At 52.9% G+C, this 263,833-nt stretch overlaps 3 protein-coding genes and 1 non-coding gene across 26 annotated transcripts; all 4 read right to left on the bottom strand.

Annotated features, from left to right (window-relative positions):
• Positions 1-5,921: 5,921 nt before the first annotated feature.
• Gtf2i (general transcription factor IIi) lies at positions 5,922-75,712 on the bottom strand. Of its 13 annotated transcripts, none has more exons than XM_020164679.2 (35): positions 75,320-75,712; positions 57,668-57,771; positions 55,626-55,764; positions 54,513-54,647; positions 53,396-53,579; positions 53,106-53,134; positions 50,078-50,132; positions 49,868-49,911; positions 46,626-46,703; positions 42,700-42,759; positions 40,898-40,954; positions 39,335-39,397; positions 33,871-33,981; positions 33,045-33,110; positions 30,459-30,642; positions 28,023-28,081; positions 27,329-27,400; positions 24,013-24,196; positions 23,190-23,248; positions 21,393-21,464; positions 20,127-20,310; positions 19,616-19,674; positions 19,184-19,258; positions 15,665-15,766; positions 15,150-15,215; positions 14,699-14,882; positions 14,006-14,061; positions 13,820-13,900; positions 13,093-13,176; positions 12,596-12,779; positions 10,455-10,483; positions 9,142-9,183; positions 8,422-8,463; positions 7,558-7,641; positions 5,922-6,934 (listed from the first exon to the last, which is right to left on the bottom strand). In XM_020164679.2, the coding sequence occupies exons 2-34, from the start codon at positions 57,764-57,766 to the stop codon at positions 7,583-7,585; spliced, it is 2,997 nt and encodes a 998-aa protein (XP_020020268.1). In that variant the 5' UTR covers positions 57,767-57,771; positions 75,320-75,712; the 3' UTR covers positions 5,922-6,934; positions 7,558-7,582. The 13 variants fall into 13 exon arrangements, with proteins under 13 accessions (XP_020020268.1, XP_073931858.1, XP_020020176.1 ...); XM_074075757.1 differs by lacking the exon at positions 75,320-75,712 and adding an exon at positions 74,715-74,734; XM_020164587.2 differs by lacking the exon at positions 75,320-75,712 and adding an exon at positions 63,865-65,008.
• On the bottom strand, positions 67,602-67,792 carry LOC141424351 (U2 spliceosomal RNA). Its single transcript, XR_012449299.1, has one exon. It is a non-coding gene; the product is annotated as a U2 spliceosomal RNA (small nuclear RNA).
• Positions 75,713-97,370: 21,658 nt separating the features above from the next.
• Gtf2ird1 (GTF2I repeat domain containing 1) lies at positions 97,371-172,639 on the bottom strand. Of its 8 annotated transcripts, none has more exons than XM_074075749.1 (28): positions 172,502-172,639; positions 149,145-149,279; positions 147,015-147,156; positions 143,975-144,130; positions 142,630-142,813; positions 141,791-142,101; positions 140,715-140,804; positions 139,581-139,664; positions 135,851-136,034; positions 130,960-130,985; positions 129,808-129,916; positions 129,062-129,102; positions 128,614-128,694; positions 127,546-127,635; positions 124,472-124,543; positions 123,014-123,079; positions 121,963-122,146; positions 118,458-118,507; positions 118,232-118,279; positions 116,564-116,647; positions 115,090-115,273; positions 114,755-114,783; positions 101,364-101,441; positions 100,907-101,099; positions 99,443-99,480; positions 98,644-98,789; positions 98,186-98,278; positions 97,371-97,580 (listed from the first exon to the last, which is right to left on the bottom strand). In XM_074075749.1, exons 2-27 carry the CDS (start codon positions 149,271-149,273, stop codon positions 98,207-98,209), a joined length of 2,871 nt encoding a protein of 956 aa, XP_073931850.1. In that variant the 5' UTR covers positions 149,274-149,279; positions 172,502-172,639; the 3' UTR covers positions 97,371-97,580; positions 98,186-98,206. The 8 variants fall into 8 exon arrangements, with proteins under 8 accessions (XP_073931850.1, XP_073931854.1, XP_073931851.1 ...); XM_074075753.1 differs by having other exon boundaries at positions 124,496-124,543; XM_074075750.1 differs by lacking the exon at positions 172,502-172,639 and adding an exon at positions 171,317-171,663.
• A 21,834-nt stretch (positions 172,640-194,473) lies between these two features.
• Clip2 (CAP-Gly domain containing linker protein 2) lies at positions 194,474-253,385 on the bottom strand. Of its 4 annotated transcripts, none has more exons than XM_074075746.1 (17): positions 253,179-253,383; positions 239,391-239,561; positions 229,144-229,700; positions 218,482-218,606; positions 216,734-216,947; positions 215,990-216,187; positions 215,004-215,107; positions 213,113-213,173; positions 208,942-209,046; positions 205,981-206,913; positions 203,799-203,850; positions 201,787-201,870; positions 201,156-201,303; positions 198,959-199,118; positions 197,737-197,922; positions 197,405-197,506; positions 194,474-196,288 (listed from the first exon to the last, which is right to left on the bottom strand). In XM_074075746.1, exons 2-17 carry the CDS (start codon positions 239,512-239,514, stop codon positions 196,277-196,279), a joined length of 3,165 nt encoding a protein of 1,054 aa, XP_073931847.1. In that variant the 5' UTR covers positions 239,515-239,561; positions 253,179-253,383; the 3' UTR covers positions 194,474-196,276. The 4 variants fall into 4 exon arrangements, with proteins under 4 accessions (XP_073931847.1, XP_020020042.1, XP_073931848.1 ...); XM_020164453.2 differs by having other exon boundaries at positions 197,405-197,467; positions 253,179-253,381; XM_074075747.1 differs by lacking the exon at positions 208,942-209,046 and having other exon boundaries at positions 253,179-253,385.
• Positions 253,386-263,833: the final 10,448 nt, after the last annotated feature.

Raw genomic sequence — 263,833 nt, 5'->3', positions numbered from 1 at the left:
CGAGGCGGTCGGGTTGAGGGGGACCAAGACCCACTGCTTCCCGCCTACAATGGCTGGCCCTGTTACACATGCATCTGAGAGGTGGGGCCTGTCACCTGCAGCCCGCTCCCCTCCCCCACCCGGAGGTCCCCTGCCCTGGGGGCCCAGCTCTGAAGTCACTTCTAGTTCTGCCTCGGGATCGTCCCACGCAGAGCCTTCCAGAAGCGGTCAGGCGGGACAGGAATGCTGGGAAACCACCTCGGCCAGCCCGTGGTGCTGGCAGCCAGGCTGACCTCTGGGGACAGGGGTGACCAGAGAGGACTGGATGGGAAGGAAGCTCCTTCCTCAGTGCGTGGGGCGGCATGAGAGCGGTGCCGTGGGCACCTTTCCCAGGAGGAAGTTGGAAACCAGTGATGCTGAGCGCTCGCAGGTGCCACTGTCCCGCAGGCTGCGGTCAGGGCAGGGTCCCCTCCCCGGTGTACCCCTGCGGGGCTGCTCACCTGGGCTTGGCTGCGGAAGGGAAGCAGGCAGGCCCCGGGGACTTGCCCCACCGCTTCCTTCCCTTCCTCTCCACTCTTGCACAAGGCCGGCCCCTGGCCTTGTCCTGCAGACACGGGCTGTGGCACGAGGGAGTCCGCGGGGCCGAGAACTGGCATTTGACCCTGTGGTGACCTTTACAGAGGCCCAGCCACCGCCCTTTTGTCAGAATAACAGTTTATTTTCATGCATGGTGAGAGGCAGGACTGAATGATTTAAGGTGTGTTTAAAAGACTCCTATGGCTGGGCCCCGGTGACCCACGCCTGTCATCCCAGCTACTCAGGAGGCAGAGGTCAGGAGGATCGAGGTTCGAAGTCAGCTTGGGCAAATAGTTTGAGAGCCCCTATCTCGAAAAACCCATTACAAAAATTGAGGGGGGGGGTGGAGTGGCTCAAGGTGAACCCCTGAGTTCAAGCCCCAGTACCCCCCCCACACACACAAAGCTTGTCTGGGCGCCAGTGGCTCACGCCTGTAATCCTAGCTACTTGGGAGGCCGAGATCAGGAGGATCATGGTTCAAGGCCAGTCCCAGACAAACAGTCCGTGAGACCCCTCATCTCCACAATAACCTGGGCAAAATGGACTGGAGGTGTGGCTCAAGTGGTAGAGCACCTGCTTTGCAAGTGTGAAGACCTGAGTTCAAATCCCAGTCCCACTAAAAAAAAAAAAGTAACTCTTGCAGACATCCAGTTAACTGCCCAATTTCCTGCACCTCCCACAGGGTGCCAGGCCCCGGCATAGAAGTTCTGTGCTTTTGAACACATCCTCTCACGAGAGGCCTCTCGGGCAGCAGGGCTGTGCCCCCCACTTCACAGATGGTAAAACGGGCAGAGGTAGTGGGTTTCCGGTAAGCACTGAGCTGGGATTTGAACCCAGGCACTCTGGACCCAGGCCATGCTCACCACCGGGTGCCCTGCCCTCGAGTGAGTAGTTGAGGTGGGGGCTCCCGATGGGAACAGCCGGCGTGAGCACCCCAAAAGAGGGACCTCTCATACCAGGCCAGATAAGAGGAGAGGCCTCCCGGTCGGGCCTCTCCCCGGACGCCACCTTCTCCACCCTCAGGCCGCTTGGCTTCCCCAGATGGGCTGAGCCGCTCATTTCCTTAGCCAGGAAACCCCCAAGGCTCAGCCAGCGGGGACTGCGCGGGAAGGGGCCTGGTGACGGGCAGCCGCAATCTGCCAGGTGGAGGGAACCCGCCTTCCCAGGGTTGGCCCTGCCTTCCTTGGGGGGTTCTTTACAGGTCCACCCAAGCCCTCCCGCGGCCCCTCAACGAGTGACAAACATCCCTGTGAGGCCACGGGTGACAGATGACCTGCTGAGCTACCTGGCTGTGATGCAGGCAATCAGGTCCTCTCTCTATGAGGACCGCTCACTAGGTCTCTGACCACCAGGGACCCCAAACCTTTGTTCTCAGCAAAACTGGACCCAACATGGAGGCTGCCTGGCGGGAAATGGACCCTGAGGTCTCCTCAGGTCACCTAATGGCTGCACAGGACCAGCTGCTGACACCTCTACCACCTCCCTGGAAAGTACCGTCTCCAGGCCCCACTGGGAGGGCTTCATACCCACTGGGCTGTGCTCATGGCGACCCAGCCCCTCCATTCCCAGCTGTGGCACTCGTTGGAAAGCTTACTAAGCTTTGTTATTTTTTGGTGGCACTGGGATTTGAACTCAGGGTCTTGCAGTTGCAACACTCCCAGCTTTTATTTTTGCTTTAGTTATCTTTCAGATAGGGTCTGTCATGTCTTTGCCCTTGTCTGACCTGGACTGTAATCCTTCTATCTCCCGCATAGCTGGGATTATAGATGTGTGCCACTATGCCTGGCATATCAGCTGAGATAGGGTCTTGTTTGCTAGGTATGGCCAGACTAGATTGTGAGCTTCCTGTCTACACCTCCTGCATATGTGTGATGACAGATGTGCACCACCACACCTGGGTTATTGAGAGGTGGGAGTCGCTTTTTGCCTAGACTGGTCTTGAACCATGATCCTCCAGATCTCTGCCTCCTGAGGGGTTGGAATTATAGGTGTGCACCACCATGCCCAGCCCCAAGTCTGTTTTCATTTGTACATGGCACTGTGCCCTTTCTTGTTGTGAGGACAGGAGGTGGCTTGTCCAACACTGGCTGTCACTGGATTCAAACTGTACCCAGCAGGCTCTGAGGTGGAGCGGGGTGGGGGCAGCCAGGTCACGAGCAAGGGTGGAATCTGGCTCCAGCTGGGCTCTGGGTGCGTGTCACTGGCAGGGTCTCCCGGCTAGTCTTGCTTGCAGGGTGAGGCGCTGTTTGCTTTCCTAGACAGGGTCAGGTTGGCAAGTGACCCAAGCCACAGGCAGGCCAAGTGTCTCACTGTGCCGCCGCTCCTGGCAGAGCTCAGCGGGTCAGAGGTGTCACAGGCTCCTCAGTCACCAAGAATGATGCCAGGAGCATGGCCACCCCAGTGGCCTTTCTGAGGAAGTGACACTTTGAGCCCTGTTCTTGGGGCTGCCAGCTGATGGTGGGTTGTGGACATGCGGCCACTCCCGAGGGGAGACTGAGGCTGGTAGCTGGCCTGCCAAAGGGTGTTCGACCAGCGAGTGATGGACCGGTGTAGGGAGTCGAGGTCATGTCACCTTGCAGGGTCCTGCCTTTCAACTGGCACCAGGCCACCGACGGCAGGGAGGGGCCCTCCCAGACTAAGGACAGGGAGATGGCCTTCAGCTCGCTGGCTGTGGCTCCCAAGCCCCCTCTGCCTCTTCCTGGGAGTCCAGATGCTGCCCAGGGCAAGGCCCTGGTGCTGGGTCACTGCAGCCTCCCTGCCCCGTGACCCTGGCAGGCTGTGCGGGGAGCACCTGGAGGCCGCACCGGACACACATGCTTGGACGGACCGCCCTGTTGCTGCGAGCCGAGGCAGGAAGCACCATTGTCAAGGGCGCCCTCACATCTTGCTTCAACAGCAACGCTCCCCGCACTTCCCCTAAGTGAACGAGAGGCTGTGTGGGGGGAGGCCAGGCTGAGCAGGGAGGGGACAGATGGCAGGGCAGCGGCCAGCACTGCACCTCACAGCAGCAGCAGGCCTCGGAGGTGAAGGGTGTCGGCCATTCAAGCTGGAGCGGGGCAGGGGGAGCGAGGATGGAGGGACACAAGGCAACCTGGAAGACGGGGCTCTCAAAGCCCACCCGATTTCCGGAAGATGCCCGTTGGTCACCACTACCTGCTCACCCATGTTCCCTCCCACCAACACCCTGACACCACCCCTCAGCCCAGGGCTCGGGTGTCCTGTGGAAATGGGACAGTGCTCAGTCTGACCTCCCGCAGACCTTCTGGTTTCTAGGGGGAGGCAACAGAGATGGAGGCTGCAGGGATGTTCAGCACAAAGTATTTCAAAAAGGGGTGACATGGACCGCAGGTGTGGCTCAGCAGCAGAGCACCTGCTTTGCAAGCGCAAACCCAAGCCCTGGATTTTCATCCCCAGCACCAATAAATAAATAATCTTCCACTCTAGGGAAGGTTGCTTGTAGGCCAGAGGCTCCGCCTCTATGAATCCTCCTCTGACCACCTCCCAGAGAAAGGAGATTTTTTTCTCCCTTCTTCCTTCAGTAGCCAAGAGGATTGGGAAGTGAGAAGTCCCCTCAGAGAACAGAGCTTTTCATTGGGAAAAGATAGGAATTGGCTAGACAGAGAAATGAAGGAAGAACATTCTAGGCAGAGAGCTGAAGATGGGGCAGGTTTGGACATCGTGGCTAACCTTAGGGTTTGGAGGCAGAGAGCACAAGTGGTGAGAGTGACACAGGAATCGGTCACCCTGGCCCCTGAGTGTGTTGACTGAACTAGAGTCACACCTAGTTAGGTGACAGTGTCACTCAGGGCCCAAGTGACAGGATGGTGCAGTCTGGCAGACAGAGGTGAGCACGCTAACCAGATGGTCGTCAGCAGAGTCCCACCAGCAGACTTCACGCAGAACAGGGGCTCCGGAAACTCTGAGAAATAAATTACTGGGCTGGGCACCGGTGGCTCAACTGAGAGAGGACTTTTTTCTTTTTTGGCAGTACTGGTTTGAACTCAGGGTCTCACACTTGCTAGGCAGGTGCTCTACCACTTGAGCCACTCTGCCAGCTCCTTTTAGTGTTGGGTATTTTCAAGATAGGGTCTCCCAAACTAGTTGCACAGGCTGGCCTTAAACTGCCAGCCTTCTGAGTAGCTGGGATTACAGGCAGGAGCCACTAGGACCCAGTCTGAGTGACTGCTTTGCAAGTGCAAAGCCCTGAGTTCAAACCCGTCCCCCCAAAAAAAGGGGGGCTTGTGACAGCCTGCTTTTGAGGAGCATCCTAGGACACAAAAGACCACAGGTGCGGGTCCCCAAGCCTCTTGAATGACTGAGACTACTTCTTCAGCTGCGAGGTTTCCAAACCTGAACTCGCACATCAACAGGACGAAGACCCATTTTTAAAATGGCATTTTACAATGTGCTGAGAGCCACACCTGCCCAGCAGAGCCTGGTCTCCTGGCCCTGCAGACGTGAGCTCCAGCAGGACGGAAGCACATCCTGGGGAGGTCATTTCCTTGGCTGACTTCTGTGAAGTGTACCAAGGCTACAGTGTCTAGCCGTGGACGTCGGAGTTGGCCACAAAGCCTTTCTCTCGGTCACCCTGCTCCGTCACCTGGGCATGCATCTCACTAACAGGGAATCAGACAAGCACTCTCGGTTCTGAGATGTACTTGAACTCCACGTTTTCCAACAAAGCCTTTGCTTGAACTGGTCATTTTGTGAAGTGGTCCTGGGGTCTGGGTTCAGGGGATCTGCCCCTCCCCCCAAGGCATGATGATACCATGACCTCTGCACCAGAAGCCAATGTCTGTTCGAGTTGTTACTGGGCTCTCACTTGGCAGGGTGGGCGTCACTGCCCGTGACCCTGCTCCAGGGCCATCTGTGTGCTGTGCCATGGGCCCACGTGAAGGCCTGGCCCCCAGGCCATGGTGCTTCAGGGGGACGCTGAAGCCTTTAGGGAGGGTGGGTTCCACACTCCAGGTCCCTTTCTCTCTTGCTTCTCTACCACCCGTCTCGGCCTCGGTGCTGCTAGTACAGTCCCAAAGCAGCAGGGCCAACTGGCACTGACCATGGCTTGGAAGCTCCAGAACTGGGGTGCCATCAACCTTTGCTCCTTGTCACCTAGCTCTGGCTTTCTGTCACATCACGGATGGTAAACATACCCCAGCTGATAAGGGGACAGTCTGGCAGGGACTTGCCTGCTGGGACACAGGTAGCAGCTTGGGAGCAGGGCAGCGCGCCGTTATTTTCTCGTGAAGCATGGTTTCCAGGTAGGAGGCGAGAGGCCCAATCCAGGAACAATGGTGTCATCCATGTAAAGCCACCAACCCCTCCTCAGGCTCCCCAGCTACTCATGAAGACACCTTACAAAGACATGGTGAGTGTGTGAAAGGCATGGATGGATTTATTTCTTACCCTATATCTACAATCCGAGGTAAAATATAAGCAACACATAGAAATGCCTATTCTGCTACCAGGTGATAGAACTCCATCGTGGATACCGTGATAAAGCTAACGAAATCGCTACGCCATCGCACCCTCTAGCTCTGACAGCTGGTTCTGTACAACTCTGTGAAAGTCCCGCACTGGCAGATCCGGGTGCAGAATGAGCTCGCTGGCCCCTCGCCCCACGTGGGGCCTCAGTGTTACAAGCAGGATCAGACAAGAACGAAGGCAATGACAACCCCCTGGCCCTGACCCGAGCGGAACAGCGCTCCAAACAATCCCGTGCCACTCGGGCAGCTGGTCCAGTACTCATACCTGACCGACGCCCGTGGGACATGGTGCCTTTTGTATGTGAGGACAAAAAGTGAGAGTGGAAGAGGCTGTCTGTTGGTCGTCTCTGGACACTGACTGTCCGGTAGTCCAGACGGTCTTCTTTTCATTGTGGTAAGAACATATGAACCATGATACATAGCTTAGGAAGAGGCTAGTCACATATACAGACACCAGCTGTTCACTCGGTCCCCAAGGGCAGCTGTGAACAGTGGATCACTTAATGATCTGCAAATAGAAAAACCAAAGAACCAAACATCCCAGGACTTCTCTTTGTGGCAGAAGCTGAGATGCGGCACCAGGAGATGTCTTTGCGCGACTGGAAAACACTGCAGCCAGAGGCGGCTCTGCTGAACACGTAAAAAATCAGATGAGATCGTCCCTGTCATTTTCCCTGTCGTCTTTCCAGCATTGCTGCAAAATCCTTATAATACATTCCAAAGTCAGCCAGCCATTCCAAATCTACAGTCACTCTGCTCTTTAATTCAATTCACAGAACTGCTGAAAAAGTAGACATCTCTATCTAAAAGTAGAAAAGGAGGTTTGTATAGAAGGCGTTTCTGTTGTACACGTATATTACACAGCGGGCAGCTCTTCTCAACCACGGGGACGCCAGCTACGGGAGACAAAACAAACAGCAAGCCAACAGGTTAGACAGGTGACAGGGACCCGGCACCCGCACACGTCACACTGAGAGCACCTGCTGAAAAGCTTGCGAGTCCAGGAATTGCCACGGTTAAGGCAAATGCCACACGAGTCCCTATCAGGAAAACACCGTCATGCTGCAGGTCAGAACCAACCCTGTCTGCAGCACCAACCCCTCCATGGGAGCACACACCCCACGAGGCTCAGGGAGGACAGAAGGACAGAGTGGAGCTTCGTGGGCTCTGGTCTACACCCAGCCTCCTATTAACAACCTGGCCAGGACTTGTAACTCGACCTGCACAAGTGATAGCGGCTGTCAAGAGTGACAGCTACTCCACTGTGCAGCCAGGACCACAGGGAAGGGATAAGGGTCAGGCAGTGATGGAGAGGGCGAGGTATGGCCAACAGACAGAAACACAACCTGTCCCTTTGAAGAGCAGTGCTATGATACCTGTGACTGACAGACACATGGGGACTCAAGGTGATTACAGTTCTAGGGCCAAGTCCCCAGCAGGGTTGTCCCTGCCCCAGCTCAAGGACTTGCGGGCAGACCACACGCACCCCACACAGGAGCAAGACACAGGGCTGATTTACCCTGGAAGGAAGTGGGGAAAGAGGTCTACCACGTGGGGTCCGGTTCCTGTTTGATCTGAGAGTTTCCATCCGTCTCTTTCATTTCTACCAGGAGAAACAGAGGGTACTGGTTAGTTGCACTAATGACACAAATCTGCTTGACTGTAACTCCATTTGTACCAAACTCCTTAGCCAGATAGGACAGAAGGGTTAGTGCTTCAATGCTATGTGATTTCTGGCATTTTTTTTTTTTTTCTGGTGGTGCTGAGGATGGAGCCCAGGGCCCTGTACATGGGAGACAGGTGCTCTAGCACTGAGCTATACCCCAGCCTGCCATGTAGGGATCTGACTGAGCCTGTGTACTACATGGTACATGCTATCTGGGTGCACAGCAGTCATCTGACTGTTTTAGAATCCATCAGGAGTTCTCTGGGGAGCTCGGTACTGGTGGCTCAAGCCTGTAATCCTAGCTACTCCGGAGGCAGAGATCAGGAGGATGGTAGTTTGAGACCAGCCAGGGCAAGTAGTTTGTGAGACCCTATCTCAAAAAAAACCCAACACAAAAAAGGGGCTGGTGGAGTGGCTCAAGTGGTAGGCCCTGAGTTTAAACCCCAGTACTGGGGGGAAAAAAAAAAAAAAGAAAGAAAAAAAAAGTCCTGTAATTTGGACATGACTTTGGTCATTCCCACTTGGTGTTATTTTATGGGACAAAGAAACCCAGAGCACCACTGACTCCAATGGTTCTTGCATAAACTGCAAATCCAGTTCACCCAGAAACTGAGGAACCCCGAGGACGGAGACAGCACGCAGCTGATAAAACACAGCTAGCCTCTGTCCTACAGGCCTTAAGGAACTTCCTGCTTTCTCTACCGAGTATCCCTTTACCTTCTGTTGCTGGACCTTCCATCTGGCTGGGCTCAGCTGATTCTAGAAAGAAAGACAGGAAGATGGACTTTAACAGTGTTCAGAAGTTGCTTTCCACTAGGTAAAGAAGCTACAAGGAGAGAGGGCAAAAGCCCTCCAGGCTCTCTGCACACGGGCCAAAGGAAGGAGACGCACCATCATAGGACGTCGAGTTCCTGCTCCTCCGAGAGGTGTAAGTGAGCACCATGTGCAACAGAAGTCTAAACTAACATTGGGGTTTTTCTTTGAGCTGGGATGGAACCCACACATGTGAAGCCTGTGCTCTGCCACTGAGCTGCACCCCCAGTGCCAGGTAACAAGCCTCACACAGACCGACCAGAGAGGAGGTTCCTCTTCACATATTGGCCTGGCCTTCCAGCTCATCACTTTCCACGAATGGCAGGAGGGGCAGCCACTGCCCACGTTCATGGACTTTTCAAAACCGTGACACACATCCCTCCCCACACAACCTGCTCGTGAAGCCAACCTGGTCTGTGGGCTCAGGTGGTCTGCGGCCTACAGTTCTGAGTCAGGACCCACAGTTGGAGGTGATGTCAACATGAGAGTCAGGGAGCTAAGACTGTGTGAGTATGTGTGCAGGCACACGCGTGTGTACACGGTATCCGTGACTTCCCACAGAGCTGGCAAGTGTGAGCAGGGGATGGGGTGTGTGACACTCTTGTTTCATTCTGCACCTCTTACCTTGTATCACTGGGCCTTCTGACTCATTCTGATCAACCAACTCTGAAAGGAAAGTGATGGTTTAGATGACAACGCAAGACCACAAGGCCACAATGCCACACCCACCTGTGCCTTGCTCCAGCTTCACCCTTGGGGCCTGGTTTCCTTATGACGAGGGTGGAGCAAGCACCAGGGGTTCTGGTGTATTAACCAAAATCACTAACATCAGAGTAATCACCAGAAAACCCTACTACAGCCTTGCACAGAAGAACAAGAACATTTTGAACAAAGTTGGGGACAGGTAAGCTGAGAGGACAATATTCCTCCTTGGGAACTAAAAATATACAACAGATGAACTGAAGTTTACAAAAAAGAGCCAACGAGAAAATGATCATAGGCTTTCTATTAATGACAAAATTCCATGTGATTGAAGCTGAACGTCAGTAAACTCAAGCACCATGAAGCAGGGACACCTCTCCTCTTTGCTGGCACCACCAGACAAGCACACCCTTGGCAGAACAGAAGGCATACTACAAGCAGAGTCTACAGAAACTGACTCTTGGCTTATGGTATAAGTGAACTCGACAGGAAGTGTCTGACCCAATCCATGATGCTGCCCCAGGAACAGGGCCACCTGTGTGAGGCAGGAGGAGTGAGGGGCTGGGATGCACTGGCCTTTTGAATGCCGAGGCGCTAAGACACCCACAGCCCCGCCACCACCCCTGGATGGCACAGGAGACGGTGTGGTTTCTGTGAAGAGAGTCAGTTGCAGATGGTTTGGAGTAGGGACAGGAATTCTAACTGGGAAGACACTGGAAATGCTAAAGGGACCAAGGAAGCACGCCAGGTGCACTGTGATTGTGGAAAAACAGAGTCAACAGGACAACAAAGAACATCCTAGCATGATGAAGTCAAGGCCTGGAAGGTCACCTCCACTGGTTCCCTCAGTGCGAGAGCCTGCGCTCAGGCGCCACCTGCTGTGTCAACAGACACAGTGCCATCACAGAGCAGCAGGTGCGCTGCAGTGAGAACAAGAGTAGACTGTCTGCTGGGAGCCAGTGACAGGGCAGCCCTGCAGATGTCCTCACTACCATGAGACATTTCTCCCTTGGTAGGCCGCACAGTAGCCAGAGACTGGGGGGCAGGGGGGTGTTCCACTAAAGCTGCTCAGACACAGGCAGGAGTTTGCTAACATAGGTTTAGGTATTTCCATACAGCGAGTCACTTCAAGTGCTATAGCCCAAGCCAAGTGGTCACCACTTGTAACAGAAGACAGACATGCCACCCACCCGTCCTCTTGGACCCCAGGACAAACAAGCATCAGAAATACTCACGGTTGTTAATCACCAGGCCTGGGAATGGTCTGAAGAGAAAAGGAAATTGCACATGTAACAGCTGGCGTCTGTTCTATACTCATTCGCTCTTTTTTTCTTTTCTTTTTCGCGGCACTGGGGCTTGAACTCAGGGCCTACACTTTCAGCCACTTCACTGCTCTTTTTTGTGATCAGTTTTTTCGAGATATGGTCTTGAGAACTATTTGCTCAGGCTGGTTTCAAACCTCTATCCTCCTGATCTCCTGGGTAGCTGGGATTACAGCGTGAGCACCAGATTTCAGTTACCATGTGCACACTGCATATGTGGTATAGATTATATAGTCATTTACTCCATGTGATGTAGATATTAGCTATATGTCATAGTACATGTTACACATCAGATCAATAATCACGAATTTAACACACACATGAACAACTAGAACAGAGCCACTGTCAGATGACATCCCACCCTGGGAGCACAGGAAGGAGTAGAGTCATCGTTCTTCTCACACGGGCTGCCGGAAAGGGCTTCCACTGACCCAAGAAACCTCTATTTTGAGAATGACAGGTGAACCCACAGTATTCCTAGGGAAGGAGCTGGGCTAGAGCAAAGAGGAAATGCCGCAAGAGCACAATGGTTCATGCCTGTAATCCCAGCTACTTGTGAGACTGAGACCTGGAGGATCACAGTTCAAGGCTTATCTGTGCAAATAGTTTTCAAGACCCTGTCTCCAAAATACCAGAGCAAAATGGACTGGAGGTGTGGCTCAAGTGGCAGAACACCTGCTTTGCAAGTGCGAAGCCTTGAGTTCAAATCCCAGTCCCACCAAAAAAAAAAAAAAAAAAAAAAAGAAAATGCCTTGGGAGAGTAGGTAGTGCAATGCTGGGGGAAGGGGTCTTGGGTAGATAAGCAGGAACCAGATGATAGATGGGGTCAATCTGGTGGGATCCAGCTTTGCAGGGGTCAGGAGAGTTAAGATCACTTGAGGACTTTGCATATGGAGATGTCGCTTATGTGACAAGCAAATGCTGATGGAGGGTGGAGGGTGGGAATGGACATCATTTCCACTCTAGCCAGTCAATCAGTGCTCTCAGGAGGAGCAAGCAGCATCCTCACCACACGCACAAGAAAACACAAGTGACATGGCAACCAAATGGCTGGCAAAATGTTTCTGTAAAGTGACAGACAATGCCAGGCACTGGTGGTTCACACATGTGATCCCAGCTACTCAGGAGGCAGAGATCAGGAGGATTAACGCTCGAAGTCAGCCCAAGAAAATAATTCATGAGACCCTATCTCGAAAAAACCCTTCACAATAAATGGCTGGCGGAGTGGCTCAAGGTGTAGGCCCTGAGTTCAAGCCCCAGTACTATAAATATAAAAAAGAATAAAGTGACAGACAGTAAACTATTCTAATCTAGTCTCTATAGGCCCAACTGTCTCTCCCCCAACTACTCAAATTTTCCTCAGAACAGAGAAAGCTGTCGCAGACAACACATATGTGATTAAATGTAACCGTGTTCCAAAAGACCAGAAAAATAGGTGGCAGAAAAATAGGTGGCAGGGTGGACTCTGGTCCACAGGCCGTGATTTACCAACCTCTGGCATTAAAAACTGGAGTCTCCATCATCTAGGTAGTTGGGTACAGTGGTGCATGCCTGTAATCCTAGCACTCCAGAGGCTGAGATCGGAAGTCACTAGAGCTCAGGAGTTGGAGACCAGTTTGTGCAACATAGCAAGACTCCACCAAAAAAAAAAAAAGGGAGACAAGCCAGGTGTAGCAGTGCAAGCCTACAAGCTGCTGTTGGGAGCCTGGGGCAGGAGGACCAAGAGTTCAAGGCCAGCCTGGGCTACATAAAAGGATCCTGTCTCAAAAGAAAAAAGTTAGCTGAGAAGCTGGGGGTCTAGCTCTGGTAGAGTGCTGGCCTAGTGTGCGTTTTGAGGCCCTTGGTCGGATCCCCGGCACTGCCCCTCCAGAGTTAATGAGAGGAGTAACAATAAAAGTAAGCTGGGGAGTACGAAATGCAACCTTCTGCTGATTAACAAGCCCGTGGGTTCATCACACTACAAGCTGTGCCGCAGGCTGCACAGCCCTGCACCTGGGGCCGTGACAGCCTGACGACCTTCAGACCTGCCTGGCTGAGTGGCAACGCTCACTCACCTAATGACTGTGAACTTGATGAACTCAGCAGAATCTAAGATCCTTCTCATGGAGCTGATTTCCAGGTAACTGGGGGCTTTGAACGACACCCCGGGGGGCATGCCGTCCACCACCACGCAGCCAGGGTTGATGGTGATTTTCCTATAGGGAACTTTCACAGGGAAGCCCATGCCGATCGCCTCCCCTGCAATGAGACAGCGGTGGGGTCAGAACAGCAGCCTAATGATTTCAAGTGGCAACAGAAACAAAGACCAGCATTTAGCTTACAGGTTGTCTGTGCTGTTAACAGAGGCCTTTGCACACAGCAAACAAACTTAACATTAACGTGAATTTTATTGACTTTAATATTGACCATCCACAGAAACCACACGTAATGTTCATGAAAGAAACGTAGTGAAAGCACCCGGTTCCGTTCTGCAAGGAGATTCCACAACCTAACACCGCTGACTGACAGGACCGCTTAAACCCCTCCAGGCTGAGCACATCGCGACACGTACCGAACTTCCGGCTGAAGAGGTCGTTCACTTGCTCTCTCAGCTGCCTGGCCTTCTCAACTTTGGACAGTCTTTCGTTATCATCATCTAAAAATCAAAAAGAAGAAACCCAAACAATCAGTGCACGAGAAACCTAAAGCAAAGCCTCAGAAGCTCTGTGTGAGGGCTATCGGGAAGGGTTTAGAATTACACCAGTCCCAGCTGCTTGGGACAGGGAGATTAGGAAGGTTTCTGTCCAAGGACAGGCAAGGCAAAAAGTTATGAGTCCCCAAGTCAGTTAACAAGCCAGAACAGTGGCTCTTGCCTGTGATCCCAGCTACTTGGGAGACAGTAGGTAGGAGGACCATGGTTTGAGGCTAGCCATGGACAAACACATAAAGTCCTAACCTAAAAATAACTAAAGCAAAAACAAGTCTGGACATGGCTCAGGTGGTAGAGCACCTGCCTAGAAGCATGAGGCCCTTAGTTCAAATCCCAGTACCGAAAAAAAAAAATTTAAAGCACCAACTGAAAATGCTCCAACCTTCTTCCTGTTTTGTGAAAGGACAGACAGACATTTGGGTCTGAGCTTGAGCCTGAGTTGCTGAGTCACAAACTGGCAGTGTGAAGTATTTGGCCAAGCGTGTAGGCTGGACATCCCCAAGTGATGGAAGGAGTCCCGGTAACCTGAGACAGGAGGGCCTGAGAGAAGCTAGGAGACCACAAAGGACAATGCGGGCAAAAGTCACACCTGGAATTGTCACCTGGATGATGTTAAGGTCTTCGACGCCGGATGCAGTAGTATTGACATTGGGAGATGAGTTGATTTTCCCTGGAGACAGAAAGGCAGGGTCAGCGCTTAGGGCAGACGCCCTGCCCATGTTTCTGCTAACAGCACAGAAGCCACAACTTGCCATCCCAGCTCCAGGACACTTACGGGGAGGGCTCTTGGAGGACGTGCTCTCCTTGATGGCCGTCTCGAACATCTCGGGCCTGGAGCAAGAGGGAAATGTGTGTGCTGATCAAGGGTGCACTCCCCGTGGAGCCAGCACAAGGTGAGAGCCATGACACTAAGCATGCACAGTGAGAGGCATCCTGAGATCGGGGCAGGCTCCAGGGAGAAGACAGGCAACACCACAGGAGCCTGGGCCTGCAACCTGGCTCCCAGGAGGCTGAGGCCTTGGCCACTGTCCAGCCCCACAGCCCTCGCTTAAATAAGCCAAGGTGGTCACTATGTGTGGTAATGCCACTTTGCATTACATGACAGCAGCACCCAGTGATGTAAAAGGACACCCCACGCCCAGCGAATGAAACTTTAATTTCGACTACCTTCAAATAACTGCAGAGATTATATAAGTAATCGAAATTAACCTACTGGAGCCATTATATGTTTAGGCAAACACAGGAGAAATTTGAAAACATCTCTAAGTTGTAGAAATAAAAAGCTTTTGGAAAACTGCGCCACTAGCTGGGCCCCAGCGATGTTAGTGGGTGGAGTTCGTGACATGAAGCAATTGTGTCACTTACTGGAGAACAGTCTGGCCCACAGAACTGTCTGGCATCCCCGGGTGACCTCATGCCCCTGCCCTGCCCCAACTCCATCCCCGCCCTGCCCTCCCCCACTGCTCACTTCTTGATGATGAATTTAATCTTGGCCTTGTTTCGCAGGATCTTCTCCAGCCTCGGAATGCCAAAGGTGGACGGCCTCCGGAATGGCACGCCCTCGGGCAGGCCCTCCACGTAGAAGTCTTCAGGGAAAGACTCGAACAGCGCGAATGGCACCTTCACCGCTTGCTTAAGGCCCAGGGCTTCACCTGCGCCAGGGAGTGCAGTCTGAGCAAGGCGCCTCCACACGGTCATTCCCGACAGAGCACGTGTGTGCGTGTCAACACAGAACACGGTCTGCCTTCCTGGTGCTCAGGGAAATGGGACAAAGGGACGCCGGGAAACCCAGACTCGAGCAAGGATGACATTTAATCACGAGCAATGTTACTCGGCAAATACAGGAGAAGAAACATTCTGCAAACATTCCATTTGCAGAAACAACTTTGTATTTCAAAAACGCTTCAAAATAAACCTACCGCATTTTTCATTGAAGAGGTTTTCAACTTTCTGCTTTAAGTCGGTGATTTTGGCATTCCAGGCCTCTGCGTACAGAAGACAGCATGGTGAGTTGTTTGGAGTACTCACCATTGCACAGACAGGGAACTGTCACCTCATCTCTCGTGTGGCGTTAGGAAGTTCGAAAGTAAGAACACCATCACAGCTTGGCCACCACTCCAATCCTGTCATATTATCAAGCTGTTTGAGATTACTAACACATTGACTACAACACATGACAAACGGACTCCCCCTACTGCATCCTAGTGTCACCTAGCCAGGAGTGGCTCTGAGCACAGTCCTCACAGTGCCCATTCTGCAGTGCATAGGAAAGACGCACAGGTATGGCAGTGCAGAGCAGCAAGGTGAGCTTGGCACAGTGGCTCTGTCGCCTGCTTGTTTCCTCTCTGATTTACCAGGACACAACTGACCCAGCAGAGCAAAGCATGAGTTCCTAATAAAGAGCAGAAATCAATAAAAATGAAGCTGCACTCACCGAAGGAGAACTCTCTCCCGCGAGGCTTGAAGGGAACGTTAGAGCCATTGGTCTGGGTGGGAGTTCGCACAGCAGACGTCTGAGGATTGTTGTTGTTGGGGCCTAGAGAAAAATGAAGAGAAAACTCCCTACCACCATGTACTTAAGTCTGCTAAGTACTCTCTGTGGCTTCCCTAGGGCACGCTCCATGTCCAACCTGGGCCAGAAAACATAGCAAAGTTTAGAAGCCAAGGGGCGTCCTGCTCCCACCCAGGCCTCCTCCCATTCCCCATCTCTCCCCCAGCCAGCAGCGTCCTCACTTCAGAGACCCTGCGGTCACTCCGGCCTCCCTGCACTTGGGAGCTTCTCTCCAGCTAGTCACCTGCGTCTGCCCTGTTTGCCTTCACTCCTGACTGCAGCACCGAGTGTGGCGCAGTGCCTGATCTCCGTGGAGAGCGTAATGACCACATCGGGGTAGTGAGCACCCGGCCCGCCACTCTAGTCACCTGCATGTGCTGGGAACCTCGTACTCTTTGCTACTTGTTTGAAAACCACAGTGCCGTGCTTGTGTGCTTTTCCATCCAGAACTACTCCTTCTTCCTCACGGACTCTGCTGACTCTCCTGTCTCCTCCTCTGCCCCCATTTTAGTTTCCACAAATGAGTGAGGACCTGTGCTCTGTGTCTTTCTGCTCTGCCTGATTTCACACACTTTTATGGCTGACAACACCCCAATGGTACACAAACCACACTCATCAGTGATGGGCATTTCGGCTAGTTCTCTGTTGCGGCCAGTGTGAACTGCAGCCGTGGCTGGAGAGAGGGGAGTGAGGCTCAGGGTTTAGTAAGCAGAGGTTAGCTGGGAGAGAAGAAAGGCACTGAAGGATGGATGGTTCGTGATGGCTTCACAATGTGCATTTAATCCCACAAAACAGCACACCTAAAAATGGTTAAAATGAGGCCATGTGTTCAAACCCCAGTACTGTCCCCTCCCCCCACAAAAAAATAAATTTTTTAAGGTCTATTTACAGCTACAATTTTATTTGACATGGGGCAGGGCAGTGAAGTACTCGTATTTGGTAGAATGTACACACATCTTCAAGAACAGGATCTCAATGAAAAAACCAGACACGAGGAACCATGTCTGGTTCTGTACGAACCCACATCTATACAAGAGACCGTGTGTCGTATAATCTGTCTACACAAGGGAATGCATGTCTGGTGAACCCACCATAGAGACCGTGTGTCCTATGACCCATCGATATGAAATGTCCTAAACAGAAAACAAGCCAATCAGCAGCCACAGTGGCTGCTGGGGGAGGAGGAAATGCTAATAGGAAAGGGGGTGCGCTCTGGGGTCGTGAGAATGTCCTAGAATTAGTGGTGATGACATCATGGCATGGTTAACTGTCAGTGAACTGAGTTAAAGTGGTGTATTTTAAGATATATGAATAGCACCCCAATTCTTTAAAAAACATGAGTTAAATACTCCTCTTAGTTCTGGTTTTATGAAAATGCAAATGTAAGAGCCAAGTGCCATGGAACAGCCTGTAATCCCAGCACCCAGAAGCTGAGGCAGGAGGATGGTGGAATTCAATAGGGACACCCTGTCCCAACCCCCAACTCCTTCTGCAAAGCAGAGCAAAGCAAAGGACAGAGAGTCTGGGCGAGCTTCCTGAGATTCCAGAACTGTCTCTTCATTTCCCCTTGCTGTTCTAATTCTTACTTTTCTTGTTTTAACCATGAGACTTAGGCAAAAATCTGCTAGGTGACTCTAGGGACACTTCTTGCAGTTCCTGGAAAGGGTGTGCCAGGTTGACACTGCACATCTGTCCTCCCTGGACAGAGACACGAGGACAGAAAACAGAGACAAAGCACAGCTTGTCTTCCTGCCTTTAGGCCATGGAAGCACTGTGAGGGCCAGCCCATCACTTTCAAGAGTCACAGGTGTAGCTTAGAGGCAGAGCTCTTCCTAGCACACAGAAGCCCATGGGTCCCATCCCTGGCACCACAAAAAAAAAAAAATTTTTTTTTTTTTTTTTAAAGTAGTTCCAAGGATTGAACTCAGGGCCTCTTGGGTCATGCCTCCAGCCCTTTTAGAGTTTAGTTATTTTTCAGATAGGGTTTTGCATTTTTTGTGCCAGCTGCCTTAGAATCACGACCTTCCTACCCAGACTTCCAGTGGGGCTGGGATTACAGGTGTGAGCCACCATTCCCAGTGAGAGATTTTTAGGTGAGAAAAAGAAGCGTCTTCTATTTCCAGAGAATATAATCCCAATTTTACCTAGACCTACAACCCTTATCATCTTAAGTCACTGCGTCAGCTTTTTCTTTCTGTTTTCTTAACACTGCTGACCTATCAAGTTGACCTTGAGCAATCGAGGTGAGAAGTGACAACCCCAGCAACATCATCTCCCAGAGCAAATGAATGTGATGTGTGCACCCTCACTCAGCATGTGCAGGACACCCGTGCTGACGCACTAACCTCCTACTAGAGGCTGCTGTCCTCCGCCTTGGCCTCCTTCAGTGTCCAGGTTTAAAGCAGGGTACCCTGCCCCTGCCAAGGTCCATGGACATCGCTGCCTTCTGAGGAACACACTGCTGACACTGCTCCAATGCATGGTGCAGTACCTGCCCTTACCTCGTACCCTGAGCACATGACTCACCTCTGTGACTGCTGCGCCACCCCCCACCACGTTCTCTCCCGAGCCTCTCTGGACCTTCAGACACCATGGCAAGAACACTTGGACCAGCCCCCTCAAGGGTCCAATCAGCTGGTCCCGGGACCCGTGGCCACTGACGGCACAGACATTTCTGTGACAGCAAGCACAGCTGGGGTGGAGATTCACAACCACACTCTAGGACAGGGACACTTCATACCTTTCGCATGCCTGCTCCTGCTGTGATCTTTCTGAAAGCCCTCATGCCCTTCCCTTGGACAGTGTCACTGTTCCCTCAGCTCAGCTCTTTAGGCCCCTAGCCCAAGTCATCTTACAGCAGTAATGGGTGCCCCTCCTCAGACGGTGTTGAAGTGGGGAAGTCAGTGACAAGTTTATCTGTGACTCTGGGATTCTGAACAGAAATCTTGAAGTTGGTGTAGGGAGCCCGGTATTTAACTGCACAAGGATTCCTTTAACCCTTCAGATGAGCAGACAGGGTCCTTTTGAGTAGACAACTAAACCACTGAACTGTGGACTCAAAAGGTAAAACTTGAATCCAGGACCCAAGCAGTATCACTCTGCAGTTAACAAAGGGACATGTGAAGGACACCTGTGGCATGTGTGAAGTGTCTTAATGCTGGAACACTCCTCAGGTGACAGTGCTACACACTCACTGGCAGTGGAGAGAAGGAAATGAACTTGGGGGATAACAGGATCTATCACAACACCTAAACTGTCACTCCTGAAAAAAGGAAAAGCAAAGTAGAGAAAGTTCCATGATGTTCCTCTCTGGGCCCTTATTTTACAATTAACAAAGAGAGGCATCGTGCGAAGTAATTCCAGTCAGAAAGGCGAGCTGGCAGAAACGCAGGCTGGGCCTACCTTCCACGGTGACCTCAATCTCAGGAACCTTGGAGTTGCTCCCAGGGCTCCGTGGTCTCTTCGGTGACTGCAACGCTGCAAGGTAAGCACAGGATTACTTCTGCACACTGCAGGACAAAATACAGAAGGATGCGTTGTAAGAGCGAGCAGAGTATTAGCACTCGTACAGTTTGGCTGTTTTCAAAGAAGCCTGGGAGTGTAATCCTGCAATGAGCTTCAACAGGGCTGTGGAGACGGGAGTGAGGAGGATCGCACGCATGAAGCTCTCAATGAACGTTAAGGAAAAATACAGAGAGAGGTCCATTACATAAAGTAACTCAAAAGGCAAAAACAAACAAAAGCCCCACGAGAAAATGGCTGGCGCCCGGGTCTGAGTTAAGTGAGACTTCAACGGCAAGGAGCAGAATCCACAGAGCACGTGCGACCTCTTACCTTTAGTATTGATTTTGCTAGCCATTCCAGGAGGCAAGTAGGAGATGACCAGTTCTGGTCTAGAAAGAAGAGACACAAGAGTTACGAGAATGAGAACAGCTGTGGCCAGCATGGCCCGCACTGACCACAGGACAGTGTTTGTAAAACAGAAAATGAACATGTGCTCCGGGCCCTCACCACCGCCACTGCAGAAGGTGAAGAAGACACTCAATCACTCAGTCACCCCTAGTCAGACCAGGGACAAGAGAGCAGAGAGAACCCAGGATTTATAATGGCACCAACCAAGGGACACGGGAGTCTATAAGCAACACTGAGGCCACTGTCCCCTGCTCCCTGCACAAGGAAGAGAGTGAGTACAGAATAAGAAGTTCAGGGGCGGCAGACGGGGACACAGTCCAAAGCTGACAAAGCCAAGGCTCTCCTTCAAAGATGGCAAAGCCATCCCTGTCACTTCCAGCTTGAAAAAAGTGCTTACAGAGGATGAGGATTTCAGAAATTCCAGGGAACTTACTTTTTAACAACAAACTTGATTTTATTACTTCCACGGACAATCCTTTCCAGTCGGGGAATTCCAAACCAGGTAGGGCTTCGAAAGGGGATTCCTTCTGGCAGTCCTTCCACGTAAAGGAACTCGGGATTGGACTCAAACACGGGATACGGGACTTTCACAGCCTCACCAAGTCCCAGAGCTTGAGCTGGATGAGGAAGAGAACATGCCGTGCACGTTTGAGTGTCCACGGTCTCAAACACAGAACGACAAGTCCCCACAACCTGGCATCACTGCTCAATAGTGAAGGCAATGTGCTCAGTGTGCAGTGCAGGTCAGAAGAGGGACCCTACAAGTAAGTACTTTTAAGATGAATTGACGAAACCCTTTAACTCACAAGGACAATGATGCCACAAGTCAAAGTGACCTCAGTGGGCTGGCAGAGTGGTTCAAGTGGTAAAGTACCTGCCTAGTAAGTGTGAGGCCCCGGGTTCCAACCCCCCAATAAACAAACACCTCTGTACGCTGAGCAGAAATGCACACTAAGACCTCCTCCCACAGTGGTGGCTCTAGGTGCAAGTCGGCTGACACAGCAGGAGCTGCACAGGCCACATCTCAGGAGAGCTCACTACACTAAGTCATAGTCATAAGCGACCTGATGGGGGGAAGACCAAAATGTTAACACCAGGTGTCAAGGTGTAAAGGATAGAAGCCAGGGGCGGTGGTGCACGCCTGTAATCCTAGCACTACAGAGGCTAAGGCAGGACATCTTGAGTTCCAGGACAGCCTGGGGTACATAGTGAGACCCTGTCTCAAAAAAATCAAAATAATAAATGTAACAATGAATTAATTAAAACAAAGGAGAGGAACGGCCAGTGAACACTGCTGGTACTCAGACCTCCTCCCTTCCCCACCAGTGATAGACCAAGAGAGCTAGAAGCTCTCTTGTGGCTGAGCCTCCTCAGAACCCTTCTCAAGCCTGTGCTCCAGGAAACCAGACAGCAAATCCAAGCTGAAACAAGTCAGGATGCCACCCGTGTCTGCAGTGCTACCAGCTGTGAGTCCCCACTGTGGATATGACACGAGCCCAGCTCCACCCTGCTCCCCCGCCCCAATGAGAACACTGAAAAAACAGAAGCCAAGAAATCAAGCACTTGCTTCATCTAAGCAGCAAGTTTACTGTAGAAATAAACAAAATCCATCTTCCTTCTTTTGAACCCGAACTTCAAAAATTCACTCAGAACGTGGGCTTTATTTTTGAACTAAACATACCCACTAGATTTTACTTACCAAATTTCAAATTAAAAATCTCTTCCACTTGCTTCCGTAGCTTGGTAATTCTGACATTCCAATCTTCTTTAACTACAAAGCAAAAATAATCTAATTAATGATGCTGTTTACTATATCAACACAGATCCAAATGTATTCAGGGACTAGAAAGTAAACAGCCTTCTTTCCAGGGTGCTGAGGAGTTGTTCCTGTACTTGTCAGACATAGAAACAAGAGGGACGGAGAATTCATATTCAAATTTGCACTGTCCATAAAGAACACTGGTGGCCTTCCCACACTTCTCCCTGGAGGTTCACGGGGAGAAGCAGCTGTGTTGCACCCAGGAGCTCTGGCGCCTGGAAGGGAGCGGCTGCACTTCCATCTGCTCCCCACAGGCAGCCCTGTTCTTTCTTCCTTCCACCTACCCATCCTTCCAAACAAAACCTTCCTTCCATCCATCCAGTGTGTGCCTAGAAATTCACACAAAGCAAAAGTTCATAATGAAAGCAAGTTTCCTGTTAGAAATATGTATGGCAGGCTGGGGATGGAGCCTAGTAACAGAGTGCTTGCCTAGCATGCTTGTGGCCTTGGACTCCAGCCCCACAAAACAAACGGCGGAGTATTTCTCAACCACTTTTTCTGTCCTGATGCACACAAGATGTACCCAACTGACCTTCACTAATCGCCCCACCCTAGGAGCTAAAGGATCAGTATTTTAGGGCACACTCGTAACCTCAACTTGCACCCTGGTTCACCTTCACACTCAAATTTAGGACAGCTAACCATGCGTACCGAAGACCTGTGCTCTCTTGCACACACTCAGTCACTGGCCACACCAGACTCTACGTTACAGAGAACAACCTGCACAGACCCTTGACAATAGACATTCTCACAGCTGTAGCAGATCTAGAAATCGGGTCACGTCTTCTGACAGTGGCAATACTGAGCAACAAGATGGGGGGAAAGAAGAGCACACTTAAGAGTGCCTTTTCACTGGGCGGAGGCACACTGTGCAGGGTGCAATCAAAATATTTGCCATTTTAAGAACAGCCCAGCCAGGCTCAGCGGCTTGCGCCTATAATTCCAGCTACTCGTGGGGCAGAGATTGAGAGGATGGCAGTTTGAGACCAGCCTGGGCAAAAGGTTAGTGGGACCACCCACCTTAACCAAAAGTTGAGTGCAGTGATGCATATCTGCAATCCCAGCTACGGGCAGGAGACACGGACAGGAGGATTGAGGTCCAACACAGACCCCAGGCAAAAACATGAGACCCTGACTGAAAAAGAAGCTAAAGCAAAAATGGTTGGACGTGGCTCAAGTGTAGAGTAGCTACCCAGCAAGTGTGAGGCCCTGAGTTCAAACCCCAGTACTGCCAGAAAAGTAAATGATAATGCAAACACCAAAAGGCCAGAATGAGGAAAGACGAAGGCCTAAGTGTGTCTGGGCTGATTCAGAAGGTGCTGGCCACACGTGGCCACTAAACAGGCAAGCCGTGGCCAGCTGAAACTGAGACATGCTCCAAGAACAAGTGCCAGACCAAGGGAAGGAGAGCAGAGTGTGAACATTGCAACACGTCACTGCTCCGTGCGTGACTACGGGTGTAAGCTACACCACGCCTGTGCGGAGCTACACTGGATTACCATGCACAGCATCCAGGTCAACGTTTGTCACCGGCTGCCCCTCACATCAGTCGTGGAGGCGTGCCCAACCTAAGCATCCACAAAGATGACCTGGGAAGAGGAGGCAGGAGGAGCAATCCCAAGCCTTTAAAAGATTAAATGAAAAAACCAGAAGGGAAGGAGTCCCTGTCCACCTCACCTGGTGTGTTTGTCCTTGGCTGGGTGACTTCTGTTGTACTGTGCGTCAGAAGCTCTGGTCTGTAAAGATATGACTGATGTTGGTGATAAGCACTGAGGAACAGTTCAAGCTTCTCCCACACAGCTATAACAGTCAATCACTTGTCCATATGGCTCACCCGCCTTGGCACTGAGCTACAGCCATGGCGGTGCTCACTTAGAAGGCAGCAGTGTTCACACGGGGGTCACAGGGCCTTCGAAGGCATCTTGGGCTTAAATGTGCACAACTGTCACCTCCTCCAAATCTGTCGGTGCCGAATCTTATGTGACTAAAACAGCTAGCTCGGTCATCTGAAACATTTCTTCCCTCTGCCTCCCAACACTGAACACAGCACCCCTGACCAGCAAGCAGCATGCAGCCCCTCAGCACCCTCTGGGAGTAAGGAGTAAAGGGACATGGGGGCCTCTGCCCTCCTCCGCACCCTGCTGACCTGCAAAGCCACTGAGGAAGGTAACTTGCTAAATGGAAGACCAAGTGACTGCAGAGGGTCTGTGTGGGGACCTCGCAATGACAGCCGCCCACATGGGGAAGGGAGAGTGAACACAGGTGCCTGAACCCACCTGGCCCTCCTTTTACCATGGTCGCCTTCTTTTCCCCAAATGCTCAAAGGCCCAGCCTCCCCAGGATGGAGTGTATCTAAGAGCAGGACCCAGCAGAGATGTGAGTCCACAGTGTGCTGTGACTCACGGGTAGAAAGGAAGCAGCCAAACAAGGGGAGGGCCAGCTTCGTGGAGCTCACTGAACCGCAGGAAACAGGTCCAGCATCTCTGCAGGGCCTCCTTACCTCTTTATAACAAACTTAATCCGATTGCCCACTTGGATGATCTTTTCCAGCCTTGGGATTCCATACCACGAAGGGCTTCTGAAAGGAATGTTCTCGGGGAGTCCTTCCACATAGAGGTCGTTCGGATGCGCCTCGAATTTTTGGTATGGCACGGCCTTGGCTTCAGTGCTCCCTAAGGCCTCAGCTGAAGAACAGAAAAACAAGCCAGGAGACTAAGTTTGGGCTGAGATCACTACTAAAGCAACAGCAAGGCACATGTCAACTGTTGACTTGATCTTAAAAAGATCAAACTTGCTTTCAGTACCCTTAAGAAAAAAGGATGGGGTGACTCAAGGCACGGCTCAAGAGGTCACTCAGTGAGCGGCCACATGAGCCCAGGAGTCGTAGGCCAGCCTGGGCAACAGTGCAAAACCAGGAGAGAGGGAGGGAAATCATGACAGATGACAGAGGACATAACCTAATTCTAACTTGCAAGTGTTTGGTGACTACCGATCTGATCCTTTGCAGCAGGCTCCGCTTTCACCCATCTGGGAACCTCGCAGGCACCACACATACCCCTGCACAATGTGAACCAGCCACTCCACCAGATGGCTTTCTACAGAGAACTCATGGAATGGGAAGCAAAGCAGTAAGCAGAAGCTCATACAGAAGGAAAGTTCACACTTGACCTTCTTATGATCAAAACTTTTCCAGACACTTTCCAGATAAAAGAAGAAACTGAGGAAGGAATGCCTAAGAACAGATGTTTCCGGGGTGACAGTGACTCCAGCTGTGTGAGGACACTGGGATCTGTGCAGTAGCAGAGGGTGACATGGGACCCCCTCAATGATCACTGACCACACAGTGTATTTAGGGTTCAATGAAATATTTTCCTCTACTTCTGAGCAGCTATAGAAGTCATAATTTTAAAAAGTGAAAGATGAATTTGCTAATCCCTACTCTGAAACCACATCCAATCAGAGCTCTAAAAAGAAAGACTCCAACAGTTTACACAGGACAGCACAGATGGAGGCCTGCTACCCTCATGCCTGAGGCTTAAAAGCAGTGGCTCACTTGTGATTCAACTGCATTTCTTTGTTCTTGGATTTGACTTTCTCTCAGACTTCATTCTTTCCTTCATATTATCAGCACCAGATCTGAAGGGCTCCCTATAGGAACCTTTTTCTACAAGGAAGAAGTGCTTCTGAAAATGCCCAACCTTTTCAGCCAGCATTAACATAACAATCACCATTGTACCTGAGTGACACAGGAGGCAGTGATTTTATTAAATAGACCAAAAATATATACATATACATATATATACACATAAACCGAATTTGAACAAGCTTTCTATAAAATAAAAGCAAGCAAGTGTTGTGCCTGAGGAACAGCCACTGCACTACCACTCCCACACAGTCGCCCAAGCTCCCAACATAACCGCCACCCCTCACCCCTGATGTCTTCCCGGGCCTCCTCCTGTGGCAGGGAGCAGGGCACTGTTGCCACACCACACCTCACCCTGCCCCATGGTCACGGCACAATGTGGCCTCTCCACTGACACACGACATTTACTCAATGTCTAGGAAATGTACTTGCTGTAGAAGTGGGGCCTTATTTAGATTAGAGTTCACTGGCTGCTTTGTGACCAGATGGAAGGGGACTTAAAATATTACGAGGGTCCCCTGTCCATGTTGTATAGCTAAGGACAGAGCTGAGGACAGGTGACCAAGTCCTGACTTTTTCCTAATACAGTAAGTTCTTGGGGAGTTAGAACTGTCATCAGGAAAACAGTAAGCATGAGAACTGTGCAGACAGCACCTGAGCTGCACTAAAAGCTTGTGTTAAAGTCCTCATGGCCTGCAGCTTCCTTTAGCACGAGAGATGGCCTTGGTTTTGTGATCTGAGCTGCCTGGCTGGAAGAAAGCCCCTATGGCTACACAGTGCTGTGCAGTGCCCAACACAGCTCTGACAGCACCTGTCCTCCCCAGGGCCTCTCGGAGTTAGTTCAGTCAAGCCCTTGGCATGCCGGGGTTCCCGCGGCATGAGAACCCCAAGGACCTGGAGCCCTTCACTGAGTGCTTGCTCAGCACCTGCCCGGCCCCACACACAGAGCCAACGGTAACCCAGAACAGACTACAGTCTGAACTCAGGGCTTGGGGAGGGAAGGCAGCAGCCAGCCATTGGAGCCTGAGAAAACCCAAGAGCAACATGGGATAATGAGTCCTAGCTGCCTGTGTCCTGTGGCTGACAGGTAGGATTACTGAGTGAAGGACTTGAAGGACTGTCGCTTTTACTCAAAAAAGAAAAAGAAAAAACTCAAGTAGACTCAGCAGAAAAAGGTTTTCAAGTATCAAAGGTAACTCCTAGTGTTGAGTCTACATCTCTCATAAGCTGTGGCCTCTGGCCACACCGGGACACCAGAGTGCACGCGTGAGGCTGCAAAAGCATGGAGCAGGCGGGCAGATCTGAAGCCTGGTCCAGGAGGGGTTTTCTGAGCCAGAAACATGGATGTGACAGTCACCATGGCATAGACAGTGACTGGCTTTCTGAAGAGGGATGGACAAGGAAGTGGAGAAGGCAGAAAGGAGAATTGCAGGAGGGCTCAGCGCTAAGCTGGGGCCAGGGTGTCCCAAGTACAGAGTGAGCCAGAGGAGGAGGCATGAAAGACTCAATGTCTGACGGCAAGAAACCCAGAGTCGGCAAGATGGAAGGAAAAATTTCCATAGAAAGTTTATTTTTAATTTTTCAGGGGGAGGCAGTACTAAGGTTTGAACTCAGGGCCTCATGCAGATACGTTACCAACTGAGCCACCCCACCTGCCCTGTTTCTCTTGTGTTGGTTTTCTGAGATATGGTCTCACTAACTGTCCACCCAGGCTGGCTTTGAACCGGGATCCTCTTGATCTCTGCCTCCTGAGTAGCTGGGATTACAGGCGTGAGCCCCGGCGCCCAACAGAAAGAGTTTAAAGAAAGCTGCATGGCGGCACAGGCCATAGCCAGGAGACTGAGGCAGGAGGATCCTCCAGCTGGGACTTTTCTTCCATAACACGAAGCTGAGTGGAGAAGGGGAGGAGGAGGACTGCGAGTAGGTAGAGAGTCAGAGCAGGGGAGGAAGTGAGGCCAGTGTGGGGCTGCAGGCTTGCCTGCCACACACAAGGCCCTGGGTTCAACCCCAGCAGTGTCCCCTCTGCCACCCAGACCTACATCTAAGAACAAATTACTAGAGTTTAGCATTCTTGTCAAACTTTTTATAAGAAATCCTTAGTTAGAAACAGCAAGAAAGCCCTGGAAGAGAGCATTATGGTGGGACATGCTGAGCCGGGGTGAAGCAGACGTACCGAACTTTTTGCAGAAAAGCTGGTCCACCATTTTCCTCAGCTTGGTGATGCGGGCATACCACTCTTCCTTCACTGAAACGAAAACAAGCCTCCTCACCTCGATAGCTCTGATTAAGCGCACAGCATAAAATAACGAGTGCTACTTGTCACATCTCAAAATGTACTCATTACTGAAATGCTGACAATGAAGGGAAAAGCAAGAAACAACAGGAAATGGAACATGTTTGTGTAGTCAAGGGCAGCGAGCAGGTGGCTTCCAGTGCACGTTTAGGAGTGTGACCGCTCGCAATGCTTCCATGACCCCAACTCTAAGCGGTGTGACCTCCGCTCCAGGTCCTCACGGCTCCCCGCCAGAGCAAAGACACCTTGCCCAGTGAGCAGTCGCTGCGGCTCAGGATGTCTGTCCTAGGAATGTACATATTCGATGAACAATTACCCAACTAATGAGACAATAAACTGTGCATCTCAAAAGCAGAACCAGCAAAGATCCTTTCAGTTGTGTCTGCATGGCAATGTGGCATGGTGTTTATTTACAAAGGGAGACAAGCAGGGCACTGCTGCTGCTTCTGGAGTACTGGGCACACACTAAGGGGGTAGACCGACCTTCCTGTGCCAGCAAGGTCAGGTGAGACAGCTTCACGTGGTGGGCAGCCTACAGAACAGACGGTGGTGATGGCCTGGGATGGACACCTACCTCCTGAGGCTGGCTTGTCAAGCTGTAAGTCTTCCCGCGTGGAGTTGAGAAGTTCATGTCTGAAACATGAGAAAAGCACTCAGTCCTCACCAGGCAGCACTCAGCAGGGTGGGCGCCACCAGTAAGCACATCAACACTCAACCACCAGTTTTCAAAGACAAGACAATCTGTACTCTTGAGCACAATCTAGCTTAGCTTCCTGAAGTTTCTACAGAATGAGGAAAAAAAGGTGACTATTCAAACTGTCTAGAAGTGCTTCACAAGCACGTTCCTCAGAGCAAGAGGAAGCTTTGCAACCCAAAGGTGTTTTCAGCAGATCACTTTTCTTTTTTTTTTGGGTAGTGCTGGGGTTTGAACTCAGGGCTTTGCAATTGCTAGGCAGGTGTTCTGCTGCTCCGGCACACCTCCGGCCCAACATTACAAATTTTTTAGTTAAGTCTTTCAGTTGAATACTGCATTCAAATACACCTTCCTCCACACATACAAACCACTAAAAATTTTACATACTCCAGCACTTGTAGCTATAAAAAGCAAGAATGTTTTACTTTTCATAATAAATACCCACAAACCTGATTCACAGACCCCAGAATTTTTTAACCTGACTGATGCTGCATAACTGAGTGCCTTCTGCCTCAATGAACAGGCAGACAGCAGGCAGGGCAGCACAGCCACGGCAGAAGCAGGCACACGGGACGCTGGTTCATGGGGTAGCTGGCTGGGCCACAGTGCTCACTCACGAGTTCACGGGCTCCAGTCCTGAGGCTGGCCTGCCTCTGAATGCAGAACCTGTGAACACCACCTGCCCGTGACCACAGCTCACCTCGTACATAAGGGTTCTCCAGGCTAGGGTTTTCTTCCCTTGCTCCTCTTAAAAGTCCCCTCCATTCTCCTATGTAAAATGGATTCAGGCCAGTTTGCTTGGCCGCAGTATATATCAAGGTGCTTGTTAACATTCCTATGTCCTCAGTACCAGTGTCACCAGAATAAGGACAATGAAGTGGCTACGATTCTGGCACTGTATTCATTCCCTGTTCACACTTGAGATATGTCAGCAAACATTCATGATACGCACATGACCCAAAACACCTGCTCAATAGAGGGACGTCCAAGTGCAGTTGTGGATTTCCAAAGCGAGCTCGTCCCCGCTGGGGGTGGGTTCTGCCTAGTCTAAACCATTGTGCCTGGGCCTGGTGTAACAGCACTGACCTAGCTCTGAACTATAGAGAATCATGGCCATGTTCCAGGGTTCCACAGCCCAAGAGAAACACAGGTCACTGCTGTCTGCCTTCTGGCATACAAGGGTGTTGCCCAGGCACGTGTGCGCTGAGGGACAGGACACCAGCACATGCCCTGAAGCTCTGGAGCAGGAGCAGAGGCAGTCCCAGGGCCCATTTCCATCATACTCTTCCTGCCGGGCATCTCGCGTTGTGGGACCTGGCTGCTGCTTCCCTCTGCTCACATGTGACACTTGCTCTTAGGCTTTTTTCAGGGTACGGGGACTGACTCAGGCCCATTTGAGCTGTACCTCATGACTGGCAGGTTTGGCTGGCTCCAGAATTTGGGGTTCAAGTGTGCAAAGAATTGCTTAAATGGGTTACAGTATCTGCTACCTCTCTGGACAGGCGTGGCGGCGTGGCGGCATGACGTCACTGTTCACGGCTGACCAGGACTCTGCATCGAGTCATTTTTCCTTCGTACTCAGGCTCTAAAACTCCTCTCCTTTATGCTGCTTTCAAGAGGAGACTTAAGTAATTTTTTCCAGCTTGGAAAATAATCATTAGGAATTTTTAACACTTTCCTTCTCTTATCTCTTTAAGGAAACTCCTGTTTGTTAGTCAGTTGATATGGTGAAGACTTGACACTCATCCTCATGTCCCACTAGAAACGACCTTACAGTCTACCAGGCTGACCCACACCTGGCCCTTTCGTTTTAAGTTTAGTTTTGCTGAGGTATTTTAGAGTTTCCTAGACAACGCCAGTTCTGCCCTTTTGTTGGAACTTCTAGCATTTGCTTTAGGGTGTAGCAGGGATTTCCCCCCCACCCCCGCTTCATGTTCTGATTCATTGATAAATGCCCTGCTATGTTTAAAACTCTCAGTGAAGAAATATGAAAACAAGTGGCGTGCCTGACATCTTCTCACAGAAGCATCAACACTGCCCAATCTGGTTGCTGCACTCTGTAAAAAAACAAAAATCCCTCCTTGCTACTGTCAATGTCTGTCTCATTTTATGTCAGCCCTAAGAACATGACATTGAGGCTATGTACTTCCCCCAGTACATGCAGGAGAAAACTGTTAAGGACAATGACGAACACAGGCCAGTGCTCCCAGCTCAAAGTCAACCTGAGCATGACTGGCACATGGACACACACGAGACAAGTGGAAACAAGTTTTCATCTGTCACCGGTAGGAGGCACGCTAGCAGAAGATGGCTTACTTCTTGATCACAAAGCGGATCCTTTCCTTGGCCAGCAAGATCCTCTCCAGGCGAGGAATGCCGTATGTAGATGGCCTTCTAAAAGGAATTCCTTCGGGAAGCCCTTCTACATAGAGATCTTCAACATGGGACTGGAAAAGAGGGTATGGGATCGTCACAGGACCTTTGGCTTTTATAGCTTGAGCTTGAAGGATAAAAAGAGAAAGGGGTCGTCATTAAAAGGTAAGGCCTCTGGCACATTTTGCAGAGAACAATGCTCCTATGTCATCCTAATGGCAGCAGAAGAAGATCGTGCTCACCTACACCCACACTGAAACCACCCACTAACCTCAGCAGTGCAGACGGAAGCCACACTGAAACCTCTACTGAAATATGAACCATGTGTCGAAGCCTGAAGAGCACGACAGTTCCTATGTAGTGTGTACCAAACCCCACAGTACAGCTCTTTTACAGCACAGGCAGACATCCAGTGTAACCATCGCTGGACTTAGGAAAGGTTTCCCCAAATAACTTCAACTACACAGTACCTGCTGACAGTTTTGTGCCCAGGAGCACAACAGGACCCAGGAGTACAACAGGGCCCAGCTGCACTGTGCCCAAAGCCTGAGTGTGTGCACAGCAACACTGTCAGTGCCCCGGGCAAGAGCCCCGTTGGCCAGCTGGCAAAGTTCCACTTGTTAAGCATAAATGTGTGCATGAAGTGCAAGCATAGCCTATACACATCAGTGCCGCTCCTTCCTGAAACACTAAGTCGTGTACCACAGTGAAAATGTCTTCCCCTAAGGAGATTAAAAGTGCCTGGAAATTTTACAGTGTGAACACGCTTACTGTATTTTCTCAGTAGACGGCAAACATTTTCTTCTATGCAAAATAAGCCAATAGCCACAGTCCCAATAAAGCCCCCAAACCACCTTTGCTTGCACTTCACGGGAAGCAGAACAATGAAACTTACAACTCGGGATGCACTGAAATGAACAAGGCACTACCCGCTACCCTTGTGAGCACAGGCGCCTTGTTATGTAGGCACCAGGTGCGTGTCAGCACCTCGCTGAGCCTTCCCATCTTCAGGCTGGGCACTCTGCGCCGAGAGCCCAGGGCACTGTCAAGAGCTTCCACATACAGTGTGCTGTGCTTTTTCCTGACAGAGGCTCAAAGGTTCAAAAAGCAGGCAAAACACCAAGAGAACCTTAGGCGAATGAGGCCCTGGGTTCAATCCCTAGCACCAAGGAAAAAACCACATGCATGCATTTCAAATTTGTTGAGATAAATAATGCCAATGTAGTTTACCATGCTAAAAAAACTAAACACAGTGGTGCAGGGTCACACTATAATGATTAGATTTGGAAACTAAAAGTCTGTGTTTTGAGCCAAGCACAGTGACACACACTTGTACTCCCAGCTACTCCAGGAATGGAGAGGAAGATACATAAGCCCAGGGGTTTAAGGCCAGACATCTCAAAAGATAAAAAGTCTGTGTCACACAGAATGAGACAGCTTGCCAGGCCCTTGTAATGAGTCATCAAGTAAAAACAGGCAAAACGCGTGCTGTCCCTCAATGACTGTTGCGGTTTTTAGATGAGCGTCTGATGCCAGCGATAACAATTACTCATTTCTGTCACCAACATATGAAGGCAGGTACTGGACAGAACAGGAAAACCAAAGGGGAAACAATCTCAACTCTCAGCTGGGTGTGGTGGCTCACACCTATAATTCCAGCACTCGGGAGGCTGAGACAGGATATTGAGTTTGAGGCCAGGCTGGGCCAGGCTGGGATACAAATTGAGATCCGGTCTCAAAAAGTAACAACAGAAAGAATGTGACATGTGACTCAGGTATACAGCAAGAGTTTGGAAAACAAGGATCTGTCAAGGAATAACGAATTTAAAATAGCAGACTCAGAGAAACTACTAGTTATGAAGTTAATCTTTAAGATCTGGAACTTTGCAAAAAATGTGTAAACACAACCCCACACGTGCATGCTGGAAAGTTTGAAGGAAACGTGAATGGAAGCCTGGAAGCTGGGTGTGCTGGCTCAGGCCTGTGATCCTAAAGGTTTACTTGGAGGCTGAGGCAGGAGGATTCTGAGTTCAAGGCCAGGCTAGGTAAGAAGTTAGGAGACCCTCCTCTCAATCCATCATCCAGATTTCGTGGTGTCCATTTGTCATCCCAGCTACTCAGGAGGCTATTTGTAAAGAGAAGGATTGTGGTCCCCATTCCATACATAAGTAAAAAGGGCTGAGGGTGAGGCTCAGGTGGCAGAGCACCTGCCTAGCAAACAAGAGGCTCTGGGTAGGGAGGAGGAGATAGGAGGGAGGGAGGAGAGAGGGAGAGGGGGGGGGGAGAGAGAGAGAGAGAGAGAGAGAGAGAGAGAGAGAGAGAGAGAGAGAGGAGTAAAAGTAGAACTTTCTAGAACAAAGCAGTTTTTGATGTTTAGGTATTCTAGTGACCTGATAAGGAAGAGACGTACAAGAGAGGCTCATCTGCCTGCACACCTGCTAGCTGACCTTACCCTCCAATGGCACAGCAACCTCACTGCTTAAATGCTTATGAACAAACAATGAAAAGAATTATTCAGCTTAGACATACCGTATTTTCTTTCAAACAACTCTTCAACTTGTTTACGTAGGTCTGTAATTCGAGCATTCCACTTTTCTGGAAGTTGAGAGAAGTTCAGTGGTCAGTAAGAAGCCTCCATGAGTGCACCCTTCGCAGCCACACCCAATGACCTTCTAGCTACAGGGACATCCAGTCTACCACCCTACCCCCGGATGCATCACTTTTCCGGTTTCCTAAGGGCTTTTACCATTTTGTGGCTCTCAGAATTGTTTCTATGGGGGATGGAAACGGGTGCTTTGAAGTTAGTTCATACTGACTCCCTGTTTTAATTTCTGAGGGCCAGGTCAGAAAACAACAGGTATAAAATTAAGCACTTCGAAGAGCTGCGAAAAAGACAGAGGCCTCCGGGGCACAACACATGTCAGCTGTGAGCTGTGGGGAAAAAGCCTTTACAGACATGTAGCTAGACTTTGTGACAAAGCCACACCAGTAGTGTGACGGGAACCAGCAGGACAGCACACTGCAGCCTCAGGGCTCAAGCCCGAGCCCCATGCTCTCCTTAGGCACAGTGCAGCTCAACACAGAACTCGCCACAAAACAGTATTCGACAGTCCACTGTCACTGCGGGGATGGCAGAGTCACTGTGGGCAGTGACACAAAACGAAATGACAATTAGTGTGAGAAACAGTCCGTATGCAGAGAAGATTTTAGAAACGAAAGGAAAACCAAGGTAGTTTTTATTCCTAAGAGAGTGAACTGCTCACTGCAGTAGACATCAGCGTGCTCTCTCTGCACAAGTGACCTCAAGTCCTGCCCGCGCCAGCCACATCCCTGGGGTGCGGGTTCTGGGACTCACCAAAGTTGAACTCCCGCACTTTGCGCTTGCCTGCGTTGGCCGGCTCAGCCACTGGCGGCTGTGGAGGCTCGCTGCTCTTTGGTCTCTTGGTGGGTGGACAATAGTCGTCATCTTGAGAAAGAGAACTGTCATTACTGGAGGCCCAGGCTGGTGAGGGACAGCAGGTGCTGGAGCACCCGCAGTCCTTCCCTATCCCTCTGTGTCTGAGCCGTCACTACAATACCCCCTTCTCAAAAAACTGCCTGTAACTGTGCGCTAAGTTTTTCAAGAAAATGCTTTTTAGTAGGGATAGCAGCTAAAGTAACACAAACGTGTAAAGAAGAACGAGAAGATAAACCTTTTAAGGTAACATAAAATTCAAGTATACATAAACGAGGGAGGTCAGGTAACTCACAGCACACCAAGAACTTTTGTCTCTGCTTGTCGGTCTGGGTTTGGTCTTGGTTTTTTTGCAGTGCTGAGGGTGGAGCCCTGGATCCTTGCATGTGCTGGGTGAGCGCTCTCCCACTGAGCTACACTGCCAACCACAGGTATGTTTTTTTGAGACATTTAAAACTGGCAGTGTAGAGCTTTTTGTTTGTTTGTTTTAGAACAGTCTTGCTATATAGCCCAGTCCAGGTTAACCTGGAACTTGCAGTCCTCCTGGCCTTTACCTCTCAAGTGCTGGGATTATAGGCGTGTTCAACTGCACCCAGCTTTTTTTCTTTTGGCAGTACTGGGGTTTGAACTCAGGGCCTCACACTTGCCAGGCAGGTACTCTACCACTTAAGTTGCTCCATCAGCCCCGTTTTCTGTTGTATATTTTCAAGATAGGGTCTTGCAAACTACTTGCCCCAGCTGGCTTCAAACTCTAATCCTCCTGATCTCTGCCTCCTGAGTAGCTGGGATTACAGGCGTGAGCCACTGGCACCCAGCAGGCCCGGCTTTTTAAATACTTTCAACACTACAAAATACATAGAAGGAAAGGAACAAGGGCTGCGTCATTTATAAAACAAATGTGATTTCCCTCAACACAGAAGTCAGTGAGCAGTGGGTACCCAACCAGAGAACACAGCCAGCCAACACATCTGTACACAGTGCACACAACCTTCTCTGTGGACAAGTCTGCAAGGCGACTCTGCTATGATCTTCCAATGTACCCACTCCAAAAATGAGGGACACCTAAGAAATGGGCTCGATAATGTCAGGTGATTTGACTGGGGCACATCACAGCTGAGACGTTCTCCACTACCATAAAGTCTAGAGGAGCACTTAATTTAACAGTTCATCAAGACTACAGAATATTAAAGGCATGCCCAAAGCCAGGCTTCGGGAGACAGGAAGACCTCCAGAGTTATAGAAACCCCATCTCAGAAACAAAATTCCAAACAAAAAGGCCTGAAGGGGCTTGGGGGAATGTGGCTTAAGTGGTACAACACTGGTTTAATCCCCAGTACAGCAAAAACAAAACCAAAAAAACCCTATAGTTGATTCACTTTCTTTTTGTGATAAATAATGCAGTCCTATCAACAAACACAAAGATGGAGTTAAGTGTTTCTGAAAAAATATCAGGCCACACAGTGGACAGCCCAATTTGTGGCTGGCTGGCTCTGAAGAGGTGGTCAGCTGTCATGAACCTCCGTCTCCTCCTCAAACTCAACACGTTCAAACACAAAGCTTGCGAACTTTCAAGTCCTGATGTGCAAGGCTGTCTGTGGGGAACTCCAGATGTGATGCTGCCACTCTTCACCTCTGAAAACCAAGTAGGCAGTTCTCACCCCAGTTCACAACTTGAATTTGGAAAAGAAAGCGAACCTGTTTCCCTCGTGCCCTGAGTTTACGCATGAGACACGGGCTTCAGAGCCTAGCTCGCTCGTGGCCACAGTCTGACCAGTGGGCACACTAACGTATAACAACGTTGTATAAGTCTTGTTTTCAACATAAATTGCAAAAACGCTTATTTTAATTTTGGTGCAGGGCTGGGGATCACTACTCAGGGCCTCCTGCACACTGCCTCCCCCATGGGTGAGGATTTAACAGACAAACTGACACCTGCTTAAGATTTAAAAACCAAAACTAGGAGTTCTGCCTCTTTTGAAGGGCAGTAATTACACCTTTACCTCAAACGGATCTCATTTTCACCTGTGGACTCAATGCCTAGCCCCGCCAAATTCCTCCTTGTCACAAAACATGGGTATTCATTACGTAACTGCCCAACGCTAGCCTCTCCCACCGCAGACTCCAGGCTGTGTGCTGCAGATGGCAAAGCCTGTGGGCTGCGTCTAAAAACACACCCAAAACAGCCCCACAGCCAACTATAGCTGCCCCTCCTCTGAAGCGCATCTCTCTACACAGATGGCCACAAAAGCCTCCTAAGCTGACTTCCCCAAAAGAGCCGCCATGTTTCTTGGAAACTCTACTGGACTTCTCTAGGTCACTTAAGCTCTCAGCACCTAGTGAGTGCCTGGCACATACAAGGCTCTCAGTGATTGTGGAATGACTAAATGAACACAGGTCTACTTGTAACCTTTAGCTCTAAGCAATAGCTAACTATCTGCTAAAGTCCTAAGCATGGCTTCCACAGGACATCACCAGAGGGTGACACACCCCCCCCAGTCCATCAAAACCCCCATTATCATTTTTGAAACTCTAAAACAATGTTCTCCAAATTGTCGTAAGGTATGGTACAGAAATGGCTGAGAGTTCACTAAACGGCTATTTAGAAGTGGACACGGTGGTGGATGCCTATAATCCCAGCATTCGGGAGGCTAAGAGGAGCATCGTAAGTTCCAGACCAGCTGGGCTACATAGCTAGACCCTGTCTCAAAAAAAAAAAAAAAAAAAAAAAAACAACTTATCAGGTGTAACAATTACGAGCAAATCCTTCAAATGCTAACCTACTCAACTGCCTACACTACAAACACTCCACAGTACAGTAATACAAACCACACGTATGTAGAAGACCTTTCAAATATGAGAAATAATTGTTTTTAATCAGGAAATAAATTTACTTAAAAGTGCTGTGAAGGAGACGATGAGGCTGGGATTGTGAACCCAAGATACACAAATGTGCTTCACCCACGTGAACGGGCACCGAAGGCTCTGTCCACGTGGGCCACACAGGACCTCAGCACCCAGCCCAGCCATGCCTGTGTGACCACCACACCAGTTTCAGCTAAGTGCACAGACCTCAGGTGAAGGTCCCGGCTAACACCAGAGGGAGATCTGACAGCTTACTTCCTAACAAAGTCCTTTCTTTCCTGGAACTCTTTGGGAAAAGGTGCAGAGATGCGAGCAGAGAAAATAGCCCTAGGCGAGAAGTATCTTCATTTATTCCTCTTAATCCACCTTCCTCAGAGCACAAGTGTGGTGTAGACACAAGTGTCCTTTTTGAAAGGGCCTCTCTGGGGCCTGGCGGAGTGGCTCTAGTGGTTGAGTGCCTGCTCTGCAGTGCGAAGGCCTGAGTTCAAATCCCAGTCCCACAAAAAAAAAAAAAAAAAAAGAACAAAAGGGCCTCCCTCTTGAAAGGCAGGTGCTTCTTTTCACTGAACACAGAACATGAGGGATTTTTCCCTCATCGTTCCTTTAAGAAAAAAAATTCATCAGCATCTCAACACCTGTATTTTTCTGCATACTATAGTCTATTTTTCTACCTACAGATAGTGAATGGCTGGCCCACTAGGAATCACACTTTCCAGAAAGAGGAGACACAGATTCACCCAGCTGCATGCATTAAGGACTCATCTGCTCTTCCTCTGTGCGGGGAAAGCCCAGCAAGTGTGGTGGATGGCAGTGTGCCGTCTGCATGGCAGTACACATGTGCTGTGGCAAGACCTGGCACTCTCGGGTCTCCCGAGCATGAGTGAGCATCTACTCTCTCATCACCAATCCAGGTGGCAAATCCAACGCTCGGGCACTGTCGCAGCGTCAGAAGAAATCAAGACCTGTGCGTCCTCTGAGAAGATCGTGTGTAGTTCAGACCCAGGCGCCACTGTGCATTGTTCTTTTTGAAACATGGCTGGCAATGCTGCCAGCTGCATCTGGAGGTGCTGCCAGTCGAGGTGGAGCACATCACCACTCAGCAGATAAGGCAGGAGAACCTCGGGTGCCAGGCCAGCCTGGGCTGCACAGAGACCCTGTCTCAAACCTAAGTTTTACTTTCAAGAGCTTAACAATTACCTATTTTCCTTTCTTTTTTTGTTTATTTCGAGACATGATCTCACTATGCAGCTCAGGGTGGCCTCGAACTCACAATCCTCCTGCCTCAGCCAGTCAAGTGCTGGGATTATAGGCATGCACCACCAGCCTCAACTTAACCACCCATTTTTCTTATTTTCTAGAAAGGACAAAGGTCTAAGTGTTATACTGTTTATATGCTTTTACAGTTTTCTGTTCTGATTGTTATTGAGATCTTAAAGAAAAAATTTGATTAGTTAATGCTTGACTAAAAACAATTCAAAATTACATTTAGGTAGGTATAATTACTGTTAATGAGAAAAGAATGTGTGTGTTAATAATCACCAGATGAATTAGACATCAAGTATGAGGTGCTCCCTTATGTTAGGGGGCTGCAAGTCACCTTGTACTTTGTGAGCAGTGAGACACACATGTGGAAGACAGGTTATGGGGAGAGTGAGAGGAGAGAAGAGGCGGGAGACAGCACACAACCAAGCCCCCAAACCAAGAACGGTTATGCAGCAGTTAGAAACAGAATCAAGAACCAAAATGTGTGACAGCATCTGCACCTAACACCTGTGTGTGCACGTGACCAGTGCACAGCCTTCCCTCTGCCCACAGGCGGGGCACTGTGCAGGAAGGACAAGAGGCACTGGGAATCTTTCCCTCAGACAGCTCTGCCTGCACTTCTGCTTCCAAGCAATTTCAGCTACAGACTCTTTCTAAATGCACTTATAATTATTGCTTTCAAATAGTTTGGAAGGACAAATTGTGACTTAGCCACTAAGCACTATGTTAGGGGAGAGCTGCCTTTAAAAGTTCCTAACTAGCCAGGCCTGGTGTCACACACCTGTAGTCCCAGCCGTTGGGAAGGCTGCGGCAGAAGGGTCACGTGAGCCCAGGGGTTTGAGGCCACCCAGCCTAGGCAACATAGCAAGAGCCCATCTGAAAAACAACTTCTGAATGAGCAAACTCAGCAGCAGTCCCTCCTGCACTCCACCTAATCAGAAGCTAGGGGCTCCCGCTCCAGGTGAGGCTCTGCTACCCAGGCCTCATGGTGCAATGCCACAGTGTCTGTTTTGGTGTGGCCCGGGAGGATCTGAGCACAGTTTTCTTTGATTCCCTCAGTTCCCACCGGCCTCCCTGTGGCCAGCAGCAATGTCCACAGCTGCACATGCTGTCTACAGACTGGATGCTGAGGGGCACTGCTCTGCCACACAGACACGCAGTCGGCGCTTCCGGCCACGCGAAGGGACACAGCGTGATGACCGCGAGTGACACTCGGAATCGAGGCTGTCCGAGAACTAACCTTCAATGGTCACCTCAACTTCAGGGTCCTCACTTGTTTCTGAAGGGGCATGCTGGGTAGAATCTTGAAAAAAATGAAAGTCTAGAATGACATTCATTATTCAGCACTTCCACATGATCCAACATTTCACCGATTGGCACTCCAAAAACAGCCTACAATTTTCATTTGTTTCATGTCGATTAAAAATATTTGACCCTCTGAATTATGAATAAGGGTAAAAATACAAGAAGTAACAAACCCCTGGAAAACTGTTGGCTGATACCAAGTTACGTGTATGAACTGACTTAAGAACGTACTCTACTCAGATGCTATGCCTCCTCTCTGCAGGGGTCCTCGGGTGGTGACACTGCAGGAAGACAGCTATCTGTAGTAAGAGCACCCTGTCACTGTCCTCTACCTATGGACGCAGGGTGCTGTTCAAGCTCTTTCATTTGTATTGTGTTACTACACAGAACAAAGGCACATGGGAGTGTTAGTGCTCGAAGCTCAGCGAGAGAGGCTTCCATTCGCTCTCTTTCATTCGGCAAAGGCTGAGAGATTAATTGATTTGCCCAAGATTACATTGATTGTTAGTAAAGGAATAAAGACCAGAATTCACCCCCTATGCAACTATTATATGCAAATAAAAAACTGTTAAATAAATAAAAAGAAAAAAAGAAGACCAGAACCCACGCTTAATTCAACTGGTGATACTAGAACATGACAATAAAAATTTCCTCAAAGTCTGTCAACCCTGCGTGTCTGTGTATAGGTCACCTGTGGTTAAAACACCACCCATCTAGGACTGAAGAGTCTGCCACATCAAATTATCAAATTGCAAAACATAAGCGACTCACCCGTCACTATAAAAAGACCCAACAAGTGAATGAACAGTGTTTGAAATGAGCGAGTCGGTGTCCCTAAGAGAACTGCTCGAGCTGGAAGCCCTAATTCCACAACTGAGTTTGGGAAGATGAGGGAACGTCCTGAGGACATTAAAGAAGGTAAAAGGATAAACTACTGATTTAAAATAAATAAATAAAAGAGCAGATAGAAGGAACGTAACTTTGCAGCATGGATTCCCTTCTGGCTGTAGAAAAGAAAGGTCCACATGACCAGTTAGGAGAGAAATGTTAATCGGTAGGCAAGACTCGTCACTTCCTCATTTTCCTGTGGAGTGCCTTAACCTGCTGAGCAGGGAGCTGGCCCCTGCATCCTGGTCAGCTGACACAGCAGCTCTCGGGACAGTGTGGGCACAAACAGGAGAGCAAACTTCTTCAGGAACTGGGACCGTAACCAAACGGGAGTGCAGCCAGCAATGAAGCCCACTCACTCTCCTTGGAAGGTTTTCCATGAGGCCCCAGAAAGGCAGGAAGCAAAGAAAACAAAAGCAACTCAGTGCCTTTGCATCCACTTCCTGCAGCCTGTGCCTGCTGCTCTCGCAGTCAGGACAGGCACAGGCGGACCACGGCCATCTTAGAGCCACGGCTCTACTTCCACATCCGGGGCCCTAGGGCCATCACCTAGGGAATGGAGCAAAACAAAACAGAGCTGGCACAACTGCAAGTCCCTTTGGGTCCTAACCTTCTGCGGGCACTTCCACTTCTGCTCCTTCGTTGCCCTCTGAAGAATGGTGGCTGCCTAAAAAGAGAACAAAGAACACATACTAAAGCAGTAGCAGGCTGGCTCACAGAAGAAAGAAACGCTAACTAGGTGACCATCCAAACAATGAAGATATCACAGACACATACAAAATCACTTTAACTCTTAATGCACGTTCAAACAGTGTTTTCTAATGCAGAAAAACATGTAGCACTTGCACTAGGAGGCTACAGATGTGGGGAGTGAAGCACCATGGGTCTGAGGGCTTGCACACGTCATTGTCAACACATCTGTAACTGCTGACCAACGCTGGGCTCTCTGAAAGCATGGTTACGCTCAGGTGCCATCTCACCTGCCAACACCTCTCACGACAACACACATCAAAAAATAAACTTTTGCTCTACCCAGAGACAACTAAGTCTAAACCCCCAAGGTCAGGGTCTACTGTGGAACGGCGCACCGTTCTCCACTGTCACTATGGATAGAAATTCAACCCCTGCCACGGTCATCCACGTTGTACTCAAAGGAAAGTCCTAAGTGAAGGAATACCACCTTCAGCTGCAAAGGCGTTTTAATTCAGGAAACATAATCTACCTGCTCCTGAAGACTGCAACAAAGGTTAGGCTGCCACCAGGTAACAAGGTCGTCCTACCAGCAGGTTCATTCACAAGTAGGAAAGAGATAACCCAAAACACGAGCACACCATTTGGGATGAAGTGGACAAGGTGTCCCCAAGCAGAAGTCGTCCGTCTGTAACGTCTAGGCTAAGGCAAGGAAAAGGCCCCATTCCTCCCTCCTTTTCCTCCTTCCTTTCAGTCAGCATGAATCTACCCTGCCCTATGGCCAAGCTCTCATCACGAAACACAGAAGCTTACTAAAGAAGTTACCAGTCTATGCGCCTTGGTTTTTAAGAGTATGGCCACAGTCATGAAGGGTCAGTACCGCGAGCTGAGGTCAAACCATCTGGGTTTCTGATGCTTCCCCTGCCCTGTATAATTACCTTGGAAGTCTTGCCATGTGCTCCGCGCTGTAACCCTCACCTCAACTCAAAAGCACAAGTCAATCTGCATTCAGTCATCAATCTTTAGCTAACTTCCTCTACACACTCCTCCCTTTCATGTTTACCTTCCATTTGCCATTTATGGAGCTGAATTTCTTTGACTGTGAAGGCAAAGGGACAAAAGACAGTGGGGAGGAGGCCAGTGGTGGGAAGGGAGGGGGCGCTCATGTAAACGTTCTCTATGTCCTTTCTGTTCTATTAAAAGCTGAAAGTGACAATTACAGTTACAAGACAAAATGAATCTAAAGAAAACGATCTGTGCGCTCAAAGCCAGAACAGCCATTGGAAGTAAAAGCCATCAGCAACTGCCTATGGAAATCAAGTCTGGGGACCCTGGACACAAATTCCAAACACTTAATCAACTAACAAATGTAGGTCACAGCCCTGGCGACGGATAAGCATTGTCATGACCTCGGCACCCTGTCCATCCTGACTAGGCAAGGCCTGGCTGCTGACTGCTGGGAAGGCCAAAGCCCACACTTTCCCTGAGACACCAGCGAGCGTAGTGCCCACTTCCACAGGCATTAAGATTCACAAAAGGCAAAACTGGGTTTGAAAAGTTTTGCTTATTTAGTTCATTTATGCTTAAGAAAAGAAAAAAGAGGCCAGTACGTTTTTCTGTTTCCATTGGAAAAGTGATAATGCAATTATAAGAGTTACAGGTCAGTCCAATATAAAGAGATGGTAAGACAGGACACGGGAGAACGGAAGCGAGGAGCTGTACCTTGCAGAGACTTGGCAAGGGGGAGTTTGTCATCGACCTCGTCGGTCTCAGAAGGGCCTGCTTTGAAATATAAAGGCAAGACTTCAAAAGGAATCCCTCCGACACACGGGGTGACATGTATGGAAGAATGGCCTTTTTATTCAAATAAAAAAAAAAGTCAGGAAAAAAACCAGGACCGACAGGATGAGTGATGATGGAAGGCATGTGCACAGGTCAGGTGACATAGGAACAGTGAAAGGGAACTGTAGAGGTGACTGACACAGACTGAGTGGAAATGGGGTGGCTGCCATGCAGCCACAAGGTTCCCCAGTGACATGGTCTACCACATCACACGATTACACACATGTCTGCCTCCTCCTTAACCAGCATTCCTCGACTTCCCATCACATTTAAGAAAGACACCTGCCTCAGAGCTGTCACAGGCTGACCCCATCTCCCCCAGAGATGACAAACTTCTCCCAATTGCTAGACCACTAGAGGTTCTGCCCGCACGGTCCCGTGCATCACACGCTACTCGGTGACTAGTCATTTTGAAGGGAAAACATGGTTTTCAATGGGCACTTGTCAACATAAAACACATTTAATCACACACAGGAACAAAGCCAGGTGCGGTGACTCATGCAGTAAGCACAGCACAGGCCAAGGTAGCAAGATCACAGTGAAGCCAACCTGGGTTACACAGCAAGACCCTGCGTCAAAATCAAAACCAAAAACAGAAACACAGACATGAACACTGAATATCCTATGACAGTTAAAGGACTTCGCTGAAACTGAGGAAGTTCACAGGAGCCCTGAACTACACTGCACAAGCAAGGACCCATTGTATGACAGAGGATGGTGGGGCTGAGAAGGTGGCCCAGTGGTTGAGAACCTGAGTGTTCGAGGCCTTGGGTGTGATTCCCAGCACCACAAAAATAACCATATGAAAACAATTTTAGCTGGTCACAGTAGCTCATGCCTGCAATTCACGTAAAGAGGTGGAGACTGGGAGGATCACGGTTCCAGGCCAGCCTGGGTAAATAGGTCTCACAGTGGGAAAAAGCTGGATATGGTGGTACACCTTGTCGTCCCAGTACCAGTGAGATCACGGTGCAGGCAGCCTGAGAAAAAGGTGAGACCCTGTCTCCAAAGGGCTGGAGGCCCTACACTCTAGTGGTGTAACAGCTGCCTGGCAAGTGCAAAGCCCCAAGTTCAAACCAGTACCAACCAAAAAAAAAAAAGACAGACAGAGACATATTTGGAACTGGGTGCAGCATAGTGATAGCTTTTGAGCATGGGCTGAGGCTGTGGGGAGAGCTGGGGAAAGGAAGGGAGGAAGGAGGGAGGGAGGATGGAGTGAGGGAGGATGGAAGGATGGAGGGATGGAAGGAGGGAGACACTAGCTGAAGCCTTAGCTGCTTCTCAAGAGGTTCCCCATGGATGAAACGCTGGGGGTGGTGCTCAGTGGCAGAGCCTTGGCGTTTCATGGGGTGCTCTTTAGTCACAACCATGTTTCTTAGGATCCCCATTGCATAACTTTTCTATTTTAGACACACTTGTTGATTTTCACCTAGTTAATTACATTACCTACAAATAAGAACATACTCATTTTTTCAAAGGGCTGCACTCTCTAAGCAGACATCTATCTGAGGGTCCAGAGCTCACACTGTATACACTAACTTGCCTACATTTACTGGCTGCAGTTAAAATAGTCTATTTGACGTCAGTGTAACCTATTAGTTACTGGCTGTCATTTGTTACAATCTCCCACATGATATAGATTGACTTATCGTAATTTTTTTTGATGGTGGTGGAGTTTGAACTCAGGGCCACAATCCTCGCCTGTTGCACAGAATCTTGTTAATCCCTTATTTCGACTGTGACTTAGAGATGACATTGTTAGGTACATATAAAGTAGAGTTCCCTCACAAAGAATGGAACTTTTTTCAGTTGCTAAACTACATTGCTGGCTGCTCCTTGCCCAGCACACCTCGGAGGCCCTGTACTTGCACATTTTCTGCTGCTTCGCGGCTCAGAGTTTACTCTTATCCACAATATAGGCAGCGTACTTCACCGTCACCCTAAAATGCTACAGATGTGAAAACAAAAACACCTCAAACACTCGCATCTGAGTGTGGCTATCTCACAAAACATAGCACGAGGACACACACCAAGATCTTTCTGGAACTACCAAAGGACTGGAAGGGAAATACATATCAAAAAATGGACAAATGAACTGTACAGAGTATTAATGGTATCTTTATGTCTACATGCAGGAAAATCCTGCAAGTTTATGTTAATGACAGATTGTAAATAACAAAATATAGCAATACCTTTGGTAAGTTTAAAAACTAAGCAAATACAATATATAAAACATATGTAACCGGGCACGGTGGTGCACTGCCTTAATTCCAGCACTCAGGAGACTGAGGCAGGACAATGGAGAGTTCAAGGCCAGCCTGGGCTACAATCTGAGAACCTAACTCAAATAGGCCATACACATAGACACTTGTGTAGAGATACACATGCAGCAGAAGTACCAGGCAGTACAATCCTCAAGTTTTCTTTTGTTATTGTTGAGGACAGAAGCTCACTAAGCAGCCATAGTCTCTCAGGTCCTAATCCTCAAGTTTCAAGACCACGATCAACAAAAGGGAGGGAGAGGAAAGCGGGAAACTGGAGAGCCCATGGAAGAGGTTCAACTACAAACCAACATGTTATTTCATGGAGTCGGGCTGTGAGCAGAGAATGTTAATATCTGGTAGACCTGGGCAGGTGTACATTAGGCTTGTAGTTTTAAAATATTTCTTTTCTTTTTAAACAGCGGGGTTTGAACTCAGGGCTTCACGCGTGCTAAGCAGGCGCTCTACCACCTGAGCCACTCTGCCAGCCCAGGCAAACGCAAATTAAAACCCCACTAGGAATCCTAACACCGTGAACAAAGCAGCTACAATTAACAAAACCACAAAAGCCGGGAAGGATGTAGATGTGCTCAAGTCCCGCACACAGCTAACTGGCCCACACACGGCAAGAAGCTAGGATCCCATTTGCTTAAAACCACACGCCCCAGCTTGTCCGTGGCTAGGTATTTACTTAAGAGAAAGGAAGCCGTGGGTCCACACGAAAATTTCCACACAACATCCACAGGAGTCTTTCTGCACTAACCAACCCCATCGGCTGCCACGGACAGACACGACAGAATGACACTGAGCAGTCCAACAGGGTCACCACTGCCACCCACCAGGGGCCAGGAGAAGCCACACTGCTTCCCACACAAGAAAACAGTGCAGACTTCAACAATCCATGTGCACCAATTGCTGAAAAACACAAACTAAAATGACAGAGGACAAGTAGGGCTGTTGCAGGCCTGGGGAAGGAATGGGTCACAAAGGACACAAGGAATGTGTGGAGAGAATGGATCGATCATGATGAGGTGACAGGGAGGCTGGCTTCAGAGGTACACATGACAAACAAAGCAGACTCACATGTTCAAGTTGCAGTGCACTGCAAGTGCCAACTGCAAAAAGTAAGCTGACACCTTCTAACCAGAGCCCACCTCGAAGCGCACGTTTTTGTGGAAGAGTCTTTAATTCCTTTTTAGTAATCAAGAGAGACAATGGAACCGAATGCCAAGCCAGAGGTAAACTTCCTCGCTGCTTGTATCTCACAATTTGTAAGTTAGTGGTATCACTTAGGCAATAGCTCTTTTTGTTATTAAGGGTTCAGATAACACCAGAGTAACTGGAATTGAACTTTAAGCTGTGCATTTTAGTTCAAGAACATCCATCACAATCTCCCTTTCCTCTACATATTACTTTACGGTCCATTTTTGAAACATTCTCCCTTTGAGGGATCCACCAGTCAAAAACCAATCAGTAAAATATCCAAGAAACTCAGGGCAAAAATGAGTATGAATCTTGACCAGCAGTAACTTGTGGAAAGGTTACCTTGAATGTTGTACTGATAGTAATCGGGGTCTTCTGACTCTTCCTTTACAGTCACGGCTGCCATCTCCAGGGAAATGCCTGTAAACCAAGTAACATCTACACTTAGCCAAGGTACAGCTCCGGCATGCAGCTACCGTGAGAGAACACGCAAGGTTGTCAAGACTCTGAAAGAACAGAAGCTCAACAGGCAGCAGCAGAAGAAAGTCACCCTAACCAAAGCAAGCCAAGCTTCTAGCAACTAATAATTTTCTGGAGACATATCTTGATAATTTCTTCCCACAAATTCTAGAAGAGAACTTTCCCTTAAAATTACAAAGTATCTGTTAGAGCTACAGCCTCACAGGAGGCAGTGGGTGGCAGTGTCTCTGCTTGCTGGCTGCTGAAGTGACCAGGGCAGTCCTATTGCACCCTTCTGCCATGCTGCTCTGCCTCACTGCAGCGAAAGGGCTACGTACGGCCTGTGAAACCCTGCCATAGCAATAAAAACCCAAGCAAGACAAAGGTGTTTCACACTCTCCTCACCATGCTGCCTTTGAAACGCAGGGTGGATGTTACACTTATACTGGGCCTCAGCTCAAACCCACCCTGATCAAGTACCCAACAGCTACACGTGGCCTGTATCACAGCACAGGAAGTAAGTGACCACACAGTCATGTCTGATGGTATGAAAACTGCAGAGCCCAAACCTTCAATTTATTTGGAATCACATCCAGATGATTAATAAAAACAAACAAAAGAACCACTGTCACACAAAACTTTCCATGAACTGACAGTTAACATTTTAAAGGCATTGCTACTGCCTTTCCCTACACTCAGTCCAGCTCATACCCAAGTCACGAATCTACATTTGTGAGAGCTGAATCAAAACAGTAAGAAGGATGACAGGTAACACTGGAGGACTTTAATATGTACCCAGTTGGCACTGATCAAAGCGCTTTTCATGACTTACCCCATCTAAGTAGACAGACAGGCAATTTGATTAAAAAAATTCAAGATCCCAGAATATTATCACATTACTTGACACACAACTGCCTTCTCTCTCTCTCTGCAATTATCAGTTATGTCCGTTTCATTTGTTTATGCAAACCACTACATCATTTCAAATTGTGTGCTCCTTCTCAACACCTGCAGCGTCCTGCACACTGGCACCAGTGGGTGACCCTCAATTAAAACAGCCACCAGCTTTGCACACGTGCTCGGTACTGCCTTACTCATAGCAAAAATTAACACTTCTGCAGAGCTAAAACTCTGGCGTCCAGTCTCTCAGCTATCTCCTACACAGCAGTTGCACACTATGGGACACACAGCAGTTGCAGCCCCAAAGCGCCTGTGTCCTCCTTCTTCCTAAAGGAAGGGAACGCACCATTTGGTCCTAGAAGAATAACTATGAAAAACTAACGAATGACCCTCTTAACTCTTCAGCGGGTTCCTGTTGGGAAAAGCCCACACATGGGACATCTGCCCTGACCAGTCGCTGTTTCTGGAGACACTGAGGAGGCTGTAGCAGTAAGAGTTCAGGGTGCTTTACCGGTTCACATTCAATTGTTGGAATAAGGTACAAGAGCTGTTGATGATTCCTTCTTCCATCAGAATGTAATCTTACTGACACCCAACTCATCCGGCAAGGCTAATAATTCATCTTACACTTAGCCTGATCTAATGGGAAAACTCATTGTCACGGGAACAGCTGCCCTGGGTCCGCAGCAGCTTTTGACTCGCTCTACTGCGAATCCAGCGCCTACCCCAGCAGTGTGACAACCCCTGGCTCCAGAGCTTGCCGAGGCCAGGAACCTACAAGCACTGAAAAACATTTCCAAGGAGCATTTTAATGACGATACTGCAAAACAGAAATGGCCAAGAAGGACGGATTTTTTTCTCATAACACATTCTTTTCATTGCCAAGTGCACAAAGCACACCTTTCTACACAAAGCTGTCTTCACCTAGGGTTAGGAATTTCAAGTGGGCTTTTGTGGTCAGGCACAAGAGTATGTAGTAAAGAATTCCACTTGTCTGAATGACCCAAAGAGGTGGCCAGCTTTGGGTCAGGGATGATGGGAAAGGGGCAGGGCAGGCAGCCAGCATTCCTGCAATGCTGTGGAGGGAGGCCTGCATCTTCATGTGCATGCTACCATACAGAGAGAAGTGAGGCGGTCACTCTAGGAGGACATAGGCACAGGGAGACCAGCACTCCTGCTCACATCACCACCCACCCCTTCAGAAGGACCTATGTCACCACCCTGGGTTTTAATATAGCTTGACAGACTTTAGACATCCTGGGGGCCGCAATGGGAGTGCTCAGTCTGCACTTGGCTCCATGATGCCCAGGAGGGCTCTGCACCTGGGCCGCCCACACTGCTCCAGCCCACTCAAAACACCTGGCACAAACAGGCCTGGCGGAGTGGCTCAAGTGATAGGGCCCGCCATGCAGGTGTGAGCCCGAGTTCACACGCAGGAAAAACAAAACAAAAAAAAAGCCAGGTACCAGTGGCTCCCACTACTCAAGAGGCAGAGGTCAGGAGAATCACTGTTCAAAGCCAGCCCTATCTTGAAAAGACCCATCACAAAAAAGGGCTGGTTAGAGGGGCTGAGTTCAAGAGCCCCAGTACTGCAAAAAAAAAAAAAAAAAGACAAAGGTACAAAAGTGAAAGTGATGTGATGACACTGAGGAGGCAGAGCAATGAACCAGGCTTCTACTTGGGACGACAGACAGCTGCTGAAATTAGATTCTGCGGATCAGTGCAAAACTCTGCACATTTAAGAAACATGAGTTTTAAAAGAAGTGAATTTTGTGATATATAAATTATATCTCAATAAAGTCATCCAAAAGAAAAACGTTCTCTATGAAACACTGCTTCCACTTAATGTGTACACTTAAGCATGATACTTAAACGCAAGCTAACAGCAAAACCATCTCAGCAGGAGAAAGTTTCTTCACCAAGCAGACACTGGGAGTGCAGGGGAAAATGGACAGTGAGAACACTGCAGTGGCTTTTGTGAACACACTGCAGAGCTAGCCTTTCTACCTTCTGCTCATGGAACTGGGAATCACACACACAAAATGAATTCTCTCTCTAGACATATAACACAAACCAATCTTTTGGGATAGTAAAATATGACACCACTGGAATAAATTTCCAGTGATAACCATGTCGCATCAACACAGTACAGTAAGATAAAATACAACCCTCAAGGAAGAATTCCTGTTTAACTTCGTACTTGGCTCTACAGTACTAGCACGTACCAGAATCTTCTGCTGGTTCTGTCTTCACTTTGATGGGGCCACAACTGAAAGGAGGAGGAAACTGAGATCAGGCCATGCAAGAGTGAGCGTCACTCAGAGTCAGTCACGGAGCTAAAGCTCATCAGTGTCACTAGGATACCCACCACCCACAGTCATTAAGCCACAGCAACACAATGCTGTGCGCCCAGCATGATAAGCGCCCTTGTTTACCTTCCGCCTGGAGACAGCATGGACCTGTCAGCATCTGTGCCAATCACACGACCACCTGTGAAAACAATGAAGACGTAGGTTCCTCATGCTGCAAATGACCCCTAATATTCCCAAAGCCTGCAAAGGGACCGAGTTAGTTATACAGCAGTGGTCTCTGTGCCCTTCTGAAGAGACAGGAATATGGATCAGGCGTGCTGCTTCCACCTGTAATCCCAGCTATCCAGAAGATGGAGATCAGGAGGATCACAGTTCAAAGTCAGCACACGCAAAAAGTTAGCAAGACTCCACAGGTTACGGCACACCTATAACCCCAGGTAGGCAGGAGGCACAGGTAGGAGGATCCTGACCTGAGGCAGGCCAGAACAAAAAAGCAGGAGATGCTATCTGAAGTGTAACTGAAAAGCAGAAAGGGCTGGTGGTGAGGCTCAAGTGGTGGAACCCAGGGCTACGTCAAGTCCCTGAATTTAAACTCCAGCCCCACCAAAAAGGGAAAAAAAAAAAAGGTAAATAGGAATGACAACTGTCTAACAGCTTTTCAAGCCCTCACCCAAAACAAAATGGACAAGCCAGGCACTGGTGGCTCCTGCCTATAATCCCAGCTACTCAGGAAGCAAGAGATCAGGAGGATTGCAGTTTGAAGCCAGCCTGAGCAAATAGTTCCCAAGATCCTATCTCGAAAAACCCTTCACAAAAAAGGGCTGGGAGTGGCTCAAGGTGAAGGCCATGAGTTCAAGCCCCAGTACCACAAAAAAAAAAAAGGATGGCAGGTGTGGCTTAAATGGTAGAGCGCCTGCTTTGCAAGCATGAAGCCCTAAGTTCAAACCCCAGTCCAACAACAAAAAAAAGAAAAAAAAAAGACGTACAGAAGACCCCGCACTGCTAAATCCCTGCTTAGTAGTGAAAGACAAGGGTTCCCTCCAAGTAGGAATGAGGTGATGCCTACAATCCACACTGCTACTGCACAGGTACTAGCACCTGCAATTAGCAAGGATGGAAAGGTCAGTTGACTTTCAACAAGGCTTCCCAGGAGAAAGGGTACTCCTTTCATCCACTGTTCTAGAATAACTGGATATTCACATGCAAAAAAGATGAAATTACATCCTTACCTTGTATGACACACAACCATCAACTCAAAAACAGACCACACATCTGGGCTGGGGGTCCGTGCCCAGTATGAAGGAGGTGAAGGCAGAGAACAGACTGTGACCTACCTCCAAGTGCCATAACAGCTGAGCAGAGACCACACAGGCAGGCTGTGGGGCCATGTGCAGCACTGTTTGGGGTTGCCTGTTTTTCTAGTGCCAGGCATCAAACGAGGGCATCATGCATACTAGGTAAGTGCTCCACCATTGAACCACATCCCCAGGCACTAGGTGACAGTTTCTTAGATGTGACATCCAAAACACACGTGACAAAAGAATGTGACAGGTTCCATCAAAATTTAACAATTTGTTTGTTTGTTTATGGTACTAAGGTTTGAACTCAGGGCCTTCACCCTGAGCCACTCCACCAGACCTTTCTTGTAAAGTTTTTTTTGTCGAGCTAGGTCTCACAAACTATTTGCCCAGGCTGGCTTCGAACCTGGATCCTACTGATCGCTGCCTCCTGAGTAGTTAGGATTACAGGCGTGAGCACTGGTGCCTGGGCAAAAATTTAACAATTTTGTACTAGGCTGGGGGCATGGCTCAAGTGGCAGAGCACCTGCTAGCAAGCTTGAAGTTGAATTCAAACCCCAGTGATGAAAAAAAACAAAAAAGAACAAACAAAAACAACATTCTGTACCTCAAAGAATATGATGAAGCAATTAAAAAGAAAATATTTGCAGTCATCTATCTAGTCAGGATTTGTATCAAGTATATATAAAGGGAACTAGGCACAGAGGTACACGTCTGTAATCCCAGCCCATGGGAGGCAAAGGCAGGAGGATCCTGTGTTCAAGGCCAACCTGGAGACTGAACCACGGGTATTATACATAGGATGCAAGCACTCTACACTGAGCTATATGTAACCTCGGCTCTGTTTTTCTAATTTTTTTTTTTTTTTTTTTTTGTGGTGGTACTGGAGTTTGAACTCAGGGACTCACGCTTGCTAGGCAGGCGCCCTACTACTTGAATCACCCTGCCAGCCCCGTTTCTCAACTTTTAAGGCTCTAAATTTACTAAAAATCAAAATGGGTGAATTTTTTTTGTGGTACTGGGATTTGAACTCAGGGCCTCATGCTTGCTAGGCAGACACACTCTACCATTTGAGCCACTCCAGCAGTCCTTTTTTGTGATGGGTATTTTCGAGATAGAGTCTTGCTAACTATTTGCCTGAGCCAGCTTTGAACTATAATCCTCCTGATTTCTGCTGAGTAGCTAGGATTAAAGACATGAGCCACTGGCATCCGCCTAAAGATGAGCAATTTTAACTTCCGTCAATTACACCTCTGTAAAATGGGGAAAAATTTTTTCATCATGGTGAAATTTGAGAGACAGAGACTGAGAATGAAGGGAGGGAGGTTATGTGTGCTCCACCTTGTACAGAAAAGAAAGAGGCTTCCAATGAACCTGGTTATTTGCATTCACGGCCTCAAACCAATCTCCCTCTGAAGGGCAGCGCCCTGTTATCTTTTCTCTTCAAATGGAATGGCCGATTTCCCCAAGAGTGCTGCTGGAGGCCCCCTCGTTCCTCAGGAGCGTCTCCTCACCTCCACAATGGTTCACACACTTTTCCCGGGCTCACGTAAGGTTCTTCTGTGTGTAAAGCTCTGCAGCTACACACAGTTGTGCCTGCCTCCCCATCCCATCCTGGACCTTCTCAGTGAGCGCCAGGTAGCGCCATCCTACTTGTGATTCCAGGCAAGGACAGAAGCCCGCTCTCTCAGGTCACAGCTAAAAACATACCAGCCTCCCCCTTCCACCTCTGAACCTCTCCTAGCCCGTCACTAACATGCAGCTCCAAAAAGGGCTCACACAGAGTCTGAAAGGAATTACAAGAGCAAGGCTGGGGTGCGCAGGCAGCTCTCAGGTACACAGCACTCACTCACCTGGGAGTTTCCTCGGCTCCAGGAAAGGTCTGCATCGAAAAGAAACAGAACAAAACTTGGTATGAGGGCTGGTGGAGTGGCTCAAGAGGTAGAGCACCTGCCTAGCAAGCGTGAGGCCCTGAGTTCAAACCCCAGTACTGCCAAAAAACAAAAGCCAGTCTGACAACACATGGGTTAAACCACAAAGACACATGGGGCTGCAATGAACAAGGGTGCTTAAAATCTATTACACAAGCTGAGGCTTCTACGGTGTCCAAGCAAACGGAGAGGGGTGAGGGGACGCACATCACCTCTTTATGATAAACGAGACCCCTGCTTTGTTCTCCAAAATCCACTTGAGGGTGGCAAGATCGTAATTCTCAGGGTGCCTGAAAGCCACGCCCTCAGGCAGGCCCTGCACCACCACGGCAGACTGGTCTCGCATCATCTTCTCGTAGGGGACAGGGACCACCGTGGACTTGCCCAGAGCTTTCCCTGCAAAAGGTAGAGGGGAGACATCAGCACATGGCTGAGACTACAACTAACCCAACAGCAAAAAGGTGGCTCGCAGCTGCCTACCATGCTGTTCTCACACTAGGTAACGTAAAATACTCAAAAATACCGCCAGATCTTATGCTCACATTAGCTAAAGCTGTATGCCTAACAAAGCCAAAGAGCCAAAATGTAAAGGACATGAGATACTTTAAAACCTACACAAAAGCAAAGGAAAAATGGCTAATTTCTAGCCTGGTGTGATAGTACACACATATAATCTCAGCTACTTGGGAGTCAGAGGCAGGAGAATAGGGAGTTTGAGACCAGCCCAGGAAAAGTAAGTGAAACCCTATTTCAAAAACAAACTACTCACACAACAGTGGTAAAGTGCTTGCCTAGCATGCACAAGGTCCCGAGTTCAATCCCCAATAACACACACAAAAAAGCTACACGATTCTGCTTTTTTGCTAGGTTTATGTCTTGTGCCTTTGTTTCATGCTGTTTTGTGGTGCTGGGGGTCAAGCCCAGGGACTTCTGCACCACTGACACACCCCAAGCCACTCTATGTCATTAAGACGGGTATCGTAGCTGGCTGACTAGTTTAACACATCGCGCTTCTGGTACAACTACCTTCAGGATACAGATGCCTGACAAAGTCAGTTATGACCATAAGACACCGGAAATTCCTAAGCTAATAATCCCGCACACGCGCGCGATCAGCTGCTCTGTGCCTCTGTGACATAGAGCACAGAGACATAAAACGGCAATCTGCACGGCGCAATTTCCCCTTAGCCGCCCCACTGACTGTGTCCGCACCACTCCTGATCTCACCCCACATGGGGGATTTATCCGGTCTTTGTGAAACCATGCAGTTGTATCTGAGGATACGGTGGTGGGTGATGCAGCACGAGTGTCCAGGGGGCGCTCACTCACCGTAGCAGAAGCAGAAGTAGTCCTCCACCGTTTTTCTCAGTGTCTCGATTTCCACAGCATCCACACTCAGCCGGTTCGCCTGTGTTGTAGACTTCATCTTCTGCATCTCGGCAGCCTTTTCATCCTCCTCCACGCCTGTGGAGCAGTTAAGATGCAAAGGTTCCTCCCTGTGACCCTACTGTTTGACATCTGGTATTTTCTCAGACTGGCAAAGCAGCTCAAGTGGCAAGCAGTAGAGTGCCTGCCCAGCAAGCGTGAGGTCCTGAGTTCAAACCCCAGTACCACCAAAACAGTAAAAAAGATCAGCCTGGATACAGTGAGACCCGAAGAATGGGGGGGACCAGGAGAAGGACAGACTTAGGTTAAACACATAGAAAGCCAGCCGTGCTGTGAAAGACCACAGGCACCAGTACCCTCTAGTGCATTCCACAGTGCTGCTACCTCTATATCAAATAAGCTCACTGGTGCTCCTTATGGAGGGTTTAAAACCCACTGAGCACTGATAGTGAGTGATACTGAGTGCTAGGGAGGCCTATTTAATTTTGCAACACACTCAAACAAATCCAACTGCACAGGGAAAGGCTTGATAAAAATCAAGAAAGGAATTGAGTATGGAGGTTCCCCAAAAGACTAAAAAGAGAGCTGACCATGGTGGCACAGGTGGCACATGCCTGGCATCCCAGCTGTTTGGGAGGTGGTGGCAGGAGGATGCTAAGTCCGAGGCCAAATCAGGCAAAGATAGTAAGACCCTATCCCCAAAACCAAACACAAACAAACGCACCTGCCTAGCAAGAGTGAGGCCCCGAGCTGAAGGCCCAGTGCCACCAAAAAAGAAACAAATGAAGAGAAAAAAACTGCCCTATGTGAACAGAAACTATCAGTCAACTGGACATGTGTACAGCAAACACTTCCATCCCTGAAGAGCCACAGAGCCACTTTGTGTCTTACCACCGTCTCAGTGGTTAGAGCACATGAAATGCTATCACAGACAGGCTGCGTGTCTTCTGCACATGCCTCGTCATGCTTTATAGAGAAAATACAGCATGCCTTACCTGTAAGTATTCAGGCTTAAAACTTACAAACTACAACTGCAGATAGAAATGCATGACTTACAGTACTTTACAAAATCCTTTTGAAAGTCCTTCCTGGTGTTGACAAAAGCCCGTCCTCTCTCGGTCCCCACGACGAACACGTCTGTCTCGTACACCGCAATGCAGGCCACTTCGGCCTTGGACTTGGCCAGCTCCTTGCACTGCGGTGAACAGCAGGCGTCAGGTTAGACACAGTCGCTTAAGAACACCACTTTGCCTGGATGACCACAGAATCTAACACTTGAAACATAATCTGGAGGCAGGCGGACTTCCAATCTTTAAACACTTACACAAGAACCTCCATTTTGCGCAGGTGGAGTGGCTCAAGCAGTAGAGTGCCGGCCTAGCAAGCATGAGGCCCTGAGTTCAAGCCCCAGTACCACCAAAAAAAGGTTTTAATTAAAAAAAAAAAAAAAAAAAAAAAGAGCCTCCATTTTAATGCACCCACCTTTCTAAAGTTTTTGTGGCTGGTTTTAAACAGAAGAAAACAGATTTATAAGCAAAACAGCAGAAACCCCTTGTAATCTGTCATCAGTCAGATTCCTTAGGAAGCAGAGGCAGACGTGCACCTCCTGTGGCAACTGGGAGGCAGGAGGGAGGCAGGACGAGCTCAGAAGGCAGGGTGCCCTTCCTAGGGCAGGGCTAATTTGGGCTGGAGGAGGCAGTGGCATCATCCAGGGCGGGGGTATGGGCCCACGCCCACCCCCACCCCCATCTCCATTACAAGTCCACCAGCAGAACTATTCTCCTTCTAATACGAAACCAGATCACATCTCAGCGAGTGTGCGCATGGTCTTCACTGAGCGTACTTCACTAAAATGAAGGCTGCCTTATGAACTTAGGCTAGAGAGTGGCTCAGTGTAGAGTCACTACAGGTGTGAGGTTCTGGTCTGATGGCCAGCACTGGAAACACTGGAGAGGCGTGGTGGAGGCCAAGGCAGCAGGGCTTGCAGGGCAGCCAGGAAGCACTGTGGGCGAGACCCAGTCTCAAAGTCACATGGCTTCATTCAGCGCACGGCTCTTCACTCTAAGGGCAGCCCTTGCTCAGTGCCAACAGCTCAATGTTCTCTCTTAAGCCAAAATTACAGTAATAATCTGGAAAAAAATTCATGTGCATCTTAAATGACATGCTCAAAAAAACCCCAAAATCAGTGACAAGTGAAAAATATTAAACAAAACAAAAACCTTAGGAGAAAGGAGTGGTGGTGCGCCTATCGTCCCGGCACTGGCAAGGCTGAGGTGGAAGGAGTTTGAGGCCTGCCTGGGCTACATAAAGAGACTATGTCTCAAAAACAAAAACAGGACTCTGGGTGTGGCTCAAGCAGAAGAACTCCTGCCTGGCAAACAGAAGGCCCTGAGTTTAAATCCTAGTAACACAAAAAAAATTTCGAAAAATGAAAGCGATAAGAAAAATAAATTAAAAAACAAAAGGCCTGGGGAGGTAGGTCAGCGGCAGAGCACTTACCTAGCACACAAGAGGCCCTGGGTCCACCTCTAGCACTAAAAAAAAATTAATTTCAACTGATTAATAAAATGACTGACAAAGATAAGAAAAGGCAAAGAGTTTCTAAGGCCAGGCACCCAGTGGTTCACGCCTGTAATCCTAGCTAACCAGGAGGCAGAGAACAGGAGGATCGCAGTTCAAAAAAATCCATCACAACAGGGCTGGTGGAATGTCTCAAGGTGTAGGCCAAGTTCAAACCCCAGTACCACAAAAAAAACCAAAAAAACAGTTTCCAAGGAAGGAAAAGTCTTTTGTGACCCTATGTAGAGAACAATATTTACGAAAACTACTGAAGCCAGATGTGGTGCATGTGTATAATTCCAGCATGCAGGAGACAGAGGCAGGAGGATCCCAAGTTCCCAGCCAGCCCAGGCAACTTAGCAAGGGGGCTGGGGATGTAGCTCAGTAGTAGGTGCTTGCCTAGCACACACAAGGTCCTGGGTTCAATATCTACCACGCATAAATACATAAACAAAATTCGTGGCTTACAAAAACAAGTCAACCCCATCGGCAAGCCTAACCCTTTCCAAGTCTGGGCCATGTGGAAGAAGTCAGCTCACCATGGACTCCAGTGCAGACATGAGGAACGTCACCACCATCCTGCTCTCCGAGGACTCCTCATCTTCAACGGGCAGGGTGGACATCGCTACTTGGGCCATGGTCCCTACAAGAGAAGCAAGGAAGAAGTGAGCAGTGATCCCCTTTGCAGGCTCCTCTTTACAGTTTTGTCACATTAAGTACCACCCCCCACGTTTATCACGTAAGACGGAGAAAACACCACTTAACCATCCGTAACTTTAGCTCAGCATCGCAGGGCAACTAAACCCACAGGCACCCAGGACAAGCGAGGAAGACGATGGGTGCCCTTCCGGCTCCAGCGTCGCGTCCACTGCACACATGCATGGACACGGGCATGAGCACAGGCACAGGCAGACAGCTGGAGAGCTTCTGTGGTCTCAGAAGGAGAGGTCTGGGGGCAGCGAGGAACACTGCCATGCCTCTAGAAGAGAACAAATTGCTTTCTGTAAAAAATATTTGCGGTGCTTTGGAATCAGCAAGGAGCCTCAACAGAATGTCACCCACTGTAAAAACAGCACGTCAACAAAGTACGAACTTTTGGGGAGGACACAGAGAAGCTGGATCACGAGTGCACGGCCGCTGCAGGAACAGTGAAGTAGTCCCTAAAATGAAATAATTTTCCCAGTTCTGCAACCCAACCTCTGTGCACATCTGAGACACATGACAAAGGGCTTCAAACCAGTGTGTGTACAGCACCATTCACACCAGCCAAGAGGTGGAAACAGTCCTATCACTAGATAAACAAGACGTCAAATGTACACACGTGGGTTATTCAGCCTTTAAAAAGAAGGAAATTCTGGAACATGCTATAAAGTGGATGAACCTTGAAAATTCTATTGTAAATTAAATAAATCAAACACCAAAGGGCAAATACGGTACGATCCCACTCATGTTAGGTGCTGGGCAGTCAGACTCAGGGACGGAAAGTCCAAGGGAGGTCGCCGGGGCTGGGAGGAGGGAGCAAGGTAAAGGACAGGTTTGAATGAGCAGAGCAGGAGACAGCAGCAGGGACGCCTGAATGACAGCAGTGCACATTACACCAAGGAGCTGCACACTTCAAAACAGCTCAGATTCTAAATGCCATGTTATACATACTTTGCTAAAATAAAATTACAAACAAAAACAACCCTCATACAGGCACTCAGCTAGTACGCATGGGGGGTTGGGGGTGCCTTCACACCCTAAGACAAAACCTTAAGTGATTTTTAAATTAGTTTTCTATAAATGGTATGCAAGCTAGGTGTCCGTTAAAAAACATCCCTTGCAATTACGAATTCCATTTTTAGCAAGATCTTAAATAAGAGAATGAGCTTAACGCCACAGTGAGATTGGAAGCACGCGTAGAGTTCTAAAAGATCCACCCAGTATGCTCAGTGACAGCACCCGAGTCCAAGTGACCTCGCCTGAAGACATGCGTCCCTCCGTTAAAAAACTCTGATCCAGCCCTGCCCCACTCTCCCATCAACTAACTGCCACGCAGGACTTGGGCACTGACTAGTAATGAAGCAGTGTCCCACACCTGTGAACAGACACGAAGACTACGCGTCCTGGAACAAGGTTCCCACGCTGAAGTCTAAGTAAATCGGTATTAAAATGACACTGAAAACAGACAAAGGCCATCATTTTTCCATAATCAAAGACTCACTTAGAATATCCTGTCATTATTTCTGAAAGCTCAGAATATCTCTCCATCCTCTCACACTTCCTTTCATCTCTCAGCAAGAAAAACAAGAGCTGTGTTCTCGCTCTACAGGCCCAGTGGCTTCTCAAGGTCACACAGCCACTCTTGGGGGCAGAACAGGAAACTACAATTTTCGTTCTCCAACAGCTGCTTCCTCTTCTCACCTTAAATTGACAGGACCCTGCCTGCTGACACCACACTCAGTGTTCAGAACTGAGAGACAGGCTGGGGTGTAGCTTAGTGGTAGAGCACTTGCCTGTCATATGCAAGGCCCTGGGTTCGATTCCCAGCACTATAAGGAAACAAAACAAATAAGCAAAAAGCATGGTAAATTGTTGGGAGCTGGTGGCTCACGCCTGTGATCCTAGCAACTCAGGAGGCAGAGATCAGGAGGATCACAGTTCAAAGCCAGTCCGGGCAAAAGGTTCACAAGACCCTACCTCAAAAAAACCCTTCACAAAAAAATTGGGCTGGTGGAGTGGCTCAAGGTGAAGGACCTGAGTTCAAGCCCCAACACGGGGAAAAAAAAAAAAAAAAAAGAACTGAGAGACAAGTACCACACTCCACCAGCCCACAGTGCCACAGACATGAATGACCCGTTTCGGGGGCGTCAGCAGAGCCTGGATGGAGCCCTAGGAAGGCTGGGGCCTGGTGGGAAGGGAGAGAGGCCGCCTTCTGTTGGTGGCTTGAGGCTGGCTTGCTGCTCACGGCTATCCCAAGAGGTTAGGACAATCTTATATTGAGGCCATTGGCAGAGTATCCCCCACCTGTCATCTGGTAACTGTTTCCTCCCTCTCCTCCCTTTCCCAGAAAGGCCCTGAGATGGTGGTATTCAGGCTGCCAGCAGAGGACACACCTGGCCAGGCCTGATATTCAGATCCTCCCAGAACCAAAACCAGGAGTGCAGGGCCTGGGATGTGGTGGGCTAGACGCCAACTACTGTGAAACCAGGGGCATGGGCAGTGCTCTTCTATGAACCAAGGTGCCACACCAGCACTTACTGGGAAGGTCCTTTCACCAGTGACCTCTGATGAACCCCTCAATTTAAAAGAAGAAAGGTTTAGCAAGGCGCTGGTGGCTCATGCCTGTAATCCCAGTTGCCACAAGGCAACAAAACTGGGCTGCCTTGTACATTCCCAGGAACAGATATGGGCGTGAGTTTATTTCTGAACTTCATCAGTAGTTAAGTAGAGACCTCAGAACAACAGAAATGACCAAAATGGCTCCTTAAATCCACAGGGGTGGATGCCTGGGGTTTGGCTCCACACACAACAAAGGGACAGCCTGAGCTGACCAGAGTAGGTGAACCCTCATCAGACAGGCTCCAGTATGAAGCCACGGCCTTGCTTCCCACTGTGCCTCACGCCTGACAAGGGGCAGTATGAGGTCAAGAACAAGGCCAGCACACAGGAAAACAGTGCAAAGGACCAAGCCACGGGTAGCGTTCTAGACACGCACTATTTCTACCAAGGGTCACTTCCACAGGCGAGGCTACAAGGCCAGCACCTCAAGCGCTAGCCTCACTTCTAGTACTCAGCAGCCCCTATACCTAGATATGGAAGTGTCACTGTCACACAAACTCATGAAGGACAGACTGAAATTCTCACAGTCCCCTGAGCCACCAAGGGGGCCTCTGCAGTAAAGAATGAGTTAACCAAGAGAAAAGAAAACAAGGGACACGCCAGTACCCAAGTCCACCAGCGCCACACCTACGTTCTCCGTTGCCAGCCTCTAACGATCCTCAGAGAAGGAGGGGGCCAGTTATTCCCTGAGAAGAGGAGCACAGGTACAGCTTTGGGGACAGTGCCCGAACGACACTAGGGACACGGGTCCTCAGAGCATCTCCTCAGAGGGCAGGGTCACTCAAATGTCTGCAGGACACTCCCACAACACGCCATCACACAGTTCTCTTAGCATCATAGTAAAGATACCATTTGACTTTTTGTTTCTCAATCCATCCTCAGGGCTGAGACAGAAAGCAGCTTTCCACCTGCCATGAGAATACGGTGGGGCTGTGACCATCACTCTGAAAGCCTTGATTGGGGACACTCGCACAGCTGGCTTCCAAAGAGGAGTCTACATGATTTGCATAAACTGTCAAACTTCCAACCCTTTTAATCCTGGTAATTATAGCAATCTAATTCTTAATTACTCAGTTTTTGTATGTGTTTGAGTTCTGTATTTTAATGCAACATTAGTCTTAAATAATTTAATTTTCATGAAAGCACCAACCACGTGTGCATGACATTCTATACTTGTCCTCTCTTGCCCCTCGGACATTCCTCCTGCCTGAAGTTAATCCTTCAGAATTGCCTTCTGGTAAACAAACTGACTCCTTTGCTAAAACTTCCTTTTCCTGAAAAACACTGTCCTATTCCGATGAAACCTATGAACCCAGGTGGCAACTGCCCCTCAGCACACTGCAGTTACTTCCTTAGATTGTGCCTTCCACCTCTGCTCCCGAGCTGTCGCCCACGGTCACTTTAGAAGGCAGTCCCCACCCCCACTCCTGTTTATTTTCAAGGTGTCTTCCACAGTCTCATTGTGTATCTGGGGAATTTCTTTTGATTCAGTGCATCTGTCACTCACTGAGACTCACACCTGCAGGTGGGCATCCTTCAGTGGCAAACTCTCAGCTACATCTCTTGTCCCTTTCCATCGCCTACCTACGGGGACTAAGGAGTGACTGCATGTGACTTCTGGCTTTGTCCCCTGAACTCTCTCTACGCACTGTCTGAGTCATTTCTCATATCTTCTTCTCTGTAACCCACTGTGTTTCTTCTGACTTACCTTCCATTTCCCTAATTCTTTCTTTACCTGCATCACTCTGTCGTTAAAACCATCCATCAAACTTTTGTAATTGTCATTTCTAGAATTTCTGTCTGCTGCTCTGCCATGTTTTATGGTTTCCAACTCCCTGAAGACTTTCAAGCCTGTCATATCTCTTTAAACATAAAGAGCTGTAATCTGAAAGGCTCAAATCTTTGCAGGTCTATTTGCTGTTGTTGTAGGGATTCTTGCTCACACTTCTGGTACTTAGACCTTGTCTGCCTAAGAATTCTAACTTTGGGTGCACTGTCACTTTGAACTTCTGTGAGCTACTGTAATTTGAGCTCTATAATGAAGCTGACTGTTGTGGGTGTCTGGAAACATCGTGGAATCCCCAAAGCTGAAAGACCTGGCCCTCGAAGGAGTTGTGCACCAGACCACAGTGAGGATGTAGGCTGGTTTGCTCCTCAGCGGCCCATACCCCACTTGGGGTTCCCCCTATTGAGAAACAGTCTTCTATTTCACCTGAAGATTTTTATTTTTGCATAGACCTGGAGCCTCTCAGTGCACAAGGCTTTCACAAAAGTTCATATAGCAAAGGTGCCTGCCTTCCTATCATCTGAGTTCTCACCCTCTGTCTCGTTTGGCTGGGTTTTCTGTGCTGCACGGGCTAAGCATGCCTTGCCCTGAGCTGCCATCCCCAGTCCCCAGTTTCCTTTCAGTGCTCCCTTTTGCTACAAAATCCCTCTATCTGGGGGCAATTTCCTCAAGTTTTCACAAAAGGTTTTATAATTTTACCTTTCATAAGAATGACTGGTCCCAGCACACCCTCCCTACACATGCTTCACCTCAAAATTCTTTTTATTATTTTTTGTTGGTTTTTTGGAAGTACTGGGGTTTGAACTCAGGGCTTCACACTTGCTAGGCAGGCACTCTACCATTTGAGCCACTCCATCAGCCCTCACATATTCTTTATTCTCTAGAACAATGTGCATTCCACAGAAATACCTTAGACTGTGAGGTCATGAATGCCCAAATCAAGCAACAAGTGAAAAAGGGAATTTTTATTGCTTTGTTTAATTAAACATCGAGGTGGTGCTGACTCCATGAACAGCTAGATACAAGAACACAAAACATGTTACCAGTCCTCTCTCCTCCCTCCTTGCAGGGTCTCTCCTGAGCAGAGAAGCTTCTTCCCCCTAAGACAGACACGACAGAGACAGGCACAGGCATCTGTAAGTGTGAAGCACTCCTCCCTGTGCAAAAGAGAGTCAGGTCTTCCCGCCACTTTTCTATGAGCTCTGGGTGTCACCATGGCCAGAGCAAGACTTTCCAGGACATGCTTTGACTAAGAGTCTAGCCAGAGCCGAGGGGACAAGAGGCAGGCACTGCTATTAGGAGGAAGGGGTGGGAAAGCATGTCACACAAAAAATCCAGCAGTCCCTTGTCAGCAGGGGACATGTCCAGGACCCTGGAGCCACCTGAAACCACCAGTGGAACCAAGGCCTATGCACTGTTTCTCCTACTCACATACCTGTGATGGCTCACTGAAGTAGGCATGGAAGACAGTGACAATAACTAATAATAAAGTTGCCCAGTTATAACAGGAACTGTAATAAAGCTATGTGAATGTGCTCTTGCTTGCTCTCGCTCGAGTACGCGTGCGCGCGCTCTCTCTCTCTCTCTCTCTCTCTCTCTCTCTGACATAACTGATTGGGCTGTACTCACCCTTCTGCCTGCTCTCAGCACAGCGGAAGCCTGGCTTTGACTGGCGTTCTTTCTCTTTAACCAACTTTGTCCACTCTGCTGCCAAAAGGTCAGTGGCTTCTTCCTGGACAGACGAGGCATCTTCTGTCCCTTTTGTGTGTTTCAACCCAAACCTGTGTCTGAACCTGTGCAGCCAGCCCTTACTCGCCGTGAAGGGCTTCCTCTCGGGAAAGCTGTCGCTCCTTTCTGGGGACGCCTTGCTGAAGTCCTCGTACAAGCTCAGGGCTTTCTGGCGCAGAAGACTGCCATCAATGGGGACACATTTCCTGTTCATGTCCTCCACCCACAAACTCAAGGCCTTCTCCATCCTCACCAGGCACTTGTCGCGCACAGTGGCCGTGACCTTGGCATTCTGAGGGGCCACAGCAAAGCTGGAACGTATTTCCTTCTCCTTCTTCACAATCTCTCGGATTGAGGACTCATTCTTACCATAGATCTTAGCGACCTCCGCGTATGACTTCTGCTCTTTCCTTACCAAGTCGAGAATTTTCACCTTTTCACTGAGAGGAAGCACCTTCCGGCTTCTCCTTGGCCTCTCCAGATGGCCAGCATGGGGACTCTTGAGCTTTGGCGCCATGGTCAAGCAGTAAGCAAGCCGATGTGATAACCAGGGCTCCCAGGGCCATGCATCCGCCAGCATGTACAGGACAAAGAGATGATCCACGTCCCACCCTCAATGGCGGGCCACTGCAACCCGCTACTCACAACTGTCCACAGTGTAAAACTTAGAGACTGGTTATTTCTGGAATTTTCCATGTAGTACTCAGAGCACAGCCACTGGCAGGTAACAAGACTGTGGCAGGAAGGCTGGGGTGGGAGGCCCACCGTGCGCGTCCTCACTCTGCTGCCTGGTATCCACTAGTTCTTCACGGCAGCTTTTTGTCCCCTGCTCTGATTTCAGTTCTCCCTGATGAGTTTCAAAGATGAACTGAATCTGCCTGCTGCTGCTTCATTCCCCTTCATTCTGGCCGGCCACTGTCTAACAGATGTGACATGGCTTTGCCTCTGCAAGCAGACTCCAGCCGCACTTTACAATCTTCCTGCGTTTCTCGTTGGAGATCCACTGCAGGGTTAGGTTTATCTGAGTCCTTGCTGTTCTGACCTGCTGTACCTCAAAACAAGCCAATAATTAATTCCACAGCAATGCTCTCTCACTATACTGCTTTTAATGTATTGATCTTTGCTGTTAATACTGAACAGCTGGAAAAGAAAACAATTAGTTTACAGCGAGTCAAAAGAAAAGCAGTCTTGAAGCTGGGGGGTCCTGATATTTGACTGACTACACTGTTTTCTGAAAGACAGCTCATTTTTCCATGCATTTCTGCTTCAAAACAAAGCTTCAGGGGAGACTGGTAAGTGGAGGGGTAACCACAGTACTGATCTTTTACTTATTTCACATTTGCACCCTCTTTCTCATCAGCTACCTCTCCACCTGAGCCGCACCCCAGCCTTCATGGTATGGCATTCCATTTCAAGCCTGTAACAACAGTCACAGATCAAGAAGAAAACTCGGGACATTTTACTTCAAGGTTTGTGCCACTGCACAGGTGAGCTTGCCCAGTGCACGAAGTTACCATGTTCATTTCACAACAAGGAGCTAGAATCGACACCTCCAGTTCCAAAGCACCCATTCCCCGCGCAACAATAACCAAAGGCAGGTTTAAAGACAGCAGCAAGCTAAATTACCAGACGGCAATTGCAAGGTGAAACAGGCACTCCAAGCAAGAAGTGGAACATTGGGAACTGCAGCAGGATGCCCCCTCTGCGCCTGAGGCAGGTTCCGGGGGCGCTCAGGCCGTTACGCACCCACACCTGAAGTGTTCTAATAACAGGGGACTGGGCCAGGGAGCAATGGTACCAACAGGAGGAGCGCAGTACTACATCAAACACAGCCTCAGCTGTTACCAGGCAACCGTATGTCTAATGAGCAGCAGTTTTTTGCAGTACTGGGGCTTGAACTTAGGGCTGTCACCTTGAGCCCCTCCACAAGCCCTTCTTTTGTGATGTTTTTTTTAAGAGATAGGGTCTCTCTTGAACTGTTCGCTCAGACTGGCTAGGGTAACAGGCATGAGCCCCAGCGCTTGGCAAGTAACAACTTCAATCAGGACAATCCTGTTCTTAACACCAGAGAACTAAGACCCACGATCAAGTAAGAAGAAATAAACTAAACTGTTCAGAAAACATCATCATTTTGTCTGTTTTTGCACAAATCGATGACGGCAAAGGCTTTCTGTTATTTTTACCTGCAACTATCATCTACCCAGCATGCGCTTCAGGATGGTAAGATAAACTTCAAAGCCCAGGGGCCTCCTAGCTACTACTTCAGCGTTTTACACTACAGCGACAGCCACTGAGAGAACCTCCAGCACCAGCCAGAACGCCAGCCGTGGAAGACTGCAGACTATTTAGGGCAGGCAATGACACTCAATTCTGTACTTAACAGACTTCAGGGTTTAAAATCTGGGGTCAGAGGGTGTGTACCAGAGGAGCCTCCCACCCAACCTCAAGTGTGGCCTCGACTCCAAAAGCTGCAGAGACTGGTGAGCTGTGCGGACCAGGACCCTCTCCCGGGCCACACAGCATAAGCCACCAGTTCCTGGCTTTACTGGCATCTTCCCACTATCTCCAGGTGTTGACATCCAGTCTCTGGGTTTTTTTTAATATAAAACTATAAAACTCAAGTTTTACCAATGCATTTTATTAAGTCACTAGAACCAGGTTTCAACAAAAATGAAAGACTAAAAGTCTTGATCATATTCTTGAATATATACACTAACAGAAACATCTTCAGTGACAATAACAAAATTTCAAATTATCACTTTTTTTTTGAGATAGGGTCTTGCTGTGTAGCACAGGGTGGCCTGGAACTCTCCATCCTCCTGCCTCAGCCTCCGCAGTGCCAGGATCACAGGCGTGCACCACCACACCCGGCCAGCGTCTTCTAAGTTGGACTGCAAATGTGTCAGCTGGGGAGACAATGGGGGACCCCTCACGCCAGCACCCGCAGCACCCTGCACATTCTCCATGAGTGCTGTCAGCCAGGGCATGGGCTGAACTGGGAACCCTTCAGTTTCCCCACGTACTTCCATCTGGCAGCCCTGGTGTCAATACTGAGCAGTAAGGAAGGTGACTGGAGACAAAGCCCTCTCCTCCAGTTGGACAGCTAGCACTATTTTGAGTACACTATACTTACAGCATTAGCCATGGTCAGTTATGGCACAACTGTCCCTAGCACAAGCACCGTGGTAAAGCAGGGCCCTCGGAGCAGTCAAGGAGGAAGTTCTTACTGTCACCGGTACCCCTACCCTACCTTCCGTCCCTCAGGTTCGCATAATCCTCCTACAGAGCTTGCTGCTTTTAAGGTAATCATTTTCTATTATGAGCCCAGTTTAAAATTAGTCCTCTGAATGCATTACAATCTGTCGCTTCTGCTCCTAGAAAGGCGGCTCCTAAAAACAGCCCTGAAATGCACTGCGCCTCCTCCACACTGGCACCTCCACCTGCGGCCCGGAGCCTTCCCAGCCCCGTCCTCCACACTGTCTAGTCTGTCCTGGCAAACTCCCAGGACTGGGCAGAACACGTGGGTAAAACTGGTTCACCAGACACCACGACAGGTGCTAGAACCCCCTGAAGTTCATATTCCTTGCTTAGTACTCCAAAGAATATATTTTTTTTTTTTTTTTTTTTTTTTTTTTTTTTTTTGGTGCACCGTTCCTGGAGGTACTGCAATACCAGGTCGATGCGTGGAGTGGACGGAGCAAGCTCCTATTCCATCTCCTAGTTCCAAAAATCCATTTAATATATTGTCCTCGGATAGAGGACGTATCAGATATTAAACTGATAAGAACAGATACTACACTTGATCTTAGCCAAAAGGCCGAGAAGCGATTAGAGAATATTTTAATTTGCATTTTTGAGTCAGGGTCTCATTCTGCAGTCCAGGTTGGCTTTGAATTTGAGATCCTCCTGCCTCCCAAGTGCTGGGATTACAGAGTGCAGCACTGCACCTGGCTTCTTCAACTCACATTTTGAAGAGCTTACTGCACTGGTTTAGTAGGGGCTTGCCAAAGGGAAATAAATGAGCTTGGTATTTCATCCAGAGGTTCTGTTTCACAAATATCTAGTGAGGTAAAACAATTTACCTTATAGTAACATGCACACTTCAGCACACAAAAACTAGACCAAGAAAATCCACTGTACTAACTGACTTTATTTTGAGAAGATAGACAGACAGATAAAATAGCAAGTATCTGGAGATAAAATTCGAAATCCCTAAGTCAAAATCTTCTGATCAAGATAGATTTTGTGTGCTCGTTCGTGTTGCGGTGCCTGGCGACCCCTCTCCACTGAACACCCTCAGCCCCCAAGACAGACGTTTTAAAACCAGGCATGGCAAACATGTAGCAGGTTGTACAGACCTTTTACAGGGCGGGAGTAGGGGGGGATTTCAACAGGGTCTCTACTATGCAGACAGGCTGGCCTCAAGCTCTCCATCCTCCCAAGTCCTGGGATCACAAGCACAGGCCATCATGCCCAGCTATACAAATATTTCAAAAGGTACTAAATTCTTCTTTTCTATTGGCTGCAATACAGCTGGTGATCACATCGGCATACATCAAATGACCCCTCAAAAAGAAGCAAGATGAAACCACAGGGCTTAGACTTGCAATGACCTGCAAACGTACTGCATTCTTACTTAAACTCTACCCTATGGACCCTACTTCATTAAAAACATACAGTCAACAAAATCTAAATTTTATTTCTTTCAAATGTCAGGTGGCTGGCTGAGGGACCACAAACCTATACTCCCAGCAAATTTGGAAGCTGAGGCAGATGGATCACTTCAACCTAGGTGTTCAAACTGCCCGGACAACACTGAAGACCTCATCTCAAGTCAGATAACTAGCTAGAGGGCGTGGCTCAATGCTGAGAACCTGCCCACAAGCTTGAGGCCCTGAGTTCAAACCCAGTACAGGGATGGATGGGTGAGTGGGTGGGTAGATGGATGGATGGATGGACAGACAGACAGATAGGTGAATGTCATCCACTGAATGGTCCACGTGAGACGGTTGAAACAGGGAAGATACAGCTCTTGGCAGGGCGCTTTGCCTCGCAAGCATGACGCCCTGAGCACCCCAGCACTGCAAAAATAAACAAACAGTAGGCAGCAAGCTCAGGAAGGAAGAGAGAAAAGAAGGGGGGGGTGGTGCGTGCGAAGGAATGAAGGTGGCGGATTTCCTGGACTCAATTTCTCACGAGGCAGCTCCTTCACCAAATCGTCACTTCATGGCTGGGGGCGAGGCTCAACTGGCACAGGGCTTGCAACCAGTGAATAGGAAAACTCACGATTTCACGACGAGACAGAGCAATGCAAGCCCAGGCTGGAGATGCAGCACCTGCATGCCATGTGGAGGCCCTGGACTTGAACCCCAGCACCACAAAGCAAGCAGGAAAGCCGAAGACCAGCACAGTTGCTCACTTTGGGTCAGTTCCCACACCTCTTCTCATGTGTGGGTTTTTATTACCAGCATAGCACAGCTGTACAGGGGATACACTGTGACATTTACCTAAGTGCGGACAATGGATCTTAGTTACATTCGCCCTTCATCTTTCTCCTTTATGCCCCCTCCCCACCTTCTTACAACAGTTTCAACAGGTTTCACTCTTCTATTTTCTTTTTGGGGCAGCACTGGGGTTTGAACTCAGAGCCTACCCCTTGAGCCACTCCACCAGCCCTTTTTTTGTAATGGGCTTTTTTGAAATATGGTCTCACAAACTATTTGCCCAGGATGGCTTTGAACCTCGATCCTTCTGATCTCTGCCTGGAGTGGCTGGAATTACAGGCAGAAGTCACTGGCACGCGGCTATACAAGGGGTTTCACTGTGACATTGCCAAATACAGATATGTTATTATATCCCAAACTGTTCATCCCCGAAATTGTTCTCCCTCCTATGCCATTTCCCTTCTTATGGTGACATCAGCAGGTTTCAGGGTTCCAGTTCAGACGTGTACAGAAAGTGCACAAACCGTGTTCACTCCCTGCTCTCTTCATTTCCCCCCTCCCCTTCCCCATCTTTCATTGTTTAGTGTCTGCTCACTGTTCAGTGGGGATTTTGCCTTGGTTTTTGCGTGTAAATATACTGTGCTTAAGTGAGTCTAACCTCTCCACTGTTTCCCTCAACCTTTCCCCTCACCCTGTGTTGTTTAACAGTGTTTGTGTTTCCTTCTATCTTGTTCCTACACAGACAGGATGCATTTCAATGTTATTCACTATCATCTCCTCCCTTAGTCTCCTGTAGCAGTGCCACTCTTGGAAAGATGTCCTGTATATATTTGTATGTAGACATGACAATACTTGTATTTGTACTGCAGCTATCTTCCACATATATCTCATTTTTTGAAATCAACTTTTGTTCTGAAAGCCACCTAGATAAAACTCTACTCACATTTGTTAGTCAAGAGTAAGGTGTGCATCTAGATATAACCACCCTCTTCTCTCTCTCCTCTCTCTATATATAAAGCAAAGTTTTCTCAAGTTTCCTGATTAAACTGCCAAATAGCTACTAAAAGCCACTTAAGTGGCTGGGGCCTGGCCACAAATGACACAGGTCAACTTTTTTCCTGTAAGCAGGAAAAGAAGGCTGCAATTACCCCCAAGCGCTCAATCCCAGCTTCTATCGCAAATAGCATCAGCGTCCCCACTGGAGCAAGAAGGTACTACCCAAGCTTGTGACAGCTTAGGACACAAGACGCATGAGTGAACACAGGTTTCAGCTGCCAGCTTCAGAAAGGATTTTTCAGTTACAAATTCACAATTTGCAAAACAGGTATCGGTGTCCACCACACAAAAACACTTGGGCTCTGTCCACTAGCCAGGGCTCACTGCAGCCAGTCACTGGAACAGGACCAAACTTTTCACTCCCTGTGCTCCTCCAATTGTACCAAAATACAATCAAGCACAGCATCTCTAAAAGTAATTATTTCCAGGCTGGCAGAGGGGTTCAAGTGGCAGAGGGCCTGCCTAGCAACCTCAAGGCCCCGCGTTCAAACCCCAGTACCACCAAAAAAAAAAAAATTGTCGTAATAATTTCCTCTGCCACATTACAAAAACAATGTTAACAGTTCCTAGGGAAAACCCCATGATGAGTGACCACTGGTCACTAACTACTACTTCCTCAGAAAATTCATCTCCCACAGTACTGAGCACAGTCTTCTCATGGCTAATACTTACTGAGTGCTGGCTAGATGCCTGGGAAGTCCCAAGCACCCTAACTCACTGAATCCTCACAACTAGCAGGGGAGGCTCTGGGCTCCAAAGAGAAACGACTCAGAAATATTTAAAAACAAAATACAAAAATAAAAACAGGACAGATCATAGCGGTCACAAAGGTCGTTTTTCTTAAGTGAAGAAACTCAGACACACACGTGTGAAGTGAAGGCACAGGATAGCAGCCAGGAGATGTCGAGGGCTGTGACTTCAGAGCCTGTGTCCCCACCCAACACAAATGTGCTTTGCCTCTAGCAACACAAGGGCAAGTGAACGCTTACACGTCCTCCACGGGGCTGGGGGAGCTCAGTATCGTTTGCTTAGAATGCATCAGGGCTGCTCTGGTTCCCAGCGACACTCAGCAACGCATGTGTGCGTGACGTATAGATGTGTGCGTGACGTATAGATGTGTGCACCCACGTACAAGGGGTTCCAGAGACGTTTTACAAACCGTCTGTACTCATTTATTGAGTCAAGGTCTTGTAATGTAGCCCAGGCTGACCAAGAGCTGTGTGTCCTCCATACCCAGCCCTGTGTTCTCCCCCCAGTGCGGGGCTGGAGCCAGGCCTTACATCCCCAGCCCGGCAGCCTTCGCTATTTCCATCAGGTTACAAGGAGCAACTGGGCCAATCTCCCCCCAACTCTCACAATCTCTGGCTCTGCCAAACGTTCCCTCTCTTTTGTTAAGACTGAAAAAAGGACAGAGGAACAGGCAGGAGACGGCTGGACGTCAGCACAGGTTTTCCTGGGGAGAAGAAACCTGTGGAGGGGTCTCCAGCAGACACTGGAGCCCACTGGCACTTACATACTTGGGGTAGTTATAACAGGAATGGGAAAGTGGTAGAAACCAGTTGGGCTGGGAAGTTTTGACCTACTCGTTGCTAGGGATAGCTGACAGATAAGTGGTGACTAGGTCAATTCTAAGGCACATTTTTGTCATTCTTTGGGGCCAGGTGTGATTTTTTTCCAGTAAGTGGTGGGGTGTTTCTAGTAAGATGCCTGAGGGGAGGATGGGGAAGGGTCCTAATGTGGCAGTCCTTAAGTTGCCCTAACACCTTTCTCACTAGGCCAAAGCAGTAAAAAAAAAAAAAAAAACAGGTGATGGTGCCAGAAGCCAGCAAGAACACTAACACAGGAAAGGAAACACAAATGGGAAAGCCACCACTGTGGCTTCAGTAGAGGACAGAGAAGAAAAATGGCAAAGGGCATGAGAGGGAATAAGAAACGGAAGGTGAAGGCCAGCCAGCTCCTACATCCAGCATTTCTCAAGGTACACCTTATAGGTGCCACACTCAAGTTCAGGCTCTGTCACCCAAACCTTAGACTCTGGGAACATGGGGTGCTTCAGGCACCCCTCTTATATGGGAGGCTCCTGGGTTAAAAAGACAAAGTCTGTCAGGCGCCAGTGACTCACACCTCTAATCCCAGCTTCTCAGAACACAGAGATCCCGAGGATCAAGGTTCTAAATCAGCCCTGGGCAAATAGTTCATGAGACCCTATCTCAAAAACACAAACACAAAAAAGAGCTGGCAGAGTGGCCCAAATGGCAGACAAAGTTCAAACCCCAGTACTGCACAAAATAAATAAATATGTGCCATGAATAAATAAATGAGAGCACAAAAATTAGCCCACTTAAATCCCCTTTTTAAAAATGGAGATCAATCAATTAACTTAATACTGCACTTAAAACCCTAGCCCGAGTACCAGCTGGTGGCTCATGCCTGTAATCCTAGCTATTTGGGAGGCCAAAATGGGGGAGGCGAAGTAAGATAGTGGTTTGAGGCCAGACAGGGCAAATAGTTCACAATACCCCATCTCCGAAATAATCAGAGCAGAATGGACTGGAGGTTTGGGTCGAGCACAGCACCTACTTTTCAAGTGTGAAGGCCTGAGTTCAAACCTCGGTCACACACACCACACACACAAAAAAAAAATCCCTGGCCCTTTTTAGGACGGAGATTAACTAATTTTGTAATTATGTCTAGCAAAATTCTTAACCATCTTTCCAAGCAGCCTCCACCAAGCAGTTCAGTTTCTTTTTGGTTAGGATCTGGTTTGAAAGTAATGAAAAACAGACATCTAGGGTCAATTTCCCTCACCTGGCTCCATACTCTTGTGAATGGTTCTCAAAGTGCAGTCCTAGAGGTAGAAGGTAGAAGCCACCAGCTCCACCAGGAAACCATTACAAATGCAAATTCTCCAGGCCATCCCACACCGCAAAATTCCTAGGAAGACTCCCGCGCTGTGTTTTCACTGGCCAGCGCGGCCAAGGCGCCCTCCGGGGGCTGCCCACGCACTCTGGACTTTTGAGAACTTCACTTTGCCCAGTGTCCACCTGCTGGGTAAGCAAGAATGAATCATCTGACTTCTCCCAGTTTGCTCTTCACCTATGAAATGGAATTTCAGGCTTGTATAGAAGATTAAGAGCCAGGCTTGACACAGAAAACGCACGCAGACATTAACTGTCGGGACGACTCCGTGTGAGGCACCTGGATGGTGGCCGGCCAGAAGGGAGAGTGGATGGAGAGGACAAAAGCGGCAGAGGCATCCATCACTGTCCTCCTGGATTTTAACACCAAGTTTGAAGCTAGGCCAGACCCGGGTACCAGGGCAGCACCAGCACCTACAACCCCGGGGAAAGGGCAAAGAGGCTAATGGGGGCTACTAACAAGTCCTAACCCCACAAGGACAAAAAGGCGATTGCATTTGAGCGAGCAGGACTTCACGGCGTGCAAGAGAAAGTCATCCGAGCCTGCAACGTGAGGCAACATCCCGAGGAGCACGCGACACGAGAGCCCCAGGCAACAGACTCCACAAAAGGAAAAAAAAAAAAAAAAAGTGCCGCCGCAAACCCCAGCCATCCTGAAGCCAGTGCCGTGCCCTGGGGACAAGGCCGGGCCTCCACAGGGCGCACTACCTGCGGGCTCTCATTTGCACATCCACTTCCCCTTTTGTCCCGGGAATGCCAGGACCCAACCGGACCGGGAGGCCTGGCTGGCGGATCAGGCCATTGTCTGCAGCGAAAGTTACATTTGCAAAGAAGCGCAACTCGCGTTTGCAGAAAAGTGGGCAATGCTCCAAGCGGACCCACATCTGTACTCGGCTGCAAGTGAGGGCAAAGCATAACGAGAAGGGGGAGAGGGACGAGGAGGGGGGATGCATCTGATTAAAAAGCAAAACTTGCAAAAGAAAAAGTGCAAAGGCAACAGAAGCGATTTTTATCACTCCTTCGATTAACCCCGACGTCTGGGTGCTGGCCCAACCCAGACGGCTTATTTCCATGGCCTCAAGGCTGAGGTCTTCCTTCCGGTCATTGTGTTTATTTCCACTCCCCCCCTCCCCACCAAAAAAAAAAAAATAGCACTGGGAGGAGAGCCTCGCACCAACCCGCCCGGGACAAAGCCCACTGCGGGCTCCACCTGGAAGCGGGGCGGGGCGCGACAGTGACGACGGCTGGCAGGGCCGGGCCTGGCTCGGATCGCAGGCTGCCAAGGTTCCCGTCCCCCCCACACCACCCCTTGCCGGGCCCCAGCCGCAGTTACCAAGCAGCGCGGCACCGCCCCCGCGCCCGCCGACCAATGGGCGCGCGTCTGCTGCCCGGGCTCAGGAGCCCCAGATACACCAAGGCAAGCGCGACCCCACGGCTCGGGCCTGGCACCGCGCGCGCCCCCGCCAGGTTAGCCAGCCAATCAGCGACGATCTACGGGCTCGTTCACGCGCGGGGCCACTCGCGCGAGACCACCCCTCTTCCCCCCCCGCCGACACACGATCCCCACCACGCCGCCGGCCGGCGCGTGCGCGCGCCCCTCCCCCCACGCGCCCCGGGCGCGCGCGCGTGTGCAACTGTTGTCCCCCGCGACCGCGGCCGCCCCATCCCTTCCCTTCCCCTCCCCCCAAAGGCCAAGTCGTGCCCGCTGCCAAGGCCAGCGAGGACCCCAGTTGAGTGCGATAAAAAGGGGGAGAAGAGAGAGAGAGAGAACTGCCCGCTTCGAAGGCGGCTCACCGAGCGCGCACCGGCCACGGTTCTAAACCTCAGTGTCTTGCAGGCCCCGGTGGGGCAAAGTCTCAAATAAAGGCCCTACTGGCAATGGCACCCAAGGCAGGGACGGGGGGGCAACGAGGTGGGCTGAGGCGACAAGGGACTCACCCGAGTGCAGCCGCCTCCGGGCAGCGCGGGCCGGGGTGCCGACAGGAAGCGAGTGGGGGGCCGCGCGCGTGCGCTGCGGCCGCCGTGGAGCAGCCTCGGCTGGAGGCGAGCGGGTGGAGGTGAGAGGGCGAGGGGCCCGTGCGTCTCGGCCGCGCTCCTGTCACCGCCGCATGGCCGCCCCGGGCAGGGCCTCGCTCCGTGCTTTGATCCGTTCAAGGGTGGGGGGATGGGACACAGGGAAGAAGCCCGGGGTAACAGCGACAGGCGGACGGCCACGGCCTAGAGAGCGCGTGAGGGGAAGCAAGGGGGGGGGGCGACCGGTGGCCCCTTTTCTCTGCTCTCCGAGCTTCTCTCTCACCCTCCTCCTCCTCCTTTTTTTTTTCTTTTTTTTTTTTTTTTTTTTGTTCCTCGAAGACGCGCTGCGCGTGCGCACAGGCAGCAGCACCCACTGGGAATTGTAGTCCCTGATTAGTTCACGCCAGCGTGACAGCTATAGTGGCGAACTACAATTCCCAGAAAGCCCCGCGTGGCGAGCCCCAAGCCGGAGGACGAGGCGAGCACCGCGGCGCCCGGCCCTCTCCGGCAAGGACTGTCAATGGAGGCGCGGGTGGTGGGAGCAAGAACATGGCTGCACCTGGGGCCTGTGCGGCCGCCGGGTGGGGGAGGGGAGCTGGGGGGGTGAAGGAACCGAAATCTGAACCAGCGGTATCCCCGGCATCGTCCCCGCCACGCTGCAGCCGGCCTCAGCCGTCGTGCAAGAGTCGGACTTAACTCTTGCACCCCACATTCCCTTGCAAATTGCGAGGCCAGGACATTGCAAAGATCGGGGAGCCCCGGGCCGGTTGGTCGCCCTCTTTGCTCTGCAACGGGAACCACTCCTCCCTGCACCATTCGGAGACACAAAGAACTCTTTTTCTTTTTCTTTTTTTTTTTAAGCTTTCTCTCCAAAGTGGCCCGAAGTGACTCGCCCCAACTTGGGACTCTTGTGATTCTCTCTCTCTCTCTCTCTCTCTGCTCCCCAGTCTTTGCCCATCCCTCCCTCGACATTTTAGAAGTTGAAAAGCCTCTTGTTTGTTCCACATAGCAATTTAACTCCAAGCCCTTCCCCCCGTGATTTAATCTTTTTTGAGGGGAGGTGGGGGAACGCTCAACTTCGATGAGCTCAGTGAATTTCGAAAATGTCAAGACCTTCGCCTAAGTTCAACTCAAAAAGTTTAAAAGGGGGGAAACGAACACCCGAGTCTGGAGCGTTTAGAGGTTCAGGTGAAACATTTCATTTTCTGATTGCCCCCTCCCCCCGCGCCCCTCCCCTCCCCCACCCGCCGCTGCTCGGTAGGTGGCGACCACAAGGCTTTTTCCAGCCTCCGAGCCTCTTTGTCGCTCGCTGGAAAAGTTTCCGTGCAGAGCCAAGCTTTTGATGTAGGTCCAACACCCCCCCACCGGCACCCCCAATTGCCTTTGAATTTGGGTTCACGGATTGGCGCTCCCTCGCCTCCTTTTCTTGCACAGACCGCACCCACAAAGCCTCCTCTCTCATCTCCATGTTGGATTTCTGTGAAAAATGGAAGGGACGATGTAAAGATCTTGGGAAGCGACACGCACACTCTCTCACTCACAGCCCTGCTACGTTTTCTGCAGTCGCTTTGTCCCTAATTCACAGTAGGGACTCAAGTGCGGCCACACTGCCTGCCACACATGCATGGAGCGTGTCGGAAGGGCAACACGAGAGTTCACGGACATTTTAGAGTTTAATTCCATATTCCCAACACGGCATTCCTCCCCGCCCCCTATCAGCAGGGGATGTGTTCCAAGACCCCCGTCATGAGTGCCCGGTACCGAGTTCATATTCCCTGCTTTTTCTTATACGTGCTAACTCATGAAAAAGTTTAATTTGCAAGTTAGGACTACAAGTTGCCCACTTATATGTACCCTAATAAAGCTATGTGACTCAGTGCTCTCTCCCCCCACATTGGACAGTAACTGGGTCTTTTTTCGTTTTTTCTTATTGTTGTTGTTGTTTTGCTTTGGGGGAGCCCTAAGGCTTGAACTCAGGGATTTGCACTTGCCAGGCAGGCGCTCTACCACTTGAGCCACTTCACCAGCCCTTTTTTGTGTTGTTATTTTCCAGATAGGGTCTCAGGAACTATTTGCCTGAGGGCTAGCCTCAAACCTCATCCTGCGGATCTCTGCTGCCCAAGTACCCCTTGTCTTTTGATGATTACTAAACAAAAGATCTTTTTTCCTTAACTCCACTTGAGCCAGCCCAGTTCAGTTTCTTGGCTTTTCTTTATAGTATACAGTGGCACAGAATTTGTGCCCTACACAGAGACTGGGTTACAAAGTCTGTATCACTAAGAAAAATTTAAAAAACAAAAAGAAATAAGCAGGTAGATAAATTATATATATATATAATTATATATATATACAGTTCAAGGCCGAGCACCAGTGGCTCCCGCCTGTAATCCTAGCACAGATCTGGAGGATCGTGGTTCGAAGCCAGTCTGAGCAAATAATTTGAGACACCCTATGTTGAAAATCCCCAACACAAAAAAGGGCTGGCAGAGTGGCTGAAGTGGTAGAGCTCCTACCTAGCAAGCATGAAGTCCTGAGTTCAAACCCTAGTACTACCAAAAAAAAAAACAAAGCTGGGTGTCAGTGACTCCTACCTATAATCCCAGCTACTCAGGAGACAGAGATCAGGAGGATCGAGGTTCAAAGCCAGCTTGGCAGATAGTTCGAGACACCATATCTCGAAAAAACACAAAAAGGTTGGTACAGTGGCTCAGGTTGCAGGCCCTGAGTTCAAACCCCAGTACCACAACAACAATAAAAAAAGAATGGATAGTAGACAGTCATGGTGTCACACAGCTGTAGTCCCAGCTACTCGAGAGGCTGAGGCAGGACAAGGTCACAGGCCGGACACCAGCATAAGGGAGAGATCTCAGAGCGATTGACCTTGGCCAGAGGTGGTGGCTGAGGACAGCTGGAGCACAGGTTATCCCGGGCCATCTCTGTCTCTAATAACCAATTACCTTAACTTGGGGATCTGCCCTAACATTGCCCCAGCAGATAATCGGCTAGATTTATCAGTAAGTTTAGTACACCTCTAGGCCTCACCACCTCCCGGCTAAGAATGCCGTCAGGCCACCTCTGAACTCCAGATAATCCCTTCTTCACTGTCCATAGCCGACCTACCTGAGGTCCCTCAAAGGTAACTGGTGAATGTCATTACTTTATGTCAACAGCGACGTAGTGAGACCCTGTCCCCAAAACAAAATGACATACGATCAGCCAGGCACTGATGGTTTACGCCTATAAACCTAGCTACTTGGGAGGCAGAGATTGGGAGGACCGAGGTTTGAGGCTAACCCAAGGAAATAGTTCACAAGACCCTATCTTGAAAAAAGCCATCCCAGAAGAAGGGCTGGCAGAGTGGCTTAAGTAGTAAAGCACCTGTCTAGCAAGCGTGAGGCCCTGAGTTCAAACCTCAGTACCGAAAATAAATAATTTAAAAAATTTTTAAAGAAAGCTGGGCACCAGTTGCTCACACTTGTAATCCCAGCTACTCAGGAGGCAGAGATCAGGAGGATCAAGGTTCAAAGCCAGTCCTGGGCAATAGTAGTTTGCCACTATAGCTGTCACGCTGGCGTGAACTAATCAGGGACTACAATTCCCAGTGGGTGCTGCTGCCTGTGCGCACGGAGACCCTATCTTGAAAAAACCCTCCACAAAAAAATGCTGGTGGAGTGGCTCAAGGTGATGGCCCTGAGTTCAAACCCCAGTACCACCAAAAATATATAAAATATATGTATATATGTGTATTCACATACGTGAATATATTGAATATATATATATACATTGAAACTAGGCCTGACACATCGGCTCACACCAAATCAGCCTCTTTGATTCTTTGATTCCTAGGTGGTCTCCTTGGTGTGGGCTGGGCTAAGATTCCATGGCTGAGGTCCCTCCAAAGTGGACGAGGGACAGAGGAAGTCGTGGACACCTGCACCCTCCTACTAGGGCTTGATCATTATTCGTGCAGCAAAATGCACACAGACAACGTGTGTTCATTTATTCATTCATTCATGTTTCTACCATTTGTGACTTTTTCTCCAATAGGTGTGCCATGAGGGCAGTAACTGAGCCTCATTCACAGTCCTCAAACAGTGCCTAGGGCAGTGAAGGTACTTGGGGTTTGTTGATTGAATAAATGAAGGTAAAGAGCACACCTAGGCTGATGCAACCTGCCTTTGAGACCTGAGGATCATTGCCTCAGTGCGCAGATCACATTGCAAACTGGGGAGGGTAACATGTCTTTCTTAGCAGGGCTGTGAGAAATTACTGGGCCAGTGTGTATAAGGGGCCTACCTCATCGCCTCCTAGACATCCAAAACTAGGGAATCTGCACAGATGCCTTGGGGACACAGAGACAAAAATGGCAGGAGCCAGGCACCAGTGGTTCATGATTAATCCCAGCTACTTGGGAGATTCAGGTCAAGGAGGATTGTGGCTTGAATATAGCCCGAGAGCACGTGTTTAGAGACCCCATCTTCAAAATAACCAGAGGAAAACGGACTGGAGGTGTGGCTCAAGAGGCAGAGCACCTGCTTTGTAAGCATGAAGTCCTGAGTTCAAACCCCAGTTCCACAAAGAAGGAAGAGGAGGAGGAGGAAGGAGAAGGAGGAGGAAGTGCCTGTAATCCCAGCTACTTGGGAGGCAGAGGTAGGGAGATCATGGTCTGAGGCCAGGCTGGATAACATAACCAAAGCAAGGGGCATGGGGAAGGATAGAGCGCCTGCCTAGCAATTGCAAAGCCCTGAGTTCAAACCCCAGTGCTACCAAAAAAAAAAAAAAAAGTGAGGGTGAGAAGGACAGAAACAAAGGGAGAGCTGAAGGAGGTCTGAAGTGTCACCTGTTCCTCCTGCAGAAGGAGTAATAAATAGATGGTGCTGACTGGGGCCCCGAGGCCAGGTGCAGGTCAGTCTGGACAGAGTCTGTGGCTGGTTGACAATGGCCCTTCTGTGCCAGCCAGTGGCTCGGGCTGGACTGGACAGGCTGGTTGGGGTGCCTGTCATTCTAGCCTTCCTTTCCTGGCGAAATTCTGCCACCCACCCACTCAGGGAAGCTGGACAAGTCTGCTTTTTCTTTTTTGTTTTAACCAACTTTTTTTTTTTAAGAGAGGAAAGATTTATTTTGACTCCCCCTTTCCGCAACTATTCAAGTATTTTATTGACACCAAATGAAATGGTGTCACTTTTTTTTTCTTTTATTATTCATATGTGCATACAAGGCTTGGTTCATTTCTCCCCCATGGTGTCACTTTTGCATGCTTCGTTCAGCAAGCCTTATTGAATGTATTCAGGTAACGCCCACCCCAATCAAAACATGGAAGACTCCCCCCCGCCCCCCCAAGTTAATCCTTCCACCTGCTCCAGGCCCTGGCAACCACTGATCTGTGTTTGCTCTCCATTTGTTGTTCTAGAATTTCACTCACTGTAATCCCTTTTTTTAAATTTTATTTTACTATACTGGGGTTGGAACCCAGGGCTTTGCACCTACTAGGCAGGCCTCCTACCACTAGAGACACACCCCAGCTCTTTTTGCTTTAGTTTCTTTTCAGATAGGGTTTGGGACAGGGATCCTCCTACCTCTGCCTCCTGAGAAGCTGGGATTACAGGTGTGAGCCACCATGCCCAGCCCATGAAAAATTTCTTTTTCAGTACTGGGGGTTTGAACTCAGATGAACTCAGGGCCTTAAGCTTACTAGGCAGGTGCTCTACCACTTGAGCTATGCCATCAGCCCTGTTTTTGTGGTGGGTTTTTTTGAGATAGGGTCTTATGAACTATTTGCTTGGGCTGTCTTTGAACCACATATCTCCTGATCTCTGCCTCCTGAGTAGCTGGGATTACAGATGTGAGCCACTGGCACCTGGCTCATGCAAGTGTTTTTTATAGGAGTCCTTGTGCAAAAATTCTTTTTCATTTTATTTTATTTATTTTTTTTACGTGGGACTGGGATTTGAACTCAGGGCTTCACACTTGCAAACAGGAGCTCTACCACTTGAACCACACCTCCAGTCCATTATGCTATGGTTATTTTTGGAGATAGGGTCTCTCAGACTATTTGCCTGGGCTATCCTTGAACCTCAAACCTCAATCCTCCTGGATGTCAGCCTCCCAAGTAGCTAAGACTACAGGTGTGCACCACTGCACCTGGTCCTTTTTTTATGTTGAATTGAAAAACCGAATTGGGTTGAGGATATAGCTGGGAGGTTGAGTGCTCACCTAGCATGAGTGAGGCCCTGGTTTCCATCTCCAGCACCACAAATAAATAAATAAAGGAGGAAGGGAAGGAGGCCATCACTGACATTCAGCTTCCCTTGACCAGTGGGGGACATCCCAGTGGGATAAAAGACCTGCACTGTCTGACGAAAAGAAGAAGCAGGAGAGAGCAGTTGCAACCCCACATCCCTTATCCACACACCCATGTCCTTGTCCCACTCCAAACCACCATGGCCACCACTAAGTCCCTAACCCCCAACACTCAGGCCACATGCAATATTACACAGTCTCCCAGAAGCCCCATGAAAAGCCCCAGCAAGTGTGGTCACAAGTCCCTGCTTGGGCTAGGTCCTCCCAGGGCTGGGGGAAAGCTGTCACCACAAGGAGGCCAGTGGAAGAGGCTGGGCACCTGTGCTCATAGCCAGACCACTTGTACCCCGTAGGCAGCCAGTTTGCTGCGAGGTCCTGTGACATACAGAGGGCTTATGGATTGATCCAGATAAATTTTGAAGTGATAAAGACAAAGGGAAAGGGTGACAAGAAACCCCCTTCCTGACTCCTCAGGGTCCCACCATAGGAAAAAGGGGCAGTTATGGGAGAAGCCTCAGCTTCCAGATGTCCCCTGCCCACACTGGATGCCCAGGCTGCTGGCCCATGCTGGTCCTGCCACCCACATGGCAGCCAGCAACACTTTCTACCCTGGAGTGAGGATTCCAGAACACAAAGACACAGTGGCTTTCAACATGGAGACAGCAAGGAGCTTCTTGTCACCGTCAGCAGACACCTGCCCGCTGTCCTCCCAGAACCAGCCTACTCTGCCCCTTTGCCAAGCAGGGGAGCCAGGAGCAAATGCTCAAAGCCAAACCGGTAGAACCAGAGGTGACCTGTGTGAATCTCCCAGGCCAAGGGCTGAGCCCCAAGGCCACCTGGCTCACCTGCGCCTGGGTTGGATCTGAAACAGCTGCTGGGCCCCGCGATGCCTTCTTTCATGTCCTCAGGTGGGGCGGGGGGGCTCCGTTCATGTCCCTAGAAGCCTGGCTATAGGTCTGTCCCTATACAAAGTGAGACACTTTGGCCCTTCTTGGTGGCCTCCAGGATGTCTTGCTTTTCTGCTCATCTGTGCACAACATATCTGAGCAGCAGGTTGGCAAAACAGGCCTTTGGTCGCCACACGGCTGGACGTGGTCCCAGGCTCAGATCTGTAGGAAGTGAGTGTGTGCATGTGTGTGTGTGCAGAATATGCAGATGTGTGCAGGGGTGTGTCAGAGTTTTCCTTGCTGTGACAAAATACCTGAGGAAAAGCAACTTAAAGGAAGCCGGGCACTGGTGGCTCACGTCTTAAATGAGATTTAAATCAGGTATTTTCAGCAGAATCCAAATGATCCCCAAAGCCAGGCGCTGGTGGTTCACACCTGTAATCCCAGCTACTCAGGACGCAGAGATCAGGAGGATCAAGGTTCAAAGACAGCCATGGGTAAATAGTTTGGGAGACCCCATCTAAAAGAAACCCATCACACACAAAAAAAAAAGGGCTGGTGGAATGGCTCAAGGTGTAGGCCCTGAGTTCAAATCCCAGTACCGCAAAAAAAACTTAAAGGAGGGTTTATTTCAGCCCATGGTTGGCTGCTGGCTGTATGGTTTAAGCAAGGCTGAACATCAGTGTGGCACAGCAAAGCTACTTAAACTTGGTGAGAGAGAGAGAGAGAGGGAGAAAGAGAGAACGAGGACCGGTGGAGTGGCTCAAGTGGTAGGGCAGCAGCCTAGCAAGCCTGAGGCCCTGAGTTCAAATCTCCAGTGCCACCAAAAAAGAAAACGTCTTTGAGACAGAGGGAGAGACAGGAAGGAGCAGGTGACATTTCATACTCAAACCGCTGTACATGTGAGAGTGTGCGTGAAGGTAGATCTGTATACATGTGTGCGTAAGCATGTGTTAGCGTGTGCGAGTGCACAGCACTTGAGTCCTATTGTTTGCACACAGAAGGAGGATGGTGGCTGCCAGGTTCAGGGGAGGGACAGGGGACCTGTCTGATGGGGACCCAGGAACCGTTTTGCCGATGCAGAGCACTAGCACAACTATGTGAATCTATTTAACAAACTCCCTTCTTTTTTAAATTTTTTGGTACTAGGACTTGAACCCAGGCATCAGACATGATAATCACATGCTCTGCCACTGAGCTACACACCCGGCCCCAACAAGACTGAACTGTGACAGAGAAATGGTTAAGATGGAGCTGGTGGCTCACGCCTATAATCCCAGCTACTCAGGGGGCAGAGACCAGGAAGAGCGCAGTTCAAAGCCAGTCCTGGCAAATAGTTTGCAAGACCCTATCTAGAAAAACCCTTCACCAAAAAAGGGCTGGTGGGGTGGCTGAAGGTGTAGGCCCTGAGTTCAAACCCCAGTACCACAAAAGTAAATAAATAAATAAACCCTAATGATGTAAGCATCGTTTTGGGAAAGCAGGACACACCCAAGTCTGCCTTTTAGTCATCATTTTATGCTGCTGGCTGTTTGGATATGAATTTCAGGAGTGTCCTTATAATTATATTAAATTAAAGATCTTGCAAATTATGGGTCACAGGTAACCACTTTCTTTTTTTTTTTTTGATGGGACTGGGCTTTGAACTCTGGGCTTCACACTTGCAAAGCAGGCACTCTACCACTTGAGCCACACCTCCCATCCATTTTGCCCTGGTTATTTTGGAGATGGGATCTCATGGACTAATTTGCCCTGGCTGGCCTCAAACCACAGCCCTCCTGATCTCAGCCTCCCAAGCAGCTAGGATTACAGGCGCCTGGCTGTCGTTATGTTTATAGTTGGATAAACCAGCTTATCAGGTGGGAAGGCCAGCTGGGCCAGGGCTCAGACTGCCCGATCCCCACACCCCTGTTTCCAAGCTCATACAATCCTCCCGTGTTGGAGGCCCATCTGCATTTTCTCCTCTGCTGCAATCAAGTTCACTTCTCTTGTTCCCTGCCTCCCAGTGTAAATGGAGATCAGTCTAAATCGTGAGAAAACAGAAATGAATGCTGGCACCAGTGGCTCTCACCTGTAATCCCAGCTACTCAGGAGGCAGAGATCAGGAGGATCGAGGTTCAAAGCCAGCCCAGGCAAATAGTTCGAGAGACCCTATCTCGAAAAAAACCTAACACAAAAACATTGCTGATGGAGTGGCTCAAGGTGAAGACCCTGAGTGAAACCCCAGCTCCAGCCAGAGTGTGGAAAGGAAGGGACAAAGGCAGTCGATCGTAAAGCATGAAACACTCCGTGCCACTCACTGCTTGCTTCTTATTCTTGGCATGGCTAAAATTAAATCTTGCCTTCCAGCAGCCGGGATGGGAATTGAATTTTGTTCCTTTTTTTAGATCATTTGGAAATGACCCTGAAAGACAGAAGAACCTCAGTGGGCATTCATCGGGAGAAAATGTTGTCAAGAAAAGAGCAAAAATTGAAAAAAATTTTTTTTTTAATGTGTGTGTGTGGTTCTGGGATTCAAACTCAGGGCTTCATGCCTGCTAGGCAGGTGCTCCCATACCAGTCCCACACCCCAGCCCTTTTTGGCTTTGGTTAGTTTGGAGATGGGGTCTTGTGTTTATGCCCAGGCTGCCTGGACCAAGGTCTTCCTATGTATGCTTCATGTGTAGCTGGAACGATAGGTGTGCCTACCATGTGCGAGGGGGCTCTCAAATGTTTCCCCCCAGGCTGGCAGGCTGGCATCAAACTTTTCATTTTTTAAATTGTTTTTGGCAGCACTGGGGTTTGAACTCAAGGCCTCACACCTGCAAGGCAGGTGCTCTGTCACCAACCACTCCACCAGCCCTGGCCTCAAACTTTGATCCTCCCAATCTCTGCCTCTTTTGCCAGGTAAAAATAGTTCATATCTGTTTGTTTTTGTGATTCTGGGAATTGAACCCAGGGCCTTGTACAAGGTAGGCAGGTGGTCTCTCCCCAGGCTTTGGTTTTTGGAGACAGAGTCTCATTATGTAGAGCAGACTGCCCTTGAACTCATGCCCCTCCTACCTCTGCCTCCAGTGTGCCGGGATTACAGGTATAAGCCACTGCACCAGGCCTAGTTTCAATATTTTTAAATCATAGACTTTATTTAAAGACAGGCACAGTTCAAGTGTATGAGGAAAGACGTCTAGTTGCAAAGAAAAGACTAAAATTTCAAGCAAGATCATCTCCCACAAGGACACTTGAAGAATTGCTGCCACCTCATGGAAAACTGTTTCAAATCTCCAGCCTGGGCAAGAATCCAGGTTTGCATTTCTCCACAGGCCTTCCTCCCCACGCTGCCACTGTGTTACATCCCCGCTGACCAAAACCCCTGGGAGTCTTTGACCTACAAACTGCAGTTTGATGTGGTTGTGAGTCAGTTTGAAAACGGTTAGAGTCGGGCGTAGTAGCACGTCCTCGCTGATCAGGAGGAGCTCAGTTCGAAGCCAGCCTGGACAAATAGTTCTCAAGACCCTATCTCAAAAAAATCCATCCCAAAAGGGGCCGGTGGAGTGGCTCAAGTGGTAGAGCGCCTGCCTAGCAAGTCTGAGGCCCTGAGTTCAAACCCCAGTACTGCCAAAAAATAAGTAAGTAAACATACCTTCATTCTTTATAAATCATCGAACCTCTGAGATTCAATGATAGGATCTGAACATGGAGCCTTGAAGGGTTGTGAGCATTCAGTGATGCAGTCATCAAGTTCTTGGATCTGGTACCAGCCCAGAGAGAGGGCTGTCCACATGTGAACGTTTATCGATTGCCACTTTCCAAATTGTAGCTACCCATGTGTAGTTTCTCCAGAACCAGACCTGGCTTCGTTTTTTTTTTGCAGTACTGGGTTTGAACTCAGGGCCTCACTCCTTGAGCCACTCCACCAGCCTTTTTTTTTTAATGGGTTTTTTTTGAGATAAGGTCTCATGAGCTATTTGCCCAGGCTGGCCTTGAATCGTGATTGTCCTGATTTCTGCCTCCTGAGTACCTTGGATCACAGGCGTGAGTCACCGTTTCCTGGTTGGACAGGTTTCTTTAGAGAAAAACTAGGATCCTCCATTCATCTCTGACTCTGTGGTGCTGAGACACCATCAAGCATTGCTCACTGGGAACGAGACTCATCAAACTTTTCTGACGCACAGATTGCAATAAAAAAGCTGTTGGAGGTGAGTGTGCGGTGTCCCCGAGCCACACCCCCGTCAGCCTGGTGCAGAGCTCCTGCCCCAGCTTGCTCTCCTCCCGTGTCAAGCCCAGTGTCAACGCGCTCATCCTCCTGCACCAGCTTAGCAGGTGCCAGGCCCCGGGCAGGCAATGTGGACAGAGGTGACCCGAGCCCAGCATCAGTCCTACCCAATGGCAGCCCATCCATGGCAGAAGGCCAGCACGGGAAGCAGGGGTTGTGGTTTCTATTCTGCTTTTTAAATAATTTAGGGCTGAGAGCCAGGGGTGTGGCTCAAGTTGCAGACACCTGCCTAGCACAATGCCCTGAGCTCAAACCCCAGCACTGCCTCCACCCTCCCAGCCTCTGGTAGCCACTATTCCCCTCTACTTCTAGATCAGCTTCTTTCCTTGGCAGCACTTGGATTTGAACTCAGGGCCTCACACTCACTAGGCAGGTGCTCTACCATTTGAGCCACTCTGCCAGCCCTCTTTTGTGTTGGGTTTTTTCGATACAGGGTCTCACTTTCTTTTTTTTTTTTTTCTCCCCACGGGCTGGCCTCAAACTGCAAACCTCCTGATTTTTGTGCCTCCTGAGAAGCTGAGATTATAGGCGTAATCACCAGCACCTGGCACCCTGAGCCTCTGTCACCTTGTTTCAACTTGCTGTGAAGGTGCTTGGTGCAATCCTGCCCAATCACTGTCTGCTCCATTTCTATTTAAACCAACAACAACCAAAAATCAAAGTGGAGGACAAAAAGAAGATAGGAGGAAGACTAGGGGTATAGCTCAGTGGTCGAACTCTTGCCTAGCATGTGCAAAACATAAGCAAATAAATGAATAAGGAGAGAGGAGGGGTGAGAGAAAGAGAGAGAGGAAAAGGAAGGAAGGGAGGGAGGCACCCAGCAGTGGGCTGTCCTCACTCAGCCAACTCCACTCAACCCAGGCTGTGCCCCTGTGGCTGAGGGTGCAGTGCAGACTTATGAGGTCCAGGCCTGGGAGGCTGCACACATTCTGGAAGATTCCATCCAGCTCTGCAATGTGAGCCAACCCCATATGCCTCTGAGTGGCTCCCCCACCTTGGTGGAGAGGACCAACCAACATCCAGGGCTTATCTGAGCTCCGCCTGGGGACAGGAGGCCCAGAGGTGCAGGTGTACCTGGCAGAGAAGGGACATGGTCCAGGGTGGGGATGGGGGGACAGAGATGGGGGACGGGGAGGCCAGGTCTTGTCCAAGGTCAGGAGAACTCCAGGTGGGGCATTCTCCTGCAAGGCTAGGCCAGTGTAGCCAGAGGAAGACAGCTGCGGCAGGGAGCGCTGGCCTTAAACTCCCAGCAGTGGGTGCCCGTTTCCCTCTGCTCTGAAGGCCTGGGCTGCAGCTGGATCGCACTCTTCCTGCAGCTGACAGGGCAACTCAGGTGCACATAAAAAGGCCAACTGGTGCAGCTGACCATACTTCTTCTTAGGCACTGGATCTTGGCTTCCAGAGCCTTCTCACCACCAGCCCTTCTTACCTCTGCAGCTGCGGGGTGAGGTGACAGCAACCCTTTGTTCCTAAGGGCTTTGTGGCTTCTTCATGTACGACTCAGCATCTTTTAGCAGGTTCTTGGGTTGGTTCTGCTTTCAGAAACTCAGGCCTGGGCGAGAGGAGAACTGCTGGGACTGTTCCAAGGGGACGTGGGGTGTGTGTGTGGATGGCTACTTCCTAGAGTCTCAGCTTTCCCCTTCTTCCTCCCATGTCTTCTTTCCTCCTTCCTTCTTCACCTCCTTCCTTCCGCCCTCCTTCCCTTCCTTCCTTCCTCCCTTCTTCCCTCCCTTTCTTTCTTCTCTCCCTCACTCCCTTTCTCTCCCTCTCCATCTTCTCTCTCTCTCCCTCCCTATCCCACTCCCTTCCTCCCTCTTTTCTAGCAGCACAGGGATTTGAACTCAGGGCCTCACCCTTGCTAGGCAGGTGCTCTACCACTTGAGCCGCTCCACCAGTCCTTTTTTGTGATGGATTTTTTTCAAGATAGGGTCTTTTGAACTACTTGCCAGGGCTGGCTTCAAACCACCATCTTTCTGATCTCTGCCTCCTGAGTAGTTGGGATTATAGCATGAGTCACTGGTGCTGGGTTCTTTCTTTGTTTTGTTTTTAGACAAGGGACAGCAGTCATGACCCTTAAGGTAGGGCTGCCAGATAGAAGCCAGGGACCCAGTTCAAGATGACTTCCAGTAAACAAGAAATCAGCATTGTTCAGCTTAAATTATACCCCCGAAATTGCAGGGAACAAGAGTCCTTTGTTGTTCTTCTGAAACCCTCACTGATCTAAGCACCTCTGTCCTGGATTTGCAAAATCTGGTCACCCAATCCTCAAATGGCCTGCATGCAAAGTCCTAATCAGAGGAGGAGCGAGAACAAAAGAAAAGAAACAAACGTCCCCTGAGGAGGCCTGCACATGGCAGGTCTGTGCCTCCTCCCCGGGGCCCAGGTTGAGGGGAGGGTACCCAGGTGCCAGTGCTGGCTTCCAGTGGGTCACCTGGGCAGAGGGGCCAGGCCTCCCTGGGGTCCTCTTTCCACTGGCAGAGGCCCTGGAAGGGATGGAGACACCTGGGCTCCTGAGCAGCTGGCAAGCAGTCGACTTGCTGGGGACACAGGCTTGTAAACAGATCCCATGATCCAGGGTGATAGAATTTCCACTGTCACCTTCAGACAGAGAGTCACAGTCTCCAGGGAGCATTGTACCTGCCCTAGGCCCTGTGCCAGCAGCAGCTCAGGGGCCCGAAGCTGCTCCCAACAGGTGGCATTGCTGAGGTGGCATTTCTCCTAGTGTCCAGCAGGAGCACAGTTGTCAGGGACAAGAAAGCCCTCCACACAGCCAGCTCATTTCCCAACATGGCGGAAGTGAACTGGGTGGCCCAGAAGGGGTCGGCAGTGGAGGAACCTGTGGTTCCTGGACGAGCCAGAGGTGGGTTGAAGCGAGTGTAAGAACCCCAGACTACCACCCGTGAGTGTCCAGGGACTTGGTCACCTGCTGTGTCAGTGACCAGGGTGAGTGGGGATGATGGAATGGCAGGCGAGGGGGCTGTGGCCAATGGACGGATGGTGGGAAAATCCCAGGAGAATGGGATTCTGATGACCCCTGGGGTCAACCTTAAAAAGCCACCTATTGTGGTTTGAATAGGAAATGTCCTTCCCTGGCTATGGATTGAAGCCTAGGTCCCCAGCTGCTGACGCTATTTTGGAATGTTCTGGAAACTTTAGGAGGTACATCACTGAGGGGTGGGTCCTTGGGGTGTCTTGTTTCTAGCCCCTTTCTCACTCGGCTCTGCCTTCTGTTCCCAGGCCCCAGGCCCTGGTGTTCTGTGACCTTAGCCTGGGCCCTCTGAAACCATGCGTGAAACAAATCCTTCCTCCTGTTTTTCCTCTTTTTTTTTTTTTGGCAGCACTGGGTTTTGAACTCAGGGCCTTGTGCTTGCTAGGCAAGTGCTCTACTGCTTGAGCCACACCTCTAGTCCATTTTGCTCTGGTTATTTTGGAGATGGGGTGTCGAGAACTATTTGCTCAGGTGGTCCCAAGCCTCAATCCTCCCCATCTCAGCCTCCCAAGTAGCTAGGATTACAAGAGTGACCACCTCTCTGGGCTTTCTAGAGAAAAGGTGAGATCAAAAAGAATTAACCTAGAAGGTAACACCCACACACAGGAAATCAATGTGAGTCAATGCCCTGTATAGCTATCCTTATCTCAACCAGCAAAAACTCTTGTTCCTTCCTATTATTGCTTATACTCTCTCTACAACAAAATTAGAAATAAGGGCAGAATAGTTTCTGCTGGGTATTGAGGGGGGGGAGCGGGAGGGGGTGGAGTGGGTGGTAAGGGAGGGGGTGGGGGCAGGGGGGAGAAATGAACCAAGCCTTGTATGCACATATGAATAATAAAAGAAAAATGAAAAAAAAAAAAAAAGAAAAAAAAAAAAGAAAATGATATACATCAAATAAAAAAAATAAATAAATAAAAAAAAAAAATAAAAAAATAAAATTTCTTTTTTTTTGAGAAAGGGTCTTACTCTGTAGCCCAGGTTGTCCTTGCCCTCAAGATCCTGCTGCCTCTGCCTCCCGAGTGCTGGGATTACAGGTGTGCACCCCACTCCCAGCCCTGGAAGCAGCTTCTATTCTTTCTGTCTCTATGAATTTTCCTATTCCTATCACCTCAGTGCTGGGATTACAGGCGTGAACCACCACGCCCAGCCTTCCTGTCAGTTATTTCTGTGGGAGACAGTAACACACTGTGCAAGTCTGAAAGCACCTGCTGGGTTTGCCAGAGAGAGAAGACCTTTGTCAGGCAAAGGAAGGAGAAAAGGCAGCCAGGCAAGGGGCCTGGAGGCAGGAGAAACTCTAGAATGTGCTGACAGCAGTGGTGCCCTGGTTTGGCTGGAGCCCAGGGAATTCTGGGAGGTGCAGGGGAGGGAATTCTGGGAGGTGCAGGGGAGGGAATTCTGGGAGGTGCAGGGGAGGGCATCTGAGGCCAGAGAGAGGCCTGTGAAAGTCTTGCTGGGGGCAGAGTGAGAGGGGCAGCACACTCAGAGCTTAGCAGTTAGTCTTGGCACTGCTTCATTTTCTTTTTTCAGATGCTAGTCTCTCTCTCTCTCTCGCTCTCTCTCTCTCTCTCGGTCTCACAGTATTGTGGACAGAACTAGGCAAGGGCTCTACCACTGAGCTACACCCCCAGCCCCATGGTTTTTTGAGTCAGGGTCTTTCTACATAGCCCAGGTTGACCTCAAACTCGAGATCCTCCTGCCTCAGCCTCCCAAATGCTGGATTACAGGAGTGATCCACCACACCAACCTCCCTCCTTTTTTTTTTTTGTAGTACTGGCATTTGAACTCGGGGCCTACACCTTGAGCCACTCCACCAGCCCTTCTATGGGATGAGTTTTTTCCAGATAGGGTCTCATGAACTGTTTGCCAGGGCTGGCTCTGAACCACAATCCTCCTGATCTCTGCCTCCTGAGTAGCTGGGATTATAGACGTGAGCCACCAGCTCCCAGCTTTATTTATTATTTATTTTGAGGCAGGGCTCCCTATGGTGCCTAGGCTGGTCTTGAACTCCTGACCTTAAATGACCCTCCTACCTCAGCCCTCCAAGTAGCTGGGCCTACGGGCAAGTGTCACTGTCCCTGGGTGTTTGTGAGCCAACTGCTGTGCTCTTGTTGGGACTGTGACAACAGCTCTACTGAACGGTTTTGATTTTGTTTGTTTATTTTCTTTTGGGCAGAGCTGGGGCTGGAAGCCAGGGTCTTGAGTATGCTATGCCAGCACTGCCACAGCCCAGTGAGCTCTTAACTCATTTTCTTTCTTGTCTTATTTTACTACTGTTGTTGGCAGTTTGAACTCAGGGCCTCACTCTTGCTAAGCAGGAGCTCTACCACTTGAGGCACTCCATCGGCCCTTTTTCGGATGGGTTTTTTCAAGATAGGGTCTCGGGAACTATTTGCTCAGGGCTGGGTTCAAACTGAGATCCTCCTGACCTCTGCCTCCCGAGTAGCTGGGATTACAGGTGGGAGCCTCTGGCGCCAGGCTTACAATGTGGCTTTTTAAAGAAGGAGATGAAATTTAAAAATTACGAGATAACTGATGTAGAAACATTACTTTGAAGTTTTTTCCGTTTGTACAGGGGTTACTCACCATATTAAATGCGTGATATTTAATTTCATCTACAGGAGTCTGATTACAGAAATGAATAAAGCATTCTTTACATGATGAGGAACATGAGGTGGGGGCTGAGGGGGGCTCAGTGGTGACACTGAGAAGCAATGAAAACAGTGAATTAGGACGTGCCAGCGCTTCTTTGGATGAGGTGTCTGGAGGAAGGGGACATGTCGCTGAAAGGTAAGGCAGGAAGGAGCTGTCAGGAGAAATTGTAAAGAAGGGGGAAAAAGAGAGAAGGGGTCCGGTGTCCTGTGACTGTGGAGACCAGAGGATCATGGGACAGGGGCCAAGCCACACAGAGACTCAGGGGTGTTTTTTCCTTTTTGTGGGACTGAGGTTTGAACTCAGGGCTTCGCACTTGCTAGGCAGGTGCTCTATGGCTTGAGCCTCACCCACAGCCCAGTGTTGGCTCCCTGTGCTGTTTTCTTTTTTTTTTTTTTTTTTGAGACAGGGTCTCACTATGTAGCCCAGGTTGGCCTGCCACTCTCTATCTTCCTGCTTTAGCCTCCAGAGTGCTGGATTACAGGTGTGCACCACCACGCCTGGTTTATGGACCTTTTCCAGTGCAATGCAGTGCAGCCCACCAAATGTCATGTACGCAGATCAGATCTCCTGATTCTTGTCCTCCTCTCCCTGCCTTGCCCGAACATCACCTCTCCATCTTTTTCTCCTTTACCTGAGCCAGTTGAGAGGCAGAAGACCTGCTCCCAGGGACTCAGTAGATCACTCTCGATAAAGCTTTGATTCCTTAAAATAGATCTCAAGCCGGCATGGTGCTCCCACCTGTAATCCCAGCTACTCAGGAGGCGGAGATGGGAGAATCTGAGCTGGAGGCCAGTCTGGGCGAAAGTGCAAGACCCTACGAGAAAACCAAACCAAGAGCAAAAGGACTGGCGTGTGGGGTGTTGCTAGGCAGAGCCCAGAGTTCAGTCCCCAATGTCAAAAGCTGCACAGCTCACGGCCTCCCCCCCTTCCTCCCTCGGCACTGGGGAGGCGCCTGCAGGGACGGAGCACCCAGGGAGCAGGTGCGGTGGCACAGGTGCAGGCGCGGCCCTGTCACCTCCCCTCCCGCTTGCTCCTGTTTATTACTGTTTTCAGTGAGCCCTAATTCCAGCCTGTCCCGTCCTGATCTTCGCACTGACGGCACGTTCTCCTACAAAGGATTCGAATATGAGATGATGGCACACCAGCGGAATCCATCCCGGGCCAATTACGGCCCAGTTGCAATCTCAGCGGCACGCATGGCTCATTTAGTATTTTGGAAATGTTCTAGGCTTTTCTCTGGCTGTGTGCGGGGGGGCCTGTGTTTACACATCCAGTAACATTTCTCACTGAGGGTTGCAAAACACAGCCGAGGCGACCAGAGACAGATGGCGCTCCAATGAAGTTTAATTAAAGAACAAGTGCTTTGCTCAAAGCACTTTACAACGTGCCGCACGCTGTGATTTCTGCAGAGGGTGCACGGAAAAGCTTCTGGAGGTTTCTGCAAGCATTGCATCCGGGTGGCCCACAAAGCAAGGAGCAGGTCCCTGGTGTCACCCTGTGTCTGGCCATATCCTCAGAGCTCCCGTGACTGGTGGTGGGAGGAGCTGGGCCACCTCTCAGTTCAAAGGCTTTGGCTAATTTTGTGTGTGTGTGTGAGACTGGGATTTGAACTCAGGGCTTCATGCTTGCAAAGCAAGCGCTCTACTGCTTGAGCCACACCTCCAGTCCATTTTGCTCCGGTTATTTTGGAGATGGGAGCTCATGAAGGTTGGTCTTGAACCTGGATCCTCCCAATCTCAGCCTCCCAGGTTGCAAGGATGACAGATGTGAGGCGTGGCACCGAGAACCCCCCACCCGGAGGTTTTATAATGCAGTCACAGGATCAGATGTCAGAGGGACAGATGGGGTGACAGCAAGGTGGCAGCTAGCTGTCCTGCACACCCGGATTTCAGAGGGTTTCACTCGGAAGGTGGCCCAGCAGGGAATCAGCCGAGGAGGGAGAGAGGGCCAGGGGCATGGAGGGAGGGCTCTCCTGGCAGCTGACTTGGGGGCGGGGGTGCCAGCAAAGGGAGGAACTGCGCCTGGCCGCTGCCAAGTCTGTGGCTTTCAGCAACTGTCCGGGAGGAAGCAGGGTCCAGAAGACTGGGGACAAGGTCGTTCCTGTCTCCAGCTTGAGGCAGGTGGCAGAAACTCCCCAGGTGTTCCACCATGGTCTCAGCTAACTTAGATCCCGTTTCCTCCACGCCAGAGGCCTCATTCTGTTCTGTTGTTTTTGGTGGCACGGGGGTTTGAACTCAGGGCCTCACGCTTGCTAGGCAGGTGCTCTATCATTTGAGCCACTCCGCCATACCTTTTTGGTGATGGATTTTTTCCAGATAGGATCTCAGAACTATTTGCCCAGGGTTGGCTTCAAACCGCGGTCCTCCTGATGTCTGCCTCCTGAGTCGGTAGGATTATCGATGTGAGCAACCAGTGCCTGGCTGTGTTGGGTGTTTTTGAGATGGGGTCTCAAGAGGCATTTACCCTGGCTCACCTTGAACTGCAAACCTCCTGATCTCTGCTTTCTCAGATTACAGGCGTGAGCTACAGGCGCCAGCCTTGTGACCCTTTCTTCATCTGGAACACACAAGGGCTCAGTCCGGCCACCCTGCCCCCCACATGCCGATTTTCTCCTACAGCGCCATCCCACCTGGGCCCACCCTCTCCTCTGCTTCAAGTTTCAGCCTTGATGGTTCTTGACTTCTGCTCCAGGTGAGCTGGCTCTGCTCTGGGCCCCCAGGAACCTTCCCCTTCCCGCTCAGGACAAGCTGCCCAGGTGTCCTCTCCACTGGGCAGGCAGGGCTGTTATTTCCCTCAGTGTGAGAGGTAAATAAACGCTATGGTGTGCCAAGACCCCGGTGACTGCCAGGCTCTTTTGACTTTGTCAGTCCCAATCTTGTCCCACCACCAGAATTGTTTTTTGAAGATACTGGGGTTTGAACTCAGGGCCTTGCAACTGAGCCAAGCCCCCCGCCCTTTTGCTTTTAGTTTTTGTTTTTTTCCGGACGGGGTCTCATGCTTTTGCTTGGTGACTTCAGATCTTGATCTTCCTACCTCTGTCTCCCTAGTAGCTGGGATTACAGGCGTGACCACCAAACCGGACCCGAGTCGTTTTCCTGAGACACAGTTGTGATCAAATGATCTGCTGCTCAGTACCAACGACTCCATCAGAAATCACCCCATCTCTCAAGGCCCACCCTGAAGTCTCCCCAGGATGTTTTATGTCTGGTCACACTGCCCTCTCTAGGGTAAAGCGCTCCCTCCCTGACCCGTAATTATCTTAACTTTCTTTTGTGATGCTAGGATGGAGCCCAGGGCCTTGTGCATGGTACTGTTAAAGCACTTAACTGCCCACCCAACCCCAGTCCTGTTTGAACTCAGGACCTTGTGCTTGCTAGGCAGCTAGTGAAGTGCCTCTAAGCTACTCAGGAGGTTAAGGGACAAGGATCGCAAGTTCAAGGCTAGTCCAGACAACACAGTGCAACCCTGTGGGGTTTTCTGTGGCTTGAGCCGCTTCACTAATATTTTGTTGTTGTTTTTTGAGGTACTGGGGTTTGAACTCAGGGTCTACACTTTGAGCCACTCCACCAGCCCTTGAACTATTTGCCCAGGCTGGCTCTGAACCAGGACCCTCCTGATCTGTCTCCTGAGTAGCTGGGATTCTAGGTGTGAGCCACTGGTGCCAGGCTCCAGCTGGTTTTGTGTTTTTGATCAGTGTCTCAGGCTGGCGGTGTGGCTCAAGTGGTAACAGTGCCTGCCTGCCAACCGGAAGCAATGAGTTCAAACCCCAGGACTAAAAAAGACAGGGTCACACTGTGTGGCGCAGACTACCCATCAACTTGGGACCCTCTACCTCAGCCCCCCGAGGACCTAGGATTACAGGCCTGAGCCACCATGCCCAGCTACACTCAACACTTCTCACTCCACCCGAGCCTCTGAAGGAGGACACTTATCTGCAGCCAGGTGTGGTGGTACAAGCTTGTAATCCCAGCTTGGGAGGTGGAGGCAGAACTGTGAGTTCAGTCCAGCCTGGGTAAAAGTTAGCAAGACCCTGCCGAAATAGATAAATACGTGCGGGTGGAATGGTTCAGTTGGTAAACTGCCTGTGTAGGAAGTGCAAAGCCCAGAATTCAACCCCGAGTACCACCGAAAAACAAACGAACAAAAAACCCATCACAAAAAAACAGGGCTAGCGAGTGGCTCAAGTGGTAGAGCACCTGCCTAGCAAGCATGAAGCCCTGAGTTCAAACCCCAGCACTGCTTCCTGCCCAAACACACACACTCAAAAGAAAGTCCTTCCTCCCACACCACACACTCCCTGCAGCGAGGATACAGGACTGTCCCCAGCTCTCTGTCAGTTGGGAGGTGGCACAGGGCCGTGGTCAGGCTACTGTCTGGCAGTGGGAGGCCTGTCTAGGACACTTCTGCCTCTGTGGCTTCTCATGCTGAGGCCACCCGCCTCTGGCAGCAAAGAAAAGCATGGGATTTGTCCCTAGTCACCACGGCCTGGTGGTCAGGGACACTTCGTCTGCTTCTGCCAGGAAGGAGGAACTTAGCAGGCCTCTGGGGCTGGTTTCCTGCCTGACAGTCCATCGTGACAGCTGCAGCCACAATTCTATAAAAAAGAACAGAAGCCGGGCACTGGTGGCTCATGTCTATAATCCCAGGAGGAGGAGGAAGAGATGGCAACCAGGTGTAGTGGCTCACGCCTGTAATCCCAGCTCAGGAGGCAGAGATCAGGAGGATCATGGTTTGAAGCCAATCTGGGCAAATAGTTCATGAGACCCTATCTCAAAAAAAACCCTTCACAAAAAAGGTTGGTGGAGTGGCTCAAGATGTAGGCCCTGAGTTCAAACCCCAGTATCAAAGAAAATGGAACAGAGACAGCAACATTTTTTTTTTTTTTTACTTATTTAAAAAGGCCCTGGTGGCAGGAATATAGTGTAAAAATCCTTGGAAAAACTAAAAGGCATTGATACGTATCCGAATTTACACTCTGTACATAATTACAGTTCCTTAGGCTTTCCGAGTGAGGTCGCCATTCGGCGCTGAGGTCTAGTAACTCAGGGGTCCCGGCAGCTGCACGTTCAGTCCACTGTAGTCCACCATGTACATTGGCCATTGCTACAGAGAGGGACAGAGGGACCGGGTTAGGACTCTGGGTGACGGGGGAAACGCCAGCATGCTCAGCTTGGCGTCCTCACGGGCTTCCTCACTGTATGATGAAACTAAGGCCCAGAGAAGGAGTGCAATTGCTGCAAGAACACACAGCACAGACCCCATGACTGTTTCCCGGCTGTCTCCCAGGGGCTTGTCATTGGATCAGAGCTGGACTGGCTCAGGACTGGCTCAGAAACCACGTGTTGGATCCCCCGTTCTCTGGGGACCCAAGGAGGGAGGAGTCCCCTGTGGGCAGACACACAGCCAGGCAGGGAGATAAGGCAAAGTCTGGGCTTTGGGGGTGTCCAGGCAACAGCTGAAGTGACACACAGCCAAAGCATCAAGAAATCCTATAATCATTTTGTTTTATTTTTGGTGGGACTGGGGTTTTTGCGATTGCAAAGCAGACGCTCTACCACTTGAACCACACCTCCAGTCTGTTTTGCTCTGGTTATTTTGGAGATGGGGGGGGGTCTCATGAACTGTTTGCCCGGGGCTGGCCTCAAAACTAGATCCTCCTTATCTCCAGCCTCCCAAGCAGCTGGGATTACAGGCGTGAGTCACTGCACCTGGTTCATTTTCAAATATATTCAAATAGTCTCCTTTCTCAATATTTCCCCACTGGTATCTTCAAACTGCAGAGAACTCTCCAGGATGTATCCCTAGTGAGGGACAGGCGAGAACAAGGCAACGTGGAGGGACAGATGGGGCCCTGGAGGTGGCTTCTGCGTTCATCATTGACCAACCTCCCTCTGGCTCCTGCTGTCCTATGCACACATTGCTGGCAACACCCACCCTGGAGTAGTAGTGCTAAAGCTCAGAGCACAGACTATCCCAAGAGGATGGACAGACTATCTCAGGTCAGGACAGGCAGACATGGCTGCACCCCAAGGCTGGAGAGACCCCCCGAGAGCCCAGTACCTCCCTGTCCCCCACACCCACATCCCGGGGGAAAGTGGCCCTGCCCAACGGAAGGGGCAAGGGCCAAAGAAAAGGGTGGTCCAGGCCAGGTCCTGGGAGACTTTACCACGAGTGAGATCTGGTTGTTGGAGGCCACAGAGTCCGGGTTGGAGGACGAGGATGAGGAAGAGGAGGAGGAGGAGGAGGAAGAGGAGACTGAATTGCCTTCTGATGCCCTCTTTCTCTTGCGCCTGGGAAGGTGGCTGTCTTTGGCTGGTGGGAGAAACACAGGCTGAGGCTGGGAGCTGGGGACTGCTCTGTTTCAGCCTGGTAACCTCATTAGAGAAGGCTCTCAAACCACCAACGGCCAAGGCCCACCTGAGGCCAAGGGTCCCAGCTCTGCATTTCCTGGTGCCATACCCCTGTCCCCAGACCATGCACCCCACGGTGCTGGCCTCCCCCAGAGAATTCTCCCCAGAATTGGGCACCCTGGGAGAAGTGCAGACATGGGCCTGGAGGACAGTCCCCTAGTGGCTAAGGTGAGTAAGGTGTTTTTTTTTTTGGCTGCACTGGGGTTTGAACTTAGAGCCTCACACTTGCTAGGCAGGAGCTCTACCACTTGAGCCACACCTCCAGTCCATTTTGCTCTGGTTATTTTGGAGATGGGGGTCTCATGAACTAATTGCCTGGGCTAGCCTGCAACTGTGATCCTCCTGATCTCTGTCTCTCAGGTAGCTGGTGTGACACATTGGTGCCTAGGTCTCCTTATGTAGTCCAGGCTGACCTGGAACTCACGATCCTCCTGCCTCAGCCTCCCAAGTGCTGGTATTACAGGCATGTCTCACCACACTTGTCTGTGTCTTTTTGAAGGGAACAGACTCCAGTCCCCATGAGGTGTAAGGTGGCCCTTTCAGTCTCCAACTCACCTGCCACCTTAGTGTCATTGCAGATTTCTGTAAAAGGTCTGAAAAAGACAGAAATGGGGCAGAGTTAGAAGACGAGGTTTGTCCCCTCCTTCTTACCTGCTACCTCAATATGAGCGCCATCTTTCAGGAGATGAGATGCTGTGGCAGTGACTGGAGCACGGTGAAACCCTACTGCAGTTTGGATCTGAAGTGTCCCCTCAGGGCCCTGTGTTAAAGGGTTGGTCCCCAGCCTGTGGTGCTGCTGGGAGGTGAAAGAACCTTTAGGAGGTGGGGTGCAGTGGGAAGAAATTAGGTCTTTGGGGGTGTAGCCTTTGATAGGTTAGTGAAGCCTCAGTCTCTTCCTCTCTCTCCCTGTTCCCGTCTTCCCTCCCTCTCCCTCTCTTTTTTCTCCCCTCTCCCTCACATGGGCTTTTTGTGTCATGCATGTCCACCATGATATTCTGTATTGCCAAAAACCCAACCAAGCTGGGCCTGAAACCCCTGAAAGCATGAGCCAAAATAAACCTTTCCTCCTTTAAGTTGATGACTCAAGTATTTTGTCACAGTAATGGATAGCTGACAAACACAGACCAGAATTAAAACACAGTAATCATCTCCCCAGAGCAGCTGCTGGGCCCTGCTGGCGTCAGGCCAGGCCTAATTTCTTCATCTGTAAAAGTGAGGTCTCGTCTGAGCAAGGAAGGAGATGCGAGCTTAGACATTTAAAATGTCCGTGGGCATTTTAAAGGGGCCTTTTGATTTTATTGATTATTTCACTTTGTGGTATGACTCCCAAAAGAGAGCTAACCTAGGTGTCCGTCAGAGAGGACATTTTGGACCATCTGTGGGAGGTGACTGGCCAGTCATTAAAAGGAACAAACAGAGAACTGGAGGACTGGCTCAGGTGGTAGAGCACCTGCCTAGCAAGTGTAAGGCCCTGGGTTCAAACGCCAGTACCACACAGTGCCAGTGGCTCACGCCTGTAATCCTAGCTACTTGGGAGCTGAGATGGGCAGGATCGAGGTTCAAAGCCAGCCTGGGCAAATAGTTCCAAAACAACCAGAGCAAAATGGACTGGAGGAAGTGGCAGATCACCTGCCTTGTGAGTACGAAGCCCTGAGTTCAAACCCCAGTCCCACCAAAAAAAAAAAAAAAGAAACCCCAACAGAAAACAATATACATACTTATTTGTTCTTGAGACAGTGTCTCACTACATGCAGGGTTTTGACCTCTCCACATTTATTTTGGCAGTAGTGGGATCTGAACTCAGGGCCTCACATTTGCAAAGCAAGCGCTCTACCACTTGAGCCACTCCACCAGCCCTCCCTGACATGACATGCAAAGGCTGTGCACTGTGGATCTGGGGATTAGGGCTCGCTCTCCTCTCTGGTCACTGGCCACGTAGCTTGACGACCAGTCCCCCTGTGGACCCAGTGCCCTCTGTGCCCTGGCCCCGCCCCACTGCCCACCCCGAGGGGGACTCACTGGAGCTGATTAATGATGACCATGCGAACGTGTTCCCGGGCCTTCAGGATCTTCTCCAGCCGGTGGATGTCGTAGGTGTTGGGGTTCCGGAACGGGATGTCATCCGGCAGGCCCGTGACCTCAACAGCATCCGGGCTGTCTCGAATCAGTTTATACGGGACCAGCACAGGCCGGTTCAGGCCCAGGGCCTCACCTGCAGGGCACAGGAGGTCAGAACACGTGGAAGATATCCCCTGTTCAAAGGTGAAGCCCTCTAGGGAAAGGGCTGGACTCAGGCAGCCCCAGTGGGCCATGTGGCACTGGGGGGGAGAAAGTTGATCCATGCATACCAGTGGTCATGGCACAGGAAGGCTGGGCTGCAGTGAGGGACAGAGTCCCTGGACTGGCTTGTGGTGGGGTGGCCAGGGCCCTGGGCGTGGGAAGGCTGGGCTGGCTGTGGGGGCGGAAGGGCACTGACCGTATTTCTCATTGAAGAGCTCCTTCACCTGCTCACGGAGGATCACCTTCTCTCCAAGTCTGTTGGCGTCATCTTCATCTGCAGGATGGGGACAGAGGGCTTACAGGCAGCTCTGGCTTCTCTGGGGTGGTCTCTCCAGGCTCCATCACTCTCCCGCAGCTGGTTTCTGTCCTTAGTGGTCCATCCATCCATCCACCCATCTATCCATCAACTCATTCACCTATACATCATCCATCCTCTACCACCCACCCAATCCTCCCACCCACCCTCCCATCCACCCCACATTTCCTGAACAGCAGCCCAGCACAGGCCTCAGGTCAGGCGTGAACCACCAAGGGAAGGAAACAGGACTCCTCCCCTCGGGTGCTTGCCTCCTAGGGGGTGTCACCTAGTCTCAGCCCCCACAAAGGGCAACTGGAGATACTGAGGAGGCAACACAGGACATGAGTCAGGGTGCCCACCCCTGATTGCCAGGCAGCCCCCAGGAGAGCAGAGTATTTTTCTAATTTATGCATATTTGTATGTGTTTATTCACAATTCTTTATTGTGGGGCAGTACTAAGGGTTGAATTGTTTATTTTTTTTTGCAGTACTGGGGTTTGAACTCAGGGCATACATCTTGAGCCACTCCACCAGCCCTTTTTTGTGATAACTTTTACAAGATGGGGTCTCATGAACTGTTTGCTCAGGCTGGCTTCGAACTGTGATTCTCCTGATCTCTGCTCCTGAATAACTGGGATTACAGGTGTGAGGCAGCAGTGCCTGGCAGAAAGGTGACTGCAGTTAAGCAATTTCTTTTCTTTTTTTTTTTCTTTTTTTGACAGTACTGGGATTTGAACTCAGGGCTTTGTACTTGCTAGGCTGGCTCTCTACCACTTAAGCCACACCTCCAGCCTAGTTTTTATTTTTTTTCTTTTTGAGACAGGATCTGGCTCTATGTAGTCCTAGCTGGCCAAGAACTGGTGATCCTTCCGCCTTCGCCTCCAAAGGCTGGGATTACAGGCATGAACCCCCATACCTGACAAACAGGATGTTTAACTGGGGCTCTGGATCAGCAATGGTATGTGTGTGGGGGGGTGCAGAAAAGATCCAGGTTGAAGGACAGGCCACTGCCCATAGGGTGAAAGACTGTATCCTGACGTGGTACAGGGGAGGTGACTGTGATGGCCCAGCATGAGTGCTGGCAAGATTTGTAAACAGAATGCCAGGACCGAGGGACCCACCCTGACTGCTCTCAGACCACAGCCTGTGAATGGGGAACTGCGTGTGTGTCCAGAGGACATATGCTCCTTGCTGGGTGCTCCCCTCACCCCCTCCTCGGCCTAGAGTTGCTACTGGGGGTCAGGTCACCCCAGAGAGGCACTGAGGGGGGCAGCGGAGAAATTTGCTGTTGCTGCAGTTGGGGCACCAAGAGGTAAACCACAAGGTGGGTGTGATAACACACACCTGTAATCCCGGGAAGATTCTGAGTTCAAGGTCGGCCTGGGCTACAGAGTGACTGTCTCCAAAAACAAAAGCAAGCCTTGGGGTGCACTTGGCCACAGGGCTGGGCCTCTGGGTCAGGGGCAGGGTGGAGCATGTAGGTGGCAGAGAAGCAGGCCATGGGGATAGAGCAGACAGAAGCGGTCTTTGGAACAAAGCAGTTCCTGCTAATCTTTCAAGCTTGAGGCAGAGCTCAGTCCAGTTTGGCTGCATCTCAGGTCGGGGTTCTGCGCCCTCCGGCTCTGTCTAGGAGGCCCAGCCTTCCTGTGAACATTCTGGGAAAAGTTGGGGTTCAGTGTGAAGGTCTGCCACTCCAGCCCGAGGCTGGGTACCTGCTCTGCCAGACTTCGCCTCTTCACAGGGTACTACCGGGCACATCCAGTCCCCACTGGAAAATGTCAAGCACCCTAGACAACAACCTCAGCTGTGTCCCCACTCAGTCATACCAACCCCCCGAGCTCAGCACCCCCAGTCTCTCCTCCTTCCCTTGTGCCCCAATGCAGCCCATCTGGACCCCAGACAAGGCAAGAATTGACCTGACCTTTCTCCAGGTCCCAGCCAGACAACTGTGCAGGAACTCAGGGGACACTGACTGTGCTATGGTGGCACAGTATTCACACAGGACAGGGAGAGACAGCCTGGGCTGCAAACCAGGGTGTGCCAGACACTCTGCCTGGCAGCCTTCCCAGACCTGGTCATGTTCTCCCTCACCACAGACAGGCTAAATAATTTGCCCAAGGTCACACAGCTGTCACGAACAGTGCTTCTGTTTGACCTCACAGCACTGGTCCTGGGCTGGCAGAGTGGTTCAAAGTGGTACAGTGCCTGCCCAGCAAGAGTGATGCCCTGAGTTCAAAAGCCCAGTATTGCTACCACCCCCCAAAAAAGTGCTGTTGAACCTGACCTCTCGCAGTCACCTGTGAGAGGCCCGGGGCAGAAGCACCCCTCCTGGACAGGCCCCTCCCTAGGCCTTTCTCCCCCTCTTCCTGCTCTAAGGCGTGACTGTCTACCCAGGCGGCACCGTCTGCTTTGTTCTAATCTGCTGCCTGTTATGAGGATGAACTGAATCTGCCTGGGAGGGGGGAAGACAGCAGGTTTATTAAATCACCGCCAGCTCTGTACAGTTTTAAAACAGGTGGCTCAGGGCGATGCCTGGCGTGCTAGAATCTAAGTCAAGGGCAAAAGATCAAGAAGCTTGGTAGGCCTCTCCTTCCCCCACTGGGTGGTACAGGCCAGCAGGCGTCCCTCTCAGGAGGTCGCACCCCTCCCTGTCTCTAGCATACTGTCTCCTTTTCTTGGAGAAGAGCTTCAAGTTCATCTTTTTGAATTTTTAAGGTTTTTATTTTGGCAGCACGGGGAGTTTGAACTCTGGCCTCACATTCACTAGGCAGACACTACCACTGGGCCACTTTGCCAGCCCTTTTTTGTGATGTTTTTTTTTTTGAGATAGGGTCTCCTGAATTATTTGCCTGGGCTGGCTTTGAACCTCCATCTTCCTGATCTCTGCCTCCTGAATAGCTGGGATTACAGGTGTGAACCACTGGCACCCATGCATGTTCTTTTAACCTCTTCTAAGGTCTGCTCAGAGGCTGGGATTCTCTATCATCTCCCCCCTTTCTTTTTGGTGATACTGGGGTTTGAACTCAGGGCCTTGTGCTTCCTAGGCAGGTGCTCTACCACTTGAGCCACTCTGCGAGCCCTCATCTCTGTTCTATGGATGAGTAAACAGGTTGGGGATTGGGGGTTGCAGCTCAGTGGCACAGAATGTGCTCTGGGTTCTACCCACAGCATTGCACAAAGGAAAATGAGGCTCAGAGATGGGAAGGCTGTGTTGCAGTGGTGTGGAGGCCCTCGCCCAGGACAAGGATCCCTCCCACCCCAGACCTGGGCTTGGACAGGGGGTACGGGGGTGGCACAGGGGTGGGGGTTGTCTTCTCAGCTGCCAGGATCCCTAAGGGACTGATACACTGGGCCCTGTTCTGAGATCATTGCAGGAATTCTTCACCTAAAGCCTTCCAGAAACCTTATGAAGTTGGCCATTGTGCAGATGAGGGAACTGAGGCAGAGAGAAAGCAGCCTGTCCCAGTTACACAGCAAGGGGGCGGGGCTGAGACAGCCCAGACTTCTTATAATCTATCTATCATCATTGGTACTGGAATTCGAACCCAAGGCCCCCACTTGTGCCACAGCCCCAGCTCTCAACCTTTCTAATTAGTCCGTGTCATTTCACTATTCAGGACTCCCTGTTGTCAACAGTGTGAAGCCATCCTCTTTACATGGTACAAGTGTCCACAGGTGCCACACTTCCTGTTTTTTTTCTTTTCTTTATATTTTGGAGGCACTGGGGTTTGAACTCAGGGCTTTGTGCTTGCTAAGCAGGCACTCTTACTACTTGAGCCACACCTCCAGTCCTTTTTCCTTTGTGATTTTTCCAAGATAGGATCTTGTGAACTATTCGCCTAGGGCTGGCTTTGAACCAAGATCCTCCTGATCTCTGCCTCCTGACTTCTGGGATTACAGGCGTGAAGGGGTGTTTTCTTCTTTGTCCCTAAGGACAGAGTCCCGGTGTATCAGGCATTTTGAAACTGCTTTTGTTGAAAAGTACAGTCCTCACTTGTGCCTGTGACATGCAGGGTCCACCCCGTCTCCACCCAGCTCTCTTGAGGTCTTCAGCTAACCACGCCTCATCTTGCCCGCTCAGTGCACTAATGCCCAAGCTGGCTTTTCTCCCCACAGCCCACATCAGCAAATTCTCTGGCTTTAGCTTCCAAATATACCTAGGGTGGTGACTCATGGCCCTCCCCTGCCACCACAGGCCTTTCCCTGCTTCCACCCTTGTCTGTCCATAAGCCACAGGATTGTCCTAAAACACAACGCGACTTATCCCCTGCTTGGAGCTGCCGTTGCCTCCCAGCTCCTTACCTGGCTGCACACCAGCTCTTCTAGCACTTCCCCTGACCACCCTCCAACACCCCAGCAAGTGACCCTAGGACCTTTGCACTTGCTCTTCTTCCTGCCTGTGTGGCTCCTCCCTGCCTTCTTGGCTCAGCATCGCCCCCTTCAGGCCTTTACTCAAAGGCCTCCCCTAGGCTGCTACCTAGTATGTAAGACTCCCTGGGGTCCATCCGCGCCCCCCACAACACAAAACACACACAGAAATCCCCCAAACCCTGCCACACTCCCTCCTGTCCTCTTCCCAGAAGTCACATCTAGCACACTTGACAAACTGTTTGTTTTCTACGTCCCCACCAGAAAGTAAACGCCACCACGAGACACGTTTTCTCGTTCTCTCTCTCTCTCTCTCTCTCTCTGAGACAGGGTCTGGCTGTGTGGCACAAGTTGGCCTGGAACTCTTTTTTTGTGGCACTGGGATTTGAACTCAGGGCCTACACACCTTCACTCACAAGCCCTTTTCTGTGACAGGACTTTTTGAGATAATCTTGTGAACTATTGGCCCAGGCTGGCTTTGAACCGTGATCCTCCTGATCTCTGCCTCCTGAGTAGCTGGGATTGCAGGTGTGAGCCACCGGTGCCTGGTATTCTTGAACCCTTGATCCTCCTGCCTCAACTTCCTGAAGGCTGGGATTACAGGCATGCACCACTATGCCTGGCCATCAAATTGCTTTTTAAATCAGTGTTGCTCTCCGCTACAGTGATCCTCACGAATCCTGACCAGTGCAGTGTCCTGGTGGCCTGGAAGCTCCAGTCCTGACCTCTCCCATTTTGTCACCAGACCCCTTCCCATGAGGCTGGAAAGATCGGGCCCTCCCAATAGCTGCAGGGGTGATTTGGCTGTGCCCCACCTCCCCTTCACTTCTGTAGCTCAATGACACGTGTCATCCAGCGAGAGCCTGTGTTCAGCTCGAGGTGCCTGGTGACCCTCCACGCTGATGTCACGCCAGCCCAGAGAAAGGGGCTTTGTTCTTAGGACCAGTTGTTCTTGTTAGCCTGGGTGGTCTCAGCAGGGGGACAGTTTCTGGAATGTTCGAGAAAAGTGAGCCCTCCCCTACTACTCCCTTCTGGGGCCTGTGGGGTCCCCTGCCTAATGGCCTGAGAACTTCAGGGCTCCCTTCCGCATACACAGGCAGAGCCTGGGACCCCCCAACCCATCCTGGGGTAGGATGGAGTGGTAGCCCACCCCCTCAATGCCATAGGCCTGGAAAAAAGCAGGGTCTCCCCAGTATGGCTCCATGGTCCATAATTGACCCAATGCCTCGGAAGGAAGGAGGCATTGGGTCAATTATGAGCCTGGCAGCAGGGCACCTGTCTGTCTGTCTGTCCGTCTAGCCCCACCCGCCCCCAGATGCTGTGTCTTCCTGGGATGGCAGCAGGGAGGTCATGACTGGGGCCTAATGAACAAAGAAAAGCAGAGGTAATTAAGAGGAGAAACGTGGGGCTGGCATTGCAGTGGTGATGGCTTTAGAAACTCCAGGAAGGACGGTTTTATTTTGAGCTCTCAAGAGTGTGACAGAGCTGGAAGTGTGGGGAGGGCTGTGAGGAGGCAGGGGCCAGCACAAGGGGGAACTGTGTGGCTGGGGACAAGGAAATGAACCTCAGATACTGAGCAGCAGAAGGGACCATGGAGGGTGTCTGTTTCGTGGAATCTTGAGAAAATGAGGCCCAGAGATAGTAAGTTAACTTATCCAAGATCAGAGGCAGTAAGTTAATTTATCCAAGATCACAAATAACTGAATTTATCCAAGATAAGATTAGAGACAATATATTAATTTATCTAAGATCATAAGTCATGGTAAGGTAACTTATCCAAGATCACAGGTCATAGTATGCTAACTCAGCCAAGATCGCAGATCATAGTAACTTATCTAAGATCACAGGTCAGAAGTGACAGAATTAGTTCCTAAGAGGACTACAAGGACTCCTGTTCGTGCTACTGTGCAGTTCTCTCCCCGTCAATGTCACCCCCACACTGGTATCCAGCAGCAGCCCAGGTCCCTTTCTCCAGGAAGTCCAACCTGGTGGGTGACAGGAGGCCCCACTGAGAGCTGGCCAGCAGCACTGCTGTGACCTTTTCCCACCTGTGCCCCCACAGATGGAAGCACAGCCCTTCCCCACAGCCGAGCTTCTCAAACTGGGCCTCAGACAACACTGGAGCACGAGGTGAGTGAGCCAGGATAAGCTACCTTTCTTGGGAGCACTGACCTACTTCCTTAAAATGGAACCAAACCAGGAGTTGGCAGAGTAGACTCGGGGACTGGTGAGATCCAGCGGGGCCCTCTGAGGACTCAGGCCCTGACTCCCATGATGGTGCTCAGGCTTCTGGACAGTGGGGACGTCAGCGCAAGAGCTTGCCAAGGCCAGGCCTGCAGGGTCCAGTCCACGCTGCAAAGCCAGGCCTTCCAGGCCCTCCACGCTCCGCCTGGTGGCCACTCCGCCTGGCCACATGCTGAGCTTGACAGCCCGTCCTTCCTCCTGGACTTGGCTGTGGGACCCAGGGTGAGGCAGACAAGGTGGGGCGATTCTTCCCATTTTACAGGTAAGGAAACCGAGGCCCAGGCAGGCAAACTGACTTGCTGGAGTCACACAGGAAGCCAGCAGCTCTGCTCTGCCTCTGGGGTCCCCAGTACCCCTGCTCTGGGGAGGGGCTTCTCCAGAGAGTAAGCTAACTAATCCAAGATCACAGACAGTAAGTTAACTGATCCAAGACCACAGACAGGCTACACCCTGGGGTGAGAGAAGTAAAGTGCTTCCCAAAGCTGAGAGAGGCTGTGGGGAAGTGGATTGTTCAGGTGGAGAGGCCTGCCTTCAGTGTCTCTTCCTCCAGGCAGGCATTGTAGCCTCCTGTGCTTCTTCTCAGACAGGGTCTCACTATGAAGCCCAGGCTGGCCTGGGACTCTCAATACTCCCGCCTCAACTACCTAAGTGCTGAGATTACAGGCGTGCACCACCATGCCATGTGGATTCTTTTGCCTTTAGGAGTCCCTTGGAGACAGGGGTCGCTGCACAGCCTCCTTGTTCCCCAGTGATGGTGACAGCTATTACCTTCACCCCAAAGGCCCCAGGTCCCATGGTCACGCTGTGCCCACGCTAAGCACCTTTAAGGCTCCACCAGCCTTTGGGGCACCTGGTCGGGTCTTCAAAGGTCTCACAGGCCTGCAGACTCAGCCTTGGGGACAAGCATAATCATGGCCCTTCCTGTCCCTTCTAGAACCTAACACCCACCTCTCTGGGACCTGCGTGGCTGCTCTGCCTCAATTTTGCTTTGTCAGTCCAAGTAGTGAGTAGAAGTGCACCTGTCATCATGGTAACCAGACAACGCAGACCTAGTCACATCTTTTAAAAGAAGCCTTCTGATGTCATCAGCTGTCCCCCCACACTGGCCACCCTAGGCTCAGCCTCCAATGTAGCAAGACCTCGGTGTGACCTTGGCTGGCTTAGTTTGCTCTGGTCAGTGACACCCCCCACCACCCATCTACATCCTTCCCGGGCCAGGCACAAAGAGCCCGGCACGTGTGCACTTAACAAAGACTGGAAAGGCTAAGGTCACAGCTGCCAACCCCTCCCCCGCCTGGGGTCTGGGGACTGTCACCTCCCCTGGGTGGCAAGTTTTCCCAGATGCAGGTGGCTGGCCATTGTGGGTGGAGGCTCTGAACCTGCAGGTGACCTCACCACGGCCACCCATCCCTCCTCTCCTTTCTCCATCCTGGTCCTACACATCCCAGTGGGCACAGCTGTGCCCTCTCCTCATGGTGTCCACGTCACGCACCCCATTCTGGTCATCCTTCATTTTTTCAGCTCTTGTCCTTCTGGGACTCTGCTTCCAACAGTCCTTTGTCCTCCTGGGGACCACTGGAACACTGCTGGTGACCAGCACCCTACTTCCACATGTTCCTTTCCTTTATCCCTCACCCCCTCCATGGCTGTTCCCTCCTCTAAACCCTCTTGATCCCACCCCTCTGTCTCCTCCATCCCCTAAAATGCCTACAACCCACAGGACACCAGGGCTTGCCTGGCACTGGAACCCAGCCTGGAGCATGTCAGGTACATCTGGTACACAGAGCTGCTCCCCAGGCTTGTGGCTTTACTTCCTCCTGCCTCTAACTCCTAAAACTGTCTTCCTGCGTCTCCTCTGTCTCCAAGGCTTGTGCCACTGTCGCACACCGCTCTGGCTCTTACTCATTTCCTGCTAGAACGCAAGCTTTGCGCTGAAGGCTTTGAAGGGCGGAAAGTTCCATGTGACAGCACACTGCAGGTGCTGTTGACAGCAAGCTGAAAGGGTTAGACAGGACTAGTGTAATTGCACCTGGTGGTCAGGAGAGGGCAGCAAAGCGCCGCCCAGTGTGATGGCAGCATGGTGGGGGAAGAGGATGCAGTCACAGCCCACAGAGGGCACAAGTCGGGCCTAGGGCAGAGGTAGAGCCAACCCTCAGTTCTTAAGTTCAAATCTCAGCCGTGCTATGCAGATACTGTGTGACCCCGATAAGTTCCTCAACCTCTCTGGGCCTCAGTTTCTTTCTGAAAGAAAGGAGGAAAGATGTGAAGGGCTGGCCAAATGTCTTCTATTAGGGACAAGGTAGCTACAGAGCTAGGACGCACCCCGACGCAAGAAGGTCATCAGGGTTTTTTTGTTGTTTTTTAGAAGTACTGGGGTTTGAATTTTGGGGTTCTACCACTTGAGTTACATCCCCAGCTCTTTTTTCTTTAGTCACTTTTCAGACAGTGTCTTGTATTTTTGCCTGGCCTGGCCTTAGACTGTGATCCTCCTCCCTCAGCCTCCCTCATGGCTGGGATGACAGGTGCACAGAACCAGACCCTGGCTTATTGATTAAGATGGGGTCTCTCCAACTTTTCACTTGGGTAGGTCTCAAACTGTGATCCTCCCAACTGGCCTCCCGAGTAGCTAAGATTACAGGCGCAGCTCAGAGCCACTTCACAGCAGCTCCCACCAGCCAGAAGGAAGCCCCCAGCCCAAACCAGAAAAAGGGGCCTCCGGGAGTGTCCTCCTTCCCTCTCTGGATGGATGATGTGCCACATCCACCCAGCTGGCTTCATCCCCAGCTGCTGGACACTACATCTGTGCCTTCCCTTAGGCTCTGACCTGTGTCAACACCATGCGCTGTTCTGGTCACCTCCAAGGCCACCTCCTCAACACTTCCTCCAGGAAGCTTTCCAGGCTCCAGGAAGACCAACAGCAACCATTTCTCTTTGGGGCAGTAGGGACACAGCCCTCCATGGTCCACCAGCACTCCCCACAGTCTGTCTTACTTGGATTGCCTGGAGGGGCAGGTGTGCCAGCTTGTTCCATGGCCCACGTGCTGCCTGGCAGGCAGGCCCCAAGCGTACCGTGCCACCCCCACCTGCCCTGAGGCCGCTGTCTGGACAAAGGTACTACCAGTGTCACCACATTCCTCAGCTAGTTCCTGTTCTGGTTCAACTCAGAGCCCTGGTGCCAGCCTGTGCCAGGCTTCAGGTACTGTGTAGGGGAGGGCCTGGGAACAGTTTGTCCCTGGGGCAGGACTAGAGCTCAGTGACTTAGACCGCTGAAGGCTCCCGGAGTCTGAAGACCTTCCCAGTCCAGAATGACAAGTGTCAGGAGAAAGCAAGGGGCTAGCCTGCCGGGCTGTCTACCCTAGTCCTTCCAAATTGACCCCCTACCTCAGCACCAATGCTGCCAGGGCCATTCCTGAGACTGGGGCCAGGATGCCTTACCGTCTAGGTGGCTGCCACCCTCTGCAGGCCTTGTGGGAAGAGCAGTGACTGAGATCCAAGAAATACAGTACTTGCCCAACCCTGGAGAGGACATGGGCTCCATCTCCAGCACCACAAAAAATAAAAGCCAGGTGTGGTGGTGCACATCTGTAATCCCAGCACTAAGGAGGCTGAGGTAGAAGGATGGAGGGTTCCAGGCCAGCCTGGGCTACATGGTAAGACCCTTTCTCAAAATAAAAAAAAGAAAAGAGTTGAGGAGTGCTTGTAGGGCACGAGGAAGGCCCTGGGTTCCATCTCCAATGACAGAAACGCTAGCTGAGCCCCTGAATCATTGTCTGGAGGGGGAGCCCTGGTTTCTGGAAGTGGCCACCTCCGGGAGGTGCCCAGGGCTCTGGGGTCTGCCGGGAGGCTGGGCTGGGCGCTATCCCCAGATCTTGTCAAGTCACTCCTTTCCGCGGCTTCCCTGAGTCACATCCTGCCTGTGATCCAACCCTCCACACTCCTCATGCCTCCCCATGAGGACACAGGGAGCGAGGCCCTGGAGCCAGCCTGTACAGATACAGCACTCCGGAGACTTAAGGTCACTCAGGTACCATCAGCCTTGAGTTCCTGCCCCTCAATGATAGGGGACAGAGTCCAGTGCTGAGCCCACAGCCTAGCACATGCCAGGGTCATAATGAGTGTCTTTCCCCGTGTTCCAAACACCCTTAAAACTGGCTGTGCAGATACAGGGCGTTGGTTGGTGGCTCATGCCTGTACTACACAGGAGGCAGAGATCAGGAGGACTGAGGTTCAAAGCCAGCCTGGGCAAATAGACCCTATCTTGAAAAAACACATCACAAAAAAAGGGCTGGTGGAGTCAAATGTAAAGCCCTGAGTTCAAGCCCCAGTACCACCAAAACCAAAACAAAGACCATGTCCCCACATCTGATAATGGGCCCCACCCAGGTCCCTTCCTTCTGGGAAGCAGAGGGTTGGCCTGTGCACCCCTCACTGGCTTTCCCTCTATCCGTAGAGGGCCACCTGGGCCATTCTTCCTTCCTGGGCTAACCTCAGAATGGAACCACTGGTGCCAAATTATGACAGCAACCCAGGCACACACCACGTCAGGGCTAGTGGGGGACCTGCCTCTGTGAGGTTCATCTGCCTGGAGTCACACAGGCCTGAAACACAGGTGCGGGCAAGGGAACCTGGCCTGGGGGCAGGTGAACTGAATGGACACAGGCCAGTCCTGGTGCCAAGCGGGTGCACAGGCCCCATCACAGGGCCGGCAGGGCTCTAAGGGCAGCCCTGCGAGTCCACAGGCCTGGGATGTCCTCACAAGCACGTGCACACTCGGGTCCCTGCCTGGCCTGCTGTGCCTTAACTGTCGCCAGCTGAGGAAGTGCTAATTTCTCCTGTGGCTGCCAGGCGACCAGTCTGGCTGGGCCACTGCCTCTGGCCTCTCCATGCTGGGGAGAGAGATCAAGTCACCAGTAAGCTGCTTCAGACAGAGACTTGAAAGCAACTGAGCCTCTCATAGCTCTGGGACATGGGGCACACATCATTGAGTGTCAGCCCCCCCTACTTTTTTGGTGGTACTGGGGTTTGAACTCAGGGCCTTACTTGCTAGGGCACCACATAAGCCTCTCCACCAGCCATTTTTGCTTTAGTTATTATTTTTCAGATAAGGACTTGCTTGTTTTCTTTGTTTGTTTTTGTTTTTCTCTGAGATTTCCATACTACTACCTCTGCCTGATGCAGAGTTGGGATTACAAATTGCACCATCAAGCCCAGCTCTCAGTTTCTCTCTCTTTAAGACCTACTTCACAGGGCTAAGGAGCCAACAAGAGGCCTCCTCTGGTCATTGCTGTCATCCTAGTACCGGGAACATGGTCTGGTCCTACTGGGCCCTCTGAAATTCATAAAAAGTGCTTAGTGTGAGATTCAGTGTCCGGGCATCTGCTGGCCAGGGGTCCTCCAGCTCACAACCCCTGCATACTGTAGCTCTGATTTCCACAGTCCCCTCCCTCCCTCCCTTCTTTCCTTTTGTGCTAGGATTTGAACTTAGGGCCTCACACTTGCTAGGCAGGCGCTCTACCACTTGAGCCACGCTCCTAGTCTTCTGCTTTAGTTCATTTTTCAGATAGGATGTCACACTTTTGCCCTGGGTATGCTCAGACCAAGATCCTTCTACCTCTGCCTTCCAAGAAGCTGGGATTATAGGCCTGCACCACCACTCCCAGTCCAAGGGGCTTTCTGACTCCAGGAACACCTCTCCCATTCCCTCCTGGGGTCCCTTGCTTGTGTGGCCACAAGCAGCCACACTACCACCCTCACTGAGGTGAGCATCCCAACAGTGTCATCCCCTTCCCCAGAAGCCCTCCAAGCCAGGCTCAAGCTAGGAAGTGAATGGCTCCAGGGAGGGGAGTGGCCAGCCCCATTGTGGCAGGTGGAGGTGACGTAAGTATGACTGGGAAATAGAATCCCAGGCTGCAGGCCCCCTTTGTTCTGGGCACTGCTGTGACCGTGCACCTGTTCCCAGCAGCACCCCATTCCCAGAATATGGGCGCAGCCTCCCCAAGGGCCTGGGTCTGACAGAGTCTCTTGGGGTGGATCAAGGACCTGGAAAGGTGACAGGGCCCTTGCGTCTATATGCACAGGCCCAGGGTCGATGGGCAGCCCCTGCCCAGAGCCCTGCCAGCCCTGAATGCTTCCTGGAGGCCTCTGACCCCCACAGGAACAGCTGTGCTTGCAGCTTTGGGAGGGCAAGGATGCAGCTCACAGTGAGACAGAGGGACCTGATGCCTTGACGGAGCTCAGGAAAGGCGTCTTGTCATAGGGCTGTGTGGTCCCCATATGTCTTGTTACCCAGCTACTGAGCCCCCATAGACAGCATCCCCGCATACAACACCCTCATCCATTCACCAAGTCAGCCAGGCCGTTTGTCAGACTGAAAGGGAGACAGACCCAGCTGAGCTCCTTCTCCTGGTCCCCAACTGGGTGACAAGTGGAAAATGCTGGTGCCACCTTCCCCAGACTTTCTCAGCCCCAGGATGGCACACGATCTAGCCTTCTTCCATCCACCTGGGGCAGGTGCCCAGAGAGGAGGGAGGGCAGTAGGGCAGGGCCTATTTCCTGTTCCCAAGCCCAGCCACCATGACCCATAGTGGGCTGTGCTCGGAGCACTGGCCTCTGGTTCCCTGCCCCGTGCCTGGCCCCCATGGAAAGCGGTCCCCCACCCCCACGGCCAGTGCCCCTTACCAGGTTTTGGGATGAGTCCTTGGAACGGCCTGGAAGGGAAGGAGAGAGGGGTTATCAGGAGGGCCTAGGGGACAGAGCAGTCACCTGGAGGCTGGTAATATGGGGGGCCTGTCTCAGGCTCCCAGCAGCAGGGTCTGCATGTTAACAAGATATGTGGGTGTCGGTGTGCACAGGACAACGCTTTCTGAGCAGATACAAGGCGCTCACAAGGCCACTCTTACTATGGAGGCTGGAGTAAGGTGGCCAGGCTATGTGTGGGGCTTCCTACACCCTGGATGGCTTGCGGTCTCCTCTCCGATCCCCCATCCCGGCCACTCCTGCTCTCCCCTAAGTACCTGGTGACTGTGAACTTGATCTTGTCGGCTACAGCGAGGATTCTCTCCAGGTTCTGGGAGCCGAAGGTGCATGGCTTGCGGAAGGGGATCCCGGGGGGCAGCCCCTCGATGATGACGGAACCCGGGTTGCTCTTGATGCGTTTGTACGGCACCTGGACTGGGTATCTGATGCCCAGGGCCTCCCCTGTGGATAAGAGAGACAGTGGTGCCCATCAGGAGCCAGACAGGGCGGGACGTGAGCATACAGAAGCACAGGGACCCTCGGTGTGCAGAGTGTGCACATGGGGCCCCCAGAGAGCACTGTGAGAGGTGCACTCGGAGGAGACTGGGAATTGGGGTGTGAGTTGTACAGTGGGGTCCTGGTGTGAGTCTGTACTGGGCAGGGAGGAGTCGGGGGGTGGGCAGGACGTATTCCCAGCTGCTGCGGCAGACAGGGACTGCACACCCCGAGGACAGCTGGCCCTCCCTGTGACTCCATCAGCCCCTGGGACTTTGGTTTAACACCCGCCTGGCCCAAGTTGGGCGGATTCCACCAAGCAGCAAGGAAGCCAAGCTGAGACAGCCAAGCTGCTGCAGGACCCCAGGGCCCTCTGTGCATCTGGGCTTTAGCCCTGTTCATGTCACCAACCCTCTGCAGGGCTGTGGCACTTCTGTTCCATGAAGGTGCCAATCTTCTCAACTAACTAATTTCTACCTCGTAGTCACGGGAAACTGGAGAATGGACCCCATTTCCCTTTTTGCTCTGGCTCCCAGGAAACTCAGAGTCTGACTGGTGCCCCACATCTGGTAAGTATAGAATTTCTGTCTTTTCTTGGGGCACTGGGGCTTAAACTCAGCCTTGCACTTGCTAGGCAGGCATGCTATCATTTGAACCACACTCCCACTGCCCTTCCTTCCTCCCTCCCTCCCTCCCTGCTTCATCTCTCTTTCTCTTTCTTCTCTTTGCAGTACTGGGGTTTGAACTCAGGGCCTCACACTTGCTAGGCTTGTGCTACTCCACCAGCCGTTTTTTGTGATGGGTTTTTTGAGATAGGGTCTCACGAACTATTTGCATGGGCTGACTTTGAACCACTGTCCTCTTGATCTGTCTCCTGAGTAGCTGAGATTATAGATGTGAACCACCAGCACCTGGCTGCTTTAGTTATTTTTTGAGATAGGATCTCATGTTTATTTCTTGGCTGGCCTCAAACCACAATCCTCCTGATCTCTGCCTCCCAAGTAGTTACGATTACAGGTTTCAGCCACTGTGCCCAGCTGGTTTTACTATGTCTGGCTATGCTGCTGCCTCAGTTTCCCAAGTGGTGGGATTACAGGCGTGCACCACCATGCCCAACACTGTGTTTTATTTACCACTGTATCGCCAAGTGCCTAGTGGCTCATAGCAAGTGCTCTTGTACGAAATACATACAAGCGGAGGACCACTTTCCAGGGACCTTGGCTACATTTGGAGCGCCCACCGCACCCCATAACTCACCGTATTTCTTATTAAACAGGTCCTGCACTTGCTCTCTTAGTGTGTTGGCGATGTCGATCCGTGAGAGTCTTGTGTCATAGTTTTCTGCAAAGTGAAAACAATTAGGGAGTGAGGCTGTTAAGATTAAAAGGCACTTGGTGACTTTTAAAGGAATATGGCTTCCTAATTATGGAAAAGTCCTTCTCTGGCAATTAGTGGATTCTTGGAGTGAGTCCTCAGAGTCTTCCAGCATTCACATGTGTTTTTTTTTTTTCTGGAAGAACGCACACTGTTGTGACAACAGCGACAAATTGGAAATTAAGTTAATTGTTGACATTTGAAAACCACCAAACCAGTAAATAAGTCCCAGAGCTGTGAGACACCATGAAGAGTGAGGATCCCTGTCCCGGCTGGGTGGCAGGCAGAATGGAGGATTTGGTTAGTCAGTGGGAAGGCAGGAGGCTGCCCTGGTCACTCACTGTCCCCAGGGCTTGTTTATGAAGGACCCAGCTTGTGCCATGGGGACCCCCAGTCCTCCTCCATAAGATTACAGCTTGGCCCAGCCTCAGGAGAGAGCCGGTGGCAGGGGGCGGGGGAGTGACTCTGGTTGGAAGTCTTTTAAGGTCTCCCAAGTCTGCTGAGGGGCTGGCGTGGGAAGCTGGGGGGTGAGGCTCTGGGAGACGAACTCCCTCATCTTAGAATGTTCTGGATGCCCAGGAGCACTGAGAGAGACTGGAGGCAGCAAACTGTCCCTGTCCCTGCATTCCTGCCCTCAGGAGCTGGCCCTTCCTGTCACTGCTCACAAGGACCTACTTTCTCCTACGTGTTTGGCGACCATGAGGGACCAGCCGAGAGCAGCTGCCCTTCAGGACTCACCTCACCCATACCCACTCGCTCTACCTCTTCGCTTTTATTGATCATCATGACCTTATGAAGTGCTGGGGATGGAACCCGGGGCCTTGCACACTCCGGGCAAAGCGCTCCCCACTGAGCCACACCCTGGTCCTCATATCTGCCCCAACACAGGAAAGGTGAATGGCTGTTTCCAAACACATCCTGTAGTGACGGCAAAGAGGGGGGCCTCCCCCTCACATTGTGGGGCTCCTCAGTCACAGCCTGTCCCCCCACTTTCTGCTGAGCCTTCCCTCATACCTTCCTCATTTTCCATTTGTGTGTGTGTGTGTGTGTGTGTGTGTGTGGTACTGGGGTTTGAACTCAGGGCCTACACCTTGAGCCACTCCACCAGCCCTTTTTTGTGATGGGTTTTTTCAAGATGGGATCTTGCAAACTAGTTGCCTGGGCAGGCTTTGAACCGCAATCCTCCTGATCTCTGCGTTCTGAGTAGCTGGGATTACAGATGTGACCACCGGCACCCAGCACTAATTTTCCATTCTTTAGTCCCCTTCCTTCCTTGCTCTCTGTCCTCGCTGGTCACTAAGCCTTCCTTGAATTTCAAAGCACTAATTGATTTGCTGACTGATGAATCTGGAACGGTCCCAGGCAAATGGCAGCCAGCCACTGAGCCCTCTACTTGGCCATCCCTCCATCTGTCCAACAGAGTCTCTCTGTAAGAACCCCAGTGGCCACCCTGGCTTGCCCAGCTCCCCAAGACCCAACCCCCCCCACCACCCAAAGCTGGTTAACGACATGGTGCTGGGATGGCTAATTTCACCCTGTGGTCAACTTTACCTTGAAAAGCCTGTCTCTTCAGGCTCCTGCCCACAAGTGGGTCCCTCTCTGGGAGTGGGGAGAGAAGCCAGGTGAGGACGAAGCTCATGGGGTCCCCAAGGTGACATCTAGGGGCAAACCCAGTAGGGGCAGACAGGGGGAACCCTGGGGCAGGGACAGACAGGGGAATCATGAGGGGATGTGGCAGAGGCCGGGTACCTTCCCATGCCCGCCCCAGACAGGGTACCTTGACTGTCCACGATGGGTTCTTTGACGCCTTCAGTGAGCAGCTCAGGCCTGGAAGACACAGCAGGGTCATCAGTGAGGTCTCTCCAAGCACCAAGGACTACCCAGTCCTCTCTCTGGGCCTCAGTCTACACACCTGTGCAATGGGCCCTCCTGCCCCTAGCCAGTCCAGACCTGGAGTCCCTTACAACTTGTGTAGGGTGTGTGGCCTGCTCTGGGCTCTGAGGATGCTCCCGGGGCCTGAGCTGGCTGGCGGATAGCTTTCACCCTTGGATCTGTGACATGATATGCTCCCCATTGCCCAGGGTCAGGGACTACAGCTTGTGGGGAACTGATTTAAAGTCCAGAAGCATTCAGAGTTCCTCCTATAAACTTGTCCTCCTAGAGTACCCTGTTTGTGGGTTCGTGGGTGTATGTGGGGGGATCAGGATCTGTAGCAGGCTGGTCTGGGCAGAGGGGACAGGGCAGGCGGCACACGGAGCACAACACTTCTTCAGGTCAGCTCATGGCCACTGTGGGAAAGGGATACAGGGCAAGGCTCAGTGCTGGGGGGAGACATCTGGGGGTGAGGCTACCCAGAGATGTGACTAGTTCTTTTCTGTGGGGTGGCCAAGCTACAGCACAGAGGAGGCCTCCCTGGGAGGTACAGGACAGAGGCTAGACCCTCAGGGCCAGGTATGGTGGCTCACGTCTGTAATCCCAATTACTCAGGAGGCAGAGATCAGGAGGATCGTGGTTCAAAACCAGCCTGAATAGTTTGCGAGATCCTATCTCAAAAAAACCCATCATATAAAAGGGCTGATGGAGTGGCTCAAGGTGTAGGCCCTGAGTTCAAACCCCAGTACCACAAAAACAAAACAAAACAAAAAAGTATGGCCAGAGTTGACAACCTGTCCCCAGACCAGTGTGACGTCTCCTCACCAGTCCTTGCTTCTGTCCCTGCTCAACCCTCCCTATGACCCTTTCCTGCAGATGCAGTAATTAAAACAGAGCAAATGAATTGCACCCCCTTCACCCAGACTTCCCAATTGGCTCTCATTAAGTCTGAAACAAAATGCAGCTGTCTTAAGTGGACCCCAGACCCCGGATGATCTGGGTCCTGCTATCTCCAGAGTCTCAATATTCACTGTTCTCCCATCACTCACTGTGCCTTGCTGACTTCGAACATGTGGCATGTCTCTGCCCCAGGACACTTGCACCTGCTGTCCAAAGGCTGTTCTACCAGATGTTAGCACAAGTCACTCCCTCGCTTCATTAGGTTTCTGCTCCAATGTCACCTTCTTAGGTTCCTTCTGCCCTTCTGTTGGTGGTATTTTGAGACAGTCTCGCTATGTAGCACAGGCTGGCCTGGAACTCGTAATTCCTCCTGCCTCAGTCTTCCAAGTGCTGGGATTACAGGAGTGTACCCACCTCTCTGCCTCTTACTCTGAGTTCCACCTCGCCACAGAATTTCTCCCTCTACCTAACATGCTACTGTGATTTTATTCGGTGAGGTAGCTAACAAGAGGGCAGGACTCTGTGAACCTGGCTGCTAGCTGCATCCTGTCACACAGTGGCCACTCAGGCCACATTTAATGAATGAAAAAACTACATATCTCTACCTGCATACACCGGGCCCCACAGCCCCTGGCTGGCCTCGCCTTCCAATTCAGGGACAGCCCTGGACTAGAAAGAAGGCCTTAAGACTCCCTTCTCAGCCGGGTGCTCACGCCTGTAATCCCAGCTACTCAGGAGGCAGAGATCAGGAGGATCATGGTTCAAAGCCAGCCAGGGCAAAGAGTTTGCGAGACCCTATCTTGAAAAAAAAAAAAAAAAAAAAAACCCATCACAAAAAAGGGCTGTAGAGTGATTCAAGGTGTAGGCCCTGAGTTCAAACCCCAGTACCACACACACATAAAAAAAAAGACAAAGAAAAAAGAATTTCTTCTCTCAGGAGATGAAGGTGAGGGAATGTGGTGGATGGACGTCATATACAAAATGGAACAAAGAAACCTCTTGCGATTGCTTTAAGTGAGGTGGGGAGGGGATCGGGGGAGAGCCAGTGGGGGTGAACTAACCAATGTACAATATAAGCCAATTTGGAACTGTCACAATTATTTCCCCCGTACAACAAATATACCCTAATAAAAAACAGAAGAATTCCATCTCTCTCATTGCTTTCAACCAAACCCAGATTCAATTCACAAGACATCACTGCCACACAGAGAAGGAACACACACAAAACAGGAGCCCCAAGTCCTCCCTCTCCCTTTCACACTCAATAGCTACCACCGCCTCCTCTGAGACTTTATTTGGCAGTACTGGGGATTAAACTCAGGGTTTTGAACTTGCTAGGCATGTACTCCATCACTTGAACCATTCACCAGTCCTTTTTACTTTTCAATTTGTTTTTCAGATAGAGTTTTACATTTTATGCCTGGGTTGGTTTTGGACCGTGCTTCTCCTATCTCTGACTCCTGAGTAGCTGGGATTACTGACATGTGCCACTAAGCTCAGCTTCCAGAATCCAGAAAGACTTTTAGCCCTGTCATGCACATAGATTGATACAGTAGTGTTGCACCAGATCCTCGCAGACAAAAATGAGTTCCCAAAGAAACAGGAAGGGCCTGGAAAAGCCACCACTGGACAATCCAATCCTGGGACCATGGCCACTTCCTACAGTATTGCTCCAATGCCCTCTGTTACTATCCACATCTGGGCAAAGTGGGCATTGCTCTCCTGACACTGAGAGGGGTCAGTATGGCTGCCTTGGATGTGGCCAGGCCTGGAGGACTTGTCCCTGTCCAACTGGAGTCAGACCCCAGTGAAGGCCCTGCTGTTTAAAAACAAAGGAAGAAGCCAGGTGTGGTGGCACACACCTATAATTCCAGCACTTGGGAGCCTGTGGCAGGAGGATTGTGGTCTTTTGTTTGTTGGTTTTGCGGTACTGGGGTTTGAACTCAGGGCCTCATGCTTACTAGACAGGCGCTCTACCACTTGAGCCACTCCACCAGCCCTTTTTGGGTTGGGTATTTTTCAAGATAGGGTCTCGCAAACTCTTTGCCCAGTCTGGCATCAAATAAAGATCCTCCTGATCTCTGCTTCCTGAGTAGCTGGGATTACAGGCGTAGGCCATCAGCACCTGACTTGATCATGATTGCTTTGAGAATTTGTCTCAAGAACACCCCCCACAAAAAGATAAAAAATAAATGAAGAATCAGGTGTTGGTGGCTCACACCATTAATCCCATCTACTTGGGAGGCTGAGATCAGGAGGATAGAGGTTTGAGGCCAGTCTGGGAAAACAGTTTGTAATATTCCATCTCCAAAATAACCAGAGCAAAATGGATTGGAGGACTGGCTCAAGTGGTAGAACACCTGTTTTGCAAGTGCAAAGCCCCGAGTTCAAACCCCAGTCCCACCAAATAAATAAATGAAGAATGAAAACATAAAGAAAAGAAAGAAAAGCAGGCATTGGCTGTCTGATGACACAGATGGCGGTTTGGTGCTGCTCTGGGTGAGCCCTACCTCTTGATGACAAACTGGATGCTGTTGCTGGCTTCCAGAATCTTCCGCAGCTTGGCAATCCCAAAACAGTTGGGCCTGCGAAGGGAGATGCCTTCAGGCAGTCCCACCACAAACAGCTCTTCGGGGTACATCAGGAACTTGGAGTAAGGCACCTTGACTGGTTCCGAGGTGCCTATGGCCTTGGCTGCAGAGACACAGCTGCTGTAGGGCCACCCGGAGCTCGGGGGGCCACGAGCTGCAACCCTGTCCCCCATGTCTGTGTCTGTGTCTGTCGGGGGGGGGGGGGGGGGGGGGAGTTGCCAGAGCCTTGAAGGCAGCGCCTAGTGGAAGCTGGAGGGGGAGACCTACAGCTCTCCAGGGATTGTGGCTTGTCTGAGGTCACTGAGGCCCTGCAGAATGTCCTTCCCACTGCCAGCAGAATTAACCTTAAACCCTACCATGGGCCAATGCCACCCATGGAGGAGGAGGCAGGTCTGAGGTCCAAGCCGGGCTCTGCCCCTCAGTGAGGCAGGACCACATGTCTATACCAGGCCTCGTTTTTCCTCATCTGTGACATGGGTCTTGGGTTTTGTGAGAAGTTTGGAAAGCCAGCATTGAGCTTAACACCTGGCAAACCAAAGGAGCTCAATAAAGAGAAGCCTTCTCCCCTCCCTTCTTCTCTCTCTCTCTCTCTCTCTCTCTCTCTCTCTCTCTCTCTCTCTCTCTCTCTCTCTATATATATATATATATATATATATATATATGTACATATACATACACACATATATATATATCTCACAGCCACTGCTATGGGTGTCCTGAAAGATCTGATGAGGCCATCCATCTGTCCATGAGGACAGCTGCCCAGTGTGACCACCTGAGGCAGAGGCAGACAAGAGTATGTGAGCCACAGAGTAAGTGGGAACAAGAGTGTGCCCACCAGTAGGCTGCACCTCCAGGGGTGACAGGATGGATGGCAGTCCCTCAAGTGTCCCCACCCTGATGGTGAATCCAGGGCTTGCCCTTGACCACGTGCACATGGGCAGCTGGAGGGGCTGGGCTCTGTGCTCACCGTATTGTGTATTGAACAGAAGCTCCACCTGCTTCCGCAAGGGCCGGACCACATCGCCAGGGCTGTCTGGAAGGAAAAGTTGGGGTGTTCAGTCACCTGGGTGCAGCTGCACCCCTACTTTTTGGCTCAAACCCTTGAAAGGTGGGTACCAGGGGAGGGACCTTGGAGTGAGGGGAAAGGGAGCAGGAGTGGTGGGGATCCTGTGTCCTCACAAATGGTAGTTATAAGCCTGGAACTAGTGGCTCACGCCTGTAATCCCAGCTACTCAGGAGGCAGAAATCAGGAGGATCAGAGTTCGAAGCCAGCCCTGGGAAAATAGTTGGTGAGACCCTATCTTGAAAAATTCCATCACAAAAAAGGGCAGCAGAATGGTTCAAGTGGCAGAGCACCTGCCCAAGCATGAGGTCCTGAGTTCAAACCCCAGTGCCATAAAAAAAAAAGGCCATTACAGCTGGGTCCACAATTCCTGGGCTCACACTTCTGACTGCAAAACCAGGCTGAGTGGAGATTTGGAAGGTTCTGTGACCTAGGAATGGCTGCCAGCATTTCTGGGTAAGCATGCCTTCAGACCAGCTCTGTAAGTGATTTAACTCAAGAGGTGCAAAGTAAGCCTGTGAGTAGAGCGCACTGTCACCAGGTGGCGATGGCTTTTGTTAATATCTCATGCTTCCCTCTTCCAGGCTGGGTTTGGCAAAGCTGACACTTCTCTCCTTGTACCCCCTCCCATCATTCCATTCTGGGGGCAAACACTCCCAACACAAAACAGACTCCAGCCTCTCCTTGTTCCCTCCTCCAGCCCCACCCTCATTCCCAGCAAAGAGGGAAAAAATGTCTGCTGGACACAAAGTCAGGCTTCAATCCTCCTTGATCAGGAAAACTAGGCTCAGATCTCAGCTTTAAAACCTTGCACACAGGTCAGGTATGGTGGACCAGGCCTGTAATCCCAGCTACTTGGGAGTGGAGATCAGGAGGTCTGCGGTACAAGGCCAGGCCAGGCAAAAAGTTAGTGACACCACACTTTAACAAACAAGCTAGGCACGGTGGCGCACACCTGTAATTCCAGGTACTTGGGAGCTGTAAGAAGGAGGATCAAGGTCTGAGGCTGGCCCTCGCAAAAGAAGCAAAACCCTATCCAAAAAAAAAAAAAAAAAAAAACTAAAAAAGCCAAAAAGCCAAAAAGGGCTGGGGGCATGGCTCAAGTGGTAGAGCACCTGCCTATCAAGTGCAAGGCCCCGAGTTCAAAGCCCAGTTCCACCAGGAAAAACAAACACCTTGTTTTACAGAGAGGGGCCACTCTGTCCAGATGGCTACTAGTTCCAGAAGAGTCTATAAAACCTCCCATCAAAGGACGCCCACCTCCAAAGCAGGGTGTTGGAGAGTAACAGGGTGGAGAAGGCAGAGCCGGGAGGCAAAGGGAAGGAGAGGAGAGATGGGGTACAGCAAGAATGAAGAGTGAACCTTGGGAAACTGACGGGGTCTCACCCTGCACAGGCCTCTCTTCCGGGCGCAGGTCCTCACCAGGGCCTTTCTCTACAAGAGACCAGAAAATGCCGAGAGGCCAAGTTTGTCATCTCCTAGACAGCCCATTGCCAAAGAGGGGTGGCCAGATATGGAATAGCAGGCTGCGGGCCCCAACTTTAGAGCACAGCACAGCACCCCAGATGGGATCAGGACACCCATACAGGTGCCTACTCAGGTCTCTGTGCCAGCATAGCAGGCTGGACACAGAAAAGACAAAGGCAGGCATGGTTGTGTATGCCTGTAATCTCTGCTACTTGGGAGGCGGAGGAAGAAGGATTGTGGTCAAAGGCTGACAAAAAGCACAAGACTCTATTTGAAGGTGTGGCTGAAGTGATAGAGCCTGAGTTCAAATCCCAGGACTGCAAAAAAAAAAACCCAAAAAAACCAAAAAAAAACCTCCCAAGAGAACACGTGACAACAGGTAGTGGTGATGCCACAAACAAGTTAGGCAGGGGACAGTGTGAGAGCAGGTAGGGCTGGAGTTCAGCCAGACTGGGGGACAGGGCCTGGTTCAGAACCACCACAGTCTGGAGTCTGACCTGTGGAGCACAGTGCACCACAGCAGCAGCCTCAAAGTCCGTGTGACCCTCCGGTGTCCCCAAGCCCATTCCTCTCTCTGGAGCGCAGGGATTTCCCTGCAAAACCTAATTGAGTGGACTTTTGCAAGAAAGGGCATCTGTCTTGGGGCAGCTCAGTGGTGAGCGCTTGCCCAGCTCGCGTGAACCCCTGGGTTCCACCTCAGCACCACAGAGCTAACAGAGTAACTAACTCAGGAACAAACTAACAGAATAAACAAACAGACCCACGCCAGCGACTCACGCCTGCAATCCTCGCTGCTGGGGAGGCTGAGATCAGGAGGATCTCGGTTCAAGGACAGCCCAGGCAAATTGTTCTAGAGACCCCAACTCCAAAATAATCAGAGCAAAATGGACTGGAGGCGTGGCTCAAGTGGCAGAGCGCCTGCTTTGCAAGTGGGAAGCCCGGAGTTCAAACCCCAGCCCCACCCCTAAATAAAGAAATATGCCAGGCATCATGGTACACAGATGTAATTCAGCACTTGGGAGCTGAGGTGGGAAGACTGAAAGTTCAAGGCCAGCCTGGGCTACAAAAGTAATGCAGTTGTCCAGAGCCCTGTCTCTATAACCTCACCCCACAGGGACAAGGCAGGCAGGAAGGCTGTGGTCCACCAGACCTTGTTCCTACACTGTGGTCCGTCTTTCCTTCCGCTTACCCACTGCCTCTGAACCCCCCGCACCACTTTCCTTTCTAAGAGGACTCCAAGCTGCAAGTGGCCTGGGTTCCTGGACAACAGCCAAGTCTGCCACTGTCATGTTTCTGCTGACCTCATTACTGGACCCTGAGGGTCAGGGGAGGTGAGTGCTGGGGGCCGCACTGGGGTAGGTGGGATCTCCTGCTGGCCTTGGGGGACCGAGAAGGGACACTTGGAGACCTAAGTGCCCAGGAAAGGGACAGGATGGAGGGGAGGCAGGCTGAACCCCAGTTCTGAGACCGCTTAGGGACAAAAAAAAAAAAAAAAAAGAAAATCATCCCACTTTAGAAGGAGGGGGCTGGTCCTGGGTCAGCCATGTGCAGGTCAAGGTCTGCTGATGGGCAGAGGAAGACGCGCTCCATGTCTGGATCCCCAGTATGCAATGAGCTGGAAGTTTCTGGAAGGCTCTAGAAGGTTTGGTGAGCATCATCAGCACAAAAAGGTGGAGGGCCAGCTCTGAGCCACACGCCTGCACTTCCCTCGGGAAAACGGGCACCACGCAGGCAAAGGGTGCAGGGCCGCCATGTCTGAGGCTGGATTTTGGCCGCAGCAGCAGCAGCAGAAATGGCAGCAGTTAACACCCAGAAAACAGCTGTCAATCAATGGCGGGAAAACAGGCGTCAACCAATGGCAGGTGGGAGGCAGAAACAGGTGTCAACGATTGGTGTGCCGTGTGTGGGGATAATGATGGAAGCAGGTATCAACCAATGGCGGGAGAGGCGGGAACAGCTCTCAGCCAATGGCAGGGGAGACAGTGGATAAACGCACCAGCTCCCTACCTGCTGAGCCGCACTCTCTCTGAATGGCGCCAAGGATTGTCTGGACACATTTGCAATGAATAAGCCACAGTTTTGCCATTTCTACCCGGGCAGAAATTCCCAAGCGGAGAGGAAGAGGAGCACGTGGTGGGGACAGAAGGGGACCCACCAGGAGCTGTGCCTAGGCAGGCACGGGTGACAAGGAGTCCCAGATGACCTCATCTGTCTCCTGGAAGGAAGCTACTGCTGGGATTTGGATTTGGTTTTGTTTCCTGAAACGCATGCAGGAAGTTTGATCCCCGAATCCTCTGTTAATGATATTAAGAGAGGTGACTAGATTAGGTCATCAGGTCCCTGGTGGCTTCATAAGGAGAGGCAGAGACCACGCAGAGAGAGACACACACAATCCCACCACGACGCGGTGTGTCCAGCGGGGCCCTGGCCAGACACTGCACCATGCATTTTGGGTCTTGTTAGAAGCCAGCCCGGGCAAAAAGTTAAGAGACTGCATCTCAATCAGTAAAAGCTGGGCGTGGCGGCACATGCCTGACATCCCAGCTACGCAGTAAATGCAAATAGGATCGGGGTCCAGGCCAGCCCAGGGGAAACAGCGATAAACTATTAGAAAAATAACAGCCGCAAAAGCGCTGAGAGTGTGGCTCAAGTGGAAGAGCACCTGCCTTGCAAGCACAAGACCCTGAGTTCAAATCCCAGTACCGCCAAAGTGTGTGTGAGGGGGTGAACACGTATGAAGTTACCTTTCAGGCAAAGTGCTATCTTGTAAGTGTAATGCAAACATTTCAAAACTCCCAAAATTCCAAAAGTCCTAAGCATTTTGGATGACGGACATTCAGTCTACTTTGGGTTTTGCCTAACAGTGGTGCCCAATATGGAGAAAAGCCCGGGGACTTCCTGGCCACAGGACCCCCGCTGCTCCCCAGAGAGGGGAGTCCTCACGGTGGCAGGCCCAGCCTACGCCTTACCCGTCAGCATCTCCATCCCATAACCGGAATCCTCTGAGGGCAGGTGCCCTGGCAGGGAATCTGTCATCTCCTCTGAGGTTGGTGAAGGGTCTGGAGAGAAAAGTCCAAATGACACAGTCATCTCCTGCATGTTCCATTCCTGATGCAGTTCCCACAGGGGTCTGTGTCCTTTTTCTCCAGGATGCCCTCAGACCAGGACCCCTAAAGGGAGCCAGGCCTAATGACCAGCACTGTCAGAACCCAGGCAGAGTCTCTTGACAGGTCCTTCAGGGACCAAGTACATCCCCCATGTTTCTTTTTCTTTTTTTTTTTTTTTGCAGTGCCGGGATTTGAACTCAGGATCTTGTGCTTGCTAGACAAGCACCCTACCACTTAAGCCATATTCCCAGCCCTTTTGCTTTCACTTTTCTTTTCAGATAGGGTCTTTAGTTTTTCCTGGGACTGGTTTCAGACTAAGGATCTTCCTACTTACGCCTTAGGCATAGGTGGGATTACAGACATGTACCACCTTGCCTGGTTCCCGACCCCCTCCTGCTGGCGGCATTGGGATTTGAACTCAGGGCCTCACTCACACTTGCAAGGAAGGTGCTTTTACCACTTGAGCCACTCCACCAACCCCTTTTTTGTGATGGGTTTTTTGAGATAGGGTCTCCTGAACTATTTGCCTGGGCAGGCTTTGAAGTACGATCCTCCTCATCTCTGCCTCCTGAGTAGCTGGGATTATAGGCATGAACCACAGTGCCCAGCCCAACCTCCTTCTTTATAGATGTGCAAAGTGAGGCTCCAGAGGTTCCAAGTTCAAAGTCCTTTTTCTTCCTCTCTCTCCAGTCTTGCAAATCCCAGGGAAGCCAGACCAGAGCATGAAGGTCAGGGAGACCTTCCAGAAGGTGAGAGTTTAGTGCATCCGCCTCAACACGGAGCAGGTGTAGCTGGACCAAGTCTCCTCCATGCCCCATGGTGGTCAGAATCTACCTAGAGATGACGACTTGGGACAGCCCTGAGGGGTGGCACGGGACAGACCTGGTCCAGGCAGACACAGCAGGTTCAGCCCCTTGACCTGTCCCTTACCTGGGACAGTGACCTGAATGATGTCCAGGTCCTCTGGTTCTATTTTGATTGGCCTCAGGACACCCAGGTCCCCAGAGGTCCCTGTGAGGAGGAAATGAGGGATCCAGTCAGGTCTGGGCCTCAGCTTAGCTGGACAGGGTAAGTCAAGAACATTCTCACAATTGAAACTGGTGAGTGAGACCCTAGGAAAAGTCACATCGGCCCCCCGCAGCTCCTGCCTAGACCAGGAATGGAGGTCTTAGAAGCCCTCTGGGGCTCTAAGGCCAGGCCTGGTACTTCCAGACCATGCCAACGGTCAGTGGTGACACCATTGGGATCCAGTCTCCTCCCTCCTCCTCCCAGGGAGTACCCAGCATGCTTTGCTCCTTGCAGTGAGAAGTCTGAGGGCCACCCTCCTGGCCCTCTGACTCCATGATACCCATCCCAGGTCCTGGTCCTTCCTTCTTACCTGGTCCACAGTCTTCGGGGGAGACACTGCCCTTGTCTGACCTAAGGAAGGAAGCCAGGAAATGACCTGACACTGACCTTGCCCTGAGTCATCCTGCCTGGCTCTATACCACCCCCAACTTCCCACAATGGGGCTCCCCACCCAGCAGCAGCAAGACCCCCAGTACCCTGACTCCAGGCCCACAATTTTCTGGCCACGCTCCTGCAGGCTGCCCTGGCATCACCCACCCGGGTGTCCACCTTCCCCTCCAACTAGCGCTCCAAGCCCAGGGCCTGGGGCCGGCCAGGTCAGGACCGCCAGGCTTAGTACAGCGGGGACTGGATGGTACTGGCTGAGGGGACTGAGGGCCGTGGGACCCCAGGCTGGAAGGGGAGGAGGAGATAAGGGGTGAAGGTCAGGCAGAGCCTTGCAGGGGATGCCTGGGCTGGCTGCAGAAATTCTGGGAAAATGGCCATCTTGTCTCTCAGGAGCTCAGAGTCTAGCAGGAGTTCTGCGGACAGTGACCAGGCCATGCACTGAGTTCAGGGCCTTGTGGACACAGGGCTGATCCAGTGCGGGCGTTCAGGGCAGGCCTCTGGGGTAAGTGACACCTGGGTAGATGTTGAGGGGACAAGAGTTCTCTAGGAGACAGACTCCTTACTGTTCTTCCCTTTCTTGGGCCGTCCCTGGCCTGCAATGGGCGTGTGCAGGGTCAGGTGTGAGGACCATGCCAGGGATGGAAGTGGCAGGAGCCCAGCTGGCCTTACCGAGCCATCCCGGCCAGGTCAAGGACGGAGCCCCTGGACACGTCTGTGGAGGTGTCTTCTGGCGGGCTGGCTGGCTCCAGCTTGGTGGGGTCTTTGGTAAACTTGTTCCCTAGGAGAGAGTCAAGGTCAGGGTGCTGGCTCCATGGCCTCCAGTTCTTATCTGCGGGTCACCTGGGCAGAGGCCTCTGGGGGAAGCTCCTGAGGGCGTCTTTGGGGAGGAGTGGGGAGTCTGGACTCTGTCCTTCCTTGTGGACTGTGTCCAGCCAACAGCCAGAAATGGGTCCTGGGAGACTCACGTCCCCTGAGGAAGCCCTAGTGCCAGGGGAGGCCAGGGGTCCAGGAAGACAAAGGGCAGGAAAGGAGAGAGAGAGAGAGATCAGAGAGTACGGCCTTGACTCTGCTCCCCCTTCTGGAAGGTTCTCCTGGCCCCAGACAGCACCCTAACCAGAAAGCTCAGGAAAAAGGCCAGGGTGTCCCCCAAGGCTGGACCACAGGACCACTTTCTGGGAAGAGGCTCTCTTATTTCCATTTCACAGATGTGGAAACTGAGACCAGAAAATATTGGCCAAAGCCACAAAGCTGGTGGAAGGCAGAGTGAAGAGTCAAAGCCCGGGTAGGTTGCACCCTCAAATCCATGTAGCTTTTGTTGCTCCAGGCAGAGCCAGGCTCCCCCACAGCCACCTTGCTAGGTGTCCCCTATTGCTACAGTCAGAGCTCTGGGGTCACACTCAGTGGGCACCAGGCCCACTGAGCCACCTTCACAGGACTGTTGAAATTAAATTAAAATGAGGGTGGTAGTGCATGCCTGTAGTTCCGGCATTCAGAAGCCTGAGGCAAGAGGAAAGCGAGTTCTAGGCCAGCCTGGGCTACAGAGCGAGACCCTGTCTCAAAATCAAATGAATAAATAAAATAAAGCAAGCAAGCAGCTTAGAAGAGAACGGGACTGGGGTTAGCTTCATCACTCCCTGTCCAGGGCATCCTGAGTCCATAAGGGCTTTAGCTTGTCCACACCTGGGAGCCTGGGCCTATGTCCAACCCAGAACTGAGAACCACAGCTCAGGGAGGGACTTAGGAGAATAGGGCCTGCAGTCAAGTCACCTAAGGGGACACCAGTTTGGAAGTTCTAGAATGGACCAGCTGGTACCCACTCACCTGTGAAAATTCGCTCATCAAACATCCTGGAGAGAAAAGAGAGATGGTGTGAGAAGGGTGCAGGTCAAGGGTGCTCTAGAGCTCAGGTGGGCACCTCCAGGTCCCTCTGCAGTGATGGCCACCAAGTCCCACCTCCCACCTGCACAGCTAAAGCCACACACCAGGGCAGAAGGGGGACAGCCCAGAACTTGGATTGTCCCAAACTGTTTCTCCCCAGCTGAGCACAGCTGGGCCAGTCCTGAGGGGTCCTGGAGGGTCCAACCTGTTCATCACGCCACCTGGGGGCGTCTTCCACCCCCTCCTCCCTTCCTGGTCACCCGTGAGCAACTCCGGTCCCTTCCCCAGCCCTGGATCGTGAAGAACTGGCTCGTTTTCCCCTTGAGTCTATCAACACCGCTTGTCTCCCAGTCAGTGCCAGGCATGGGGACAGCACACACCAGAGCCACCAACAGATCACAGCCATGTGGTGACTTGGGGAGGGCCTTCAGGTGTGTCCCAGAAGACAGGGGACGGCCAACCCTTCCTGGGAAAGGGACTGGGAAGACTCCACAGAGAAGGGGACATAACCTCAGGGAAGGGCTGAAAGCTTCTGCAGGGCGAGCAGACTGGCTGGAAGGCCTGGGGCCATGGTCTCCACCTGTGGGCTGTGGGGCGCCCTTGAGCAGGGGAGGCCACTGGGGGCCCAGGGGCCACTCAGGGACTAAATCACACAGATAAGTCCTGGTCAAAGGCCAGCAAGGGCTGATTGCTGCCACCTCCTGCAGTCTGTCCCTCCTCCTGCTCTATCCTCAGGGACAGTGCCTCTGTCACTGAAGTCAGGCCGTCAGAGCAGCACAGGGTAAATTATGTCCAGGTGTACAGCTGCCACTGCCCCAGGAGGGCCCACAGGGTTTCGCAAAGGCAAAACCCTCAGGGGAGGCTGGGCCCCGGGGGGGTGGGGTGGGCAGCACAGTGTGAATTTGACTTCTGTTTTTTTCTTTTTTGGTGGGACTGGGATTTGAACTCAGGGCTTCGCACTTGCAGAGCAGGTACTCTTACTACTTGAGGCACACCTCCAGTCTACTTTACTCTGGTTACTCTGGAGATGGGTCTTGTGAACTGTTTGCTCGGGCTGGCCTCAAACTATAATCCTCCAGATCTCAATCTCCCAAGTAGCTGGGATTACAGGCATGAGTCACTAGCACCGGCTTCTGTTCTCATTCTGAGAGGCCTGGTTTCTGCGGCTGGTGGATCTCCCCCCATCTGGGTTGCACCAGGCCCAGCTGTAGCCAGAGGAGCGATTCCGGGTCAGCGTGTCTAGTCTGCTTGCCTCCTGCCCCAACCCGGTGAGGAGTGGGCTGCCGGTGTCATCAGGGTCCATTAACCTCAGGGTTATTTACTTATGGGGAGCACGGGAGGGGGCTTGCAATTCCCTGGGAGCCTGGGAGAGGTCAGGTGCTCCATGGGCTACAGGACTAGAGGTCCTCCTTGATGGGCTGGACTGAGGGGGTGCTGCCAGGCCTCTAAGCAGCACCCGGAATTCTAGAATCTTCTCCCACACCTCTCTCCTGCTGAGTCCTGCCTCAGTTACAAGCAGGTCAGCCCTTGAGGTTGGGCTGTGTCCTGATGGGCTGATGGCAATACGGACCTGGGGAAATGGAGGCCAAACGTGGGCTGAGCTGGAGTAAGAGGGGACACATGAACCACCAATTACAAGTCCTGTGGAACTTGATTTTGTTTTTTTCTTACTTTTTCTGAGGTGGTGCTGGGGACTGAACACAGGGCTTGCACTTACTAGGTAGGCAATCTACCACTTAAGTCAAGTCCTTTTGCTTTGAGTTTTATTTTTCAGACAGGGTCTGGCTGACTTGGCTCAGGTTAACCTTGGACCAAGATTCACCTATCTCTGCCTCTGAGTGCTGGGATTATAGATGTATGCTACCACACCCAGCCGGAATGTGAAGTTTGAATGCACTCCTGATACATCACCCCAGTGACTGCCCCCCATGATGGGCGGTGGCTTTGGGGGACAGGCGGGGAATTGTATCTGCTGGTTTGTGAAGTCCTTAGCACCCAATGCCTTGCCACAGTTTTCAGGCCCTCACTGCATCTGGTCTTGAGTTCCGTGTTTCTCCATCCAAACTGTAGCCCACTTAATTCTTCCCTGTGAAGAATTCCCACTTTGTTCTCCCTCAATCTCCCATCAGCCGGGTGCCGTGGCTCACGCCTATAATCCCACCTACTCAGAAAGCAGAGTTCAGGAGGTTCAAGGTTTGAAGCCAGCCCTAGACAAATAGTTCATGAGACCCTATTTTGAAAAGACCCAACACAAAAAAAGGCTGGCGGAGTGGCTCAAGGTGTAGACCCTGAGTTCAAGCCCCAGGACTGCAAAAAGGAAAAAAACAAGAAAATCTTTAGGTTGAAATGCATTTAACAGGGGACATGGAGCTACACACTTGTAATCCCAGCCACTGGGGGAGGTGAAGGCAGGAGAATCCCAGGTTCAAGGCCAGCCCAGGCAAATTGAGCAAGATCCTGTCTCAAGAACAAACAAGAGACGGAGTGGCTCAAGCAGTAACAGCACGTGCCTAGCAAACATGAGGCTCTGAGTTCAAACCCCAGTGCCACCAATTAAAAAAAAAAGCCTCAAAAACCAAATACAACCAAAAGGGCTACGGAGCACGGCTCTTGCCGAGCACGTGTGAGGTCCTGGGCTTAATCCCCAGCACCACAGAAACAAAAACAGAAACAAAGGAAAAGACAGACACTTTCCTGATACACAGCTGGTTAACGCTGCCTAATGCAAAGCCTGTTTGATACAGAGGAGCTGACTGGCTCTCGTGATTTGGGGAATACTATACTGAAGCGAAAAATCCGAACAGTGGCCTGAGAGTGCATGAGCGTATGATGGTGAAGTTGAAAACCCTTCAGTTGGGGGCCGCCTGGCTCAGAGGCCCAGGACTGACCCTTTCCCTCCCCCCTCCCCCATATTCCACACACAGCACATCCTTCCTGGCTCCACTTGTACCCCCAACCCGGCTACTTCTCCACCTCAGCCGCCCAGCCCCCGTCCCCAGCATCGCTGGCCTGGTCCCTGGCCTCAGACCCCTGGTGGTTCTGGACCTCTGTTCCTGTTCCCACCCCCCCCCAACCCCAGAATCTGCCCTACCCGGCAGGCAGAGGGTACAGCAGACCCCGGCTCTGGCCCCCAGCCAGCTCCCCAGACCTCCACCACAAGACCACAAGAGGGGTCTATCCCCAGCCTCCAACCCCCTGGCCTAGACACTGACCAGCTCTGTGCAGGCAGCTGCCCCCCATCTCCCAGTGCTGGCCTAACACATGGGGCCTTTCTTCAGAGGCCACTCTATACAGACTACCCCTGCCCCACTCTTAGTCAGTACTGGGATTTGAACTCAGGACCTCGGGCTTGCTAGGCAGGTGCTCTACCACTTGAGCCACGCTCTGGTCCTTTCTGACTTTAGTTACTTTCAGATAGGGTCTGGTGTGTGTGCCAGGGCCTATCCCACAGAGCTGGGGTCATAGGTGTGCCACTGTGCCCAGCCTGTTGGTTGAGATAGGGTCTTGCTAACTCTTTGCCAGGGCTGGCCTCCAAACCGTTATCTTCCCGAGAGGCTAGGATTACATGCGTGGGTACCCCGCCCTTTTCACTCTGCCATCATTACTGCTTCTTTACTAAGTACTAAGAAAAAGCTATGAGAAGGCACAAACTCCCTCCACCCAAAAAAAGAAGGCACAAGCCTAAAGGTGGCCGGTTATTGACTCATTTGCTCACTCACTCATTCATCCATAAACTCGCACTGAGCCTCTCTGTGACTCAGGCTCTGTTTCAGGCTCTGCAGATCCACCATGAGCCACCTCCAGCCCCTCAACCCCAGTCCTTGTTTACAGCTCAGCGCAACAGAAGAGCAGCAGGTGTGTACAACAGCACCGAGCCGCCAGGAACTTCCGGAGACAGCTGCCTGGGAAGCAGTGAGCAGTTCTGGTGGAGGCAGGGGTGCTGGACGGCCTGGCCTCGGGCTGTCCCTCCATCTCTCATCATTCAGGACAAAGCTGCCCAGGAAGATTGGGCACCGCATGGAGGTGTGGGTGCTCGCTTGTCGGGCGCAGGTGTCCTGGGCTCTGCCGTCCCTACTCCGCTCCATCTAGCTCTGCTGTCTGCCACCCACCCATGGCTGACTAGGCAGCAGGCCAGGGAACCCTGGGGGAGGGCACAGGAGCCTGGCCGGAGCTCAGGTGGGCTCCCCTTGGCAACAGGTAAGTTCAAAGGCCTCACATCTCCTTTAGGGGGTCACCCCGCTTAGTAAGAACCCAGTGTCTGCCTCCATTTCTACAGCATTCTCAAAGGAGGCCCAGAAGGGAGGCCACCCTGCCAACTTAAGGAGCCTGAATTCCCTCGAGGACTGCTGGATGTGGTCCAGGCAGAGGCCCCTTTGCCCCACCCCTTACCTGCTCCACTTTTGGTCCTCAGCCTGGACTTGGCTGCACCCCAACACCTCTATTTTTGTTGTTGTTGTTTGCAGTACTGGGATTTGAACTCAGTGTCTACACCTTGAGCCCCTCCACCAGTCCTTTTTTATGATGGATTTTTTCGAGATAGGGTCTCGAGAACTATTTGCCCAGGCTGGCTTTGAGCCACAATCCTCCTGATCTCTGCCTCCCGAGTAGCTGGGATTTCAGGTGTGAGCCTCCGGTGCCCGGCTTTATGTATTTTTTTCCACTCTGGGATGGAACCCATGACCTACACTTGCTAGGCAAGTGCTCTACCACACCCAATCCAATCCTACACCTTTTTTTTTTTTTTTGTGGTGGCACTGGGGTTTGAACTCAGGGCTTTGCGCTTGCGAGGCAGGCGCTCTACGGCTTGAGCCACACCTCCAGCCCAGCCACTCACCTCTTGATGACGAAGTGGATGCTGTGTCGCTCCTCCAGGATCCGCTTTAGCTTGGGGACCCCATAAGTACAGGGCCGCTTGAAGGGGATCTTGTCTGGGATGCCCACGATTTCCACGGCCTCCGGGTCACAGGCGATCTTCCTGTAGGGGACAGGGACCATGTGGTCCAGGCCCAGGGCTTCAGCTGCAAAAGCAAGGGTAAGACTGAGCACAGGACAAAGGTCACAGGATGCACAGTGTCCCCAGGGTTAAGGTGACTGTCACCTCCCAGCACTGGACCCCACTCTGGCTGTGCACAGCCGAATCAATTCATGTTGTCTCTCAAAAACATCTACCGGCTCCCAGGTCAGTGACAACCAAAGTCCTACGTGTGACTCCATCGCCTCGGCCCTTACTTACCCCACCACCTTTTCACTTGCTTCTCTGGCCCCCTGGTCTACTCCCCATCCTCTTCTCCACACACCACAGGCCTCCCGCCCTCCTTCTGTCCTCATAAGCCTAGAGCAGCCCCCACCTTCCCTACTCACAACCTCCCTTCGACTGCTGTGTGTGTCACCACCTGACAGGACACACATGACCACACACACTTGTCCACTGCCTGGAACCCAAGTGCCAGGGGAACAGGGACTGTGTGCACTGCCCCAACTCTGGGACACAGACAGACAGGGCGGGCTGCACTGCAGGTGCTCCCTGCATGGTGCTGAATGAACAAGTCAGTGAATGAATGATGACTGACTGAATGACCGATTGTAGCTTCAGGCCAACTTTTTTTTTTTTCATTTCTTTGTGGTGCTGGAATGTAGCTCCCTCACCTCCAAGCTACGGGGTTTTTCACCCATCCACCAAATACTCGGAGACAGGGTCTCACTGTGGAGCCCAGTTTGGCTTGGCACTCATGATCCTCCTTAGTCTCAGTCTCCCTCGTGCTGAGATTACAGGTGTGCTGCACCATCTCCAGCACCCAAATACCTAAGTACGATTATGTACTCGGGACAAGCCGGCACTCGCGTGAGCCTTCCCTTTTGTCCCTACGGCTTTGCTGTGCTCCCACAGGTGCAGCCTGGAGCTGACCTCTCCCCTTCCCTACATCCCAGCCATGCCCCAGCCAGGGCAGGCGCAGCTGCACAGGTGGCCCTTGGGCTGGCGTCGCTGACATCTGTGTACTGTTGCTGCTCTGCGTTGGTGGCTTTGGCAGCCAGATCTCACTGTGAAGTCACACTTAGCTCGTTGTCAGATTAAACCCTGGAAGTCACAACAGCTGTCAAACCACTTCGTCCCCACCCCTGCCTCCCTGCCAAGCCTCCAAGACTTGAGCAATGGCTTCTGGAGTGCACGTGAACTTGTCCAAAAACAACTTGTCCTCAAAGCTCGGCTCCTTGCTGGGCCTGTCTGTAAAGCAGGAGCTTTGATGGCCCCCAGGTGCTGCCCACAGGGAGGAAGTACACACGCACAGGGTCTCAGTGCTCTGACCACACTGTCGTCCTCCTTCAGTGCAGCTTGAACTCCGGGCCTACGTCTGGAGCCATTCCACCAGCCCCTTTTTTTTTGTGATAGGATTCTTGGAAACAGGGTCTTGAGAACTATTTGCCCAAGGTGACTTCGAACTGCAGTCCTCCTGATCTCTGCCTCCTGAGTGGCTGGAATTACAGGTGTGAGCCACTGGTGCCTGGCCAGCTTCAAAGTCTTCCCAGGCGACAAATGACCTGGGGGTTTCCAGACGCTTGGAATTTCCCCAACTCATTCCTTTTCTGTTTGCTTTCCACCTGGGCATGCAGTCTTATCGTGGCCCACTGCACACAGATTCCGGTGGCTGGAAGGACAGCAGCAGGCTTGGGCACGGTGACCCATGTTATGCAGGTTACTTCAGGCTGCCAGACGACATCACATCCATGGAGTTTTCCACCCATGGGGGCCACTTGGATGGAACTCTGGCCTGAGAACGGGAGGCCTTGGCCAAGCCAAGCCCTGCACTCTGTCCTGGACTGGGCCTGGAGGTCTGGCTGGCCGGACCTTCCCCAGGCAGCAGATATCCTGGCTCCTCCCCAGGTCCCTATTCCCATGGCTGCTGCCCAGCTGGCTCACCTGCCTGGGGCAGAGGACACTCAGGTGCAGAAGAAGCCCTGGTGGTGGCCTTGGTGGTCCCTGAGAACCACCTGCCACATTCAGCCCCTCCCCAGCAGGAAGCCCCACCTGGGTCCCCAGCCTGAGGCCTCGCTTCCTCTGAGCTGTCCTTGCTTCCTGACCAACTACTGTGTGCTCCTGCATGCATGCTGCAGCATGGTGTTTACCACCACTGTATACTGTCACAGACACATCTTCAGCCACTTGCTGAAGGGCCCCTAGACCAGTCGGGGCCTGAGTCACCCCCACTGTCGTGCCTCATAGAAGATGTGGCTCAAAATACACAGGTGACAGGTGAGCAGACAGGTGAAGGCTGAGGAGGATGCCGAGATGGAGGGTGCACAGGCTGGGGAGGTACAGGGACCGAGGTGGGGTCGCTGGCCAGCACGAGGAACTCCTGCAAAATGTCCCTGTCCTCTCCCCACCAACGTGCAGGGCGTTCCCAGGTCCCCTCCTCCTCTGCTGCCTCTCGGCCTCGTGGTCACTAAAACTCTGGGGTGGGAGTTGGGGGGTCCCTTCCTTCCCTCTCTGGGATCATGGCGCAGAGGGTCATTCCTGCAGCATTGGCCAGCCTGCATGATTCATGCGATATCTGATATCACACCCGTGTGGTCACAGAGTAATCTGTGGTAGCTTGTGCCATCTCTGAGTGGCTCAGGGTCACCCACTCAGGCAGGGGACACACTGTGCTGGCAGGGAATGAGACGCACAGACCAAGCTCCATAAAGACCAAGCGACAAAGAGACAAAGGAGCTGGGAGGTGGTGGCTCACACCTGTAATCCCAGCTACTCAGGAAGCAGAGATCAGGAGGACCGCGGTTCGAAGCCAGCCCCGGGCAAATAGTTCATGAGACCCTATGTCAAAAAAACCCATCACAAAAAACGGCTGGTGGAGTGGCTCAAGGTGTAGGCCCTGAGTTTGAACCTCAGTACAGAAGAAGCCAGGAGAGAGAGAGGCAGGGCGGAGGAACTCAGGACCACTGAGCCCAGCCCCCACGTCTGCCACCCAGCAGATGAAGTGTGCCAACACGGAAGACCCCAGCCTGTGAAGTCGTACCCTGGGTTTGCCACCTGGAGTGAGGTGGACTGGGATCTGCTGTCTGAGCCCAGCTAGGGACCCAAGAGGTGCCAGGCACTGTCCTGTCCCTCAGAGTCAGCAGCAAGCAAGGCACATAAGTGTACAACATTTCAGGGCTGTAGGGGACCCTGGGCCCTTTGGCCCAGGCTAAAGACCTGAAGGCTCCCTGGAGGAGGTGCCTCAGAAGTTTGAACCCCCCGAAAGGTCCAGGGCCTGCCAAGCAAGGAATGACACAAACGCTGTAGGGGACACACCAACTTCTAAAGCCCACAGAGAGGCAGTCTGTCTTCAGCCTGTCCCTCTTCCCACTGGGGACTCCAGGCCTGGGGCTTTGCCATCAGTACCGCACCCTCCCGAAGAGCGTGAAAGGGAAATATTGACACAACCACCCCCTCCCCAGACAGGAGAGCCCACGCTGGATGACACGCACGGGTGACAACATATGGCTCCTGCCGCAGTGTTGGGGAACACAAGTGACTGCTACATAATGAGATGGGTGCTCGGCGGGGGTGCCCGGCCTCGCCCACTCACCATATCTGCTGTTGAACAAGATCTGCACGCATTCCCGGAGTGTGTTGATGTCCTCTGTGTCCTTCAGGAACATGTCCCACTTCTCTGTCAGGACACAGGAGGGACTGTGAGAGCCACCACTCGCTGCCTCCCGGTGACCCGCCTGGCTGGCCACTCCGTTCTCTCTCCACTGGTCTGGCTAACCGGGGACCAGCCCAGCATCCAGAAGTGACACACCCACGCGCACCGCAGCCCAGCACCATCCCGGGGGGCCCGTGCCCACCAAGGTCTCCCACTGTGCTCTTCCGCCTGGTCAGCCAGGTCCTTCATTCTGACGCCAGGGGACAGGGCTTTTGTTTAGTTTTGTTTTGGTGGGCCTGGGGTTTGAACTCAGGGCTTCAGGCTTGCAAAGCAGGGGCTCTACCACTTGAGCCACACCTCCTGTCCATTTTGCTCTGGTTATTTGGGAGATTGGGGCGGGGCGGGCTCATGAACTTTTGGTCCAGGCTGCCGTTGAACTGAGATCCTCCTGATCTCAGCCTCCCCTGTAGCTAGGATTACAGGCGTGAGTCATGAGCGTCTGGCTTTCTTTTGTTTGTTTGAGACAGGGTCTCACTATACAGCACAGGCTGGCCTTGAACTTGTGATCCTCCCGCCTCAGTCTCCCCAGTGCTGGGAAGTGATGCAATTTCTGAGGCCAGGTCAGAAAAGACGGGGAGGATATCGGCTGTCCTGTTGGGAGGATGTCTCAAGCAACCCCACAAACTGGCCCTCGTGGGGAGGAGCGGAGAGGCCTCTGCCCAGGGCCACGTGAGCGAGCCTGGACCTGGCTCTCCAACCTCAGTCGAGCCTTCAGATGAGGCTGCAGCTCCAGCCAACATCGTGACCACAGCCACAGGACGGTCCCTAAGCCATGTTGATCCTGTGGGCTCGGAGACCAGGGAAACTGAGATGTAACAAATGCTTACTTTAATGTAGATTTCAGGGGCAACTTGTTACCCGGCGCAGCTACCTATTACACCCTGGCTTTCCTCACAGCCCCTTTGGGCAGAGCCGGTCCTCCTTCCCCTCACAAACACAGTGGACACCTTTCCACTTCAGCCAACAGCATGCAGGTGCTCACTCTGGCCAGACGTCCCCGAGTGTACCACGTACCTGACTTGTCATGGACGATAGAGAAGAGGATACGTTTAGAGGCATGGACGTTCTGAATGAGAGGCCCCGTGCGCCCCGGGGGCTTCTGTCCTGGACAAGGGAGAAGAAAGGTGCCAAGTTCATGGTGGGCCTCGGAGAAAGACCCAGCCCCAGCTCATGGGCTCTGGCCCCAGGGAATAAAAGCCTCACCTAAGGGAGACCCCAGAATGGAGTCCCATGGCCATGAACTCAAGGCTAGCTCCCTGCTCAGGACCCGGGTCACCTGCACCTGTTTGCTGCCCAAAGGTCAGGTCAGCGAGCATTGGAGGTCACCTCTCCCAAGTGAGGACACTTGCGACAGGTGTAGCAGTACTGGCCCCTGGGCACTTGTGGAGGGGGTCTGTGTCTTTCTTTTTCTCGTAATAGCAGTAAATATTTGCTGTTATCTTTTGGGGTGGTACTGGGGTTTGACCCCAGGCCTCACGCTTGCTAGGCGGGTTCTCCACCACTTGAGCCACTCCACCAGCAACGGCAAATATAACTTAGAAGTACCTACTGTGTGCCACGCATTCACCGTGAATATGGCACATCTATTGAAATAAAGTGTGAGCACTTCATTTATTTTTTCACACTTATTTTTTCTGGCCCAAAGCATTTTGGAAAAGAAATACTCGATCTGTTCCAGCATCCCCATTTAACAGATGACAAAACTGAGGCTCAAAGGGGTAGGGTTTGCCCTAGCATTCACAGACACCATGGAGAAACTAGGACTGAACCCATGTCTTCCTCAGTCCCAGCCGACCCTTCTCTTCAGCTCGCCAGTACCTTGAATCCGAGCTGGGTATGCAGTAGGTATGCATTAAATGCATGTGGACTGATTAGAGTTGTTTACTCTCTTCAGAGTGAGCCTCCCCAGGCATCTTTTTGGTCTCAGGCTAAGAACTGTTTCTAGACCCAAGTTCAAATAAGGCTCAGCTGGACGCCACCTGCCCAGTCCACCCCTTGCTCAGAAACGCCTCCTTCGGGGTAAGCCGGTGCTCTGCATGGGTGACCCCCCCACCCACCCAAGACAAGCAAGGTCCCCACAGCAGCATTACCACAGCAGTCGGAGAAGTCCTGGGCACTGGTGGCCTTGGGCTCAGGCACGGGTCGGCTCAGGCCCAGGTCGCCGGGGGCCGTGGGGCAGGCAGGCGCCTCCTGCTTCAGCTCCCGGACGGCGTGGCCGGGCAGCGCAGTGGCGTACAGGAAGCTGGCCATGGAGGAGGAGGTAGCAGTGGGGGGCAGCTCCTGGGGGGCGAGCTTGGGGGCCTGGCCATGGAGGCCACAGTCCGGGGACCTCTTGGGGAGCAGGGAGATTCCGTTCAGCTCCATCAGGGCCTTGGAGTCACGCCCAGCATCATCGAGTGGCCTGGGTGACAGAGGGGACACAAGGATGGCTTTGTACATCCGTGTCACCTGTCTCTCCATGGACTGTCCACACCCCCTGCAGAGCACAACGGCCCTGTGGGGCGGGCAGGACAGGAGCCAGGCCCCGCTCTATAGGCGGTGATGCAGACCTGGAGGCGGCCGGGCCACCAGAGAACCTGGGCCTGCGCCAGGCCTCTGTGCTCCAGGCCAGCAATCACGGCCTCCAGCTGGCCACCTCCCATCCCGTCTGCCTCCTTCCCTGCCCAGTCTCGTTAGGCCCTGGCTGTCTTCCTGGCTGCCAGGTGATGGATGGTACCTGTCCTGGGCCAGCCACCAAGACCTCATCAACCACCAGTCCACAAATGAGCCCCATGACCACGAGAGTTCCACCCATGCCACAGGCTCACCACTGCCCACTTCAGTATTTTAGAACGTAGCCTAGGCTGGACTTGAACTCGCACTCCTCCTGCCCCGGCCTTCTGGGTGCAGGGATTACAGGCGTGTACCACCACACACGGCTCTCACTCACCTCTTGAGCTTGAAGCGGATGCGGTGGCTGTGCTCCAGGATGGCCATGAGAGCCTTGGGGTCGTACTCGGCTGGCCTCTGGAAGGCCAGGCCTTCGGGCAGCCCCTGCACGGCCAGCAGCCCCGGCTCCCTGAGCAGCCTCTCGTAGGGCAGTGGCACCACACTGGCCCTGCCCAGGGCCTCGCCTGTCGGGGAGCGAGGACAGGCGCTGAGCACAGGTGGCAGAAAGGAAGGGGCTGGGGTAGGTGTGCCCCCGAGCTGGGCAGTATTGAGGGACCCCCATTTGATGCAGCATGCCCACGTCACCACAGACAGTACAGGACAACCCCAGAGGCTGTCTGCCCTTGATGGCCTGGGGCTCCCTGCTAAAGGAGGGTGGTCATGCCCCTCTCCACTCCAGACCTGGGTTCTGGTACCTGATAGTCACCTGATTCTGCCCAAGGGGACCAAGACAGGGTGGACACAGAGGCTCAGCCCAAGCCCCGTAGCTGGCAAACTGTCTACAGTGGCACAGCCAGCTGTGTGACAAGTCCTTCCAGACCAGAGTGGCAGCGTGGCCACTCAGGGCCTCTGGACCCATGGTCACCCTTGGCCTCCTCCTCCTTATACTGCAAGTATCCCCTGAGACCTTTGCAAGCACAGAAGCAAAGGTTGCAACAGGGAAAGAAAGAGCCAGAAATAAATGAGGCGAGATCCCTAGGGCCAAATGGACCTGCCCAAGGTCACCCAGGGAGGGCAAAGGTCACCTTGAGAGCTCTAAGAAGGTCTGCAATCTGACCCTTCCCAAGGGAGGTAAGGCCAGGTCTCCTTTCCCTACCCCCTACCAGACAGACTTGGCTGACCTGTCAGCTTTCACTCAGTCATGCAACAAACACACTCAGCACCAGCCATTGTTAAGCCCTAAAATGCAGGCTGGAGGACAGCCAAAAAGGACGAACACTGTCCTTAGTGAGGGGATGGGGCACAAATAGGTATCCGAGGGGCTCCAACCCAGGGGAGGGGGCTTCCCAAGGCTAAGCCTGAGAATGAGTCCCCCAGAGAGAAGAGGCGAAGGTGGTCCCCAAAGCCACACCGTGCTAAGGCTGGAGGTGGGAGACAAGGGCTGGAGGGTGGCAAGGGACAGGACAGTTGTGGAGGCCCTATGCCATGCTGAGGACAAAGGGAGCCCTCACAGTCAGACTCACGCTTTGGAAAGAGGCCCCTGGTCCTGGGCAGGCAGGCAGTGGGGGAGGGGACAGCAGGGAAGAGCAGGGGACGTGCCACAAAGGCCAGCACTACAGGGAGTCAGGATGGGGCCCGCCTGCCCTGGGGCTGCCCCCGCCCAATGGAATGAGGTGGGATCTTACTATAAAGAACGTCAAACACCTCCTCCACCATCTTCTGCAGGAGGTACACATCCGAGCCGTGCTCCAGGGAGGACCGCGGGACACTCCGGCCACCACCCTCGCCCCGCTGCACCTTCTTAGGATGTTCTGCCTCTGGATCCTTCCACAGGGGACCCCCTGTAGGAGAAGAATATGTGGGGTACAGTGAGCACACGTCTCAAAACCCACGCCTCAGCTGGGCACCAGTGGCTCCCGCCTGTAATCCCAGCTCCTCAGGAGGCAGAGATCAGGAGGATCATGGTTCAAAGCCAGGCCCAGGCAAATAGTTCTGGAGACCCTATCTCAGGTGGTAGAGCGCCTGCCTAGCAAGTGTGAGGCCCTGAGTTCAAACCCCAGTGCTACCAGAAACAACAAAAACCACCATCAAAAAAAAAAGCCCATGCCAAGCCTGAGGTACAAGCGAGTGAACGAATGAAGGGATCCAACCCTAAACGCTCCACCAAGAGCCATCGGTCCCTGCAGAGTTACCAAGCTGTGGGTCTCATCTCTGGCCACCTCTAACTAGCGGGGGACCCCAGCTAAGTCCTGTCCCTCTCTGAGCCTCTGGCCTGGCTGAGAACTGGGGCTCCCTGAGTATCTGTTCCGGACGCCCCATTCTGTCTCTGGCACTAACCGAGTATCTAGGCCCGTTTTCTGCTGTGTCCCCCAACCCCACAAACACACACATACGGGACTGCAAAGACGGAGACTCATGCTAGGCTGAGGAACTGGGAATGTCCGTTGACCCTTCTAGAACATGCTAGAAGCTGCATCAGAAAGGGGACACAGAGGGCCCCCTCCCAGCTCTCCTTTGGGAAGCTATAAATGGCGGCTTTTCCTGGGCTCTGGAAACCCAGGTGCATCTGCCCAGCATGGGACCGGGAACCACAGGACACTGTCACGCCCACTGGCCCGGCCCTGTCCCCACCCCTACGGTGAAAAGGCGCTGATGGCTGCATACAGCTGGGGCTGCGGCCACCCCACAACTAAGCATGTGCCCAGCGCTGGGGGATGTCCTTGTCCAGGACGGCTGATCTAGCACACTATTAACAGTAATGACGACAGCTGGTGGCCGTGTCTCCTGAGTGTGACTTAAGTTTCTGCGCGGCTGTGTCTGCAGTGCCCCAACGCCCATGCCTCTCTCTTCTATTTCGGGGGACCAGGCTGTGATCCAGACTGACTGTCCCTTACCCAACGTGTGTGCCACCAGAAGGGTCTCAGATTCGAGATTCTTTGAGATTCTGAAATATTTGTGATTACGTAATGATCTTTTCTGGGGGGATGGGACCCCAATCTAAACATGAAATTCCCTTTGGTTGCACCTACGTCTGTGCGCCAGCCCAAAGGTCGTCTAATGAAATATTTCTTGCTGCCCGTCGGCGGCTCACGCCTGTAATCCCAGCTACTCAGGAGGAGGAGATCAGGGGGACTGCGGTTCAAAGCCAGCCCAGGTAAATAGTTCTTGAGACCCTATCTCGAAAAAACCCTTCACAAAAAAGGGCTGGTGGAAAAAAATATATACATCTGTATTTCTGATGCACCTATGGTATTTTCCACTTGTGATGCTATGCTGCACTCAAGTCTCAGATTTGGGAGCAATAAGGATTTTGGATTTCAGTTTGGGTCGTTCATCCTGGGCAGGTGGCAGAGCTGGGGGAGGGGCCAGGCTGTCTGACTATAAGGCCTGCTCTTTTTTTTTCTTTTGGCAGCACTGGGGTTTGAACTCAGGGCCTCACGCTTGCTAGCCAGGCGCTCTACCACTTGAGCCACTCCCCCAACCCTCTTTTGTGTTGTGTTTTTTTTTTTGAGATAGGGTCTCGAGAACTATTTGCCTGGGCTGGCTTCGAACTGCGATCCTCCTGATCTCTCCCTCCTGAGTTGCTGGGATTACAGGTGTGAGCCACCACGCCCAGTCAGGGCTGGTGCTCTTAAACCTCAACCTTGACCATGAATTTGGAATCCATGTGGGCTCCATGCCAGCCTGGGTGCTGACCTTCAGGGCTGGGAGATAGACCCTAACCTGCCACCAAAGTGAACCTGCCTTCCTCAGGAGGCCAAAGGTGCCAGACACCAGACAGAGAGTTAGGGCTGGGGAGCTGGGAGTGTTGCCGGGCCGTGGGAGCGGGGAGGACCGTAAGGCTGGAGGCTGGGGAGGAGCCCGCCAGGCAGAGGTGAGTGAGGACTGGGGGATGGACGGACAGGGCTCCGAGGCCTAATAACAAGGGCCGCCTGCCTCGTGGCTCCGGGTTCACAGCTGGGGTGCTGGACTTCTCAGGGACCCTGTCCCCAAGCAAGACCCCTGGATGGGGGTACTCTGCACCTCCCGAATCCTGAAGGGGTACAGCCAAGAGAACATAGGGCTCGAGGTCAGAGCCTGGATTTGAACCCTGCCCACTCCCACCAACAACCAGCCGTGTGGCCCTGGGGGAGAGGCAGTGATCGCCCGCTCGGCTTCGATCTCTCGACTGTAAACTGGGGTGACAGTTCCACAAGGTCGCTAAGAAAGACAACAGGGTTCCCAGCACACAGCTGGCCCAAAGTGAGGTTTTAGTACTGACAGGTCGTGTCTACTGCCCTGGTAAAACTCGACCATGCTTGGCACAGGACACAGACTTGGTCACTCTGTCCCCAGAGCCTCCAGGAAGTGACTCTGACGATGACTGTGACAGCCCCATAGGACTGATGTTCAGATAAAGATGTTCACCTGGGAACAGCGTCACAGGTTGTGCAGTCAACAAACTTCAGGTGAACAGGGGCCACACGCTAAGGACACAGCACTGGCCTCTGTGTCCCCATCTGAATGTGGACATGAGGTGGCCAGCTGTGGCCTGCCAGGGGTTCAGTCACAGTATAGACCAAGGGACTGGTGGATGGTCACCCATGATGGAGTCAGGCCGGGAAGCTGGGACAACCACGCTGTCCAGCTTACACGCAACATGGGGCCACCCTGGCAGGGCATGGAGGGACAGGCCAGGGCTCGGGTCCTCAGGGAGCAGGGGACAGGGGCAGCTGGGGTACTCACGGCAGAACCGCAGGAAGTCGGACTGGAGCTCCTTCCGCGCGTTCAGGAATATCCTCCCCTTCTCGGTGCCCACCACGAAGGCGCTCTCTTCGTGCACGGCCACACAGGCCACTTCTGCGTTCAGCTTGGACAGTGCAGAGCACTGGGGGGAATGGCGCGCGTGAGCACGAGACCCCGAGCCCCGGCACGGCCAGGGCCAGCTGTGTGGGGGTCCATGAGCTCCCGGCTGCCTGGGACCCCCAGTTATCACTGCGAGAGGAATGAATGAAGCACCCCAGTGTCCCCTGGGCCCCTCCCAGGTCCTTCTTGCTCTGGCTGTGCTGCTTGCCTTGACCCCAACCTGGTGACGTGCATCCTGGATGCTCCCAAGACAGATTCCAGCTTCCAGGCCACCTCAGCCCCTTCCCACAGTGAGACAGGGCAATAACAACTCTAAGTGGGCTGCGTGTGGTGCTCAAGTCTATAATCCCAGACACTTGAGAGGTGGAGGTCTGGAAGAACACGGTTAGAGGCTAGTCCAGGGAAAAAGTTAGCAAGACCCCATCTCAACAAAAAAGTCAGGTGCAGTGGTATACACTGTAATCCCAGCTACACAGGAGGCTGTAGGTAGGAGGATCACAGTCTGAGGTCAGCTTGGGCAAAAAAGCCTGAGACCCTATCTGAAAAATAAAAGCAAAAAAGAGCTGGGGTGGTGTGGCTGAAGTGGTAGGGCACCTACCAAATCAGCGCAAAGCCCTGAGTTCAAATCCCGGCACCCCCACCCCCCTCAAAAAAACCTCTAACACATTGGCAACCAGGTTTTTCCTGTGGCTCCAGGTTGAGGCTGGTGGCCCCACTATGTAGAGGGGTTCCTACACCCACAGCGGGCAGCTGCCTGCACAGGAAAACCCTGCTGTAAAGCCACACGCTCCTATGAAGTCTGCTTTCTGATCAGAACCTCTGTGCTGTGTGACCTACGACAGGTTCCTCAACCTCTCTGGGCCACAGTCCTGCCTCCTGTACCACCGCAGTGGGAGCCCACTCTGGTGAGGACATGGGACCACGCAGGGTTGGCAGCCCTGCCCCCAGGTCAGGCGCCAGGGGCTCACACCTGTAATCCCAGCTACTCAGAGATCAGGAGGATCAAGGTTCAAAGCCAAAAGGGCCGGTGGAGTGGCTCAAGGTGGAGGCCCTGAGTTCAAACCCCAGCACCTCAAAAAAAAAAAAAAAAAAAAAAAAAAAAAAGGCGAGCTCTTTTCTCTCCTGGCCGCCACACCACAGAACATTAACCAAAATGCCACAAATAAGCCCAGGTTTGTCACAGGGAAGTGGCCCTCAGGGCTGGGGGCATGGCTCAAGTGGTAGAGTGTTTGCCCAGCATGTGCAAGGCCCTGGGTTCAAATCCCGGCACTGGCAAAAATAATGCCGGCCATTCCAGCACTCGTGACTTGAGGCCAACGAGGCCACACAGTGAGACTATCTCAAAAAAACAATTTAAACGCAATGACAACATGTGGCCACAGCAGCCCATGGCAGCCCCCAGCCCCACCCCACCCCAGCCCAGCCCAGCCCAGCCCAGCAGGACACAGTGCGGAGCGAGCTGCTGGCTCCCACCTCTGGCCCAGCCATCTCCTAAAGCAGCCTTTGAGCCGCCCACAAGAGGAACAATCCAGAAAGGGGTGCACCTGCTGACTGCACACTTGGTCAAGCCGTGTGACGTCAGACACGCACCGCCTTCTCTGAACTGTTACTTCACACCGGTAGATCTTTTTTATTTGCTTAGTTTTACTTTTTTTGTGTGTGGAGGTGGGTGTGGGATTTGAACTCAGGGCTGCACACTTGCAAAGCAGGTGCGCTACCACTTGGGCCACACCTCCCATCCATTTTGCTCTGGCTATTTTGGAGATTGGTCTCATGAACTGTTTCCCCAGGCTGGCCTCAAACCCTGATCCTCCCAATCTCAGCCTCCCAAGTAGCTAGGATTACAGGCGTGAGCCACGGGTGCCTGGAACTCGTCAGTGATCCTCCTGCCTCAGCCTCCCGGGGGCTCCAGGGCTGGGTTTAATGGACCTGACCTCGCTCGGGCCATGGCGGGACGTCACCAGGCCGGGTCCCAGCTGCACTCCCCTCCCCCGAGGGCGCGGCGCTCACCATGGAGTCTAAGGCAGACACAAGGCTGTTGATAATCTCCCGTTTGTGAGCGAAGGCGGTGCTCCAGTGGTCAGGCCCGCAGCCGTTGGCGTTGGCGGGGATGTCACAGCGCTTACCCAGCAGGGCCATGGCCACCTGGAGGGAGGGAGGAGGCAGAGGGCGGTGGGCACGAGACATGGGGGCCGGGCAGGCCGCCCCACGCAGGCAGCTCTAGCCATGGCCCTCCCCTGCTCACACACCCGCCATGGCTCCCGACTACCCCATGCACTCTTTTGGTTTTAGGTTTTTGTTTTTTTGTGGTACTGAGGTTTGAACTCAGAGCCACTCCACCAGCCCTGTTTTAGTGAAGGATTTTTCAAGATAGGGTCTCAAGAACTATTTGCCCAGGCTGGCTTCAAACCACCATCCTCCTGATCTCTGCCTCCTGAGTAGCTGGGATTACAGGCGTGAGCCGCCCACCTCCCAGCTGTTTTCTTTTTTTGAGACAGAATTGTGCTGTGTAGTTCAGGCCAGCTTCTAACTCACAGTCCTCCTGCCTCAACCCAAGTACCGGGATTACAGGCGTGTGCCACCCGCCTAGCTCACTCCTCAGCCCCGTATCCTGCTCTGGTCTCTGGTCTCGCTTACACCCTCCACACCAGATACCCCAAGCTTCACCACCCCTTAGAGACGCCTGGTCCTTCCTACCCCTTCTGCAGGTGGCTTCCTTTAGCCTCAATCACCTTCCTGGCCACTGTCCCTGCAGTCATCAACTGTCTGGCCACACGCTCCACTGCAGTGTGGCTGGGCCGGCCGGCGCCCTCTTGCATGGCCTCTGGGCTCTGCCACCAGCTCCCATGCAGGGCCACTGCCGCAGGCCAATGACCTGTCTACGTCCCGGCTGTGGGGCTCAGCCTGTAAGGCAGAAACCACTGCCCTCCCGGCTTTCCCGAGCCAGGACTTTGTCCTGGGGCCCCTGCACTGGCTCCCCAGGGGCCTGGGCAGCTCTACGTACAGAAACCGGCTCCCTGGCTCCTGATTTGGTCCAGCCCACCCACAGGAGAACAGGGACCAGGGACGAGACTCTTGGATTCCCTCTGTGGGCTGTGCCTCAGGGACCTGGCCAGCTGTAGCAGCCAGCTCAGGAGAGTGACAGGTGTGGGAGGGGCTGTGCCTCCTCTGCCACCTGCAGACAGGGACTCCTGGCCCACACTGGTGCCAAACCCAGGTCACCTCCTGTCCCCAAGACAGCAGGCTCTGGCAGGGAAAAAGCTGGGTCTGCCCACCACTGTTGTCCCCAGGGTTCACTGCTCCATGCAGGTGACAGGCTGAGGCGTGTGGTCTCGGCCCCAGCCTGGCCGCTCTGCTGTCTTTTGGGACAACAGGGACACAAAGCAGCAGGTGTCCCACAGTGGCGAGCACAATGAAGCTCAGAAGCGTCCACTTCAGTGAGAGAAGCAGCCGGAGGGACCAGAGGGTGGCACAGTGTGGCTGTGGCCTCAGGTCTCACCCACATCTGCTCCGTGGACACAGACAAAGAAGAATTTTCACAGCAGGCCAGGTGACATTTGGCCGAATGTGTACTGGGTTTGCTAAACTGTAGTTCTTGGGCTGGGCGTTGACTTGGTGGATGCTGGCAGAGCGTCCTCAAGGCCCTGGCTTCCACCCCCAGCAACGCAAAATAAAAATAAGCATTTCTAGCCAGGCGCAGTGGCTCACGCCTGTAATCCTAGCTACCTGGGAGGCTGAGATCAGGAGGATCATAGTTCGAGGCCAGCCTGGGCAAACAGCTCACAAGACCCCATCTCCAAAATAACCAGCACAAAATGGACTGGAGGAGTGGCTCAAGTAAGTGGTAGAGCATCTGCTTTGCAACTGTGAAGCCCTGAGTTCAAATCCCAGTCCCTCCAAAAAAAAACTGGAATCCATGGTACTTAGCGATGCTGGGGACGCCCAGGTCACTGACGGGAAGCAGGCCACATGCTAGCATTCTGTGGCACGGGGGCGGGGAGGGGGTCCTCCCAGAGGACCCAGCCAGGAGTTCTGCCTGCCTGGGCTCCTGACCACCCAGGGCCACCCACCCCTGCCGGCCACTCCCTCCTGCTGTTCCCAGAAAAGCCTCAGGGTCCCCAGGCTCCGAGGCTGAAATCAAATCAGTGAGAAGCTGGCGGCACCAGACACCGCTCCAGCCCTGGCTCCTTCTGCCCACGGCCCTAATCCACTTAGTGACAACTGGGGACTGGGAGCCAGAGGGCTGGCACAGGAAGGGGGCTGGGCCAAGAGCCATCCTGAGGTCCCTGTCCTGGCCAGCTGGGCGCCTGTCAGGAGCAGCCAAGGAGAAGCCCTGCCCTGCCCAGGATGCTGGTGGGGACCAACAGCCCCAGGCCCAGCCCGGCCACTGGGGACCAGTCAGGGGAACGGTTTGCATCCCAGAGTTTTCATTGTAAAGCTGAGCCCAAGAAAAGGGAAAAATCAGCCAGGCCCTAGTGGCTCACGCCTGCAATCCCAGCTCCTCAGGAGGCAGAGATCAGGAGGATCACAGTTCAAAGTCAGCCCAGGCAAATAGTCTGCGAGACCCTATCTCAAAAAAAACCTTCACAAAACAGGGCTGGTAGAATGGCTCAAGTGACAGAGTGTGAGGTCCTGAGGCCACAAACTATGACAAGTAGGTCAGCATGCAGAGTGTCCAAGAAAAACGGGATAGCTACTTGGGAGGCTGAGGTTGGGAGGATCGCAGTTTGAGGCTAACCTACACAAATAGTTCTCAAGACCCCATCTCCAAAATAACCAGCACAACATGGACTGGAGGTGTGGCTCGAGGTAGAGTGCCTGCTTTGCAAGCACAAAGCCCTGAGTTCAAATCCCAGTCCCACCGAGAGAGAGAGAGAGAGAGAGAGAGAGAGAGAGAGAGAGAGAAAAGAGAGGGAGAGAAAGAAAGAAGGGAGGGAGGAGGGGACAGTGGGAAGGGAGGTGAGCAAACATCCAAGGACATCAGAAAAGATGTGAAGGCTAAGCGTGGTGGTGTGTGTTTATAATCCCAGCACTGGGGAGACTGAGGCAGGAGGATCACAAATTACAGGTCAGCCTTTGACTATGCAGCAAGACCCTGCCTTAAATAAATAAATAAAGCAAACAATGACGCTGGAACCGAACACAGAGGCGGCCTTGATTTCCGCCCCAAATGCCTCGTCCTCTCTGGGATGACTTGCACTTTTGCTTTGCCAGCCTCAGACCACAGTCCTCCTACTTCTTCTGTCTCCTGAGTAGTTGGGATTACAGCCATGCACTACCATGCTGGGTCCCCAGGATTCTTGATCAAGTTGAATGACAAAGCCAGGAGGCAAGAGTGGTATTTGACTTCCTCTTTGGTTCCATCCACAGGGCTTCCTGCTTTACTCAGAGCAATTGGGATGGCTGGGAACCCATGTGGGACCAGCTGCTAGGGGCTAGGGCCAGCAGAGTCATTGGGGGCTCAAGTAGCAGACGGCTGAGTCCAGGGGCCGAGCTCCACAGACAAAGGACATCCAAAGGGGCCCAGAGGTGAGGAAGAGCAGCCTGCGCCCCAGGGCTCAGCCCTGCCCTCTGAGGGGCCAGCAGAGACTGAGACAGACAGGACCAAACAGCAGAGGGGACAGAGGGGACAGCGGGGAAGGCCGCAGGCTGTGGGGGAGCTGGTCACCCCTGGACGCATGGGCCATCCCCTCAGCTCCTTATTCTACACAGGAGGGCGCCAACCCCCAAGGTGACTTCCACAGCCTGGATGTGGCAAAGCCAGGCCCTGGTGACCAAGTCAGGGTTTCTTCCGCCCCGGGACACCCACAAAGCCCTGCAGAGGCCCAGCTGGCAGTGGGCCCAGGCCACACCCACCAGCACCCTGCCTCTCAGCACGGCAGGGGCACCTGGGGGCGGCAGCCCCTGGGGACTGCTTCTGCTTCTCCTTCAGAGTCCAAGGTCACCACTGGGCCGTGCCATCCCTGGTTGTAGCCAGACTGGGAGCCCAGACCTGCCACTCCTCCGCCAGAGCGTCAGAAAAGCCAGTGCTTGAAGAAGGCAGGCTCAGCTGGGCACTGGTGGCTCACGCCTGTAATCCCAGCTACTCAGGAGGCAGAGATCAGGAGGATCACGGTTCGAAGCCAGCCCTGGGGAAATAGTTCACGAGACCCTAGCTCGAAAAAAAGCCCATCACAAAAAAGGGTCGGTGGAGTGGCTCAAGGTGTAGGCCCTGAGTTCAAACCCCAGGACTGAGAAAAACAAAAAAAGAGCATGAGTGTGACAGGTGTGTGAGAGAGACAAGACAGACTGCACAGTGGTGGAAAGAAAGACACACAGACACACACCAGCCCAGCCAGAATAACAGAGAGCCTGGCCAATCAGGCTACAGAAGGTCATTCACTCCCACGGCCCCAGGTTGAATCAGGAACCGAACAAATGTCACCAGCTGCACACAGCCAGCGTGTCTGCACAGAAACACCCCAAGGTGTTCATTTAACCCTCTCTACATCAGGGGATGAAGGCCGGAAGGTCAGGGGTAGTCAAAGTCAATAGCAGGGGTGAGGGTGCCCACAAAGTCAGGACCACCCATCCCTCCTGTCCTGTATCAGCTCATCCAGGGCCCTCAGAGTCAGCCAAAACCTAGGAGCCACCCAAGTGTCCACTGACAGATAAGTGGACACAGAATGTAGTACACTGTGCATGCTGTGGAATACTACTCAGCCCTAAAAAAGGTAGGAGTTCAGACACACACTACAACACTGACAAACCTTGAGGACACGGTGCTCAGTGAAAGAAGCCAGTCCAACACCACATAATCCCAGTTGTAAAAATGTACAGTGTAGACAAAAATCAGAGACAGAAGGGAGACTGGTGGCTGCTGGGAGATGGGCCTGGGAAGTTAGTGACAGCCCCCAACCCGTCCTCTCACCCTGCTTTCCAGCCACCATGGGGTAAGAAGTTTTCCTCCACCACCATGTTTTGGCTTTGCCCAAAGCTGGAGTAATGGAGCCAGCTGACTGAAATCTCTAAAACCAGGAGGCAAAATAAACCCTTTCTCCTTTAAGTCTCAGACACATGTGGCCACAAGGCAAGGAGTGCAGGAGAGGGGAGCCATTCCTCCCCAGAGCCTCCAGGGGGCGCACGCCTGGCCCACACCTTCATTTTGGCCAAGGGCGATGACTTTGAACTTCTGGCCTCCAGAAGTGTAAGAATCCAGCTTTCTTTCTTTCTTTCTTTTGTTTTGGTGAGACTGGGATTTGAACTCAGGGCCACTTGCAAAACAGGTGCTCAACCTCTTGTGCCACACTTCCAGTCCATCTTGCTTGTTTTTTTAAAATTTTTTTGAGTACTGGGGTTTGAACTCAGGGCCTACACCTTGAGCCACTCCACCAGCACTTTTTTTTTTTGTGATGGGTTTTTTTCAGGAGAGGGTCTCATGAACTATTTGCCTGGGATGGCTTCAAACCTCGATTCTCCTGATCTCTGCCTCCTGAGTAGCTGGGATTACAGGCGTGAGCTATTGACACCCAACCACTTTGCTCTGGATATTTGGAGATGGGGTCTTGAGAACTATTTGCCCGGGCTGGCCTCAAATTCTGATCCTCCCAATCTCAGCCTCCTCAGTAGGTGGGATTACAGACGTGAGCCACTAGTGCCTGGCTGAGAAAGCAGATTTCTGTTGTTTCAAAGCACCAAATCTATAGGACAGATTGAGCACCCAAAATCTGAAATGTTCTAAAATCCAAAACTGTGAGTCAGTAAAGTGGAAAATTCCACCCCGACCTCATGCGACAAGTCACAGTCAACAAACAGGTCCACTGAAAATATCATATGAAGCCGGATGCCTGTAGCTCACACCTGTAATCCCAGCTACTCAGGAGGCAGAGATCAGAAGGATCACAGTTCGAAGCCAACCTGGGCAAATAGTTTGTGAGACCCTATCTCAAAAAAACCCTTCATAAAAATGGACTGGTGGAGGGGCTCAAGTGGTACAGCTCCTGCCTAGCAAGTGTGAGGCCCTGAGTTCAAACCCCAGTGGCACCAAAAAAAAATTATAAACGTTTGAAATTACCTTTCAGCTATGTGCTTTACGTGTAGATGAAAGAGAAACACAATCCGAGAAAATCCCAAATCTGAGCCCACTGCAGTCCCCAGCCTCTCGGATAAGGGACGCTCCCCTGCTGCTTGCTACGACAGCCCCAGGACACTGGCACAGACTCCTCCACCGCCCACACCCCGGGCCCCAGGACGCACCGTCCTCGGGCCTGGGGTTTTGCCGGTAAGTTGTCCAACCCTTTCCCCACCGGACACCCCACAAATGTCACTGGGAAGAGCTGGGCTTTCTGCCGCAGAGAGCAGCAGCTGGCTGGACATTGGAGATGATGGAAAAAAAACGAAAACAAAAAAAAAAAGGCACAGGCAACCTCGCAAAGGCAAAGCCCACCCCACCCAAACGCGCCCCCGCACCAGCTTCTGCCATCTGCCCGCTTCTCCAAAAGGCCTGCGAGAATAAACAGAACCGCCTGCCCTCGGGCTGGGGGAGGGGCTGCCCTCCCAGAGCCTCCCCTCCCCCGTCACTCCAGCCTCTGTCTCGGGGTCCCCAGGAGGGACAGAACCGCCACACTGCTGGATTCCAGCCCTGTCCCCGCTGTGGCTGGAGAGGACACCACAGGCCACAGCCTTGTCTGCTCAGGCCCGGCTCCTGTCTCAGACCCAGCTTCAGAGCAACAGAAGACAACCTGGGGTCACCGTCAAGACACAGGACCCCAAAGGCCCTCCCCAAGTCCCTGCCCACAGAGTCCCCCCTGCGCGGAAAGCAGGACCCTATTCACCCGCTTCTGGTTACTGTAACAAAATACCCTAGGCTCAGGGCTCTATAGAGAAAAAAGGTTTCGGTGGCTGCCTGGCACTGAGGTTCAACGTTCAACAGCGTGACACAGGTCCCCCACCTGGCTTCATCACAGCATGGCAGCAGTGCGAATGTCTGTGTGGTCTCTGTCCTTACAAAGCCACCAGGGCTCAACCATGGGGTCTCCAGCCTGAGACCTAATGCACCGACTTCCCAAAGGCCCCATCTCCCCTCCTCTTAATGCTGTTAGTGTTAAAACTTCGGGGACTCAATTCCTGCCCGGGTTTGGGGACATAAATTGTAATTAAACAGAAGCAAGCCGGGCGCTGGTGCTCACACCTGTAATCCCAGCTACTCAGGAAGCAGAGATCAGGAGGATCACGGTTCAAAGCCAGCCCAGGCAAGTGGTTTGTGAGACCCCATCCCAAGAAACCCTTCACAGAAAGTGCTGTGGAGCGGCTCACGGTGAAGGCCCTGAGTTCAAACCCCAGCACCGCAAATAAATAAAAATTAAACAGCAGAGTCCTGGGGTGAGTCCTGGTGATCTCCTGACTTGGGACAATCACCTCAGCCCTGTGCCCCCCAGTCGGGACTAAGGCAAGGAGCACACAGCCCAATCTGGTCACTGAGACATGAAGGCTTCCAGGAAGTCGTCCTCATGCTCAGAAAGGAGACAGATATCAGCGACGTCCCCTTCTGTGTGTGACCCTCCCCCCCGTCAGGATCCTGAGAGGAACCAGGCAGGTGAGGCCTTCACGGCACAGCAGAGCAAGCCTGTGGACGGTCCCAGCTCTCGTGACCTGGAATCCACACCTCCAGGCTGCAGAAAAGGTAACAGAACTCCATGTTGGCCAGGCGTGGTGGTGCACGCCTGTAATCCCAGCACTTGGGAGGCTGAGGCAGGAGGATCGTGAGCTCCTGGGCAATTTCCTTAAGACTTGTCCCAGAATAAAACTTAAGAAGAGCCGGGGATGAGACTCGGTGGTAAGAGGGCGCAACGGGTATGTGGCAGGCTCTGAATTTCATCCCCAGGACCAAGAAAACCAAAGCACACCGATTCCCCTCCCACGCGGTGGCGAGAGCCGACGGCCTGTGTGCAGGGTCCCTGGGCGTCCAGGGACCAAATGGCCTGGAGTCCCGAGCATCTTGAGACACTGAGTGTCCAGCGCCATGGGACCCTGAGTTTCCGGGGGTCGAGTGTCCTGGGGCCCTAGGTGTCCCTGAAAGGGCTGAGGCCCCTTTAAACGCCCTTTAGAACAGAGGTGGTGGCCCTTCTGCCTTCAGCAGCTGCCCCAGCTGCACAACTCCTACCACAGAGGAGAACCAAGCCCTCCCCGGCCTCAGTTTACCAGGTCACTGGGCACATCCAACGCCACAGGCAAATCTGCACACTGACTGGCGTCTGGCTCCACGTGGGCACAACCCTTGCTCTCCCCTCTGTCCCTGTGCCATCATCCCACATTCTTCTGCTTTTTGCAGGGCTGGGGGTGGAACCCAGGGCATCGCGCGTGCGGGGCCAGCCTGGCAGCCTCTTCTAGATCTGAGTGTTTCAAATCACTCCCAAGACGGGGCGGTGCATAAATAAGTCAGAAAAAAATCGATCCTACTGCCTTTTAAAACCCTGATTCCAGGCACAACTGGACAAGGAGAGAGAAGTGCGTTATGTTCTTTTAGCACTGGGATTTGAACTCAGGGCCTCCCAGCTTGCTAGGCAGGCGCCACTTGACCACTCTGCCAGCCTTTTTGCTTTAGTTATGTTTTTAGGTAGGGTCCTGTGCTTTTGCCCAGGATCGGCCTCTAACCACATCCCTACCTACCTACTTACCCTACAGCCTCCTGCATAGCTGGGCTTACAGGTGTAAGCCACCATGCCCAGCCCGCCAAGTCCTTCAGTGCCTATAATCCCAACACTCAGGAGGCTAAGGCAAGAGGATCAAGAGTTCCAGGCCAGGCCAGGCCAGGCCCTGGTGGCTCACGCCTATAATCTCAGCTGCTCAGGAGACGGAGATCAGAAGGATCATGGTTCAAAGCCAGCCCCGGTCCTCTATCCTGAAAACCCGTCAAAAAGAAAGGGCTGGCGGAGTGGCTCAAGTGGCAGAGCACCTGCCTAGCAAGCTGAGTTCAAACCCCAGTGTCACCAGAAAAAATGAAACAAACCAACAGAGCTGCCCCCAAGGCAGGAGAGGGGCCCCCAGGCAAGGCCAAGGGCACGCTGGGCTTTCCAGGGACACTCTCTCAGGTGGAGGGAGGGGGTCAGCCAGAGCGGTCAGGACCAGGCCTGCCATCTGGGGACTCAGATTCCCTGGGGAACTCGCTAACTGCCACCTCACTTTGTCCTGCGGCCCTGGGAGGGGCCCTGGTGACAGCAGGAGGGGAGGCCGGCTGCCAGCTCTCCACAGGGGTCAGGTTTCCACCCGTTATTTAAAGCCAGCTCCTGGCTCCTGGCGGGCGGGTGACAGCGCAGCTGCCTGCGTGACCAGGATGAGAAGTGGCAGCGAGTGATGTCATCCGGGGCCTGCGTGCCTATGGCAACAGGGTACGCGGCCTTGGAGACTGTAATCCCAGGGCTGCCAGCGCCAGGGCCTCTCGCTGGGTGGCTCCCTGTGGGGACCTCTGACTGGGAGAAGGGACAAGACCCTGCCCCAGCTGAGGGGCACCTGGCCAGGCTCTCACAGACTCGGTTCCCAAGGCCACAGCTTCTGCTGCACACACGTGCGAGACACAGCACAGCTCACACAAGCCAGTGCTGTCACACTTGGTGACACTTGGGCAGGTGCTCCTTCCTGCCTCTGAGGGATCCCCAGGCTGGCAGAGGACATGCAATGACAATAAAGTAGACTGGAGTTAATATGAAAGGACAGTGACACATCTGAGTCGCGTGGTTATACATGGAAAAAACTGACCTCGCTCACCTCTCACACTTACGACTTTTTAGGGTTTTTCTGCGGTACTGGGGTTTGAACTCGGGGGCCTGCACCCTCAGCCAGCCCAGCAGCCGTTTTGTGTTGGGTTTTTTTGAGATAGGGTCTCACCAACTACACTTGAGCCACCCCACCTGCCCTGTTCGTGTTGGGGATTTTTGAGATAGGGTTTCTCATTTAGACTTCAATCCCATTTATCGTTCCTGAAGAGCTGGGAACACAGGCATGTGCTACCACACACCCAGCTATGGTTTGAGATGAGGTCTCTTGAGCTTTTCTTCTCCAGGCTGATCTGTAACCATGAGCCTCCCAGGTTAGCTGGGATTATAGCTGTGTACCACTATGCCCAGCTAGATCTGTACATTTTGTGTAAGTAAATTATTCTTCTACTAAAGACAAGATTAAATAGCATGCAATAAGCATAGGCTGGTGGAGGGGCAATCAGAGGAGGCTCCCTGGAGGTGGTGACACTTCAAGAGAAAACATCTGCCCACCCCTAGCAGAGCCCGCCTGGCCTGGACATACACGGAGCAAAATGACCCGATGCCCAGGACACCAGCTGGTAGCCTGGGTCACCCATGTGTCTTAGTCAGGCCTGAGCTGGGCATGGGGTGTGGCCAAAGGCTGTGGGAGTGGGTGAGGTGGGGATCAGGGGCCAGCGCTGTTTGGCCAGCGTGGGAAGCAGTGGGCAGACACCAGGCTGACCACGGAGCTCAGAAGGACATGTAGGCTACGGGAGCCTCTGAGGAGTGTGGAGCAGGGGTAAGAGGTGGCCGGTGGGGGGATGGGACAGGAAAGTGCAGGGGTCCAGCAGGGAGGTCAGCTGCAGGACTTGGAGGGAAGCACTTTGTGACTTGGAGGTGGGGGCTGGGGAGTGTCCTGAGAAAGAGGGGCCTGGAGTGACCCCAAGTTTCCAAGTCAGATGATCTAGGGAGATGTGCCTGGAACAGAAAAAAGGAGGCTGGAAGGGAGGGAGCTAAGCCACTGAGCATAGACGCCTGAGGTCCAACTGCGGCCTGTGGGTGCTAATGGGTGGGGGATCTGGGGAGACAAGGCCTGAGAGATATGGGGGAACAGCGAAGGCCCCTCAAATAGGTGACACTGTCTGGGTAGATGGAGTGGGAGAAGCCAGAACAGAGACTAAGGGTGGTAAGAGTGGGAAGCAGAAGATGGAGGCCCTGAGGGAGGCAGGTCAGAGGTCAAGGAGGACACAGGAAACCAAGAGGCCCACAGGACACCCGATGGCAGTGGTGGTGGCTGTGGGGTCTGGTAAGGATTAGGGCAGTGGCGAGGGTTCCGAGCGGCTTCCCTTAGGAAGTTGTGGGTCACACTTCTGGGTCCTTCCAGGTGACCCCAAAGTCTCAGGATTTAGGACACAGGCCCAGCGGGACAAAGGCCTGTCTCCCCACGGTTCCCCATGGGCCCCATAGGGACCCCCAAAGCCCCTTGCCTTCTAGGGTGACAGCAAAGGGTCCCCACCCCATGGCCGGTTCCCGGTCTGTACCATCGGTGAGAAGGTGACACTGAAGTCAGACCTAAAGGCCCCTGGGGAGCAGGAGGACGTCTTCCCACAGAACATACCCCGGGGAGAGCAGGAGTTCTGCTGAGTTTTGTCCACTGCTGTCCCCAGAGTCCAGGACAACTCCTGGCACAGTGGGCAGTCCGTAAGCTGAGTCACGAGTTGTTTAAGGCCAAGGTTACAGTCAGAGAGACGCACGACTGGGCGAGATTTCGGTGTTGTGTGAACGAGACAGGAGAGCTACCACGAGCCAGGTATGGTGGCTCACGCCTGTAATCCCAGCTACTCAGGAGCAGAGATCAGGAGGATCACGGTTCAAAGGCAGCCGGGGCAAATAGTTCACAAGATCCTATCCTGAAAAACTCCAGCACAAAATAAGGCTGGAGGAGTGGCTCGAGTGGAAGAGCACCTGCCTAGCAAGAGTGAGGCCCTGAGTTCAAACCCCAGTTCCGCCAAAAAAAAAAAAGATGGCTGTCATGTCGCTAGGCCCCATAATATATAAGGTCTGTCACTGTCCAGCGTGGCACACAGCTGTACCTGTCGGATGAACGAAGGACAGGCTAAAAGAAGAAGGGGGTGGAGTATAAAATGGACGGGAGCCCTTCCCGGGACACTGGCAACTCCACAGTGTCCCCAAGTCACCCGGTACTCCAGTCTGCCCCCCTCACAGGCCCCCACCCCCTGATATCCACCTTCTGAACCCTGCCATTCCCCAACATCAGATGTCCCACAGCTGACAGTGACCCTTGGCCCCCAGGTACAGGGTGGCTGGAGGGAATGTCAGCCTGACGCCCAGTGGGAGTCTGAGGACCGCAGACCTGGCTGACCCGGGGTGGCGTATGACAACGGGGGCCCAGGACTCAGTTAAAATGCAGCAGCATGCAGAAGACTTGGCCGGGCAGTGCCACCCCTGGGCGAGGGTGACCATGGTGTCCCCTGAGACCCCTTGTCACAGGTCCCAGACAGATGCTGAGGAGGGGGAGCCCTGGGACCCTTTTGGTCGGGAACTGACCCTGGTGACCTGAACTTAGGGTCCTGGCCACTCCCACCATCCAGCCCTGAGCTGTCAGGGTGGAGGCAGGGGTCCCAGGAGACCTGGCCTCCAATCCCAGAGGCCAACTTGAGTGGAGATGGGCACCGACCCTCTCCTGGCCTCAGTCCCAGATGGAAGAACCCCCCCATCCCCAGACAGCCCCTCTCCTGGCGTCTGGCCTCCCCAGAGCCTTCTCCACGGTCACCCTGCCCTCTTCCCCCTCCCGCTGCAGGCCTGTCCACAGGTCCTGCCCCCACAGTGCCTCCAGCTCTGGACCCGGATGCTCTTGCTTTTTTTGTTTGTGCTCAGAGCCTTCACCTTGAGCCACTCCACCACCCCTTTTTTGTGATGGTTTTTTTCGAGATAGGGTCTCATGAACTATTTGCCTGGGCTGGCTTCGAACCGTGGATCCTCCTGATCTCTGCTCCTGAGTAGCTGGGATTATAGGTGTGAACCACCACACCCACCTGACTCTATGCTCCTGATTTCCCCAAACTATAAAATAAATGAACCTATGCTCTTTACACACTACCCAGCCTCAGGATATTTTCTTACAACAGGAAATGACTGAAACAATTGCCTGTCATGAGCCCCTGCTCTGGAGCCTAGGCAGGAGTCTCACAAACCACCAGCCATACACAGTAAAACCCATTTCACAGACAGGAACACCGAGGCTTGCGGATTCAGTGACTCGTAAGAGTTGTGCTATCCAAAGTAGATGCTCTTCCCATGAGTTAGAGACAAGGCCAAACTGGACAGGTGTCCACTCACTGGGTACCTGCCACCACCCCTACCACCTCCTGAACACAGATGTCACAGTTAATGACCAATAGCGCCTAAACTGGTCCTTTTTTTTCGTTTTTGGTGGCACTGGGGTTTGAACTCAGGTCCCCATGCTTGCTAGGCAGGTGCTCTACCACTCGAGCCGCTCCGCAGCCCTAACCCAGTCCTTTTACAAACGCCTGAGTATCTACTGCAGGCTCACTGTGCGCGCTAGGCCACCAGACAAGGAAGTCAGGACCAGAGAGACCTGAGTCCCCTGTCCCCCTGGCAGGTGCTGCACACCGGGTAGCCCCAGTCCTGAGAGATGACACACCTTACCCTGCGTCTGGACCACACTCCACCCGGCCCGCACTCTTCCATGTCATCCGAGACCCCAGCACCGTGGGAGGGGGCGGACTGGGGACATTACGCAACCCACGGCTGGACAACTGACGCCCAGCGTGGAGGTGGCCTGCCCATGTTGTCACAATAGCCCCTCCACTTGCACTGTCTCCCCTGCCTGCATCACTTCTGCTCGTGTCCTGCCCAGGTGGCCACCTCTGCCCACCAGGGCTCACCCTGGGTTCTGACTGGATGGCAACTCCACAAAGCAGTCCCTTTGCTCCCAACCCCAGAGACAGGGAGAGCTTGGAGGCACCCAGCCACACCAGCCCCTCCTAGAGCCTGTGACTGCTGGCAGGTGGCCCTTTGCCAAAAGCTCATGGGACCCGGGCCCGGCTCTGGTACCAGCTCTGTTACTCCCTCCTCTGGGGCTGTGTGACACCGGGCAACTTGTCTCCCTCTCTGGGCCCAGTTTCTTCCTCCTTTCATGAATACTGACACAGGCCCCTGCCCCATCCTCCCTCACAGAGCAGAAGTGGGGAGTGGGGAGGTGGGAGCCAGGTCACAGAGGTGACCACTTTTCTGTCCACTCCCTCCTCCCTTAGCGGGATATGAACCTAACTAGGCCTGGAACCAGTGTCCTGCAGCCACAGTTACGTTTCAGTCACGAGTGTTATTACCAGCAGGTGCTGTGCTGGGAGTGGCCACCACCACGCAAAGACCCCCATTACAACCTCACAACCCCACAACCACAGTGTCCCTTTCCTGTTTAAGATGAAGCTGTGGCCCTCAGAAAAAGCTGAGTAACTTGCCCAAGGTCACAGCGCAGGAAGAGTCAGGGCAGCTTCAAAGCAAAGGCTGGGGCCTGGTGCGGTGGTGCATGACTGTAATCCAAGCTACTCTGGAGGTGGAGGTAGGAGGATCTCAGTCCAAGGCCGGCTGTATAATAAACTAATAGCCAAGGACTAGAAGCATGGTTCAGGGCCCCAGGTTTCAGAACCCCAAAACGTAAACACAACCCAGCCAAGTGAAGGAGGCATACAGGAAAGGCTGTGATCCATGTCGCTCTGTGGGTCAAAGTTTATATTTCCCCTGGCCACTCTAGGTGACACGAGGGGTGCCCCCAGCATTCCCAGTCTCTCTTCCTCACCTCTGCCCTGGCCCATTTAGGGCCCTGTGTCCACCTGTCACACCAATGTCGCCCACAAGCTGTTCTGCCACCTCCAGCAACAGGACAGAGAGGGGACAGAGAGGCTGGGGACACCACAGGAGGACAAGGAACCCTGGGGAAGTCACTGGCGGTGGGTTTAGATCTTGATTTTGGTTGGTTGGTTGTTTTAAGACAGGGGCTTTGCTATGTAGCCCAGGCTGGTCTTGAACTCTGGATCCTCCTGCCTCAGCCTCCTGAGTGCTGGGATTACAGGCGTGCACCACCATGTCTGGCCACTTGATTCCGATCACTCTGGTAGCTTAATGAAGTGTTCCCAACCCTGGGCCTCAGTTTCCCCATCTGAAGAGATCAATATAACCTAAGGTCCCGTCCAGTGCTACTGTTTCATGGCTTAGCACACACTGCACTCCACATTCAAGAGGCTTGGGGATGGGAAAGGGGGAGGACGCCAGGAAGACCCCACTTGCAATCCCTTGGCCCAGCCCTGAGCACAGTCTCATTAGCCAACCTGACAGACAGACAGACAGACCAAAACTCAACAGCACCATGTAAAACAGAGTGTAGAGCCAGGCGCCAGTGGCTCACGCCTGTAATCCCAGCTACTCGGGGGGCAGATATGAGGAGAACCGCAGTTCAAAGCCAACCAGGGCAAAGAGCTGGAGAGACCCTATCTCAAACAAAACCAAACCAAACCAACACAAACAGGGCTGCTGAAGTGGGTGGTAAGAGCAACTGCCTTTTAAGTGAAAGGTCCTGAGTTCAAACCCTAGTACTGCCAAGGCAAAGCCAAAACCAAGCTCTTCCCTACGAAAGTGGCCAGCTTTCCCCACTGACCACCCCACCCACCACACAGGGAGGTTGCTCTTACTCATTCTTATGAGGTTCAGAGAGATGACGTCATCTGCCTAAGGCCACACAGCAGCTCAGTGGTCAAGCTAGGACTTGAACCCTGTCTGGCTTCAAAGGCCCTGGTGATAGATGCCCACTGCTGTGAGGTGGGGACACACCAGGTAGCAGGACCGGATGGGGCACTGGCCTGTGTGACTCAGGGTGGCAGACAGCATCTGTCCTTTAGAGGTGCTGAGAACAGAGCGTCTCGGGTGGCGGCTGGCCCAGGGCGTCAGGCGATGGCCCAGGATCAAAGAAGAGGATGTGGTTTTACCCACCTGTGTGGGGGATGGGGGGCTGCACCCGCAGCTGGGAGCCAGGGTGCCCGTGGGGGACGGACAGACGGGCAGCCACCTCCCTCCCCAGGGCCCCACCACTAAAGCTACCACACCTGAAAAACCAGCTCCTATGTAAACAGGAGAGACACCAGCCTGGCTCTGTCACAAGACCCCAGGAGCTGCCAGGACCACCCTGGAGCCAGCTGGGTGGGCGGGCAGGGGTCCTGCCTGCTCACGGCACCACCCAGGAGCACCCCAGGGCCCTTCTGCACCCGGCTAGCAAGCCGCAGTCTCTTGGGGCCTCCAGCTGGGAGCTGGTCACAAAAGGGTCAGCCTTGGAGGGCTTCAGAGACACAGTAAAGACAGGAATCAAAGGGTTCCAGCCCCAGCTCTGCCATAAAAACCCTACAACCTGCCCCCCGCCCCAAACCTCAATGCCAATTTTGCCAATGGAGAACTGACCATGTCTTTCTGGGTGCTCCCTTCCCACACCCACATCAACGCTACCCAGCAACCCTGCAAGGTCCCCACTGCTGCCCCATTATCTAGATGGTGAAACTGAGGCCCAGCTGCTGTCCAAGACACCCACAGCAGGGAAGGTGTCAGACTGGAAATGACATGACCAGAAGATTCAATGACAAAAAGAATCTCAGAGCTGGCTTCACAGATGTTCCTGAGAACAGCCACTGTTCACACGAGGCCCACCACAGGCAATGGTTTCTCAGCCAGAATTTTACCTGGAGCCCTTATGGGTAATGCCAATAACTGTGGTCCTAATGGGACAGATAGGGGACACTTGGAGCTGCACATAATTCTGTGGAAACCCACAGCTGATTCTCACATGGGCCCCACAAACCAAGCATCTGGTTTTGTTTTGGTTTTTTTTGTGATACTGGGGTTTGAACTCAGGGCCTACACCTTGAGTCACTCCACCAGCCCCTTTTTGTGATGGTTAATTTGAGATAGGGTCTCGTGAACTATTTGCCCAGGCTGGCTGCAGATCGGGATCCTCCTGATCTCTGCCTCCTGAGTAGCTGGGATTACAGGCGTGAGCCACTGGTGTGCAACCACCAAGCATCTCTTTTCCCCATGATACACAGAAGCCCTGGACACGAGATCACACGCCCTATCTCTCTGCCCCTCAGTCTTGTTCCTGACTGCCACACAGCCTGGTCACCCTCCCTCCCTCCCCCTGGACAAAGAGACTTCCCACCCCAAGCTCAGCCGCTACAGGCGTGGACACCAGAGTCACGTGGCTGGGGGACCCAGCTCCGGAGGCAGGGGTATGTAAGAGATGTGGACGCAGGGCAGGAGGCTCCCCTGGCTGGCACCGCCACCACTCCCAGCTGTCCTGGCCCCCCCGGATTGATTGTTCCAGAGCCCACCTGGGCTGTGGAGGACCGCCCAGACTGGAGGCCCCGAGGGCGGTGGCAGGAGGTGTAATTTCATAGCCGGGCTCCTGTGTGAGTCACCAGAAACCAGGATGAAATTCCAGCTTGGGGACCAGAGGTGAGCAGCCTTGCTAGCTGAGGCTCAGCCCCCGAATGGGGTTGGGGTGGGGTGCAGGGTGCCTGCCACCCAGATTTTGTGGGTGCACCCCTTTTGTGGGTGATCACCCAGGCTGGCTGGGTCACCACCTAGAGGAGAGGGGCTGGGGTGGTGTGGCACAGCGATGGACTGGAGTACCACTCAGCATCCAAAAGGAACCAGCTCCCAGCACCTGCGGCACCCTGCATGAGCCACCACTCTGAGCAGAAGGAGCCTGGCCCCAAGGCTCTTTTGTCACTGCACTTCTGTGACGCTCTGGAAACACAACACCAGAGACAGACCAGTGGCTGCCAGGAGCGGGGCCAGGAGACGGGACTAATTGGGAAGGGGCTCCAGGCCACTCTGAGGACAATGCGACTGTCCTATGCCCTGACGGGGGTGGAATCAAGAATGTGCACTCCGGGTGACGTCCTTTGCTAGTAAAAACGCAGCCACAGCCGGGCATCAGTGGCTCACACCTGTAATCCCAGCTATTCAGGAGGCAGAGATCAGGAGGATCATGGTTTGAAGCCAGCCTGGAAAAATAGTTCAGGAGACCCTATCTCAAAAACACAAATCTCAAAAAGGGCTGGTGGAGTGGCTCAAGTGGTAGAGCGCCTGCCTAGCAAGTGTGAGTCCCTGAGTTCAAATCCCAGTGCTGCAAAACAACAAAAAAAAACCCCACAGCTATGCATGGAGTGAGCCCCCGAGGTACCAGCCTCAGACCTGGGGTCCTGCAAGTTTCTTGCTGGCTGGTGTTGGGAAAGATGGATGGACAGACAGACTCCCCTTATTATGGTGGTTCTGCCAGCTGGAAAAGGAACCTGTGCCTCTGAGCAAGACCCCAGCCAGCAAAATGGCCCGTCTTCCTGTGGCCTTCCAGAAGGTTCTCCAGCCACAGGGCATGAGAAAGGCCCCAGCTGCCCCTGGGGCGTCCACGATCTGACCCCCACCAGCAGTCAGCCAGGATCTGTCACGCCTGCTGTCTCAACCCTGCGTCCACTGCAGACCAACACTGGAGGTGACCCCAAGCCATCCTGGGGCCAGGACGGCATGGGAAGCACCGTGTCCATTTCATATCCAAGCAAACGGCCTGGGCAGGGGACAGGCGGTGTGGACCAGGAGGCCCCGGCCCTGCCTTCCTGGCCTCGGCTGCTCAGGTGGAGGCAGGTCCCAGTAACCACTGAGTCAGTCTGAACACCACAACCAAACTCATGTTAAACTTAACCCCCAGGACCAGGGCTGGCACAGAGGCTCAAGCAGTGGAGCACCTGCCCTGAGTTCAAACCCCACTGCCACCGAAAAAAACAAAAAGAGGGAGGAGCAGGTGGGACTTTCAGGAAGTGATGAGGACCAGGTACAGTCATGAGGGTCACCCTTAGGTGGAGTAGTGCATGCCTGTAATCCCAGCACTTGGGATGCTGAGGAAGATTCCCAAGTTCAAGGCTAGCCCGGGCCTTGAGACAAGTGAAAGTTGTCTTAAAAAAATAATAAAATAAAATAAAATGATTCAGCCCTTCCACCTAAGACCCCTAGAACCACGTGCTGAGGACATTTTTACCTTTTACACAGTTTTAGCAGTAGACACAAGTACACTACAGTCACCTCGCATCCACCCAAGGGGGTACCCCAAGCCCATGGCCACATCACCCCTTGATATGGGGGTGACAGGCATCAAAGAAACTCTCCCAACACTCTGACCCAGCCTTGCAAATCTCAGCGAAAAATCCTAATTTGTTGTCTAATTGGGTGTTTTCCGGAAAGTTCCCTTCTCTTTTCTGCTTTGGGATTTTTTTTTTTTGGCTTTTTCAGACAGGGGCTCACTATGTAGCCCACATTGGCCTTGAACTCCAGATCCTCCTGCCTCAGCCTCCCAAATGCTGGAATTACAGGAGTACACCACCACTCCTGGTTCTTCCCAGCATCTGTCAATACACCGTACGGACCACACTGACACAAAAGATCCCAAAACAAGAGATTCCCAGGCTGGGGATCCTGAGAGCTCCTGAGATCTCACCCAAAGAACACTGTCCACGTCACCCATGCCTGACAGATCTGGACCCTTGGGCCACAGGTAAGAGAAAACAGGCCAAGGAAATTAGGAGGACGAGGAAGCAGACAAGCTCACTGTACACTGTCTCCAGAGCCCTGGGGTAAGCCTGACCCCAACTCCAGGCCCAGCCACACTGCGGGCCCCTCTTCTGCCAGCAGCTGTAGGGTTGCCAGATAAAACCGAAGCCCCCGCCCAGGTTTGCACGTGTGGTTTGTTGTCTATCTGAAGTCCAAATTTAACTGGAGGTCCTTAACGTGATGACAGGTGGTCCTGAAGGAAAAGGACAGGTGGGCCTGAAAATAGCTCATCCAGGTCAGCCAGACCCAGCTCAGGGTCAAGACAAAGGCAACAGAGTCTCGCTGCCCTGAGACACCCCAGGAGTCACCCCAAGCTTTCACGGTTGAAGTCCGTCCGGCCCTGGTTCCTGGAGGAAAATAACTTGTCTCAACTGAGCCAGCATCCTGAGGCCCTCGCGGTCTTTGGCTGTCACCAGGTAAACACCAAGATCACAAATGGTGCAGCCAGGCATTACCGAAACAAGGACCCAGGGTGTCCGGTGAGGGGCTGGCTCCTCTTAGGGTAAGACTGGGGCAGAGCCAAGAGAGGAACCCCGGCTTCCCAGCCCTACCCCATCCTGCCACCCTCCGCGCTCATGTGCTGCCAGTCCTGGTGGCCCAGACGTCAGGGACAGGAGCCAGGACAGGAAGTTGTGCAAGACGGAGGTGGAGCTGGGTGCCGGTGCTCACGTCTATAATCCCAGCTACTCAGGAGGCAGAGATCAGGAGGATGGAGGTTGGAAGCCAGCCTGACCCTATCTCGGAAAAAACCCCATCACAAAAAGGGCTGGTGGAGTGGCTCAAGGTGTAGGCCCTGAGTTCAAACCCCAGTATCACAAAGAAAAACAAAAGACGGAGGGAGAGGGAGAGGTATCAGACTGGGGAACCTCCAAAAGAGACCAAGAAAGTTGTGGGATCCTTCCAGGACACACAGATCCTGGCCAAAGGCCACTCTGCTCCCTGAGAGTGGACTCAAAGGATTCTGGGAGGCTGGCTGGCCCTCTTCTCCTGCCCAGAACCCCAATACCTGTACCCCAAGCCTCCAGCACGTCCTGCCACCAACCACTGGTCACAACGCACTATCTCCTGGTCATGTGTGTTAATCCCCCTCTCTCTCCCCTGCAAAAACCTGTCCTTCCCACCTCCCAAGATCCTGTCGGGAATTCCTGGTCTCCCTAAGGGTCCCTGTCCCACAGGCTCTGTCACACCTGAACTCAGTGTGGAACCCAAGCCCTCAGCCAGGTCCTGCTGCTGTCTGAGAATCAACTCTGCAGAATGGTGTCCCTGGCTTGTCCCAACGTACCTGGCTGTGTCCCTGGCTACCAAGCATCTAAGACAGACAGGCGCACAGACAGCAGCGAGTCCAGACAGAAGCAGAATAGATGTAATTCGGGGAGCATGCTTAGGTTTGGGGGAGACCCAGGCTGGAGTGATATGGGGGAGGGTGACAAGAATGGGGGAGGGGCGGGGAGGAGGAAGTTTAAGGAAAGACACTGGGCCTCCTACCAGGAGCAGAATTTTGCTCGATCACTTATTCATTCAACAGGTGTGAGTACCAGGTCCCGAACCCACCTACCCCCAGAAAGCAATGAGGTAAGACAGACGTGAGCCTCTGAGATCAATACTGGGACAGGGGAAGGCCAGGGTGTCATGGGCACACAGAGGTGACACCTGAAGGCCTCACCTAGGGAACTCCACAGCCAAGCCAAACCTTGAAGAGGGGAACAACCTTACCCCAACCCCAGCCAGGCAGGATCCCATCAGTGAATCAAGGATGTAGGAGGTTAAGACTGGGCTGGGAGTTCCAAGGTCAGGTTTAGAACATGAATACCACAAGCCATGTCATCATGTCTCCCTGAAATGTTCAGCTGGGGTCTCCGACAATGGAGCTGTTTACCGAACTGTGCACGCCCAATCCCCACACACAACGAGCAAACAGCTGCCACCGAGACCCCTGTTATTACGTGTGACTTAATTCCAAGTACCGGCCACTCACTAGACTGTGCGTGTCAGAGCCTATCGGGGCTCCGGGAAGCCTGCCTTTAAATAAAGATCAAAATTATTTGTCCTCAGCACAATTGTAAATAAATGGTACTTTACCCAGCAGCTACACGACAGGGCTTTTAAGTAGGTTAAGCAAGTTCCCAAGAATACTGTGTGCAAGCCCCATTTTTGCCACCTTTGGCTCTGAGTTACCCCACATTTCAAACGAGTAGCCCAGGAGTACTGGGGACTCCAGCCTTTCCTTGCTTCCTCTGGGACCCTCGGAGTTGGAACTGTCAGTTTCTAGGTCATCCTCAGAGCAGGCTACAGAATGAGGGACAGGTTAAAGTCTGGGGGCTCCCACACCCATCACCTCCAAGCCAAACCAGGCCTGTTTCTTGGGGTCCCCAGGTCTCTGGTCAAAAGAGGCCGAAGTCAATTCATACCCTCCTGGGCCCCAAAGAAGTGATGCGTAATGGCCACCTGCCAGTCCCCATCTTGCTGCCCTGGTGCCCCGCCCCGCCCTGCCAGCAGCCACCAGCCTCCCATCACTCCCTCACATAAATAATCAATGCCACACTGCCCTTCCCCTCTGGGATGACGCCGCTGAAATACACGAATGGCTCCAAGCATCTCCCAGGTTCCTGCTGCCCCAGGTCACATCACACTGACTAGGGGAGCAGCCCTGGCCACGGGGCAAAGCAACAGACACTGACCATAGCCAGAGGGCCCCCAGGTAGCTCAGGCCACCCTTCCCCTCCGCTCTGAGCAGTAAGAAAAGCCCCCTACAAACGCCCCACTCATCCCGGGAATACGTACTCCACAGCCAGCCAGCGCTGCCCACGTGCCTGCCAGGAAGACCCCTTCATCCCAAGCTGGGTCACTTCGCTGGGAGGGACACACCAGGGCCTCCACCAAACAGTCTGGTCCTGGGAGGCCAGGTCACTGGGCCAGATGCCACCGTCTGAGACCCCTCTAGCAGTGCCAGGAGGGCAAAACTCTCAGCTGTGTGGTCCCCAGAGGCCCTGGGCCCAGCCAGGGTACTGGGTCCCCTCTTTCCCTGGCGGCAGGACTGTATCCAATGCATCATTCCCAGAGACTCAGGATGGGGGGCTGGGGGTGGGGACACAGCAAGCACCCTGCTGCCCCTCCTCCTTCCCCTCCTCCCTGCTCTTCTGCAACAACTCACAGACCACCCACAGCCCCGGCTCCCCAACTTGCTCCAGGGGTGGGGGTGACCCTTGGAGCCCCTCCCCCATTGCCACCCTGAGTCTCCTTCTCCCTCCTTCCCCCATCCAAGGGCTCAGCTTCCGCCACTCAGGCCAAACCCTCCCTCTCCCAAAGGAACCCCCCCAAAAAAGATCTACTGCTCAAGGGAAGAGTACAGGACCCAGTTTGGAAGTCGGGGGGGTGCGGCCTAGGGGTCCTCACAGTTTATGTGAATGGGGGGGAGGGAGTTAGAGATCAAAGGGGGGGCAGGCCGCGGCCTTCCCAACCCCCCCTCTCAGGGCTCCCACCCTGGGGCTCCAGCACCAACTGACCTCATTCGCAAACTGCAGCAAGCCTGCAGGGTGCCCCCCCCACCCCGGAAGGACCTTAGAGTGTATGTGGGTGGGGGGAGAGGAGGAGGGGGTGACAGCTCCCCACTCCCACTCACTCTCCCCCCCCTCTCCGAGGGCAGGTGGTGGTGATGGTGGGTGGGGGAGGGGGAGGGGGCGACTGTCCCTCTCCTCTCCTCTCTTCCCTCCCCTCCCCCTATCCCCCCACCCGGCCCGAATTATAATCTGGATCACGTGCCTCCCCTCCCCTCCCCCCCAACACACATACACCCGTGCACCCAAAAACCCAGACCCAGATTCAGGAACACCTGGAGGGGGAGGGGAGAGGAGAGAAGGGGGCACGCACGAGGAACAGGGGGTACAGGGGACCCCCCTCTTCATCTCACCACTCCCTCCCTCCCCCCTCAGTTTAAAAAAAAAAAGAAAAAAAAAAACTTTCTCCTACCTTGGAGGATCCCCAAGCGCTCCTGTGCCGGCGGCGCCCCGGCCCCCGGCCCGCGGCCAGGACTCAGCCTCCTGCCGCTCGCGCTGCCGCCCTAATTAATCCCGGCGATCGGGCGGCGCGGCGCGGGCGGCGGCGCGGGGAGGGGAGGGGGCGGGGGCGGGGGAGGGGTGGGGGGGCGCACGGGGCCCCCCGCCCCCAGCGCGGGGCTGCGGCGGCGGAGGGCGGGGCGGCGGGGCGCGAGCGAGCGAGCGAGCGGGAGCCGGGAAGGCTCTTTGTTCTGTAATCCCAGTAAGATTGCCAGCCATTCGCCCCGGCCTTAATCCCAGCCCCGCGCAACACCGCCCTCCATTGGCTGCCATTTACATACGGGATTAGCCCGCGCGTCCCCGCCCCGGCCTGGGCACTGCGGGGGGAAGGCGCGGGAGGGGGGGCATCCCATAGCTGGATTAGGATCGCGCCCTCCGCCCCAACCTCCAGATTCAAGGTCAAGGTCACCCAGCCAGCAGGTGATCCCTCCCCCGCCTCCCCCTCTCTCCCTGGGTCCTGTGCATCCCGTGTGGCCCGCACCCCCTCTCCACCCTTGCCCAGTGACTGCTGGTCACTCGCTGCCCATGTTGCGACATTCCGACCCCCCCCCCGGCTTTGTCCCCTAGGGTGCCCAAGGTCGCAGCAGATCCAAGTAGACTCCAGGTCCCGTCTTCTAGTCTGCATCCAACCCTGACCTAGGATTTACCCTCCCCTCTGCAAACCTAGGGATCCAAAGGAATCAGGGGACACCTTTTGTAATGTCCCCAAACCATGCCGGGCAGAGTGATCGGGAGAGCCGAGCTAGTAGGCTTTCCATGGGATTGGCACTGGTCAGAGGGATATGCATCCCATCAGGCAGGTCCCCCCACCCCACCCACTCCAGGGAGCTTCTGGCCTAGATAGAGAGAGCCAAAGGTAGCAGGAGAATCTCTTAGGACCTCGCAGAGCCTCGGCGCCCCCCCACCACACACACACCACATGCACAAGGCCTCCTGGGGCACAGGTCAGGAGCCATGAGACTTACCCATGGCTGACCCTTCACACACACACTAAGCCCAACACGCGGGTATCTCCTCCCCCACAGCCCAAGGTGGTGCCCACAGAGTGGCCCTTGTATTCACAGAGGATGTTGGGCAGACAACGGGGATTTGGAAAAGGCCACACACCAAGGGCCTGGAGGCTGAGCTGACCATGTGAGTTCAAATCCCGGCTCAGCTGGAGTGAATTTGGGCGTCAGTTCCCCTCTATCTCTGAGTCTCCACTCGTGCCTTCCAGAAGCCTCACAGTCAATCACAGTGTAACCCCACTGTTAAACGTCTTCTAGCTCCTGGCCATGTTGTATTTAAGATGTCTATGTCTTGGGCTGGGCATGGTAGTACACACCTGTAATCCCGGCTACCTAGAAGGCAGAGTTAGGAAGTTAGAGGGCCAAGGCTGACCCCAGCAAAAGCGTGAGAAACTATCTGAAAAACAGACTAAAAGCAAAAGGGCTGGGGACATGGTTTAAGTGGTACAGCACTTGGGAAACCCTGAGTTCAATCCTCAGTACTGCCAAAAAAGAGTAATTTATATGTCTCACGCTAAGCATGCTGGGTAGATACGATTGCTCTTGCTTTATTTTGCTATAAAGTCACCTGCCTGGAGACACATGGGATGTGATGACACTGCTGGCACTGGCCCACTTCTGCCCACTGAACTATGGCGTCCCTACTACACATACACCGGCCCATTAGACGTTAGGACCAAGGCACAGCCTCAGTGGGCCCAGCCGGAGGAAGCTGGTCCCAGGAAGGACTGGCTGCTGGGCTGTTGGCTTCTGGACAGGGTGCTTCCCCCATCCCAAATCCTGGACCCCAGGGCCTGGAGGAGCAGCTGTGACTGCTCAGTACTGCCCTCCGCAGGTAGAATCCAGAGCAGCAGGGATGGAAATAGGGGGCAGAGAGGATGCCCCTCTCCCTCCACCTCAGGATGGCTTCCCAGAACAGCCCGCCAATCACACTCCAGCTGCACCCGGGCGGGGACCAGGGAGCAGTTGGTATAACAGAAGCCACAGCCTGGCATGTCTAGGGGCCCCTCACTCATATGTGATCTGGGTATGATAACAGGCCAGGTCAATCAACCTCTGGGGCCTCATCTTCCTCACCATTCCTGTAAACTGGAACTAAAATAGATCTTTCTTCATAAGACTGCTGTGCAGATTAAATGATATAATAAAGGAAAAATTTTAACCAAACATGGTGGGACACACCTGTAATCCCAGCTACCTAGGAGGCAGAGACAAGAGGATCTCAAGGTCAAAGCCAACCTGTGCCAAAGTTAAACATACTCACAAACACACACACACACACACACACACACACACACACACACGCTTGTCTAGCAAGCAGGAGCCCCTACGTTCAACTCCCTGGTGCTGCAAGAAGAATAATTCTTTTAATTTAAAAAGAAAAGAAAAATGTTTAGGGTTATGTCCAGTGACACATAATAGGTGCTTATTTTGATAAAGGATAGTTATCAGTTCTTTTATTAATTGGTTCCATCTAGTGACTAAATAGTCTTTGCTCAAACTATTCTTTCTAAAAAGGTGGGAATTCAAGGTTGAGTTCACACTTTTTATTTTTTTTGCAGCCCTGGGACTTGAACTCAGTACTACGCCTTGAGCCACTCCACCAGCATTTTCTGACACAGAGTCTTGGGAACTGTTTGCCTGGGGCTGGCTTTGAACCTTGATCCTCCTGGCCTCTGCCTCCTGAGTAGCTGGGATTACAGGCACGAGCCACTGTCACCTGGCTACGAACATTCACATTTTGGCCAAATTCAATTCCTTCTCCTGACCAGGGCAGCAAGGGCTTCCTCTATTGGGAGGGGAGTTTGAGAAGAAAACTCCTTGCCAGTGGGCACTCCACACACTCAGGAACTTTCCCCCCAGGCTCCTAGCCCCAAAGAACCCCAAATCCCCCAACTCCAGTCACACCTCTGTCCTTCAGTGGCCCTGGACTCCTGTGGGCCCCTGCTTCATCCTCCCCCCAGGTAAGATCCTCCCCCCACTATGCTGATGTGGAAACTGAGTCTCCTTTCACTGCTGACAACCACAAGCCACCCCATTACAGAGCCCCTCTGGGCCCTTGTTGACTGAGCTTTCTGACTGTCCTTCCAGCAGGTGGGCGTGGCTAGCCCATTTCACAGGTCGGGGTATCGGATGGATGCTGGCCATTTTTTGGTACTGAGGTTTGAACTCAGGACCTTGTATTTGCTGGGCAGGTGCTCTACCACTTGAGCCACGCCTCCAGCCTGACCCTGGCCGTTTGTAGGAGCTAGTGCACAACTAAGAATCCCCCTTCCTTATCTCCCCGGGGACCCCCATCACAACAGCTGGCCACCAGGGGAAGCTCCCACAGGACTCAGTGGCCTCTGTCTACTCTGGCGTTTTCCACAATTGTGCACCACCTCTCCTGCCTCCTTGTTCCCTGGGGGCAAGAATCAAACAAGGAATGGGGCAATCCTGTCAACCTCAGGACGGTCCCAGAGGGAGCCTGAGGTGGTGTCGCCTTGAGTTATCACAAGGGACCAAAGGTCAGGGCAGAAAGCCAGACACCCTGCAGGACCCGGAGGCAGGGCTGATCCGTAGCGAAGATGTTCTTTCCACAGGGTCATACCTGGTCCTTATCGGACACCTGTGGTTCCTTTTAACCATCTCTGTGGCTTTGCTTGTCTTCTCAAGACTTGATTTTATCGGATAATTACTATTTATTCTTTTTTTTTAAATGAGACTGGAAGGGCTTGTGGGGGTAGGTCAGTAGTAGAGTGCTTGCCTAGCGTGCACGAGACCTTGGGTTCTGTCCCCAGCATCCAGAAAAAGAAAAAAAAAAAAAGGTGAATGCCTTGGGAGAACACAGTGCTTAGTTTACCATGGGGTCCACCCAAGGGGCAGAGGGTAGGTGATCGGCATGCTGGAAGCCCCCTGTGTCTGTGACCCAAACCTCCAACCCCAGGGGAGTGCCATTCCCCAGTGTTGGGGCACCTCCATTCACCACCTGCTGGCCCTGTCCTCCCAGCCCTGGCACTCCATGGCTTGTCCAGGTCATTCAAACGCATTCATTTTGCAGGGCACCAGTGGCTCCCATCTATAATCCCAGCTACTCAGGAGACAGAGATGATGGAGATTGCAGTTCGAAGGCAGCCTGGGCAAATAGTTCTCGAGACCCTATCTCAAAAAACCCTTCACAGAAAAAGGCTGGTGGAGTGGCTCAAGGTGTGAATCCTGAGTTCAAACCCCAGTGTCAAAAAAAAAAAAAAAGCATTCATTTCCCTCACTGGGACTTTTGATCAGCAAGGGCAAAACCTCTTAAAGTCCCCCAAGTCTTCTGGGACCCCCCAGATAAGCCTCCATAGCAGCGATTTCAAGCACCCTGGCAAACTGCTCAAATTGGAAGTGGGGAGGGCTTCCCTGAGGACCTGGCAGATCTTAAGCCCCGCCCCCTCCCAGGCCCTGGGCGTGGCCTTGTGCAGCGCTGTCCAATAGGAATGCGGAAAAAGCCACAAGTGCAGCCGCAGGGGAACGTTTGCTAGCTTCTTTAGAAAAGATGACTAGGGAGGCAGAGCGGGAGGATCGCGAGTTCGAGGCCAGCCTGGGTTACATAGTGAAAAACAAAATAAAATGGCCAGACGTGGGGATCCTGGAGCCCTCCGCTCAGCCCCTTTCACCCTTGTCTCCCTCTGGAAGGCCTCTGTGGACATCTCCCCAACACTTCTCACCCATCCCCCATTCCTGACTCTGCAGAGTAGTCATTGGAAGTACTAAGCCAGGCATTGTGGTGCACACCTGGAGATGCTCAGGCAGGAGGATTACTTGAACCCAGGAGTTCAAGGTCAGCCTGGGTAACATAGTAAGACCCCATCTCAATAAATAATTACTACTAGTAATTAACATTTATGAAATTCTTTACTCTAAGATAGATGTGGTGCAGGTTGCTGGTGGCTCACACCTGCAATCCTAGCTACTCAGGAGGCAGAGATCAGGAGGATTGCGGTTCAAAACCGGCCCCAGGCAAATAGTTCAGGAACCCTATCTCGAAAATACCTAACACTAAGAAGGGCAGGTGGAGTGGCTCAAGCGGTAGAGAGCCTGCCTAGCCAGTGCGAGTTCAAGTCAGTGAGTTCCAGTCCAGCCCTATGCTTGCCACAAGGGCAGAGGCCAGGTGTGAAAAGAGGACAGGGCCAGCCAGGCCTAGGGTGAGGTGGGGGTGTCTTCTCACCTCTGCTCAGCCACTGACTTTGGGGGACCTGGCCCTCGATTTCCTCAGTGCACAGGTTCAGTCTCTTCTAGAAGATGTGTTGGCTCAAACAGCAGAGGGATAAGAGAGAGACTGGAACTTATCACTTTAGAACACACCAGAGAACAGGCATTGTGGGTCATGCCTGTAATCCCAGCCACTCAGGAGGCTGAGGCAGGAGGATCATGAGTTCAAAGCCAGCCTGAGCTACATGGACTCCGTCTCAAGATAAAACAGAGATGGGGATTAGCTGTAGAGGTAGGACACTAACCTGGTATATGGTTTCCATCCCAGCACCAAAAAAAAAAAAAAGACCCAAAGCACACATCCAAAGACTTTTATTCAAATTTAGGGTGCATTGCTTTCTGTTTTTTTTTCAGTACTAGGGTTTGAACCCAGGCCCCACACCTTGAGCCTCTCTACCAACCCTTTTTTTGGTGAGTTTTTTCGAGATAATTTCTTGCTAATTTTTTGCCCAGGGCTGGCTTCGAACCTCAATCCTCCTGATCTCTGCCTACTGAATAACCGGGATTACAGGCATGAGTCACCAGTGCCCGGCTGCTCCAGCTTTCTTGTTCTCCAACGGTCTTTCAGTATCTCTTATCTGTGATTTAACTACACCCAGCCTTGCAGCACCAGACCACAACTATGTTACTTGGGGCCACGTCCCCTGTGCCACCAAGGCCCCATGCCAACTCCTGTCCCAGGCTGCCAAGGCTCAGGCTGCAGCCAGGCCTGACATCCAGCTGGACCAGACTAACACTGAACTGTGTGATCCCAATGAAGAACCTCTCTGTGCTGGGCATCAGCTCTACCCCTGCCCCTGGGAGCCCTGGCCAGCGGGGGGGTTGCCCATTGGTCAGGGGCCCCATACTATGGAGGCAGAGGTGGCACCCCACTCAGCTCGGGCTAAGGCCATACCTCTCCAACCCCAGGGGGCAGCAGACCAACTGGACAGTGCCCCCATCCATGCCAAAGTTCACTGACCAGGAGTTTCAACACATTTTCCTCTTTTTTCTTTATTTTTTGGCAGTACTGGGCTTTGAACTCAGGGTCTTATGCTTGCTAGACAGGAGCTCTACCACTTGAGCCATGACCCCAGCCCTTTTTGCTTTTAGTTATTTTTCAGATAGGGTCTCACTTTAATGCCAAGGCTGACCTTGGACCATGATTCTCCTAACATTGCCTCCTTCATAGCCAGGATTACAGATGTACACCCGGCTTATTGGTTGAGATAGGGTCTTGCTAACTGTTTGCCTGGGCTGGACTCCAGCCAAGATCCTCCTGATTTCCACCTCCTGAGCTGCTGGGATTACAGGCGTGAACCACCATGCTGGGCTATCCCTCTGGCTCTATCTCTCAGCCTCTCTCTCAGCTATCTTGGATCGATGCTGTCTCTCTGTCTCAGGGTCCTCCTGCCCAAAGAAGGGTCTGGCCCAGGCTTTGAAACAAATCTGCTTTTCTTTAACTTTTGGTGGTTCTGGGGTTTGAACTCAGGGCCTCACACTTGCTAGGCAGGTGCTCTTACTGCTTGAGCCACTCCACCAGCCCTTTTTGTAATTTTTTTTTTTGAGATAGGGTCTCTAGAGCTATTTTCCTGGGCTGGTAAGATTACAGGTGTGAGCCACTGGACTCAGCCCAAATCTCCCTTTCAATGGCAAGTCAAAGTGGCCTTTGTGTGCTGGCCCTGCACGCACAATCCCCCTTACCCAGAGTTCCACCAGCTGAGCCCCTTGTCCTACAGGACTCAGCTTTCCTCACCATCCTGACTGACCACGGGCTCTTGGAAACCCTCCGACCACTGGGGCTGGAAGAAATTGATGTTGTTTGAGTGACTATTTGATCCCTGTCTGTCTCACCCATTGTTTTGGCTAGGAGGCAGTTTGAGTGAGTTCCCTGTGTGTTGATACTTGATCCCTGCATGAGGTACTAAGAAGGTGAGAACTTGGGTTACCTGGGCTGGCTTCAAACCATGACCCTCCTGATCTCTGCCTCCTGAGTAGCTAGGATTACAGGTGTGAGCCACTGGCACCCAGATGTGACTGTCTCCAGCACAGTATGGGAAGGGGTTTCTTCCTGTCTGAGTCTGTCTCTTTCTCCTTGGGTACTCTCTGTGTCCCATCCTCGGACCAGGTCTCTCTGTCTGACTGTCTCTATTCATTTGTCTTTGAGCTGGCCTGGAACTCGCAATCCTCCTGCTTCAGTTTCCCAAACACTGGGATTACAGGTGTGCACCACCATACCCGGCTATCCCTCTGTCTCCTTGTCTCTCAGCTTTCTGGGATCGATCATGTCTCTCTGTCCCGGGATCTCTGTGTCTGTTTCTCCATATTTCCATCTCTCTCTATCTCTGGTAGTCTCTATGTCCCTCGCTGTCCTTGTGTCTCTCACCTGTGTCCCCATCGCCTGGGCCTCTCCTGTGTCTGCGCCCCCACTGTGCTGCCTCCTTCCCTCCATTCTCCTGTGCTGGAATCTTTGAAGAACAGAGCGAGGCAAATCGAGCTAGGGCCGTCTCCATGGTTGCAGCTGTGGAACAAGTGAAAGATCAATTTGGAACGGCCAGCTCTGGAGTAATTGCACCTTAATAGTTTGAGAGATGCAAAGTGGGGCCCAGGACCCTGGTGGGTTGGTGGGGGAGGAAAGCCACCCGGAGTCACCTGCCTCCCTGACCCAGGCCTCAGGAGGAGACATGTGACCTAACCCAGAACCGGAGGGGGAGAGGCCGTGGGAAGGAGGCTGCTCACCCCGTCCTCCAGGTGCCTGCCTGGCGCTCCACCCTCTGCGCCCTGCTCCTGTTTTTAATTTCCGCTTGCGATCAGAATCATCAGCTATAATAGTGACATGATTGTAATTGCCGGGCTCAATTGTGCCACTGTTAGTAAATATTGTGATAGAGACACGCGTGGGGCTGTGGCCTCCCAGAGCTGGAGGGACAGGGTAGGGGGTGAAATGCCATGGAGGGGGGGACGTCCCACCTCACTCCCAGCCAGGCCCCCACCCTGTCCTTCTGTCTGTCTAAATCAAATCAGCACTCTCCTCTCTCTCTCTCTTTAAGTCTTTTTTTTATTTTGTGGTAGGACTGGGGTTTGAACTCAGGGCTTAGCCCTTCCAAAGCAGGCGCTCTACCGCTTGAGCCATACCTCCAGTCCATCTTGCTCTGGTTATTTTAGAGATGGGGTCTCAAGAACTATTTGCTTGGGATGACCTCAAACTGCAATCCTCCAGCTCTCAGCCTCCTAAGTAGCTGGGATTACAGGCGTGAGCCACCAGTACCTGGTTTCTCTCCTATGGTTATTGTTGTTGCTGCTGTTGTTTTATCTTTTTGAGACAGAGTCTCGCGATATAGGCCAGGGTGAACTTGAACTCTCTATGTAGCCAAGGCTGCCACATCATTTTAACACCGGCAGTCCTTCCCAGGTCTAACCTTCGTCTTCCATGCTGCAAGCTCACCAGTAGGCATTTAGAAGCCTGCTGGGGATGGGGCCATGCCACCTGTCACCCCTGCAATAGACAGCACTCCAAATTGGGTCAGACTGTGGACTGTGGGGTATTTTGAGGACTAAGGGCAGGACGGGGCCAGTGCTGCAGGTACAGCTCCAGGGGGACAGGGACCCCTCCAACCTCTGGAGTTCTCCACTTCTGCTCACCAGCAGTGAGCCTGGAGACCCAGCATAAAAATGGCCACTTTAATCGAGTCCCGCCAAGGTAATCCAAGGACAGGGGTAGAATGAAGCCACTCAGGTCACCCTCAGCCTTGCTCCAAGCTTCCCCCCGCTCTGTCCCCAAGCACTGGGGCTTGGGTCCCCTAGCAGCCCGGAATTACAGCCCTTCTCTGTGCTACGTGATCATCAATGACATCCAGGACGTGTTTAGGGAATGCCAGGGGACTCTGATGGCTCCAGGGAGGTCAGTAGAAAGAGTAACCAAACCTAGGGAGAGGGGCAGGGGCAGGGGACAGGCCAGTACTCCATGAGGAGCCACCATTGCTCCCCCAAGAGGCTTGGCTGCCCCAAGCCAAGAGACTCAGAGACGCAGCGAGTGGCAGGAGGGGGATTTGTCCAGAGACTCTGTGGTGATCTCGAGGCTTCCTGGGACAGCCCAGAATCCAGCACAGACCCTGCCACCGGTGTGCTGTGTTATTCCTGAGCCTGAGGTTCCCCCAGGGGTAAATATGTGGAAGAAAAACTCAAATCCACTTTCCTGCTCTCAAAATAAATAAATGAATCTGGCACCAGTGGCTCACACCTGTAATCCCAGCTACTCAGGAGGCAGAGATCAGGAGGATCGTGGTTCAAAGCCAGCCCAGACAAGTACTCTGTGAGACCCTATCTTGAAAAAAAACAACACAAAAAAGGGCCGGTGGAGTGGCTCAAGGTGTAGACCCTGAGTTCAAACCTCAGTGCAGCCAAAAGCAAACACGAAGGAAGCCTGAGTCTGTGATCTAGGGACTTCAGGTGGGAGGCAATGGTGTCCTTTGGCTTTGGGGTGGGGGGTGACAGGCAGGCCTGGGCCAGGCCCCTAAGATGAAGCTGACTCCCCGGCCTCGGGTGTGCACCCCTCAGCTGGGCTGCCCTCCGGGTCACGCAGGACTCGGTGCTCAGAACCCTCCAGGCTTGGCCACACGCTCTGCTGTCAACACAGATTACAGAGCGGCATCATGACCCTTGTGTGTGTGTCTTGGTTTTGTGAGAGAGGGCCTTGCTCCGTAGGCCAGGCTGGCCTGGAACTCAAAATCCTCCTGCCTCAGCCTCCGGTAGGCTGGGATTAAAGGTGTGCGCCACCACACCGGACTGTGCCTCCTTTTTTTTGTTAAGTGCATGTGCACCCCTGAGATGGTTCCTCTGTCAACAACCTGGGAGTAGGACAGTGAAGTCCCAGCTCCACTGAGCTGGAGCAGGAAGACAGGGCCACGGGGCCTCAGCAGAGGGGACAGAAGTAGGCCATGTGTGAGAATTCTTGGACTCTGAGGAGTCTTGGCCCCAGGGCCTCACGCTTGCTAGGCATGCACTCTGCCACTTGAGCCACTCCACCAGCCCTTTTTTTGCGACAAGTTTTTTTGAGAGAGGGTCTCACAAACTATTTCCCCGGGCTGTCCTCAAACCATGATCCTCCTGATCTCTGTAGCTGGGATTACAGGCGTAAACCGCGAGCATCCTGCTCAGGCTTCCTTCTGCCTTACGAACTTTCCCCCACATCTCCTCCTGCCCAGACACCAGAGATCTGCTGTCCCCTGGCTACTTATGAGCTGTGCCACCTTAAATGGCCACCTGCTGTCTCTGAGCTCTGCTTCCCCAGGGTGACAGTGGCTGCCAGCCCCCAGCCACAGAAGCAGTGTTGTTCTCTCTGTCCATCTTGTCCCACTCAGGGACACTTTAGGGAGGGGCCAGTGTTCACGGGCTTGTATACAGCCCTTTTCCTGGGCTCCAGGTAGCCTGGTTTCTTCCTGGGGTGTGTGTGGGGGGGTGTGAAGCCCAAAGTGCAGTTTTTCTTTCTCACACTGGCACAGCCGTATTTTCAACGCTGGATTTGTATTTAGGTCAGGCCTATTTTAATTGTGCAGGGGACCAGGGCCTGGCTGACACAGAGGAGTGTTGAGTTGTTCAGACCAGGTGGGTTTGGAGGGTTCCAGAAGGATGGAGAGAGGGATGGATGGAGGGAGGGAGGCAGGAGGGGGCAGGTGGCCTGGGACCCCAAATCCTGGTCCACCCTGGGCTACTTCTCCCTCTCCCCTTCTGGTGAGGACTCCACGCATTTGTACTCTGCTGAGGAGAGACCTCTGGGATATAGGGGTATCTCACTAATATGGGCAAGCAATGTTCTCTCCTGCCTCGGTTTACCCCTCTGTGCAATGAAAGACTGCTTTGATAAAGGTAGCCAGTGCATCTAGGTCCCTTGTGCTGAAAAGCACAGGCTAAAGACAAGCGTGGTGGTGCACGCCTGTAATCCAGCACTCGGGAGGCAGAGACAGGAAGATCTCCAGTTTAAGGCCAGCCTGGGCTACACAATAAGACTGTCTCAAAAACAAAACAACAGCTGGGCAGCACACCTGTAACCCCAGCTACTCAGGAGGCAGAGATCAGGAGGATAGCAGTTCAAAGCCACCCTGGGCAAATAGTTCACAGGACCCTATCTGAAAAAAATCCCACCACAAAAAAGGGCTGGTGGAGTGGCTGAAGGTGCAGGCCCTGAGTTCAAACCCCAGTACCGCAAAAAACAAAACAAGAACAAAGCCCAGCATATACTCCCAGCAGTGTCCCCTTGGAAGCTGTGCAACTCGATCAAGTTAGAAAACCTCTCTGTGTCCAGCTGTTCTCTGCTGCACGGTGAGGATTAAAACAGGAGCAATCTGCGAGGCTTTGAGGATGGCGTCAGGCCTGGAGGAGCAGAATGAAAAGTGTGCGAGAGTCAGGCTAGCCACGTGAGCCACGCTCACCGTCATCCACCTCCCCAGGTGCCCGGCCGCCCCAGCCCTCGGGGTTCATTGGTATTTGTCGGCCTCGGAAAACCAACCCTGCCCCTATCGCCCGATCTGGTAATTAATACCCTTGACGGGTTTTATTGGAATCAGGCAGGACGAGCACATGACTTGCTTTTTAATTAATAACCAGCCTCCCTCCATGTCTCCCCCTCCCCCAGCCGTCCTTGAGGACAGGGCGGGTGTGATGGGGACCCGCAGTCACCCAGGCGTCGTGATTCAGTCATCTCCGTAGGGCTGTGGGCCCTGGCGGGTGTCACACAGGGACGTAGCCTGTGGTTATTCACAATCCTCGGTCCTGATGTCCTCTGAAGACAGGGGACAGACAAGTACAGCTGGGGCTCTGAGGGTGGGAGGGAAATGAGGCTGAGGGCCCAGGCAGGCCGGACCAAGAATACTGACTTTGTTCCCGAGGGCAGTAGGGAGCCTCAGCGGGTTACATACAGATGACTGTTGTGGTCAGATCTCATTTTTATTTTTATTTATTTATTTATTGCAGTACTACAGTTTGAACTCAGAGCCTACACCTTGAGCCACTCCACCGTCCTTTTTTGTTATGTTTTTTTCGAGATACGATCTTGTGAACTATTTGCCCAGGACTGGCTTTGAACCTCGATCCTCCTGATCTCTGGCTCCTGAGTAGTTGGGATTACAGGCGTGAGCCACTGGGACCTGACTCAGACCTCATTTTTGAAGTCCTCACTTGGGTGTGCAGTGTGTGAATGCGTTACTCTCTAAGGGCTCGGGGGCAGCACCACCGTGGGGTCCCAGGCTGTCAGAACCAGGATCAGGGGTCCATCCTCGGGCCAGGTCACCCCCACCCTGGGGACCCAGAAGCCTGGATCTTCTAGGGCAGAGTGTCTGGCAGTCTCTCCTCAACTTCACTCCTTCCTTCTGCTATTTTTAATGTAGCCACCTTGTTGAGATGCAAATGAGCAAGTACCAGTCTGGGCTCATTTGCATAATTCCTCCCAATTAACATTTATTTCTGAGGTGCCAAGTAGATAACTGCCCTCTCCCCACCTCACCACTCCAGCGGAGCCCCTGCAACAGGGGACCCAGATTTGGAAAAAAAAAAAACAAAAACCGATCAGGTTCAAGCTGGTAATTGGACCAGACCCTTTACCTCTCTGGGCCTCAGTTTCCCCATCTGTGGATTAAGGGGGAGGAAAGGGGTCTCTAAGGAACTTCGCCTAGTTCCAGAGCCAGAAATCCTAGAGGCTCTCCTCTTCCTCCTTTCCTTTGAAAGGGTGAAGGGTGTGACAAGCCCATAAAGCAGAGGAGGAAACTCAGACCTGAAGGGTCTGCCCGGGTCATTCCAGGCTTTGGCGGCAGAATTAGACTCAGTCCCCACATCTCACAACATGGACGGAGGTAGGACAAGAGGAAAGGTGGGGCAAGACCAAGCCTTTGCTGCCCACCCAGGTCTCAGCCCCAGTGTGCCTCCTCCAGGAAGTCTTCTTGGATTTCTCATTTCTCTGAAATGCCATGAGTCTGTATGGCCCCCGCCTTGACCTGATCTTCTCAGCAACCACTTCTCTCCTTCCAGGATGCTCTGGTCTCTCTTTGCTGGACTGGGACGCCATCTTTCTGTGGGTTCTTTCTTCACCTTCCTGACTCCTCGTCTCTCTTGTGGCCTGGAAGAACCTGAGCAAACAGGACTGGCTGTCTCTAGGGCCTGTCTTTGGGACACAAGGGTGGCCCCCTTGAAGAAGGACAAGCAAGGGTCCTCTCTCTCTCTCTGCTACACTCCATCAGCTCTTTCTCGTGGTTTTTTTGAGCTAGGGTCTTGCAAATTACTTCCCTGGGCTGGCCTCAAACCGCGATCCTCTCTGCCTCCCGAGTAGCTGGGATTACACCTACTTTCTTGAATAGAGGCAACTGCCTGGCCACAAACCCCGGCGTGTGACCCCAGAGTAGCAAATCACAGTCCTCATAGCTGCCAGACCACAGTGATTGATGCAGGGCTTGGCCAATCAGAGCCCAAGGCTGCAGTTCCCGTTCTCCCGGTCATGGAAAAGCCTTTGTGTGACTACATAGGATTCCTGGGAGAGAAACAGAAGGGTGGGGACTTGGGGGTCCCCCAACGCTGCCTGCCTGGATCCACACCACTAAAAGGGGGTGCTCTTCCCTGGTGGCTCTCAGTGCTACTTGGGGATGGAGCTCCAGTTCAGCCTCCTACTGTCTGTCACCTACCTGTCTATCATCTCTCTATCTATCTCTGTGTATCTATCCAGCCATACATCTTCTCTATCATCTGTCTGTCTGTCTGTCTGTCTATGTATATATCATCTATCCATCCATCTATCTATCTAGTCCCTCCCCCCTCCTTTCCTTCTCCCTCCCTTCCTTTTTTTTTCTTTTGTGGTGCTGGGGATGGCATAGAACCCACGACCTTGCACATGCTAGGCAAGCCACGCCCCCAGCCCTTGGATTTTTGGGACAGGGTCTCACTGTGTAGCTCAGGCTGCCTTGAACTCAGGATCCTCCTACCTCCACCTCCCGGGAGATCAGAGCTCACACAGAGATAACCACGAATGAGAGAAAGTTCACTCCAGCGCTGCTCCTTGGGCTTCGCCAGCAGATCCGTTTCCCCGCTCGGCATTTGTCTTTTGAAAGTTTTACAACTTTACTTTTCACACGCACTTATTTCATTCCTCTGGGGTTGATTTTTTTCTAATGTGGGAGGTGGGAATCTATTTTTATACTTTTTCCATATGGACAGCTAATGGTCCCAGCACCACTAATTATTTGCATAGCCCCAAAACAAAATAGAAGGTATTTCGGAATAAATTTACTAAAAGTTGCTGGAGACCTATAGATAACACTGCAAAATGAGGAACAAAAAAATTTAATGACACTTACATCACCAGCCATACCATGCTCATAGATGGGAAGGTAATTCTCCCCTTCCCTAATTAACAAACCCAATGACAACCAACCACATTATGGATCCCAGTCTGTCCTCCCACTCTAGATCTGCTGCCTCAGCCTCCCGAGTGCTGGGATTGCAGGCATGCACCACATGCCCGGCCTCTTTGAAATCTTGGCAATGGATGCAAAGAAGAAGAAAAGATGGATCTTTAGCCAAAAGATAAAAGCAAACGTTGCCCAGGTAAACACAGCCGTATGGGAGGTGTGGAGGGACGGGAAGGGTGGTGGCTAGAGAGTGTGTGGTTTCTTTTGGGGTGATGAGAATTTTCTAGAATTGTGACAATAGAGGCACAGGCCTGGCAGGAAAGTGCTGGGACCTGAGACCTGACCCCTTCACAGTGCCAATCATAGGTTACTCCCAAAGGTGGTCAGTGTTTGGCTTCTGCTCTGTCCCCTGGCCTCGGTCTACTGGAGGACCTGGCACAATGGAGCCTGCGTGTGCTGTGTGCTGTGAGTGTGTCCCTGGCCCAGGACTGGCATCATGCACACCCGTGGTCCCATAACCTTGTTGAAAATGGGGCCAGGCCACCTGCAAATCACTGGCGGAGCTGGCATGGAGCCGGGCCAGGGCTGGCACAGACCCTCTCCTCTCCATCCTCACACCAACTACCAGGAACCCAGTGCCAGGTGACACCAGGGCTGTCACCTCGCGACCAGGTGCATTGATAGGACCTCTGGCCCACATCTCCGTAGGTTTTTAAAAAACTATCACATTATTGTTGTGCTGGGGGTGCCTTGTGACATTTACCAAAGTTCTTACAGTACATCAGAGCTGAATTCCCCCTCCACCAGTCTCCTTTACCCCCCTCCCCACTCCTGGAACAGTTTCAGCAGGTCTCATTTTTCCATGTTCATACACGAGCGCATAATATTCCACCATGTTCACCCTCCTGCACCCTTTCCTTATATCCCCCCCCTCCCACTGGTGCCAGCCCCCAGTCAGGACCTGATTTACCTTCCTGTCCTCCGTTTTTGAAAAAAAGACATTTTTGTTTGTTTAAGGTAGCTGAACAAGGAGTTTCCTTGTGACATTTCCATGTATGTATGTACTCTAGCCCGAATTAGGTCATCCCCTCTAGTCTCCAGGTTCTTGAGCACACACCAGCTCCATGCTTTGACTCCAATGGCAAGGTCTTAGAAAAAGCCTGCATGGCTGGGCATGGTGGCCCCACCTGTAATCCCAGCACTCAGGTGGTTGAGGTAGGAGGATCATGAGTTCCAGGCCAGCCTGGGCTACATAGTGAGACCCTGTTTCAAACAACATCATCAACAAAACAGCTGAACAACTCCTGCCTGTAATCCCAGCTACTCAGGAGGCAGAGACCAGGAGGATCGCAGTTCAAAGCCAGCCCGGGCGAATAGTTTGAGAGACCCTATCTCTAAAAAACCCTTCACATAAAAGGGCAGGTGGTCCTGGAGCACTGGCCCCTGAAGGTTGTGTGAGGTAAATATGTGGCAAATAAAGAAGTCATAACAGAGAAAAATCAAGATTTTAAGCTGAGAACATGAGAGAGGGAGCAAAGACTTAAGAACGAGAGTTTTCTTTGCATCGTGAGAAACAGTTCAGATGACAGAAATAAAATCCAAGGGCTACAAACAAATGCTCAAGTTTAACGCCAACTCGAAAGCAGCAAAGACAGATTGAAAATTGAAAAAGCAGGAAGTCAGACTTAAAAGTTATTCTTAAGAGATAAAAGTGGGGCGATTTGAAGTCGTGATAAAATAAAGCGACAAGATGAATGTGATTAAGAAGATGGAAGATCAAAGCCTCGAGTCTGGGATTAAAAGTAAAATGGTGGGGTCTAATTGGATACAGGCAGCCACCCACGAGATGAAAAGATGGTGAGGTCGGCGGAATTGGCATGGAGCAAGAACGCAGTCAGGTTTGTTTTCTAAACAAGACACAAATTTTAAAGTTAAGAAGACTAAGAGAAAGAACCTGTCTTAAATAAAGGAAGCAACAGCCAAAAGTTTGAAGATTCCAGAAAAGATGATACATGAGCCGGGCGTGGTGGTGCACACCTGTAATCCCAGCAACTCAGGGGGCTGAGGCAGGAGGATCATGAGTTCCAGGCCAGCCCGGGCTGTACAGCCGGACCCTGTGTCACAAACAAACAAAAGGCGAAATAAACTCAGATTACAAAGAATGAAAACAAGGATGACAAAATCAGTTGGAAGGTGGGGCTGAAAGATTTTAGAGGGGAGGGGACAGTGGCCACGCGCCAGGGAGGGTGGCTAGAGAGGAGCGCAAGATGAAAGATGGGGCGGGGTGATCCACCCACCTGACATCTCTTTATTGAGGTGGAGGGTCACAGATTGGGTTGGGGAAACTGAGGCCCTAGACTCTGAGTTAGACCCCGGGAAGACTTTGCAACAGCGGTCACACGAAGCCACAGCTCTGATGCGCTTGAAAACTGCCACCCAGACAGTAGCGTTTGAGAATTGCCACCACAAAGGTGATTAGCACGTGAGGTCGTGCGTGCGCTAACGAGGTCACTTAGCCATTCTGCAATGCGTCCACAATGTGTGCCCATTTTTAAAAAGGGGGCGTTGAGACGCGCATGAGCCAGGCATGTGCGGGTCCCTGTCCCCACCGGGGCTCTGCAGAGAGGAGAAACCGCAGGTGTGTAGTGGATGCGTGCACACGTGTGCCTGAGGGTGCTGTGTGTGTGCGTGCATGTGAGCGATTGCGTGTGTCGTCTGCGTGTGTGCATAAGTGTGCGTGCATGTGTACGCGTGTGCACATGTATGTGTGTGCTTCTTTTGTGGTACTGGGTTTGAACTCAGGGCCTTCACCTTGAGCCACTCTGCCAGATCCTTTTTGTGATGGGTTTTTTCGAGATAGGGTCTCAGGATCTTTTTGCCCAGGCTGGTTTTGAACCTCGATCCTCCTGATCTCTGCCTCCTGAGTAGCTGGGAGTACAGGCGTGAGTCAGGGTGCCCCGCTTGTATGTGCTTTTACATGTGTGTATGTATTATATGCTTGCATATGTGTAGGTTTGTGTACACATGTGACGTGTGTATGTGGGTGTGTGTACATGTTCTATGGGTGTGTGCGTTGTGTGGGTGTATGCATGAATGTGCACATGTAGGGGTGTGTGTGCAATGGAGCTGAGTGTGAGTGTGTACACAGGTGTGAGTGTCTATGTGTGTGTGAATGTGTGTGTAGATGTGCGAGGTGAGTGTGCAGATGCAGCTCTGTGTGCAGGTGTGTGCACGTAGGTGTGAGTGACTGGGCACGAGTGTTAAGTAAGTGTGAGTGTGTATGTGTGTAAGTGTGCAGGCATGAGTGTACACAGGTGTGGGTGTAGGTACAGATGTATGCAGATATGTGTATGCACAGGTGCGGGCACACAGGTGCAAAGGTGTCCACGGTTGTGAGTGTGCACAGGTGTGGATGTGTGTACATATGTGTGAGTGTTTCTGTAGGTGTGAGGGCGTGAGTGTTAAGTAGGTGTGTGTGCATGGTTATGAGTGTGAACAGGCTTGAGTGTGTGCACAGGTGTGCATGCAGTGTGAGTGTATAGATGTGAATGCACATAGGTGTGAGTGTTTCTATAGATGTGAGTGACTGTGTGAGTGTTAAGTAGGTGCGAGTGTGTGCATGGGTGTGAGTGTGTACACAGGTGGGAGTGTGCACGGGTGTGAGTGGGTTGCAGGCACCAGTAAGCATGCACAGATGTGTGTACAAAGGTGTGAGTGCCCGTGAGTGTTAAGTAAGTGTGTGTCTGCACATGTGTGAGTGGGTACACAGGTGTGAGTGTGTGCACGGGTGTGCAGGTGTGACTGGGTGTGCAGGTGTGGGTGTGCACAGTGTGAGTGTGTACAGGTGTGCACAGGTGTGCAGGTGTGTGTGCGTGGGTGTGCGTGTGCACGGGTGCGAGTGGGTGTGCAGGTGTCAGTACACATACACAGATGTGAGCCACGGGTCTCAGCCGGGAGGTGTGGACATGGCCTCCGCTGGTGGTGGCACAGGAAGCACAGGTGATGGATAAGGGGAGAGGGACAGGACGACACTCCTGGCCATTTCCGCTGGGGCCTTCTGGGAAATCCCTGGCAAAGCTGCCAGGGGCGGAGGCTGGCGAGGACGGCCTGAGGACATTGTAGACTAGAGCCATCAGCCTGGGGACAGCAGGCCTTCCCCCTGCAGTCACCTCAGGGAAACAGCACAGAGCCTTGCCCAGGGTACCAGAGAAGATTCTGGAACTGTCTGCTTATTTTCCCTGTACCATGCGGCCTCCGGAATTTACCCTGGACCCCACACTTCAGTCTTAAGCCATCGTCCAGCCACTCTTGGGGAGCAGGAGCGGGGTTGGGGCAAGGGTCCCCAGGCGGGACAAGGTGGCCCCATGGGGAGTTGAGGACAGAGAATCCCGGCCTGAAGGTGGCTCTGTGGGAGTGGCAGAGTCTGGTGCAGGAGAGGAGTGTCACCCTGTGGGGACTTCAAGTGAGGAGGTTAAGTCAGGACAGGGGATCCCCGAGATGGGAACGAAGGACCCTCCCTAGCTGGCCTCTGTCCCCGGGGTGGACACGGATGGGTATCACATAGAGGCCAAGCCTGGGAAACCCTGGGGGCAGGGAGGCCGGGAACAGGCCTGGGTCCCTGTCCTGGCTCTGGCTTGTGAGCTAGGCCTGGGCCTTCGGTCCCCACAGGGTGGACGCCATGCGCTCTGGTGAGACGGCCAAGGGTGCCACCTGCTGGTGAGCCCGAAGCATCGCAGGCAATGGGGCACGCGGTGTCCCCTGCCCTCCAGCTCCCACTCAGAGGGAGAAGGCCACTGTCCCCCAGTCAAACCCGGACGGCCTGGCCCATGTCTACTGGGACAGCCAGGAGAGGAGGTGGGGCGGCGAAGCCTGCCCCATGGGACAGACACCGTCGGGGAAGGGTGGTTGCATGTCCTTGTCACAAAGACCCCATGCTCAGTGAGACGGGGATGTGGCAAAGCCACCAGGTAAGCACCTGAGTTGGAGCAGGAGTGCAGGACTGGGGTTTGCAAAGCAGGCGCTCTTCTGCTTGAGCCACGGCTCCAGTCCCTTTTACTTTAGTTATTTTTCAGATTGGGTTTTGCCAGTGGCCAACGTCAGACCACATCCTATTGCCACCTCCTTCGTAGGGATTACAGGCCTGAACCACCACACCCAGCTTGTTACTGAGATGGGGTCGGTCTCACTTTTTACGGGAGCTGACCTAGAAGCAGGATTCTTCCACTCAGCCTCCTGAGTCGCTGGGATTACAGGCGTGAGCCACCGGTACCTGGCCTTCTTTTATTTTTATTTTTCACAGTAGTGGGGATGGAACCCAGGACCTTGCATATGCAAGGTAAGTGCTTTACCACCGAGCTACACCCCTCAGACATTTTGTTTTTTGAAACAGAGTCTCATTATGTAGACTAGGCTGCCCTCAAACTACCGATCCTCCTACCTCAACCTCCCAAATGCTGGGATTACAGTTGTACACCACATGCCCGGCTCCCCTTTGGTATGTGGTGTCTCAGGAGGAAAGGACCCTGTTGGCAGATCTTGGAGTTCCCAAGTGCTAGGAACTGGAAGGATGGAGACCATTCTATTCTGAGCAGTAGAAGCCCAGAGATCAGGTGCTGATTAAATCTCTCCCAGACCTGTCATGAGGGAGACTATGACTCTTCCATTTGGTTGCACCCCTCTGTCCTGGGCGGAGACCTCACCACCCTCAGCAGGCCTCCTTGCCTTAGCTTGGGGATGGGGTCAGCAGACAGGAGGGTGGGCAGGACAGGGAGAGGTGTGTGTCCCTTGGAATCCTTCCTTCCCAAGCCCCCTCTCCATGGCTGATTTTTTTCCTTGTGGTACTGGGGTTCGAACTCAGGGTCTACACCTTGAGCCACTCCACCAGCCCTTTTTGTGTTGTTGGGTAATTTCACGATAGTATCTTGTGAACTATTTGCCCAGGGCTGGCTTCAAACCACGATCCTCCTGATCGCTGCCTCCTGCGTAGCTGGGATTACAGGCGTGAGCCACGGTGCCTGGTTCCACAACTGATTTTTCTCTGGTTCCAATAACAGCCCTTTTGCTTTGGCCTTTGTGGGTTCCCTTACCCCATCCATACCACGCAGTGTCTTTCTCATACTCCTTTGTGCTGGGACAATCTGCTGCCCCCTATGGGTCTCTCTGCACAAAGGCACGGGAATTACTGACTTACTCAACCCTTAACCTGTGGTGTCTGTCATATTTTTGTAATCCCAGCTACATGGGAGGCATAGGTAGGAGGGATCACAGTCTGGGCAAAAACATTTGAGACTTAGCTGGGTGCCGGTGGCTCATGCCTGGCAGAGATCAGGAGGATCGAGATTTGAAGCCCGCCTGGGTAAATAGTTCACAAGACCCTATCTCAAAATACTCCATCACAAAAATGGGCTGGCGGAGTGGCTCGAGTGGTAAAGCACCTGCCTATCAAGTGTGAGGCCCCGAGTTCAAATCCCAGCGCCACAAAAAAAAAAAAAACCACTATGAGACTTGGGGACCAATGTCCCCTGCAAGGCCCAGGAAGAGTCCAAAGCTTGCCCAAACTCATTTGCTCTGTGGAGGGCTTGCTGTTGGCACAGAGTGAACTTGCTACATGTTGTGTCACACCAAGCGCAAAGGCAGGTGTCTGGGTGTGACAAACAGCAAGGTTGGGGCTTTTCTGTCAAAGGATCTGCTCGGTAACCACTGCTGTTACGAATGTTGGTCTCACTCACTCGCTTCCCATACGCACGCTGGTTCTCATTCTGATAAACTAAAACAGTTGTTGCTTCCCTGAGCTTTTAAACTTCTGTGTCCTCAAAGCCCCTCCCGATGTCCCCTGTCCAATTAGCCAACCGCGTAGACTGTGAACCCGAAACCTGCCCAATCCAGGGGAGGGGCAGCACTGCGTTAGAACAAAACCCAGGTGGACTTCCCGACCGGTGTGCTTGCTCTTTGCCTGTGGTGCATCCTTCTTGCCTGTTGACTTCTGAGTTGTGTCGTCTCGTTCTCTTGACACCCCAATATCTTAAGGCTATTTCTAACCCTGGGGCAACCCTCCTGCTCTCTGTCTTGTTGTCTGCCTGTTCAGCTGAGGTCCCTCCTCTTGGACAGGGTATCTCAGCCCTGGGACTCCCTCCACTCCAGCCTCTCTGAGGCTACCCCATCAGCCACTCACACTCTAGTAGGAATTAGCCAGCAGCAGATGGTAGAGTTAGGACCAACTCCTGGCATCAGGGTGCCCAAAAGCTGGAAGCTACAGAGAGACATGGACAACCACAGAGGTCCTGCACCTCAGTCACAAACTTTATTGTCCAGAACACGGACTGGCCACACTTCCACAATTCCACTGGGGGGAGAGAAGGGAAAGGGCTTGGGAGGGGGCATGGCTGAGCTAAACATGGACAGCCACACCAGGCAGGTGAACAGACCCATGAAAGAGGTTCCTGGGAAATCGCTTCTCACACACCTGCCCAGGGCCAGCCTACCCTGCAGTGGGGCTCAGCCCCTGCCTGTCCCTGCCATGGGGCCTTTGGCTGTTAGTCACCTGTCAGTGCCTGCCCTGGCTGGGCAGAGCTGCTGGATTTTGCTGGAAGGAGCGGTGTTGCATTCTGGGTTAGGCCACTAAAGTGTCATTTCTAGGCTGCTGTTAATAAAACGCCATGCAGGCTACCAGAAGCCAGCAGGGCATGGGAAGGGGGCTGGTGGCTTGGTCACTGCCCCAAGGTGGCTGCATTTGGGGAACTCTGCCAGCTCCACCTGCTTGTCTGTACCTGGTGGTGCTCGCAGAGGCGGCCTGGGCCTATGACTTCGTACCTGTCCTGTGTATTCTGGGAGGGGACATCAGGCCTCTCCCCTCCACAGCCCCACAGCCCCAGGGGGAGCTGTGAGCCTGGGGGTGGGGGTGGGAAGCTGGGCTTGTAAGGAACACAGAGAACACGGTTCCATTCTTGTCTGGCTAAGTAGGGCTTCCAGAGTTCCGAGGGTGTCTTGGGCCTGGAAAGGGCATCGCTATGGGGTGTGGCACACACTCTCCCTGCACACTCAGCCATGAGTCTGCATGTGCCCAGCTCGGCTGCAGGAGGTTCGTGCTGTCTACAGGCACAGCCTGCCAGGCCCAGGAATCTGTGTGGCCCAAGTGTGACCAACTGCCAATGGCTTGTCCCCACGGTCACCTGCATACAGCTGTCCCTCTGAGTGTGTGTGTGAACTCAGGGCCTGCACAGGGGCACCTGTGGGTGAGGGTCCAGTTCTGAGAGCTCTAGCTAGCCAGGGGACACTACTACAGACCTTTGTCAGCGACACCCAGAGCAAGCACCCCTGTGATGGCCCCTGGCCCCAGCTCCTGGCCAGGCCTGGCCCAAGGTCACGATGGGAGTGAGGAAAGGGACTTCTAAGCTTGCCTAATGTGGTGGCCTTGTCGGGTGCCTCTGGCCAGCTGTTGGCAGGTGAGCGTAAGTGTGTTTGTTGCTGGGGGATCAGGGAAGGAACCCGATCCCCAACTCCTTGGGGCTAGGTCCTCACCGGGCAGTGAACCCAAGGGGAACTTGTGCCACCGTGTGGAGACACGCAACACGTGGGGACCAGGAGCTCCTCCCTGGGGTCTGCCTTAGCCTGCAGGCGGCTGCACAAAAGGGGCCCCGCCTGGCTCCTGAAAAAGGGGTTTCCCTTCTCGGGGCCACGAGGCGGGGGGCTGGGCCCTGCTCCCCTCCTCGCAGGTCTGCAAGGGCCCAGGGGGAAGGGAAGGAAAGGGAGATGGGGATGGGGCCCTGGTACCCAGATCGGCCTCAGGGCGGCTTGCTCTGGGGACAGGGTCTCTCCAACAAGTTCCAGAAGCTGCTGCAGGCCCAGCTGAGGGGCCTGGGGCCAGGCGGGCTGCGGGGCCCTCTGGAAAGCCATGTTTCGGGGAGCCTCCTGGTCCGGCAGGGGGCTTGGGTGGGCATTGTGCACAGCGGTGAGTAGGTTATTGTTACAAACACTGTCTGGTCTCCAGAGGGACAGTCCTGGCCCCTGCCTGGAAGGGGGCGCCACTGGGCAGACTGGCTGGGCTCTGTTGGGAACTGGGCCGCTCCATGGTGTCCCTCAGGGTCAGTGCCTGTCCTAGAAGAACAAGGTCAGAAGAGTCAGAAGAGTCTCCAAGAGCCTCAAGGAACAAGTAGACAGGGGCGGGGCAGTCAGGAAGGAAAGAGAGGAGAGCATGCTGGGTAGAGGGAGCAGCATGTGTCAAGGTCCTGGGGCAGGAAAAGTGTGGGTTTTACAAGGAGCCCTGAGCACCTGGGTGGAGGCTGGATCCCAGTGAATGTGAAGGGAAACCCAATGTCCCAGTGCACCAGGCTGCAGTTCCAGACATGACCAGAAGAGGGTGATGTCTTCACAACACTACCAGCTGGGGCTCCCAGGACCCCCAGAGCAAAGTCATCAAACTCCCAGGATGCCTTGGTGCACAGCGGCTGCTCTGCCAACCCGACCTGCCTGCCCCCGCCCTGCCACCTACCTTGCCTCTGCCCTGCCTGCAGGGACCCAGCTGAGTATTGTCACCCACCCCCCCACAAAAAAAAAACCCAAAAAACCAAAAAACAAAAACCCAGGCCTGGCCCTTGTAGTCTGTGGCTAAGCCTCTGCCGCCCCAGTGAGTGGCTGTGATGGGGGCTGGGGAGAGGCTGGGGGACGCCAGTGTCACAGACAGAAGGATGGGGAACATGCAAGCTCCTTCCTATTCTGGCTTCACCTGCCCCGTCACACAGCGGGCCAGGGACAGAACCCGAGAGGTGGGCTGTCCCTGAGCAGTGGCTGCTCTAACACTGTGGCTGAGTGGTTAACTGTGGGGTACCACTGGCACCCCTCTTAGAAACAACGCTGACACACAAAGACATGAGCTGCAGTCCTCTTCTGATAGTCACAATCCTTCTGCCTTTACCTTCTGAGTACTGGGATTACAGACACCTGCCACTATACCCGGCTTGCTTACACTCTGTTGACATGATAGATAGGCTACCTTCACAGTGAAGATTGGTTCAGAGAAGGAGTCACCAGGGCTGGGGGCATGGCTCAAGTGGTAGAGTGCCTGCCTGGCAAGCACAAAGCCCTGAGTTCAAATCCCAGTGCCGCCAAAAAAAAAAAAAAAGGTAGGAGAAATACTGGATCACCTCTGGATCAGGTGAACTGCACTAGCTACGCCCTCCCTAGGGGACACACACACTGACCCAGGCACCTTACCTCCTGTTTCTGGGCTTTGTCTGGCTGGTGGATGCCGTTGGCAGAACCGGAATTGCTGATGGTCTGTGGGGTGGGGTGGGATGGAGAGGTGGGGCAGCCGAGCTGCAGTTCCAGACACAACCAGTAGGTGGCGATGTCTTCCCAATGCCACCAGCTGGGGCTCCCAGGCCCCCCAGAACCAGCCCCATCTCCCCTCTGGGTCTGAGAACCTCCGGATGTCATGTCCTGCCCGGGCAGGGCTGTCTCCCCCTTCAGACTGGGGTCAGCCCCTCTCCAGACCGAGCTCTGAGGTCCCCCCCTGGGCTCTGCGGTCCCCTGCATGCTGTGCTCACCTGGGCCTTGTCAGGCCAGCTCCTCATGGCCTCCACGAGCTTGTCCACCTGCTGGGCCTGGTCCAGCGCGGCCCGCAGCGCCTCCTCGGTGCTCGCCAGCTGGTGCTGCAGTCGCAGCAGCTCGGGGGCCGAGCCGGGGTCGATGAGGGAGAACCGTCTCTGCTCAGACACAGTCTTGTCCTTGTCCTGTGGACCGTGGGCGGGGCGTCGCACTGTGAGCACTGTGACATCTGAGCCCTCGTCCCCCTCACCCCCAGCCTGTGGGACCCCGACCCAGATTCCTTCAAGTGTTCCCTCCCCTCCCACCAGGACATCCACACCCTCCATGTCGCCCGCCCGGCCACTGTGGCTCCCGGAGGTGCATCTGCCACCGGCTGGACTCCTCCATCCTGTCCCACCCGGGCCTTCGCCCGGCTCTGAGCCTCCATCCTGTCCTCCTTGTCCTCCCTCAGGTGGCTTTCGGCACCTCTGCCGTGGCTCTGGGCACAGTGCAGATGACAGGTCACTGTCCTGACTTGGGGGTGGACCCAGATCCAAAGGACACAGCACCTGCCTGGGACCCAGGACTGCCCACCCTGCATGGTTCAGGCACAGCCTTGGGGGACCCGTTTCCAGCAGCCTGTCTCCTGTGTCACAGAGCCACACAGACCACAAGGGAGCTGGACCTGCATCCTTCTATCTCTGTCACAGTGTGGCAGAGCCCCGATGGCTGGCAGGAGGGCAGAGGGTCTGTGTGGCAGGCCACCAGACAAGACGCTGTCATCCCATGCCCACAGACATGTCCCGAGTGCTGGCTCTGTCCTGTGCTGCAGTGTCACCGCCTGCCTGACCCCTACTGGTGGGAGACTCAGCCCTGAGTCAGGTCCCCATTTTTTTTTTTTTTTTGCGGTACTGGGGTTTGAACTCAGGGCTACACCTTAAGCCACTCCACCAGCCCTGTTTGGTGATGGTTTTTTTGAGATAGGGTCTCTCGAACTATTTTGCCCAGGCTGGCTTTGAACCTCCATCCTCCTGATCTCTGCCTCCTGAGTAGCTGGGATTATAGGCGTGAGCCACTGATGCCCAGCTGGGTCCCTGGTTTTAAGGAAGAGCCTGGGGCTGGGGGGCTTTTGCTCCAGGTCACCTTCCTGAAGGACCCACCACAATCTCAGGATATCTGTGCTCCTCACTGTGACTTGGCCACCCGGCCCCGCCCTGGTTGGCACCCACGGCCCCTGCGTACCAGCCCGGTCAGCTTCTCACGCAGGCCCCGGATGTCCTCCTTCAGTTTCTGCTCCTTGATCCTCCACTCAGCCTTGTGCACTTCCCGACTCAGGTCCCTCTCAGGCCCCGGGGAGTGACGATTGGCTTCCAGAAGCAACACCCGTAGCTCGTTCAGACTCCTGGACACAGAGCAGCGGCATCAGCCCTGACCGAGTCCGCCACCCAGCGGCTGTGCCATCGGGGTCTCAGCAGAAGGTGTGACACGACAGCTTTGACCACTGCCCAAGAACAGCCAGAGTTTGGGCCTGGGATGGTCAAAAGGACTTGACTGTCACTAGTAGAATGTTTTTAAGGTGTATTTCCTTTTTGTGCTGGCACTGGGGTTTGAACTCAGGGCCTTGCACTCGCTAGGCAGGTGATCTACCGCTTGAACCACTCCGCCAGCCCTAATATATTTTTTTCAACTGTGGCTGGCCTCAAGCTGTGATTCTCCCATCTCCACCTCTTGAACAGTTGGGATTACAGGTGTATGTCACCACACCTGGCCTTTTTTGAGGTTTTCTTTAGAATAAAGGCTGGTGGAGTGGTTCAAGTGGTAGAGAGCCCGCCTAGCAAGCGTGAGGCCCTGAGTTCAAACCCCAGTGCTGCCAAATAAACAAAACAAAACTCCAATGAGTTCCACTGGAACTCAGAGCCAGGGGCACCTCTGCGGCCAGAGGCCCATCGGGAAGGAGTCTTTGAAGACTGCAGGCTGGGCTGAACACAGGATAAAATGTCCTCTTGGGACAGGAGGGGGCGGTGGTGATGGTGCCGCAGCCCCTGCAGAGGGCGCTGTGTCCTGTTTTCCTCTTCCTGGGCGGCCACAGGACTTAGAGCAAATCCCAGTCTGTACAGGGAACTTGCGGGGGGGGGGGGGGGGGGGGGGGGGGGGAGTGGGGAGCCAGCAAAGAAAAGTGCCCGGATGTTGTTGGGAGGGATGCCTGTAACTCCAGGAGTTTCCAGGTCAAGGTCAAGTTCACCTGAGCCAAGTGTCGCAGGTCTTCCATTTTTTTTCTTTTTTCTTTCATGGAATTCCCTAACGTATCCCAGGCTGGCCTCCAACTCTCCATCGTCTTGCTTCAGTCTCTCAAGGGCTGGGATTACAGGCGTGTACCACCACTCCCAGTTTTAATTGCAAGGATTTTCATGTAGAAGGTACAAAAACCCAGCTGTGTTTGATTAATCTCAACATCCAACGCATTCGCAAAAATGCAAAATGATGCCGCTCTCATCACTAAACAGATTTTGTTTTGAAAACATTCAGATTTACCAAAAGCATGTTATTTATATCTTTAAATCTGTCAGTTTAATTTTTTTTTTTTTGCAGTACTTGGGCTTGAACTCAGGGCCTACACCTTGAGCCACTCCACCAGCCCTGTTCTGTGATGAGTTTTTTGAGATCGGGTCTCCTGAACTATTTGCCTGGCCTGGCTTTGAACCGTGATACTCCTGATCTCTGCCTCCTGAGTAGCTGGGATGACAGGTGTGAGCTACTGGCACCCGGCAAAATTTTCAGTTTTAATTTTTAACGTAGCAAATAAATAAACAAAAATGGATCCGGGTGTGGTGGCTCACGCCTGTCATCCCAGCTACTCAGTAAGCTGAGATCCGAAGGACCCTGGTTCCAGGACAGCCCAGGCACAAAAGTTCTTGAGACCCCATCTCAATGGGAGAGAAAAATCTGGGCATGGTGGCACACATCTATCGCTCCAGCTGTTGAGAGAAACTTAAAATAGTAAGATGGAAGTTTGGCCAAAAGTTTTGGAGACCCTGTCTCCAAAATAACCAGAGCAAATATGGCTGGAGGAGTGGTTCAAATGGAGGCCCTGAGTTTAACAAAAAAAAAAAACCCTAAAAAACAAGCAAAACTAAAAAACACCCCATACTCCCTGGGGAAACGCAATCATTTTTAAAGAGGCCCCTAAGACCAACGGCCGGGGATGCACTCATCTTTCCTGCGAGCTGTTTGGAGAAGTGTGTTAAGAAGGATTCTGAGGATTCATCTGTGTTTGAAAGAGGGCAGAATGGCAATGGTTGAGGGGTCCAGCCACCTGTCCCGAGGTCACTCCCTCCCGCCCGGCCCCTAGAGAAGCCTGGCTGACGTCTGGTCAGGTGGAGGGAGGGACAGGCCAGGGACGGTAGCCTTGGGCAGGACCGTGGGCCAGCACTGCACTCACCGCTCCTTCCGTAGCAGCTCCTGGCTGATGAGAACCAGCTGGCCTGAGGCGTCATGGGTCCTGCAGGTCAGCTCAGCCTCCAGACGTCGCTTGTCCTTCAAGAGGGCGTCTGTCCTCTTCTCTCCGGCCTTGCACTTGGTCTCCAGCGCTGGTGAAGGTCACAGGGAAGGAGAGGTTGAGAGACCACCAAGCCCTGACCCGGAAGGAGCCTGGGGTCCAATGACCTCTGTCAGGACCATCAGGGATGTGACGTGACAGGAACTGAGCGGAAGAGCGGGTGGGGATTATACCCAGGAGGGGGACACTGCCACTGGCATTTTGTTGAACAAGAACCAGGGCTGAGTCTGGGGCCGGTGCTCACGCCTGTAATCCCAGCTACTCAGGAGGAGAGATCAGGAGGATCATGGTTCAAAGCCAGCCTGGCAAACAGTTCACAAGACCCTCACAAAAAACCATCACAACAAGGGCTGGTGGAGTGGCTCAAGTGGTAGAGCACCTGCCTAGCAAACATGAGGCCCTGAGTTCAAACCCCAGTACCACCAGAAACCAGCGTCAACCCACCCCGCGGTGCACAGGGACCTGCATGGCCAAGGTGACAGCCCCGTGTCTGCCCTGCAGGACGGAGACTTACCACTTACTTGGGCCCTAAGCGTCTCGGTCTGAGATGTCAACGCCGTCACCTCTTTGTCCCTCTTGTTCAGTTTGTCCTGTAGGCCTAGGGAGAGGAGGGAAGTCATTGATGCTGAGGCCAACGGCGTGTGATCTCGAGCAGCTGGGATTACAGGCACGCAACACCAGGCCCAGCTACTCAAGTTAACGCCTAAATTTTCTGTTAAGCCAACGAAAACACCCGGATTGTTATTTTCGGGAACCAGGTGAGCTGAGTCTAAAGTCACTGGGCCAGTGGCAGCGGTGGCCTCCTGCAGGATACCAGGAGCTGAAGGGTCCTGATCCCTCCTCTCTCTCACTCATCTGAGGAAAGGGAGCCGAAGCCGCGCTGTCCCAAGAGCTGGATGCTCGTCACTCCGTCCTCCATGGAGAGTGAGGTCGTGACAGTGGTGGCCATGCCAGGCCTGTCTGCCGAGCAGCGCAGGGGCCCGGAGTCATCTACTGCCCTCAAGTTCACTTCTGAATTTGTGTTTCTTTTTAGTGGAACTAGAGTTTGAACTCAGGGCCTCATGCTCGCTAGGTCCCCACCCCAGCCCCTTTCACTTTGGCTATTTTTCAGACAAGGTTTTGCTTTGGCCTGGGATGGCCCAAACCGAGATCCTATTTGTTCTTTCCTGTGTTGCTGGGGTAACAGGGGTGAGAACCCGGTGCCCAGCTATTGATTGAGATGGGGTCTCAATGAACTGCTTTCTTGGCCTGGCCTGGAGCAATCCTCCAACTCTCAGCCTACAAGTAGCTGGGATTACAGGTGCCCGGCCCTGTTTTGCATTTTAGTTATTTTCTGGAGAGGGATTCACTTTTGCCTGGGCTGGCCTCCGTGAACCCTGATCCTCCTACCACAGCCTCCCACATAGCTGGGATTACAGACGCCAGTCACCATGCCCAGCCTGTTTGTTGAGGTGGGGTCTTGCTCACTTTTTTGGCTGGCTTTGACCTGTGATCCTCCCAATCTCCAACTCCCGAGTAGCTGGGATTACAGGTGTACACCACCATGTCCAGATAATCAAGTTAATTACTAAGTTTAATGTTAAACCACTAAAAATCCCAAGATAATTAATTTTGTGAACTAGGTGAGTAGATGCTAAAGTCATTTGGCAAAATAAGCAAGAATAGGCAAGAAAATCTGACAGATCCTCAAAAAATAAGCACAGGACTAGCAAGTGACCTAGTAACCCACTCCTGCCTGCAAATACACCCCAGAGAAAGGCAGGCAGGGACTCAAAAGGAACATACATGCCCGTGATCACAGCAGAACCCGTCACAAAAGCCCAGAACAGGAGCCAGAACTCAGTGTCCATCACCAGGTAAACAGATAAATGGGAAGTGGTACACTCCAGACAATGGAATATTATTTACCCATGAAAAGGAGTAAAGTGCTGGGCTGGGCACGAAGTGCTGTGGTTGCACGAGGCGTGGGGTTATTTCCCTAGCATCGTAAAAAAGAAAAAGAAAAGGAACTGAAGCACTGGTAGATGAACCTACACACTGCGCCAAGTAACGTGATGGTGCACGCCTGTAATCCCAGCTACTTAGGAAGTAGAGATCAGGGAGATCGAGGCCCAGACAAAAAAGTTGTCAGGACCCCATCTCAACCAATAAACTGGGTGCAATGGTGCACGGCTGTGACCCCAGCAATGCGGACGCAGAGGTAGGAGGCCGTGGTCCCAGGCCAGCCCAGGAAGACAGCTCAGTCTTATCTGAAAAATAAGTGAAGCAAAAAGGGCTGGAGGAGGGGTCAGAGGTGGACAAGGCCCTGAGTTCAAATCCTAGTGCTGCCAAAAAAAAATTATCAATGCAAGACACCCGCCTCCTTCCAGGTTGAGTGGTGTGGGCACCTGGAGGGGAGCCAGCTCTCTGCACAGCCGGTGGCTCCTGACGAGCGGGGGACGACGTCCCATAAACTGTGACCCTGCTGGAAGCAGGAGCCAGCCAGCTTTTCCCGAGGCCCAGGTCCCTCCCGGCCCAGCCACTCACCCTCCAGGGCCTCCTTCATGCTGTCCTCTGAAAGGTCACCGGCCTCGATCATCTGCAAGGAAATGTCCTGTAAGCGGGACACCCCTGTCCCTGGCTGTCGGCCACCGTCGTCCTACACGGTGGCTTGAACTGGGGCCGGGCACCGACATCCCCAGTTCCACTTCCCTGGTAACAGAGACGCCCCCCGCTTGTGCATGACTATCTGGGATCCGCCTTTGTCAAAACACTTATTAGATCCAGCTGTTCCCTTCCCCGGCTCTTTGCCATCCAGAAAATAAGCCTGGACTGCTAAGAGGCAGGACATACATGACCTGCCCAGAAGGACTTCAAAAAATGCCAGTGCCAGCCAGAGCCCAGTGGCTCACGCCTGTAATCCCAGCTAGTGGGGAGGCAGAGATCGGGAGGATCAAGGTTAGAGGCTAGCCCAGGCAAATGGCTCAAGAGACCCCCATCTCCAAAACAACCAGAGCAAAATGGACTGGAGGTGTGGCTCAAGCAGTAGAGCACCTGCTTTGCAAGTGAGAAGCCCTGAGTTCAAATCCCAGTCCTATATAAAAAAGTGCCACCCTCATAACATCTGTTTAATAACAAGCCCAAGAAGAAAAAATCAATTTAAGAAAAACTGAGCCAAAGGAAAAAAAAAATTGAGCCAGGCATGATGGCGCTCACCTGTAGTCCCAGCATGTGAGAGGCTGAGGAAGGAGCCAACCCTGGCCGCAATAGTGAGACCTGGTGTGAGCCTCCTTGGTGGAGGCTTCTAGCCCGGCCTGGCTGATTGTCCTTTGAGCTCACAAGGTTTTGCCAGTTTACTCTGTGAATCAGAGCAACACAGGGCTGGTCGGGCAATCCCCTCCACCATCCTGTCCTTCGTACTTCTGGTCATTGGTCCCAAATCCCATTTTATTCTTAGATGTGATTAATTAACTAAGTCACCTTAGTCTTGAACACTGCAGTAAAGATGAGACACACTAAAAAATAATTCTAACATAGGGACCACACGAAGGCCCAAGTCCGTGAGCGAAAGCCAGACGTGACCTTCCTGAGTTTAAGACTCGCTTCTTGGACCGGGAGCACCTCTGATTAAGGGCTGGGACCATTCGCAGGCCTCTGTCCCCGAGCTGTGAGGAACTAAGCAGCCTGAACCTTCCCAGTAGGGGAATGGTCCTGGGTTGTGACTCCCACCTGCCCTGCAGGTCCAATCAGCTAAGCGGGGTCTCCTCGTCCTCGTCCTCCCAGAGGCCTGGGAGAAATTCCTACAAATGAGGCCAGAAGACCAGTGCAGGGACCTCCGGGTGTGTGACACAGGCAGACCTGTTACAAACAGGCACCCCAGATACAGGTCTGCAGCCGACCAGTGACCTGGTGCTAAGTTCGAGACCTGGAAGTTCAGGAAACCCCGGGGGTTGGGGTCTTGAATAAGGGGGACAGCCCTGCCATCACTGTCCTCCTATCTGGGTTGCCATACCTCCTGGCCACCTCTGTCACCAGGCAGGCTGCTGCATGTGTCTGGGCGTCTGCTCACTGTGAGATGGAGCCATAATGGACGTGCATGGAGTGCTGGGGAGGTGGGGTGGTGACACAGGGATGGCCCAAGTGTGCCCAGTGCCACTAGAAAGGCCTGTGCTGGCCGCGCTGGAACACAGTCCTCCCCGCTCCTGGGTGTTGTCAGCCACCTTGGGGAGCCGGGAGGAACGTGCTCAGACCAATGGGGAGCGGCCAGACATACGGGAACTTTGGTGTGTGTGTGTGTGTGGTACTGGATTTGAACTCAGGACTTACACCTGGAGCCACTGCACCAGCCCTTTTTTTGTGAAGGGTTTTTTTGAGATAGGGTCTCACAAACTATTTGCCCAGGCTGGCTTTGAACCACCATCCTCCTGATCTCTGCCTCCTGAGTAGCTGGGATTACAGGCGTGAGCCACCGGCGCCTGGCCACCTCGGTCCCTTTTTATTTTATGGTGCCAGGGCCTTGAACGTGCTAGGCAAGCGCTCTACCACTGAGCTGTACCCCAGCGTCTCACCACCCTTGTGATGGAGAGAGACGGGGAGACGGTGGCTCCTCCTTTGGGCCAAGTGCCCCGATCTCCTGTCTTGGGGTGCTTTGATGCAAGCACAAGCTTCCCAGGCCAGGCCAGGCCGGCACACAGAGCCCCCCGCCCCCCGCAGGGGCAGCGCTGCCTACGTGGGACTGCTGGGCCGAGCACAGGGCCTCGACCGCCTGGAGTCTGTTCTCGGCCACCAGGAGCTTCTCCCGCAGCCTCTCGGCCTCCGCCTTGCTCTGGGCCTCCGCCCGCTGAAGCAGCTCATGGTCCAGCATCTTCTTCTCGGCCAGGGAGATCTGCTGCTTGAGGAACTCAATGGCCTGGGCCTGGCCGCGGTACTCCACGTCCAGGCCCTCCAGTTCCTGCACACGCAGGTGGGCATCTCTGCAGCGATCCTGGGCCTCCTGCAGCTCCAGCCGGTGCTGGGCGGCCTGGGCCTCCAGCTGGGCCTGCCAGTGCTGTCGCAGTGTGGCCAGCTCGTCCTGGGCCTCCTGAAGCTTCTGCCGCAGACCTTCCTTCTCCTTGACGTGCACGGCGGTCTCCAGGTCGTGCTTGGCACGGAGGTTGCCCAGTTCCAACTGATGCTCCATCTTGATGCCCTCCATCCCCGCCTTCAGCTCTCCGATCTCCTGCTGGGCACCCGAGCCCGAGTTCAGCGTGGCCTTGAGGTCCTCCAGGGACTTCTGATGGTCCGAGGCCAGCGAGTCTAGCTTGGACTTCCAGTTGTCCATCAGCCCCATGTTCTCGCTGGTGGCCTGCTGCACCTTGGCCTTGAGGTCGGCCACCTCCTGTGCGTACCTGTCGTTGGCCGCACGCAGCTTCTCCACCTCGGCCTGGTAGGCCTTCAGCGCCTTCTCGTACTTGTCCCTCAGTGTGCTGGTCTCCTGTTGCTGCTCCTTGCTGGCGGACAGCAGGCGCTCGCGGAGACGCAGGGTCTCGGCAGCCTCCGGGTGGTCAGGAGGCGGTGGTCCTGAGTGCAGCAGGCACTGCTGGAGCTCCTGGATCTCACCGCGTCGCAGACTCAGCTCCTCCTCCAGCTGCAGGACTCGGGACTTCTCGGCCACTGTGGTCAGCTGGGGGAGAGGGAGCGGGGGTCAATGGCCGACTGGAGGGCAGGGGACATACAGATCCAACCGGGGAAGGGCGCCCACTCCCACCTGGGTGCTGGCTGTGCTGCAGGCCAGTGACGGAAGGAAGCCTCCTGTCCCCACAAGCTCTTAGGTGGCCTGGGACAAATCGGTGGGCTAAAGAAACCACCTATCTGAGTTCACATCTCTCTAGAAATACCTGTTAATTTATTTATTGCTGTGGCACTGGGGTTGGACGCAGGGTCTTGAACTTGCTAGCCAGGTGCTCTGCACTGGAGCCACACCTCCAGCCCTTTTTGCTTTCAGTGTTTTTTTTTCAGGCCTTTCAGCTTTTACCCAAGGCCTCAGACTTGGGTAGGAGATCCTCCTACCTCCTACTCCCAAGTAGCTGGGATTACAAGCACGCACCACTGTGCCTGGTCAAGCTGATGTTATTTTCAAAGGGCAGAGGCCAAAGCGACTTTTGCTCTAGAGAGGCCCCAGCCTGAATGGCTGATTCAGCCCAGAGGGGGTTGAGCCACAGGGTTGGGTCTCAGACCTCCACAAAACAGAATTAATGTTCCTAAACTGTCAGGGGGCCCGCAGAGTGGCTCAAGTGGTACAGCCCTGCCTAGCAAGTGTGAGGCCCTGAGTTCAAATCCCAGTGCCACCAAAAAAGAAAAAAAAAAACCCACTAAACTGTCAGTTTTCCTTTTCCAAAAACCCACCTTGATGAGCTTGACAGTCAAAGAACCGTATATTTAAAGCGGTTTTTTTTTTTTTTGATGGGGAGGATACTGGGGTTTGAACTCAGGGCTTCACACCCCCAGTGTTCAATAATTCTTTCCTTTCTTCCTTCCTTCCTTCCTCCCTACCTCCCTCCCTCCCTTCTTCCTCCCTTCCTCCCTCCCTCCCTCCTTCCTTCCTTCTTCCTTCTTCCTTCCTTTGTACTGGGGATGGAACTTGGTACCTTGAGTGCTGGGCAACCACTTTACCACTGAGCTACATACTTGGGCTTTTTGTTTTCTATTTTGAGACAGAGTCTCACTCTGTAGCTTAGACTGGACTCAAACTCGCAATCTTCCTGTCTCAGCCTCCTGAATGCTGGGCTGCCAGGTGTGTGCACCTGCTGAACCTTAGGTCGACCAAGGTTTCTGCTCGGAGGGTTCCAACTCTTCCACCGAGACTGGGTGAGCTTCTGCACGCAGCCTTTGTGCACACACACACACCCCGTGTGCGCCATCCAGGCAATGCCAGTGTGCAAACAGACCCCACATCTCCTGATATCCACTCGTGGACCATGGCTGCTGTGCGGAGACCGACCCCTGCTCGCCCAACCTTCCCACTCTCTACAGGGGGGTCTTTCTTGATGGTTGTCACTGCCTGGCCAGCCCCTCTGGGAGAACCACTGCTGGGCTGTCCCCCAGGCTGGCCAGCTAGGTCTGGAGTGTGGGTCACAGATTGTCCCTGGATCTCGCTTTCAAGTACGGCTTCTCTGACCTGTTCATCACTACAGCCAGACCCTGGGGTTATTACAGTCCCATTCCCTGGGGACACTTGCTCTCCCCAAAGCCCCACTACTTCCTGAGCCCAGCCCCCCACCCCGTCCACCTCCAGGCTGGCCCCTCTTGACACTTTGTGTAAGGTCCCTGGATCTGTAACTCCCAACCTCCCGCCCTTTGTAGCCTCCTCAGTGGGGAGACAGATGGACAGTGAAGGCCACTGGATCAGTTCAAAGCCCTGAGGTGGCAATGTGCAGGACAGGAGGCAGGGGAAGGGCTCAGCTAAGGGACATGAGCTGGGGAGCCGTGTCCCAGAGAGAACCAAGACCCCCTCCCCTCCCCCAGCGAGCCATCACTTGGTCATTCTCCCTAAGGTCGTATCAGATTTTCCCTTTTCCCTCCAGAAGGGAGCACACAAGAAGAAATGCAACAGTGACAGTGGCCAAAGGCAGAGTAAATAAAAACAGAGAATCGCGAAAGGGGTCCGGCCAGGTGGGCGGGTGGGCGGCCAGGTGGGCAGGGGGCGTGTTACCCTGTTGTCCGCTAATTCTCTGAGCAGCCGCTCAGCTTGTGCCTTCTCCAGTAGCAGGCTCTGCTCCAGTTCCCCAATCCTGGCGTGCTCCAGCTGAGTCTGGGTCTGCTCCACCCGGGGCGGGGGGCAGGGTGTGGGGAGGGGGGGCACAGGGAAGAGGAAGCCAGAGAAAGAAAGAGAAGAAGAGAAACAGAGGAGGTGTCATCGTCTATGAACAGAGACAGGGAGAGTAGGGCAATGAGCCAAAATGGCTTAGGGAAAAAGCCGGGGGTTCTGGATCACGCTGGACCTGATGCCCACCCCTCCCCGTGGCCTGGCTGGCTGGGTGCAAGGGAGGGGAGCTGTGGCAACCCTTCCTCACTGGTCCCTGGCGGGTGGAAACAGGCACCCCACTCCTTCCTGCCTGGTTTTTTCAAGATAGGGTCTGGGAGAACTATTTGCCCAGGGCTGGCTTTGAACCATGATCCTCCTGATCTCTGCCTCCCGAGTAGCTGGGATTTCAGGTGCAAGATTTTTAGAAAAGAATCCTGTGCTGTCTCCATTCTCTCGGTCTGGCCTCCGTGGTGGAGGCTGGGATGTGACTCCCACCGCTGTGCCCTGAGCCTGGCTCTGTTGCTGGCCACCCCATCCCCCTGGGCCCCGTGGAGGACGCCCAGTTGCCAGAAAAATACAAGAACACTTTTGTTCCAGTTTCACAACCCTCACTTCATGCACCAACAAAGCCGACATTCTCACGGTGGCATTTGACTTGCCCGTGATAAATCAGGGTGGGGAAAAGCGCCCCACTGCATCCTCCACCCTGGGAGCTAGGCTGCAAACCAGGCTCATTTTCAGGAGAGGCAGGAAGAGCTCCCCATCCTACAGGAGAGAGGCTGAAAGAAACCAGTTCTGAAAGAGCTCAGCAAACCAACTGTGTAAAACCTGTTGTGCCCTCAGGAAATTTAATACAGTAACCATTGAGAAGCCGGTCCAAGGCTGATGGGTAAACTGAGACCAGTCACTGAGAAACCGCCTTTCCTTCCTACCCACGGATCCGACATCCTCAGACTCCATCACCCACAGATGGAAAATGTTTTTAAAAATTTTGACTATTCTGAACACACGCAGCTATTTTCCTTGTCGTTATTCCCTAAAGGATACAGCGTCACAGCTATTTACTTGCCATCTACATCAAATCAGGTATTTTAAATCACCTAGAGATGATTTAAAGAATAAGGGAAAGCCGGGTCTGGTGGCACACCACTGTAATCCCAGCACTCGGGAGGCTGAGGAAGGAGGACCATGAGTTTCAGGCCGGCCTGGGCTACATGGTGAGACCCTATCCCAAAACAAACACAGAAACAAACAAACAAAAGACTTTGGCCAAATGAAGTCTGGGATTTGAAAGGGAGTACATATAGCAAGATTCGCCCAGCACTGACAATCACTGAAGCTGGGAAAGGTGCATGGAATTTCACAATTCTGTCCTCTCCGCTGTTACAAAGGACTCAAATTTCCAACCTTAAAAATCAAAAAAGAAATTTTAAAAAGCTGATTCCAGCTTCAGTGTGGAGGACACATTAAAAAGCAAAGAGGAAGAGAAGGGGTCAGGTGGGGGCTGGGCTGTCGTCTGAGGCAAGGTGCTGGAGCTGGGAGGGGGAGGCCTCGGTCACGAGGTTTTTTTTTTGCAAGGATGAGAGAAACAGAGGATTCCAGATAAAATCTAGCTGCGAGGCCTGGGCAGCTGTGTGGATAGTGGGGTCAGTTTCTGAGATGAAAAGGGTAAGAAGGTGATGTCGGGCAAGACAGGGAGAGAAGGGCAAGAAACTAGGAGATGTGATTTATCTGGACCATGGCATTTGGGGTGCTGCACTGGACCCAGAAGCAAGGGATGGTGGTTCACACCTGTAATTCCGGCACTCAGGAGGCTAAGGTGGAAAGATCGAAGGTTCTAGGCTAGCGTGGGCTACATAGCCAGATCAGGGCAGAGAGAGAGAGAGAGAGAGAGAGAGAGAGAGAGAGAGAGAGAGAGAGAGAGAGATGAATCCTAAATTTCATGCCTACCCAGAATTTAAGAATGGAACCATTTAGAACAAGGTCTCTGCTCGTGCCTGTAGCTAAGATGAGGTCATTCTGGACTAGACTGGCCCTAAATCTCATGACTGGCATCGTCATAAGGCAGCCATGTGAGCAGACAGAGGGAAAACCGTCAAGGGATAAAGGCAGAGGCTGGCGTGAGGCCATGACAAGTCAGGCACATGAAGGGTGGCCAGCAACAGAACCAGAAGTGAGGAGAGAGGTCTGGAGCCATGCTGCCTCCCAGCTCCAAAGGGATTCGAATGGGGGCAGTTAAGATGGCTGTCGGAGGGCAGGAGGGGAAACTGTCTTTATGAGTGAGTAACTGAAAATATGAGGGGTGGGACACATAGAGAGATGGGGGTGACATCTCTCTATGTGCCACCCAAGGGTTCCAAGGGGCCAAGGAGATAAGGGAGGGGTTCTAGTTTTTAATTGACTTTTAAGATGGGCAGGGATAAAAGCCAGGTGTGGTGGTACATGCCTGTAATCCCAGCACTGAGAAGGCTGAGACAGAAGGATGGAGAGTTCCAAGGCCAGCCTGGGCTTTGTTGCAAAATCCTGTCTCTAAATAAATAAACAAACAGATAAACATGTAAATGAATGAGTAAAAATAGGTTGGTGGAGATGAGTGGGGTTTTTGGTGGCTTTGACTATAAAAAGTCAAAAGCAGGACTTTATAGCCCTCCTGGATGAACTGCCTATCACTGTCTGTCCCGCCCCCTGCCAAACATGATTGGATGTGGGGTAGATGCCGGAACTGAAGGCAGCCAGCCCATTGGCCAGCCTGTGACCAATCAAATTCGCTTGTGAGGATAACTGAGAAGAGACGGGATGGAGCCCAGTGCAGATGCGCTAAGAGGCTAGGACACAGAGACGGACAGGCGGACAGGAAGTCTGTCCTGGAGTCATAGAGAAGAGGGACACCCCCGAGCGAGGGCCAGGCGGGCTTGGCTTCTGACGCCATTTCTGGTTCCAGTTCCCTGATTCCCGGCCCTGGGGAGCTGAAGTTCCCGCCACGCTGTGCCCAGACATCGTCCCTTCAACTCAGAAGCAGCCGACAGTGACCTTCGCCAGACACGTGTGTTGTCCCCCCTCCAGCCAGGGTCATCTAGGGACCTTCCCGGGATCACAAGCTGTGACTTCTGAGCTGGACTCAGGAATGATCTCCTGAGGCGATTCCCAGGGTGTCCTCCAGATGGCGCCCTTGGACCCCTGTCGAATGCTGAAGCTGGGTCCCACCGGTCCAGCGGAAAAGCCCTCCATGTGCGAGCCAGAGGTCAAGTTCAACCTCCTCACTCACAGATCTGGAAACTGAGGCCCAGGGGAAGGGAAGAGGCTTCCCTGAGGCCGGTTAGGGCCGGAAGCATGGTGCAGGGAAGGGCTGAAGTCTTTGTGCCCTGCTCCATCTGGCAGCTCCAGGAGTCATCTCCCAGGGAGCAGTGAGGACCACAGCCAGCAGGTGCTCCTGTCCACCCAGGGGTGGCCTCCTGCAAGGTTGGGGGATTTCAGGGGACAGGGCTTATCTGGGCTCAGGAGGGTGGGTCGGATTGGAGAGGGATAGGTCCGAGCTGTGTCCAGATGGCAGGCGTGCAGGTGACATAACCAAGGGCGCCCAGAGTGCAGAACCAGGACTCTGGGTCCCTGGTCCCCGTGATTGCTGACTTGCTTCAGGGCCTGGGTGATTCCTTCTACCTTTCGAGCCATCTGTAAATTCTGAGCTCTGCAAACTACTTCCAGCCAAAACTGTGCCTGGAAACCCAGATGAACTAATGGCCCGTGGGACACCTTTGTACTGCCCAACAAAAAGGGACATGGAGACCAGTGACTATGTTCTCAGGCCCAGCAATGAACCCTCACGGCCCTCAGTCCATCCTGTCCCTGACCTCCAGCTCCAACACAGGGCACCTGTGGCAGAGCCAATCCCACCTCTGACACCAGAATGCCTACAGCCTGCCCCTCCCCTACTCTTCCAGGGCATGACCTTTGACCTTCCCCATTTCTCCCTTGCAGCCCCCTCAACCCCCTCCAGAGCTACCTAAACGTCATGGCCACTAGCCACAGTAAGGGCAGGCCTGGGGCGCCGGGTGAGCCGGGGAGGGGCCGGGACCGTTACCTCCAGGTCTCCCTTGGTAATGGACTCTTCCTCCACACGGAACTGCAAGTCCTCCACCTTCCTGTGGGGAGAGAGAGAGGGGCTGACCAGCCTCGCCCACAGAGGTGGGCTTTGCAAAGGGACCACCAGGATCCAGCTTGGCAAGAGTCCCGCGCAGCAGGGACTGGCCCAAGGTCCTGTGGCTGAGGAGGGCAGAGCTTTCTACAGGCCTCCGGAGACACCCTCCCCACCTCCCACCGTGCATGGTGGACTGAACCCGCCTTCCTCCCAGGGTGGCTTATGGGGACGCGTGGATTAAAGAGGTCCTGACAACTTTTTCATCGCTGCTGGGAGCAGACGCTGCCACAAGAACCCGTCAGGAAGGAAGGAGCGGGAAGAGGACAGTGACTTCCTCCCCACAGACTCTGCTCTCACCCACAAGCCTCAAAATCTCCATTTCCTGGGCTGCTCCCAGATATGGAACCCCCTCCCCAAGGCCCTGCTGTAGGAACTCAGGGACGCACGCTTCCCCACACGTGCCCAGAGGGCACAGGGGAAACAAAGGCCCAGCTCCTACTACAGGTTACAAACTGCTCAAAAGCATACCAGCAAGGCACCAAAGCCCAGAGAGGGCAAGCAACCTGCCCAAGGTCACACAGCAAGCGCTGGGCAATGCTGGGGTCTTAGTGAACACCACCCCCACGAGGCCGTCAATATCTGTTTTGGTTTGTTAGCATCGGGTGCGTCACCATGGAAACCAGATGTGTGGGCCCCCACGAGCGCGCAGGCAGATATAAATAAACCCTCATCTCCCTGAGCTAGACAGTAACAACAGCCTGTAGAGTCCACGCCTGGGCTGAACGCCCAGAACGCAGATGCCGGTGGGGGTGCTGAGGTTGGGGGTGCCAGCAGCATGGACGAGGGGAGGGATATATATATATATATACACGCATCTACACCATCCCAGAGGCAAGGATGGATTCTTGAGCCATAAGGTCCCTCCGTCCACTGTCACCTACTCATTCCACTGGGATCAGAACAAACCCTGAGTCTTCGGTTGGGGCTGGTGAGGAGGTGGGTCGTGTAGCATCTTTCTGTGGGTCCCCTTGCCACCCTCCTGTCCTTGACGATGGCCGAGGGCTCACATGGTGGTGGCAGTGGGGCAGGAGGAGGCCTCTGCCTCATCCCTGGAGCCATCAAGGAGCAGATAAAATGTGTCCCCCAGCTGCCACTGTGACAGGACAGAAAGGACCAGATTCCCAACAGGTCCTTTCCTGTGTTGGGTCTCAGTTCTCCCATCTGTGACAGAGATGTCCCCCATCTGATTGCCAGATAGAAAGACAAGCCCATAAAGCATCCACGGCAGGGCTGGTACCGCACACGAGACATTCCAAGTGTCCCCTGGCTGCTCTTTCTTGGGGCCTCAGTTTCCTGATGTGACATGGGTACAAAGCCCAGGACCAGAGCTGTAGGCTCCATGCGTGGGACCTGGCCTGGGCGTGCTCTGCAGCCGTGGACTGGTCACTCACAGTGTGGGGCTGGGACACCAAGCCTTCCTCCTGGTCCGTGGCTTTCCAGGAACACCCCTGGGGGGGGTCCCCGTATGATAAGCCCCTGCACAGGTGCAGGAACGGTGAACGCTACGTGATGTACACGTGTGGAGCTCCCGTATGCTGAGGGGTTGACTCTGGTTATCTCATGAGTCCTTCATCAGACTGCAGACTGTCACCCTACCCTGCAGATCGGAGGACCAAGGTCCACAGACTGGGTCACTAGTGAGGGTGATGATGCCAGTAAGGAGGACAGAGGCAGGACTGGAACTAGGGGCCGAGATTCCTCAGCCTGCCCTCGTAATTACAGCTCAGGGACAATGCTGCCTGTCCAGCCCGGTCTGAGGACGCCCAGCACGCACCTCCTCTCCTCCTCCAGCTGGTTGGACAGGTCCACCTTCTCCTTCCTCACGCTTTCCACCAGCAGCCGGGCCCGCTGCAGCTTCTCCTCCGCCTCTGCAACATACTGGCCCCCAGCGAGGGCCAGGCAGGGTCAGGTCAGGGCTGGCCTCCTCCCAGGGCCTGGGGCCAGGTGGGCAGGACAGAGGCAGGGAGGTAAGGGGGTGCACCTGGAGCCTCAGCCACCCTGATTCCTTGCCAGCCCCATCTGGGCACAGACAGTGGCCCAGACACGAGGGCAGAGGGCCCAGCTGTCCTCAAGGAAGGCAGAGGGGCCAGGCACCAGTGGCTCATGCCTGTAATCCTAGCTGCTTGGGAGGCTGAGATCAGGAGGATTGAGGTTTGAGGCCAGCCTGGGCAAATAGTTCACAAGAACCCAGTCTCCAAAATAACCAGAGCAAAACGGACTGGAGGTGGGGCTCAAGCAAGAGAGCGCCTGCTTTGCAAGCATGAAGCCCTGAGTTCAAACTCCAGTGCCACCAAAACAAGCTTAAAAAGGCACAGGAGGCCCTGTCCCTGGGCCAAGATGCCCCCAAGAGCAACTGCCCTGACACCTGTATTCCCCAAACCATAAGGACTGAAAACATGTCTTGCGAAAGCCACTCGCACAGCAAACTTGGCTTTATGACTTTCTTTTTTGGAGGTGCTGGCGTTGCTTACAAGTGCTAGGTAAGTGCTCCAACCACTGACCCCAGTGACCTTGGCCGTATTCATCCTAGCACACAGGGAGGGGCCCCACGTGGGTCCATGGGTCCAGGAGAGGGCTCTCAGTCAAGAGGCAAACACCAGAGGAAAGAACCCCAAGCAGTAGACCCTAGGCGTGGAGGTAAGAGGTCCCGCCCCTGAAACCTGTGGGCTGGCTCTGGAAAGTGGGGTGCTTGCTAACAGACACCTCAGTATCTCTCTGCACACCCAGGTTCCCACCCCATGTGCCCCGCCTGTCACCCACCTGCTCGTGCTGCGCCTTGAGCAAGGCAATTTCCTTCTCCACCTCGCAGATGTGGCTGGTGGCTTTGGCCACCTCGGCCCTCTCCAGGTCCCGCTCGGCCAGCAGCTGCTCGATGTGCTGCTGTTTCTCCTTCAATGCCTCCTGCAGGGCCGTGGTGCCCGAGATCTTGCGGGCGTAGCGTGAAGACGTCTCTGTGAGCTGCCGAGGGGGGCAGGTGGATGGACGGGCTCAGGACTCAGTGATCTGCAGTGCTCCCTGTGCCCCACCCACGGTGACCCAGCAGGTGCCCTGGATGCCCTGACACTCCCACCTCACCCCAGTGGGAATGGGATGGATGAAATTTAGGGATAACTTCCCCTTCCTGAGGAGTCATCCCCTGACAGTCAGAACACCAGGGGTTCCACTCATGATGGGTTCTCTCACCCTAGGCTGAGCTGGACAGCCTTCTGCCCGGCCCCACCTCTTCTCCCATCACCTAGGGTCCCTTGCCAGCCTTTCTGAACCCCATACCCTGTCTCAACACGACCCTTCTTAACTCCCAGGGAAGGAAGTTTCAAGTCAGTAACATAAGCATATCAGTAAATGTAAATGGGACAATTTTCCTATTAAAAGATATTCTCTCTCTCTCTCTCCCTCCTTTGTCTCTCTCTCTCTCTCTCTCTCTCTCTCTCTCTCTCGGATCCCAAGTCCACCCCATATACACACCAGAGTAACTCCCTCCCCTCTCCCCAGTCCCACCCTTACCAGGCCACTGCGGCTGGGCCGGCCCCCCACGGAGGAGGCCACAGAGCTCACAGAGCTGATGGAGGAGCTGCTGGGGCTGTGTGTCAGGGCTGAGACACCCATGGCCATCCGTTTGGTCTTCTTGGCCTTGGCAGGGCTGGTGGATGGGAATCCAATTCGGATCACCTTGTGGATGGGTGCGAAGAGACCAAACTTGGGTGGGCACTGGAAGTACCTGGGGGAGTAGGAGAGACTTACACTGCTACTGCGGCCCAGGGCCTCCCCTGCGTCCCTTACCACTGAGGACCCAGCAGAGACAGAGGCACCTCCTCCCAAGGGGGAAATCTTCCAGATGGGAGCCTCGGAAAGGGAACAGAGGGGAGCAGAGGTGAGGGGTATGAGCCCCTTGTGCAAATGTTCACTTCAACCCTCCGACACCACCTGTGTTCACAGATGAGGAAATTTACACTGAGAGGTGAACGAACTTGCTCATTGTCACACAGCTGGTTTAGTGGCAAACCTGGGACCAGAGCCCCTAGCCCACTGAGATTCAAAGCCCCCTACTGTGAACTGTTTGGAGCTCCCTCTCCTCCTTCCCTTTTCCTCCCTCCCTCCTTCTCTTCCTCCTCCCTATCTTCCTCCCCTGCTTCTTCCTCCCTCCTCCTCTTCTCCCTCTCCTTCCTCTCTTCCTCCTCCCTCTTCCCTCTTCCCTCCCACTTCCTCTTCCTCCCCTTCCTCTCTCTCCCTCTCCTCCCCCTCCCTGTATTCATGGCTGCTGTAGGTCTGCCCCCAAAACCAGAAACACCATCAGGTCTCTGAGCATGGAGCTTTCTGCACAAAGAAGCAAAAGCTTGAGGAATTCTGAGGAGGACACCATGGAATGGGCTGGGGGCCACTGCCCAACCGACCTCTCAAATCCTGAAATAGGAGTGAAGTGGGAGAAACTCCCACCCCCCCGCCCCGAAAATAGGAGACAGCATGTTGTCATGGAAACCCCATACTGTTCAGCTCTCAGTCTCTCTGGTTACAGGTTGCACACTGGACCACGAGTACCGGTCCTCTCCAGTTTCTGACTGACACTGAGAGACTACCACCCACGGCCCCTCGCTTACCCTGCCTCCAGATCTTTGCAGTCTGTCCCTCTCCCTGCAGGCCCTCCTCCAGCCTCCTCCATAAGCAAACTGTGCCTCCTGCAAAACCTGGGTCCTGCCTGGATCTTCCTGAGCCACAGTGACTGTGCCTCAGGATCCAGCCCAGGGATAGCCAGCTTGGGCACCCAAGGTCACCTCATCTCACCCATGACATTGCTTATGGGGCCCCTACTTCCATTCCCCAGCAAGTTCCAGACAGCCCCAGCTCTTCCTCTGCCCTGATTCCCTTTCATCAGAGGTGGCAGGACAGAGGCAGCCCTTTTGTGCTTTGCAGTGCCTGCCTTGAGCTGTAACATTGGGCACAGTCTGGTGACATCACATGTCACCCAGGGCACCCCTAGGAGGTAGGGACCACTGCCTCTCCCTCTCAGTCATGTGTGGCACTGAGCAGGGAACAAGGGGATGGTGCTCTCCTGGTGTGTGAGGGACTAAGTGATATTGAGCAGTGACCTCTCTGGCCTGTTCTCTCACCCATCAAATGAGATGATCCCCCCGCCACCTTGGTAGATGCTAAGAAGAGGATCACCTGCATCACTGTGACAGGCATACCATGCATGCTCCAAGCTGCCTTCCTCCACGGCCCCACTCCCCACTCCCATCCTTTCCCACACCGCATACCTGGTGCCGGCCACAGCCCCATCGTTCTTCCCAAGGGGCTCGTCCAGCTCCACGCCACACCATTCACCCTTGGCAAAGTCTGTCTCCCCCACATACCGAACCACGCCAGTCTTCGTGCCACCAACCTGTTGACACAGGACAGACTCAGGTACGGAACACAAGGGCAGAGGTGGAGATGGTGTGTGGCACTCAGGTGCCAGGGGTCCCATCCCTCCCTTCCACTATACAGGGCATGGGGGAGGCTGGGCGAGGGGGGTGGAGGTGGGGAAAGGGAGCCATCCAAGGACACCGGGGAGGGGCACAGGTTCCAGTGCCTCCCCAGAGCTGGGCTGTCACATCCAAGAACACAGGCTTTGGAGACATATAGACTGTATTCAAACTCTGCCACTTACAAGCTGGGGTTTGAACTCAGGGCCTCGAGCTTGCTAGGCAGGTGCTCTACCACTTAAGACACTCCACCAGCCCTTCAGATAGGGTTTCACACTTTTGCCCTGGACGGCCTCAAATGGCGATCCTCCTACCTCTGCCTCCTGAGTAGCTGAGATTACAGGTGTCCACCACCAAGGTTGATCAATACCTTCATTCTTTTTTGTTTTGTTTTGTTTATTTTGCTGTACTGGGGTTTGAACTCAGGGCCTCACATTTGGTAAGCATGTGCTCTATCACTTGAGCTATGCCCCCAATCCATCAACACCTTCATTTCTTAAGAATTTGGCTGAAGGTTGGCATGGTGACACACACCTGTAACACCAGTTATTAGGAGGCAGAGATAAAAAGATCTTGAATTTGAGGCCAGTCCCAGGTAAAGGTAGTGAAGCACTGTCTAAAACAACAGGTGGGCATGGTGGCTCCCGCCTGTAATCCCAGCTACTCAGGAGGCAGAGATCAGGAGGAGCACAGTTTGAAGCCATCCCAGGCAAATAGCTGGAGAGACCTTATCTCAGAAAAAAAATCCATCACAAAAAGAGGGCTGGTGGAGTGACTCAAGGTGTAGACCCTGAGTTCAAACTCGGAGTGGGGGGAACCCTTCTCAGTGCTGCTGAAAAGTTCAAAACTGTCTGGAATCCCAGCCCTGTATCCAAGACCCATTTCTCCATGTCTCTGCCCTCTGGGAACACCTTCGCCTACACCATGTTCTGTGTTTTCTGACGGGGTGTTCTGCTGTGGGCCCCCTTTCATCTCCCACATGGGCTCCATGGACTGGATCCTGTTGCTCGGTTCTGAGGCATATCTCAGATGACTTCTGGGACCTCCTGCCCTCCTTCTCCTCGGTTCAGTCCTTCTGAGACCACGACCATTTGGATGTTGGATCTACTGAACAAATGCTCTAATGTACTCCTCTTCAGCTGGGCATGGTGGGGCACACCTGTAATCCCAGCTAACTGGGAGGTGTAGGCAGGAGGCTCACAGTCCAAGGCTGGCCCCAGGCAAAAACTCAAAAAAAACAACTAAAGCAAAAAGGCCTAAGTGTAGAATGAGAGGCCAAGTTCAAACCCTAGTACCACAAAAAAAGAATATTCTGTATCTCTCTCCCATCTGTCTTTCCTGAGCGATTCCCCTCACTATATCTTCTAACAGTTCTGGGGACTTTCTTATTCCTGTGATCACATTTTTTCACTTCCCAGAGACTTTCAGCTTGCTGAATATTCATTTGCATATAAGTATTCACACACATGAATATTCATAGTCCTATATTCAGAGGCATTCTGTCATATTTAATGCTTGTCCTCCTTTCTCAGAGGACCAGCCATTTTCCCCAGGGAAGGTTCTGGTAGTCTCCACTGTGCAGCCTGCAGTGCCAGCCACCAGTGTTCAGGGACACGAGTGAGGAAGAGGCGAGTGGGGACGGATCGCAGCCTTCAGAGCACAGGTGGTCGCTCTGTCCTCCTTCCCCATCCCACCCGCCTGGGATTCCTTCATCCAGAAGTTCCATCTGACCGTGTTGGGGGAAAACTGTCCATCCCAACACTGGCAGCGGGACAGTCACCAGGCAGAGGTGGACAGAGGCAGGGTAACCCCACATCCATGGCCATGTGGCCAGTTCCTGACTCTGTGATGATCACCAGTTCCTGTCTTCTCTGCTGCTGCTCTGACCTTGGCTTTGGTGAATTTCCAGCCGTGTTGCTCTGTGTATTGCAAACAGTATTCACTGCCCTAAAATCCTCCGCGCTACCTGTCCACTCTCTTCCCCTCCCCGCAAGCCCTGGCACCCACTGATTTTTGTTGTTGTTTGTTTTCAGACAGGGTCTTGCTCTGAAGCCCAGGCTGGCCTTGAACTCACAATCCTCCTGCCTCAGCCTCCCAGGTGGCTGGGATTTCAGTTGGGAACCACCACACCTGGCTTATTTATTGAGATGGGGATCTCCCTAACATTTTGGCTTCGAACCAGGATCCTCCCAATCTCTGCCTCCTGAGTAGCTAGGACTACAGGCGTAAGCCACCATGCCTGGCCACTGATCTTTTCACTGTGCCCTAATTTTGTCTCTTGCAGAATGTCATACCGCTGGAATACAACAGGCGACCTCTCCAGCTTGGTGTCTATCACTTGGCCATGCCCATTTAAGGGTGCTCTGTGCCTTAATGGTTCTTTTTCTCACTGAGGATATTCCATATGTGACACACCGGTCTATCCCTCCAACTCCTGAAGTTCACCTGGGTTATTTGGTTGTTTTTTGGACAATGATAAATAAAGCCACTAAAAACACATTTTTGTGTGGACAGAACTTTTCAGCTGTTTTGGGTGAACACCCAGGAATGTGACTTCTGGGCCACATGGTTTAAACGTTTCCTTTTAGAAGAAAATGACAAACTGTCTTCCAAAGTACCTGTGCCAGCACTGGACGTGGTGTGGCACGCCTGTAAACCCAGCACTTGGGAGGCTGGGGCAGGAGGATCGTGAGTTCAAGGCTAGCCTGGGCTTCAGAGTGAGACCCCATCTCAAAAAATAACAGCATCAAGACGCTGTGCATCTCACAAGCAGGCAAAGAGTCTGTGCTGCTCCCACTTGCCCAGAGTCACTTGTGCTGGGTGTTAGCCCGACATCTAGTGAGCCCGTCACTGGGTCCTCAGTCCTCCCCTTCTCCATCACCTGGGGTTCATTCGTGGGATTCCAGCCCCTCCAGGCCTGGGCAATATACCCTCCATATCTCAGTTCTCTTAATCCCTTTTTTAAATTTTTTTAAATTGTTTTGGTGGTGCTGGGGTTTGAACTCAGATTCTCAAGCCACACCTGCAGCCCTAGACCTCAGTTCTCAAAATGCAACATGGCGGGCAGGTTGAATTCTCCTGTTTCTGAGAAAGTCTACCTAGTGACTTAATGACCACACCCACCCCTGCCGGGGACCTGACCACAGACAGAGACAGCAGGCAGCTCGGGGAATCTCCCAAGTGCTTGGAACCTTAGCTGCCTGTGGGGTGAGCGTTCCTGTCCCCTGGGGCTGCTGGGAGGGTAAGATGAGCTTGGAGCAGCTTATGCACCAGCTGCGGGGTGGGGAGGAAACAGGGTGGCAGGGGAGACTGGCTGGGGGGCAGAGGCTTAGACCACGTTCAGCGAGGTGGGGAAACCAAAGTAAGCACCCTCCCTTGGTGAGGCACCTGGAAATGTCCAGTCTATGACCCTGAGAGATGCATGGGGCCCCACACTGAAGACACCAGGATAGTGAGTCATGGGACATTCTGGGGAGGGTGTCCCCAGTACAGGAATCAGCATGGCATGGCAAGCTGTTTGTTGAAGGAAAACAAAAAAAGCTGCCCAACACTGGTGGCTCACGCCTGTGTGTAATCCTAGCTACTCAGGAGGCAGAGAGCAGGAGGATCATGGTTTTAAGCCAGCCAGGGCAAGTAGTTCACAAGACCCTATCTCAAAAAACCAAACACAAAAAAGAGCTGGTGGAGTGGCTGAAGGTGTAGGCCCTGAGTTCAAACCCCCAGTACAGCAAAAAAAAAAAAAAAAAAAAAGCCACCATGTCCAAGAGCAGCCAGGAGGGAGGAGAGAAAAGGGTCGGATAGGGAGGCAGCAGATGACACAGGGGACGTGGGGAGGAGAGGGGGTCACCTGCAGGGAGTGACAGGCTATGAGTGGGGTCAGCAGACCAAGGATGAGGTGGCTCCAGGGACCAGGGAGAGAAGTCATGGTGGAGGTAGTGGGAGGCAGATGGACCTGGATATATTTGAGGGTCAGCAGCCGGTCTCTGGTATGGGAGGAGAGAAAAGAAGACCAGCAAGGCTGATCCCCAGGTTCCAGGTCTGGTCGGCTGGATGTGCGGTGATGTCATTCACTAACAGCTCAGGGATGGAGGTAGGTGAACAATTAATAATGGAGTCCAATTCTGGGGCTGCACTGTCCCCACAAAAATATACCAAAGTCCTGATGTTCAGCACCGTGAACGCGACCTTCTTTGGAAAGAGGGTCTTTGTTGATGTAACCGAGGAGAAATGAGGTCATTAGGGTGGCTCTGATCCCACAGGACTGGTGTCATGGTTAAAAGAAAAAGTGTGTGACGGTGAACGACTGTAATCCCAGCAACTTGAGAAGTGGAGGTGGGAGGATCAAGGTCCAAGACTGACCTGGGCAAAAGTGTGAGGCCCTATCTGAAAAACAAACTAAAAGCAGTGGGTGCCTGTAATCCCAGCTCCTCAGGAGGCAGAGATCAGGAGGATCGTGGTTCGAAGCCAGCCTGGGCAAATAGTTTGTGAGACCCTATCTTGAAAATACCTAACACAGAAAAGGGCTGGTGGAGTGGCTCAAGGTTTAGGCCCTGAGTTCAAGCCCCAGTACTGCAGAAGAACAACAACAAGAAAAAAAACAACCTCAAAGAAACAGGACTGGGGTGGGGCTCAAGTAGCAGAGTGCTTGCCTAGCAAAAGGGAGGCCCTGAGTTCAAACCCAAGCACTGCCAACAACAAAACAAGACGAAAGGCAAAGACAGGCACAGAAGGAAGATGGCCTCTGAAGATGGAGCCAGGGAAGAACACAGCTGCAAGAACCACCGAGACTTGCTGGCCAACAGCAAAGCTGAGAAAAAGCCTGGAGCTGATCCTTCCCCACAGCCTGCAAAGAGCTCGGCCTTCCTGACACCTTGACCTTGCGCCTCTCAGCTCTCAAACAGGGATGGGATAAATTTCTAGTGTTTTAAGTCACCCTGTGTGCAGGACTTGTCCGAGCCATTTAAGGAAACAAGGCCCTGTAAAATGAAAAGGTCAAATAGCAGAGTGACACCTGAGGGCCAGACACAGTGGCCACGCCTACACAGGTATTTGGGAAGCATAGACAAGCACACCACAGTTCAAGGCCAGCCTGGGAAAAAGTGTGAGAGATCCCATCTCAATCACTGGCTGGGCATGGTGGTTGCCGTGTGTCATGTCAGCTACACATGGGAAAGCACAAATAAGAGGATCTCAGTCCAGGCCAGCCTCAGTATACAGTGAGACCCTAGCTGGGCACCGGTGGCCGATGCCTGTAATCCCAGCTACTCAGGAGGCAGAGATCAGGAGGATCATGGTTTGAAGCCAGCCTGGGCAAATAGGCAAATATCTCGAAAAAAATCCCATCACAAAAAAAGGGTGGTGGAGTGGCTCAAGGTGTAGACCCTGAGTTCAAATTCCAGTACTGCAAAAAAAAAAAAGTGTGACACACAAGACAGGAGGTCAGGAAAGGCTGGGGCTAGGGACAAAGCACTAGGAAGGATGTGACACCCATGCCCCATCCCTTCCCAGCGGAGGGAGGGGAGAGACACGGAGGCCTGGAGTTCTGAGCAGAGCTGGAACAAGGAGGAACAGCATGGAGCCGGGAGGAGAGCAAAGAGTCCCATGAGTATGCAGTAACCTAGAAGTGGAGGGAGGCTCTGCAAGGAGGGACGGGACTGTCAGTGGCTGATTCTACTGAGAGGTGGAAGTGACCACTGTTCTTGGAATATGAAGAATCCTGGCGACCTTGGAGATACCAGGGACTGGAGATGATGACAGACAGAGGGAGGTGGGGTCTGTGGCCACAGACATGGGTTGAGGGGAGGTTTGCAGGAGGAGTTGAGAGGAGAGGGAAGGAGCAGAAGGAGGCTGCCTGGCTGCAGGAGGCAGCTGGGAAGGGTGGCCAGGATCAGGACTGGTGGGGGCCACTTTTGTGAGGTTCAACTGGCTCAGTTTCCCCAAAAAGTACAGAACTGTCATCAGCTGGGAATGAAAGGTAGGGGCCAAATGTCAGGAAGGTCCAGAGAGAGGTGTTATGAAGAATTACAGCAGAAGCTGGTTGCCAGGGGCTCACGCCTGTAATCCCAGCTACTCAGGAGGCAGCGATCAGGAGGATCAGGGTTCGAAGCCAACCTGGGCAAATAGTTTGCGAGACCCTATCTTGAAATAACCTATCACAAAAAAGGGCTGGTGGAGTGGCTCAAGGTGTAGGCCCTGAGTTCAAACCCCAGTACTGCAAAAAAAAATAAATGAGAATTATGGCAGAGGAAACAGGCTCAGGGAGGCCAAGCCGCTGCCCAGCTGGGCCTGTCACCTCCCAGTCACTGCTCTCCGCAGCCAGCACATCACAGGGAGTTGGGCCTTCACCCTCCCGGGTGGGCACTCACCTTGTGCTGGGGGACAGGCCAAGGGGCTACGGGCTGAGCCAGCATGACAGATCCTGGCACACGTTCCAGAGCCTTCTTAGCCCAGGGTGGGTCTCCCCCACTAGGAAAGTGGGAGCTGGGCAAAGCCAGTGCCCAGGCTCTGGGCCCTCTGCCACACGGTCAGCACGCCTCGCACAGGAACAGGAAGCCACAGGCAACTCTGCCCCTAACAGCAGTGCCTGGGGACAAAGGTTGGGCAGCCAGGGCGGCTCAGTAGAGCCAAGTCTGTTATTCAGGGCACCCCCAGTGCCCAGGCCTCACAGTCCTCTTGGTTAGTCTGACCTCACACCGGACATCACAGCATATGTCCCCTGGCCCTGAAGACTCAGGGAAGGAAGTGAGGCCCAGAGCAAGGGAGGAAACCAGCTTTCCCAAAGGCTTCCTACACACCAGGCGTCTGTGTGTCTTGGAACTTGAGATCTCCTGCCCCACCTCCAGAGTGCTGGGATTACAGGTGTGCGCCACAGTGCCACATCTCACCACCAGATTTGCATGACCTTGCAAACTGTGAACACTGGCCCCATTTCCAAGGTGGCAAAAGGAAGTCCTGCACCCTGCCCGACACTCTGCTAGGCACCAAGCCCGGACGGTACAGCTCCAAAGCCAGCCAGTCCACCATTCTGCTGCCCTTTCCACGGTGACAATGCCTGGCTCACATCTCAGCCTCACGGTGGGGAAGTGACCTGGCAGTGGCACCATCTTGGGTCCTGTGGACAGCTTGGAGCCTAGACACTCAAGGCCTGATCACGGCCCCCCCGTCCCAGGCTGGGTCCCTCGGCACTGGCCTGCCCAGGTGTGGGCAGACATCATGTACGAGATGCGCTCTGCGAGGGAGGAAGGAGGCTGTCTGACATTGCTGTGGCCCAGTCTGCAGGTCACTGAAGGGGCTGTCCTGGGAAGGCCTCTGGGTCCCCACCTCAGGATACTTCTGAGGCCACGACTGGAAGGAACAAGACTTCGCCTATGTACTGCTTTCAAACCCCACTGAGGAACGCCCGCTCTGCCGCGGAGCTGACTGCCCGGCCTTGCAACCTTCCTAGGGTGCCCGGCCCAGGACACAGCGAGGAGGAACAGGCCTCACTCCAGAGTCCCCAACCCCAGGATGACAAGCCTTTGTCTGCCTTGTGTTGCCACCTGCGCAGAAGCACCCCACACCCCGACCTCTGACTCCTACTGAGACGGCCTATTCACCACCCTGCGTCTTTGGGGGTCCAAGTGCTCCCCTCCCTTCTCACTGCACTGGTTTGTGTCTCCCTGGGTACATCCCAGAACACAAGCAGCCAGCCTTCCTTCCTGAGCGGACGTCTATTTCCCAAGCTCATCGTGCCCCACACTGTCACCTGTAGGTGACAAGACATTTTCAGCCCCCACCTGGAAATACTGGGCACGGTGGATATGGGAGGTGCAGGCTTGGCCTGGGTAGAACCCTAGAGCTTCCGTCCCAGCCTCACCTCACACAGCCGATGAGGTGCTGTGTGTCCCTAAGCAAGCTGACACCCTCTCTGGGGCTCCCTGTCTTCACCTAGTCAGTGAGTAGTTGGATCCTGGGTCTCAGAATTCGAGGTGACTTCTCTACACGGCCAGTCTTGGCTTCTGCCACCCCCACCCCAGGCCCCAAGTCCTGTGGGGTCTCCCAGGCCAGTGTCTTGGGCTACTCCCTATGGCTCCCTCTTGCTACCCATGTGACTGCCTTGCTTTTCTCTCCCCTTCTCTGCTCTTTGGCCACAGCTGGAGATATCCTGTCCTTATCACCTGGCCAATGGCTGCCTGCTATAGTCTAGAACTAGAAAGTTCCCCAAAAGCTCATGTGCTAAAGGCTTGGTCCCCAGCTTGGCACTGTGGGGAGGTGAGGTGGTGGAGCCTTTAAGAGGTGAAGCTTAGTGGGAGGTTTCTAGGTCGTTGGGGGTGTGGCCTTAAAGGGGATTATGGGACACCCCAGTCTCTCTTTTTGTCTCTCTCTTTTTTTTTTTGCACTACTGTGACTTGAACTCAGGGTCCACACCTTGAGCCATTCCACCAGTCCTTTTTTTCTGTGATGGGTTTTTTCGAGCTAGGGTCTCATGAACTATTTGCCCAGGCTGGCTTCCAACCTTGATCCTCCTGATCTCTGCCTCCTGAGTAGCTGGGATTATAGGCGTGAGCCACTGGTCCCCAGCTCTTCTTTCTGTCCTTTGCCACCTGGTCATGAGGTGAGTAGTTTTGCTTCTTCTGTAAGGTGCCACCACAGCCCCAAAGCCATAGGGTCAACCTGTCATGGACTGGAACCCCCAAGGCTGTGGGGCAAACAAACCTTTTGTCTTTGTAAGTTCATTGTCTTAGGTATCCGTTATAATAGCAGAAATCTGACTAATATACTGGTCAGTCCTAACCCCTGCCTCAGGCCAGGCCTCTGTGGCAAACTCTTAGACACTGTGGACCAAATTTTCACAGCACTTAGTGCAGTCTGCATGGTGACAGTGACGCCTGTGACCATATGGGCTGTGGTCTCCCTCACTCCCCTGGATTAAGTCTGGCCATTACCCACTGCCAGCCCACCATGGGGACCCAGGCTGCGAACCAGCCCTGGGTGGGCAAAGAGACCCAGACAGAGATGCCTGGCTTAGTGACAGGAGGACAGGCAGGCAGGGGGTTGCTATGCATCTTGGTGCAGCTGTCACTTCAGATAAGTCATTACATTTCTCCATCTGCGTGACGATGTCACAGCGAGGGCCGAGGGTGTGACAGGGAAGGGTGGAAACACTTCCACTTGCCATACCCCACTCCAGGGCTCTTCCCGGAAGCCTCTAGGTGACACCCTGGCCCTGTGGGACAAGGTCCCCAGAGCAGGGAGGGAGGATCCCAACATGACACCTTTGAGGTCCTGTTCAGGGTCCCCCAGCCCTTCCGTGTTCAGCCTCCGAGCTCCAGGGGTGGGAGGCCCCACTCTTCCAGGCCAGGAAACGGGGACTCTTGGCTCCCTCCACCCATACTAGGTCACCGGTGTCACCTTCAGGCTTCCTTGTATGTAGGTATCTCTCTCAGTACTGTGGTCCTTGGAGTGCAGTCAGCCAGGACACACCAGGACAGTCTCCGTCCTGTCCAAAGTGGCACCCAGCCTGGGCTGGCCCACACCAGGTGCCCAAGAGGAACGCACTCAGACTCTAAAGGACTTGTGAGGCACTGTCCCCAACGGCAGGGACAACCAGAAAAGAGGGCACCTTGCAGGAAAGCCTTGGGCTCTGGCGACCTGATTCCCCCAGCCGCAATTACCACCGTCCAGTTGACAGGTGACGGTGCAGGTTGTACCCGCTGGGGTGTCTGTACCACCTGGCCCAGGCGTCCTGAGCACTCCGTCCCCAACCTTTCCCAGGCACACCCACGTTAGCAGCTGGACCCAACGGGGAATGTCGCAAAGGTCACATCCACAGGGTCTCTGCTAACTAAGGCACCGCCTGCACGAACTGCAGCCTGCAAGTGAGGGTGTTCAAATTCCCGGGTGACACATGGTGCTGCAATCTACATAGGGTGTTCCCCAGAGGGCTCGTGTGCTGAAAGCCGGGTCTCCAGCAGGTGGCGCTGTGGAGAGTGGTTGGGCTTTATCGAGGGTTAATCCACTGCTGAGGTCATGGCCGCATATGGGCCTTTGGGAGGCGGGGCCTGGTGGCTGGGAAGGGGATAGCTTGTCCCCAAGCCTTCCCCTGTCTCTCTGCTTCCTAGTCACCATTAGGGAAGCCCTGCCTTTCCACCACAATGCCCTGCCTCGCCACAGGTCTAAAAGCAATGGAGCCAGCAGACACGGACTGAAGCAATGGTTTAGCTCGGGCATTTTGTCACAGCTACAAAAACTGGCTAACAGATAGGAAGACTAAGGCCCAGAAAGGTTAAGACACTGGCCCAGCGTCACACAGCAATCACCTACTTGACCTGCTTTCCTTGTCACTATCTGTGGTGCTACTGAGCAACCTAAACCATGTCCAAGTCCCCTTTAAGTCCCCTCCCCGCCCAGCCCCAGGGTCCAGCTTGCCCAGGTGGTATGAAGGGTTGGATGGACTCTGATGTCACCTGCACTCACCAACACTCGGTCTCCCAGACGCAGGTCCCTGTCACCCCGCTTCACAGAGCCACTGTCGGACAAGTTGGAGCCGGACTCGTTGCCCGTCTTGACCGAGCTGTTCAGGACACTCTCCCGCAGCGGGATGACACGGCTGGCCAGGGGTGGGGTGGCCGTGCCTGAGTGCAGCGACAGGTTCTGGGCGGTGAGTGACTCCACCGAGTGGGCATCACTGCCCGAGCCCTCGGCCGCGGGCTGCCGGGTGAGCTTGGAGGGCCGGGTGAAGATGCCCTGCAGGGCTGGGCACTCAAAGTAGCGCACGCCACCCACGGCGCCATCGTTCTTGCCCACCGGGTCGTCCAGCACCACCCCGGCCCACTGGCCCGGTGCGAACTGCGTCTCCCCGAGGTACTGCACCAGGCCGGGCTTCACGCCGTTCACCCACACCCGCTCGCCCACCACGAAGTCCCCCAGGAAGTCATCACCCACTTCGGCCACCTTCGGGCCCGGCTTCTCGGGGGCGGTGGCTGTGGCCGTGGAGGATGGTGGCCCTGACGCCTGCTTGTGCAGTGGGGAACCTGTGGACAGGAAGGAGGGTGCAGTTAGGGGGCTAGCCTGGCAACCAGGGGTGGGTGCCCGTGGTGGTGATCTGATGGGGAAACTGAGGCACACGTGGCCTTGAATGAGCGCCATTCCTTTTTTTACTTTGAGGGGGCAGGCGGTGCGGGGGATTGAACCCATGGCCTCAAGCATGCTATGCAAGCACTCTACCACTGAGCCCACCCCCAACCTTTTGTTTGTTTGTTGGTGGCACCGGGGTTTGAACTCAGGGCCTCACGCTTGCTAGGCAGGTGCTCTTCCTGCTCGAGCCACTCCACCAGCCTTTTTTTTTTGCAATGGGTGTTTTCAAGATAGGGTCTCTCAAACTGTTTTCCCAGGCTGACTTCAAATAGCAATCCTCCTGATCTCTGCCTCCTGAGAAGCCAGGATTACAGGCGTGAGCCACCGGTGCCCAGCTTGTATTTTATTTTTGAAACAGGGTCTTGTTACCTTTGCCCCAGGCTGACCTTGAACTCACTCACATTCCTCTTGCCTCTGCCCCTTGAGCAGCTGAGATTACAGGCGTGTGCCACTGCACTCTGTCCAAGTCTCATTCCTTCTGGACCTCTCCACTTACTCTTCCAGGCCTTCTGGAAGGTTCTAAACTCAGAGAAGAGCTTTCTCACAAGCAACATCTTCCAATCGCCAAGGTCACTGGGCATTGGAGGCCAGGGATACAGTCATACCTAAGGACTGCAAGCCACCCAGTGGGTTTGGACCGTCAGCTGTTAACCCAGGGCCCCGTGTGGGCCCTGACGTGGAGGTAATGGTTGTCTGTGCCCCCATCCCTGCTTGGACAGTTCCAGCACCCACAAAAGGCTCTCGACCTGTTCCTCGCCAAGGACATCCAAGGGTAAGGAAGGTACCAAGAAACCCTCGACCCAGTCCATGAGCCTTCTTTCCCAAAGCTGCAGCCAGGGCTGGGGGTCTGTCCCAGGGTCACCAGGGAAGGAGAAGGGACTGAGAGCAGGTGGAAGCAGGCACCTCACCCTCGCCACTCCAGGGGCTGAACTGGTCTGAACTGGCCTTAGGGGTCCCCTGATCAGCCTCTCCTAATAGGAAGAACAACCCTGAGGCTCAGAGAGGTACAGGTCTTGCCCAAAGGCTGCACAGCACAAATGGGGCTCAAATCCAGGGAGGTGCCTGCTACCCAGGCGTGGGTTCATCGTGCTTCCTATGAAGGCCAGGAAAGAGCCTGGCCAAGGTCACTCACGCGAGGACAAAGCAGGGCTGGTGCCCACTGAGCCTCCAGTGTATTTGGCTCCCAACCCCACTCGGAGCCATGTGGTGCTGGGTCCCTTGGGGTCACCTATCTGCACACACTGTCCTGGCTGTCCCCCTCTTCCTGCCAAAGCGGAGTATGTGGCACAGAATCTTCTAGAGAATCCTCAGCTCCAGGGCTCACAGGCCTGTGACCTACTGATGGGAACAGATGGCCACCATCTGTTTCTGGTCCCTTCCCCTGGAAAGGAAGGGCCACAAGGCAGTGGCTCCCACTGCCCAAGCCTGGCTGGATGCTCTCAGGGGACCGTCATGCCCCTCCCTGCCTGACCAGAGCCAACTCTCGAGGACAGAGCTACAGCCATGCAGGCTCTGGCTCCAGAACCTTCTTTGAGCTTTTTTGTTCCTTTTTTTTTTTTTTGCAGTACTGGAGATTGAACCCACAGTCTCACACATGCTAGGCAGGCCTCCACCCTCTGAGCCACACCCCCAGCCCTTCTGTTTGTATTTTGTTTTTGAGATGGGGTCTCCCTAACTTTGCCCGGGTAGGCCTTGAATTCAAAATCCTCCTGTCTCTGTCATCCCAAGTAACTGGGATTATAGTCGTGCACCACCACGCCCAAACTGAGCCTTTCTTCTTCTCCTTCTCCTTCTTTTTTTTTTCTTTTGCAGTACTGGGGTTTGAACTCAGGCCTTCACCTTGAGCCACTCCACCAGCCCTATTTTTGTGAAGGGTTTTTTTGAGATAGGGTCTCGGGAACTATCAGCCAGGGCTGTCTTCAAACCTCGATCCTCCTGATCTCTGCCTCCTGAGCAGCTGGGATTACAGGTGTGAGCCACCAGCGCCTGGCTGAGCCTGCCTTCTTGACCATGCAGATGTGGTTGCTGGGCATGGCCCACATCCCTGTGTGTTTCTGGAAGTTTTTGCTGAGGCAGAATGGCATATCTCTTCCTGTCCTCGTTCCTGAGAGCAGAGAAGGCTTCTCAGGTTGAGGAGGACCCAGTGTGGCTATTCCTGGCATGAAGCTAGCTGCTCAGCTGTCCCTCTTCCCAGCTGTCCTGGCCCAAGGGACCCTCAGGTAATCTCTCTCCAGCCCCTGCCCCTTCCAGGGGTCAAAGGCCAGAGGACCAATTGTTTCAACAGCTGCTAAAATCCAGGTCACAGCCTGTGGCGCCTGCATATAGTCTCTTTGCTCATGTTTCCTCTATAGGGGGCCTCGCAGCAGAACCAAACCCTCATCAAACACCCCACAAACACAAGCCAGAAGCTTCCAGCTGCCTGAGGTTGGAAGAGTAGATGAACCCTGGGCACAGCACATATCCCTCCAAAGAGGCACTTGTAACACACTGGCTAGGTCTACCTGAGCCCCTCCCCAGATCTGTGCCTCAGTTTCTCCATGGGACAGCAAATGGTTAAGCCAAAAACAAGTAGGGAGGGCTGGGCATAGTTATACATGCCTGTAATCCCAGCTACTCAGGAGGTGGAGGTAGGAAGATCACAGTGAGAGGCTAGCCTGGGCAAAAGCACAAGGCCCTTTCTGAAAAATAACTAAAGCAAAAAGGATTGGAGGTGTGGCTCAAGTGGCAGAGAGCTTCCCTAGCAAGCACAGGCCTTGAGTTCAAATCCCAGTGCCACCCAAAAACAGGAAAAAAGAAACAGCTCAGGTCCTGTTGTGCACTGACATTCTATGCATCCTTTGCTACCAGGGAAGCTAACTGTGGTCACTCCTGTGAGACCCGCTGATGGGCGGCTTCCCCAGCTCACAGCCTCAGTGGCAGCTGAGCATCTTGGAGGCTCCCAGGAGGACAGGGCCTGGCCCTTGGGTCCCCAAGGTCCCCAGCTCCAGTGGCCCAGCAACTCCCAGGAAAGTAAAAGGGCCACTGTGATGGCCAGCGACACAGACGTAAACCTCACACGAGCCGCTGATCCTTCCCCAACAGCAACTCCCACACAGACAAAACGCACAACGGAGCTTGAAGCTGCGGATGTCAAGTTCAAAGGACACAGTGCGGAATGGTGGCAGCTGGTGGATTGGTAGAGGGCTTAGCGAGGGGAGGGGGACAGAAGAGAAGGGACTCTCCCCTCCCCCCATGAGGATGGCCCTTCCTGGGGAAGTGGGGACAGGCCTTGTCCAAACCTGTCAAGCCTCAGCCAGTTGGGACCCCACTCAGTGACAGGCGTGAGGGCCAGCAGCTACAATTTGGCTGGCCATATCCCATGCATGGGACCAAGGACCTGGCGTGGACAGAGAGAGTGCTTGGGTGGGGTCTCCCATGACCTCCGGCCCCAGAAACTCAGGCAATGGCTGGCTGCAGCCACCCCTCCCCAGACCTAGAAGCCAGCATGTCTGCCACCCTCTCCCGCCTCACTCGCTCCCTTCTTCAGGGACCCCTCTCTCCCTTGTCCTCCACTCCCCAGTTTGGCCATCAGAACAGAGTAGGTGTGGTGGTGCATGCCTATAATCCCAGCACTCAGGTGGCTGAGGCAGGAGGGTCAGAAGTTCAAGACCAGCCTGGGCTACTTAGCAAGATTATATCTCAAAAAAAGCAAAATAAACAAAAGACAAGGAGAGAAATGCAATCACACCATTGCTTCCCCAGCATCATAACTTCCAGAATTGCAAATCGCTTTTTGTGTTAACCTTTGACTTTTACAATGAACCCTTGTGCTAAAAAAATAAATAAACAAAATGGATGAAACATGATAAAAACAGGACGGAGAGTGAAGGACTGGCTCACGAGGCAGAACATCTGCTTTGCAAGTGCAAAGCTCAGAATTCAAACCCCAGTCCCATCTCCCCCCAAAAAAACTTCCAGGTTACGTGGAAAGTGTGGGTGACGCGCTACTCAGAAAGAAAGCAGAGTTGAAGAGCATCCCACGTCCAGCACATGGGCACAGATGTCAGGGTGGGAGGACTGGAGTAGGAAACAGGGAAGAAGCAGACCTGAGTCCCGGACGACAGACGCACAGCGAGCCCCCGAAGTCCCAGGCCTGGGCTGAAATACAACCTGGTCACCTCCCTCCCTGGGGTCCCTAAGGAACCCACATCAATAAAACCCCAAGCAACCAGGCGCCAGTGGTCACGCCTGTAAACCCAACTCCTCAGGAGGCAGATCAGGAGGATCATGGTTCAAAACCATGACCCTATCTCAAAAAAGAACCCATCACAAAAAAGAGCTGGTGGAGTGGATCAAGATGTGGACCCTGAGTTCAAGCCCCAGTACTGCAAAAATAAATAAATAAATAAAAATCCAAGTAGCGTTTTGCTCTGAACGTCCTCCACTCCCCAGAATGACTCCAAGGCAGAGGTCAACAAGGAAGGGATGGGGTCTGCACAGCACCTGTCAATGGAGCCCCTCCCCTCACCGGTCCTCACTTGGGGTGGGCCCCTCCGACAGTGCCCACCCACCCAGCCTCCAGGGAGGACCAAGTCTGCCCTCTCAAGGCAGCTTGGTCACACCCTCCCCATGTCATCTCCCCAGTGACACTGCCTCTACACCCCATCCCTGAAGCAAGGACCCTCTATCCACCCAGGATTGCTTAGTATCCTCTTTCCAGAGCCAAACAGACCCCAGAAGCCCCTCCATGACTCCTGCTCCCCCCGGAGGACAGACCCTCTACCTGACAGACAGCTTGGGGAAAGCTGGGGTAAGGGTGATGCAGGCGGGTGACTTACCCTGGAAAGAACAGAGCCAGCTCCCCATGGAGAAGCCCTGCACCTGGCCACCGGGCAGGCAGCACTGGCCAGTCCCCTGCCCCCCAGATCGATAGTGGCCGACGTCAGGCTGCCCTGCCTCCACCACGAAACCCCAGAAAAGCTCAGCATGGCTTCCCCATCCTGAAGGCATCTGAAAGTTTAGATGCGGTTGAGGAGGGAAGTGCAGGCGCTGGCCTTGAAGTTGACCTTGACTGCCTGGGACCAGTGCTGGCTGCAGGAAGCAAGGGTGCCCAGAGGCCTGGTCCAGCCCTGGTTTGCACGGCACGGCACCGAGGCTCAGCATGTCACAACCGAAAGGCTTGAGGACCAGCCGGTGTGAGTCCTATATCCAGGGGCAACCCAGAGCAGGCGCGCTCAGTCCCACAGGCAGCCCACCCCAGGCAGAGGGGACGGCAGGGGTCAGAGGCCCACGGCCAGTTTTGGGTCCTGCACAGAAGCCTCAGTGCCAGCCCTGCCATTCTCTGGCCCTGTAACTCTGGGCTACCCAGCTGCCCAGGCCCCGGCTGTGTCTGTAAAATGGACACATTTTACAGTGGTGAATAGCCTCTCCACTGCCCACTGCAGAGACACTTGTGACAAGGGCAGCAAATCTGTCTCTCCCGAGATGGCACTGGACCTCTCTGGGTTGGAAAGTAACATGAAGGACCAGGGAGCCCTTTAAGGATCCTCCTGCCCCATCAGAAAGGGTGTGACAGTGGCACAGAGCCTGTCCCTCTGCTCAGCAGCACCAGGAACCCTCCCTCACCTGGGTCCCTGCAGCCCCGTCCTTCCTCCTGGGGCCCAAAGGGACCCCTTGCCCTGCCTCTACCAAGTTTTTATTTATTTCTTTATTTCTTTGTGGTGCTGGGGCTTGAACTCAGGGCCTTCATCTTGAGCCACTCCGCCAGCCTATTTTTTTGTGAAGGATTTCTTCAAGATAGGGTCTTGTGAACTATTTGCCTGGGCTAGCCTTGAACCACAATCCTCCTGATCTCTGCCTCCTGAGTAGCTGGGATTACAGGTGGGAGCCACCACCATCCATCTCTACCTGAGGTTTTGAGCCAGACCCCAGAGAAAGGTGGAGACTGCTCGTATGCATCCTGCTATGGTCCCTTCCTTTCCATGAGGTAGGGCAGCAGAGGACCTGCCTGGCCACGGTGGGCTGCTCCCGAATGGAAGGTGGGCTGCCCTCCAGCAGTAGCCTGGGTTGCCAGCTTGGAGGCTTGAACTCCTTTCTCCTGCCCCAGGACACTTGCAAATGCCCAGGTTCCTACATTGGGTCCCCTCCTGCAAGCCTTCCTGGGCCACCCTCCAGGTGGCCAGCCCGGACGCTCCACCCAGACCACCCGCCGGCCCACCTGCCCTGACCACATCTCCCTTCTACCCTAGGCTTCCTTCTGGGGTGAGAGACCCCTCAAAAGCCCCCCGCCCTTCCGCTGCTCAGCTCCAAGCAGCAGCAGTGGCAGCAGTGGAGACTCCATCCAGGCCTCTCGGTTGCCAGGCTCTCTGCCGAGGCTGAGCTCATGCCTTGGGAGGCAGCCACTGTCCTGCTTTTCAGACAGGACACCAGCTCACACTCCTGCCTCCCCAAACCACTGCCAGCCCCCTCCCAGGGTACCTGAGCCCCCCAAATGGGCTCCATGTCTGTAGGGTGGGTACCCCAGCATTTCAAGGGAAATATGGCTGATTCCAGAAGCAGAGGGGGGAGCTTGAGGAACCAGCATGAGTGGGGACCTTCCTCCCTGCCATTTCCAGCTGCCCCCTCATCCCAAGCTCGTTGCTAAGACCCTGGAGCAGGCACAAAGGCGGCTCCCCATCCCCTCTCTTCGCCCCTCCCTTCTTGGGTTTGGCTGCCCACCAGCCTGGAGTCTGGCTCTGGTCTATGAAGGCAGCTATGGGGATGGGAGGGTGAGGGAGGGCACCAAGCCCGGTGTAGCCTCAGCCACCATTGTCCCCACATGGGAGCAGGGCTTAGGGGGACACCTCGCTCTCTGGAACAGCCTCTGACAAGTGGGGCCCAGGCAGAGCCAGATCACCCAGCTCCCATCCGTAAGAGCTTCCAGAACACCTGGCTAACAACACTTGGACAAGGAAACAACGAGTCGACCACACTGTGGTCTATTCACTGCAGGGACCATCAAGCAGCGGGTGAAAATGAGGCCAAGTATCTGCAGGGTAGTGCAGCCTGTAATCCCAGCTCTCGGGAGGCAGAGATCAGGAGGATCGAGGTTCGAAGCCGACCCAGGCAAATAGTTTGAGAGACCCTATCTCAAAAAAACCCATCACAAAAGGGCTGGTGGAGTGGTTCAAGGTGTTGGCCCTGAGTTCAAACCCCAGTACCATGAGAGAAAAAACAGAAGGAAACAGAACAGGGACACCTGAGATTAGTTTAAGCAGGTACTCAGCAAGGGACAGGGCTAAGGGCGATGGTTGTTTTTTATCAATTCATTTTTTTTTTTTTTGGCCTGGGCAGCTCGGGGGAGGGCCTGCCTGGCAGGATCCGCCCTGGCTATACTTCGAAGCTTCCTCACCTGTCCACATTGCCTGTTTGGCTCACACTTTCCTTAACCAACCACCCAGGGTCCAGACTGTCCAATCTGACCTCAGGCTGGCTTTGGTCTCTAATCAATCCTTGGTACGAATCCAACAAGATGGGCAGTGTTTGATACTACTGGCTGGAGTGTAAGCAAAGGAAGGATTAAGCCAGGCACTGGTGGCTCACACCTGTAATCCCAGCTACTCAGAAGGCAGAGATCAGGAGGATTGAGGTTTAAAGCCAGGCCAGGCAAACAGTTTGCAAGACCCTATCTCAAAGAAACCCAATACAAAAAGGGCTGGTGGAGTGGCTCCAGGTGTAGGTCCTGAGTTCAAGCCCCAGTGTTGCCAAAATAAAAAGTTCATCACAGTTATTTATAAGGTGAGAAATAAGAAGTGATCAGAATCTTCACATTAAATAATGGATAAGAAGTGTTTCCAGTCCTGCTATCATAGTCCCTCTAGTATGACAGCAGAATTCTGCACCTGATCCCAAGCTGTCCCCCCATCCTGACCCACTCACTTCTTTATCATCACAAAGCTCTTTCTGCCACAGGCCCTTTGCACATGCCAGTCCCTCCACCCTCTTCACCTGGTGAACCATCACCCTCTAGACCTCACCTCCTGCGTCCCCTCAGGGAAGCCTGTGCTGCCCACCCACCCAGACCCAGTCAGGCCCGTTTTAGAACCACATGACACTTAACCATTCCACCAGATTGGGAGCCCCGGGAGGACCAGGACATCACCCCAGCAGGCCTGAAATTTATATTTGCTGAATGAACACAATATTTTACAGCCAAAATAACAGATGTGCAAAGTTTTTAACAACATGAAAAACAATCTTGATTTTACTAAAAGATAAGAAGTAACTTTTCAAGCAGCATATGCATTGTTAATTGAAAGACTGTCGAAAAAAAGTAGAACATATCCAAAATAATGATATAAATCTGAGCATGGTGTGCACGCCTGTAAACCCAGCACTCACGAGGCTGAGGCAGGAGGATCTCAAGTTTGAGGCTAGCCTGGGTTACATACCGAGACTCTGTCTCAGAATAAAAAAAAATAACAACAACAACAACACAGCCCTTTGTTTCTTGTTTGTTTTTTCGGTACTGTGGCTTGAAGTCGGGGCCTTCTTCACTTTGAGCCACTCCACCAGCCCTATTTTTGTGAAGGGCGTTTTGAGATAGGGTTTTGTGAACTATTTGCCCAGGCTGGCTTTGAATCTCAATCCTCCTGACTCTGCCTCCTGAGTAGATAGGATTACAGGCGTGAGCCACTGTGCCCAGCCTTTGTGGGTTTTTGATGGAACTAGGATTTGAATTCAGGGCCTTGTGCCTGCTAGGAAGCTCTCTACCACTTGAGCCACGCCCTAGCCCTACAGTCAGCCCTTTGTATCCACAGGTTCTGTACCTGCAGATTCAACTAACCGCAGACAGAAAATATGCTGGGGAAAATACTCTTCTTGTCATTATCGCTGAACGATACAGGGTAGCAGCAATTTCCCTTGCGTTTACCTTGTATCCAGTATAAGAAGCGCCTAGACCCCAGCTGAAGTGTGCCCAAGTTTAATGCAAATAACATCAGCAGACTTTGGTATCTTTGGGGGGTCCTGGACCCCATCTGCAGTGGATACCAGATGACTGTAGTTGCCCCTAGGGAGTGGGTTTGTGCAGTTTTATTTCTGTATCAAACTTTCTAAATATTTTACATCAGAACAAGTAAATACAGCTGAGCATGGTGCCACACGTCTATAATCCCAGCACTTGAGAGGTGGAGGAAGAGGAATAGAGAGCTCAAGGCCAGGCTGGACTGTGTAGTGAGACCCTATCTCAATAAAACAAAAGCAATGACAGATGCCAGTGGCTCGCGCCTGTAATTCTAGCTACTTGGGAGGCTGAGATCGGGAGGATTGAGGTTTGAGGTCAGCCCAGGGAAACAGTTTGAGAGACCCCCATCTTCAAAATAACCAGAACAAAATGGACTGGAGGTGTGGCTAAAGCAGTAAAGTGCATGCTTTGCAAGTGCAAAGGCGTGAGTTCATATCCCAGTCCCACCCAGGAAAGAAAACAAAACCAAAAACAAAACACCAAAAAGAGTTTCCAATGAACCACTGGCTGCAGTTTGGTCGTGGAGCCGGTGTTCCCAGGGCGCTTCCAGAAAAAAGCCCTTTCCCCCACGCCCAGCCCCCTTCCCCACCCTGGCCCCACACACCTTCCTTGGAGCCAGTGGCCACTGGTGCTGCAGAGGATGAAGCCGACCCAGTGGACGTCCTGCCCACAGGGCTGGAGTGCTTCGCCCCTCGACCAGGGGGCTTCAGGCCGCTGGGCTTCTGCATGGCGGCGCCACGCGGAGGCTCACATTCTCTCCACCATCCTCAGTCACCTGTGGGCAGAGGACAGGACAGGTGACGCCTTGCCATCCATCACCAGGAGCGGGGACTTGACCAGCTCCCCGTGCTCCCCAAGCTGACCCAGAACCTTTAGGGGATTCTGGAATTCCCTATCCTGTGAGGCAGGGACTGTCATGAACCCATTTTCTAGATGGGGAAACTGAGGCAGCAAATCTAGGTTCCTCTCTGACAACCCAGCACTGCCATGGTGCTGGCTCAGAGCCCATGACTCCAGGGGCTCCATCTGAGGGCAGGTGCAAAGGACAAAGACCTTTGGGGCCACAATTCCAGGGACACTCCTCCCTGCATGGCTCCCGCAGGTACCCTCCTGGGGTACCCCTGATGGGGTAACAGTTATTGTCCAAGTAGAATATTTGAAGCTCAAAAATTTCAGGGACTCAAAGTCACAGCTGAGTGGCAGTCGTGGAACAAGCCCAGGACTGGTCCTTCACTATGTCCCAGCCAGCCCAGCCCAGCCCTGGAAAAGCAATCCTGAGACCCCTGGCCTCTGGGGACAGTGCCCGCTTGCCACGGTTGACAAAGGAGACCAGGAAGCTGGCAGAAGGGGAGAACGAAGCCGGCATTCAGTTCCCTCTGCAGGGAGACCTCGGGGGTCCCAGAGGGGGCGCAGCCCCTGCCCCAGCAGCACTGGAGGGAGAACGGGGAGGAGAATGGCTTCAGGAAGAAGGAGGGAGGCTGATGGCCCCTGTGTGACTCAGTCAGCTCATGGGACAGAGAACAGCGGGGTGTGTAGGAAGGCTGAGGCATTCCCACCATGAGCGGCTGTGGGACCATGGCCCCGGGGAAAGCCTGTCTCACCGGCTGTGGAAAGGGAAAGGGGTCCAAATATGGCTGCCTGTGGGGTCCTGATGACTAAGAGCACAAACCCAGGAGCATCCCCAGGTGCCTGGGACTGTCACAACTCCTGGCCTTCACCAGGACCGTTCAGGAGGCTCCGTGCCATGTGTAGGCTCCCAGGCGTCAGGCTCAGCAGGGGACAGGCGGCCTTGAGACCAACAGGCCCCCTTTGTACTGTCTTCAATTTGTCATTGACCAGGGACAAACTCAGGCTGCATTTCAGGTTTCCATTTCAGCTGCCTTGGGGGGAGGCGGGCCACAGCTTCAGTGGGGGATGAGCTCCAGGGCTCTGGGCCAAAATGGGCGGCCCCTTCAGATGGGAGCAGGTGCCAAATGGGGCAGTGGCAAGCCCATCTCCGGTCAGGGAGTGAGGCCCCAGGGCAAGACAGGTGGCACCAGGAAATGGGCGCCCTGACCCGAATGAGCCCCGGCCACCCAGTGGAACCTCCTGCCAGGAGACAGCATCTCAGCAAGGACACTGCTGCTGGGGAGACCGACCACGACCTTGCCTGGCTTCCACCAAGGCCACTGTCCCCAGGGCGCCTCCCATCCCTCTGCCACAGGGTTCCTGGCACTCAGGTTGCCACACCCTACAGCACCAAGAGGTGGGCTCAGCCCAGCCCCTGCCTTACAGCCCCCAGGGATTGACCTCAATGGCACCACTGGGGAGCCCTAAAGCAGGGTGCCTGGCAGGGGACATGGTGGGAGAGGGGAGGCACAGCCCACACTGCCAGGTCAACCAGGCAGCTGAGGTGGGGGATGGGCACCCAGAGGCTAGGAGGGACCAGTGGGTCTTAGAGCTAGGGAAGGACTCAGCGTGGGGATCTGACAAGATGAGACAGGATGGGACCGAGCTTTTGTCACTGAGGAGGATGATGGACTCAGGAGGGAGCTGCTGTGATAAGACAAAGAAGGAAGGATGAGGTAGGGCCCAGAGGTCACAGGGGAGCGGGCTTTGGTGGCAGATGGTGGGTAGGGAGTGGAGAGAAGACAGCAGCCCATGGAGCACCGGGTGGGCTGGAGACACTGGGAGGGACCAGGTAAAGGCAGGAAATTGAGGAAGGAGCTTCGTTTGGGACAAGTCAGGTGTGGACTGGCTGAGAGGCACTGGGGAAGGAGCAAAGTGACAGATGTGGCCCTCAGGAGTCATTGGCAAAATGGAAGGCACAGACTGGGGATGCCCACTGCTACGGAACTAGACAGCGGGAGGGGAAGAAGCCACAGGGGCACCACCTGGAAATACGTTCTCACTAAGCAGCCCAAGCTGGCCTGGAACTCAGTCCTTCAGCCTTAACATCCCAAGTGCTGTGATTACAGGTCTGCTCCACTACGCCCAGTCACTTTGTTGCTTTTACTGCACTTGACCAAGGCTCAGGGAACTTGGGCAGATCCACGTCTGCCCACCCAGGGTAATCAGAGGGCAGAGCCAGGATGGACTCCTCCCTGCAAGTCATGCCAGCTTTCAGGAGGAAGCCAGAGTTCCGGGCTTCACATCAGCTGTCCCTTAGGCCTGGGAGAGTCGGGGAGATGGCGCCGTCAGCCTGAGCCCTATCCCCACACCCACCTTGTTTCACCCGGTCACCAAGGTCTGGCAGGAAGCTGGAGCCGGCCCCAGCTGCCAGCCAGGGTCAGGGGTGTGTGAAGCCCCAAGAAGAATGGGGTGTGGAGGGGGACTCTGGTTGGGATCTCTAGTTGCCCTGGGAACACCAAGGGACTAGGCAGCCATGCAGAGAGCAGGACAGCTGAGAGCAGCATGGGGAAGAGAACACAGTGCCTCATAGCGCTGCAGGGCAGCAGCCCAGGATGACGTAGTTGCAGGGAGGGGAAGAGGGCAAGGCTGGGAAGATGTGGCAGGCAGGCAGACCACACGGTAGTGCTGGCAGTGCAGACAGTTCACCCAGAGACGCTCACAGAGAAGACAAGCCAGTGGCAAGAAACCCCAGTCCACTCCCCACTTTGCTATCTGCAGTTGGAAGACCACCGGAGGGCAGTCTAGACTCCTGAGGTCCAGTCCCACCCATTCACCATTGTCCTGTCTCTGAGGCATGGAGCCACAGTTCCCCATTTATAGAGAGAGCATCCTCTAGGCCCTGCCAACAGACTGCAGTGACTGTGAGGATCCAGGGAACTGCCAGCCCATCAGTTTTGTCCCATCAGTCTTGTCCAAGCTGGGCACACACACACACATGCACAGCCAGCCTTTTCAGAACCAGGGCACAGCCATGGCTCAGAGCCCAGCCCTGGTCATCCACGCCTTGGTGACTGGATGGCTGGGGCTCTCCCACTGCTAGCCCACGATACTGGATAGAGAGCAGCCTGGCTCTGCTGGCCTGGGTCCCCACAGGCCTAGAGAGAAGAACCTGGGGACAACCACAGCTCAAGTTATCCTTGAACCCAGCTTAGCTCCCATTTCATAGAATAGGAAACTGAGGCCCCGCACAGAGAAACAATACAGTCAAGGTCACAGGGCAGGTGGGATGCAGGACAGCAAGATTCAGCTGCTTGAATGGACAAAGTTGAGCTGGGCATGAGGGTCCCTGAGACCAAGCAGGTCAGAGGTACAGAGAAGGGACAGTGCCCTGCCTCCCAATCATTTACACTACCTCACCCCCCACATTTCCCTCCTGTGCAGCTCCATCTAATAGGGTCAGGACAGGGGCTGCAGGGAGCCGGCCTGTGCCCTGGGTTCTCCTCCCTACCCAGCCTGCCCAGTCTCCTTCACACAGTCAAATCACCCAAGCAACTAAAAACACTCAAGCAAGCGGAGCACAGGTGACTCACATCTGTCACCCAAGCTACTCAGGAGGCTGAGGTCGGGGGGGGGGGGGGGGGCACACAGGCCGAGGCCAGTCCAGGCAAACAGTTCTTGAGACCACGTCTCCAAAATAACTGGAGCAAAATTGAGTCACTGGTGCCTCACACCTATAATCCCAGTTACTCATGCGGCAGAGATCAGGAGGATTGCTGTTCGAAGCCAGCCTGGGCAAAGAGTTCGTAAGAGACCCTATCTCGACTAGCAAGCATGAGGCCCTAAGTTCAAAAACCCAGAGCTGCCCCAATCCCATTAAAATGGAGTGGAGGGGTGGCACAAGTGGTGGAGCACCTGCTTTGCACGCATGAAGACCTGAGTTCAAACCCCGGTCCCACAGTGGGCTGTGGGGGAGATGGACACTGGCGCACATAACGGTCTTCACAAGGAGTGACAATGGGTCAACTGGCTAAGGACGTAGAGAACAGAGAAATCATGGTCTCTCTGCCCAGATCACGGGATAGCTATTGGTCCCCAGTGCCCCCACATTCTCATCTCTGCTACTTGGGGTCACAGACGCACTTCGAAGCGCCATGCATTAATCCACACCCGCCAGCTGGCACACACAGCAAGGGTGACTCTTCCTAGTGCTAGCCCGGAAAGATCAAGCTTTAAATTTATTCATTTTTTTCTGGCACTGGGGTTTAAACTCAGGGCCTCCAACTTGAGCCACTCCGCCAGCCATTTTTTTGTGTGTGATGTGTTTTTTTGAGATAGGGTCTCGGAAACTGGTTGCTCCCGCTGGCTTCGAACCACGATCCTCCTGATCTCTGCCTCCTGAGTAGATGGGATTATAGGAGTGAGTCACAGTGCCCAGCTCAAACTTCAAAATTTGAAGCACTGTTTCTACTGAGTGTGTATGGATTTTGTGCGATCTTAAGGTTGAGAAATTGTAAGTCAAACCATCATAAGTCTCAGTCGTGCAGTCCCCCAGGCTGTGTTTTGGCAGGGCTCTCTTTACAAATGGAGACGTGTTCACATTACATCACACGGTAGACAGAATTAGGGTCATAAATAGGAATTTAGTAAGAGCTGGGAAGTTTACCCCAGACCACTGGGTGGCTCCAAAATCATCACAAGGATCACTTGAAATGGAAGAGGAAGACCAAGAAAGATGGAATCAGAAAAATGGCCGTGCTGGCTGAGAAGGTGGAGAAAGGGGCCCAGAGCCGGGGAAGGTGGATGGCTCTAGAAACTGAAAAAGTCAGGGAATCAGATTTCTTCTGGAGTCTCTGGAAGGAATGTGACCCCGCTGCACCTTGACCTTAGCCAGTGATGCCTGCCAACACTGCCCACTCTGTCCCATCTCCGGGCCTTTGCACAGGCTGTGCCCCTGTCCTCCATCAGCCTCTCAGTGACAGCAGCTGTGTGAGTCTGAGCCTTTCTGCATCTGGTTCATTGCCAGCTCTTGGTTCCTAGAACAGCGCCTGGCACATGGAGGAATGCAAAAATACCCTCCTCTGGCACCCTCATCTTCCCAGAGCTGAGCCGATGTCCAGGGCAGCTGGCCCACCTGCCGGATGCACCTGCCAACTGGGGTGGCTTTGGAGAGGCCACCTCAATGATCGAACCACCGCACAGTACAGACGGTGCCCGGCAGGGTGGGTCCAAGTTGCAAAGGAGTGGGTGGTGAGTCCCTGTGGCTGGACAGGGTCCTGCAGAGGCTGAGCCCCTCCACCCCCACCCCAGGGCATTCTGACTGTGATCAGTACAGCTGCCTGGGAATCAGGATTCGCACTGGGAACCCAGGCTACACAGCGGTATCCCCCAGAGCCCAGCCTGGGCTTACTGATGGCATAGGCTCCGAAGGGAAGGAGGACCCCATCTGGGCCAGAGAGGTGGTCACCACCCACCAGCAGAAACTGGGGACACTGTTGCCTCCGAGGGGGCATTGGGCCTAAGGTTGTTCGTTTGCTATGTTTGCTGTTAACAGTACCGTTGACCAGGTTGTGCACTGAACAAGGGATTTCATGCTTACAGCGGCTCTGGAGGCTGCCAGTCTGCATTGCTGGGGATGGAACCCAAGGCCTTAGAATGCTAGGAAGAGCTCTACCACTGAGCCCATAAATATATATATTTTAGGGGGGCAGGGTCCACTGTTGCCCAGCCAAGCCTCAAACTCCTGGGCTCAATCAATCCTCCTGCCTCAGCCTCCCGAGTGCTGACTACCGGAGTGCACCGCTGTGTATGGTGGGACAGGGTGGTTCCTTGTGACGCCTCTCTCCTTTGCTTCCCTGTGGCCTGACACATTTAGGTTCAAACTTCCTCTTCTCTTCTTCTTTTTTTTTTTTTCTTGGCAGCACTGGGGTTTGAACTCAGGGCCTCACGCTTGCTAGGCAGGCACTCCACCACTTGAGCCACTCCACCAGCCCTTTTTTGTGTTAGGTATTTCCAAGATGTGGTCTTGTGAACTACTTGCCCCGGCTGGCTTTGAACCACGAACCTCCTGATCTCTGCCTCCTGAGCAGCTGGGATTACAGGAGTGAGCACCAGTGCCCGGCCAACCTTCCTCTCCTTACTATACCAGTTATAATGAATTAGGACTGACCCTATGACCTCATGTGAACTTGACCTCTGCGAAGACCGTATCTTTCCATCAGGTCACATTTGGAGGTACCAGGGGTTAGGAGTCCAACACAGAAATGTTGGGTGAGCCCTATTCAACTAGTAATAGCTACCAAAGCAATTAGATGTGACAGTGGCTTATGGCCTTCCAGAAGGTCACATACGCAAACAGATATACAGCATATAAGGCAGTTGTGGTGGTGAATGCCTTAATCCCAGCCACCAGGAGGTGGAGGCAGAAAGATCTTGGCAGTGCTGTAAGCCCTACCTAAAAAAACATAGTAAAAAAAGTATAAGAGCTGGGGGCAATAGAGCGCCTGCATAGAGGTGGAAGATCCTGAGTTCAAATCCCAGTGCTGCCAAAAAAAAAAAAAAGATGTCTCCAAAGCCAAGCGTGGTGGTGCACGCCTGTAATCCCAGCACTCAGGAGGCTGAGGCAGGAGGATCGTGAGTTCCAGGCCAGTCTGGGTTATACAGCAAGACCCTGTCTCAAAAACAAAACCCAAATAAACCTGAACATATCAAGCACCCCCAGCCTCACGTGGGGCTGGGTCACCTCAGGGGCAAGGGAGTGCCACTGTCCACACTGGTCTCTACCGTGGGTGATGTGGTGTTGGAGATCAGGATCAAATGAGCCCCCGTCCTCGACTGAGTTGCTCCAGCCTGTAGGAGCCCCAGACCCTAACAGTCTTTCAGTGACAATGCCACCTAAGTGTCTTAATAGTAACTCACTTAGGCTTAATATTAACTCACTTATTCTCACTTAGTGAGAATATTAACTCACTTAGGCTGGGTGCCAGTGCTCACATCTGTAATCCCAGCTACTCAGGAGGCAGAGATCAGGAGAATCAAGTTCGAAGCCAGCACAGGCAAATAGTTCATGAGACCCTATCTTGAAAAAAACCCATCACAAAACAGGACTGGCGGAGTGGCTCAAGTGGTAGGGCACCTGTCTAGCAAGCGTTTGGCCCTGAGTTCAAACCCCAGGACCACCAAATAAAGTAAAGTAAAATTAAAAGAAAAAAAAAAAGTGGGCTAGAGGAAATGGTGCCAAAACCCAGTGAATCCCAGGGGAGGGGACTTTGTTTAGCAGAGGTAATCTGATGACATTTCTAATAGCCACATGGAGGGGGGACAGAAGTCACTGTGTTTTTGATCAAGCTATTTTTAACATGAATGCCCCAGTGAAGGTCAGGGACTCTGGGAAGGGGTGGGGGACACTGTGAACCTGGGGTACAGCCCCCAGTGGACGTCTGGACTGCAGAGGAAGGGAGGAGGGGCTGGCTGTCACCTCTGATGCTTTTGAACCCCCTGCAGGGAGGGTCCCTGCTAGCAGCTGCTCTGTGGTCTGCCGGCTCCCAGCTCGGGCTCCGGGGATCTGGTCCCTGCCTGGAGAAGCCACCTCTCTTACGGGAGCTGTGGCCACGGGGAGGGCTGTGATGTAGGGATGTGTGATGCACCTGTCCCCCAAGACAGCCTGCCAGGCCCCTGAGACTGTGTGGCCCCTGTAAGAGGAGCTGTGCTAATTGCTGGGGGAGGGGACAGGCCCTTTCCTGCAGCATAGGGACAGAGCAGGACGTCTTCAGGAGCCAGGAAGAGTTTCTGGAGGCTTCTCCGTGGGTAGCTGATGGGAGGGGGCCGGAAATGCAGCCAGAAGCAGGACAGGGCTGGGGGCAGCTGGCCAAGCTGTGTACACGGTGGCCATCCGTCCTCCTCCTAAATCTATGCCTTTGTCCTCCCAACCCTTGGCACCAGGAGGAGAGCGGGTCTTGGTTTTCAGGAAGTTAAGATATGTGGCAGAGTGCACACTCCAGGCCAGACGGCCCAAGTTCGAATCCCAGCTGTGCCTTCACTTAGTTGTAGAACCTACTCTATGCCTCAGTTTCCCCATTGGTAAAGTGGAGCTCAAAATAGTATCTTTGTCATTGGGCAATTGCAAAGATTAAATGAATTAATTTTTTTATTTTGCAGCACTACTTTCAATCTTGTCATACCGCGTTTATCTTAGTCAACAGCTTCAAATCCTTTCTGCAATCAGACAAAGAATATGCAAGCCCTCTCAGATGCCTCCCTTTCCTCCCAGTGCCCCCATCCCCCTGAGCTGAATGTCAGCCAAATGAATGAACGGATTTATGCAGGGGAACAGACTATGGTAGAGAAAGGAACAGCACGAACAAGAGACGGATAAAATAAAAAAACAAAAATCCCCAAACAGGCTGGGTGTGGTGGCTCACAGCTGTAATCCCTGCTATCAAAGAGGCAGAGACAGGAGGATCTCAGTCTGAGGGTAGCCTGGACAAAAAAGTTAGTGAGTAGTGAGACACCATCTCAACAAACAAGCCAGGCACAGTGGTGCATGCCTGTGATCCCAGCTACTCAGGAGGTGTAAATAGGGCAACCACAGTCCAAGGCTGACCCACGCAAAAAGTATGAGACCCTATCTGAAAAATAACTAAAACAAAACAAAACAAAAACAGGGCTGGGACATAGCTCTAGCAGTAGAGTATTTGCCTAGTAAGCAAACACCCTGAGTTCAACCCCAATACCACCCAAAAGAAAAAGGAAAAAAAATCCTAACACCAAAAGTCAATTCACGATCCCACTGTCATTATACTCAACCTGGGAAAACAGCCTCAATACTGAGTTCCAGCCGCTCGCCTTGCTCCCTTCTACCCAAACCTTTTCACCTTTCTCTCTCTGTGCCCACCAGGAAGGCCTCCCCATCAGTCCCCAACCCACCACCCCCGGCACCAGCCTGCCTGACTCTTCCCCAGTTCCCTGGCACTGAGTTTCAAGTTTCAAGGGGGATTAGAGCCAGGTGTGGTGGAGCACACCTGTAATCCCAGCAACCCGGGAGGCTGAGGCAGGAGGATGGGACTTCAAGGCCAGCCTGGGCTGCATAGTGAAACCCTGTCTCAAAAAATATATTAAATTAAAAAGACACTCCCATTTTTATTCCTCCAGGAAATCCCAGTCCACCCCAACCTGCCTGGTACTGTGTCTGAGTGACCCTCAGAGTGACCTGCAACGTGGTCCAGGTGATGAACCCCTCAGTCTTGATTCTGGCCTTGATTCTGGCCTTCATTCTGCTTCTCAAAGCCGTGGACAATGTTTCCATGTCCAGGAACAGGGCTGATGTCTTCCCAGTTAAAGGGGTGCGTGCAGGTGGTAGCCCAGGGCCAGGCAGCTCACCAGGGAGCTGGGGTGGGGCAGGCCAGGCCAGGCCAGGCCGGGCACACGGTATGGGACTGGAAAGCCAGCTCTCCTGAGGCCTGAACTTCTGCCCTAGCATCTGGGAGAGGCCCAGAGGGCAAAGGGAGGAGGTGAATAGGAATGGGTGTCCCTCTGTCCCCAGGGCTCAGGACCAGCTAGAATTAGTGATTCTGGCAGTGAGGGACAAGGGCAGGAGGGGACCACTGGGCACCCAGGGCCCTAAATGAATGCCTTGTTAGTGGAGCCATGTGACTCTTGACTTTCCGCTCAGGAGGGAAATGCAGCGTTCCCACGTGTTTGCTTGAAGACAGGATCACTGCTTTGGCAGTGACCACCCTGGCCAGGAGGCTCAGAAGGAAAGGAGTGGAGTGAGGTCCTGGGGTGTAGGTCTGCTGCTCGCAACTGGACCCCCCAGGTCCTAGTGAGAGAGCTGGGGAAGGCCAGCCCAGGCCATCGTCCAGTCCTCCCCTAAGGTGCCAGGCAGGTCAGCAACCCAGTGTCCCCCAAGTCAGGATGCCAGGAGTGGTCACCCCATCTCCCACCCACGCTATAACTCATGGCACGCTGGTTAACTGACCATGAGTCTGCTCCCCCATCAGACTGTGAGCTCCAGTGGACGGCAGTGCCCACTTTGGGGGTCCTCACCCAGTAATAGCCCTCACATCATAAAGGCAGCCACTGATGGTGCCATCTGTGCCCAGCTCATGCCCCAGAGAACAATATGGCTGCCTGCCACCCGCTGAGCCATCAGTCTCCCTCTGCCACCCTGGCAACCAGAACCTAAAGGGGCACACCCATGTGGGCCACTGGACCTGCCACTTTTGCTCAGGCTACATTTGTCAGCCAGGGACAGACAGCACAGCCAGCCTGTAGGTAGTCAGACCTACACAGGGGAGGTAGAGAATATAAAGCCACAGCCCAGAAAAGGGAGGGGGCTACAATTGTTTGATGCACAAGGTCCCCTTCCTATAACCTAACCGGAGGAGGCTGTGACAAAATAATCCCAAAGACAAGGCATTAGAGGGCACCCCCAACGCGGGGCCCCGCAAAGTCGACCACGTCCTGTAAACCATGCCACTCCTCACGGGTTACAGACAGCCAGGGTGGACTTTGTAGAGGCACGTGGAGTCTGGGAGTGGAGGGACAGCAAAGAGGGAAGGCAAGCCACAGCCACAGGGTGGGCCCCAAAAGCCAGATAGAAAAGCATATAGCATTTGGACTGTGTACTTGAGCAGAGGTGTGGAGGAGGTAGACGGCTGGGCAGAAGGTGCCATGCCTTCCAGGCACACAGTAGGTATTAATAAATGCATGGAGAGCAAACAGAGGATCTCTCTCTGCACCACCAAGTCTCATCTGTAAAGCACAGGCAGCCTTACTAAAATATCTCAAGCCAAATGCATTTGGCAAGGACAGAAGGAAAGGCGTGGTGACTCACAGCTGTAATCCCAGCTACTCAGTAGTGAAGATTGGGAGGATCACAGTTTGAGGCCAGCCCAGGCAAAAACTTAGGAAAACCTCATCTCAAATTAACAAGCCAGGCATGGCAGTACATGCCTGTGAACCCAACAATGCTGGAGGTACAAATGGGAGGATCTTATTCTGAGGCCAGCCAGGCAAAAACATGAGGCCCATCTGAGGAATAACTAAAGCACAAAGGGCTGGGGGAGTGGCTTAAGTGGTAGAGCGCCTGCCTAGCAAGTGGGAGGCCCTGAGTTCAAACCCCAATGCCTCCAAAAAACAAAAAACAGAGGGCAGAAACACTCTTGGTACGACAGGGTTAGCAGAGTTTTTACTTTTCTTTTTCTTCTCTAATTTTTTTTTTGGTGGCACTGGAGTTTGAACTCAGTGCACCAAGCTTGCTAGGCAGATGCTCTTACTGCTTGAGCCACTCCACCAGGCTCTTTTCCTTTTTGTAAGGGCAGAAGTTCTCCCAAAAATTACTAGGCAGAACAGAGGGTCACAAAAATAGGAGGTGATATCAAGAGAGCAGCTCCACTAGGTACTGTAATCCCAGCTACTCAGGAGGCAGATCAGGAGGTTAGCAGTTCAAAGCCAGCTCAGGCAAATAGTTCTGGAGACCCTATCTCCAAAAACCCATCACAGAAAAGGGCTGGTGGAGTGGGCCAGTACCAAAAAAGAGAGAGAGCAAGAGAGAGAGCGCAGCTGTCCGGTGGCAGGCCTGCCAGTCAGAGACAAGGACGGCTGTGGCTGTGGCAGGGACAGCTGACTGGCAGGGCTGCCTGAAGGTGGACACCTCCCCTTCGCCCCCCTCCCCCGCAGCCAGGGCAGGAGCTGAGCCTCCTCCCATCCCAGCTGTGTGAAAGGAGGCTAGAGGGTCTCTCCCTGGCCTCCAGGCACAACAACAAACTCAGTCCCCAGGTCACAGAATTTTCTCCACAACCCTAGAAGATCTTAAGTAGTGCCATTTTACAGTTGGGGAAATGGAGACAGAGCAGGGCGCAATGTCCAAAATCACACAACTATGCAAGTGGCAGAGCTAGGATTTGAACCCAGGTCCAGCCAAATTTTAAACAGTCAAAGGCAGAGGCTGGGGTGATCCCTTCCCTTTCTTCAGGCTGGCTGCCTGCCCAGCGTCTGGGCTTCAAAGCCGGGAGGCTCCTTCCGAAACCCTCCACCTGGCTCTTCTGCCCTTGGGTTTCCTCTCCACCTCCACCTTCCTCATCTGTCTTGGACCCTGAACCCCAACATCACTCCGGGGCCATTCACTGCAGACATGAATGCATCCTGTGCTAGTGAGCACCTACTGTATGCTAACAAGGTATCAGAGCTCCACCTGGCAGATGAGCCTGGTTTTGAACTTGGCACCCAGTAACCCAAATCCTTTGCTGCCCCTGGAGACTGACAAGCCTCCTGCCTCCCCAAGCCCTTGTCCCATCCTGCAAGAAGTCCCCTAGCCCCCTTCTTTCAGCATCTAAGCAGCAAACTTTTGCACCCAGCTCTACCAGGTTTCCAGGTCCACCCTGCCCTTTAGGGCACCCCCCTCCCCTTTATCACCTAAAGTTTCCCAACCCGGGTGCACTCAACAGACTCAGCTGGGCTGTGCTCCCTCGGAAAGGCGAACCTCAGGTCCTGGGTACCCCCCAGCTTGCTCCAGGTGGTGCCAGACCGGGTGACACCAGGTGGATGAATGAAGGGTTCCTGTTTACATTTACAACTGACCGGGAGGAGGCCTGGGGCGCACAGAGGAGAGAGGCAGCCCCACGCTGGTGCTCCCTGCACCCTCCCTGCACCCTTCCGGCCTCCTCTGCCCACAGCCCTAGGGCAGCCCTACCCCCACCAGCCTCCCTCGGGCATCATACCAGGACCAGGGCCACTGCCCCCACTTTCCTGCTCCCATTTCTCACTCAGAAGTGGGATCCAGAGGTTGTGGGACCCACTGCGAGGTGTGTGATTCCCCCACTCCCAAAGTGTCCCTCTTCCTGACTTTTCCAGGGTGGGGCGGAGGGGCCTGCGTGGCAGTGCCCAATGGGCACCCAAAGGGGGCCTGGTGAGTCCACATGGACTGGCAGGTCCCTGAGGCTCAGCTAAGCATCCTCCTCCGCCGCTGCCCCTCCCTAGGGGTGTAGGGTGGCGGGGGGAGGAGAAGAAATCTGCTGCCTCACCAGCCACCGGCGCCAGCTTGGGGGGGCACCCCATGTGCAAAGCCAGACGCCCCGGAGCCACACACTCGCAAAGCCAAGTTTTGCAAAGAGCATCATCAGGCGACTCTAGGTGGCGGGGGGTGGGCAGGGTGGGAGTAGGGGGACTCGGTGTACCCCAGACTCCATGGTCTTGGAGATAGAGATAGGGGTGGGATGGGCCGCGCCCACCGTGCTCTATGTCCAGGGTACATCTAAGTCTTGGGGTGCACAGAAGGATGCACCGAACCCACTCCCCCATCTGTGGATGTGGGATGCTTTCGCCATCGGGACCTCGGTCGATCCCCCAGCAGCGCGCCCACCTAGGGAAGTTGGGGTGCACACACCCCCACCCCTCCCTGCGGTCAAACTCCCGCCCACGCAGCCCCCACACGCCCTTCTCCGTGGCCGCGACCTTTCCACGCGCGCCCCAATTCTGAGCAGGCCGGGGTGCCGCCGCCCCCCCACCCCACCCCAGGAGCATCGCCCCGTCCTTTGTTGCCCGGGGACCCCCGATCTGCGCCTACCTTCGCCCTCCAGCAGCGCACGATCCGAGGATGCTGCGCCCTCCCGGCGGCCACTGTCCACCCCGGGCTCCGCGCCCCGTCAGTCCGTCCGTCCGTCCGTCCGTCCGCCCGCCCGCCCGCCGGGGAAAGCGCGGATGCAGCTGCCCCCGCCCGCTGCCTGCGCACCCGGCGGCCGAGCCGAGTGGAGCCGAGTGGAGCCGAGCGGAGCCGAGCGGAGCCGAGCGAACCAGCGGCCGGGCTCCGGGAGGGAACAAAAGGGGCCGGCACTGGGGCGGGCGCCCGAGGGCGGGGCCTGGCGCGGCAGGGGGCGGGCGCGCGCATGCGCGGCCTCGTGGTTCTCGGGCCGCGGCGCCGCGTGAAAGGAGACGCGGGCGGGCAGAAAAATATAAACGGCTGGCTTTGCATCCATGCTCCCTTCAACGCTGTGCTTTTTTTTTTTTTTGGCAGCACTGGGGTTTGAACTCAGGGTCTACACCTTGAGTCACGCCACCAGCCCCTTTTTTTGTGACTTTTTTTTTTAATTTCTCGGGCTGGCTTTGAACCATGATCCTCCTGATCTCTGCCTCCTGCGTAACTAGGATTGATTACAGGAACGCTGGGCATTTGATGGTGATCAAACCGTGTTCAGTGACAGAGCATCAGTCAGCCATGCTCTGCCTACAAGGATGGCCCAGAAGATCGGGAAGATGATAGGAGACTGCGGAGGAGGTGACCTTTGGACTGCACAAAAAGGGAAGAGGAGAAGCCCAGAGGAGCCCGTGGCTCACGCCTGTGATCCTAGCTACTCATGACTTCATGACTTGTTTTTGAGGACAAAGCAGCATGGAACAGTCTCACAGTGAATGACTCCCAACGTGTCTGGAAAAAGTGGTGCCTACCAGGCACATGAGGTGTGCAGCTGCCTCACCAGGACGGATCTGTCTCTGGCGATGCCTTGACACAGCTGCTGGGGTCCCCTCCCTCCTGGGTGGGGAGGCAGAAGCCAAGTGTCAGCCCAGGAACCAAAAATGTCAAATCCCAACAATCTGTAGGGCCCCACTGTGCATTACCTTCCTGGACTCTTTCTGTGACACCTGTGCCTTTGTCCCTGCTGGTTCTTCCAGCTCTTTCTGTGTTGGCAAACCACACTTCCCCTTTCAAACAGCTCCAATTTACCTGCCTTGGCCTTGAGCCTGGGAATGTTGAGGAGGGGGAGCACAGGGGCCACACACATTGATTTGTTTATATCACCTCATGCACTCAGTAAGCCGGGCACTGGTGCTCACGTCTGTAATCCCAGCTGCTCAGGAGGCAGAGATCAGGAGGATTGAAGTTTGAAGCCAGCTGGGCAAATAGTTTGAAAGACCCTATCTCAAAAAGAAAAAGCATCACAAAAAAGGGCTGCTGGAGTGGCTCAGAGTGTAGACCCTGAGTTCAAACTGCAGTACCACAAAATAAATAAATAAATACTTCAATAAAAGTCAAGAGTCAGAAAGTAGTGTTAACTGATTAAGTCAGAGAGTAGAGAAAGATGGTGGAAACCCAGCGGGCGGGGTGGCTCAAGTGGTACCTAAGCCCAACTCAAAGGACTAAGTGGCTTCTTGCCTGCAAACTAAGCCTTCATCTACTTGGATAGCCAGTCCTTTCCTGCACAGGTGGGAGCCGGTCTAAGAAGCGGCAGGGATTTGTCGCGGTCACAAGTCCTACCATGATGCACCTGTGCTTACCTGCAGGTGGCCAGCCTCCCACTCCTGCAGGACCCCCGACCACCCTGACAGCCTCCCCATGCATCAAGTGCATCCGGAACCCCAGCCTCCCTCCTTATTTGGGGACCTTACCTGGAAACTGATGGGCAGAGTGTCAATGGCAGCTGGCCACCTGGCTTGTGCCAGGTGAGACAAGATAGACTCCTGTATTGCTGAAGTTTGAAATTTTTTTTTCTACTTCCTGCAGCCAGAGCAAATGCTGTCACATGTGGCTGGTGGCCTGGCCTCTCTCCGGGACTTCCACCCCAGAGGTGGGGTGCAGAGGGAGAGGACTGGGCAGGGGCTCTCCCAGCAGACCTCTCACCAGCCATTGTGTGGGGGCAGAAAGTGCTGATTTGGTCATTCCCTTGCTGACACCGCCCTTGGCCGTGCCCAGCAATCCCACAGGAGGAGGGATTCATAGAAGAGCCCTGGGGAATAATTGCAGGACCAGGCCAGAATTCGGGGGCCAGCTGCCAGCCATAGTCTGGGCTGCTCTGCAGGTCGCTGCATCCCTGATGACCTTTTTTTTGTGGGACTGAGGTTTGAACTCAGGACCGCAAGATTGCTAGGCAGGCTCTCTACCGCTTGAACTGTGTGCTCCTCTTTTGGCTTTCTTTTTTTTTCTTCTGGCAGTACGGGGTTTGAACTCAGGACTTTGTGCTTGCTAGGCAGCTGCTCCACCGCTTGAGCCACGCCTCCGGCTCAGTCCTCTGGCTTTTAATTTGCTTTTCAAATTGGGTCTTGCACTTTTGCCCAGGAGGTCAATCTCTGCTCAAGATTCTCAAACAGCCTCATGCCTGCAATCCCAGCTGTTTAGGAGGCTGAGATTGGGAGGATTGGGATTTGAGGCCAGCTCAGGCAAATAGGTCGTGCGACCCCATCTCTAAAATTACCAGAGCAAAATGGACTGGAGGAGTGGCTCAAGTGATAAGAGCACCTGCTTTGGAAGCAGAAAACCCTGAGTTCAAATTCCAGTCACCCCCTCCCTCAAAAACAATATCCTCCTACCTCCACTCCTCAAAAGCTGGCCACCATGCCTGGCTTTTTCTCTCTCTCTTTTTTCTTTCTTTCTTTCCTTTTTCCCTTCCTTCCTTCTTTCTTTCCTTCCTTCCTTTCTTTTTCTTTCTTTGTCTCTCTCTCTCGCTCTCCCTCCTTCCCTCTCTCCCTTCTCTCTTTTTCCTGTCACAGACATGTGTTGTTTCTAGGACAAATGAAAGAAACTTAAACCCAAACCCAATCCTGCGGAAATGGTGGTTTGGACTCCATGGCCTTTCTGCCTAGCAGAACAGAAGCCGCGGCCTGCACTGGTGTGGGTGTGGCGTTGCCATGGAGACATCTGCTGAGCTGGTGGCCACGCCCCCTGCTTCCAAATGCATGGACTTGGCCTGAGCCCAGTTCTTCCTCTGCCCACGGAGGCCCTGCATCTCCATCCAGTGGGTGCAGCCATGGCGGGGCGAACCCCTCTGCGCAGGAAGGATGCAGGCTCTGCTGCTGGGTGATATTCAGGGGGGACTCCCAACTGGGGTTCCCAGATCCTGGGGGCTTCTCTGTGCACCCTCCCTAAGGGTGGTGGTAATGGTGAAATAAACCCAGGCCTCCCTAAGTGAACAAAGATGCCTTTTTTTTCTTGTTTGGTGGTGGTGTTGGAGTTTGAACTCAGGGCCTTGGGCTTGCAAGGCAGGTGCTCTATGGACTGAACTATGCCACCAGCCCTTTTTGCTTCAGTTATTTTTATATGTACTTATTTTGCAGTACTGGAATTTGAACTCAGGGCCTATCACTTGAGCCACTCTGAAAGCCATTTTTTGTGATTTTTGAACTGCGATCCTCTGATCTCTGCCTCCTGAGTAGCTAGGATTACAGGCGTGAGCCACTGGTGCCCAGCTGCTTTTTTTATTTATTGCTAACCGTAACTGGCACTTTTGCCCATGCAGGCCTCAGACTGCAATCTTCCTAACAGTGCCTCACCAGCCTCCACACCAGGCTTCTTGATTGAGATTAGGTCTCCTTAATTATTTGCCCAGGCTGGCCTCAAACTAGGATCCTTCCCATCTCAGCTTCCCCAATAGCTTGGATTACAGATATGAGCCACTGTGCCTGACTTTTTTGTTCTGTGTTTTGGGACACTGTCTTCCTCTATAGCCCAGGCTGGCCTTGACCTCTGGTTTTGTTTGTTTGTTTTTTTGTGGTGGGGCTGGGATTTGAACTCAGGGCTTCGCACTTCCAAAGCAGCTGTTCTACCGCTTTGAGCCACGCCTCCAATTCTCTTTGTTCAAATTATTTTGGAGATGGAGTCTTGAGAACTGTTTGCTGGGACTGGCCTCTAACCGAGATCCTCCAGATCTCTGTCTCCCAAGTAGCTAGGATTACAGGCGTGAGCCACTGTGCCCAGCTTGGCCTGGAATTCTTGATCCTCCTGCTTCAGCCTCCCGAGTGCAGGGCTTACAGATGCCACCACTCTGGGCTCCAAAGCTGGCATTTCTGAATACAGCCATCTCTCATGTCCTGGGAGAACTGGTTCCAGAACTCCCTCCATCTCTGGATACCAAAACCAGGGGTGCTCAATCCCTTACATAAAATGTCGTTGTGAGCCAAGCACAGATAGATCACGCCTGTAATCCCAGCTACTCAGGAGGCAGAGATCAGGAGGATCAAAGTTTGAAACCAGCCCTGGGCGAATAGATCAGGAGACCTTATCTCAAAAAAACCCTTCGCAGAGAAAGGGCTGGTGGAGTGGCTCAAGATGTAGCCCTGAGTTCAAATCCCAGTACCAAATAAATAAATAAATAAAACGAAGTAGTATTTGCACGGAACCTACACACATCCTCAGCTGACTTTTATCACCTTAAGATGACTTATAATTCCTGATACAATGCAAATGCCATGTATATGGTTGGGAGACTATACTGTTTAGGAAATAATGACAAGAAAAATGTCCGTAGAAGCCAGGTATGGTGGTGCATGCCTGTAATCCCAGCTCTCAGGGGGCTGAGGCAGGAGGATTAAGAGTTCCAGGCCGGCCTGGGCTGCATAACCAGACCCTGTCTAAATAAACAGAAATCAGGGAAGCTGGCAGTTCTTAGTCAAGTACTGGCCTTGCCTTTGGGGTCATTGCTGTAGGTATGTGTGGCTTCACAGGCTGGCTGCTTCAGACAGTGGTCAGAGAGTTTTTAGAATTTGGTCCAGCCGTCATCCAGTGTGTAGCGTCTTTGGTGTCCTGAGACAAATTCATCGGAATCCTGACAAGGCCTTGAAGAGGTGTGTGTGATCATTAAGCCATGTTACGAAGAGCCACAGAGAAGTTAGGGAACAGGACCAGGGTCACACAGCTGGTGAATGTGTGCCAAGATGCCGGGCCTCAGAGCACAGCCACCCCAGTGCTCTGGTTGCCTGGGTTTCTGATGGAATTTCACTGCCTGGTCTGGCTTTTCCTGGGTGGCTCATGCACACTTCTGTCCCCCTGAGCCTGGCATCTGACTAGGCCCCCATGCCTGGGCACCAGATGTCTGGGAGCAACTGGGAGGTCACTGGTCCAGCTGCTGCTTCTTTTCACCAGGAAGGACAAAAGCGCCATGAGGCCAGACACCATGGGGACAAGCCTGAGGGCCTCTTGAACACGGTGGCCTCCTTTCTCTGCAGCTTTCTCCTGTGGATTCACCGTTCATAAACTTCATCCCACACATGCGCTGCATGAGCTTATAATACACCAAAGTTAGAGCTCTTATTCAAGCTGCTAGTGTCCCACCAACAAAAACCCTCTCCTTTTGTTTTATTTCTTTCTTTCTTTGCCTTGCCTTTCTCTTCTCTTCTCTTCCTGAATTTATTTATTTTTTTTTTGCTGTACTGGGGTTTGAACTCAGGGCCTACACCTTGAGCCACTCCACCAGCCCTTTTTTGTGTTGAGTTTTTTTGAGATGGGGTCTCACAGAACTGCTTGCCCAGGCTGGCTTTGAACCACAATCCTCCTGATCTCTGCCTCCTGACTAGCTGGGATTACAGGCATGAGCCACTGGTGCCTGGCATTTTATTTATTTATTTTTTAAAGATTTTGCTATGTAGCCCAGATTGGCTTGGAGCCCTCCATCCTCCTGCTAATCCTGAGTGCTGGGATTACAGGTGTGCACCACTACACTAAGCTCGGGGCAGGTCTAATTGTTCACATGTAGGGATTCAAGGCAACTTCCTGGAGGTGGTGGCCCCTGGGAGTGTCTTGAAGGATAAGTGTGTGGCAGGCAGAGGGTGATGGTGGGAAGAACCTCTCAACACTCAGGCGGCCAGAGCCCAAGGATCTGATGCTGAGATGAAGGCTGGTCTTGTTCACCAAGTTTGTCCTGTGAGTGTGCTGTGGAATTGGGCTTTTTTCCTAGGGGATAATGGGGAGCCCTGGAGGGTTCTTGGCAGGGGAGGGTCATGAACATTAAGTCTACTTGCAACACCATGCAATCCCACTGGGGTCCTTGACTGGAAAGTGCATGCAGTCAGAGATTCCTTGAGTGGCTTGGTTTGCCCTATGGCTCTGGGGAAAAGATGGACAATGGCTTCCTTCCTGATTCAGCTTTGTGGACCTTGGGTCTACCCACCATAAATATATTGAATGATTTTGGAGCCCGTGGGGGAAGTACTGGGTGCACAAGGGAATTCAGGCTGCAAAGCCACCGGGCTGCCAGGCTGTGCAAATCTCCTGGGGTCAGAGACCCTGGAGGAAGTCAAAGGGGCAGTTAGAAATCCAGAAGGTTTTTTTTTTTTTTCTTTTTTTTATCTAGCAAAGGACACCCTCAACACCTCCGGCTACATGGGCAGCCTGTACCTAGTGGGCAGCTGTGGTCTCCCCAAGTTTTTGTCGACAAGGATAACCACTGAGGTCCAGAGAGGAAAGCCTGTGCTCTACCACACTTTTTTTTTTTTTGGATGGGAATGGGATTTGAACTCAGGGCCTCACACTTGCAAAGCAGATGCTCTACCGTTTGAGCTGCACCTCCAGTCCTGTTTCGCTCTGGTTATTTTGGAGATGGGGGGTCTCAGAACTATTTGCCTGGGCTGGCCTTGAACCTTGATCTTTCTGATCTCTGCCTCCCAGGTAGCTAGGATTACAGACGGGAGCCACCACACCAGCTCCCTTAGCTTTCTGGGTGCCAGTGTTACCACTCTGGCTGTATTACTGTGTGTGTGCGTCCAGTGTGATAGGTGTGAAGTTGACCTCCTTGCAGGGACCAGTGGCCAACTCAGCCTGATCTGTCCCGTGGGCCCTGCCAGCAACAGCACCCCCTGCAGGCAAGCGTGTGTATTGCCAGTACAGCACAGGCTCCCTCCCACCTGATTCACATTCTGCCTGTCTGTCTGTTTTCTGGGCTTCGGTGGCTCACGCCTATAATCTTAGTTACTTGGGAGGCTGAGATATGGAGGATCGAAGTTCGAGGTCAACCCAGGCAAATAGTGCAAGAGACACCCCCATCTCCAAAATAACCAGAACAGAATGGTCTGGAAGTGTGGCTCAAGGGATAGAGCATCTGCTTTGCAAGTGCAAAGCCCTGAGTTCAAACCCCAGTCCCACCAAAAAAAAAAAAAAATCACATTTGTCTTCCAGCTGGGTGGTTGAGTGGACAGGGTTGGTGTCGCTGTAGGTGGGGTGGGTGGAGATGGCACTGTCCCATGGACCTCCCAGCTGCTCGGCCCCGAGCCCCAGCCAGAAGCTCCTAGGACAGCAAAGAACCCATGAGCCCTGTTTCCCAGGAAGCCACCTCCTGTGGCTGTAGCTAGTTTTCTGGAAAAATCTGTCTTACCCCTTATGGGCCAGCCAGACTGCAGCCGCAGACCCTGGGGCCTCTGCATCCCTGTCCCTGCTGTCTTAGTCTCAAGCAGGAAAGGAGGTGACACTTCAGAGCCAGGTCCCAGTAGTCCTGGGACAGAAGGCACCCTTGCGGTCCAAAGGGGCCTTTTCAAAGACAGAGGGTGGGGTTGGGCAGCCTCCAGGGCACCAGCAGCTCTGTTAGGACCTGCGTCCTCAGGCCAACTATCTGTGCGACCTTGGGCAACAACCTTCTCCTGCCCTACACTTCAGTTTCCCTCTCTGTGAAATGGGGCACGTCAGCACCCACCTTCCAGGGACATGGTGGAGACAGTAAGACAACCTTTTCTCTAGGGCTGGTCACACAAGTACCTGGTGTGCTGTAAGTACCATTGTGTCCTTCACCCCACATCTGTGGTTCACTTTCCAAGGTTTCAGCTACCTGCAGTCAACCATGGCCCAAAAACTTTAAGTAGAAAATTCTAGAAATAAACAATTCATAAGTTGCAAATGTTGTAGCATTCCAAGTAGTTGATGAATTGTTTTTTTTGGTGCAGTACTGGGGTTTGAACTCAGGGCCTATACCTTGAGCCACTCCACCTGTCCTTTGTGTGTGTGTGTGTGTGTGTGTGTGTGTGTGTGTGTGTGTGTGATAGGCAAGATAGGGTCTCATGAACTATTTGCCTTGAGCTGGCTTTGAACCTTGATCCTCCTGATCTCTGCTTCCTGAGTAGCTGGGATTACAGGCGTGAGCCACCAGCACCCAGCCTGCATGATAAATTCTTTCACTGTTCCCCACCATCTGGTCTGGGGAGGTGGGGAATTTATCCCTTGGCTCAGTGTATCCATGCGGTATATGCTACCCACTCGTTAGTCACTTAGTTCTCAATTACTGTCATGTACCATAGTGCTGCTGTGTTGTTAGTAGTTATTATCATAACTAATTTATCAATTAAACTTTATCATAGGCAGAGGAAGAAAAGAACAGCATATAGAAGATTTTGTACAGTGCACAATTTCAGGCATCCACTTAATGACAACTTGTACCAGAAGCTGGAACTGAAGTGGGGAACGGGGGTGGAGGGGGGTGGGCGGCCAGGGCTCCTGAGAGAGAATGACTGCGCTCTCCAAGAGCCTATCTGCAGGCAGGCCGGCCCCAGCCTTCCCTTTGGAGCACACACCCACGCCAATGACTCATTGCCCCCAGCCCTGATGACCATGTCCTCCCAGCCTCCATCTAATGCCAACCCATTAGCACGCACAGTAGCCTTTGGTGTCTTTCTGGTTTTCTTTCCCCTGCCTGGGCCTCTGGCCCAGAAGTGGCCCACGTCCTCTTCCATTCACAGGGAGGGTAGATCAGCTCAGGGCTGGTAACAGAGTGAGTCCCTTCCTCTGTCCTCTGAGGCCAGGGTGACACACACACACACACACACACACACAGCAGAAGTGATGGGACAGCATTCCCAGATGGTCATTTTAAGCTAGGAATGTTTGGCTTCCTGTTTTGCTTTCCATCAGCAATGTGAAACCAGAACTTTCTTTCCCATTTAAAAAAAAAAAAGTTTCAACCCCCAGGAACGACAAAAAAAAAAAAAGTCAAGATGTCTTCAGCTTACTGACTCCACGTAACATCACTTTGAAAGTGAAATTGAGGGAAATTTGGAGCACTTTTTATTTGGGTGGAAATTAAAATGAAGGGGTTGAGGATGTAGCTCACTGGTAGAGCTCTTGCCTAGCATGCACAAGGCCCTAAGTTCAAATCCCAGTACTGCAAAAAACAAAACAAAATAACAATCAAAGTGAGCCTCAGTGTAAATTATGGACTTCAGTTAAAAATAACACGTTACTATAGGTTCATTAATTTTAATAAATGTATTAGCTAACACAAAATGTTAGTAACAGGAGGAACTGTGTGCCCAAGAGAGGGTGTACAGGAACTTGGCTTAATTTTCTGTACATTTAAAATGGTTTTTTAAAAATACAATCTACAGAATGGCTCAAGTGGTAGAGCACCTGCCTAGCAACCCTGAGGCCTTGTGCCTTGAGTTCAAATCCCAGTGCCACATAAAAAAAAAAAAAACTTTAAAAATACAGTCTAAGCCAGGCGCTGGTGGCTCATGCCTGTAATCCCAGCTACTCAGGAGGATCGCAGTTTGAACCCAGCCCTGGGCAAAAAAAAAAAAAAAAAAATCACAAAAAAGGGCTGGTGGAATGGCTCAAGTGGTAGGCCCTGAGTTCAAATCCCAGCACCACAAAATAAGATAAATTTTTACAAATCCACTCTGGCTATGAAATGCTGAGGTTTGATTATAACAGCATTTCAGGAAAATAAATAAAAGAAAGAAAATCTTTCATTTCTCTGGAAACAGACCTAGGGATGAAGATTGGTGGTTTGATTCTAGGAAAACCCCACAGAAAATACAAAAAAAAAAAATCCCCCCCCCCCACCGCCACCGGCCAGTTCCGACTTCCTCCAAATGCCATGCGGGAGGCGACAGCAAGCAAAGCATTGCGCTGCCTCTGGTCCCTACCAGCTGGCGGGTTCTCTTCCCTCCTGGGCTGGCCTACAAACTCGTATTTTATTCATGAAAATTGAGGCCCTGAGAGGCCTCATCTAAACAGGATGTAAATATTTGCAGGGTGGTGGGGAGCGGTGACATTTGAGCAGGGGCTGTCCACAGTGGGGACAGGCAGGACAGGACAATACCTTCTTGGGGACCCGCCCACCTCCCTCTCTGCTGTGGGTGGAGGGTGGGGGTCTGGGAGTGGGGCGGTATGGCTATCAGGTCCCCTAGGCCATGGGGTGATTTTGTCCCCACCGTCCCCAGTTTCAGACCCAGGGTGGCTTTCTGACACTTCCCATCCCTTCACCTGGCCCTCTGCACCCGGGGACCCTTTGTTCCAGGTACACGGAGCTCTCTGCCCATTCCCCAGTGGCCAGCGTGGATGACCTTAGCCCTGCTGGTGCCTGGTCTCTTAAGATTCTTTCTAGATCTTTCCATGAATTTCAGTCTTGCTCAGCCAGCAGGGCCTTCCTCCCAGAAGCTGTCCCCTGCAAATCTGGGTTCAGCGTCTCTGGTCCTCTATCCAGGGCCTGAGGAGCCCTGATTTAGGGGCTGCTAGGCTGAATTGAAGCCTGGTAG

Source organism: Castor canadensis, chromosome 6 (genome assembly GCF_047511655.1).
Source record: "Castor canadensis chromosome 6, mCasCan1.hap1v2, whole genome shotgun sequence".
Classification (NCBI taxonomy): Eukaryota; Metazoa; Chordata; class Mammalia; order Rodentia; family Castoridae; genus Castor; species Castor canadensis.
The sequence above is the reverse complement of the archived record's forward strand: the minus strand, read 5'-3'. Positions and strand labels throughout refer to the sequence as shown.

Bases quoted from the DNA above. Each gene is read 5' to 3' on its own strand.
- Gtf2ird1 (XM_074075749.1), bottom strand. From the start codon at position 149,273: ATGGCCCTGCTGGGTAAGCGCTGTGACATCCCCGCCAACGCCAACGGC. The intron at 142,814-143,974 runs GTAAGATCCCAC...GCTCCCCGACAG, and splicing joins GGTGTTTGACGTTCTTTATA to GCGAGGCCCTGGGCAGGGCC. The intron at 136,035-139,580 runs GTGAGTGGGCGA...TTGCTTTTGCAG, and splicing joins CTTGTTCAACAGCAGATATG to CTGAAGCCCTGGGCCTGGAC.
- Clip2 (XM_074075746.1), bottom strand. From the start codon at position 239,514: ATGCAGAAGCCCAGCGGCCTGAAGCCCCCTGGTCGAGGGGCGAAGCAC. The intron at 229,701-239,390 runs GTGTGTGGGGCC...TCCTGTCCACAG, and splicing joins GGCCACTGGCTCCAAGGAAG to GTTCCCCACTGCACAAGCAG. The intron at 216,188-216,733 runs GTAAGGGTGGGA...CCCCCTCGGCAG, and splicing joins GGCCCAGCCGCAGTGGCCTG to CTCACAGAGACGTCTTCACG.
- Gtf2i (XM_020164587.2), bottom strand. From the start codon at position 64,543: ATGCTGGCGGATGCATGGCCCTGGGAGCCCTGGTTATCACATCGGCTT. The intron at 53,580-54,512 runs GTGAGTGAGCGC...TACCTTTTGCAG, and splicing joins CTACTTCTGCTTCTGCTACG to GGAAAGCTCTGGGCAAGTCC. The intron at 14,883-15,149 runs GTAGGTTTATTT...TCCCTGGCGCAG, and splicing joins CCTCTTCAATGAAAAATGCG to GTGAAGCCCTGGGCCTTAAG.